General features: G+C 42.6%; 1 protein-coding gene across 1 annotated transcript; it reads right to left on the bottom strand.

Moving 5' to 3' along the window:
* Positions 1-15,502: 15,502 nt before the first annotated feature.
* Positions 15,503-229,524, bottom strand: phf21b (PHD finger protein 21B). The gene is made up of 15 exons (XM_070900554.1): positions 229,020-229,524; positions 228,587-228,619; positions 228,296-228,361; positions 130,385-130,642; positions 91,070-91,162; positions 74,930-75,274; positions 69,313-69,435; positions 64,967-65,018; positions 58,401-58,477; positions 47,287-47,341; positions 40,809-40,831; positions 34,382-34,537; positions 29,189-29,264; positions 27,629-27,732; positions 15,503-17,251 (listed from the first exon to the last, which is right to left on the bottom strand). The coding sequence occupies exons 1-15, from the start codon at positions 229,071-229,073 to the stop codon at positions 17,012-17,014; spliced, it is 1,755 nt and encodes a 584-aa protein (XP_070756655.1). The 5' UTR covers positions 229,074-229,524; the 3' UTR covers positions 15,503-17,011.
* Positions 229,525-233,736: the final 4,212 nt, after the last annotated feature.

The raw sequence follows: 233,736 nt of genomic DNA, 5'->3' as shown, positions 1-233,736 counted from the left end.
AGCCCAGTGACAACGATGTACATAAATCTGTGGCTGATTAATTGATCATGTATTCTGAAATCCTGATGAAAGGACTTCCCTGCCTATGTGCTGAATGAGTGAGTGGCTCACCTGAACATTTGGAAAAAGTGTTTAATGCTTTATGTGTAGCACAAAGTCACAATGCCTCATGTGCTTTTCGGTCCGTGAATTCAAAAAACCTATTAAACTGCCAGATTCTAAAAGTTAATGTAAAAGGGCTTTTGATTTTCCTGCATTTTCTAATCTCCAAGAACGGTTTCATAATTATTCCTAGGTTTAGTGTTTTCTGTAGTTTCCTTATGATTTAAATTTTTTTTCATATTCTGTTTTTGTTTGTGGGAAGATACTATAATCTTTGGAGCTTGATGCCATTCTTTGGTATCCAACAAAGGGTACATTGTACTTCATTTCAGAACTTTCAATCAGCTTGACTGGTCTTTCGCTACTGTTTTTAATTTTTTACTCCTAATAAACTGATTTGCAGTTTATCGTGTAAGTCACACAAACTGATAGTGATCATTTTTCCACTAACTGATGGCTAGGGGGACTTGAGTTAAATCCTCAGTTCCAGTGAGCAAATTACTGCTCTTTTTTCAAATCCGGGCAGATACATTGCAAAATATTGTGCGTAAAAGATTGCACTTCGGTATGTGGGGAGTAAAGACTTGCTTACAGCCAGGATTGGTCCTTGGCACTGAACTTTATCTCTGATCCTCGGTCACTACCTCTAATCCTAATGCAAGTTGGTGTGACTTTTGCTCATGGCTCATCCATGGACTCTCTTTCCCCAGCAGCTGTGGGCCTCCTCAATGAATAGCTGTTATCTTTTCCAGATCAAAACCCTCCACCATTCATCAGCCAATCCTTCCGACTCTTTTGCTGATAATTACACTTTTAAAATAATTCTACATGCTTGTTCTTCTCCCTGCATCTTCAATGTGTTGTAATCAAGAACTCAATCTTAATTTCCTACTGCAACTTGTTCTTCCCTAGAGCCTTAAATCTATTTGCCTCCCTCGCACTTTTCCTCCCACAATCTGCAGGTTTTTCCAACTCCAAGCTTGATGTCACAGCTGTTTGGTCGATAATGTATTTTTTCTACTGTTTTCAACTTTGGTGCTGGTCTGCACTATTGCCTGGGCACTTTCACCAATACTACTTAAATAAAAAGACTATAATCACTATCCAGTATTTCTATATCCCTGTGTTACCTACTTTGTTTTCTTTGTGGACTTTAGGAGTGCATCCAGCATATTGGCTGCTGTTTTCTGTTCATGTGAGCTAAGTAGGAATTTTGTTTCCAGCATGTCCTCTGTTGATTAACTTAATCAGTAGCTGTGATATTGTGCCTTAAAAATTAAAGTGGACATATTTTCTTCCAAAAACCGCAAAGATGTACAAGCGATTTCAGTGAGATTTTGAACATGGTAAATGTCTTTAGAACTTGCTAATGCCTCTGATGCTATTCATCCATTACTTTTAAATCCCAAACACCATTGCTGTTCGCATGCTTATAAAGTTTGCAGATTGTTACCTCTGCTTCAGTCAGAATCAAGCTATACACTTTCATCAGTAATCAAGACTGAGCTTGAAAATAGTAGCAGCCAGACAGCAAAGTAGCAATCGTTTTACAACTCTCTCCGTAAAACATTGGAAGGCAATGCTAGCCCAGAAACTGTGGGAGGCAGAGCCTGTAGAACATCAACAGCCAAAAATTTATATGAACTATGGTAACACAAATGTAGGTGGTACTATAAGTATCAAGAAATACTGGTCTACACCATGTAGGTTCAGCTATTCTCACTGAGTTCTGCATTTTTTTGTAATGGACATCTCATCTCACTATATACTGTCTTTTATTAATGTAATTGGATATCTGAAATAATTATTACCACACCTTTTTGATGCATGTACAGCAGAAATTTTGAGAGGCTCTTGTTTTCTTGAGTGTCCTTTAACAGCATGGTATGGTAGCATAGTGGTTATGTTACTGGACTAATGATCTGGAGACGAGAATTCAAATCAAACCACAGCTGGTGAATTTAAATTCAGTTAATTAAATAAATCTGGAATAAAAAGCTAGTAGCAGTAATGAAACCATGAAATTATTGGATTGTTGTAAAAAACTATGATTCACTAATGTCCTTTAGGGAAGGAAATCTGCCGTCCTTACCTGGTCTGGCCTATGTGGCCGAGCAAGCCACTTTGTTTGTACCAAACCGCTAGGAGAAACAAGAATGAATAAAACCAGACAGACCAACTCGCTAATGCCACGACAAAGGCACCACCCAGTTGCTCCTGCAAAGTCCTCCTCATTAACACCTGGGGACTTGTACCAAAATGGGAGAACTGTCCCACAAAATCACAGCATCAGACCCTTCAACCAACATCCCAGACTCCTCCATCACCAACAGTATGTCCTATCCCTCCGACAGGACAGATCCACCAAAGGTGGCAGCACAGTGGTATACAGTCAGGAGGGAGTGGTTCTGGTATTCCTCAACAATGACTCTGCACCCCATGAAGTCTAATGGCATTCAGTCAAACATGGGCAAGAAAAACTCCTGTTTACCACCTACTGCCCTCCTATAGCTGATGAATCAGTACTCCTCCATGTTGAACACCACTTGGAAGAAGCATTGAGGGCAGTCAGGGTACAGAATATACTCTGGGAGACTTCAATGTCCATCACCAAGAGTGGCTCAGTAGCACCACTACTAACTGAGCTGGCCGAGTCCTGAGGACATAGCTGCCAGACTGGGTCTGTGGTAGGTGGTGAGAGAACCAACATGAGGGGAAAAACTTGACCTCATCCTCATGCATCTACCTGTCACAGATGCATCTGTCCATGACGGTATTGGTAGCAGTGACCACCACATGGTCCTTGTGGACATGAAATCCAGTCTTTACACTGAGGACACCATCCATCATGTTGTGTGGCACCACCACCATGCTAAATGGGATAGATTCAAAATAGATCCAGCAGCTCAAAACTGGGTATCCATGAGGTGCTGTGGGCTATCAGCAGCAGCAGATTTGTATTCCACCACAATCTAATTTCATGGCCTGGCATATCCCTCACTCAACCCTTACCAGCAAGCCAGGAGACCAACCCTGGTTCAATGAGGAGTGCAGAAGAGCATGTAAGAGCAGCACCAGGCAAACCTAAAAATGAGGTCCTAACCTGGGAAAGCTGCAACACAGGACAACATACATGCTAAACAAACAGCAAAAGCATCCTGCTTTAGACGGAGCTAAGCGATTCCCACAAAGGATCAGATCAAAGCTCTGCAGTCCTGCCACATCCAGTCGTGAATGGTGACATCAAGGCAGCATTTGAGCGAGTGGCATCAAGGAGCCCTCGTAAAATTGAAGAAATTGGAATTGGGGAAAACTCTCCACAGGCCGGAGTCGCACCTAGGACAAAGGAAGAGGGTTGTGGTTATTTGAGGCCAATCATCACAGTCCCGGGACATCACTGCAGGAGCAGTGTCCTATGCCCAACCATCTTCAGCTGCTTCATCAATGACCTTCTCTCAATTATAAGGTCAGAAGTGGGGGTGTTTGCTGCTGATTGCGCAATGTTCAGTTCTGTTTGCAACTCCTCAGAAAATGAAGCAGTCCAGGCCCACATGCAGCAAGACCTGGATGACATTCAGGCTTGGACTGATGTGTGGCACGAATGTTACTTGCCACTTAAGTGCCAGACAATGAATATCTCCAACAAGAGAGAGTCTAACCACCGCCTCTTTACATTCAACGGCATTATCATTACCAAATCTCTCACCATCAACATCCTGGGGGGTCACCATTGACCAGAAACGTAACTAGACCAGCCACATAAATGATCTGCCCATATAGCCATAGTAGAGGCTGGGTATTCTGCCGTGAATGCCTCACCTCCTTACTCCCCAAAGTCTTTCCACCATCTACAAGGCATAAGTCAGGAGTGTGATGGAATTCTCTCCACTTGCCTTGATGAGTGCAGCTCCAATAACACCTAAGGAGCTCAGCACCATCCAGGACAAAGCAGCACGCTTGATTGGCACCCTATCCACTACCTTAAACATTCACTCTCTCCACCACTGGTGCATCATGGCTGCAGTGTGTACCATTTACAAGTTGCACTGCAGCAACTCGCCAAGGCTTCTTTGGCAGCATCTCCGAAACCCTTGATCACTACCACCTAGAAGGATAAGGGCTGCAGGTGCATGGGAACACCCATCACTCCAAGTTACCCTCCAAGTCACACACCATCCTGACTTGGAAATATATTGTTGTTCTATCATAGTCACTGGGTCAAAATTCTGGCACTCCTTAGCTAAAAGCACTATGGTATTACCTTCATTACATGGACTGCAGCAGTTCAAAAAAGTGGCTTCTTCCCACCTTCTGCAGGATAATTGGAGATGGGCCATAAATGCTGGCCTTGCTAGTGACACCCACATCCCAGGAACGATTTTTTAAAAACTCTGCTGCCTGGCAGTTGGGACAAAATAATCTAGTCTAAATGGGCGCTAGAGAAGGATATCGACATCTGTGGTGTCAACAGTTTCTATTGAACAACACAGATCTACACTATTTTCTTATGCTCCTATCTGGATTTGTTGTCGCCTGTTAATATGCAACCCAGTCCTCCTAAAGAGGTGAAATTCAACTTTTTAGGTGGATCTAGAGTAATAGCAAAGTGCCACCTTGCTGCACATAGTCGGTTATTTATTACACGTGTGTGCAACATGCACTACAGATGGCAGAATGAATCTCTGAGGATGTGAGGGAAGAGTCATAGGTGCAAGTCTGAATAATACCCACCTGCTTAGAGACCATCAAAGTTCGTGTCTAGGGGGAGACTCAGCAGGTCAGAAAACATCGTGGAGAGAACGGATGAGTTAATATTTCAGGTGTGAACTCTGTCCGAATTGGAGGGTATCGTTGAACATTATTCGCAAAGGAATGGAACAAAGAGGGAGGAGAGAAACCCACACACACTAAGAAATAGAATGACTTGTAAAGTGTTTAAGTGGAAAACAGAGGGTAGTTAAATGGCTGAAGTGATAATATGAAACAATAGGAGGCATAATGAAAGAAACCAAGAGACACACAAAACATATAAATAGATGATGTGGGGAATGAGACCAAGGAAATAGAAGCTGTAAAACTGTCAGGGACTGAGGAGCCTGCGACTAAAAGAAAAGCAAGGGTGCTGATCACTTCAAACTGCCGGCACATCCATCCACACTGCGAGCACTTCTTGATGAAGAGAAAGTGGGAGCTAAAATTAGGAACTGAAGTTATTAAAATCAATATTAAGGCCAGAGGGCTGCAAATTGCCTAATAGAGATGGTGCTATTGCTTGAGCTTGCAAAGAGCTTAATTAAAACAATGTAAAAGGCCAGACAGAGGGGCGGGAGTGGGAGTGGGAGTGGGACAGGGAATTGAAGTGGCAAATAAGGGAGTAATTGTGGACCGAATAGAGGTTTTTGGAAAAGCGGTCATCTTCACGTGCCATTGTTATGTTCCATTTAAAATGCTGTTCATCTGTACTATCTTCAAGTTATGATAAAAGATCCATACCTTATCTCATTTGTGCTCTCCAGAGATTATTGTGGTTCAAAAATTCATATCCTTTCTGAACCACAAAAACGTCACTACATCGCTGTGTAGCTACTTATGACCATCAAAATAGGACCTTGCAAGTGAAGACCCACTTCCAGGCAGCAGTCTGAAGGTGCACTATCACTGTCTCCATAACACCTTGCAACAGTCTAGATATATAATGTTTGAGGGCTATGGTGACATTGACCACAGCTGGCATTGCCGTCCCTGTTTCTAAGTATAACTCTTACTGCTTCCTCAGTGAAGCAATGTCTGTGAAAGCAGATTTTCTCCAATGTTCCCAAGAACAATATAAGTCGCACTGCAGACCAGATTCATCAAGCAGTTGACTAATGTTTTTGCCAGTACAAATAATTTCACTTTCCCATAGAGCAGATTGAGGGAGCAGTGCAATTATTTTGCATAGCAGGATGGGTGTCATTGATAGTACTCATATCACTCTGTCGCCCCAGCTATCAAAACACGACCATGCAAGTGAATGCCAACTTCCAGGCAACAATTATAACACCTTCATTTTTGAGGCAATTCAGCTTGCTGGGATTATTGCTAGGATGGAGAACAAAAGAGTATAGGGAAGAATTCTAGAAGAGCTAATCTACCGTCTTCAGCCCTGGCTCCTGCCACTTCTGAACAAAAATTAACAGCAGCACAGATACAAAAACAATGATGAAACTTGCATTTATATAGCACCGTTCATGACTTCAAGATGCCTTAAAGCCATTTTAATATAGGAAAACATGGAAGCTAATTTGTGCACAGTAAGCCTCATAACCACCAATAAGATAATAACCAGATAATTTGCTTTTTAGTGATATTGGTTGAGGGATAAATGTTTGCCAAGACATTGGGACAACACCACTGCTCTTCAAAAAGTGTCATGGGATCTTTTACAGCCCACCCGAGATGTATGTGGGGCCTCAGTTTAATATTTCATCTGAACGATAGCACCACCAACAATGCAGCACTCCCTCAACACTGCACTGAAATGTTAGCCTGGATCATGTGTACAAGTCTCTGGAGTAGAGCTTGAACCACAACCTTCTAATGGGAGGTAAGGGTGCTGCCACTGAATGAACCTGGATTAGCCATCTTAAAGCAATGCTTTTGAGATACCTGGTTCAGATTAGTGGTATCATATAATATAGTCCCATCAGAATCTCAAGATTACACGTCTACTGCATGCTCCAAAACTTTGTCATCCAAAGAGGAATATTCATGGAAAAGGTAGAAATAATACCTTTCCACAGCCAATAGCGGTGCAAGATGAAGGGTCAGGAGATTCTTACTCAACCACATTTGCAGGCATCAAGAGTCATGCTGCAGGCTCTCATTGATGACACCTTCGGCTAAGTGTCCCATCCACCAATTTAGTAATAGTATCATATCTGTTTAGAGAAGGTAATGGCAGTGGAACATTAGCCCCTGTACCAATGTGGGGCGGGTATCGTAAATCCCATTAGTTTTATCTGCTATTACCTTATTCCACACCACCCTAGAAAATTTGGAATAAAGTGCAACCAAATTTAATACCCTAAAAGTGACGTGTATATGTGCCTAGTGTTTGTTATCCTATTGCATCTCCATGATGACATGGATTGGATCAGCTGCCCGTTTACATAATGCCTGATTCAATCTCTGCTTCTCCATGGGCAGGTTAAGTTAAAATTAACCCCCGTCTGTTTTGGGTGCTGTAAGATCTAACCTAATACTTCTTGTAGGTCCTCCCCTGGAGAAGGCTAGCTGCTGAATATCATAAGCCTCTTTGGGTTCATGTGGTCCTCTGTCTCCTGGTTCTATGCATTTTCTGTTAGGAGCAGCAAAGATGTAATTATTACCCTGTCAACAGCCTCATTTATGCCAAATGCAGACATACCCTTGCTCTATCATCACCCATCTGTGTGAGAGTAGACCTCTGGATAGCATAGTCCTGCATAATGGCTCTCTCCTTCCGGCATATTGAAACACAGAAGACAGCTTCATGGAGACTGAAGCTGCAGTTTGAGCATTCATAATATTCAGCGACTGAGGGCTCTGTGGCCGATGGCTCTTGAGCTGCCATATATTCCATGGATTGCAGCCCTGTTAAACTATCATTCACAACTTTCCAGATGTGGGTAGTGCACTTCTTCAGCCATCACCAGGCCTTGCAGAGTGCTTGGTATCGCTCCAATGACTGGAATAAATGCTGTTCAAATAGCGGCCTGCTTTTAAGTGCAGGTTCTGCGGCTGAGGTAGGATGTGGGCTGACTCTGCCTAGCAGTATGTTGCTCCTGCTATGACTTCACTATCTGCTCCTGTTCACTCGTACTTTGATTCACTTGGTGCACTCACTTTCAACTGACCACCTACCCTGGTGCTTTCTATGGATGGAGTGAGTGATGTGGAGCGCTGCAAGGTGTGGATTTATGAGAACCACTGCAGCTTCTCCTTGAGGATGCCTACAGAAACAGAAGAAATGTTAGAATGGTGGCTGAACCAGAACATAATTAACAGTATGTTATGGTAGGTTGCTGCAAAATATGTGAGATGAGGAATAATAAAAAAAATATTAGTGGCATTAGCCCCCAGGTCTGTGGAGAACTCTAGATTCATCATGTCCCACTATGTTGTTAGGTTCCAAAATGTTCAGCATAGCCTGCTCCTATTGACCGAGTAATCTAAAATGAGGAGCTGCACCAGTTTCTGTTCTGTACCTTCCTATTATGTCTTATTTGTCCTACAAATTGAACGGTGCTGAAATGTTGGAAGCTTGTAGTGAACAAAAATGAGTGACAGCCAAGTGGTCATTCTGTACCCTAACTAGTGCGTGAGTATATGAGCATGCCTCATGCTAAGCTTGCTTTGTGGGATCATCGTTCCAAATGGTCATGCAACAGTTCCAGTGTTAAGTGTGAGTAATAAATTGTGGCCTACTACAGAATGGGCACAGTTGTTGTAAAAATAGTTAGCATATCGCTTCAGTCAGGATATAACATGGTAAGAAACTCATTGACTTGTGCACTTTCTCCAACTAATTGATAGACGTGTTTATTTGCAACAGAAAAATGCTGATTGGTCTCCTTGGAGGATAATACACACCCAGCAGTTTCTCAGGATATGTAATTACAACTGCCCTGCCTACGTCATCAGTAACTTTGCAAAGTATAATTCGAGCCATTCTGACTGCCGACTCCAGACTGAAGAGAGCTTACTTGGAACAGACAGGATTAAGTCCTTCTCCTCTGCAACCCCGCCCCCCCACCCCACACCTCATCCTAAGTTTCTGACCTCCACTCCCATCAAGTTTCTGACCTGCTCCCCCTGCCCAAATTCCTCCCCTACGGAATCATGACCTCCCACAACAATCTCCTTACCTTACCCTCCCCCCACCCCGCTCCATAGATGGGACAGTGTGTGTGGGTCAGATTGTGAACAGATTTATTGAGTATGAAGTAAATAGTAAGTGTTGTGTCTTCCGGTCCAGTCCAATGATGTCACTTGCCACACATGCACCAAGCTTTCCGAGAAATCAACCAGATTAGGGGGAGGAAAGGGAGACGGTGATGCGGATGTAGGGTTGGAAGAATGTGATCTATCTTTCCTGAATTCCCTTGCCCCCCCAAGTCTGTCTTCCCCCGGTCTCTCTCCCACCTCCAATTTTTTTCTCTTTCAGAAGACTGCAAAAATGTGTGTGTAGATAATCACAGCGATATTCTAGGCAAACGTTCTGGAGAAAACCTGAGAAGCAGCTCCAGAGTTCCACGTGGTTTAGCCCCACTTCTGGCTTCCTTGTATATCGCACTGTGCATGCGCGACCGGATCAAGCACACTTGCGCAAAAGGGGGCAGATTCGAAGGCGCGCATGCGCAAGACACAAAAAGGTTGTTGCAAATAATCACTCCGAATTACAGTGTAATATTGTATGGCCTGACCTTGGCAGACTACCTGAAGCTATTCCCGATCTTTAAAAAAGTTTTGTCCCTGTATTTACTCTGGTAGCTAGCCCCCAACAGCCTTGACATCTCTTCTGAGGGTGCCATGGATTGCCAAAGGGGGGCAATCCTTTTTTGCTGCACTTCTATCATCAGCATTTTTGAAACTCTATTTGAAAATGGAGGTACTCTTTGTTCAGCCGTGATTCCTTCTCTGCACAGTAGCAATGAAACGGAGTGAAACAGCCCCCTTAAATAGCAGCTGTACAGTATTTTTTACTCCCAGTTAATCAGGTTTGGTTGTTGCTCTCTAAACGACGGCAAACTTGACAATCGCATGAGGACAGCAAACACAAAGCACACAGCTCCATGGTTTTGGTTTACCATCATCATAAAATTCATGTTCTGGAGTCCGAGTATAACTGGTGGTGGATTATCTGGCTCTGCCAGACTATTTCATTACCAACTGAGCCATCTGGGTAGGAGAAGCCACCCATTATTAATTTTGAGACTTTCAAATATTTTCATCAGTATTAAATTTATTTGAGCACTTCATTGTTGGTGTGCTTTTGTTACTTAAAAAAAAATCACAAAACTGAATAGAGGTGTCGAAAAAGCACATTGAAAAACTAGATGACAGTTCCAGAGGGCACTACACACAGAACAGAAATGTCAGAACTGGATTTCAATTTTTATTGTCCGATGGAGATAAAGGGGTGAAGTGTACACTTAGATAGTATGCAATCATCAATAGGTTACATTTGAGAGTTTGAACAAATTAATGTAAAGTGAAATTATGGTATACAGTGCACAACTGACATTTATTACTATCAGTCTTCAAAAGAACATAAGAAATAGGTGCAGGAGTAGGCCAGGAATGCTCCGTCATTCAATAAGATCATGGCTGATCCAATCTTGGCCTCAACTCCACACAACCCTTGACTCCCTTCATCAAGCTAAGAAGTCTTACCTCTGAGTTAGAAGGTGCAGGGTTTGAACCACATTCCAGACAGTCCCACCAAATAGAGACTGGTAATTCTGGGTTGGCATCCAGCAGGATACTAGTGTCCAGTGGGTGTACGTATCTGTGCCCACCCACCCCCCCCCCCCCCAGAAGTTGTGGCAGCCCATAAAACACTGATCGTATAGGATTAACCACCAGGTAGAAAGATAGTTACGGTCATGGAAGGAGTGTTCATGTTGCAGTCTATCAAATTGTTAATCAGCCTGCGAATCCTTCCACTACTTCACTAGTCCCCAAGTGAAGAATGCAAAAGATATGAAAACAATGCAAGCTCTCATGGCTTTAAGACATCTAAAAACATTGATTTGTAATAAACTCAGTTGGAGACCATGTGCACAAAAACAGAAGATTGCATATCAGCCTAAGTTTTTACATTTTGAATGTTTATATTAAATGTGTACTACATATATGGTAAATAAGACTAATAAAGTCAATTTGGCCAAATAATAATAATGGTGCATGGCATGGGTAGCTTATAATTCAAGCAATTGAATTAATGACTCCCAACCAGGATGCATGATGCATCCTGCAGTGTCTGTTGTTCTCTTCTGAGGTATCACATCAGGATCTCTCATATTGCATTCAAGTGCAGTCCTGAGGCAGTGCTGCAGTTTCCGAGGCATTGCCTTTCAGTTAAGACTTTAAATCAAGGTTATTTCTGTTCCAGTGGATGAAGATCCTATGGCACTCTTTGAAGAGCTGGAATTCCAGCCTCAATCATCATAAAAACACAAATGATGGATCATTCAGCTCATGGTGGTCTGGGACATTGCTGGTGCAAAATGGCTGCTGCATTTGTTATCATTAACTGCACTTCAGAAGTAATTCATTATGTAAAGCATTTTGAGACACTTTGATTTGATAGGTGACATATAAATGCAACTAAGTCACTTGCCCGTACTTAGTTGGTTCTCTTCAGTCAGTTTGGAATATTGATTCGCTTGGAAAAACGGAATCAGAGTCATTGCCAGCATCATCCATCATCTCACTCCTCCTACTGGACTTATTATGCACGCTGATAACAATCATGGAGAAACTACAGTTCAAAGCAAATACCCTACCAGTTAGAGAATGGGTAATAGCAAATAAGCTACAAGTGAACGAAGAAAACATGGAAGCTGGGGGGTTGGGGGGGGGGGGAGAAAGAGAAGTGAAAAATAATTTAAAAAAATAAATAGGTTGTATTCTATGGTACAGTGATTATGACCATGAGCTACCAAAGCCCCACCTCAGTCCTTTAAACCGAGGTTGGACCAGGAATACCTGTACAGTAAATGGGGAACTTATTTTGGGTGGGTGGGGGACTAGAAGCAGCACAATCAAAAGGGGGGGGGGGGTACAATAAGCACCAAATGTCAACAAACAGCTTGGTTTTCATTCTGAATATTTTTGCCATTACATGGATTTTATGTGAAGATAATGTAACTCATTTACAAATCTGTCATCTGAACATTGTTGCATCTGGTGGTAAGCTTATTTATAAAAAAAAAGTTTTCTTTTTATTATTGCTACACTACCACACCTTAGAACAAAATGCTCACAAATCCACTTGACATATCATTTGTACTTTCACCTTCCACATACCATGAGCAGAGCCACACAAATATCAAAGTAGGAACACCGTATAATACTGATTTATTTTCTTGCAAATGTCTAACAAAGAGTATTCATTCAGCAATGATTACCTAATTTATTATTTTTTTTAACCTTTTTGCTTTTAAGTAAAGCACCCATCCAGTGATTAGCGTGCACCTTGCATTTTTTTGAGGAAAAAGTAAAGCCATCTAAATCTTTTGTTCCATGCATACAAATAATGAGTAATATTAAGCAAAATTTTCAGATACAGCTGGACTTCTATTTTAGGTAGGATCAGAACAGATCAAAACTAATAACCAGGAACAGCATGCGATACCACAGAAAGATGACAACTGAATTTCTGAACTCAGATGTTACTTTAATAAACCACTAAGTGAAGGGAAGATGCCAGGAAGCAGTGGAAAAAATATGAGCAAAAGTCATCTTCAAGCTATTTGTACAGGATGGAGGATTTGAGAGCAGGTTGCCCTTTAGAAATTGACATATAAAACTACAGATAAGATGCAATATGTTGCCTAGGTTAGAACCTCTATTTCTAGTACCATGAGCTATCATGGTAAAGCATATTCAACAGTGTATTTGACAAAACTTCAAAAAAGTGGAAATAGAAAAAATAAAAAGACCATTTGTGTGATGATACAATGTTGATTTTTAATTTTTTTTTCTCTTTTCTTTTTGTCCCAGTGTATTAAAGACATTTCTTTTACACAATAAACAATTGTGACAACGTTTCTCAGTTCCAGTAATCTGCTTAGCACTGCTCTGCCAAGTGAACCTTCTTAAACTGGAAGAGCAGGCTTCCTACTCTCTACTGTATTTTCTGTACATCGATTAACCTAGTCACCCAATCAAGTGTAACGTGATCACAAACACTACCATGTTTTTTCTAAGTGTATTTACAATGTACAATGATTTGATATTATGTAAAAATTGAAAGATAGTAGAGGTGGTGTGGCTGTGCTTTTTCCCCCTTTTTAAATTCTGCCTTTAAAGGCACTCTGCATGCTTGTTGGCTAAGGGATTTAAAAAGGCCCATTCAGAAGAAAAAAACATCAAATATATCTACAACACAAATGAAATACAGTTTCTTATTTTGCATCCTTTAAAATAAATCTGCTGTCCATATATATATATATATATATATATAGCAGTTTCTGCATAAGTTGTGGGTTACTTATTCAAATAAATCACTTATTCAGCAAATAAAAGCAAAATTATATGCAATGAAATAATGTTGTGATGGGTTTATGGCAGCAAAGTAGTGAAAGCTGTACCATGAAAACAGAATAAATGGATGATGAATACAAATTGTTTCTTCTAGTGGAGTACTTCTCTGTGAAGTCTTTTCGTTTAGCAACATAATAGAAGGCATGAATAGAATAGAAGGCATGAATAGAACAATGCTTCAGTGATAGCCTTGATCATCATCTAGCTATACATGAATATGTAATTGGATATTAAAATAACTGCAACATAAATTTGTTTCTTAAGGCTCTTATAAGTATGGCACCTAAGGATAGTTAGTGCAAGATTATTCCACTGCTGTGGTAACAGATCACGCATTCAATACACTACTACACATTTGGAATGCTGTCAAAATCTTTGCACTGAACGCAGTGTGCTTTTGAGAAGCCTGAGTGTTTTTGTGCATGCTTGCAGCATGTTGAAAATACTATGCAAAAGACTTCATTCAGATTCTACTGTATATCTATAGTTGATTTTTGTTCTCAACAACTCTTCCTTATGGAACATTCCACAAGAGTAAAGATTTTCAAAACCTGAAACTACTATACTTAAGCATTTCGATACGGATCCACTCAATCACCCTGTAATAATTTAGAATATGATCATATTACTTGCGTAACAAACTTCAGCACACAATGAAATCACATGAATCTACTTTCTCACCCAACTCCTCCATGCTAGACTAACTACTCTTAAAAAATAAAAATTATGCATTAAAACTTTAGTAAAATTAAATAGTGGCACTTGCTAGAGAGCTACTGTTAAATCACAATAATTGTTTTCAGTACAATTAGAGTGACTGCTCCTTTAAAGTTTGAAATTAGTTGTAATAAAAAGGAGTAAATATATATATTTTTTAAAGTACAACTTCACTTTAGCTCTTGGGGTCTAAAAGACCATGCACTCCAATCATCTATTTTGGTTCGTCTCTACCTGAGAAATGCTGCTGATTGGAAAATGGAAGGATAAGGGCAAGGCCCAACACGTACAAGGTATCCAGACTTTTAGAAGTGAGCGAGTTAATTATTTTTTGGCTTTTGCACTATTAGAAATTCTAATCCTTTTACAAATTCCAGCTTGTAGTCAAGTATCCCTGGAGCAATAGAGAATTAAAAAAAATCTCACCCACAGAATGGGCACTGGATAATTCTTCAATGTGTCTACAAATAGGGGCCCCACTATGCTAATATATTGTTGTATTTCACCCTGAAAAACATGAAGTGCAGCTTTATTATTTATATTTTTAAAAATAAATGTTTTAATTTTTAAAGTGGAGCCTGAAAGAACTCTGTACAAGTAAAATGTTCATTTATTTCACATTATATAAATTAAATCATCAGCAGCTGATATAGCTCACCTACATGGATGAAACATGGTGAATTGTCAGAATGATGGGAAAAATTCCTGTGGTTTTTAAGGTGGTTGACACCTGAAATACAATAAAGAGTAAGCATATGCGACTGAAAGCGTCAATAGGTGGGCCTAAATAGAATGTGGGGACAATATCTGCTCCAGCCACACATTGTTGCTCTTTTCTTCATTTGGGGCAACATGAAGCTTGCCATAAACAGATGGCACACTGAACATTTTATTTGGAGATTCCAAACACAAGAGGGTTAAGGAGCTAGTAGGGCAGGCTTATTTTTTAATCCCCTCCTTTATAAATATATAGAAAAAGACAGGCTTGGTAGAAAATACTATTTGTATGTCCAAGTGTGTTTGTCTTTTGTCATAATGCAATGAAATATTAGTTACAACTGAATTCATAAAGCTGGGATATGCAAAAGGAAACGTTAAGTGGTTTGATTGTTCGGATATCTTTTGAAGCTACACCTTGTGAAAGTCAACACATCCCTTTCACTGGAGTATGGGATGCAGTTATCTAACAGCAAATGGTTTCATAAAAGCATGTACAAGCAGATTTCACAATTCAGTTTTAATTTTTTTTTAAAGAACTACATTGGCAGAATTAAGATGAATTCACTTTCGATGCACACTATCCACTGGACAGCTCCTTTGAACAACTACGCTAACAGGCCAAGAATTCTCCCTCTCCACCCCCCACCCCCCCAAAAAAAATTCTCAACTGCTTAATATTTTATAACTGAACAATTTGTTTTTCTCTTTAGTCATCAAAAAACATTTAACCTGAAACATTTACATTGCAAGCCACATCAGAATGCATATTGGCATTAAACCAGTTGCATCTTGTGGATCTCTTTTTTTTGTTCACCAGTAAAAGAATATAAAATCTTGATCATTGAAGTGTTGACTGTAATAAAATAGATTTGCATTGTACTGCACAGTTTTTCCCGGAATTGTGAAAATGGTTGAAGGGACCATGCACTGCCAGAGCAGGCCGAAAGCTTCCCATGCCAAACAGCTGTGGCCTCCCAAGGTGCAGACACTTTATCAGGAAGACTAGCTAGTGAATCAAGTAGCTGTCCTAAATTAGTCAAAGCCTATTGGAGTATCATTTACTAAATAGGAAAAGAAAGAAGGTCCACAAAAAGCTGTAAACCCTTTTAAAATTTGTGTCCCTTGACTCCAGCGTTGACATTTTTAATGCCAATTATTTGTTACAATTCTGAGGCAGTTTCATGTACCATGTAGCAGATATTCCCCATTCTTTCCCCCCCAACTTTATCACTATACCAGGGTTTGTTTAAACTGTCGCTTTTCTGTGATACAAATACAGTACTGGAGGAGGAAACACATTTTTGGCATTTTTTAAATATAAATCTGGCAAACAAATAGTGCTTCAAAAAAAAATGAAAGTAAAGAAAGAAAACACGGCTTCCCTAAAATACCCACTATACGGTTTAAGGATTGATCTGCACAAAAATCTCAACAGTAAGAGAAGTTGCAAAAAAAGTTTTGCAGTTGTATCCTCTAAATACTTGATAAAACATGTTCCATAGGCATCAGCAGGAAAATACTGTACTTATTATCCCACTTTAAATACTAACCTCATACTTTATTTTAAATATTTGTGTTTCTTACCTATATTAATACTGAAAAAATTAAACTTTGTTTGAATGCTCTGAAGACCCATACATACACAATAAAACCATTTTTTGCGCGTCACCTGAATAAATATGTCGGTTACTTGTCTTAACCGAGTATTTGCATGTTTGAACTTAGTTACAGTAATGTACAGTCCTAAAAAACAGATCCCCATTTCACTGGAAAATGCTTTCTATATTACAGCTTTGTTGCAATAATTGTCAATCTACTGCATTGTGATCCATTGCTTATGGTTTGTTCTCTTCTCTCTCCCATGAGGCAAACTAGTGTTCAAAACACCTGCTCTGGAGAAGTCCAAACTTTTTTTTCAGCGGCCATTTTCTGGTTCCAGAATCAGTAGGTTAAGGCCAACATAAAAATAAAATAAAAAAATTAAAATCTCTTCAGCTTTCAAAGTCGTGGCTTAAAGGACTGCAGACAGTACAAACTACCTGTATGGTGCATTTTTGCTCCAACATTCTCTGCATACTGTACTGCACTGATCAGTTATCAAACCCCACTGTTTCCGCACATAAAAATGTGAAAATATTCCCAAAACGACAGTAATTAAATCTGGATTTGTCCCATTCCTTTAGTTCTTTCCTTGCGATTGCTGCTTCAAGGTGGCTGGAGGGGTCCCTGTGGCAGCTGAAGGCTTGATCCATGGGAGGGAAACCAATGGGGATGCTCGAGAGGTGGCTGTGGTTGTCATCATTGTAACCTGGATCACTTGTTCACTCTGCATCAGTCTAATCAGGGTTTTCACACGTTCCAGGGAGGCCTGAGTTCCTTTCTGTTTAGCTATGAGATTTGTTTTCAATTCTAGACATTTCTGTTAAGTAAATAAAAGTTAGACAACTTAACAGTTTTTCAGTTGGCATATTTCATTGATTACAAAGCTGTACACAACCTGCTCAACAAATCACTGGCCTAGTTTATATTTTATATCTAGATATTATAGTATAATTACAGAACAGGAGACCATTCAACCCTACCTTGCTTATATGCCAGTGATAGTTCTTCAGTGAAGTTTACAAATCACAAATTCCTGAACTTTCCCTTTACCCTTTCATTATTATTTATTTGAGAAGCTATCCAATTCCCTTTTAAATCTCCAACAGCCACTTATGGTAAAGCATTTCATGTTCTAATAACCTTCAGTGTGAATAAAATTCTTCTAACTTGCCCCATAACTTTTCTAGTAGTAAACTTGAGTCTTTGCCCCCTGGTTACCAATCTGGCACACAGTGGAAACAATTTTTCACTGTTTACCCTTTTTACAACCTTCAAATCTCAACATTTTTCAAGCCCATTCTTCATAAATGTAACCTCTGATTGCTGGTGATATTTTAATGAATATTTGCTATTTTCCTTCCATAGCTCCAATATCCTTCCTACAATAAAGTGTCCAGAATGACACCCAATACTGCAATGCAGCCTAACATCTTGCAAAAATTAAACATCACTTACTTGCCTTTAAATTCAATAACCCCCCCGCCCCTGCCCAAGTATAAAACCCAGAATTCTGTTTGCATTAGGATGAGGAAAGACACTGGGGCTAATTTAAACTATTGGTGACAGTGTAAAATGGTGATATTGCATCGGCTGCCCGTTATACAATGTTTGAAACCTGTTGTGTTAATAGAATTTTTACTGCAAAAAAAACTAGCAATTTTTTCTTTAAAAAATAATTGAGTGATCCACATGACACTGGAAAATTGATTGAGAAATGTAGATATAGGAACTTACAATGGGAAAACAGGACACAAAAGCAAGACCAAACAATGTGACAACCGGATGCAAGGTTTGGAGACAGGATTGGATGCTGACATGACTTTTAATGTAATAATAGATATACAGTACTACTCAACTGAAGCGATAAACATGTTGACACACAAAATACTTTTTTGTTCTGCACCATTGTTACTTAAACATTCTGCTAATTGCTCTCAAATCAATACTTTTACTGTTTTAGCCCTCTATTACAATCTATTTTGACAACAAAGTTAGGTCTATATTGTTATAATTTCATAAAAATGAAATGACATTTCATTAGGCTCACACATAAATTATAATGTAATTATATATGGTTTAAAAAGGCACAGATTTAAACTTTGTGTCATATTTTGAATTATTTTTTTTAAAAAGGTTGCTTTACTATGTGAGTTGAATCACAAGCAATTTTAATTTTTTTTCCATTAGTTTGTTCCACACCTGCTTTTCACAGTCGCTCATCCCGCTGGAATACACAAAAACAGACCATAGGCCAGGTGTTCTATATCTGAAATCTTTGTAATTAGAATGGAATATTACAGAATTAGGCATATAAATAGTAAACGGGTGGGGCGATTAGGGAGCAAAAAAAGAGATCTACGCATGGAGGCTGAGGTACTAAATGAGTATTTTGCATCTGTCTTCACTAGTTAAAATGCTGCCATAGACAGAGTAAGGGAGGAGGTAGAGGAGATACTGGATGGGATAAGAATTGATAAAGATGAGGTACTAGAAATGTTGGCTGCACTTAAGTAGATAGGTCACCAGCACTGGATGGAATGCATCTGTAATGTATGCTCACAGATTTGTAGAGCTGTTGCATTGTGAGAGGCTTAGCCGGTCACAGAATCATAGAAATTTACAGCACGGAAGGAGGCCATTTCAGCCCATAAGAACATCAGAAATAGGAGCAGGAATAGGAGTAGGCCATCTGGCCCCTCGAGCCTGCTCCGCCATTCAATAAGATCATGGCTGATCTGATCATGGACTCAGCTCCACTTACCTGCCCGCTCCCCATAACCCTTTATTCCCTTATCGCTCAAAAATCTTTCCATCTCCACCTTAAATATATTCAATGACCCAGCCTTTACAACCCTCAGAGTAGAAATTTCTCCTCATCTCAGTTTTAAATGGGAGGCCCTTATTCTGAGGCTATGTCCCCTAATTTTAGTTTCCCCGAGGAGTGGAAATATCCTCTCTGCAACCACCTTGTCGAGCTCCCTCATTATCTTATGTTTTTATGTTTTGATAAGATTACCCCTCATTCTTCTGAACTCCAATGTGTATAGGCCCAACCTATCTTCATAAATCAACTCTCTCATCTCCAGAATCAACCTAGTGAACCTTCTCTGAACAGCCTCCAATGCAAGTATATCTTTCCTTAAATACGGAGACCAAAATTGTATGCAGTACTCCAGGTGTGGCCTCACCAATACCCTATACAGTTGCAGTAGGACCTCCCTGCTTTTATACTTTATCCCCCTTGCAATAAAATCCAACATTCCATTTGCCTTCCTGATTACTTGCTGTACCTGCATTCTCACTTCTTGTGTTTCATGCACAAAGACCCTCAGGTCCCTCTGTACTGCAGCACTTTGCAATTTTTCTCCATTTAAATTACAGTTTGCTTTTCTATTTTTTCTGCCAAAGTGGATAACCTCACATTTTTCCACATTATACTCCATCTGCCAAATTTTTGCTCACTCACTTAGCCTGATAATATCCCTTTACAGATTTTTTGTGTCCTCCTCACAATTTGCTTTCCCACCCATCTTTGTATCATCAGCAAACTTGGCTACATTACACTCGGTCCCTTCATCCAAGTCATTAATATAGATTGTAAATAGTTGAGGCCCCAGCACTGATCTCTGTGGCACCCCACTAGTCACTGTTTGCCAACCAGAAAATGACCCATTTATCCCGACTCTCCGTTTTCTGTTAGTTAGCCAATCCTCTCCATGCTAATATATTACCTCCAACCCCGTGAACTTTTACTTTTTCTGTAATCAGGAAGGCAAATGAAATGTTGGCCTTTATTGCAATGGGGATAGAGTGCAAAAGCAGAGAAGTCCTGCTACAACTGTATAGGGTATTGGTGAGGCCACACCTGGAGTACTGCATACAGTTTTGGTCACCGTATTTAAGGAAGGATATACTTGCATTGGAGGTTGTTCAGATAAGGTTCACTAGATCGATTCCGGAGATGAGGGGGTTGATTTATGAGGATAGGTTGAGTAGGTTGGGCCTATACACATTGGAGTTCAGAAAAATGGGAGATGATTTTATTGAAACTTATAAGATAATGAGAGGGCTCGACAAGGTGGATGCAGAGAGGATATTTCCACTCATAGGGGAAACTAAAACTAGGGGACATATTCTTAGAATAAGGGGCTACCCATTTAAAACTGAGATGAGGAGAAATTTTTTCTCTCAGAGGGTTGTAAATCTATGGAATTCTCTGCCCAGAGAGCTGTGGAGGCTGGGTCATTGAATATATTTAAGGCAGAGATAGACAGATTTTTGAGTGATAAGGGAGTAAAGGGTTATGGGGAGCAGGCAGGGAAGTGGAGTTGAGTCCATGATCAGATCAGCCATGATGTTATTGAATGGCCCGAGGGGCCAAATGGCCTACTCCTGCTCCTATTTCTTATGTTCTTATGTGACATCTTATTGAATGCCTTCTGGGAATCCAAATACACCACATCCACTGGTTCCCCCTTATCCACCCTGCTCATTACATCCTCAAAGAACTCCAGCAAATTTGCTAAAACATGATTTCCCTTTCATAAAACCATGCTGACTCTGCTTGATTGAATGCTTTTCCAAATGTCCTGGTATTGCTTCCTTAATAATGGACTCCAGCATTTTCCCAATAACAGGTGTTAGGCTATCTGGTCTATAATTTCCTTCTTTTTGTCTGCCTCCTTTTTTAAAATAGGTGCGTTACATTTGTGGTTTACCAATCCGCTGGGACCGCCCCAGATTCCAGTGTATTTTGGTAGATTACAACTAATGCATTCACTATCTCTGCAGCCACTTCTTTTAAAACCCTAGAATGTAAGCCATCAGGTCCAGGGAACTTGTCCACCTTTAGTCCCATTATTTTATCGAGTACTACTTCTTTAGTGATAGTGATTGTATTAAGTTCCTCCCTCCCTAAAGCCCCTTGATTATTCACTATTGGGATGTTTTTAGTGTTTTCTACCGTGAAGACCGATACAAAATATTTGTTCAACGTCTCTGCCATTTCCCTATTCTCCATTATTAATTCCCCAATCTCATCCTCTTGGGCACCAACATTTAGTTTAGCCACTCTTTTCCTTTTTATGTACCTGCAGAAACTCTTACTATCTGTTTTTATATTCCATGCTAGTTTACTTTCATAATCTATCTTCCCTCTCTATCATTTTTTTAGTTGTTCTTTGATGGCTTTTAAAAATTTCCCAATCCTCTATCCTCTCAAGTCTTGGCCACTTTGTATGCCCTTGTTTTCAGTTTGATACCATCCATATTTCCTTAGTTAGCCACGGACGGATACCCCTTCTCTTACACTCTTTCCTTCTCATTGGGATATATATTTGTTGCGATTTATGAAATATCTCCTTAAATGTCTGCCACTGCTCATCAACCGTCCCATACTTTAATCTATTTTCCCAGTCCACTTTAGCCAACTCTGCCTTCAAACCTTTGTAGTCAAACCGTTGAATTTGAAACTCAACCATGTTATGGTCACTCATTCCTAGAGGATCCTTTACTGGGAGATCATTTATTAATCCTGTCTCATTTCACAGTACCAGATCTAAGATAGCCTGCTCCCTGGTTGGTTCCGCAACGTACTGTTCTAGGAAACTATCCCGGATACATTCAATGAACTCTTCCTCAAAGCTACCCTGGCCAATTTGCTTTGTCCAATCAATATGAAGATTAAAATCGGCCATGATTATTGCGTTCCTTTTTTACAAGCCCCCATTATTTCTTGATTTATACTCCGTCCAACAGTGTAGGTACTGTTAGGGGGCCTATAGACAACACCCACCAGAGACTTTTCCCGCTTATTATTCCTGATCTCCACCCAAACTGATTCAACATCTTGGTCTTCTGAGCCAATATCATTTCTAACTAATGTACTGATCTTATTCTTTATTAACAGTGCTATCCCACCTCCTTTTCCTTTCTGTCTGTCTTTCCGAATTGTCAAATACCTCTGAATATTTAGTTCCCAGTCCAGGTCACCGTGCAACCATGTCTCTGTGATGGCCATCAGATCATAGCCATTTGTATCTATTTTGTTACGAATGCTATGTGTATTCAAATAAAGAGCTTTTAAATTTTTATTTTAAACCATTTTTTCCTGCTTTGACCCCCTTTTCTGATTCACTTTTATGTTTATACATTCTGTCCCTTCCTGGCATGCTCTGGTTTTCATTTCCCCCAGTGCTACCCTGTTCTGTTGCCTTCTCCTTATTCTTTGACTTTTAAAATTTTCGCTCACCTGAATCCTCTCCCCCGACGGCCCTTGTCATTTGATTGGCCAGGACCCTAGTCCCAGCACAGTCTAAGTGGAGCTCGTCCGAACGGAACAGCTCCCTCTTACCCCAGTACTGGTGCCAGTGTCCTACGAACCAAAACCCATTTCTCCCACACCAGTCTTTGAGCCACGTGTTTAACTTTCTGATTTTATTTACCCTATGCAAACTTGCTCGTGGCTCAGGTAGTAATCCAGAGATTATTACCTTTGTGGTTCTGCTGTTTAATTTGGCCCCTAACTGCTCATAATCCTATTGTATCTGCGCCGGCCGACAAAGAGTTATTCAGCCTAATCCCACATTCCAGCTCTTGGTTCCATAGCCTTGTAGGTTATGGCACTTCAAGTCCACATCCAAGTACTTTTTAAAGGTGGTGAGAGTTTCTGCCTCTACCATCCTTTCAGGCAGTGAGTTCCAGACTCTGGTGAAAACATTTCCCCTCAAATCCCCTCTAAACCTCCCATCAATTACTTTAAATCTATGCCCCCTGGTGTTGACCCCTCTGCTACAGGAAATAGGTCCCTCCCAGCCACTCTATTTAGGGCCCCTCATCATTTTACACACCTTAATAAGGTCTCCCCTTAACTTCCTCTGTTCCAAACAACAGCAACTTGTATTTATATAGCACCTTTAATGTAGTGAAACGTCCCAAGGCGCTTCATAGGAGTATTATGAGATAAAAATTTTGACACCGAGCCGCATAAGTAGAAATTAGCACAGGCGATCAAAAGCTTGGTCAAAGAGGTAGGTTTTAAGGAGCGTCTTGAAGGAGAAAAGAGAGGCAGAGAGGTTTAGGCAGGGAGTTCCAGAGCTTAGGGCCTAGGCAACAGAAGGCACGGCCACCAACGGTTGAGCGATTATAATCAAGGATGCTCAAGAGGGCAGAATTAGAGCAGTGCAGACATCTCGGGGAGATTGTGGGGCTGGAGGAGATTGCAGAGATAGGGAGGGCGAGGCCATGGAGGGATTTGAAAATAAGAATGAGAATTTTGAAATCAAGGTGTTGCTTAACTGGAAGCCAATTTAGGTCAGTGAGCACAGGAGTGATAGGTGAGCGGGACTTTGTACGAGTTAGGACACGGGCAGTCGAGTTTTGGATCAACTCTAACTTACGTAGGGTAGAATGTGGAAGGCCAGCCATGAGTGCATTGGAATAGTCAAGTCTAGAGGTAACAAAGGCATGGATGTGGGCTTCAGCAGCAGCTGGGCTGAGGCAAGGGCAGAGACGGGCGATGTTACAGAGGTGGAAATTGATGGTCTTAGTTATGCTGTGGCTATGCGGTCGAAAGCTCATTTCAGGGTCAAATATGACACCAAGGTTGCGAACAGTCTGGTTCAGCCTCAGACAGAAGTTTGGGAGAGGGATGGAGTGAGTAGCTAGGGAACGGAATTTGTGGTGGGGACCGAAAACAATGGCTTCGGTTTTCCCAAAGAAAACATGTGATGCTCACAAGACTCAATAAAACCACAGTCAGTTGGGTCTACGTCATCCACGATTAGGTGTGCAGTTGTGAGCCTAGAGGGATGAACTGGTAATGTGTAGTGCGATTGTTAAACCTTTGCTAACAATGTGTTGCTATGAATTCTTATGCAAGATCCCATGAAGCAAATATATTAAAGCATCCTAGGACGCTGAGGAAAGTGAAGGAAGAACTCGTGGAGGTTCTGGCACATAATCTTCCAATCCTCCTTCGAAATGGGGGTGGTGCCAGAGTACTGCTGATCTGCAAACATTACACACTTGTTCTAAAAAGGGTGTAAAGATAAAGCCAGCAACTATAGACCGGACAGCTTAACCTAGTGGGCAAACTTTTAGAAACAATAATCAAGGACAAAATTAACAGTTGGACAAGTATGGATTAATTAAGGAAAGCCAGCACAGATTTGTTAAAGGCAAATCGTGTTTAACCAACTTGATTGAGTTTTTTGATGAGGTAACAGAGAGGGTTCATGAGGGTAATGCGGTTGACGTACAGAGTATAAGAACATAAGAAATAGGAACAGGAGTCGGCTATACGACCCATCGAGCCTGCTCTGCCATTCAATAAGATCATGGCTGATCTGATCATGGACTCAGCTCCCCTTCCCTGCCCGCTCCCCAGAACCCTTTATTGCTCAAGAAACTGTCTATTTCTGTCTTAAATTTATTCAATGTCCCAGCTTTCACAAGCTTTCTGAGGCAGCAAATTCCACAGATTTACAACCCTGAGAAGAAATTCCTCCTCATCTCGGTTTTAAATGGGCGGCCCCTTATTCTAAGAGCATGCCCTCTAGTTCTAGTCTCCCCCATCTTGTCAAGCCCACTCATAATCTTATACATTTCAATAAGATCACCTCTCATTTTTCTGAATTCCAATGAGTAAAGCCCAACCTACTCAACCTTTCCTCATAAGTCAACCCCCTCATCCCCGGAATCAACCTAGTGAACCTTCTCTGAACTGCCTCCAATTCAAGTATATCCTTTCGTAAATATGGAAACCAAAACTGCACGCAGTATTCCAGGTGTGGCCTCACCAATACCTTGTATAGCTGTAGCAAGACTTCCCTGCTTTTATACTCCATCCCCTTTGCAATAAAGGCCAAGATACCATTGGCCTTCCTGATCACTTACTGTACCTGCATACTATTCTTTTGTGTTTCATGCACAAGTACCCCCAGATCCTGCTATACTGCAGCACTTTGCAATCTTTCTCCATTTAAATAATAACTTGCTCTTTAATTTTTTTCTGCCAAAGTGCATGAACTCACACTTTCCAACATTATACCCTTATCTGCCAAATTTTTGCCCACTCACTTAGCCTGTTTATGTCCTTTTGCAGATTTTTTGTGTCCTCCTCACACATTGCTTTTCCTCCCATCTTTGTATCATCACCAAACTTGGCTACGTTACACTCAGTCCCTTCTTCCAAGTCGTAAATAGTTGGGGTCCCAGCACTGATCCCTGCAGCACCCCACTAGTTACTGGTTGCCAACCAGAGAATGAACCATTTATCCTGACTCTCTGTTTTCTGTTAGTTAGCCAATCCTCTATCCATGCTAATATATTATCCCCAACACCGTGAACTTTTATCTTGTGCAGTAACCTTTTATGTGGCACCTTGTCAAATGTCTTCTGGAAGTCCAAATACACCACAGCCACTGGTTTCCCTTTATCCACACTGTTCGTTACATCCTCAAAGAACTCCAGCAAATTTGTCAAACATGACTTCTTCTTCATAAATACATGCTGACTCTGCCTGACTGAATTTTGTTTATCCAAATGTTCTGCTACTGCTTCTTTAATAATGGACTCCAACATTTTCCCAACCACAGATGTTAGGCTAGGTCTATAGTTTCCTGCTTTTTGCCTGCCTCCTTTTTTAAATAGGGCCATTACATTTGCAGTTTTCCAATCTGCTGGGACCTCCCCAGAATCCAGTGAATTTTGGTAAATTACAACCAATGCATCCACAATCCGTGCCGCTACTTCTCTTATGACCCTAGGATGCAAGCCATGAGGTCCAGGGGATTTATCTGCCTTTAGTCCCATCATCTTACTGAGTACCACCTCCTTAGTGATTGTGATAAGTTCCTTCCCCCCTATAGACCCTTGAATATTGTTAGTGTCCTCTACCGTAAAGACGTGGAAATTATGATGAACCTGTATAAAACAGTGGTTCGGCGTCAACTGAAGTATTGTTTCCAATTCTGGGAACCACACTTTAGGAAGCATGAGAGGGTGCAAAATAGATTTACGAGAATAATTCCAGGGATGAGGGACTTCAGTTAAGTGGCTGGACTGGAGAAGCTGGGGTTGTTCTCCTTAAAACAGTGAAGATTGAGAGGCAATTTGATAGAGGTGTTCAAAATCATGAAGGGTCTGGACAGAATAGAGAGAAACTGTTCCCACTGGCACAAGGGTCGATAACCAGAGGACACAGATTTAAAATGATTGGCAAAAAGAACCAAAGGCAACATAAGAATAAACTTCTTTACACAGCGAGTGGAGGATCTGGAATGCACTGCCTGAAAGGGTAGTGGAGGCAGACTCAATCACTACTTTCAAAAGGGAGTTGGATAAGTACCTGAAAGAAAAAAAATTGCAGGGCTACGGGGAAAGGGGAGGGGAGTGGGACTAGATGGGTACTCTTGCAGAGAGCCGGCACAGGCTCAACGAGCCTAATGGCCTTCTTCCGTGCTGCAACCATTCTATGATTCTATGAATTATTTGACTATATTCTTTAAAGGCTTCAGCAAATATACTTCAACATACTCCTTTCCAAGTACTTTGAGTTCCTTTCAACCAGAATCATCTCATCTACAACTGCACACGTGTGTGTGTGTGTGCACGCACGCATGTATTTATAACAGTGTGACTTTAAGTCAGCTCATGCAAGCAAGAGAAGAGAGACTGGTCTCTGACCTGTTGCATTAACTGCTCAAAGTTTTCCACTGAAGAATGATAAAAACCTTGACATTGTTGTTGTAATGGAAAAGCATGTGAATGATCGACTAAGTCAATTTTGGACTTCCAACTAGGTGGTAGCAAGCTTGATGAACTATAATCGTGATGGTACTGGAACACGTCTTCATTACCAAAGTTCAGTTACTTTTTTGATAGGCTGCTGGATGGAGGGTGCGGGTGGGGAGGTGTAAAAAGGAAATACAATTGACAGGACTGGTCTCATTACGCAAATGCACACATCTTATTTTGTCTTATTTTGACGGTAGTGGTTGCAGAGAAGTTCATGGCCACAACTGTACTGCATTAGGAAATGGGTAGTGCCGTCCTCCATCAGTGGACAGTGAAGAGATGAGAAAGTAAAAGGGACAGGGAAAAGAATGGGAAGAAGTAAAAGATACATAATGGAGTCTTTAATCATTTGATCATAACCAGTACAAAAGGGACTGTTGAAGGTACGTAATCTCACCGTGACAGCATTACTGAGCAGTCTGTCCTTCTCCTCCAGCTGTTCATGTTCACTCTTTAACTCGCTTCCTCGCTTTAACAGCTTCCTTTTCTCCTCTTCTTTCACTGTGAAAGTAGCAGTAACTTAAAATGCTACTAGTTTTCTAAACCTAATCATTTTAATAGTACTGTACATTTTATAGGAGTCACATGCAATTACAAACAATTTTTCTGCCTTACTGCAGTGTATTAAGACCTTTATAGAATGATCAGATAGTCAGCCTTACACAATGGTTTTGTTCCTCGATTGCAATTTCTATTTCTGTCAGCTGAATTATTTCATCTTTAATTACTATTTCAAATTTCAATTGGAGATTCTGAAGAATCATTAGGGTGTCTTTTTAAATTAAAAAAACTATTATAAAGAATTATGAATAAACATTATATTATTCCATCTATTTCTGTTAATGTTTGCTTGAAAAGTAAGAATTGATTACATTATTGAGGTACTGGCCTGAGGGATTTATTCAGTCTTGACTGTAGGAGGGAGCTAAATTATATCAAGAAACATAAATTAATTAAGACAACTCTGTCTTGATTTCAGCTGTGTATGTTAATTAAACTCCCTTACACTTGCAGGCTCAGTAACCATTCCAACCAGCAGTCCTACACAAATTCATCAGCATTCTAAAGTTACTAATTCAGAGTCCATATTTCACTGGTATTCAAGCTGATTTGCCTTTTATTTAGCCGACATATTTATTTTCTGATGGGACAGTGGATTTCTCAATCCCAAAGAGAAGGAACCAAAAAGAACTGTTACCATCCATACACATCTCCTTGACCAGTCTAAAATGACAATAACAAAGACTATGAAGATAGATGTGGCCTAGATTGTTCAGCTCTTCTAATTGAAGAAGCAATCATGGTGACAGAAGGCAACATTCGGAGACATAATAAGAAACTCCAACTCATGACCCTAGTTTCATTTTATCAGTATTTACAGAAATCAAATAAGGGCTGGTGCAAGATTTTGCATGTTTTCTCTTCATTCATTCCCCTTTTGCCTGACCCCCCTCCACACCAACACATGCATCCTTTGGAGGCTGGGATGTCTTAGTTCATAGATACCTTCATGATATAGCCAAATTACTAGGATGTGCAATGTAGCCAAATGGGAAAGGACTCCTCACACAGGTTTTCCTCCATTGCCCCAGATTGCCCTTTCAAGGCTAATGGAAAACTCATTAGATTTTCAACTTGCTGCTAGAGCGTAAAACTATTAAGGATCGGCCACCTGTTATAGAAACTGTCCAATTTTTTGTTTGGTTTATTTAAATGGAAATGAAACTCAGACGGTTTCCATAACAGGCAGCAGCTTGACAACGTGAGTTTTATGCTGTGGCAGCAAGTTGAAAATCTACCCATTCTTCCTGGAAAGACGGGAGTGCAAATATCAGCCAGGTGTGGGATTTGAACTCTGGTCATCTTGGCACTTGTCCAGTGATCCAGTGGTGTAGGAACTTGGCTGTAACTAACGAGCCGCTCCAGGTGTCCAACAAACAACAGTACATTTTCGTACCCGCTTTATGTGCAAGATAGGAATGGACAATAGCCAGGGTTCCAGGCCACGACACGTTATCTTCTTTCTTTAATACCTGTATGGGCAAAAAAATACATTTTCTGGTCACGCTTAAATACTGCCATAAGTGAGCCCTGGGATTACGGACTGAACTATGGAAAATTATAAAATTACAGAGCTTTCTATGCTGGTTTACCCAAAAGAAAGAAATGATTTGCATTTACAATGCTTTTTCAGGTCTCTTCGAAACATCCCAAAGCACTTCAAAATTCAGTGAATTACTTAAAAATAGTGACTGTTGTTATGGAGGCAAACATGGTGGCCATTTCATCAATGAGATGACTATCTATTTTTGGTGATGTTGGTTGAGAGAGAAACATGGTGTTCAGGCCATAAGAAGACTCCCTGCTCTTCTTTAAGTAGTGCCATGAGTTGAACCATTGTTATGGGGCCTTGGCGCTCTAGATGCTTGGTGTACAAGGTAGGTGGGAAGTGTTACCAGCATGCTGACTGACCAGCAGCTGGGAGTGCATCAGGAACAGAAACCAAAACTAGATTTCAAAGATTTTTTTCCCTGATTCAGTACATGATTCTTGCACTGGGCTATTTTCCACAATGTATCAACCTTCATTCACTAGGTTTGAGAAGGGAGGTTCTTTCTGCGAACACCTTAGAAGGTAAGCATTGATAGGCTTGTAGTTAGGAGGAAACCCAGCAACTTAGCCATATTGAGGACTTGTGAAGGTGGCCCAGAAAGCCAGGTCAGGTTGAAAGCATGCTTGGTGTTTTCTTTGGATTTCACATTACACCTTACACCACGCCAGGCTGAATCTTTAAACACAACTAATAAATATGAAACAAAAACAGTAAATGCTCAAAATGCACAGCAGGTCAGACAGCATCTGTAGAGAAAACAGACAAGTTAACATATTGGATGTAACCCTTCATCAGAACCGAAAAAATGAACACTCTTTTAAACAGAGCCAGAAGAAAGGGAAGAGGAAAAGGAAAAACACATCTGATCTGTGAATAAACCGGTGAGGAAATGTTCGATGGTTGAGATGATCTTTCCATCAGATGAAAAGCAAAAGTGCAAAATAAAGAAGAAAAACAAGTATGTGAATAGTTGAGGCAACAAGAGGTGATTAAGTCATGAAACACAAGTTGGTAAAAGTCTGAGAAGAAAAGCAGACCAAGGGCACTCCTCTCCCAATATTGTTCTGATGAAGAGATCCCACCCTAATACCAACCGGCCTCTCACTATTGCTCCCCACCCCAATGCCGACAAATCCATCCCACCTCTCCAGCATCCCCTGTTGTGAACAAAGCGGAGTCTATAGTTAAGGTCTAAAATGATTAAGTCAATGCTGAGGCCAAAGAGCTGCAGAGTGCCTTATAAAAAGATGCAATACAATTCCTGGAGCTTGCGTTGATCATCATTAGAGTAATGTAGAAGGCCAAGGATGGAGAGGACAGAGTGGGGTAGAAGTGAGACAGAGAATTGAGGCAATTGGCAGAGAGCTCAGGGTGACACTTGCAGACAGAATGGAAGTGCTCAGCAAAATGGTCACCTAATCTGCTTTTGGTTTTCTCAGCATAGAGATGGCGGCACTGAGAGTAGTAAATACAGTGTGGCAGATTAGAGGAAGTTCATGTAAAAATCTCTCTCATATGGGGAATGGTAGCATAGTGGTTATGTTCCTGGACTAGTAATCCAGAGGACTGGACTACTGATCGAAAGACACAAGTTCAAATCCCAGCACGGCAGCTTGGGAAATTTAAATTCAATTAATTAAATAAATCTGAAATTAAAAAAGCTAGCATCAGTAATGGTGACCATGAAACTATCGGTTTGTCGTGAAAAGCCATCTGGTTCACTAATGTCCTTATCTGGTCTGGCCTATGTGCGACTCCAGACCCACAGTAATGTGGTTGACTCTTAACTGCCTTCTGAAATGGCCTAGCAAGCCACTCAGTTGTAACAAACCGCTACGAACACAATAATGAGAATAAAACCAGACGGACCACCCGGCATCGACCTCGGCTGCATCGTGTACCATCTACAAGATGCATTGGAGCAACTTGCCAAGGCCGTTTCGGCAGCACCTCCCAAATCCACGACCTCTACCACCCAAAAGGACAAGGGCAGCAGGTGCATGGGAACACCATCACCTGCAAGTTCCCCTCCAAGTTACACACCATCCTGACTTGGAAGTATATCAGCATTCCTTCATCGTCGCTGGGTCAAAATCCTGGAACTCCCTCCCTAACAGCACTGTGGGAGTACCTTCATCACATGGACTGCAGCGGTTCAAGAAGGCAGCTCACCACCACCTTCTTGAGGGTAATTAGGGATGGGCAATAAATGCTGGCTTTGCCTGCAGCGTCCACATCCCATGAACAAATTTTTTTAAAAACTGACCCATCCCACATCGCCAACATTCCCTGTTGTAAGTAAAGTGGAAGCTTAGTTAAGGTCTTGCGTTATTAAAGCTAGTGTTGAACTTAGAGGGCAGTAGAGTGCCCAGTAGAAAGATAAGGTGCTGTCTCTGAAGCTGCGTTGAATTTTATTGGAACATTATAGAAGGCCAATGATGGATAGGTGAGTATGGGAATGGGATGGGGACTTAATGTGGCAAGTGGTAGGGAACTAAAGGTCACACTTGTAGACAGAATAAAGGTACTCAATGAAGCAGTCACCTAAACGGTGTCTGGTCTCTCCAATGTAGGAGACTGCATCTTGAGCAGCAAATAGTCAAGTAGATTAGAGGAAGTTCAGGTAAATTGTTGTCTTGCATGGAAGAAGTGTCAGAAGGAGTCTGTTCCCTTAGTATGGCCCATCTTTTTTTCTTCTCCACAGGTTTTTTAACACGTCCCACGTCTCACACCCACACCTCAGCTTCTCATATTTCCTTACCTATTTAATTCCCACTGCCTCAGGTTCATTCATTCGTTGTTTCTCATTATTTATTTTATGTTTCTTCCCAACACCTGATGGAAATATCATCTTGTCTATGTAACCATCTGCTTGTTTAACAAATCACAAGTCATTTCATTGATTTTTCTTTTCTTTCCCATCCCCCACCCATCACCTTTGCTTTGAGTCTGATTCAATTTTTCCACCTCTGTTGAAGGATTACACCTGAAATGTTAACTTGCCTGCTCTCCACAAATGTTGACTGACCTGCTGTGTTTTTCTAACATTTTCTGTTTTGCTTTGAATTTCCAGCTGTTTAAAAAAAAAATGTAATCAGAAAATGTGACGGTTTGTTCCCTCTCTCCCAGCTCCTTGAGCAGTTTGTTGTGAGTCTGGTTCCATCTGTACAGTTCGGTATTTATCTGGTATCTCCCAAGGTAAATTTACCCTGTTTTCAATTATCACAGACCAAAACTGTGTTCTGCTTTGCAAATGGAATCCAAATAGTCATTGCACAGAATGTGCTCCAGGTCTTTCACAAGCTGCTTTGCTGCATTTGTATTTTTTGGGTACATGGAAATATAAACAGTTCTGTATCGCTCAAAATGTGGTATGTTGTGTTGGTTGGGAAGAAGGTTTCCAGGACTATTAATGGCTACAGGACACTGACCGAGTTGGTATGTTCAATTATGAAATATGAAAATCTCTCGTGATGAGTATTGGTGCATGATACAACGAAGGTTCAGACCGTATGTTGCAGGCTTATAATGGGGACCAGCTAACATTGTGGAGTAAATCAGTAGGGGATTTGGAATCGGATCTGTGGGTGTTGGGAGTGTTATGTAGGTTCAAGGGTGCTTTCAATACAACTTGCATTTATATAGCGCCTTTAATGTACAAAAAGTCCAGAGGTGTAATATTTTTAAAATGGATGCCGAGCCAAAGGAAATATTAGGAGGATAAAAAAGATGGTTTTAAGAATATAGTCTTAAAGGCGGAAAGAGAGGTCGAAAGTCGGAGGGGATTAAGTGGTGAGGCCATGAGAGGATTCAAACACGAGGATAATCATAGAATCATAAAAACTTACAGCACACAAGTAGGCTATTTGGCCTGTTGTGACTATGCTGGCTCTTTGAAAGAGCAGTTGTGCTTAGTCCCACACCTCTGCTTTTTGTCCGTAACCTTGTAAGTTCCTCCTCTTAAGTACCTGTCCAATTCCCTTTTAAAATTATTTATGGCATCAGCTTCCATCATCTTTTCAGGAAGAGCGTTCCAGATCTCAACAACTCTCGGAGCGTAAACATTTCTCTGCATCTCTTTCCAATTATCTTTTGCTGATGATTTTGAATCTATGACATTTCCCCTATTTACTCTATCAAAACCTCTCATCAGCTTGAAAACCTCGCTATGCTCACCTCTTGACCATTTCTGTTCCAAGGAGAACAGTCCTAACTCTTCCAACCTATCCTCATAACTGAAGACCCGCATCCCTGGTAACATCCTGGTAAATCTCATCTGTACCCTTTCTAATAGGAATTTTTAAATTTGGTATTGGGGGACTGGGTGGGTGCCAATGTAGGTCAACATGGACAGAGGTGATAGGCGAGCAGGATAGGATAAGGGCAGCAGAATTATAAAATGACCTGAAGAAGGAAAACGGTTAACACTATTAGAGAGAATATGGGGAAGCTGAATTGTCAGGAGCTTCACACATGTGGCCATTCTTTGTGTGAGCCTGCACTGTGTGTGTGAATGTGAGTGAGTGTGCACTGTGTGTGTGTATGTGTGCCTGCACTGTGTGTGCATGTATGCGAGAGAGCACTGCACTGTGTGTGTATATATGTGTGTGTGTGTGTGTGTGTGTATGTGTATATGTGTGAGAGAGAGAGAGAGAGAGAGAGAGAGAGCCTGCACTGCATGTGTGAGAGCCTATACATCAGCAAGCTATTCAACCATGCAGAACATCACAGATAAGCCTGATCCTATCCTTAACCTGACATGCACACAGAAGCACTTCCAACAGGGAATGTTGGATTGCAATTGGAAGCAGAAACCATGCTCGATTTTCCCTCCTAAAATAGGAGGACTAACGAATTTGAAACTCGAGCTGAGATCAGCTAACTGCACAGAATGATCCTGAGATCTTCCAGGTCTGTACAGCTGAGACACTTACTTCCTGAACCAGCTAATGTTAAAGTTCTATTTTGTTTACAAAAAAGTGTTACTTTATCTGTGTAAGCACAATCTTTCAACAAAAAAAAAGCTGGGATCTGTACCTTTTCCTGGCACCTGGGGCAGACCCACACCCCCTTGGGAATGGTCTTCAGGGGAGGCTCCAAGCATTCCAGATGATAGACACGAGAGCAAGTGTCACACAGAAGTAGCTGACCACTACGTTTGCACACTGTACAGTAATCCTCATGGATATCATCCTGTAACATCAAGGAAAGACAAATGACCAGATTAATTTAAATAAATTTCAGCAAATCACAGAGTGGTTCCCCATTTATGGAGCATTATAGAACCAAACAAGATTATAGGAGGCCATTCACCTCATGTCCGTGCCAGCTCTTTGCTACAGCAATCCAAAACTAATGTGGCTAACACTGCACTTCCCAAATGTTCACCTATTTTCCTTTAAAAGACAATGGTCTCTGCTTCAATAACTACTTGTGGCAAAGCATTTCATGTTATAACAACTCTATAAATAAATTTCCCCTAACCTCTCTCCTCACTTGGTGAGGATTTTAAACGGACAACCCTTTGTCATCGACCCAGGCAAGCATTTTTTCCCTATTCACCCTAACTACATTTTGAAAACTTCTAACAACTTCTGCTCCAGTTCAAATAGTTCCAGCATCTCAACTCTCTCTTCACGAGTATAGTTTCTCATCCTGGTACTAACCTGTTGAATCTATTATGCACATATTCTATAACTTTAATGTCCTTTCTATAATGGGGAGCCTAAAACTGCGCACAGTACTATAACTGTGGTCTAGCCATTACTTTGCTCAAATTTATGAGCTATTTGTTCTTATACTTAATGACAATTTATAAACCCCAAAAGGCTATTATATGGTTTTATCCATTTGTGCTTTCAATGAACTGCGTATTTGTACCCTACCCATAAACCAAACTTCTACATTTCCTCTTCCACCATATGCCTGGATTTTTGACACAAATCTCCTGTGAGATACCTTATCAAACACTTTCTGAAAATCTATATACACTACATTTACTGCAATCCCTTTTTCTATATACTCAATCACTTCTTTACAAAAAACGTACATACATTAAACTAATCTTGCCTTGAACAAAGCCATGCTGGTTGTCTTCAATAACAGGGTCTCTCTAAATGCTCACTAATTTGCCCACAACTGATGTTAGATTACTTGGTCTATCATTATCCATTTTAACTGCCTCTCCCTTCTTGAATAGAGGTTTTAGATCGAGTACCCTCCAGTCCCTTGACACAATTTGCATGTCTAAGGAGTCCCCTTTCTGACTTCCTTCAACAGCTTAGAGCACATACCATCAGGACCTGGAGACTATCCATTTAGCCCTGCTAATATTTTTTAGAATCAATTTATTTTCTGTGGTTATCTCTAACAGTTATATGGCATACATCATGGGTTTTTGATTTAATCGCTGCCACCTTAGTAATGCTGTATGTTAAGAATACAACAATTGTCCAGTGAGGCAGAACATCTCGAAAAAAAATGAAATGGTCCAATCAAGGTATCAAACCAATTGTAGAATGGTTGATGTGTAAAGCCACATAGTTTTATTATAGGTTGTGTATTGGAGGCACGAGTAACTAATTTAGCCTGGAAGCAGCATGGCCCTTTAAGCTGTTGCAGATATCTAAATCACCCTGTAGCAGCTACCTGCTACTCCCTGACCCTTTTGTTCCCCAGGGGCAAGCTTCCAAGTAGCTGACGTGTATATGCTTCTGAAAGTTGAAAAATAAAACGGGGAAGGTGGCTTAACCGTGGCCAACAAGGGAAATTAAGGCTAGTTTAAATCCAAGGAAGAGGCACATAAATTGGCCAGAAAAAGCAGCAAACCTGAGGACTGGGAGAAATTTAGAATTCAGCAGAGGAGGACAAAGGATTTAATTAGGAGATGGAAAATAGAGTATGAGAGGAAGCTTGCTGGGAACATAAAAACTGACTGCAAAAGCTTCTATAGAAATGTGAAGAGAAAAAGATTAGTGAAGACAAACGCAAGTCCCTTGCAATCAGAATCAGGTGAATTTATAATGGGGAACAAAGAAATGGCAGAACAATTGAACAAATACTTTGGTTCTGTCTTCACGAAGGAAGACACAAATAACCTTCTGGAAATACTAGGGGACTGAGAGTCTAGCGAGAAGGAGGAACTGAAGGAAATCCTTATTAGTCAGGTAATTGTGTTAGGGAAATTGATGGGATTGAAGGCTGATAAATCCCCAGGGCCTGATAGTCTGCATCCCAGAGTACTTAAGGAAGTGGCCCTAGAAATAGTAGATGCATTGGTGATCATTTTCCAACAGTCTATCGACTCTGGATCAGTTCCTATGGACTGGAGGGTAGCTAATGTAACACCACTTTTTAAAAAAGCAGAGAGAAATCGGGGAATTATAGACCAGTTAGCCTGACATCAGTAATGGGGAAAATGTTGGAATCAATTATTAAAGATGAAATAGCAGCGCATTTGGAAAGAAGTGACAGGATCCGTCCAAGTCAGCATGGATTTGTGAAAGGAAAATCATTCTTGATAAATCATCTAGAATTTTTTTGAGGATGGAACTAGTAGAGTGGACAAGGGAGAACCAGTGGATGTGGTGTATTTGGACTTTCAAAAGGCTTTTGACAAGGTCCCACACAAGAGATTGGTTGGTGTAAAATTAAAGCACATGGTATTGGGGGTAATGTATTGACGTGGATAGAGAAGTGGTTGGCAGATAGGAAGCAGAGAGTCGGGATAAACGGGTCCTTTTCAGAATGGCAGGCAGTGACTAGTGGGGTGCCGCAGGGCTCAGTGCTGGGACCCCAGCTATTTACAATATACATCAATGATTTAGATGAAGGAATTTAGTGTAATATCTCCAAGTTTGCAGATGACACTAAGCTGGGTGGCGGTGTGAGCTGTGAGGAGGATGCTAAGAGTTGCAGGGTGACTTGGCCAAGTTAGGTGAGTGGGCAAATGCATAGCAGATGCAGTATAATGTGGATAAATCTGAGGTTATCCACTTTGGTGGCAAAAACATGAAGGCAGAATATTATTTGAATGGCGGCAGATTAGGAAAAGGGGAGGTGCAACGAGACCTGGGTGCCATAGTACATCAGTTATTGAAAGCTGGCATCCAGGTACAGAAGGCGGTGAAGGCGGCAAATGGCATGTTGGCCTGCATAGCTAGGGGATTGGAGTATAGGAGCAGGGAGGTCTTACTGCAGTTGTACAGGGCCTTGGTGAGGCCTCACCTGGAATATTGTGTTCAGTTTTGGTCTCCTAATCTGAGGAAGGACGTTCTTGCTATTGAGGGAGTGCAGCAAAGGTTCACCAGACTGATTCCCGGGATGGCTGGACTGACATATGAGGAGAGACTGGATCGACTGGGCCTGTATTCATTGGAGTTTATAAGAATGAAAAATGAGAGGGGATCTCATAGAAACATAAAATTCTGATGGGACTGGACAGATTAGATGCAAGAAGAATGTTCCCGATGTTGGGAAAGTCCAGAACCAAGGGTCACAGTCTAAGGATAAAGGGTAAGCCATTTAGGACCGAGATGAGGAGAAACCTCTTCACTCAGAGAATTGTTAACCTGTGGAATTCTCTATCGCAGAGAGTTGTTGATGCCAGTTCGTTGGATATATTCAAGAGGGAGTTGGATATGGCCCTGATGGCTAAAGGGATCAAGGGGTATGGAGAGAAAGCAGGAAAGGGGTACTGAGCTGAATGTTCAGCCATGATCTTATTGAATGGTGGTGCAGGCTCGAAGGGCCAAAAGGCCTACTCCTGCACCTATTTTCTATGTTTCTATGTTTATATGAGTCAGTGAGTCAGAGACAATTATGGAAGGCATCGCAGCCAAACCCAATTCCTCTCATTCGATTCACCCATAACCATTTACCAGTAGGGAGTTACTGAATAGTAATTAGGAGTGGGAACCCTGGTTGATTTTCTTCACCTGCCCTCCCTAGCTTGGGTCAATTGTAATGCGCCTAATGAAGCACCAGATTAACAAAGTATAGGCAAAATACTGCAGACACTGGAAATCTGAAATATATTCAGAAAATGCTGGAAATACTCAGATCAGGCGGCATCTGTGGAGAGAGAAACAGAGTTAACGTTTCAGGTCGATGACCTGTCGTCAGAATTGGAAAATGTTACAGATGTAACATTAAGATTTTAAATAAGTACAGAGGCGGGGAAAGGGGAAGGGAGGAAAGAAGTAGGGCTGAAACAAAGAATGTTCCACGTATCCCACAAAAAGGCAGGACCCATACGAGCTCCCATAACGACACCTAAAGGAAGTGAGAAGAATCAAAGTAAGAACAAGTTCAGCCAGGCGGAGGAGGATGGGGACTGTTTGGTACTCTATTCCAGATAGAAATGGAGGGCCCAAAGATGTCCTGGTGGGGGATGGACGGCCATAATGAAAATGAGGCAGTTAGGGCTATTCTTTGCTCTAGTCTGACTCAGGTCCGTCCCCTCCCTCATCTTTTTCCCCCCGGTACAGTGATGACTGTATCGATACCACTTCCTGCTTTTGCTCCGAACTGGAAAATGTAATAAACTTTGCTTCAAATTTCCACCCCTCCCTCCATCTCAGACTCTTCCCTTCCCTTTTCTGACTTCTCTATCTCCATTTCTGGGATAGGTTGTCAACCAATGTCTACTGACTCGCACAGCAACTGTGATTACACTTCTTCCCACCCTGCTTCCTGTAAGGACTCTTTTCTATTCTCCCAGTTTCTCCGATTTAGTCGCATCTGTTCGGTCGATGCCACCTTCCACACCAGTGCTTCTGATATGGCTTCCTTTCTCCTCAACCAAGGATTCCCCTCCACCATGGTTGATAGACACAGGCGAGGGCACTATCCCATTTCCTACATTTCCACCTTCACCCCTTCCCCTCCCTCCCAGAAACACAATAGGGATCCCCAAGTCCTCAGCTTCCACCCCAAACACTCCTTCCAGACGAAACAGTGATTTGCTTGTATTTCTTTCAAGTTAACATACTGTATTCGTTGCTCACGATGCCGTCTCCTCTACATTGGATACACCAAACGCAGATTTGGGTGACTGCTTTGTTGAACACTTCCATTCAGTTCGCAAGCTTGCTAATTTAACTCTCTGTCCCACTCCCACTCTAAGACCTTGGGTTCCTGCACACACCAATAAAGCTCAACGGAAGCTCGAGGAACTACACCTCATTTTTCGATTAGGCACTTTACAACCTTCCAAGTGCAACATTGAGTTCAATAATTTCAGATCATAATCACTGTTCCCATTTTTTCAGACAAAGGGTGCTGGTAATGATTCTGTTGTTGCCATTTTCAGCTCCTCTAGACCCAACTTGTGTTTCTTTACTTGTCCTATTACCACGTCCTTTTGCCTTGTACCATCATCCCTTTTATCATTTAATCCTGCCTCTTGCCTCCCACCCGATCAGATGCTGCCTGACCTGCTGAATGTTGCCAGCATTTTGTGTTTATTTTAACAAGACATAGACTGGGGACCAAAAGCTGGAATCTATTGGTCTGTATGATTCAGTTACATCGGCCTGGAAATTCCTTGGCGTTGCTCCCACTCCGCTGGGGTTACTTCAACAGAACTGTGGCGGAAACTCAGTTTATGTGCCTCCGCTGAATGTTCCGGCCATAATGTCTTTATCAACTAAGCCACTGGAGAACGTCACTCAATCAAAATAATAGCCAGGATTAGTAGTCATATAGTAACTTGTCACATTTAGTAATTTTAACAGCAAGTCCTATTATACCGCACTAGTTAGTTTTTCTTTAAAAAAAAGTAATGACAAAGATATTTTTATTTTATGTATAAATATAAATTTCCCAGCATATCAGAATTAATACATTTTGTTTGCTGCAGACAGTAGTATATGCTTGGAAAGTACATTATGAATACTTACAATTATTCAAAGAATAAACTGTTACATTATTTTAAAAGCAGGCATTTGTTAAAAAGTAGTTTGGAGAAATCAAAGCTTGGAAAAGAAAGCTTTTTTTAGTGCTGTACATAGATACCGTCAATCACAACAATGCAGACACAATCCCCAGAATAAAGAGGCCACAAACAAGAAGAGACAGCTTGTCATTTATATCCTGAGATTAATCCTTGTTGGAGCTCAATAAATACTGCCAATTATAACCAACTATTGCAAGATTTACATGTCTTAACCAGTGTCCATGACGTTCTGCTTTTTGCAAAAATTATGGCTTTCTAACAACCTTTACTGTTTCACTCAATGTAGCTGCAACCTCTCTAGAACACTGCCCTAATTAATGGTACATCTGATAAATGTGACATTTTCAAAGCAACAATAATTTTTTTAATGGATAAATCACACTCATGCTCAAATATAATGATAAAACTCGTACTGTACTTTGCATGTTTGGCATTAATAAAATTCTCATACAATTCTGAATGCCAAGAGATTCACATAGAAAAAGCCATAGAATGGAGGAGACATACCTTCCAACAAAGATCCTCATTGGCTTGCGTGTGAAGGAGAGAGGCAGAAACAGGTTAGTAAGAGCTAGTTTATAGAACAGCCTGGATTGTAACATGGATCTAGAGGTAGTGGTTGGAACTACCTGGATGACTCAAATCGTATCATACTACGAGGACACTGAAAATTTGACACCATATACAGTTGCTTTCAATGGGTTGGTGGTAGGGGGGTGAAATGATTTTTTTTTGGTGGAAGGAGCCTTTAGGAATCCAGCTCGATTGACGAGTGGTTCTTCCACAGATGCACCAGTTTCAAAGTCAATGAAAATTCCCTAATTCCCTGGTTTAAATGTTATCTTCTGCTAAGATCCTAAATAATCTGATTTACATTTCAAAATATCTAGGTCGGAAACGAGATTAATTGTATTGATTCCCAGTACTTACAGCAAAAGTTGTTCACCTAATAACTTCTCAGCCCCTCTATTTATAAATATTGCTTTGTGATGCCAAACAGTTTAAAAGAGAATTGGGGTCGTAAAACATATTTGTGGTTGCAATTACCCATAAACGTTCTGACCATTATTCCAGTTGCCAAGGAAGGATTGGATGGAATTTAGGTATTTCATAACAAGCAGAAAGGTAAAATTGGAAGGAATGTCACTCATGCCATTTATGTACCTTCTGTACAGAGTAGCAGAGGCCTGTTAATGGTATGTACTATTATTAGACAGAAACAGATAATAGATACAATCCAAAATTAAAATGAATGGAGTAAGCCAGATGTTGAGTGACAGCTGCCACTGAACAGCAAGGGGGTTGGATGGGCAAAAATAAACACATACTTTGGAAACTCCACTCAACACCCACACTGCAGGACAAATATAGGAACACAAACTTCAATACAATATAGTGTACATCAGGGCAACCTGCAACACATTCCCTCTTTCCAAGAAGGGACAGATGCATCCAATGACCTACATTGGACCACAATTCCCATATCCAAACTTTGGCTGCAGTTGGGATGTGTTACTGAATAGTATTTAAAAGTATGATGTAGCTGAACACCAAAATATGTTCCCCTATCTCTTTATTCTCTTTTCCTTCAACAACCTATCTAACTTAGGAGAAAGTGGTTTCAAGCACTGTCTCAGAAGGCATCAGCGACTGTTCACAAATAATGGATACTGACGTTGCAAGGTTTCATATCAATGGTCAGGCAGTTTTAACCCCATCATTAAAATGAGTAGACTTTGGGGCCAAAATTGCATATCGCCCCATTTGGAGACCGTAACCATGGCAAGGTGGGGTTTGCCAAGGAGGAGGTCCCGCCCCGCGACCTAAATTTGGTTTACTGCCCCCGAGAGGAAGTAGAGCGCAATGTTGGGTGCTCCACTTTCTCTTGGGGACGGATCAGGGGCGCTAACCTCGGGAATGTCGGAGCACTACGCAGCCTCTCCGCGTAGCGCTCCGACATTCCGATCACAGGACTTTCCTGTTCGGTTAAAGGGGAGGGCACGCTGTGAGTTCTGCAGTGGTGGTTTTGAGGGGCCTCCCCTACGCCACCAGGGATGCGGAGTGCTGTGGCCGCAGCCCGGCACAGAAGCGGAGTGCCAGGCGGTACGGACCCTACAAAAAATATCATGGAAGGCCAGACCGTTAAGTCGGGTGATAATCACAATGGCGCACCTCCCCTCTAAGTTTCGCCCCAGGAGTCGAGTGCGGCCCGGTTTGCGACCTGTGAGGCTGGCGCTGACATTGCCCGAAGCAACTTCATGGGGCACTGTCCAATTTCCGGTTCAGGGCGATGACGTCATCGCCGGAGGCGCAGTGGCCTGGACTGCTACCGGCGGGAGCGAGGTGCTACTGGTTATGCGCCTCCGCTAATTCGGGCGCAATTTCGCAGGAGCCAGTAGCACCCCCACAGCCGAGAAATCTTTTGCACCCCATTAGCACTCCACCAAAGGCGCCAGCAGTCGCAAACCATGCAAATTTCTCCCCCTTAATGCCTGTTCTCCTCCCTGCTGTTTAGCAATGAAAGCAGTTATTTTGTGGAACACTATGTTCCCACGTACCTTCCAATGCAAAGCAGCAGGATTAACGATCTGTTAAAATGAACAGTCAGTTCTCTCTCCTGTTGCTCACTTCATATTTAAATAGGCAAAAACATTATGGAGTGAAATTCCCCCGCTGTGAGCCTCCTGTTAACGCCTCTGGGAGCGCAAAACTATTTTCGCCAGCTGGCGGGGCGGGGGGGGCGGGGGAGGAAAGAGAGCACTACCAGTCAGTTAGCGGAGGTGCGGATACAGTAGCACCCCGCGCACTGGTAGTGCCCCAGGCCACTGCACCTCTGGTGATGGCATCATCGCCATGCGCAGCAATCCCTTTTTGCCCCACAGCGGAAATTGGGTAGTGCTCCTCGAGGCCACCAAGGGCATTAGGTCGCGGACCAGCCGCACACCTATCGCGGGGCGAAACGTAAATGGGAGGTGCGCAGCACCATGTATCGCCATTTAAAAAAAATGTTTTTAAACCCACTTACTGATTGGGCCGTCGCAGGGTACAGCATGGCACTCCGTTTCGGTGCCGGGCTGCGGCCACGGCACTCACATCCCTGGGGGCTCAGTGGAGGTCATTAAAGGGCCTGCAGAGCTCGCAGCATCCCTCTCCTTTAACGGAAGGAGAGTGGCGTTGAAACATGTCAGCGCTATGCGGAGAGACCACGTAGCGCTCTGACGCTCACCTGCCCGACGCTCGCCCGCCCCGAGAGGAAGTAGAGTGCGCGGTAACCCCAATTTCGCTTCCAGGGAGGGACTTTTGTGCCAGGTGCAGAATGTCCGGCCTCATAAAGGTTACCACCCCCACCCAGGAGAGGGTTCTAGGGGAGTGCGATTTGTTCAAAAGGGACTATTAAGTACAACAACAACTTGCATTTATATAGTGCCTTTAACGTGGAAAAACATCCGAAGGCGCTTCAGAGGACTGTAATAAAACAAAATTTGACACTGAGCCACATAAGGAGATATTAGGGCAGAAGACCAAAAGTTTGGTCGAAGAGGTATATTTCAAGGAGAGCCTTAAAGGAAGAGAGATAGAGACAGAGAGGTTTAGGGAGGGAATTCCAGAGCTTAGGGCCCCGGCAGCTGAAGGCACGGCCACCAATCTTTGAGCGCTTAAAATCAGCGATGCTCAAAGAGACCAGAATTAGAGGAGCGCAGATATATCAGAGGGTTATGGGATTGGAGGAGATTAGAGAGAAAGGGAGAGGCAAGGCCATGGAGGGATTTGAAAACAAAGATGAGAATTTTAAAATTGAGATGTTGCTTAACCGGGAGCCAAGGTAGGTCAGAGAACACAGGGATGATGGGTGAATGGGACTTAGTGTGAGTTAGGACACGGGCAGCAGAGTTTTGGATGACCTCAAGTTTACGGAGCGTAGAAGGTGGGAGGTCAGCCAGGAGTGCATTGGAATAGTCAAGTCTAGAGGTAACAATGGCACAGATGAGGGTTTCAGCAGCAGAGGAGCTGAGGCAGGGGTGGGGTCGTGCGATGTTCCGGAGATGGAAATAGGCGGTCTTGGTTCGATCCCGAAATGAGCTTCCAGCACTAAGGTTGCGAACTGTCTGGTTCAGCCTCAGACAGAAGCTAGGGCGAGGGATGGAGTCAGTGGTTAGGGAACGGAGTTTGTGGCAGGGACTGAAGACAATGGCTTCGGTCTTCCCAATATTTAGTTGTACTAGTAACCATCGTACTGAAATAGCAAATTATATAAAGCTCAATTTCAAATCCTACTGTGGCAAGTTGTGAAATTGAATTTAAAATCTGGTCATTTACAGGCTGGCACCAGAAAATAACCATGAAAGCTACGGATCGTCTTAAAACCCAACTCGTTCACTAACGTCCTTCAGGGAAGGGAACCTGCCCCCCTTACCTGTTCTGGTCTACATGTAATTCCAGCCTCACACAATGTAGTTGATCGTAATGTCCTTAGATCAACAAGACTTGGGCAATAAATACTGCCTTGCTGGTGTCACCCAAATCCCAAGCACGTATAAATAAAGCCCCCCAAGATCGAGCAATGTTTAAAAAAAATGCAGTTATGAAAATATTTATATTTTCTAAAAAATAACATTACATTTCTTAACTATGGAAACATGCTATGTCAGGTCGTCTTGATGCTCTGATGCGGGGGGGGGGGGGGGGGGGGGGGCAGAAAGAGTGCTCAGTTTATTGCTGCAATTACAACTTCAGACCAGCCTAGAGTTGATATGAAAATGCCGAGAATAGGAGAACATGTAACTAGTAAAATGGATGCGGCACATCAATGGAAAAGTGGTCTTCCCCTAATTTCCATTTATGTGCTTTGAATCGGTTTGCTACATCAGTTTTTCTCTCTCCTCTAAGAAATATAAACTGCATAACATGCTTTTCCATTCAAACCAATAATGAACGCAGCAGCTCCTTCCAAACTGGAGCCCGACATGTCTCATTTCAGTGCGAAGTCTACAATTGCTTCTCCTCCTATAATTATTTTTTTAAAGTCTCGCATTTATATAGTATCTTTCACGACCACTAGACGTCCCAAAGCGCTTTTACAGCCAATGAAGTACATTTTGAAGTATAGTCACTGTTGTAATGTAGGAAATGCGGCAGCCAATATGTGCACAGCAAGCTCCCACAAACAGCAATGTGATAATGACCAGGTAATCTGTTTTTGTTATGTTGATTGAGGGATAAATATTGGCCAGGACACTGGGAATAACTCTCCAGCTCTTCTTCGAAATAGTGCCGTGGGATCTTTTCTGTTCACCTGAGGGGGCAGACGGGGCCTCGGTCTAACGTCTCATCTGAAAGATGGCATCTTCAATAATACAGCAATCCCTCAGTACTGCACTCGAGTGTCAGCCTAGGTTTTTGTGCTCAAGTCTCTGGGGTGGGACTTGAATCCACAACCTTCTGACGCAGAGGTGAGAATGCTACCCACTGAACCACAGCTGCCTGCAATTTACAGCAATTATATACAGCGATGCAAGTTAATAAGGCCATAAAATAGCAAGCAAAGCACTGGAGTTCATTTCTAGAGGGATAGAATTGAAAAGCAGAGAAGTTATATTAAACTTGTATAGAACTTGGTTGGACCACACTTAGAGTACTGTGCACAGTTCTGGTCTCCATACCATAAAAAGGATAGAGAGGCACTGGTGAAGGTGTAAAAAAGATTTACAAGGATGATATCAGAACTGAGAGGTTATACCTATCAGGAACGATTGAACAGGCTGGGGCTCTTTTCTCTAGAAATGAGAAGGCTGAGGGATGACCTAATGGAGGTCTTTAAAATTATGAATGTGTTGGACAGAGTACAATGTGGATAGAATGTTTCCACTTGTGGCAGAATCCAAAACTAGGGGCCATAAATGTAAGATCGTCATTAATAAATCCAATAGGGAATTCAGGAGAAACCTCTGTACCCAGAGAGTGGTTAGAATGTGGAACTCACTACCACACGGAGTAGTTGAGATGAATAGCATAGATGCTTTTAAGGGGAAGTTACATAAACCCATGTGGGAGAAATGAATAGAAGGGTATGCCGATGGGGTTAGATGAAGTAGGGGTGGGAGGAGGAAGTTCATGTGGAACACAAACACCGGCTGGGCCAAATGGCCTGTTTCTGTGCTGTACATTCTATGTAAGCGTGGATGTTCCAATCCCTCATGCTTTGTCACTAGCTTATTCACCTCAAGTTTTATTCACCCTGGATACCCTTCGTTTAAAAAAAAAAAATCTGCAAATGATTTGTTCATCAAGGTGAGGAATGTTAATGCCGTACAATACAACACTGCATTTTTGCACATTCAGTATCAGCATCAAGCACTCATTCCCAACTCAGATATATCAGTTAGATGCAGAGTAAAGCTCCATCTACTCTGCCCAACAATGGGCCTTAGGCCTACCCACAGAAGAAGATCCCTTCCATTTACTTGTACATCCTTGCTAATAATATTCTTGAACATAGTTAAAAAGATAAGCTGCATCAAAATGCAGGACCAGTTAAAACTAGGATTAGTTAGGACCGCAGCAGTCCTGTCAAGTCTCAAACATCACATAGGAAACTCTTACATTCACAGCCGTTCTCAACCTGTAAAAGCATATCATGCTACACTAATAACAAGTTTTATTTGATTATTTTAAGATGGAGTAAGCAAGATAAGTGTTACAAATTTAGCTGTTAAGATACAGTGACCACCTTCTCGCAACAAATTATTACACCATTTTTAGTAGCAGAAGAGATCTAAGTAAACATATGATATGACTCCTGTCTGAATACTTTAGAGTACCAGTAAGCTTTTACCTACAAAATTGCTGTCCAATCCCACCACTCAATAAAATATACATTTGAGATTTAGCATTCATACCTTTCCTGCAGATATAAGTTATGCTATTCATGTGTGTAATTACATACATTTGTAGATTGAAGGAATTGGATGAACTTAGAAATACATACCTCTCGTTGAAATATATAAAGAACCGTTCAGGTAGCTTGTTGCAATTCGTTTACGCTGGGGAAAATATTAACAAAAAAGCAGACTTCATTATTACAGTATTTTTTTTAAATGGCCAGAATATTTTTTTACAAGTAATAACACTTGCATTCATATGGCAAGTTGTCATCTCAAAATATTTCAAAGTGCTGTTATGTAGGCAAAGGCAACAACCATTTTATGGACAGAGCATCCCACCATTATGTGATCTTTTTTTTAAGATGATGCTGACTGATAGAAACATAGAAAATAGGTGCAGGAGTAGGCCATTCGGCCCTTCTAGCCTGCACCACCATTCAATGAGTTCATGGCTGAACATTCAACTTCAGTACCCCATTCCTGCTTTCTCGCCATACCCCTTGATCCCCCTAGTAGTAAGGACCTCATCTAACTCCTTTTTGAATATATTTAGTGAATTGGCCTCAACAACTTTCTGTGGTAGAGAATTCCACAGGTTCACCACTCTCTGGGTGAAGAAGTTCCACCGCATCTCGGTCCTAAATGGCTTACCCCTTATCCTTAGACTGTGACCTCTGGTTCTGGACTTCCCCAACATTGGGAACATTCTTCCTGCATCTAACCTGTCTAACCCCGTCAGAATTTTATATGTTTCTATGAGGTCCCCTCTCATTCTTCTGAACTCCAGTGAATACAAGCCCAGTTGATCCAGTCTTTCTTGATAGGTCAGTCCCGCCATCCCGGGAATCAGTCTGGTGAACCTTCGCTGCACTCCCTCAATAGCAAGAATGTCCTTCCTCAGGTTAGGAGACCAAAACTGTACACAATACTCCAGGTGTGGCCTCACCAATGCCCTGTACAACTGTAGCAACACCTCTCTGCCCCTGTACTCAAATCCCCTTGCTATGAAGGCCAACATGCCATTTGCTTTCTTAACCGCCTGCTGCACCTGCATGCCAACCTTCAATGACTGATGTACCATGACACCCAGGTCTCTTTGCACCTCCCCTTTTCCTAATCTGTCACCATTCAGATAATAGTCTGTCTCTCTGTTTTTACCACCAAAGTGGATAACCTCACATTTATCCACATTATACTTCATCTGCCATGCATTTGCCCACTCACCTAACCTATCCAAGTCGCTCTGCAGCCTCACAGCATCCTCCTCGCAGCTCACACTGCCACCCAACTTAGTGTCATCCGCAAATTTGGAGATACTACATTTAATCCCCTCATCTAAATCATTAATGTACAGTGGGAGGAATGCTGGCCAGACAGGGAGTATTTCCGCTCTCCTCTGAAAAGCGCCATAGGTTCTTTTAATGTCCACTGAAATAAACAGATGGAAACATAGCAAATAGGGGCAGGAGTAGACCATTCAGCCCTTCGAGCCTGCACCACCATTCAATAAGATTATGGCTGATCATTCACCTCAGTACCGCTTTCCTGCTTTCTCTCCATACCTCTTGATCCCTTTAGCCGTAAGGGCCATATCTAACTCCCTCTTGAATATGTCCAATGAGCTGGCATCAACAACTCTCTGCAGTAAGGAATTCCACAGGTTAACAACTCTCAGTAAAGAAGTTTCTCCTCGTCTCAGTCCTAAATGGCTTACCCCTAATCCTTAGACTGTGTCCCCTGGTTCTGGACTTCCCCAACATCGGGAACATTCTTCCTGCATCTAACCTGTCTAAACCCGTCAGAATTTTAAACGTTTCTATGAGGTCCCCTCTCATTCTTCTGAACTCCAGTGAATACAAGCCCAGTTGATCCAGTCCTTCTTGATATGTCAGTCCCGCCATCCCGGGAATCAGTCTGGTGAATCTTCGCTGCACTCCCTCAATAGCAAGAATGTCCTTCCTCAAGTTAGGAAACCAAAATTGTACACAATACTCCAGGTGTGGCCTCACCAAGGCCCTGTACAACTGTAGCAACACCTCCCTGCCCCTGTACTCAAATCCCCTCGCTATGAAGGCCAACATGCCATTTGCTTTCTTAACCGCCTGCTGTACCTGCATGCCAACCTTCAATGACTGATGTACCATGACACCCAGGTCTCGTTGCACCTTCCCTTTTCCTAATCTGTCACCATTCAGATAATAGTCTGTCTCTCTGTTTTTACCACCAAAGTGGATAACCTCACATTTATCCACATTATACTTCATCTGCCATGCATTTTCCCACTCACCTAACCTATCCAAGTCACTCTGCAGCCTCATAGCATCCTCCTCGCAGCTCACACTGCCACCCAACTTAGTGTCATCTGCAAATTTGGAGATACTACATTTAATCCCCTCGTCTAAATCATTAATGTACAATGTAAACAGCTGGGGCCCCAGCACAGAACCTTGCGGTACCCCACTAGTCACTGCCTGCCATTCTGAAAAGTACCCATTTACTCCTTCTCTTTGCTTCCTGTCTGACAACCAGTTCTCAATCCACATCAGCACACTACCCCCAATCCCATGTGCTTTAACTTTGCACATTAATCTCTTGTGTGGGACCTTGTCGAAAGCCTTCTAAAAGTCCAAATATACCACACCAACTGGTTCTCCTTTGTCCACTTTACTGGAAACATCCTCAAAAAATTCCAGAAGATTTGTCAAGCATGATTTCCCCTTCACAAATCCATGCTGACTTGGACCTATCATGTCACCATTTTCCAAATACGCTGCTATGACATCCTTAATAATTGATTCCATAATTTTACCCACTACTGAGGTCAGGCTGACCGGTCTATAATTCCGTGTTTTCTCTCTCCCTCCTTTTTTAAAAAGTGGGGTTACATTGGCTACCCTCCACTCGATAGGAACTGATCCAGAGTCAATGGAATGTTGGAAAATGACTGTCAATGCATCCGCTATTTCCAAGGCCACCTCCTTAAGTACTCTGGGATGCAGTCCATCAGGCCCTGGGGATTTATCGGCCTTCAATCCCATCAATTTCCCCAACACAATTTCCCGACTAATAAAGATTTCCCTCAGTTCCTCCTTCTTACTAGACCCTCTGACCCCTTTTATATCCGGAAGGTTGTTTGTGTCCTCCTCAGTGAATACTGAACCAAAGTATTTGTTCAATTGGTCCGCCATTTCTTTGTTCCCCGTTATGACTTCCCCTGATTCTGACTGCAGGGGACCTACGTTTGTCTTTACTAACCTTTTTCTCTTTACATACCTATAGAAACTTTTGCAATCCGCCTTAATGTTCCCTGCAAGCTTCTTCTCGTACTCCATTTTCCCTGCCCTAATCAAACCCTTTGTCCTCCGCTGCCGAGTTCTAAATTTCTCCCAGTCCCCAGGTTCGCTGCTATTTCTGGCCAATTTGTATGCCACTTCCTTGGCTTTAATACTATCACTGATTTCCCTAGATAGCCACGGTTGAGCCACCTTCCCTTTTTTATTTTTACGCCAGACAGGAATGTACAATTGTTGTAATTCATCCATGCGGTCTCTGAATGTCTGCCATTGCCCATCCACAGTCAACCCCTTAAGTATCATTTGCCAATCTATCCTAGCCAATTCACGCCTCATACCTTCAAAGTTACCCTTCTTTAAGTTCTGGACCATGGTCTCTGAATTAACTGCATCATTCTCCATCCTAATGCAGAATTCCACCATATTATGGTCACTCTTCTCCAAGGGGCCTCGCACAATGAGATTGCTAATTAGTCCTCTCTCATTACACAACACCCAGTCTAAGATGGCCTCCCCCCCTAGTTGGTTCCTCGACATATTGATCTAGAAAACCATCCCTTATGCACTCCAAAAAATCCTCCTCCACCGTATTGCTTCCAGTTTGGCTAGCCCAATCTATGTGCATATTAAAGTCACCTATTATAACTGCTGACCTTTATTGCATGCACCCCTAATTTCCTGTTTGATGCCCTCCCCAACATGACTACTACTGTTTGGAGGTCTGTACACAACTCCCACTAACGTTTTTTGCCCTTTGGTGTTCTGCAGCTCTACCCATATAGATTCCACATCATCCAAGCTAATGTCCTTCCTAACTATTGCATTAATCTCCTCTTTAACCTGCAATGCTACCCCACCTCCTTTTCCTTTTATTCTATCCTTCCTGAATGTTGAATACCCCTGGATGTTGAGTTCCCAGCCCTGATCATCCTGGAGCCACGTCTCCGTAATCCCAATCACATCATATTTGTTAACATCTATTTGCACAGTTAATTCATCCACCTTATTGCGGATACTCCTTGCATTAAGACACAAAGCCTTCAGGCTTGTTTTTTTAACACCCTTTGTCCTTTTAGAATTCTGCCGCACAGTGGCCCATCCTGTTCCCTGCCCCGGGCCTCTCCGCCCCCCACCCGCCCCCCCATCTCCCCTCCGTCTCCTGCCTCTGCCTCCCTTTTGTCTCCCTCTGTCTCCCTGCATTGGTTCCCATCCCCCTGCCATATTAGTTTAATTCCTCCCCAACAGCACTAGCAAACACTCCCCCTAGGACATTGGTTCCGGTCCTGCCCAGGTGCAGACCGTCCGGTTTGTACTGGTCTCACCTCCCCCAGAACCGGTTCCAATGCTCCAGGAATTTGAATCCCTCCCTGCTGCACCACTGCTCAAGCCACGTATTTATCTGCGCTATCCTGCGATTCCTACTCTGACTAGCACGTGGCACTGGTAGCAATCCCGAGATTACTACTTTTGAGGTCCTACTTTTTAATTTAGCTCCTAGCTCCTTAAATTCGTTTCGTAGGACCTCATCCCTTTTTTTACCTATGTCGTTGGTACCAATGTGCACCACGACAACTGGCTGTTCTCCCTCCCATTTCAGAATTTCCTGCACCCGCTCCGAGACATCCTTGACCCTTGCACCAGGGAGGCAACATACCATCCTGGAGTCTCGGTTGCGGCCGCAGAAACGCCTATCTATTCCCATCACGATTGAATCCCCTATCACTATCGCGCTCCCACTCTTTTTCTTGCCCTCCTGTGCAGCCCTCTTTCTTGTCCTCTTGCGCTCCGACGCTGCTCCCGCCTCTCGCCAACTGCCGCTGGTACTCGAGCTCCCGCTGGGCCTTTTATAGGCCGCTCCGACGCTGCTCCCACCTCTCCCCAACTGCCGCTGGCACTCGAGCTCCCGCTGGGCCTTTTATAGGCCGCTCCGACGCTGCTCCCACCTCTCGCCAACTGCCGCTGACTCTCGAGCTCCTGCTGGGCCTTTTATAGGCCGCTCCGACGCTGCTCCCACCTCTCCCCAACTGCCGCTGGTACTCGAGCTCCCGCTGGGCCTTTTATAGGCCGCTCCGACGCTGCTCCCGCCTCTCCCCAACTGCCGCTGGTACTCGAGCTCCCGCTGGGCCTTTTATAGGCCGCTCCGACGCTGCTCCCACCTCTCCCCAACTGCCGCTCAGAATATATAGAATGTTATATGTTTATATGAGATCCCCTCTCATCCTTCTAAACTGCAGTGAATAAAGGCTCAGTCGATCCAGTTTTTCCTCATATGTCAGTCCAGCCATCCCGGGAATCAGTCTGGTGACTCTTTGCTGCACTCCCTCAATAGCAAGAACGTCCTTCCTCAGATTAGGAGACCAAAACTGAACACAATATTCCAGGTGAGGCCTCACCAACGCCCTGTACAACTGCAATAAGACCTTCCTGCTCCTATACTCAAAACCCCTAGCTATGAAGGCCAACATACAATTTGCTTTCTTTACTGCCTGCTGTACCTGCATGCCAACTTTCAACGACTGATGAACCATGACACCCAGGTTTCATTGCATCTCCCCTTTTCCTAATCTGCGGCCATTCAGATAATATTCTGCCTTCGTGTTTTTGCCACCAAAGTGGATAACCTCACATTTATCCATATTATACTGCATCTGTCCACTCACCCTGCAGCCTCTTAGCGTCCTCCTCACAGCTCACACCGCCACCCAGTTTAGTGCCATCTGCAAACTTGGAGATATTACACTCAATTCCATCATCTAAATCATTAATGTATATTGTAAATAGCTGGGGTCCCAGCATTGAGCCCTGCAGCAGCCCACGAGTCACTGCCTGCCATTCTGAAAAGGACTCGTTATCCCGACTCTCTGCTTCTTGTCTGCGAACCAGTTCTCTATCCACGTCAGTATATTACCCCCAATACCATGTGCTTTAATTTTGCACACCAATCTCTTGTGTGGGACCCTGTCAAAAGCCTTTTGAAAATCCAAATACACCACATCCACTGGTTCTCCCTTGTCCACTCTACTAGTTACATCCTCAAAAAATTCCAGAAGATTTGTCAAACATGATTTCCCTTTCATAAATCCATGATAACTTGGACCAATCCTGTCTACTTTCCAAATGTGCTGTTATTTCATCTTTAATAATTGATTCCAACATTTTCCCCACTACTGATGTCAGGCTAACCGGTCTATAATTACCCGTTTTCTCTCTCCCTCCTTTCTTAAAAAGTGGTGTTACATTAGCTACCCTCCAGTCCATAGGAACTGATCCAGAATCGATAGACTGTTGGAAAATGATCACCAATGCATCCACTATTTCTAGGGCCACTTCCTTAAGTACTCTATGCAGACTATCAGGTCCCGGGGATTTATCGACCTTCAATCTCATCAATTTCCCTAACACAATTTCACGCCTAATAAGGATATCCTTCAGTTCCTCCTTCTCACTCGACCCTCGGACCCCTAGTACTTCCGGAAGGTTATTTGTGTCTTCCTTTGTGAAGACAGAACCAAAGTATTTGTTCAACTGGTCGCCATTTCTTTGTTCCCCATTATAAATTCACCTGAATCTGACTGCAAGGGACCTATGTTTGTCTTCACTAATCTTTTTCTCTTCCCATATCTATAGAAGCTTTGGAAGTCAGTTTTTGTGTTCCCGGCAAGCTTCCTCACATACTCTATATTCCCCCTTCTAATTAAATCCTTTGTCCTCCTCTGCTGAATTCTAAATTTCTCCCAGTCCTCAGGTTTGCTGCTTCTTCTGGCCAATTTATATGCCTCTTCCTTGGATTTAACACTATCCTTAATTTCCTTTGCTAGCCATGGTTGAGCCACCTTCCCCATTTTATTTTTACTCCAGACAGGGATGTACAATTGTTGAAGTTCATCCATGTGATCTTTAAATGTTTGCCATTGCCTATCCACCGTCAACCCTTTAAGTATCATTTGCCAGTCTATTCTAGCCAATTCACGTCTCATACCTTTCCTTAAATTCAGGACCCTAGTCTCTGAATTAACTGTGTCACTCTCCATCTTAATAAAGAATTCTACCATATTATGGTCACTCTTCCCCAAGGGGCCTCGCACAACAAGATTGCTAATTAGTCCTTTCTCATTACACATCACCCAGTCTAGGATGGCCAGTCCTCTAGTTGGTTCTTCGACATATTGGTCCCTAATACACTCCAGGAAATCCTCCTCCATCGTATTGCTACCAGTTTGGTTAGCCCAATCTATATGTAGATTAAAGTCGCCCATGATAACTGCAGTACCTTTATTGCACGCATCTCTAATTTCTTGTTTAATGCTGTCCCCAACCTCACTACTACTGTTTGGTGGTCTGTACACAACTCCCACTAGCGTTTTCTGCCCTTTGGTATTCCGCAGCTCCACCCATACAGATTCCACATCATCCAAGCTAATGTCCTTCCTTACAAATTTCCTCTTTAACCAGCAACACTACCCCACCTCCTTTTCCTTTGTCTATCCTTCCTGAATGTTGAATCACCCTGGATGTTGAGTTCCCAGCCTTGGTCACCCTGGAGCCATGTCTCCGTGATGCCAATTATATCATATTCATTAATTGCTGCCTGTGCAGTTAATTCGTCCACCTTATTACGAATACTCCTCACATTGAGGCACAGAGCCTTCAGGCTTGTCTTTTTAACACATTTTGCCCTTTTAGAATTTTGCTGCAATGTGGCCCTTTTTGATTTTTGCCTCCACTTTTACTTTTTTTCTTTCTATCTTTTGCTTCTGACCCTATTTTACTTCCCTCTGTCTCCCTGCATAGGTTCCCATCCCCCTGCCATATTAGTTTAACTCCTCCCCAACAGCACTAGCAAACACTCCCCCTAGGACATTGGTTCCGGTCCTGCCCAGGTGCAGACCGTCCGGTTGGACTGGTCCCACTTCCGCCAGAACCGGTTCCAATGCCCCAGGAATTTGAATCCCTCCCTTCTGCATCACTCCTCAAGCCACATATTCATCTGAGCTATCCTGCCATTCCTACTCTGACTAGCACGTGCCACTGGTAGCAATCCTGAGATTACTACTTTTGAGGTCCTACTTTTTAATTTAGCTCCTAGCTCCCTAAATTCGTCTTGTACGACCTCATCCCGTTGGTACCTATATACACCACGGCAACTGGCTGTTCACCCTCCCCCTTCAAAATGTCCTGCACCCGCTCCGAGACATCCATGACCCTTGCACCAGGGAGGCAACATACTATCCTGGAGTCTCGACTGCGGCCGCAGAAACATCTATCTATTCCCCTTACAATAGAATCCCCTACCACTATAGCTCTCCCACTCTCCTTCCTGTCCTCCTGTGTAGCAGAGCCAACACCGGTGCCATGAACTTGGCTGCTGCTGCTCTTCCCTGATGAGTCATCCCCCTCAACAGTACCCAAAGCGGTGTATGTGCTTTGCAGGGGGATGACCGCAGGGACTCCTGCACTATCTTCCTTCCACTGCTCTTCCTGTTGTTCACCCATCTCCTATCTGGCTATGTACCCATTACCTGCGGTGTGGCCAACTCACTAAACGTGCTATTCACAACATCCTCAGCATCGCAGATGCTCCAGAGTAAATCCACCCGCAGCTCCAGTGCCGCAATGCGGTCTGTCAGGTGCTGCAGGCAGATACACTTCCCGCACATATAGTCGTCAAGGACATTCCCACATAACACAGTAATACTTCATCTTAATAGTGCAGCACCCTCTCAGTACTGCACTAGAATATCAACCTACATTATGTGCTGAAAGCCTGGTGTGGGGCATGAAACAAGGAGCAAGAGTGCTACCAACTGAACTAAGCTGACACTTTTACTTGTGTGCCATATGTGTAATTAAATGCTTCAATTGTGGTATTAAAGGTCAATTTGGTCGCAAATTTTCCATGTAGCATGATCTTTTAAATAACAGCACTCAGCAGCCTGCGTTTGTAAAAATACTAACTTTACTAAAAACTCTACCAGATTTAAGAGGATTGGTGTATAGCAAATATTGTAATCAATACTAACACTCAAGTCTTATAACTGAACCTTCAGATCAGGCAACTGGGGCTGAATCTTTAGCCCTTCCTTCCAGCAGAAACTGGGTGGCAGCGCCCTGAAAATGGAGGGTAATAACTGACTGCTCTATTGCCGTTGTTGTTGTGGCCGTGGCAATTTTTTTCAGGGCCAATGTGGGTGACTGGAGCAGCGTCGCCCTCACTCCGAGTCAGCCCCATTTAAAATAGAAATTGGGATCTTATGATGCCAATATGACCTTCGTTGCCATTTTTGGACAGAACTGGCTGAAATGTGCCGTATCTGTCTGGCCAAAGAGGATCCCCAAAAGCAAATTCCTCTTTTACTTGGTGGGTATGGGAGGAGTAGGAGTGCTCCTCCAGGCTCCAAAAATCCAGTCACTCTGGCTCCTCTTCAAACATTGGGGGTCCACCCATCCCACAGACCTAACATCTTCAGCCTGAGCATTGTCCGGTCACTTGATGTTGTGGTGTCCCAGAACTGGCGGTCTGCTGGGTGAGGGTGAGGGGGTTGTTAGGAATTCACCCCCATCAATCTCAACTTCTAGGCCACTTAAACTTTAAAAAGCAATCAAAGGACAGTGTAACCGAACACCTAGTCTTCCAACCACTGTTAAAACTGCCAAACTTTTATCTTGACTCTTTTTAGCTTAAATATGGAGTCAGTTTCCACAGGTACGCTGACGACACCCAGCTCTACCTCTCCACCACTTCTCTCGACCCTCCATGATCTCTAAATTGTCAGACTGCTTGTCCAACATCCAGTACTGCATGAGCAGAAATTTTCTCCAATTGAATATTGGAAAGACCGAAGCCACTGTCTTTGGTTCCCACCACAAACTCTGTTCCCTAGCATCAATCTGCGGCTAAACCAGATAGTTCGTAACCTAGGTGTCATATTTGACCCTGAAATGAGCTTCTGGCCACATAGCCACATATAACTAAAACTGCCTATTTCCACCTCCGTAACATTGCCCGCCTCCGCCCATGTCTCAGCTCATCTGCTGCCGAAACCCTCATCCATGCCTTTGCTACCTCTAGATTTGATTACTCCCAACGCACTCCTGGCTATCCTCCCACATACTACCCTATGTAAACTTAAGGTCATCCAAAACTCGACAGCCCGTGTCCTAACTCGCACCAATCCCGATCACCCATCACCCCTGACCTACATTTGTTCCCAGTTAAGCAGCGTCTCAATTTCAAAATTCTCATCCTTGTTTACAAATCCCTCCATGGCCTCGCCCCTTCCTATCTCTGCAATCTCTTTCAGCCTCACAACCCCATGAGATGTCTGTGCTCCTCAAATTCTGCCCTCTTGAGCATCCCTGATTATAACTGCTCAACCATCGGTAGCCATGCCTTCAGCTGTTTGGGCCTTAAGCTCTGGAACTCCCTTCCTAAACCTCTCCGCCTTGCTTTCCTCCTTTAAGGTGCTCCTTAAAATCTAATTCTTTGATCAAGCTTTTGGTCATCTGCCGTAATTTCTTATGTGGCTCGGTGTCAAATACATTTGTTTTGTCTTATAACACTGCTGTGAAGCGCCTTGGGACATTTTACAACGTTAAAGGCACTATATAAATAAGTTGCTGTTGTAAGGAAACATAACATTTGAACATGGCTGGAACAGCTGCAGAAATTCTTGGGCTTTAGTATATTTCATTTCAGTTAGTCGTCGGTAGAATAGTAATCAAAATAATAGTTTACAGAAAATGGCAATAACTTATCATTTGTGTGCAATGCACATATTATTCTGTGTGTGTTAGGGTTGTAGAGGATAATAAACCACTGTGTGGATCTTGATGAGATGGGGGACTGAGCCAGTGTTTGGCAAATGGCATTTAACTAATTCAGAACAGCGTCATGTTATCCTAACATACAGAGTAATGTCATTTACCTCTGGCTCAAACAATCCGCTGTATGTTGGATTGGCTGTGCTTCTTCTCTTTCTTTCCTGGCGTCTGCTTTGGATTTCTGTAACCATGAGAACGTTTCTGTTATAATCAAAGAAATTCCAAATGTTTTGTTCAAAACGAAAACTGATTAACGAAAAGAAATATGGTTTAAAGGCTTGATGTTCACTCATGTTTTCTTTAGAGATGCTCAATGTTAGCTGCAATAGTGTGATAAAGGCCCTATATTTTACCATGTCACTATCAATAATCAATTTATGGTAACTATAATTCGAACACTATTCTAACTATATAAAAAACACAAGTAGAGGATTCTGATTATTCTCAAAAGCTTGTAATGTGGCGGAATAAAAACATCAGTTCCTGTAACATACAAAGCATCTCAAATCTATCCATAATCCTTATAATCTTAAAAAACATGAATAGAAAACAAGATGGTAGAGATAACTTGAAAAAAGAACATTTGTAGCTGGGAAAAATACAAGAAAATAGTCAATTGAACCAATTTTATGTACTCCCCACACCAGCTGAAATGATTTCTGATAGAAATGCACTTCCACAGTAAGCCAGACTTTAGGCTTATTTAATTCTCAAGTTGAACAATACAGGCCCAGCAGACTTGCCCTAGGGACAAATAACAAGTTAATGGATTTGTCTCAGCAAATTTTCCTGGAGAGCCAGAGACGGAATCTATTGTTGAGAAACAAATAAATCATTTTACACTAGAAAGTGTCTAATTATATTAGGAATTACTGGCCTGTTATAAAGGTGGCCCAGAATAGTTCTAGTGTTAGATCATTGTGATTCGTATTCAGATGGTTGTTAGAATTGTAGAATCTTGTAGCACAGAAGGAGCACATTTAGTCATTTCTAGATATCATGTGGAGTGAAACCAATTGGCTGATGACTGGTTTCTGTGATGGTGGGGATCTCAGGAGGAGGCCAAGATGGATCCTCCACTCGGCACTTCTGGCTGAAGATGGTTACAAACGCTTCAGCCTTATCTTTTGTACTCGCATGCTGGGCTTCGCTATCATTGAGGATGGGGATGTCCGTGGAACCTCATCCTCCCGTTAACTCAATTGTCCACCACCATTCACGACTGGATGTGGCAGGACTGCAGAGCTTTGATCTGATCCGTTGGCTGTGGGATCACTTAGCTCTGTCTATAGCATGCTGTTTCTGCATGTATGTAGTCCTGTGTTGTAGCTTCACCAGGTTGGCACTTTAGTTTTAGGTACACTTGGTACTGTCCCTGGCACGCTCTTCTACACTCCTCATTGAACCAGGGTTCATCCTCTGGCTTGATGGTAATGGTAGAATGAGGGATATGCCAAGCCATTATGTTACAGATTCTGGTGGAATACATCCCATTTAGTACAGTGGTAGTGCCACACAACACAATACAGACGGTCCTCAGTGTGAAGACAGGAGCTCATCTTCATAACGACTGTGCGACATTCACTCCTACAAATACTGTCATGGACAGATGCATCTGCGACAAGTAGATTGGGGAGGACGAGGTCAAGTAGGTTTTTCCCTTGTTTTTTCACCAGCTGCCACAGGCCCAATCTGGCATATATGTCCTTCAGGACTCGGCCAGCTCAGTCAGTAGTGGTGCTACCGAGCCACTCTTGAGGATGGACATGGAAATCCTCCATCCAGAGTACATTCTGTGCCCTTGCTACCCTTAGTGCTTCTTTCATGTGATATTCAGCATGGAGAAGTACTGATTCATCAGCTTTGGGAGGGCGGTAGGTGCCCATGTTTGACCTGATATCATGAGACTTCATAGGCCCAGAATCAATGTTGAGGACTCCCAGTGCCACTCCCTCCCGACTGTAGACCACTGTGCCACCACCTCTGGTAGGTCTGTCCTGGTTGGACAGGACATACCCAGGGATGGTGGAGGAGGAGTCTGGGACATTGGCTGAAAGGTATGGTTCTGTGATTCTGACTATGTCAGGCTATTGCTTGAATAATCTGTGGGACAGCTCTCCCAATTTTGGCACAAGTCCCCAGATGTTAGTAAGGAATACTTTGAAGGGCCGAGGTGTGCCTTTGTTGTGTCGGGTGCCAAGGTTGATGTCGCGTAATCCGTCTGATTTTATTCTTGATATACTTCTTTGTGGATTTTTGGTACAACTAAGTGGCTTGCTAAGCCATTTCAGAGTCTCAGAGTTAAGAGTCTGCTGTGGGTCTGAAGCCAAACCGGGTAAGGACGGAAGATTTCCTTCCCTAAAGAAAATTAGTGAACAGATGGGTTTTTACGACAGTAGTTCATGGACACCATTACTGATACTATCTTCTTATTCCAGATTTATTTAATTAACTGAATTTAAATTCCCCATCTGCCATGGTGGGAATTGAACTCATATCTCTAGATCATTAAGCTCGGGCCTCTGAATTACTAGTCCAGTAACATAACCACTATGCTATCGTACCCCCATATCAGAACTCCGTGTGCCAACTTGCATCTGTAGCTCAACATCCTTCTTTGTAACACTCCTTGCATTAACACATATCCATTTCAACACCATGCTAGTCAGCTTTGCTTTTTCCCTCCATTTAATTCCTGCTCGAGGATATTGGTCCCGGCACCATTAAAGTGCAACCCGTCCGGCTTGTAATACAGATTGAGGGTGAGGAAGTAGTGTCTCAAATGAGCGTACTATGTTTAAACAAAGGGGACTACAGTGGGATGAGGGCAGAGTTGGCTAAAGTAGACTGGGAACACAGACTAAACGGTGGCACAATTGAGGAACAGTGGAGGACTTTTAAGGAGCTCTTTCATAGTGTTCAACAAAAATATATTCCAGTGAAAAAGAGGGCGGTAAGAGAAGGGATAACCAGCAGTGGATAACCAAGGAAATAAAGGAGAGTATCAAATTAAAAACCAATGCGTATAAGGTGGCCAAGGTTAGTGGGAAACTAGAAGATTGGGAAAATTTTAAACGACAGCAAAGAATGACTAAGAAAGCAATAAAGAAGGGGAAGATAGATTACGAATGTAAACTTGTGCAAAACATAAAAACAGATAGTAAAAGCTTTTACCAATATATAAAACATAAAAAGAGTGACTAAAGTAAATGTTGGTCCCTTAGAAGATGAGAAAGGGGATTTAATAATGGGAAATGTGGAAATGGCTGAGACCTTAAACAATTATTTTGCTTCGGTCTTCACAGTGGAAGACACAAAAACCATGCCAAAAATTGCTGGTCACGGGAATGTGGGAAGGGAGGACCTTGAGACAATCACTATCACTAGGGGGGGTAGTGCTGGACAGGCTAATGGGACTCAAGGTAGACAAGTCCCCTGGTCCTGAAGAAATGCATCCCAGGGTATTAAAAGAGATGGCGGAAGTTATTGCAGATGCATTCGTTATAATCTACCAAAATTCTCTGGACTCTGGGGAGGTGCCATCGGATTGAAAAGCAGCTTATGTAACGCCTCTGTTTAAAAAAGAGCAGACAAAAGGCAGGTAACTAAAGGCCGGTTAGTTTAACATCTGTAGTGGGGAAAATGCTTGAAGCAGGAATGGGGTACTGAGGTTGCATGTTCAGCCATGAACTCATTGAATGGCAGTGCAGGCTCGAAGGGCCGAATGGCCTACTCCTGCACCTATTTTCTATGTTTCTATGGGCCCAAGTTTCCACAAGAAAAAAAACGGGCGCCCCTCCGAGCTGGGCGCCCGTTTTTCGCGCCTAAAACGGCGCCTAAAAAATAATCGCGATTCTGGAGCGTTCTGCAGCTCCTTGTCTGCCTGGCGCGGCGTGCAGGAGGGCGGAGCCTACACTCGCGCTGATTTTGTAAGTGGGAGGGGGCGGGTACTATTTAAATTAGTTTTTTTCCTGCCGGCAACGCTGCACGTGCGCGTTGGAGCGTTCGCGCATGCTCAGTGTGAAAAAAACATTGGCACTCGGCCATTTTTGTAGTTCTTTATAGTTCTTTGTAGCTCTTTGTAGCTGTTTAGTTTTTAAAAATTTTTTAATAAAAGTACATTGCCATCAGCACAGAGGCTTCTTGCAGCAGTGAGAAGGGTGCAGGAAGCCTCAGAAAGTTGAGGCAGCCGTTTCCCGACGACCTCCGCCTTTTGCCGTCGGGAAATGGCTCCTCAATTTCTGAGGCTTCCTGCAGCCTTCTCTCTTTCCCGCCAGCCGTCTGGAACGGCTCCATTTCCCCCCCCCCCCCCCCGCGCGTTCGTCGGCTCCCTTCCCTCCCCCCCGCGTTCGGTCGGCTCCCGCCTGCCCGCGTTCATCGGCTCCCTGCCCCCCCCCGCCCCCGCGTTCGTCGGCTCCCTTCCCTCCCCCCCGCCCCCCCGGCGTTCGGTCGGCTCCTGCCCGCCCGCGTTCGTCGGCTCCCTTCCCTCCTCCTCTCCCCCCACCCCCCCGCGTTCGTCGGCTCCCTTCCCCCCCCCCCCCCGCGTTCGTCGGCTCCCTTCCCTCCCTCCTCCCGCCCGCCCCCCCGGCCCGCGTTCGGTCGGCTCCATCCTCCCTCCTCCCCCCCTCGCCCGCGTTCGGTCGGCTCCCCCCTCCCCCCCCCGCCCGCGTTCGGTCGGCTCCCTCGTTTTGTGAGGCTTGCTGCACCATTCTTCCTGGCTGAAGCACTTTCACACAGGTAGGAAGATGGTTTATTTAATCTTTTCCTTGTTTATAAATGTTTATTCAGGTTGGATTTATTTGTATAATATTTGTATAAGTATAAATAAGGATTGATTGTAGAATTTAATGAGTTCCCTTCCCCCCCCTCCTCGTTCTGGACACCTGATTTGTAACCTGCGCCTGATTTTTTAATGTGTAGAACAGGTTTTTTCAGTTCTACAAAAATCTTCACTTGCTCCATTCTACTTTAGTTTGGAGTACATTTTCACTGTGGAAACTTTCAAATCAGGCGTCAGTGGCCGGACACGTCCCCTTTTGAAGAAAAAATTCTGTTCCAAAGTAGAACTGTTCTACCTGACTAGAACTGCAGAAAAAAAAATGTGGAGAATTGCAAATTCTAAGATAGTCCGTTCTCCACCAGTTGCTCCTAAAAATCAGGCACAAATCATGTGGAAACTTGGGCCCTATGTTTCAATCTCTCAGAATGTTCTGCACCTGTTCAGTGATATCCTTTACCTTGGCACCAAAGAGGCAACACGACCATTCGGCACTCACGTCTGCGATTGCAGAAACGCCATCTGTCCCTCCTATAACAACTGCATTTTTACACTTTCTCGTGCCTCTCTGTGCACCCTGCTGTGGAATTGCTTCTGACTGTACTCCCCCAAGGTGTCAACACTGAATATCAGTTTGTGAGTGCCACACTTCTAGGGGATTCCTGCACTACATGAGTGGGCAAAGATTTGGCAGGTGTATAATGTTGGGAAGTGTGAGGTTATGCACTTTGGCAGAAAAATCGAAGAGCAAGTTATTATTTAAATGGTGAAAAATTGCAAAGTGCTGCAATACAGTGGGACCTAGGGATCCTGGTGCACGAAACACAAAAGGTTAATATGCAGATATAGCAGGTGATTAGGAAGGCCAATGGAATCTTGGACTTTATGCAAAGGGGATGGAGTATAAAAGCAGGGAAGTCTTGCTACAGTCATACAGGGTATTGGTGAGGCCACACCTAGAATACTGCGTACAGTTTTGGTTTCCATATTTAAGAAAGGATATACTTGCTTTGGAGGCAGTTCAGAGAAGGTTCACTATGTTGATTCTGGGGATGAGGGGGTTGACTTATGAGGAAAGGTTGAGTAGGTTGGGCCTCTACTCATTGCAATTCAGAAGAATGAGAGGTGACCTTATTGAAACAAATAAGATTATGAGGGGGCTTGAAAAGGTGGATGCAGAGAGGATGTTTCCACAGATAGGGGAGACTAGAACTAGGGGGAATAATCTTAGAATAAGGGGCCGCCCATTTAAAACTGAGATGAGGAGGAAGTTCTTCTCTGAGGGTTGTAAATCTGTGGAATTCGCTGCCTCAGAGAGCTGTGGAAGCTGGGACATTGAATAAATTTAAGACAGAGATAGACAGTTTCTTAATCGATAAGGGCAGGGAAGTGGACCTGAGTCCATGATCGGATCAGCCATGATCGTATTAAATGGGTTATGTTCTTCCTAGTCTGTCTGATGGTCGCCCGCTCCCTTTCCAAAAGTTAACATGGAGTTCTGATTAAAGATCAGAACATCTTTTTTTCTTTATAGATGATAATAAATTTCCTTTTATTTTGAATGGGATCATGCAGACTTGAAAACAAGTGTCAAAACAATTATACATACAAAACTCCATTTATTTTCCTGAAAGATACGAAACCATCTGAGATAAATACGAAGCGGAGTCAAGGCAGGAAGATTGGAAACAGTCAACCTACACTACTCTTGCAGATCTTCAGCCAGCTGCCTCAGGATTCACAGTAAACAGACTTATGGAAACAGGCCAGCTAAAATCTTTGTTATCAAAGATGGCGACTGCCACAGAGGAGAATCCCAAGACAAAGAATTTGCTTTTTTTTTTTAAATAAAAAAAAAATTAGCACTCTTTCATGATGCGCAATTTGACTTACCTTCCAAGTGCTCTGTAGTAACCAGGCCTAGGGACACCATAAAGGCAAGTTTCTGCAAATGTAAAAACATATATTATTGCAGTCTCTTATAAAGCCAGTCCCATTAAGGGTCAATGATTCTTAACAACAACTTTGATTTATACAGCTCCTTTAACGTAGTAAAATGTCCTAAAGCACTTTCACAGGAGCGTCATCAAACAAAATTTGACACCGAGCCATATAAGGAAATACTAGGACAAACCCTTGGTCAAAGAGGTAGGTTTTAAGGAGTGTTTTAAAGGAGGAGAGAGAGGTAGAGAAATGAAGGCTTAGGGAGTGAATTCCAGAGCTTAGGGTCCAGGCAGCTGAAGGTACAGCTGACAATGGTGGAACGATTAAAATCGGAAATGCACAAGAGGCCAGAATTGGAGGAGCGCAGAGATTTTTCAGGGCTGTAAGAGGTTACAGAGAATGGGAGGGGCAAGGCCATGGATGAATTTGAAAACCAGAATGAGAATTTTAAAATCAAGGTATTGTAGGTCAGCGAGCAGGGTGGGTGATAGGTGAATGGGCCTTGGTGCGAGTTAGGATACGGGTAGCAGAGTATTGGGTGAGTTCAAGCTGTGTTGGGACGTAAGAAAGCGAACTTCTTATCGGAGGCGGGTCCGACATTATATGAAACCCTTGTAAATCTGCTTGTGCCTGATGAGCCAAAGAACACAACGCTTAAAGAGATTTTAACGAAGCTGGAGCAGCACTATAACCCCAAACCATTAGAAATTGCTGAAAGCTATCGTTTTGGGATTCAGAATCAAAAGGTTGATGAAAGTATCAGTGACGACATCGTAGCATTAAAAAAGCTATCGATGCACTGTAATTTTGGAAACTTTCAAAACCGAGCATTACGGGATCGTTTTGTTTGAGAGGTGAAAAATGATGCGATCAGAAGGAAGTTATTGACGACGGATGACTTGACTTTTGAGATTGCTTGTCAGACAGCGAGGTCAATGAGCATGGCCGAACAATATTCCCGAGAATTAAATAATGATTACGGTCGTCAGTCAACCGAGGTAAATCACCTGCAGGTTCAAAGTAAAAGAAGGGCTTAGCCGAAAGTCTCAGAAACTGGAAATTCTAATAGAGTGTCGAAGTCGTGCTATAGGTACCTGGGACAACACATTGCTCAAAGTTGTCCATACGTGAAGGCAGAGTGTTTCTTCTGCAGGAAGACTGGGCATCTTGCCAAGGTATGCCGACTGAAGGGTAAACCAGTTTTCAAAGCTATGAATCCAGCGTTCAAAGCTATGAGTAGAAATCCCAAGAGACTACAGAGCATGGAAGAACAACAACAGAACGAGGAGATGTTAAGAGTTACACGTCATCAGGAGCACGAGGTTAACGGACAGTGATTCAGAAAGCATCAAAATCCACATAGATGTTGTTGGATTCAAGGTACCAATGGAAATTGACACGGGTGCATCCGTGAGTGTAGTACCGGAGTCACTGTATCTCGACAAATTGCGTGATTTTCAACTGGAGAAATCCAAGATAGAGCTGCGAGGCTACTCGGGGGAGAAAATTCCTGTGGTAGGTTGCATCACCGTACTGGTGAAATATAAAGATCAATTTCAGAACTTGCCTCTAATAGTAGTGAAAGGAGACAAGTCTGCCTTACTAGGAAGAAATTGGTTGAGCTCACTGAAGCTGGATTGGAGTAAGATTTTCTGTGTGGAAGCGAGATTTTCATCAACGGATGAGGTTATCAAGCAGTATCCGAAGGTGTTCTGCGAAACGGGCAGTTCGATCCAAGGCTTCAAGGCGAGTATCAGGGTACAAAAGGATGCTAAATCGGTTTACTACAAGCCACGTTCCGTCCCATATGCAGTCAAGGAGAAAGTTGAGCAAGAACTCAAAAGACGAGAGACTGAGAACATTATTTGTAAGATAGATCAATGTAATTGGGCTCCACCCATTGTTGTTGTACCTAAGTCCGATGGCAAGGTAAGATTGTGTGGTGATTATAAAGTAACCGTAAACCAGGTTCTAGAGGATAATGTCCCCAATACATTGCTGAATATAGAAGATTTGTTCACAACACTGACAGGTGGTCAGATCTTTTCAAAACTGGATCTTACGAATGCCTACTTACAGCTTGAACTAGATGCGGAGTCCAAGTCATGTTTGACTATAAATACTCATTTATGCCTATATCAATTTAATAGGCTACCGTTTGGAGTGTCTTCCGCCCCTGCCATATTCCAAGGGGTGATGAACCAGATTTTGCAAGGTATTGAAGGGGTAGTATGTTATTTGGATGACATACTAATTTCAGCACCAAATAGGCAAATTCATAATAACATATTGAATGAAGTCCTCAAACGGCTAGAGAAGCACAGAGTACGAGTGTCTACTCGCAAGTGTGAGTTATTTAAAAATTCAGTGGAGTACTTAGGGTACAGAGTAGACAAAGATGGTTTACATCCAACCATGGAAACATTGGATGCAATTAGAAATGCACCACTCCCAGGAATGTCACTGAACTTAGTTCAAAAGACCCAAGAATGAACGATTATGGGAAGTTGCTACCAAATTTGGCTACAGTATTACATCCACTGAATGAACTTTTGAAAAAACAGGACCATTGGAAGTGGTCAAAAGATTGCGATACAGCATTCAAGGAGTGTAAAAGCAAATTGGTAGAGAGCACCATGTTAGTTCACTATGACATATCTAAGGAGATTAAGCTATCATGCGGTGCCTCTCCGTATGGAGTTCCACCATACCATCCTGCTTCAAATGGTGCAGCAGAGCGCTCTGTACAAATTGTAAAACGTGACCTCATAAAACAAATGTTAGATCCAAATCCAAGGAAACGACAGTTGTCATTGGATCACAAAATGGCTAATTTTTTGATTACATATCGAAATACTCGTCCTACAACTACTGGTAGAACACCAGCAGAGTTGTTTCTCAAACGACAGCCACGAACCAGATTCTCATTGTTAAAGCCAAATTTGGCACAGTCCATAGAAGAGACACAATCAAGACAGAAAGAGAATCATGATAAAGGTAGAGTAAAAGAGAGAAGTGTGAAATTAAACCAGAAGGTGAGAGTGAAGAACCATCACCATAAATGGTTAAAGTGGTTACCAGGAAGAGTGGTGAAGATATGTGGTCCTCGCACATATTTGGTAAAGATGTTTGATAATGGACAGGTTAGGTTTGTTCATATTGATCATATTTTACCTATAGACATGGAAAGAGTTAAGGTGGGAATGATTCAATTATTTCTGACTCATTAGATAGTTTTGATACACCAGTAGCTAATCCTAAATCCAATGTACTGGAAACAAATCCAGGAGAGAATCAGAATGAAAGTCTGAGTCCGAGTCAGGAAAACAAAGAGCCTGAAGTTAGAATGAGTTCAAATGAAAATCAAGGGAATTCTTCAGGATGAGCCTCGAATGAGTTTAGATTCAACACCATGTTTGGAAGGTTCTGTTCGAGAGCAAAGGTATCCTCTTCGAAACAGAAAACAAGTGGTAAAGTTAAATTTGTAAATATGCAAAAAAAAAGTTTATATCCTGTGTTATGTATAAACATGAAGGTTATGTATGATGTTTGTTATGAGGGCCTCTTCATTAAGGAGGGAGAAGTGTAATGTCTGTAAGCTTGTAATGTTTGTAGCTCCACACTGTGGATGTGGACGTATTGTGTACTGCAAGTGCAGGGTTAATAATAAACAGAACCGGCAGATTTCCGGAGACTTCTGAGAGAGCTGCCTGTCATGTTAGGAAGCTGTATGTGCTTGTGCTCTGTGAATATATCACAGAAGCTAGATAGGGCTTCTTGGTGCGTCAGGATAGGGAGCTGGGATGAGCCTGTTCCACTGGATGAAGTGGAAATAAATTACTCAATTAAAAGTTAACTGACTTCCAGGACCAACTTAACTGAAAGGAAACAGTGGGGGGGTGTCGTGAAATAGCAGAGGAGGAACACACAACAGCAGCCTAGTGGCAGAAGTCTATGTCATCACACCATGACAAGCAACTGTGGACATAAGCAATTGCCATTATAAATCTCTGCATGCTATATTAAAATATTGACAAACAAGTTACCAAAAATTCATGACAACAGCAAGAAAGATTTGTAGAGAAGAAATGTAAGCCCCATGCAAAATTTTTAATATATAGATTAGCTTAGATGAATCCTGACAATAAGCCTGATTCCACCACTCACAATTTCCTTTTGTCCTTTGCTATCACATCCCCGACTCTTAAACAATTTATTTAAATGTTGTGTTGAAGTGCAAATTTAAAGTAAGGAGATGTAACCGCTCCCTCCTTCTTCACGTTGAGCAGGTTTACCTCAGGATTTTCTTCTCTCTTCGATTTTACAGAAAGATGGCCCTGAGGTTGTTCTCCTGAAGTTTTCCTTTTTTCTGTCAGGTGTTCTGTTTGGGTCTGAGTTTGCGGCTGAATGATTAATACCTACAAAAATGACAAAAAGTGAGTGACCATACAGTCACAAGATTCCATTTTTAACTTACATAAGACTATACACTCAAGTATAATCTTGAACGCTGCATTCAGATGATGAAAAAAAATGTGAAACATTAACTTACAAAAACATCTTCAGGACAAGCTCATGAAGTACATAAATGTTCATTTACTATTTAGGGCAGGATTAATCTTGACCTGACTCTTAATCCAATAATAACTGAGGGGGGGGGGGGGGGGTTCCAACTAGCATTGCCACTTGCTACCCCCTGCTGCCCACCTTTCACCACCGACCCAAGCCAAGCACCCATGCCTTTCCCCAAATATGCCACTGTCAACGTACCCCCAATAACGCTCACCATGTTTTTCTTAGCAGCAACCGGCATCACCCTCCCCAATGCTCCCAAACCCTTCGCCAATCATCTCACTACTCTCCGTCTTTCCGATACCCACATCCCCGTCCCACGAGATCCTGGAGCCATCTTCCCAGTGCTCACAAACACTTGGACTACTCTCCCATAGCTCAAACATTCCCACCTACCATTATTCACCCTCGAGCACTCATGCCTTCTTGTTCTCTTGCACTAATTTTTGCTACCACCTTTTATTCATCATCATAAGCAGTCCCTCAGAATCGAGGAAGACTTGCTTCCAGTCTTAAAATGAGTCCTTAGATGGCTGAACAGTCCAATACGAGAGCCACAGTCCCTGTCACAGGTGGGACTGTTAGTCATTGAGGGTAAGGGAGGGTGGCACAGATTTGCCGCATGCTCGTTCCGCTGCCTGCGCTTGATTTCTGCATGCTCTCGGCAATGAGACTCGAGGTGCTCAGCGCCCTCCTGGATGCACTTCCTCCACTTACAGCGGTCTTTGGCCAGGGACTCCCAGGTGTCGATGGGGATGTTGCACTTTATCAGGGAGGCTTTGAGGGTGTCCTTGTAATGTTTCCTCTGCCCACCTTTGGCTCGTTTGCCGTGAAGGAGCTCAGAGTAGAGCGCTTGCTTTGGGAGTCTCATGTCTGGCATGTGGACAACGTGGCCTGCCCAGCGGAGCTGATCAAGTGTGGTCAGTGCTTCAATGCTGGGGATGTTGGCCTGGTCGAGGACGCTAGTATTGGTGCACCTGTACTCCCAGGGGATTTTTAGGATTTTGCGGAGACATCGTTGGTGGTATTTCTCCAGCGACTTGAGGTGTCTACTGTACATGGTCCATGTCTCTGAGCCAGACAGGAGGACGGGTATTACTACAGCCCTGTAGACCATGAGCTTGATGGCAGATTTGAGGGCCTGGTCTTCGAACACTCTTTTCCTCAGGAGGCCGAAGGCTGCACTGGCGCACTGGAGGCAGTGTTGAATCTCGTCATCAATGTCTGCTCTTGTTGATAAGAGGCTCCAGAGGTATGGGGAATTGTTCACGTTGTCCAGGGCTGCGCGGTGGATCTTGATGGCTGGAGGGCAGTGCTGTGCGGCGAGGACAGGTTGGTGGAGGATCTTTGTCTTACGGATGAATAGCGTAAGCCCATGCTTTCGTATGACTCAGTAAATACGTCAACTATGTCCTGGAGTTCAGCCTCTGTATGTGCGCAGACGCAGGTGTCGTCTGCGTACTGTCGCTCAACGACAGACGTTGGAATGGTCTTGGACCTGGCTGGGAGATGGCGAAGGTTGAACAGGTTCCCACTGGTTCTATAGTTTAGTACCACTCCAGCGGGGAGCTTGTTGACTGCGAGGTGGAGCATGGCAGCGAGGAAAATTGAGAAGAGGGTTGGGGCGATGACGCAGCCCTGTTTGACCCTGGTCCGGACGTGGATTGGGTCTGTAATGGATCCGTTGGTAAGGATCATGGGCCTGCATGTCGTCGTGGAGTAGGCGAAGAATGCTGGCGAACTTTTGGGGGCATCTAAAATGGACAAAGCTGCTCTATAGACCCTCGCAGTTGACAGTGTCAAAAGCCTTTGTAAGGTCGAAGGCCATGTATAAGGGCTGCCGCTGTTCCCTGCATTTTTCCTGCAACTGTCACGCTGCAAAAATCATGCCCGTTGTGCCCCGTAGGGGACGAAATCCACACTGTAACTCCAGGAGGAGTTCCTCAGCCACAAGGAGAAGATGGTTGAGGAGGACTCAAGCGACAACTTTCCCAGTGGTTGATAGCAGGGAGATTCCTCTGTAGTTGCCGCAGTCGGACCTGTCCCCTTTTTAAAGATGGTCACAATCACTGCAGCTCTGAGATCTCCCGGCATATTCTCCTCCCTCCAGATGAGAGAGATGAGGTCATGTATTCGCACCAACAGTGCCTCTCCGTCATACTTTAGTGCCTCAGCAGGGATTCTATCCGCTCCCGTAGCCTTGTTGTTCTTAAGCTGTCTTATGGCTTTTTCTACCTCGTGCAGTGTTGGGGTTTTACTGAGGTGGTGGCGGGTAGCATGCTGCGGGATGGAGTCGAGAACACTCGAGTCAAAGGCAGAGTCTCGATTGAGGAGATGCTGAATGCCTATACCCTTCCACCACTTGTAACCCCCTCCAACAACATTGCATTCCAAATGCCATACCTTTTCCATTCTCACACTCTCTTAACACCTTTTCCTACTCCCTCTACGTCCATGCTTTCCCACCACTTACCATTCATTCACTCATTCCATTTTCCACATCTTCAGTGCCTTCCTGCACTCTTTTTGCTCCTTTCACCACCCCCAACATAGTTTGCTATCATAAATCAATGGATCTGAAAATACATTGTCCGTTGTCTGAGACAAGATCCCCACTGTTATAAAACAGAGTATCCTCCGACTTGACCAAATCAAACTCAGCACCATCTCCCATTCTACCAAACCAAGCACCACCACCCCATTTTTACTGAAACCCAAAGTACGACCACCCCACGAACGTTAAATCTCAAAGCCTTCCATCTAGACTTGACTATTCCAATGCGCTCCTGATCCACCTTGCACCCTCTGTAAACTTGAGGTCATCCAAAACTTTGATGCCTACATTCTAACTTGCACCAAGTCTCATTCATTCGTCACTCTCTGACAAACATTAGTACACGATCCGGCAACATCTCAATTTTAAATTCTCATCCTGATTTTCAAATCCCTCCATGGCCTCATCCCTTCCCATCTCTGTAACCTCCTCCAGCCCTACAACCCTCAGATCTCTATGCTCCTCCAACTCTGCTCTCTTACGCTTTGCCAAGTTTCATCACTCCACCATTGGCAGCCGTGCCTCAGCTGCCTGGGCCTCACGTTCTGGAATTCCCTCCCTAAACCTCTCCGACTCACTACCACGCTCGCCTCCTTTAAGACGCTCTTTAAAACCTACCTCTTTGAACAACTTTTGATCACCTGTCTAAGTATCTCATAGGGCTCGTTGTCAAATTTCATTTGATCATGTTCCTGTGAGGTGCCTTGGGATGATTTACTACATTAAACGTGCTATATAAATGAAAGTTGTTGATCACTGAGTTCCTTAAATGACACTGTTGTTGTGAATTCCGCACTGCTAAAACAATGCTATTTATACATTGATCAAAAAGTTTACATTTTATTTTACTTCAATTCCACCCTCTCCTTCCCAACTTAATTATAGGAGTGCCATCACAAGGCTGCCAGCCCATTCCTAGCAATGGTAAGCCGTAACTGTCCCTATAAGTTTCACTTTTTGACATTACCACCATCAGAAACCATGGGAGGGAATATTAGATTGGAAGAGTGTACTAATGTGCTACTGTCCATTCTGTGGTGAGACAAGATGCTGTGTTAAGAACTGTAGTGGTCACATTATCGAGACCAAGACGTTACATGCTGCAAAGACAATCGTTATGCAAATTGGCCATGTAGTTAAACAGGAAGGAGTACTTTTTTCAAAATATTCCCTTATTCCAGAATGAAAAATACACACTATTATTTTAAAAGAAACGTCAATTTTATTGCACTCATTACTGTTTTATTACTGTTAGGTTACTCCAGTGATATCAGTTACTCCAGTGATATCACTGATGAGTACCATGCATTCGGGAGTGTTTCATGATTTAAAGTTGGCCTCATGTTTGACAAATTTGCTAGAATTCTTTGAGGATGTAATGATCAGGGTGGATAAAGGGGAACCAGTGGATGTGTTGTATTTGGACTTCCAGAAGGCATTTGACAAGGTGCGACATAAAAGGTTACTGCACAAGATAAAAGTTCACGGGGTTGGGGCTAATATCTTAGCATGGATAGAGGATTGGGTAACGAACAGAAAACAGAGTAGGGATAAATGGTTCATTCTTGGGTAGGCAATTAGTAACCAGTGGGGTGCCGCTGGGACCCCAACTATTTACAATCTATATTAACGACTTGGAGGAAGGGGCCGAGTGTAATGTAGCCAAGTTTGTTGATGATACAAAGATGGAAGGAAAAGCAATGTGTGAGGAGGACACAAAACATCTGCAAAAGGACATAAACAGGCTAAGTGAGTGGGCAAAAATTTGACAGATGGAGTATAATGTTGGAAAGTGTGAGGTCATGCACTTTGGCAGAAAAAAATCAAAGAGCAAGTTATTATTTAAATGGAGAAAGATTGCCAAGTGCTGCAGTACAGCGGGATCTGGGGTTACTTGTGCATGAAACACAAAAGGTTAGTATGCAGGTACAGCAAGTGATCAGGAAGGCCAATGGAATCTTGGCCGTTATTACAAAGGGGATGGAGTATAAGAGCAGGGAAGTCTTGCTACAGCTGTACAGGGTATTGGTGAGGCCATACCTGGAATACTGCGTGCAGTTTGGGTTTACATATTTACGAAAGGATATACTTGCTTTGGAGGCAGTTCAGAGAAGGTTCACCATGTTGATTCCGGAGATGAGGGGGTTGACTTATGAGGAAAGGTTAAGTAGGTTGGGCCTCTACTCATTGGAATTCAGAAGAATATGAGAGGTGATCTTATCGAAACATATAAGATTATGAGGGGGCTTGTCAGGGTGGATGCAGAGAAGATGTTTCCACTGATAGGGGAGACTAGAACTAGAGGGCATAATCTTAGAATAAGGGGCCGCCCATTTAAAACTGAGTTGAGGAGAAATTTCATCTCTCAGAGGGTTATGGATCTGTGGAATTCACTGCCTCAGAGAGCTGTGGAAGCTGGGACATTGAATAAATTTAAGACAGAAATGGACAGTTTCTTAAATGATAAGGGAATAAGGGGTTATGGAGAGCGGGCAGGGAAGTGGACCCGAGTCCATGATCGGAGCAGCCATGATCGTATTAAATGGCGGAGCAGGCTCGAGGGGCCGTATGGCCTACTCCTGCTCCTATTTCTTATGTTCTTATGTTCATAGCCACTTGGGAAACAATGCCACTGACTGGGGATGCAGAAAGGGGAATGAAATGAATCATAACAACAGAAAATTCATCTATCTCTGGATTACGTATAAATATATTATAGTTTGGTCCAACCATACCAGCTTTGTTTATTTTCCTTGTCAAACTTTTTCTTCAAAGTTGATCCTTACCTTGTCTGTGCTGAGTAGAAGAGGTTGGACACTGATAGTGTCACTGGTCAGGGAGACTGTACTGCTGCTCATAGAACTGCCATTGTTGGGAGAGGCAGAGATGATTGCAAAAGCCACGCCAGCACTGCTGATTGGTGTGGAGACCAAAGGTGACTCTGTAAAACTTTGTGTTTGGCCTGTTGATGTCTGCACATGGTTGACAGTGTTGTTGGCAGTTGGAAGAGCTGGACTTGGGTTCTTGATGCTGACTATAGTAGTCTTCTGAAGAGACTGAGGCTGACTGGAAGTCTGGTCACGGCACAGAGTGACTGAGAGGCTGTCTGGAATCAGGGTCTTTGGCCTAACCTGCAGAAACAAATAAATCATAAAACCTTAAAACAGATTTATAAAAATTATTTCCTTAGAGATGATTAAACATTTCACTGTGCTTTACTCAAGCATCGTCTATTCAAGCATAGCATAACAGCATGAACAGCCTTTTGGATATCTGGCAGCCAGGAACAACTCTAAACAAGGTACATGCTTCACGAAACAGAATCTGCAGTTATTGAACTCACAAAAGCTAAATATTGTGCAGTGAAGTGCTAAAGAACAAGTGCAGAGCCCTCCTTTTGCATGTACCAAAAGCCATAGTTTAAAAGAATGATTTATACTTTCTTCCCAAGTGTGACATATGTAAGTATTGGTTACGTACGCATTGATAGCTTCCTAGTGCTTTATCCGAGTGGCATGTGAATGAGTTTTCACGAAGAATGCCAGCAGGCAATTTTACTGCAGGGGTCATCATGGTCAAATATAATTCTGTCTTCTTCCGATAGCCACACATACTCACTTTCCAGCAAAAAGTTACTCATCATCATAGGCAGTCCCTCGAAATCGAGGAAGACTTGCTTCCACTTCAAAAGTGAGTTCTCAGGTGACTGAGCAGTCCAAGACGGGAATTACAGTCTGTCACAGGTGGGGCAGACAAAGGGTTACTAAATAACAATTAGAAGTGGGAACCCTGGATTATTTTACCTGTCCCTAGTCAAAAGTCTTTTTTAAAATTTCATCTGTAATGTCCCCATTGCTACCTGACTAAGATCAACTAATTTCACACAGACAGAACATCAAATCTAGAACCCTCTTGGTCTGTATGGCTCAATAAAGCACCAGGTATGGGGGTAGGGTGTTGAGGAAGGAAAGCTTCCTGCTGTTCATTATCTAGAGTCACATTCTAAATGTGTTCTTTGTACACATGTTTAGAATGTCATTATGAATAAAAAAAGTGGACATTTTCTATGCTAGTGGTTCATATGCCTAATGAGTAATCAAAGGGGCCACTTCTGGTTTATTTTATTGCCCATCAGGGTAAGGGAGATGCAAAAAATGTCACTTTTTCGATACATAGTATCATGGTAAGTAAAACTACTTATTCTAAAATAGGTCTCCACGACACAAATATGAATTTTTCCAGTTTCTATAGTAGCTGTCCTTATTGAAAGAAATTGCCAATTTAGCGACAATTTATGCCAAATTATGAGCCGTTGTGTGTCTGGGATTACACCCACTTGGAACTAAGCATACCCAAATCCAACTGCATTAAAAGTATTCCATAGAAATGGCTTCCTTATGACTGCACCAGTTTAAAGATAGATTAGCTACCTTGCAGGGTCCTTGCGCAATTGCACCAATTCATTTTGACCTAAATATAAATAGCAAATATCAAACTATCAATATCTGTAACCCAAAAAAAACTATGCCAATGCACGACCTTAGGAAATAATTTGCTAGTATTGTAATATGTGAAACATGCATACCAATCTAAGAATGAAAACCATTCTACAATTTCTTCATTCATGCATCGTAGAAAGATACCAAAATACAGGTGCAGCATCAAAAATCTGGAGTTCTGGAATCCGGACCAATCGGTGGCACGGTCGTCTGGAATCCGTAAGATGTTCTAGGTTCTGGACCCAGTGACCCTGTCAACCTCGGGGTCCCGCCACTGCCCAACCTCAGGCCTCGCCCGCCCTTACCTCGGGGCCTCCTCGTCCGAACACTTCCTCCGCGGCGGGGCCCGTCCAAACAGTTCCACCGTGGCCCGCACGAACAGCTCCACCGTGGTCCACCCGAACACCTCCTCCGCGGCAAGGCCCCACCCGAACACCTCCTCCGCGGCGGGGCCCCGCCCGAATACCTCCTCCGCGGCGGAGCCCTGCCCGAACACCTCCGCGGCGGGGCCCCGCCCGACGACCTCATCGACGGGGCCAGCAGCTCCAACAGCTCCTCGGCTGGGACCCGCCCCCACCCCACCCTTTCTGATGTTCTGAAATCCGGAAATATCCGAACCTGGGCTCGGGTGTCGTCAGAAAGACAATCGAAAGTCCGGAAAAGCCCGGAATCTGGAATGGCCTTGGTCCCAAGGGTTCCGGATTCTCAACGCTGCACCTGTAGTATAATTGATTAAGCGGTGGATACTCACAGTGGAGCCATAATCCAACCTAAGAATCAATTATAAGAAATCATCACATGCAGCAGTCAAATCGAGGCAGTAGTGTTTAATGAACATGTAAAGATTACCCTGTATGACAGCTCAATGACAGCTTCCTGGGGTCACTCAATCATAGCTTTCAGCTTACGCTCTCATATTCTTCCATATATCATTACAGTACAGAATGAACTCAACCAACCACTTATGTTGACTGCTTGGTTACCAGTTTTCCTTGATTCTTTGTACCACAGGAAATAAATAACTGATTTCAGCAATTGTTATGCATAAGAAACATTGGGCCCAAATTTGGCCCTCCGTTTTTTTTGGCGCACCCACGTGAGATGCGCCAACTTCCTACGTTCAAAACGGCACTGAAAAGATATCCCCGTATTCTCCCCGCTGTCAACAGTCCTTGTGCTTGGCGCGGCGTGGCAAATTCATTGGGGGCGGAGCCAAGGCCTTGCGCTCAAAAAAGTGCCGGCAGCTCAACGCATGCGCACTGGAGGTTTCGCGCATGCGCAGTAGCTCCTCTGCAGCGTGGGACCCGATGCCCCACCCCTATCCCAGGCCGAGTAGCATCACGATGCGCGCCGGGCTGCTGCACACCATAGAGAGTGTACCGCACCTATCCCCGGCCAAGTGGCCTCCCGCACCAGCCGGCAGGCCCGCTGACTTCCCAGGCCAAGGTAGGACTTGAGTTTTATTTTTTTATTTATTGATGGTTGTGCTTTGTTAGGAGAGTTTTGATTAGGGGGGGGGAAAGAGAGAGAAAAAGAGTGTTTTGATCGGGGAGCGGGTCAGCAGTCCTCGGAGAGAGAAGCCCACCAGTCCCTCGGAGGATAAGTCCACCAGTCCCTCGGAATTGATTCCTGCAGCCTACGTGTTCTGCGAGCCCAGCCTGCTGTGTGTTGTGTGTGGCCAGTTACCTGCGCTCTCTCTCCCGCCTGGGCGTCCCACCCACCTGCACCTATCCCCAATAGAGTGGCCTCTCGCACCGGCAGGCCCGCTAACTTCCCGGGCCGAGTTAGAAGGTAGGACAAGCTTTATTTTTTAAAAATGTATTATTGATGGTTTTTACACTTCTTGAATGTTGTTGTGAAGGTGTCTAGTGCTTTGCAAGGTCCTCTCTGATTCCCTTCCCCCCACCCTCATCTCTGGCTACCTGCACTGATTTCCTAACTCTCCGCAAGGGTTTTCGTGTGTGGCCACAAGTGGCTACATACGCTGGCCTAAGTTAGTTTGGAGCAACTATTAGCTGTCCAAACTGGCTTAAATGACCAAAACAGGCACAGGTGGCTGGTAATGCCCCCTTTTGAAAAATAAATAAACTAAACTAACTCACTTACACTAGCGCAAATTAAATGTGCAGAATGGGGATTTTTAAGATACTCCAGAAAAATCAAGTTGCTGTAAAAAAAAAAGCAGAGCAGCTCCTGGGCAAATTTGGGCCCATTGTAACTTGAGGTTCTCTGAGGATCTGTGTTATAAAAACAGCATTGGTGCAACAGTGCAAGTTCTGGGACTCTATCAGAAGTGAGTAGTAATCTGGTGGCAGTTAAAACAATGGGACAAATAAAACTGGGAAGCAAATTCTGAGTTGAACTGCTGCAGAATCCTGAAGACTGCCTTGTCAAAATCATATATGGCTGATCTACAATGGAGACACGCAGACCAATGACTTTAAGCCAACTTAAAATCACATGATAGAAGAGGTCTGAATAATGGAAACATTAGCCTATGAAAAATAAAATTAAGGTCACATTTGGGAAACAGTGAATGCTTAACCGGGCACTATTTTGAAATAGCTTGCATAAAACAACCAATGGGTGCTCTTATAATGAACCAAGTATAAATGTTTCATGGAAGGCAGAAATAAACAATATAATTGCAAATAGAATTGGGCCTTAGACGGGTATTGCAGAATGTGAAGGACATCATATAAGAAAGGATTAACCAACTTTGTAGAAGACAATACCTGTAGTTAAACTTTTTCAGCTGTGTGTTAGAAGACTCACTATAATGGACAGCCCGAGGTAAATGTTCATGGTATTCGTTGGACAGTGAAGACCCTGTTTTAACAACTGTTGCCTTTTAATAGGCCTCCATCAATGGGAGTGTTTTAGTTCAGTTGCAATATTTAATCCCCAACTGAGATCTCTGCTGCAGAACAGTAGAAGCATTGTTCCAGTTCATTGCCAGAATGTGTGACAACTGTAGTTTGCAAGGCCTGTAGTGAGTTACCAAAAGCAGCAAATAGCATAACCCGCATGTTCCCTCCACATCGTCCTGACTTGGACACACAGGCCCACATTTTGCGGTCAGAGGCTTCACGCGGGCGGACGCCATTAACCTGCAAAAAATCTACAAACTTGCTGGTCCAGGAGGTTCGGCGACTTGCGGTCCTGGGCCTCTATATGAAGGCCTGCTTAGAGGCCCACGTATCCCAGGAGCTTCACAAGCGCCCCTGGGATCACGTGGACCGGCCCAATGAATGAAAGTAGGGGGTCCCCATTCATACTTATTGTGAGTTACGTTTCTAGGAGCTGCCAGAAGTATGAATGCGAATCCCCCCAAAACACACAAACACATTAAATAAATTTTTTTAAAACATTACATATTTAAATTGTTGCACATTGCACAGGAGGGCACAAGCAGGGATGTCGTCTGGAGAACCTGACTGCAGTGGCGCAAACCTTTCAATGATCTCAGTAGATCACGACATGTTACTGCAAAGCCACACTCAACCTCATCCTGTTGTGCCACTACGAACAATGATGGACAGGTAAAGACCATCTGGTCCATCAAGCCTGTCCCACACAATTGCGATACCTTGTGCATCACAACTTATACACTCCACCCACCCGAAACCATGTGATCTCCTGGGAGAGAGAACAAAAGATTAAAAACCCAGGCCAATTGGGGTGGGGGGGGGGGGGGGGGGTGGAATTTGGAAAATTCCTCTCCGACCCATCGAAACTAGTCCAGATCATCACTCTGGCCCTTGAAATCCCTGAAGTACCTACCTTCTGTGGGCCCAATTTTCGGCCTCAGTTGCTCCTGATTTTTTGGAGCAACTGGTGTAGAACGGAGTATCTTAGAAATTCAAATTCTCGGCATTTAGTTTCCTCCAGTTCTAGTCAGTTAGAACAGTTTCACTTTGGAACAGAATTTTTTTTTCAAAAGGGGGCGTGTCCGGTCACTTACGCCTGTTTTCAAACTTTCGTCAGTGAAAACTTACTCCAAACTAACTTAGAATGGAGTAAGTGAGGATTTTTATACGCTCGAAAAAACCTTGTCTACACTTTAGAAAATCAGGCGTAGGTTACAAATCAGGCGTAGGGAATGGGGGGGGGGGGGGTTTAAAAGGGAAGTTTACAAACATTAAACACTTCAGTTTTACAAATAAAGAGCCATCAATAATAAATGATAAAAACATCAATAAATCAATCAAAAAATATTAATAAGAAATAATTTTTTTTTAAATCAATAAATAAAACATTTTCTACTTACGGACTGCAGCACCAGGAGCCCTCCAACAGCGTGCTGGGATGCCCCCCCGCCCCCAGTGTGTCTCTGTCAGTGTCTCTCACTCTCTGTCTGTGTCGATGTTTCTGACAGTGAGGGAAGGGGGAGGAGGGGGTTAGAGGGAGGGGAGAGGGTGGGGGCAGGGGGAGGGGAGAGGGTGGGGGCAGGGGGAGGGGAGAGGGTGGGGAGAAGGGGGAGGGAGGGATGGGGAGAAGGGGAGGGAGGGATGGGGAGAAGGGGGAGGGAGGGATGGGGAGAAGGGGGAGGGAGGGATGGGGAGAAGGGGGAGGGAGGGATGGGGAGAAGGGAGAGGGAGGGATGGGGAGAAGGGGGAAGAGAAGGGGGGGAGGAGAAGAGAAGGGGGAGGGGAAGGAGAAGGGGAAGGGGGGGAGGAGGAGAAGGGAAAGGGGGGGGAGGAGAAGGGGAAGGGGGGGGTGGTGGTGGGAGAAGGAGAAGGGGGGGGGAGGCTGAATGGGCCGGGCCCGTCCCCAGCTCCAGATTTACAGGTAGGTGACGTTGGGTCGGATCGGGTCCGGGGTCGGGTGCGCGGGTCGGGTCGGGGGGGTGGTGGGAGGGAGGTCGGTTCGGTTCGGTTGGGTGCGGGGGGGGGGGGGGGAGGGAGGGAGAGAGAGGGAGGTCAGGTCGGGTGGGGGGAGAGCGCGCGGGTTGGGTTCAGTCCGGGGGAGGGAGGAAGTGGGGATCGGGTCCGGGTGCGGGGGGTGGGGGGGGGGAGCGGGAGTCGAGTCGGGTCGGGAGGAAGCAGAAGCTGGGCGTGGGAGGCAGCCTTATGCACGCAGCCCTAGTGAGGCCATTCGGCCAGGGCTAGGGGCTGTGTGCTTCGGGCCCCTCCCACACAGTTTTGGGTGCCTGGAGCTACTGCACATGCGCGCCCACTGTAGCGCGCATGTGCAGAGGTCCCGGCACTGTTTTCAGCGCAGGGACCGAGCTCCGCCCCCTACAGCTCGTGCTGCGCCGCGCCCAGCTCCAGAGGACCAGCAGGGAGCCGGAGAATCTTTTTTTTAGGCGCACTTTGTGGTGTGAAAAACGGGCGTCCAGGTCGGGGCTGCGCCGTTCTAGGCGCGGCCCGAAACTTGGGCCCTGTAAGAGGTGATCTCCGCCGCAGCCAGAAATAAATCTAGCTTTCGCTTGAAGGAAATGTGAGAGGCAATTTGTACATGGCATGATCCCACAAATAGCTGCATCCACCACACAAAACGGCAGTTTGTTCCAGAGGTTTACTATTCTCTGGGAAAAGAACCACCTCCTGACCTAGATCTAGCCCTATACAACTTAATTTGTGACCCCTGGTCCTGCCTAACCTATTTAGTTGAAATATACTGTCAGCTTGAACATCATCTATTCCCTTCATTATCTTATAAACCTCAATCAGATCCCTCCTAAGTCTGTGCTGCTCTAGGGGATTAGAATCCCAACTTTTTTAGTCTATCATGATAACTAAGATGCCTTTAGACTTCGAATTAGTCCAGTGGCCCTTATTTACACCCTTTCCAGACCCTCAATATCACCAACCACGTGAGGAGACCAAAACTGGACACAGTATTCCAAGTGCGGCCTGACTAAGATCTTGTACAAGGACAAAACAGTACGACTCATCTTACACTCAATTGTCCTATCGATACACCCCAACACCCGATTTTCTCTAGCTATCGCTGCTCGGCATTGCTCATTAATCTTTAAGGATGTATGCACCAGAATGCCCAAATCTCTTTCCATCCCCACCATTTTTAATGCCTTTCCCTGGAGGGTGCATGAATGTTGAGCATTTGGCCTGCTCACATGCATAACACTGCACTTATCTAAGTTATACATCATTTTCCAGTCTTGAGCCCAATTTCCCAACACATTAAGATCTGCCTGAAGCAAACAAGCATCTCTAACACTTGCACAGATCTTGGCATCATCTTGGTATCATCTGCAAATTTTCAAATTTTGCCCCCAACCCCTAAAAAAGCAAAGGTCCCAACACTCATCCCTGCGGGACACCACTAATGACCGGTCTCCAAAGAAATCCGAATCCATCCACTTTTTGCCTGCGTCTTGCTAGCCAGTTCTGAAACCAACTCAATATATTTCCACTAATACAAGAGGCTCAGATCTTAGAGAAACCTCTTATGCGGTACCTTATCAAAAGCTTTTTGGAAATCTAAGTAGACAATGTCTACTGGGCTTCCCTCATCCACCAACTTTGTAACTTTTTCAATAAATACAATTAGATTTGTAAAACATGACCTCTTTTTTTTTTAATGAAGCCATGTTGAGTGACCTTAATATGTCCCTCCCTATCCAAGTATTCATATATTGCATCCCTTATGATTTCTTCAAGCATCTTACCTATTACTGATGTTAAACTGATAGGCCTATTATCACATCCTCACACTCTGCCTTTCCTACTTTATCACTGCACATCCTTACTCACACCAACTTACCTTGCACCTCCACCCATCCCGCGCTCTCTAAATTATCAGTTCCCTATCTCAGTAGCCATCCCTCATACTCATCCTTGTCCAATCATACCAACTAACAACACACAAGGGTAGGCACTTGGGTCCTTTAGCCAATGTTCATGTAAAGTTTATGTTGATGTGTTGTCAAACATTGAAATCTTTATTTTCAACACTTTGCACTCTTGGACAGATCTGTGTGCACCTTTGGAAGTGACTTAGTGAGTGGTGAGACACAAGGGTAGACCTGACACTGGTGGCGAATGTGAAAGGAATGGCTTGTGCATTGCAGGAATGCTTTACGGAGTTGGTGTGGGGTGGTACCGGCGCATCACATGACAGCCAGGATGTACAGCGCCAAGTGAAGTAAATGTGGCCATGGTGAGGCCATCCCTGGCCTCCCGGGCAGCAATGTGGTCGGTTGCTGATAACCTGTGTCCTGTGCAGCATCAGTTGATTGCGGAGACGGTTGGTGTTGTTGGTGATGCTGGTGTGTTTATTGATGTTAGTGTTGGGGCTGATCGTGATGGGATTCTGAGGACCAAGGTGAGATTTTTTCAAGGGCTGGAATAGATGGCAGGTGAGGTTGAGATGACAGAAGCGATCTGTTAATGTTGAGAGGTTTCTCCAAGGAGGTGACAGTGAATAGAGTGTTCACTGCAAACACTTCCAAACTGCACACAGCTCAAGTTTCTTCCAAATCCTGAAGGCTTCAGCTTCTGACATTGGAAAAGTGAACAGCTGTGAAATGGTAGCTTTTATACCACTTTTGCAGCTGTCAACTAGCCAAAGCAATGGAAAGTCATGTAGAACCCGACTCCACTTACCTGGCGTGTTCCCCAAGGGATGGTAAACTCATCAAAAGGTTGGCAAAATTGTACATGCCTATTTTTAATCCTCTTAAGTATCATTCAACTACCTGTTAATTACCTTAATTAACTGGCCTGCCACTTGGTGTCGGGTCTACGATACACAGGCAGACCCAAAAGTTGAGAAATTTACACAGATGCAGGTGCTGAGCGGACTTCCGCCCCGCTGTCAATCACAGCCATTTTGACAGCGGGCCCGCCTCCAAACCCACACTCACAGGGATGGAAAGATTCCGACCACAGAGTCTTACTGTCATTTGGGAAAATTCTAAAACTAATCCTAGAAGCCTTAAGTGAAAGTTTTCAGAACTTATGATGTACATTCTTCACAGTTCCACCTTTCCAGCAGTTTCAGAAGCCAAGATATACAAGTCTTAGAACAGTGGCACCAACCTAAGCAGAGAGAGAGATAGAGACAGTTTGAGTGAGAAAGAAACAGAAAAACACGGCAGTACTAGCATGAGAGAAACAGACAGTAAGTGTGAGTGAGTCAGTGCAAGAATGCACGAGAGAAAAAATAAAATTGTTAAGACAAAGCAAGAGAGTGAATTGCAGTGGATATCAAACCTGCACCCCAGGACCCACTCCAGGTCTGTTCCCACCTGTCTATTGGCATACAGATGCAAATACAGTAACAATGGAATTTGCACTTCAAAATTTGCTTCAGCCCAGAAACAAGACTGATGGAGGGATCAGGTCACATTTTCTTGTGCCCACTCAATGTTGCAACAACCAAGCTACCTCAATCCTTCTGGCTCCCAGGAGCCCCTCCCCAGTGCTACCAGATGACATTATCCATCCATCTCATAGTACTGCCATATCCAGGTCCTCCTTCACATCCTGACAAACATTGGGGCATTTCCCCTACTGCCAGACCCCAGAAATTGTCCAGTAATAAAACCCCAATGCTCTAAAGGCCTATTTTGTGAGTACTATTTGGGAGCAGAGGGAAATTATCCAGTCTTTGTTTCATATTCTCTTAGCTCTTCTACTTTTGTTTTTTGTTTCTCCTCTTGGTATTACTCCTGATTTTCTTCCCAGTTGAAAGCCTTAATTTCATTGTATACTCCTTTCTTAAGACTAAATTTTTCACCTAACTTTATTAATCATAGAGCTCCAATCTTTATTCCTGGTGAGAATTTCTTCGGTTTATATCTATCAATTTTGTACTTAAGTACATTAATAAACTTACAGAATGGGCATATAATTGTCAAATGAAATACAGCACAGATAAAAGTGAGGTATTACCTTTTGGGAGGAAGAATAGGAGATTACTTATTGCTTGGAGGGTGAGTGTCTTGGTGGGGTAGAGGAGCAAAGGGATCTCGGAGTACAAATAGACAAATCACTAAAAGTAGCGACACAGGTTAACAAGGCCATAAAAAAAAGCCAACCAGGCACTAGAGTTTATTTCTAGAGGGATAGAATTGAAAAGTAGTGAAGTTATGCTAAACTTGTATGGAACCTTGGTTAGACCACACGGTGGGAGTACTGCGTACAATTCTGGTCACCATATTATAAAAACGATACAGAGGCATTAGAGAGGGTGCAGAGAAGATTTACAAAAAATGTGAGGGTATACCCATCAGAAAAGGATGAACAGGGCGAGTCTCTTTTCGCTTGAAAAAAGGCTGAGGGGTAACCTAATAGAGGACTTTAAAATTATGAAAAGTTTTGATAGAGTAAAAACAGAGAGTGTTGCCACTTGTGGGGAAAAGAGCATAACTAGAGGTCATCGATACAAGATAGTCACCAAGAAATCAAATCGGGAATTCAGAAGAAACTTCTTTACCCAGAGTGGTGAGATTGTGGAACTCGCTGCCACAGGGAGTAGCTGAGGCAAAGAGTATGGATGCATTTAAGGGGAGGCTGGATAAGCATATGTGGAAGAAGAGAATAGTGAGTTATGCTGGCGTTTGACTTTCTTCCCCTTTATATTAGAATCATATAATCGTATAGCACAGGAGACAGCCTTCTGGCACCTCATGCCTGTGCCAGTTCTTTGAAAAAGCTGTCCAATTTAGTCCCACACCCCAGCTTTTCCCCCAAACCCTGCAAATTAGTCATCAAATTTTTGGACTCTACAATTATGTTATGATCACTGGCCCTGAAGTGTTCCCTTGGGAAGGAATTGTGGGATTTGGGAACACTGAGGGTAGCTCTGAGATTAGAACATACGAAATAGGAACAGGAGTAGGTCATTCAGCCCCTCGAGCCTGCAGGAATTTGGTGGTGATAAGATTTTGTATGAGTGAGGAGGTCGTGTTTGGAGGAGGTCTTGGGGTTTGGGAATGCTCAGGGAGAGAATCAATCCAACAAGCCACATTTGTCTTGGCCATAACCCTGTTTATATGGAAATATCAATAGAAACATTAATAAATGCCTGCAGTTACACGATGGATGTTACTTCACAATAATGCGGGCAATAACTTTACTATACAAGATAAAGAAATCATAATTATTTTCAGTGATTGACTGGATAAGAGTCAATAACAGGCATGTTTGTCACTGGAGCTGTACAAGTATTAAGTAAAATTTGTCTTGTCTGCCACCATGTGACATGTGAGAGCTATTACACATGCATACAAGCAATGTTATTAAAAGGCCCTGTGATACTATGAATTTTGCACGGCAATGATCTTGTGTACACAAGATTCAGTCCATAAAATCTTAAAGGTAACACTGCACTTACTTGCTGTTTATTCTAAAAAGTATTAAACCGTTTAACAGAAAAAACAAACTTAATTTCCCTTTTGTTCATTCTTTCACCACCGCTCTCCCACCCAAACATTATATTACTAAAGTATCACTTTGCAACACATTTTTCTCCCCTCTCTTCCCCTTCCCTGATGGGGTGTACTGCTTGTTAGGGCATGGTTGAAAGGCTGTTAAGCCATCCTTTGGTATTTTGTTCACATAGCCTGATTGTGCATCTTGCTCTGTACTGTGATATTCATGCCAAATTTATGCCACTACAGAAGAATCACAAGTAGAACCAACACAGTAGCCAGGATTCAATGCAAATCATAATATGCACTGCAATCACCAAGTGTACCTCTGCCACTATGTAGATTTAACACATGTGCAACCAAGTTACTGTTGTCACACAATAGTTTCTTCTGAAACTTGGAATACAACTAGACTTGTCCTGCATGAGGGCAACCTGGCTGGGTCCAGTGAAATATAGGAAATAAAGCCTGGCAAGTAAAACAGAGGCAGGAGATCCCTGACTTTTGCTAGCTTTAAAGTAAAAAAAATGTAAATACACTATATATTTCTGTAAAGGCTGAACATGACCTTTAGTGATATTAGCAGTGGTAATACTAATTATTTATTTGCGAATACTGAGATTTACAGAATTTTAAAAAAATGCTCATGCTTCAATTAAGAAATGTAAATATGTAGAAAAGTTCATTTAGATTGCGAGTAAATTATAAGTGCTGGCAATGCTGAAGTCCTTAAAAATTATGTCCAACCTTCCCTAGGGTATCAGCATCTGCTAGGCTTGAAGCTGGCAAAATTAATTAAATCACGAGCATTAGCAACAGTATAATATTTATACCTTCTTGAGACTGTAGTTAAAACACACAGAACTGGAGTATGTGTTTTTGGATCAATACTCTTTATTTTATTTCACCAGCATTGCTGTATTATGTAATATAATTTTACCCTATGCCTGGTGCATTGAAAATGCTAGCTCACAAAACACCACAGCCACTGTCTGAACTTTACAGCATCAGCCAGATGTTTGCAAGCTTCTGTTATTAGTCCAAAAGTAGAGGGCCTGAAATTGATCACCTTACCGCCCACTGCCGCCGACATTCCTCGTGAAGATCCGCCCAGTGCCACTTTCAATGTGGGCTGGAGTGGGCGGGAGGGGAGAGCCGCCGGGAATTGCCCGCTGATGTCAGCGGGCGGCCAAGTGGCGTAAGTGGACTCCCATCCGCCGAGATGCCAGATTGTTGCGGACGGGAGGCAACGCCAGAACGGAGGTGGACCACTGAGGGGAGACTGGTCTGTCCCTGACAGTGGATATGAAGATCCTGAAAAAAAGGTTAGTAAACTTTAAAAAAAAAATGTCCCCACAGCGACTTAGCTCGATGGTTTCCCCTGAAGTTCTTCCGATAGATTTTTTTTTTCTGATGATTTTAATTTTTAAGTCTTTGACCCTCCATGGGCTCGACTCCATCCTCGGTGACACTTGGGCGGCACGCGCCTTTGCCGCCGACAATGAGACCTTCCGTTGGCTGCTGCCCAAATTGGCGGCATACGTCGCGGATTTTCCACCCACCGACCTTCGAGGGACCTGGGTGATGAAAACTCCATCCAAAGAACTGTCAGGGACCTCAGCGGTCCTTTGGGCGGCACTTGGACGGGCAGGGGCCTTCATCAAATTTGGGCCCAGAGAATGTGTAGTTGGGCAACGAATGAATACAAAAGTGTGGATTTATTGCAGGCCTTGACATGAGGCAAAACCAAACAAAGGAACGATGTGAGACACATGTTGGCCTAGATTTTGTGGTCAGTGGTGAACGAACGGCACTTTGTTAATTGCGCTTACAGTTGCCCAGACATTTTGTGGGCTTTTGTGCAGCAACTTACGGTCATTAGGCATCTAAAACAGCGCATCACTCTCTACAGGGGATTTGGGTTAGGATTAGGGTGAACAGGACAAGCAACAACGTGTCTCTTCGACCAGATTGAAGAATCCTTACTGAGGCACGCAGAGTCTAAACCAGGAAGTGTAAAGTAGAATATTTAATTCAATATAAAATTATGCACAGAATACAAAATAAAGAGAGGACAGAAAGATGGGATTAAGAGAGATAAAACAGACAAAGTAATTAAAATCAGAAGGAATGCGACTCCACATTTGTAAAAGTAAATTTTCAGTGAAAGACAGTTTGTTTGGCAGTAATTAAGACTTATCACACTGTTAAATATTCACATAAGACTTAAATGAACAACCTCCAACTTTTTCTGGCGTGTTTAGTCATCATCATCATAGGCAGCCCCTCGGAATCGAGGAAGACTTGCTTCCACTCCTAAAGTGAGTTCTTTGGTGGCTGAACAGTCCAACACGAGAGCCACAGACCCTGTCTCAGGTGGGACAGATATTCGTCGGGGGAAGGAGGGGGTGTGGCACTGATTTACCACACGCTCCTTCCGCTGCCTGCGCCTGATCTCTTCACGTTCGCAGCGTTGAGATTCGAAGAGCTCAACGCCCTCCTGGATGCACTTTCTTCACATAGGGCGGTCTTCGACCAGGGTCTCCCAGGTGTCAGTGGTGATGTGGTACTTCACCAGGGAGCCTTTGAGGGTGTTCTTGTAACGTTTCCACTGCCCACCTTTGGCTCGTTTGCCATGAAGGAGCTCCGCATATAGCAGCTGCTTAGGGAGTCGTGTGTCTGGCATGCGAACTAAGTGGCCTGCCCAGTGAAGCTGATCTAGTGTGGTTAGTGCTTCAATACTGGGGATTTTTAGTTTAGTGTTTAGTGTTTAGTAGGTAACTAGTGGTTAAGAGCCACAACCTCAAGCCCTTCATGAGTTTGAATGCCAAATCTCTCGGTGTAGCGAAGCTTGTGGAAGAGCAGAGCAAATCAGACAGCAACTTCCTGCTTTCCGCATTTAACTGCGCATGTGCAGTCGCCGGACATTGCTGTCCGATTTATTCCTTAATAACCGAGGGCGCTGATAGCCTCACCGTTATTCTTAATGCAAAATCTGGGCCCTTAATACCTACAGGCAAGAGGATACTAGCTTGAAGAGGGAGTCTCACCACAAGCACTTTTAAAAATCAAACAGACAAAGCAAATTCTGATTGTATCCGGTTAACATAATTTAAGTTTTCAGCCTCAACACACCAGGGCTAAATTGGATTCAGTACCCACTCCCAAGGTGTTTCAGCAATTATATATTTCTCCTCCCCTTGGGTATAGTTCCATAAGTGTGGCAGCCCTCCATAAAATGACCATTCAACCATGGGCTCACACCCAAACCTGATCCTGCCCAAATCTACTGTCCTCACAGAAGTCACAGCAGTGATCCTGAATAAAACCCAGGCTCATTCTCTCTCGATCCCCAGTCTAAGAACGCTGAGTCTTATTTCAGCACTGCCCTTCAAATTGCTGTCTGTCTTAAGATGACTGCATCATTTTTATTATGTACATGAATTCATCTCATTGAACTGTGTACTTCAAGAATCTCTTTGAACTACTTTCTTAGATGATGTCTATTATACCCACAAAACCATTTAAACAAATATGAATTGTTTTACTTATTTTATGCAAGTTCCGTTTGTATATGAGGACAACAGCTGGCAGCACTCTGTGCGACAATCACTAGTGGCAAGTAGCTTCCTTTTTGTTGGGAGACTGTAACAAAGATATTGAGTCTGGATCTGTTTCAGTTCTACTCACTGTTAGGAAGATCAGTAAATACTATTACACAATGCAATTATAGTTCCAACAATTCTTTCAATTTCATAGTGGGCTTTATGAACAAACAGTCCACTTTTTTTCTTCATCCACTTCTTCATAATTTAATAACTGATATCTGACTCTAACTTCACAATTCTAATGCATTATCGACAATTAATTTGGAAGTTAAAGCAATAAAAAAAAACTCCTTTAAGTACACACATTACTTTGATTTCGTTCATTATCAACTACTGGACTTCAAGCACTGTTGACTGATTATAGCAATAAAATGGATCGAACATTGCAATATTACCAATTTAGGTACAGTATCGGGTACCTGAAGTATCAGCACAAGGGAATTATCATTCAGCCTTCAACAAGATTATCTTTACCTGAGGTAGCACTGCTGGTCCTTGGCCTGCCAACCTCTGCAATGAGCTGACCTGGGGGACCTTAATGGGCACTGCAGTAATAGTTCCCAGTGTCTGCAGAAGGAAAAAGAATGACAATATAATTACAGCTTTAGGTCAGTGTTTGTTTGTAGGTTATCTTCCAGAGTTGGAATTCTTGATTCCTACAAAATTTGAAATATCTGGCATAACAATAACAATGGAGCAAATCAACCATTGCCTGAAAATTTGACTACCTTGTCTGAAAAATCAATCTTTTTCTCAAGCAGAAGAAAAAGGGAAAAATGAAAGAATTAAATCCAGCACAAACAAACTCTAAATATTTCATTCCATGCATTTGGCTGCTGAAAGACTACATGCAGCTTTAAAACTATTCAATCTTTTAAAATTGCACTAACATTCTAGTAATTTATCAACATGGATTAAAATGGAAAGTCAATTCAGGGGGATTGGTTGGCATGCTGTTTTTCCAGGCTGCTCTCTGATCTGCAGGACATGGTTTTAAATTTAGCACAGACTGGTAATGTGGACATCCACAAATCATCTAATTTGCTACCGATCGGTATTTTCATTCAGGTCCACAAAATTGGCTGGTATAATTGATTACCTTCGGATGAACAATGTTAAAATCCTGTGAAGGCACAATTTAGTTTTCTCCTAAATGCAGACTTCTTATTGGAACAAAAAAGGCTGTGTGTGACCTGCACAATATTTGCTGCGTTCATTGTACTATACAAATAATATAGAATAATTATATTGACTTGAGTACCCCAAGCTTTACCTCGGCACCCCCTCTCGCAGTCCCATCCACTGCTGTTCTGTTGTCAGACTGATTGTCCAACTTCCAGTTTTGAATGAGTCACAATATCCTCCAGTTAACTATTGGGAAGACAAAAGCCATCGTCCCCTAGTAACTCAAATTTAAAATTTTCATCCTCCTGTTAAAATCCCTTCAATTATGTCATCCCTCCTTATCGCTGCAACCTCCTTCAGTCCGACAACTCTCCCACCTCCCCATAATTTTCCATTCTTCTAACTCTGGCTTTCTGTGCATCCCCCTCTGCCCTTTGCCCCACGGGTAGCAACTGTCCAGGCCCCACACACTGGAACCCCCTGCCTAATTCTCCGCATCTCCACTTCTCTCTCCTTCTAAGCCCACCTTAAACACACCTCTTTGACCAAGCTTTTTTTCGCATTCCCCACCGCCCCCACCTGCCACTCTTTATCTCACAGTTCTTCTGCAAAGTTCTGCGCAAAATGTTTCTATGCTAAAAGCACTATATAAATACAAGTTCTTGTTGAAAATGGGATATGGAAACCACAGATAAAATGCGAAGCCTAACTTTTTCTTCAGTGGGCCCAAGCTATATTCTTTATGTGCCAGCTGCCAGTTAATGCTCTTTATATACTATACACAAATTAAAACTTCTATTGTAAAAATGTGGTAAACTAACTTTCACTTTGCACAGTTGATACACTTATGTATATTAGGGATGTATGTGAAACAAAAACCATGTATGAACAATCTCGTATTTGCAAAATAAAGCTGTTTATGATTTTCCTTTTCCAAAAATTAGTCAAGTGGAATGATCCATTTCCAAAACCAATGTTTTTATCTGTCTAGATCCACAGTCACTGCTGGTCAGTCACAAATAATGTTACTGCCCTCTCCAATAGAAAAAATAATCTTAAAATTATTAATTTTGGCGGAGTGAAAGATTTCGCATTTTTCTCTCTCCTTTTAGACCAAAGACAATAAACTTTCTTGACAAAAAAGGAAATAAAGAACAAATTACAGTGCTAACCGTTCTCGGCTCTCGGCCTTAAATCTGTTGATTGTCATAGCTGCAATCAATAATGTATTCTCAAAAGTGGCCTCATGGACTGCTCCAGTAGAACAGTTATGACACAATGCATGTGCCCTGTTGCTTTGCTGTCCGCTTCTCTGGAGTCTTTTACTGCTTACTCATATACCCTATTCCCACTAAACTGCTGACCACCCAAATTCCTCTACTGGCTCCCATGTTAGCCGACATTGTTAATGGTTCTCTCTCCTCAGGTACTGTTCCCCTCTCCTTCAAATCTGCTGTCATCACCCCTCTCATCAAAAAATACAACCCTTGACCCCACTTTGTTTGCTAGCTATCACCCCATCTCCAACATCCCTTTCCTGTCCAAAGTACTTGAACGTGTGGTCGCCTCCAAAATCCGTGACCATCTTGCCATGAATCCAATGTTTGAATCCCTTCAATCTGGTTTTTGCCCCTGCCACAGTACCGAAGCGGCTATCATCAAAGTCATAATGATATCCTTTGTGACTGTGACAAAGGTAAACTATTGCTCCTCGTCCTACTGGACCTGAGTGCAGCGTTTGACACAGTTGACCACTCCATCCTCCTCCAACGCCTCTCCACCATCATGCGGCTAGGTGGGACTGCACTCACCAGGTTCCAGTTTTATCTATCTAATCGTAGCCAGAAAATCTCCTGCAATGAATTCTCTTCCCACTCCCGCATCGTTATCTCTAGTGTCCCCCAAGGATCGGTTCTTGGCCCCCTCTTATTTCTCAAATAAATGATGCCCTTTGGTGACATAATCTGAAAACACAGTTAGTTTCCACATGTATGCAGGCGACACTCAGCTCTACCTCTCCACCACTTATCTTGGCTCCTGCTTGATATCTAAATTGTCAGATTGCTAGTCCGACATCCAGTACTGGATGAGCAGAACTTTTCTCCATTTAAATATTGGGAAGACTGAAGCCATTATCTTTGGTCCCTGCCACAAACTGCATTCCCTACCACTGATTCCATCCCTCTCCCTAGTATCAATGAGAGTGAACAAGACTGTATGCAACCTAGGTGTCATATTTGACCCTGAAATGAGGTTCCTGCCACATATCCGTGGCATAGCTAAAACCGCCTTTTTCCATCTCTGTAACTTTGCCTGCCTCCGCCCCTGCCTCAGCTCTTCTGCTGCTGAAACCCTCATTCATGCCTTTGTTACTCTAGACAGGCAGCCCCTGGACAGCGTGGCGGCGTACCACTGCAAGGTACAGCGCGAGCTGGTGCAGGAGGGAGACGTCAGCGAAGCGGGACGTCATCAAGGTCCAGGTTGGTGATTGGAGTGTGGGCAGCTACAGCAGGAGCAGCGAGGTCGGGGCGAAGGAGCGGCAAGAGAATGTACAGGTACGTGATCGGTGCCCAGGAGAGGCATGAGTTTGAGGCCAGAAGAGGCGAGGGCCCAAGGGCAGCATGGGCCAGCCCACACTGCGATATGTGTGTGCACTAAGTCCGTGCAGCAGAGCTGGTCTCCAGATGTCTTGGGTAATCCTTGCCACTGGATCAAGACCTAGCTCTGTCAAGCCCGTGCGGTGGCTGGTGTGCAACAGCCACCGCACATTAAAAAAATCCACGCACAAGCATCTTCCACCCTTCAAGATGTAGTTCGGGATCTGGAATATTAGGTCCTTCATTGAAACACCTGTGAACTCATCCCTTTTTGGCGTGGAAGCAAGTCATCCTCGTTTCGAGGGACTGCCTATGATGACCTCTATACTTGACTACTCCAATGCACTCTTGGCTGGCCTCCCACATTCCATACTATGTAAACTTGAGGTCATCCAAAACTCAGCAGCCCGTGTCCTAACTCGCACCAAGTCACGATCACCCATCACCCGTGCTTTCTGACCTACACTGGCTCCCAATTAAACAATGCCTCGATTTCAAAATTCACTTGATTACAAATCACTCCATGGCCTCGTCCCTCCCTAGCTCTATAATCTTTTTCAGCCTCACAACCCCACAAGATGTCTGCGCTCCTCAAATTCTGTCCTCTTGAACATCCCTCATTATAACTGCTCAACCATTGTTGGCCGTGCCTTCAGCTGTTTGGGCCCTAAGCTCTGGAACTCACTTCCTAAACTTCTCTACCTCTCCACCCTCCTTTAAGATGCTCCTTAAAACCTACCATTTTAACCAAGCTTTTGGTCATCTGCCTTAATTTCTTCTTTTGTGGCTCGGTGTCAAATTTGTGTGTTTTGTCTCGTAACACTGCTATTTACGCCTTGGGACGTTTTACTATGTTAAAGGCACTATATAAATAAAAGTTATTATTATATGAGATCATTACTTATTTATACTGATAGTAAACATATTTTAACATTTTCAAAGGCAAAGCATAGCATTTAAATTTTTGTATGAAAACATACTGTAATATAAAAACTAAATTTCAGGTTAAAATTTTCATTCAATGGAAGGATAAAAAGGTGTCTTCCTATTTTTCAAACTACTGCATTCCTTTTCTCTAATAGCAGGGATAGCAAAGGGCTACATGTTTACACAAAGCCAGAAACTCAACAAACTGGAGATTTAAACATACACAATTAAAAAATATACAAAATGTCACGCACTCAAACGAAAACTCAAGTCAATTTATGACGACTAGTTATTTTCTCCGTTAGCACAGTATCAATAATAATTTTCCATAGTGCAAATGGTAGAAGTTATTATGTGCTAGAAAATGTTGCTAAGCAACAGATGAGCAAACTTTACTTGATTCCTGAATTATTGTTTGCTAAATAATTGCAGGCTTTTAGAATTACATTTATTTCAGGCTTTTCAGCACACAGGCTAACCTTGAATGAGCATTTTTCTTAAAGGCAAGGATGTTTGAATGTAACCAACAGGTTCTCTTCAATATTGTAACTGACCTTGGGAATGACCAAGCTTATAAGAATTTTCAATCTGCTGTATTGATTGATTCAGGATGTGAAAACTCAGAATAGTATTATACCTGCAGGATTTTAGTAATAATCATTGCATCTCAAATGCAACCATTTTTATTATTAAAATAACTCAACAAATTGTGAAAAACACATGATATAGGAGTGGAACAATTCCAAACGTTCCCAATTCTACTACTGTTTGAGCTTACTGTAGAAAAGATAATGGTTCTCAAAAAATTCGCTGAACGCAAGGTGGATATAAAATCGTAGAAGTTACAGCACAGAAGGAGGTCATTCAGTTCATCCTGTCTGTGCCTGCCCAAAAAGAGCTATCCAACCCAATACCACTTTCCAGCTCTTAGTCCGTATACTTGTAGGCCATTACACTTCAAGTGCACATCCAAATACTTTTTAAATGTGATGAAGGTTTCTGCCTCTACCACCCTTCCAAGCAGTGGGTTCCTGACGCCCACCACCCTCTGGGTGAAAAAAGTTCTCAACTGCCCTCTAATCCTTCTACCAATTACTTTAACTCTCTTCCCCCTGGTTACTGACCTCTGCTAAGGGAAATAGGTCTTTCCTATCCACTCTACCTGGGCCCCTCATAATTTTATACACCTCAATTAAATCTCCCCTCAGCCTCCCTTGTTCCAAAGAAAACAAGCTCAGCCAATCCAATCTTTCCTCATAGCTAAAATTCTCCAATCCTGGCAACATCCTCATAAATCTCCTCTGTACTCTCTCTAGTGCAATCACATCTTTCCTGTAATATGGTGACCAGAATTGTATGCAGTACTCTAGCTTGCTCTAACTAATGTTTTATACAATTCTAGCATAACCACCTCCCCCCCCCCCTGCTCTTATGTTCTATGCCTCTGTTAAAAAAGGAAAGTAGCCCATATGCCTTCATAACCATCTTATCTACCTGTCCGGCTACCTTCAGGGATCTGTGGACATGCACTCCAAGGTTCCTTTGTTCCTCTACACTTCTCAGTATCCTACCATTTATTGTGTATTGTCTTGCCTTGTTAGTAGTCCTCCCTAAATGCATCACCTCACACTTCTCGGAGTTGAATTCCATTTGCCACTTTTTTGCCCACCTGACCAGTCCATTGATATCTTCCTGCGGCCTACAGCTGTCGTCCTCACTGTCAACTCACCTCAGATAATGGAGCAGTCCATGCCCACATTCAGCAAGACCTGGAGGACATTGGGTTGATAAGTGGCAAATAACATTCACACCACACAAGTGCCAGGCAATGATTATCTCCAGCACCGCACCTTGACATTCAATGACATTACCATTGCCGAATCCCACACCATCAACTACCTGGGGGGTCACCATTGACCAGAAATTTAACTGGACCAGCCACATATACACTGTGGCAACAAGAGCAGGTCAATGGCTGGGTATTCTGCGGCTAGTGTCTCACCTCCTGACTCCCCAAAGCCTTTCCACCATGTATAAAGGCACAAGTAGGAGTGTGATGGAATACTCTCCACTTGCCTGGATGAGTGCAGCTCCAACAACACTCAAGAAGCTCAACACCATCCAGGACAAAGCAAGCCACTTGATTGACACACCATCCACCACCTTAAACAATCACTTCCTCCATCACCGACGTACTATGGCTGCAGTGTGTACCATCTACAAGATGCACTGCAGCAACTCACCAAGACTTCTTCGACAGCACCTCCCAAACCTGCGACCTCTACCACCTAGAAGAACAAAGGCAGCAGGCTCATTGGAACACCACCACCTCCACGTTCCCCTCCAAATCACACAACATCCTGATTTGGAAGTATATCACCGTTCCTTCATTGTCGCTGGGTCAAAATCCTGGAACACCCTCCCTAACGGACTGCAGTGGTTCAAGACGGCGGCTCACCATCATCTTCTCAAGGGCAATTCGGAATGGGCAACCACGACCGAATTAAATAAATAAATAACATGGATAAATAATAATAAAAAAGGACCACACTTCTCAATTATGCCCCCCACATTGAAGTCTAAATCATTGATACATACCACAAAAAGCAAAGGACCTAGTATTAAGCCCTGCAGAATCCCAGTGGAAATATTCTTCCAGTCACAAAAACACCCATCGACCATTACCCTTTGTTTCCTGCCATTGAGGAAATTTTGGATCCAACTTGCCATTTTCCCTTGGACCCTATGGGCCAAAATGCCTTCTGAAAATCCAAATGCACCACATCCACTGGTTCCCCCTTATCTATTCTACTAGTTACAACCTCAAAAAATTCTAACAGATTTGTCAAACATGTTTTTCCATTCATAAATCCGTGCTGACTTTGCACAATCCTATTATTATTTTCTAAGTGCCCTGTTACCATATCCTGAATAATAGATTCTAGCATTTTTCCTGTGACTGATGTCAGGCTAACAGGTCTGTAGTTCCCCATTTTCTCTCTCCCTCCTTTCTTAAATAGCGGTGTTACATTTAGCTACCTTCCAATCTATGGGAACCTTTCTAGAATCTATGGAATTTTGCAAGATGACAACCAATGCATCCACTATCTCTAGAGCCACCTCTTTCAAAACCCTAAGATGTAGGCCATCAGGTTCAGGGGATTTATCAGCTTTCAGTCCCATTAATTTCCCAGTACTATTTTTTTTACTAATAATAATTTCTTTCAGTTCCTCATTCTCGCTAGACCTTTGGTTCTCCACTATTTCCGGGAGGTTTTGTGTCTTCTTCCATGAAGACAGACAAAAAGTATTTGTTTAATTTTTCTGCCATTTCCTTATTCCCCATTATAATTTCTCCTGTCTCAGCCTGCAAGGGACCCATATTTACTTTCGCTAATCTTTTCCTTTTTATGTACCTATAGAAGCTTTTACTATCTGTTTTTATGTCTCTCACTAGTTTACTCTCGTATTCTATTTTCCCTTTCGATATCAAGCGAGTGCAACTGATGCAAGTGTATATGGATTTTCAGAACGAGTACAATAAGATGCTTCAGAAGAGGCTTGTTAGAGAAATGCAGGCATATGGTTCAACAGAAAGTTTCGCAGCCTTGACAGAAAGTTTGTTGATGGACAGGGGTAAATGGATGTTCTCTGGCTAGAGAAGGGTTGAAAGTGGGGCCAGTGCTGGGTCCACTTTTTTCGGTATGAATTAGACTTGGGTACAGGGAAAAAATCTCAAAATTTGCCAACCATTTAAAAAACAGGAGATTTGGCACAGTGAGCAGGAGTGTCAAAGACTTCAGGAAGACAAACATGTTAGCGGAACGTGTAGATCGGTGGCACATGCAATCAATGTTGGTAACTGTGAAGCAATAAAGTTTGAGGGGAAAAAAAAGTAATGGGAGGATACACTCAATGAAAAGGTGCTGAAGGATGTGAATAAACAGAGGGATCTAGAAAAGAGCAAGTGCAGGCAGATAAAGCCCTAAAAAAGCAATAAATAGAAACTTGCATTTTTACAGTGCCTTTCATGATTTTCGGACACACCAAAGTGCTTTAGAGCCAATAAAATAATTGTAGTGATGACTGCAATACAAACAGGAGCCTTAACCAACATTTTAATATACGATGCACAATTCAGTTAAGTGGTAAGAAACTGGAGAGATACTTTCTTTCAGTGCTGTGATGAATGTTGTAATGAAGAGATGCTAGCATTCAAGTTTATGTGAACTTTACAATGAAAGAAATCTGCCATTTTTACTCTATGGATCAAAATATCAGTGGAATACACCATTGTACAATTGAGCCAATAAAATACTGTTGAAGTGTAGTCATTGTTGTAACGTAGGGTACACGGCAGCCAATTTGTGCACAGCAAACTCCCACAAACAGCAAGGGAATAAATGATAAGATTATAAATGGTAAGATTACGTGCTCAAGTCTCTGTAGTGGGGCTTGAATTCACAACCAATGTTCCCTATATAATTTGTTTTTGAGCGCCTTCCCCTTAAATTTGCTGCGCGGCCACACTTGCACAGTATCTGTTCCAGCAGCAGCAGCTGGTGAGCAGCCTTTGCAGGTCCTCGCAATTAATGTGCAGCCATGCACCTTAGGGAAAACATTGCTCATAGCCTTCTGACTCTGGCAAGTGTACTACCACAGAACCAAAGCCGATACCTTGAATTTTTTATAAATAGGGGATTGAGTACAAGAGTAAGGCAGCAATTATGAATTTATACAAAACATTGGCTAGGCCATAGAGTACAGTTTTGGGCACCCCATTATATACAAAGGACATTAAAGCAATACAGAATGTACAGAGTAGATTCGCCAGGATGATGCCAGGGATGGGAAACTGTAGTTAGGAGGAGAGACTCGAGATATTGGGACTATGTCTACTGGAGCGGAGAAGGAGAAGAGCAGAGGTTTTTTTAAATTATGAGGAGTTTTGATAGAGTGAATGGGGAAAGACTATTTCCTCTGATCTGCTTGGGGAGTGATAAGGGATCATCAATTTAAGACAGATTAGGAGAAATTTCTATAATTGTTGGAGCATGGCAATTTTTGCCACAAGGAATAGTTGAGGCAGAAATAATTGCTTCTTTTACAGAAAAATTAGATAAATATTTGTAGCAAGGAAAGAAACAAGGCAATGGGGAGAGCAGGGCAGTATAATTAGTTTTGAGTTGCTCTTACAAAGAGCTGGCCCAGAAATTATGGGCTGTGTGGCCTCCTTCTCTGTTGTAAACTTGTACAGCTCTTAAAAAAAAAATAAGATCGTAGATTTAACAAAGCTGTGTGAATAATCTCACTATGTCCCATACAAAAAGAAGTTTTTGATACCAAAAGCACTCCCTGAAAATAAACAGCCTCACAAAAATCGTTAAATCCATCAGTTACATCCATTTTCATTACTATCATGCCATCAGTTATATATCCACAGCATCCTGGCTTGGACATAATTTACTGTTCCTTCATCATTGCTGGATTAATATCCTACAATCCCCTGTCTAACATTATCATATCATAGGCAGTCCCTCGAAATCGAAGAAGATTTGCTTCCGCTCTAAAAGTGAGTTCTTAGGTGACTGAACAGTTCAATATGGGAATTACAGTTTCTGTCACAGGTAGGACAGACAGTCGTTAAAGGAAAGGATGGATGGGACTGGTTTGCCGCACGCTCCTTCCGCTGCCTGCGCTTGCTTTCTGCATGCTCTCAGCGACGAGACTCGAGGTGCTCAGCGCCCTCCTGGATGCTCTACCTCCACTTTAGGGCAGTCTTTGGCCAGGGACTCCCAGGTGTCGGTGGGGATGTGCATGAAACACAAAAGGTTAATTTATGCAGGTACAGCAAGTGATCAGGAAGGCCAATGGAATCTTGGCCTTTATTGCAAAGGGGATGGAGTATAAAAGCAGGGAAGTCTTGCTACAGTTATACAGGGTATTGATGAGGCCACACCTGGAATACTGCGTGCAATTTTGGTTTCCATATTTACGAAAAGATATACTTGAATTGGAGGCAGTTCAGAGAAGGTTCACTAGGTTGATTCCAAGGATGAGGGGGTTGACTTATGAGGAAAGGTTGAGTAGGTTGGGCCTTTACTCATTGGAATTCAGAAGAATGAGACATGATCATATTGAAATGTATAAGATTATGAGGGGGCTTGCCAAGGTGGATGCAGAGAGGATGTTTCCACTGATAGAGGAGATTAGAACTAGAGGGCATAATCTTAGAATAAGGGGCCGCCCATTTAAAACTGAAATGTGGAGAAATTTCTTCTCTGAGGGTTGTAAATCTGTGGAATTTGCTGCCTCAGCAAGCTGAGGAAGCTGGGACATTGAATGAATTTAAACGAAAAGGGAATAAGGGGTTGTGGGGAGCGGGCAGGGAAGTGGACCTGAGTCCATGATCGGATCAGCCATGATCTTATTAAATGGCGGAGCAGGCTCAAGGGGCCGTATGGCCTACTCCTGCTTCTATTTCTTATGTTCTTATGTTCATCAAGGAGGCTTTGAGGGTGTCCTTGAAACGTTTCCTCTGCCCACCTAGGGCTTGCTTGCCGTGTAGGAGTTCCAAGTAACGCTTGCTTTGGGAGTCTTGTGTCAGGCATGCGAACAATGTGGCCCGCCCAACGTAGCTGGTCGAGTGTGGTCAGTACTTCGATGCTGGGGATGTTGGCCTGATCGAGGACACTAACGTCTGTCCTCCCAGGGGATATGCAAGATCTTGCGAAGACATCGTTGGTGATATTTCTCCAGCGATTTGAGATATATGGTCCATGTCTGAACCATACAGGAGGGCGGGTATCACTACAGCTCTGTAGACCATGAGCTTGGTGCCAGATTTAAGGGCCTGATCTTCGAACACTCTCTCCCTCAGGTGGCCAAAGACTGCGCTGGCGCACTGGAGGCAATGTTGAACCTCATCATCTATGTCTGCCCTTGCTGATAATAGGCTCCCAAGGTATGGAAAGTGGTCCACATTGTCCAGGGCCCCGCCGTGGATCTTGATGACTGGGCGGGGGGGGGGGGGGGGGGGGGGGGGGCAGTGCTGTGTGGCAGAGTCAGGTTGGTGGAGGACTTTTGTCTTACACATGTTTAGTGTAAGGCCTATGCTTTCGTATGCCTCCGTGAAGATGTGGACTATGACTTGGGAGTTCAGTCTCTGAATATGCGCAGAGGCAAGCGTCGTCCGCGTACTGTAGCTCGACGACAGAGGTTGGGACGGTCTTGGATCTGGCCTGGAGACGACGAAGGTTGAACAGGTTCTGTAATTTAGTTCCACTCCAGTGGGGAGCTTGTTGATTTAGAGGTGGAGCATCGCAGCGAGGAAGATCGAGAAGAGGGTTGGCGCGATGACGCAGCCCTACTTGACCCCGGTCCGGACACCATTGTGCGCGCAGCATCACCACAAAGATGCAATGATTCAAGATAATAGTCGACCACCACTTCTTCAGAGCAAGTAGAAAGGGGCAATGAATGCAGCCTTGACCACATCCTGATAATTTTATTTTAAATAAAATGTTATTTTTTATGAATTTACATTAAATCTGACTATCCAAGCCATAGGAGGCTTTGCAACAACAGGGAAGCAGGTATAGATCAAAATTATTAATTAAAAGAAATATCAACCTGAATTTTACAAAGAAGCAAAATAGTTTGCAGCACAGTCTGAGTACCAACATTGTGCCCCATAGGATGACGGCACTCAGGTTTATTCCCCTACTCCACTTAGCTTGATTTTAGCCAGAAAGAAGAAGTGGAAGAAAAAAAACTTTATTGGAATCCCCTCTAGTTCACTATCCTGCACTTTCTTGGAGCAGGTGCATGGTTTGGGCAAGACCAAAGAAAAAGTCACAAGGATAACATTCTAAGTACAAGGTGAAATAGCATGCAAATGCTTGAATTCTATAAAGAGCCAAGTGCAGTTTGAACAACTCTTTCCAAATTCTTGAAAGAAATGAGAAATTTGAGTCCAAAGGGACAGAAAAAAAGTACACCATACAGGGAGAAGAGAATGTAATATAAAAAGGTAAGTGAATTTGGAGTATATAAGTACTTCCAGACATATGAATACATTTAATACTACACGTTTGAGTATTTTGAATAAGTGAACCATTTCAATGAAAATGTAAAATGCAGTCCAATATTGTATTAAAACAAACATGTGTCATTTTGTTAATACTGGGCTATTATGATTTCAATTAGGGAAAAAAAGCTTGGAGCTTAAATATGAACTGCCACCATGCATTAAAATATAACCTACTGACCAATATGTAACAAATGTATTAAATATTAGACTAAACACTGAGGATTAAATACAAAACATCTTACTTTAAAACATCCTATTACAACTACATTTCAATCTTAAATTACATTCAGGTTTCAAGAAGAGATCAAATGCAAAATTCTATGGGCTAGAATTTGCACTGCATCTCCGCCCGGTTTTTCGGCAGTATTTGTCTGTTTGGGCAAAAACCAGGTCAGCGAAAATTTCCATAAAGAGTTCTGCTGGCGGTTTTGAAATACCGCTGGGGAGCAGACCACCGGCGTACACCGTCCAAAGACCGCCATCACCCGAGTTTTGACTCAGCGGTGACCCGTAGGTAAGTAAAAAAAAACGCTCACGAGAAGCAGCGGGAGCTGGCTGGTGGGTAAGTAACCCTTCAAAAATAGGTAAGTTAATGGGTTTTTAAATAATTATTTTAAAATTCTTTTACAATGATTATGTTGAAAAGGGTCCCGAGAATGCTTTGTAATTTTTTTATTTTATGCTTTTTGGAAAAAATATTTATTGTGTTTTCCCCCCTCCTAGGCCCAACCCGCAGCCTCGGTTTAAATTGTAGTAATTTTGTTTAAGAACCGCCTAATCGACCCAAGATTGCGATTTCTGCTAAGAATCGGGATGTAAGGTCCATTTTTTTTTTCACTGGGCTGAATTTTTTCTTTGTGGAATTTTTCGCTGGCGTTAATTTTAAAATCTTAGCGGCATTTTGGGCGGCAATCCGGCGCTGGCGGATTTTTTGGAAATTCTAGCTCAAATTGTTCTTTGTTTCTCCATTTTGTTATACTAAAGTACACGAGCTCGCATTTAATTTGTCTTTCTTCCAAGTTTCATTGGATCCCTCCAAATTCCCTTTGTCACACACTGGAACCCTCCAACTGTCCAGTCAAGACTTTCAAAGTTTATGCTCTTGGAAATAGCTCATCCAGGATGTAACATTTTCAATCTCCAACAAGCCATGCCATGGAACAGCAATGCATGCAATCAAGGCCACTCATGGGGAGATGCTGAGTGGGGACAGCAAAAGACAAGTAGATCGCAAGTTGACAGTGGGCTGCTCTTATACACCGAGTCGCTGTGACCTGGGACCTTGACACTTTCCCTCTCAATGACAGTTTGCTCTACACAGAGAAATCTCAATGAAGTACAAGAGAAAATAAGTTTGGCCAAAAATAACCACATTTTTACACTTTCTGCACTGGTTCCAACTTGACTTTGTCCTCAATCCGAAGCCATTCACAAGACAAATATCCCTCGCATAGCAAATTTAATCAGTACACAAGGTTATTCACACGCTAAAGTAAGAAATCTCAATTGCTAATGTCTTCTAAAACTGCTCTTTTAATGTGTTTAGTCTTTTTTAAACTCGTGTAACACTACATCAGACAGGAGCAAGTGACAAAAAGTTGTGACCTGTGCAAAACATTATAAAAGAAAATTATACAGCAATTTTAAAAATCATTTAAGTGCCAGAATAAGATTGTTGGTTAAATGACAATCTGCTTATATTACACAGGGTAAATATTCTGTTTCTAGATACATTAGCAAGCCCTGATACATAACTGTCATGATGATCAACTGGTCATCAAAACTCTGATTATGTCTTGATGATACCAGAATCATTCATACGCTCTGCCTTATCCAGCCACCAGAAAATGGTGAAAGATTTAGCATTTTTACCAGCATGGTGAAAAGAGGACTGCAACTGTCAAATTACAGAGTTTCAGGAAAATCAACTTATTCCTTTTTAAAAAAAATGAGAAACTCAGTACCTGTATAACCATAATCAAGTTGAAAATGTTCCATAAATATACCAGTCTAAAAATACTTAAGCTTCTCCTGTTTGTCTAATAATTTTTTTAAACCCTTTTTATTTGCTTCACGCTCCATCAAGTTTTTAATTTGTTTATCCAGACAACTTCTGATTAGGGCACTTTACCATCGGGTAAGATTTGAATCATTGAAGACTCCAGAATAAAAATGAAGTCAGAAACTCCCTACACTTCAAGGCCATACACAAGCTTAGAACTTACATAGGGCTCAATTTTCCTGTGATTTGCGCTGCTTTTTTTGGCCTAAGTTTTAAAAAAAACACCGTTTCTCCAATCAATTTGCACCAGTGTAAGTAACTCAGTTAGTTATGATTATTTTTTAGGTTTTTTTTTTCCAGCCAAAGGGGGCGTAACCTGCCACCCACAGCAATTCTGGCCATTTAGGCAAGTTTGGCTAGCTGAGTTACTCCAGTTCTGCGTATACCAGCGTATGTGGCCTCTGCAGAAAAACCTTCTGGAGAGTTAAAGAAATTGGCGCAGGTAAGTGCAGCAGATGCCCGGACAGCAGCAGCAGGAAAGGTAAGAGAGAGGGGGAGAGAGGTGGGGGGTAAGGAGGGAGAAAGAAAGAGGTGGGGGGGGGGGGGGGGGGGTGAGGGGAAAGACTATCGGGTGTAGTTAGGTGTGGGGTGTGGGGACCGGGCCTGGGATAGAGGCGGGAGAGCGGACCGGTAAGGCACTAGGGGCCAGGGTCGGGCGGGGGAGTGGACCAGCAAGCCCTTCGGCCAGGGCCAGAGGACCGAGACCGGCAAGGTACTCGGGGCTGGGGGCGTGGGGGGGACGGGGACTGGAGCTGGACCGGCAAGGGGCTCATGGCGGGCTAGGCAAGCAGACCGGCAAGCCCTTCGGCCAGGGCTAGGGGAGTGGACCATCAAGCCTTTCGGCCAGGACTAAGGGCGGGGGAGCTGATCGGCAAGGCACTCAGGTCCAGGGTCGGGCGGGGGAGCGGACCGACAAGCCCTTCGGCCAGGGCTAGGGACCGGGACTGGCAAGGCACTCGGGGCTGAGGGTGGGGGTGGGAAAGAGAGCTGGAGCTGGACCAGCAAGGGACTCAGGGCGGGCTAAGCAAGCAGATTGGAAAGCCCTTCAGCCAGGGCTAGGATTAGCAGGACCAGCTTTAATAATTGGAGGTAAGTTGCTGCAATATATTTTAATGTGTTTTTAAGTTGATGCAATGTGTTTTAATGTGTTGCGAGCTGGCTGTATATTTCACTTTGCAGCCTCAGCTCGCATTGTGTCTGTCCCTGGTTACCGTGGCAACCCGATCTTTTTGGCGCAGATCAAGGCTCCACCCGCAAAACTAAAGGACAGGTTAGGCCATGCCAAAATGAAGAAATCCAACAGGGAAACTTAGAACATTTTTTTTTGCCGTACTCGGGCTCCCAAAAAACGGCGTAACTCTTCATGTACGCCAAAAAAAAGCTTTGGGGAAAATTGAGCCCATAGATTCTACAGCACCGAAACAAGCTAATCGGCCCAACTAATCCATGCCGGTGCTTATGCTTCATACAAGCTTCCTCCCACCCCTCTTCAGCTAACTTTCATCATGTCCTTCTATTTCTTTCTCCCTCATGTGCTTATCTAGCCTCCCCTTCAATTTATGTGCTATTCGGCTCAACTACTCCTTATGGTAGCGTGTTCCACATTCTTACCACTCTTTGGGTAAAGAAGTTTCTCCTGAATTCCTTATTGGATTTATTAGTGAATATCTTCTATTTATGACCTCCAGGATTTGAACACCCCACAAGTGGAAACATTTTCTTTACGTCTACCCCATCAAATCCTTTCAGAATCATAACGACCTCCATCAGGTCACTCCTTCACTTTTCTAGAGAAAAGAGCTTAAGCTGCACTGTAATAAGAATTAAGGGAACACTGAATGACTAAATGCAACCCAAATCTAATGCATTCAATACTTTTGTTCTATTTCATATTGTTCTTTTTCTCCACCTCTTTCACACCACAACCATTACCTGACAGAAAGTAGGCACATGGCCAAAGCCTGACCCGCATCAATTCATTCTGGGAGCACCATTAGAATGCCATGCCTCTGCTTGGCACCTCTCAGATATCCAAGCTAAGGAAAACACAGTTTTTAAAGTTGCGCTGAGAGCTTGGGATCAATCACAGTACAATCCTTATTAAATACAACATTGCACCCCACATACAGACACGTGAAACGGAGCATCTATTCCTTTAATGAGATTGCATTACAGTTTATCTAGAGGCTCAATTATTGTTGCTGGAACTTAATATACATTGTACAACTTGCATATATCATTTAAATCACATGGTTTCATTTCTAAACTGACTGATCACCACTTACAATTTGTTTACTGCAATGTCTAACATAACAGAATGAATACTTATATTGCTAGAATCCCTCTACGTGCAAAATATCAACTACAATTATTTCAACATAATGACAGATCAGTACATTAACAGTTCACAATATCCACAAACTAACACAAAAAATTGCTATCTGAAAATGCAGAACAAAGGCTCTAGCAGCTGAGATCACACAAACACATTCCTTCTTAGTTAAGCCAATTCATGCAAGAATTGGTTTTGAAATTTCTTGTTAGTTCTGGTCAGGGCTCAAGCCAATGATGCACAAAAACTCTCACACAGCAGAAATGCAAAGAATGTAATCAGGCTATAGCAGATTTTTTGGCACTGCACAATTCACTGAGAAGGAATATTTACAAAACAATTTAAATGTGTTGCAGTCACAGACAATTTCACACAAAATTCAGTTCCAGTATTTCAGGAAGGAATAAATAATTGAAGAAATGTTGGATTCTTCCAATTTGCTAAAAAGAAGTGACTTCATAAAAAAAAAGAGACAAATTTTATTCCCTCAAAAGTCTCGGAGGAAATAGGACGGGCATCAAGCTGCCTCATTCATTCAGCAGGGACAGAACAATCAGGACAATACTTCATGGCAGCTTGTAGAGTGAGAAAACTCTCCCAGGTTTCATTCCAACCCTGAGATGGAAGTGGTCCCAAGGAGACAAAGCATGCATTTCAATGGCCTGATTTGGAAAAATTCATGCAAATTCACTCCTGAGATGCAGCTCATTGATAAGGCAAAAGCCATAATCTCAATGGAAGGCAGTATTTACAAGCAGACGGTCCCAAAGTTTTTGTTGGAAAGTACCTGTTTAGCATTACAGTTGCTCGTCAACATTGCAAGCAACAAAAGCCAGCTCTTGGATTACTCATGTAACAGCTAAACCATACTTAACCAAGCTATGAAAACAACTTCTTTCTTAACAGAAACTGTGGTGTCCCTGCATCGCACTACAAACTCACACGTGGCATGTATTGCAGACACAGTCACTCTGTGATCTTAACCTTTATTCCCAGGACCAAGGAGTGCTGACCCTAGATGGGACCTCCCCTTTTATACCTGGAAACCCAGGTGAGGAGTGTCTCCCACAAGTTCATCCCCTGTGGTCAGGGTGTGCATTTCTAGGGTATAAGTACAGTGTACAGGAGTTGTATGAAGGTTACAGTTACATGAAGATTACCGTTGCATGATGGTTACATACATGACATCACCTCCCCCCTTATGTCTTTTTGTGTCAAAGGTTAAGTCTTTCAAGTGATCATCGCTCTCTCGTGGAGCGCCGCAGCTGTGGCTCTGGTGGCTGAGCCTCGGCATGCGTCACTGTCAACGGAGGTGATTCCGGTCTGTCCGGGCTGGTCGCAGGGACGGTGCATGCTGTGGATTGTCCTCGTTGCTCGTCCACTGGCAGTGGTGTGGGTGACATCTCATGCTCTTCTTCAGGTTCCTCCGTGTCTATGCTGAATCTTTTCTTTACTTGGTCCAAGTGTTTGTGGCATATCTGCCCATTGTTTAGTCTGACCACTATGACCCTATTCCCTTCTTTGCCAATTACTGTGCCCTCAAGCCACTTGGGTCCCAAAGCATGATTAAGAACAAATGCTGGGTCATCCATTTCTATACACCACCCCCTTGAGTTTCGATCATGGAACTCTGTTTGGGACTGGCGCTTGCCCTCAACAATGTCTGCCAGGGCCGGGTGAATGAGGGACAGCCGTGTTTTAAGCGTGCGCTTCATGTGGAGTTCCGCTGGCGGGACTCCCATGAGTGAGTGCGGGCGGGACCTGTAGGCCAGCAGGAGGCACGATAGGCGGTACTGAAGGGAGGGTCCTTGGATGCGTAGCTAGCCCTGTTTTATGACTTGGACCACACGTTCCGCCTGGCCATTGGAAGCCGCCTTGAACGACGCTGTACGGACGTGTTTGATACCATTGCCAGACATAAACTCCTGGAATTCATGGCTGGTGAAACACGGGCCATTGTCGCTGACCAGGATGTCCGGCAAGCCATGGGTCACGAAAACCGTTCGCAGACTTTCCACGGTGATGGATGTCATGCACGAGTTTAATATGATGCACTCGATCCATTTCGAGTATGCATCGACAACGATCAGGAACATTTTCCCCATGAACGGGCCCGCATAGTCTACATGAATACGTGACCATGGCCTGGTGGGCCATGGCCACGGGCTGAGTGGGGCCTCCCTGGGGGCATACGTCGTGCACCTGCGAACCCAGTGTTCCAGGTCTGAGTCAATCCCCGGCCACCATACATGTGACCGGGCAATGGCCTTCATTAACACGATGCCAGGGTGCTCGCTGTGGAGTTCCCTGATGAACAAGTCCCTGCCTTTCTGGGGCATGACTACCCGGCTGCCACATAGCAGGCAGTTGGCTTGGATGGAGAGCTCATCCATCCGTCTGTGAAACGGTCTGACCTCCTCGGGGCACGCCCTGTGTGCGGGCGCCCAATCCCCAGTCAGAATACATTTCTTTATCATGGAGAGGAGGGGTCTCTGTTGATCCAGAGTTTGATCTGGCGGGCTGTGATGGGGGAGCCTGCGGTGTCAAAAGCCTCAACGGCCATGACCATCTCAGCGCTTTGCTCCGCTGCCCCCTCGGTGGTGGCCAGTGGGAGCCTGCTGAGCACGTCAGCGCAATTTTCGGTGCCTGGCCGGTGCCATATGGTGCAGTCATACGCAGCCAGCGTGAGGGCCCATCGCTGTATGTGAGCTGACGCATTGGCATTGACAGCCTTGCTGTCGGACAACAGGGATTTTAACGACTTGTGGTCCGTCTCCAGCTCGAACCGTCTACCGAAAAGGTACTGGTGCATCTTTTTCACACCGTAAACACAAGCGAGTCCTTCCTTTTCGACCATGCTGTATCCACGCTCTGCCTGGGAGAGTGACTTGGAGGCATAAGCCACCGATTGGAGTCGGCCATCGTCATTACCCTGCTGCAACACACACCCAACCCCGTAGGACGATGCATCGCACGTTAAAACCAGTTTTTTACAGGGGTCATACAAAGTCAACAGTTTGTTAGAGTACAGCAGGTTCCTCGCCTTATTGAAAGCCCGTTCTTGACAGTGACCCCAAAGCCTTTCACAACCTTTACGTAGGAGCATGTGTAACGGTTCCAACAATGTGCTTAAGTTCGGCAGAAAGTTCCCGAAATAGTTCAAAAGTCCCAGGAATGATCGCAACTCCGACGTGTTGCTGGGCCTGGGCGCCCGGCGGATCGCCTCAGTTTTTGATTCAGTGGGCCGGATCCCGTCTGCGGCAACCCTCCTGCCCAAAAACTCGACCTCTGGGGCCAAAAACACATACTTGGCCTTTTTCAGCCGCAAGCCTACCCGGTCCAGTCGGTTGTGGTGGTGTTCCTCGGTGTCTCGACCCGTTATAAGGATGTCGTCTTGGAATATGATTGTTCCAGGAATGGATTTGAGCAAGCTTTCCATGTTCCACTGAAAGATAGCTGCCGCCGAACGAATGCCAAACGGACACCTGTTGTAGATAAATAATCCCTTCTGCGTCGTGATGGTGGTCAGAAGCTTGGATTCTTCAGCCAGTTCCTGAGTTATGTAGGCCGAAGTGAGGTCCAGCTTCGTGAACAGCTTGCCACCTGCCAGCGTAGCAAAAAGGTTCTCCGCTCTCAGGAGCGTGTATTGGTCTTGCAGTGACACTCGGTTGATGGCGGCTTTGTAGTTGCCACAAATCCTGGCCGAGCCATCTGCTTTAAGGACAGGAACGATGGGGCTTACCCAGTCACTGAATTCAATGGCCGAAATTATGCCCTCTCTGAGCAGCCTGTCCAATTCACTTTCAATTTTCTCACGCATCACATATGGCACTTCTCTGGCTTTGTGGTGCATTGGTCTGGCGTCCGGAGTGATGCGTATCACTACTTTAGTGCCCTTGAATGTTCCGACACCGGGTTGAAACAGTGACCCGAATTTTTGTAGGACCTGTGAGCATGAACTTCGCTCCACAGATGAAATGGCGTGCACATCCTCCCATTTCCAATTCATCTCGATTAGCTAACTCCTCCCCAAGAGCGTGGGGCCATTTCCCGGGACGATCCAGAGTGGCAGCCGATTATGTGTTACCACCAAGTTTGTACTGCCTAGCACTGGGATGATCTCTTTGGTGTACGTCCGTAGCTGCGTGTCAATGCGTTCCAGCTTGGGCCTGCTAGCTGTGTGTGGCCATAGTCTCTCAAATTGTTGGGCGCTCATGAGTGACTGGCTAGCTCTCGTATCCAGCTCAATGCGCACCGGGATGCCATTCAATAAAACTTTCATCATCATGGGTGGCGTTTTAGTGTATGAGCTGTGGACATCAGCCACGTGAACCCGCTGAACTTCAGCATCCATGGCTTTTCCCCAGGCATCATCCTGCATTACAGACCCCTCGTCTGGTTCCTCTGTCTCGCAGATTAGCCTCGCCACAGCCTTTTTGCACATACTGACGTTACAAATCCTACAGGTATATTGCTGGAACCTGCAGCTTTTCGCAGTATGTCTACCCCCGCATCTCCAGCATGAGCTGAGATTGTTGTCAATAAAGGGACTGTTACCAGGCATTCCTCTCTGATTGCCAATTTGGTTGTTTCTAAGCACTCTGATGGTGGGTGTTAATGGTCCCATCGCGGGACGCATTGTTCCTCGTGATGGCGTGAATTGCCGCTCCCCTTTCCATTGTCCCTATTGCGGCCCCACCCTAGAGTCTGTTGCTGCCTGGGCGGTTTCGAAATGCCCTTGCCTGCCTGCGGGGTCGCTAGCCACGTTCACAATGTTAACTCCCTGGTCCATCGCCACGTTGGGACCAGGGCTGCGCACGTAAATTCGCTTGGTCTCCTCTTCCCCTGCCATGAAGGTCTGAACTATCAACGCCGCCCCTTCTAAAGTCAAGTCCTTGGCCTCTATGAGCTTCCTGAAAATCCCGGCATAATTAATGCCCTCAATTAAAAAGTCCCTTAATATCTCCCCCCCTGCAGGCGTCTGTGAACTTAGAGACTGGCCAAGCGCCGCAGATCCACAACGAAGTCAGAGATGTATTGTCCTTCCCGACGCCGGTGTGTATAGAACCGGTGCCGGGCCATATGTACGCTACTCGCCGGCTTGAGATGCTCAATGACCAGCTGGCTGAGCTCTTCAAAGGACTTGTCCGCTAGCTTTTGGGGTGCGAGCAGGTCTTTCATCAGCGCATACGTTTGTGGTCCGCAGCTGGTCAGTAGATGCGCCCTCCGCTTGTCAGCCGCTGTCACTCCCAGCCAGTCCTTCGTGACAAAGCTCTGCTGGAGTCTTTGGACGAAGTCGTCCCAGTCCTCACCCACACAGTAACGTTACTCTGTGCTACCGGTGGCCATCCTTGTGGTTCGGTGATTCCTGTTTCTCGGCGCCAAATGTGGTGTCCCTGCACCGTACTACAAACTCACACGAGGCATGTACTGCAGACACAGTCACTACATGACCTTAACCTTTATTCCCAGGACCAAGGAGTGCTGACCCTGGGTGGGACCTCCCCTTTTCTACCTGGAAACCCAGGTGAGGAGTGTCTCCCACAAGTTCACCCCCTGTGGTCAGGGTGTGCATTTCTAGAGTATAAATACAGTGTACAGGAGTTGCATGAAAGTTAGTTACATGAAGATTACCGTTGCATGATGGTTACATACATGACATCGAACAGTTTAAATTTTTTCCTAATCAGAGAAACAAAAAGTTCAAAATTAACCGTGGAAATAAATCACTGAATTGCCTAGCAAAGTTTAAATTGTTCTACCCAATTCATAATACAGTCTAACCTCTCCCCTCCCAGAAAATAACCTACTAACATTTCCTTTTGGTTCATCCCGTTTCACTGCCACTCTCAAAAACCCCCCAAGGTAAAATTCAGAGCTTCAATAAAATGGCAAATGATGTAACAGTGTAAAGGATATCACAGAACAGGTGCAGAGGTTGAAGGTGAACAGCCAGTAGTCGTGGTCCATGTTGGAACCAATGGCAAAGGTAGGAAAAGGGTTGAGGACCTAAAGGCAGAGCTTCAGGAGCTTGGAAAAACATTCAAGAACAGGACTTCAAAAGGTGGTAATTACTGGATTGTTCCCAATGCCACGTGCTAGTGAGTAGAGAAACAAGAAGATAGTGCAGGTGAATGCGTGGCTGGAGAAGCGTTGCAGGAGATTCCGGGGCATAAGAACAAATAAAATCCGACGGGTTGCACCTCAACAGGGCTGAGAACAATGGTCTCCTGCAGCGGTTAACTAGTCCTGTGGGGGAGGGTTTAAACTAAATTGGAGAGGGCCGGGGCGGGGGGTGGGGGGGGAGGGAGAGAAAGAGCAAGCACCAGGACGCAGCAGCAGAGAGTCGAAATAAGGTGCATAGAAAACTAGAAAGGACAAGCAGCAATAGAACAAATAGTGCAGAAACATAGAAAATAGGTGCAAGAGTAGGCCATTCTGCCCTTCAAGCCTGCACCGCCATTCAATAAGATCATGGCTGATCATTCCTTCAGTATCCCTTTCCTGCTTTCTCTCCATATCCCTTGATCCCCTTAACCGCAAGGGCCATATTGAATATATCCAATGAACTGGCATCAACAACTCTCTGCGGCAGGGAATTCCACAGGTCAACAACTCTCTGAGTGAAGAAGTTTCTCCTCATCTCAGTCCTAAATGGCCTACCCCTTATCCTAATACTATGTCCACTGGTTCTGGACTTCCCCAACATCGAGAACATTCTTCCCGCATCTAACCTGTCCAGTCCCGTCAGAATCTTATATGTTTCTATGAGATCCCCTCTCATCCTTCTAAACGCCAGTGAATAAAGGCCCAGTTGATCCAGTCTCTCCTCATGACAGCCCAGCCATCCCTGGAATCAGTCTGGTGAACCTTCGCTGCACTCCCTCAATAGCAAGAATGTCCTTCCTCAGACTGGGAGACCAAAACTGAACACAATATTCCAGGTGAGGCCTCACCAAGGCCCTGTACAACTGCAGTAAGACCTCCCTGCTCCTATATTAAAATCCCCTAGCTATGAAGGCCAACATGCCATTTGCCTTCTTTACTGCCTGCTGTACCTGCGTGCCCACTTTCAGTGACTGATGAACCATGACACCCAGGTCTCGTTGCACCTCCCCTTTTTCTAGTCTGCCGCCATTCAGATAATATTCTGCCTTTGTGTTTTTGCCTCCAAAATGGATAACCTCATATTTATCCACATTATACTGCATCTGCCATGTATTTGCCCACTCACCTAATCTGTCCAAGTCACCCTGCAACCTCTTAGCATCCTCCTCACAACTCACACCGCCACCCAGTTTAGTGTCATCCGCAAACTTGGAGATATTACACTCTATTCCTTCATCCAAATCGCTAATGTTTATTGTAAAGAGCTGGGGTCCCAGCACTGAGCCCTGCGGCACCCCACTAGTAACTGCCTGCCATTCTGAAAAGGACCTGTTTATCCTGACTCTCTGCTTCCTGTCTGCCAACCATTTCTCTATCCACGTCAGTACATTACCCCCAATACCATGCGCTTTGATTTTGTACACCAATCTCTTGTGCGGGACCTTGTTAAAAGCCTTTTAAAAGTCCAAATACACCACATCCACTGGTTCTTCCTTGTCCACTCTACCAGTCACATCCTCAAAAAATTCCAGAAGATTCGTCAAGCATGATTTCCCATTCATAAATCCATGCTGACTTGGTCTGAACCTGTCACTGCTTTCCAAATGGGCTGCTATTTCATCCTTAATGATTGATTCCAACATTTTCCCCACTACTGATGTCAGGCTAACCGGTCTATAATTACCCACTTTCTGTCTCCCTCCTTTTTTAAAAAGTGGCGTTACATTAGCTACCCTTCAGTCCATAGGAACTGATCCAGAGTGGATAGATTGTTGGAAAATGATCACCAATGCATCCACTATTTCTAGGGCACTTCCTTAAGTACTCTGGGATGCAGATTATCAGGACCTGAGGATTTATCGGCCTTTAATCCCATCAATTTCCCTAACACAATTTCCTGCCTAATAAGGATATCTTTCAGTTCCTCATTCTCACTAGACCCACTGTCCCCTAGTACATTCGGAAGGTTATTTGCATCTTCCTTTGTGAAGACAGAACCAAAATATTGGTTCAATTAGTCTGCCATTTCTTTGTTCCCCGTTATAAATTCACCTGAATCTGACTGCAAGGGACCTATGTTTGTCTTTACTAATCTTTTTCTCATCACATATTTATAGAAGCTTTTGCAGTCATTTTTATGTTCCCTGCAAGCTTCCTCTCGTACTCTATTTTCCCCTTCTTAATTAAACCCTTAGTCCTCCTCTGTTGAATTCTAAATTTCTCCCAGTCCTCAGGTTTGTTGCTTTATCTAGCCAATTTATATCCCTCTTCCTTGGTTTTAACACTATCCTTAATTTCCCTTGTTAGCCATGGTTGAGCCACCTTCCCAGTTTTATTTTTACTCCAGACAGGGATGTACAATTACTAAAGTTCTTCCATGTGATCTTTAAATGTTTGCCATTGCTTATCCACCGTCAACCTTTTAAGTATCCTATGCCAGTCTATTCTAGCCAATTCACACCTCATACCGTCGAAGTTATCTTTCCTTACGTTCAGGACCTTAATTTCCAAATTAACTTTATCACTCTCCATCTTAATAAGGAATTCTACCATATTATGGTCACTTTTCCCCAAAGGGCCTCGCACAACAAGATTGCTAATTAGTCCCTTCTCATTACACATCACCCAGTCTAGGATGACCAGCTCCCTGGTTGGTTCCTCGACATATTGGTCTGGAAAACTATCCCTAATACACTCCGGGAAATCCTTCTCCACCGCACTGCTACCAGCAAGGTTAGCCCAATCTATATGTAGATAAAGAGGAGGAATTAGACGGAGGAAAAAGTCAAAACGCAACTACCATCGTGTTGAAATGCATGTGTGTTAATGTGAGGAGTGTTACGAATAAGGTTGACAAGCTCCAGGGGCAATTTGGCGCATGCGATTATAATATAACGTCTATAATGGAGACCTGACTTAAACATGGACAGGAATGGGAACTAAACATTCCTGGCTACAATGTATTCAAGAGGGATAGGGAAGTAAAAGAGACAGGGGAGGGCAGGGAAGAGTGGTGGCAGTATTGATCAAGGATAATGTTACAGTTCTACAGAGGACAATATACTGGAGGGTTCAAAGACTGAATCTGTTTGGTTAGAGTTAAGGAATAGAAAAGGAGCTGATACATTGCTGGGTCTTTATTATAGACCCCCAAACAAAAAGGAAAAAAAAAGATTTGCATTTATATTGTGCCTTTCACGACTACCAGACGTCTCAACGCGCTGTACAGCCAATTAAGTACTTTTGGAATTCTCGTCACTGTTGTAATACAGGAAATGCGGTAGCCAATTTGCGTACAGCAAGCTCCCACAAACAGTAATGTGATAATGACACAATAATCTGGTTTTTGGTGATGTTGATTGAGGGATAAATATTGGCCAGGATACTGGGAATAACTCCCCTGCTCTTTTACGTCCACCTGAGAGAGCATTCGGGGCCTCGGTTTAACGTGGTCTCATTCGAAAAACGATAGCTCTGACAGTGCAGCATTCCCTCAGTACTGCACTGGAGTGTCACCCTGTTATACCCCGTTATCCAAGCTTTGGCCTGGATATTCAACTTAGATACAGGTACAACCCCCTCCGAATCCGGCAACCTCGAAACCGAGGCTGAGCCGGTTTTCGTTTTTTTCCAGACTTCGGAACATATTTCTGATGTCCTAAGACTGGAAACACTCGAGCCCAGGTTCCGGTATTTCCAGATTTTGGAACGCCAGAAGTGCGTCCCAAGTCCGGAAATGTATGGGCCCAGGTTGCGATATTTCCGTTTTTTGGACGTCATCTTATCCTTCTCCTCGCAGGTCTTGTAGTCCTCGCTTCTTCGCAGCGCATGGTAAGCCTCCCTCTCTTGTTTTTGCAATGCAGTACTCTGTAACTGTACTTAATGTGAGCTTCCTGGCCTGTATCTTTTGCTACCATCTTCAAATTTGAAAAGGAATGTACAGTACTCAAAGCATGAAATATAAAGGTTTTTATTTGTAAAACAATTAAGTTATGAAATATAAAACAGTAAATGAAGACTTTTATTTGTTAAACAGAGCAAAAGTAAACAGGTAGTTACAATTGGTTGGAGGTTGTGCTTGAGGTAGAGGGCTCAACTATGATGTCTGGGGCTGATGGGCTAGCAATAGGATTATCAAATGTGGAAATTACTAGTGTAGTTGCACGCTGTAGGTTTTGGGCCTTCTGATGCGACATCTTTCGAAAGATATTTAATATTGTTGTTTCTTTAAATAATTTGAGCTTTTCTTTCACTAATCTTTCCCGAATTCTGTAGACCTACAGTATTTCACTTATGAAGCTTCGTTGCTCTAATTCTTAATTAATTCTTAACAAAGATTGATTGCTTTATCAATCAGCACTTTTTCAACTTGATCACAGGCATCATCATCATCCTCACTGCTTTCATCCTTTTCTTCTGAATGCAAAACCCTCTGCATGATTTCTTCATCGGTCACTGCATGCACAATGGGAGCATCGCTGTCTATGTCCATGACTTCTACGAGATCGTCCACATTCAATTCCTGCGCAGCTTCGCAAGTCAGCCCTCTTGCATAATATAAAAGCAGAGCAATAATTGCTTTCTCCCTGGACACACGGAAGCAATGAAAATCCTGAGGAGCATCATCAGCATCATCTTCAGCAAACATAGTTGATGGCCAGATGTTATGCCAAGCATTGACCAAGGTGTCTGCAGTTACCAAGTTCCATGCAGCTGCAGCTGCCCATAAGGCGTCCTTGATAGAGAAAGCTTTTGAGAATGCTTTTATTCCCATGCTTGTGTTCACAGCATTAAGCAAACACCTCAAACTTGTTTTTGTAGGGACACTTCATCGATCTCAAAATTCATTGGTCCATTGGCTGTATCAGTGATGTAACATTTGGAAGCAAGTAGATTCCGTGGACATTATCCTTTACCAACAGCTCAGCATTGGGATGTGTTGAGCAATTATCTAGCAGCAAGTATATGTTGCAGTTTTCCTCAAGGCCAGCTTCCGTGCAATGAGCACACGCCTGAGGGACAAAACTCTTCTCAAACCAGTTCAGAAAGATTACCCTGGTTACCCATGCTTTCTTATTGCCATAATAATGCACTGGCAATACTCTCAAACCCTTGAAACATCTTGGACGCTGGCTTCTCCCAATGACCATAAGCTTACACTTATGTGTCCGAGCCGCATTTGCAGCAGCAAGCACAGTCAACCTATCCTTGGCTTCTTTTACACCTGCTGGCTGCGTTTCTTCTGCTGCTATTAATGTCTTTCACGATACGTAGTGCCAAAACAGTGCTGTCTCGTCAGCAATGTACATTTGCTCAGGTGAAAGGTTTATCATCAGCAATTAGTTTGATGAACTCATCAATATAATTTTCAATTGCCTCATGAACAGCTGAGGCTTTCTCACAACATACATTCAGTTGCCTGATGCCATGACGCCTTTTAAATTTGGCTAGTCAACCAGAAGAGTACTTGCATGGAGTTTCAATCCCCAGTTGTGCATGGAATATTTTAGCTTGTTGCACCACCATTGGGCAGACAAAGGAACCTTTTCACTTCGTCTCTGCCGCCACCATTCTATTACTGCTTGATCCAAATCATCACATTTCGGCTTATACATACTTTTTCTCGAACTCATTTCCTTATAAACATCACTTTCCGCATAAAACTTCATGAGCTGTTCTTTCTGCTTTCTGATATCATAGATGAACACCATACTCTTCACTCAATCTTCTCACTGAAGCACCTCTATCTAATCTCTGGAGTAACTCCACTTTCTTGGCAATTGAAAGTGAACTATGCTTCCTCTTTCCTTTATCTGAACCCATTGGGGTATCTGTTGGCCTTTTTGATATGTTTGCAATGACACAACACAAATTCACAATCTTTACCTGTGCAGATCTTTAAATCGGGAAAAACACCACAGCGATGGAGTTAGGTTGGGTGAGGTCTGATCATGGGATGTAGGTGGGTCAGGTGGGGTCGCAGCATGGGTTATAGGTGGGTCAGCTGGGGTAGCCCTATAATGTTTACTGACACTAATTTTTTTTAGTAATGCTGAATTTAAAAGTGCATGTACAGTACGGGTGCAGGTAGTATTTTTTATTACAGGTACAGGTGTGCAAACTTAAAATCGCAAACTGGTCGGGTGAGGTTGGGTCAGCTCCGCTCGGAGTCATGGAGCCGATCGCATGGTTGCTGCTTTGGGGAGCTGCAGTGTGCTGTGCAGAGTTTGATTCTGGCCGAAGGGGCTTGTGTGCTGTGCATAGTTGCTGCGGACCCAGGAGCAGCGGTGTGGTGATTGTGGAGACCTGGCCTGGAACAGGTAGGATTGGCTTTTTTTAATTCTTGCAATTTTTGTCACTGTACAGTAGTTGGATTTCATTTTTTGACTTTTCACTGGGCCCGGCCGGCGGCGGTAACGGTTTGGCAGGGTGTCTGCCACGGATCGTCCCGGAATCCGGAACACAGGATTTTGGAAGCTGCATCTGTATTGACATTTAATTTGCTACTACCATACGAAAGAAGACGATGGGAGTGTCAATCTAGATTTTTGTGCTGGAGTGGGACTTGAACCCACAACCTGCTGACTCAGTAGTGAGAGCGCCACCAACTGAGCCACGACTGACACAATAATGAGACAGAGGAGAAAATCTGTTGGTAAATTTCATAGAAATGTAAAAATAATAGAGCAGTAATAGTAGGGGACTTCAATCACCTAATATAGACTGGGGGGAAACAGAGTAAAGGGCAAGGAGGGTGAAGAATTCCTAAAATGTGTACAAGAGAACTAGCCCAACAAGGAAATAAGCAGTGCTGGATCTAATTCTGGGGCATGAATTAGAGCAAGTGGAGAGTGCTGCAATGGGAGAACATCTGGGTAGTAGTGATCATAATATAACTAGGCTTAAAGTAGACATGAAAAGGGACAAAAAAAAAATCAAATATGAAAATATCCAAGTGGAAGGAGAGCAAATTTCAGTCATGAGAGTAAATTGGCCAAGAAATAGTAAATGAGCAATTGCAGGCCTTCAAAGTGGAGATAGTTCAGGTACAAATCAAGCATTTTCCAATAAGGAGGAAAGATAGGGCATCCAAAGCTAGAGCACCCTGGATGATCAAGGAAATAAGAGTTTAAAATAAAACAGAAAAAGATTTATGACAAATGTACATAGAATATAGTCGAAAAGCAGACAGAATACAGGAGTGCAGGGGGAAACTTAAAAATGTCATGTCAAAGGGGGAGTACAAGAAAAGATTAACAGATAAAGGGAACCCCAAAATCTTTTCTAAACATATAAAAAAATCAAAGGATAACTAAAGGAATGGTGGAGCCAATTTGGTCAAAAAGGAAATCTTCTTGTGGAGGCAGAGGGCATGACTGAGGTACTGAATGAGTACTTTGCATCTGTCATCACAAAAGAGGATGCAGTTAATGTCACAGTAGAGATGGAGGCAACAGAGATATTAGATATGATAAAAAAAAGATGGAAAGGAGGTGCTAAATAGGTTGGCATCACTCAAAGTTAACAAGTCGCTTGGTCCAGATGGAATTCATCTAAGGTTGCTGAGAGAAGCTAGGGTGGAAATCATCAAAGCTCTGACCACAATCTTTCAATCCTCCTTGGTTATGGGAGTGGTGCCAGAGGACTGGAGGATCGGAAATGTTACACCCCCATTCAAAAAAAAAAAGGGAGTGATAAACCTGGTTTATTATCTGGGACGGTAAACAGGCCAAATCAATCTAATGTCAGTGGTGGGAAAACTACTAGAGACCATTCTCAAGGACAAAATTAATTCTCACTTGTAGAAGCATGGGTGAATAAGGGGCAGCCAGATTTGTAAAAGGAAAATCATATCTGAATAATCTGATTGAGTTCTTTGATGAAGTAACAGAGAGGGTTGTGAAGGTAGTGCAGTCGATGCTATATATTTGAACTTTTAAAAGGCATTTGATAAAGTACCACAAAACAGACTCATTTGGAAACTAGAAGTCATAGAATTAAAGGGATAGTGGTAACTTGGGTAAGTAACTGGCGAAGAGATAGGAGGCAGAGAGTGGTGAACAAATGCTTTTTTGACTGGAGAGAAATATGCAGTGAGCTCCAGGTGTCGGTATTGGGACCATTGCTTTTCCTGTTATATAAAAATGGCCTGAACTTGGGCATAGGGAATATAATTTTGAAGTTTGCGGAAGATACAAAACTTGCAACAAAGTAGAGAGTGAGCAGGATAGTAGCGGACTTCAGGAGGACATAGACAGACTGGTGAAATGGGCAGACACATAGTAGTTGCAATTTAATGCGGATAAGTGTGAAGTGATGCACTTGGAGAGGAACAACATGGAGAGGTAGTATAATCTAAATGGTACTATTTTGAAGGGGTGCAAGAGCAGAGGGACCTGGTGATGCATATTCACAAATCTTTAAAGGTGGCAGGGCAAGTTGATTAGGCAGTTAAGAACGTATAGGATACTTGACTTTGTAAATAGGAACATTGAATACAAAAACTTGGAAGTCATGCTAAACCTTTAGAAATCACTGGTTAAGCCTCAGCTGGATTGTTGTGTACAATTCTGGGCACCACACTTTAGAAAGGATGTGAAGGCCCTGGGGAGGGTACAGAGGAAGTTTACCAGGAATGAGGAACTTCAGTTATTTGAAGAGATTGGAGGTGCTGGGATTGTTTTCCATTGAGCAACGGTTAAGGTGAGACCTAATAGAGGTATACAAAATTATAAAAGGTCTTGATAGTACAAGTAGGAAGAAACTGGTTCCTCTGGCAAATGGGTCGGTAACCAGATTTAAAATTGACAAAAGAATTGGAGGGAAAATGAGGAACAAAAAAGTTTCCAAAGAGGGTTGTTGAAATCTAAAATGCACTACTTGAAAGGGTGGTGGAATCTGATTCCATAGGAACTTTCAAAAAACAATTGAAAATGTATATGAAGAGAACTAATTTGCAGGGTTATGGGAAAAAGCTGGGATGTGGGACAAATTTGGACAGCTCCTTCACAGGCATGAAGGGCCGAATGACTCTGCTTCTGTGCTATAAGTTTCTATTCTAAGGCAAAATTCAGAACTTCAATAAATGAGATGAGTCATAGAAAAACTGAAAAGGCTTAAAACCACAGGAATGGATGGTATTTATCGCAGTCGTGAGAGAGACCAACAAGGAGATTTGTGAGGCACTGACAATCATCAAGAGGGAAGCAATTGACACTGGGGAGACATCAGTATATTTTAAACTGGCTAATCCCGTACCTACATCCAAATGGCAAAGTAAAATAATCTTCTGAGGGCTGGCTCCTTGCTAAATTTCAACTCCATAAATTTTATTTTATGTATGAGTTATTCTCTATGTATGCAATTTAGAGTAAATTAATTGGGATAAATTTCAACTGTGCATATAGTGGGGTGTATTTTTTTGTTCCAGCGCTTGGGTTGCAGAATTGGTGCACAGCGCGCAATGCACCCACCTAACCCCATTAAAATGTCAGGGATCAGTCTAATTTAGTATGCAAATCATGTTGCCAGGGTAGAACACCCCAGAGCATCTGGCAAAAGTAGATGGCATAATATGCTGGCACTCCAACATATGTCCCTTTTCTGTCACTGTTGGCCTGGAAGAGCATTCTGTCAGCATCCCAGAACAAGACAGCACATGTATACATTCCAGAGGATGTAGTTAGTGAGCTTGAGGAGATAGCACTGGGTGAATATTACACTGACCCGTGCATTGTTAATGTCAGAGAAGAAGCATGACCCTGCTACCCAGATGGCCATATGAATGAACTTTTTCATTGTATGTTGTATATAAAAAACAATTTAGTTTTCAGTTAGTATTTTGGAATAAGCCGTGCTACCACATTTCGGACCACATTGAGTTAGGGAGTCAAATACTGGTGCAAAGACAGCCATTGATGATGTTATGGGGCAAGAAAAAGTAGTTGATGTCATCATATGTTGGACACTTGGATTTAAGCTTATCAGTGATCATGATACAGGTGGAATCTCAGACCACCATTGGCTTTCTTGATGTATCTTGTAAGCTCTGAAATCACAGATAATCAATTTAATTGAACAGTAACTAATAGCACCTTCCTAACATCAACACAATAGTTAAATGTCTCCATTATTTTCAGTTCACCGGATCCATACAAATAATTCACTTGTTTCTGTTGTCACTGGCAAGGTATCGTACAATTATTTATATGGGCTTGACTATAACTTCACTGTCATATAATTAATATTTCAGACATATGAAAACATACAATGGGTCGGCAGTGGCAGTGTTCCAGAATTCATTTGCAAGCAAAGATCACCAGGGGCCAGTATAAAATTAACAGAATAACCTCTGACAGCAGTTCAGTGTCAAATGAGATTTCCTTATGACAATCATCACAATCCACTCTTAATAAACTGTCGTGACTCACCATTAATGCTGCTATATACTATCCATATATTTTCAGAGAGCATGCAGAAATCAAGCGCAAGCAACGGAAAGAGCATGCAGCAAACCTGACCCACCCACCCTTTCCCTCAACGACTATCTGTCCCACCGGTGACAGGGACTATGGTTCTCGAATTGGACTGTTCAACCACCTAAGGACTCATTTTTAAGAGTGGAAGCAAGTCTTCCTCGATTCCGAGGAACTGCCTATGATGATGATATATTTTCAACCAAACAGGCTAAACTCTCAAGTTATGTCTAACTTCATTCAGAATTTTCTAACATTCCTGATTATATAAAATATTAAAATAATATCTAGTTCTGAAATACAGATAATCTTCAACTTTATTTTGACAGCAACTAACAGCGTACTTCCTAACATTATCACAATAATAAGAGCTTGCAAGATACATTACTTTTGAAGTGTAGTCACTGTTAGAATGTAGGAAACATTATTGTTATGTTATAATGATATCAACTACCTTTCCTTGCCCCATTACATTATCAATGGCTGTCTTTGCACAGATACTTTTGGAAAAGGAAGGCAAAACTGTCATGACTCCCTGACTCAATAAAACTAGCTTTGATCCCATGGCTCTCTTCATCACTCCTTCCTCTCTCTGGTCCTTAACGGTGTCATCACCACCCAACTTTATGATCGCCTCTCCTGTAAAAGCTTCTCATTCCCTTCCCCCTCACCCCCTCTCACATGGTCACCTTCTGAATACTTCAAGATTCTAGCCTTGACCCTCTCCATCACAATCCTCAACTTTATGGCCACCACTGCTGTAAAATTGAGGTCTGACATCATATTGCAGATGTGTCAGAATCTACTCCAACGTTAGCAAGACCAAAGCCAGTCTGTTTGGCTCCACCAAAATCTCTCCACCCTTGCTCTCAATTTCAAATCAATAACCAAGATATAAAGGAAGTGGCAGTCCTAAAGCAGGTTAAAAGGGCAGAAAATAAAAATTCTATTGATCCCACAGTGCTGGGGAAGACTACAGATGAGAGCTGTGACATGCTGGCAATCATTAGACGGATGCCACTTGCCTCGATTTAGAATTCTCATCTTTGTTTTCAAAACCCTCCATGGCCTCGCCCCTCCTGATCTTTGTAAACTCCTCCAGCCCTACAATCCTCCAAGATTGCTGTGCTCCTCCAATTCTGGCCACTTACAACAACAACTTGCATTTATATAGTGCTTTTAATGTAGTAAACATTTCAACGCACTTTACAGGAGCATTATCAAACAAAATTTGACACCAGGCCATGCAAGAAGATATTAGGACAGATGCTTGGTCAAGCAGATAGGTTTTAAGGAGGGCAAGAGAAAGGTGGAGAGGTTTAGGGAGGGAATGCCAGAGCTTACATAGAATTACATAAATACACTGCACAGAAATCGCTAGATTTCTGAATATTGAGGGAATCAAGGGATATGGGGATAGTGCAGGAAAGAGTTGAGGTAGAAGATCAGCCATGACCTTATTGAATGGTCGAGGGGCCGAATGGCTTACTCCTGCTCCTAATTCTTATGTTATGAAGCAGGCCATTCGGTCCAACCAGTCTATGCTGACTTTTATGCTCCACTCGATCCTCCTCCCATCCTTCCTCATCTATCAGCAATAACCCTCCATTCCCTTCTCCAATACATGCTTATCTAGCCTCCCCTTAAATGCATCTATACTATTCGCCTCAACCACTCCCTGTGGTAGCGAGTTCCACATTCTTACCACTCTCTGAATAAAGACGTTTCTTCTGAATTCCCTATTCGATTTCTTGGTGAATATCTTATATTGATGACCTCTACTTTTGCTCTTCCGCACAATTGGAAATACTCCTCTCTATGTCTACTCCATCAAAACCTTTCATAATTTTTAAAGACCTCCATGAGGAAAAAGAGAAAAAAAAAGAGACCCTGCCTGTTCATTCGTTCCTGATAAGTATAACTTTGCATTTCTGATATCATCCTTGTAAATCATTTTTGCACCTGATCCAGTGAGTCGATATCCTTTTTATAATATGGCAACCAGAACTGTGCACAGTGATCCAAGTGTGGTCTGACTAAGGTTCGATACAAGTTCCACATAACTTCTCTATTTTTCAATTCTATCCCTCTGGAAATAAACCCTAGTGCTTGTTTTGATTTTTTTATGGTCTTATTAACCTGCGTAACTATTTTTAATGATTTGTGTACTTGAACTCCAAGATCCCTTTGCTCCTCTACCCCATGGATTCTTATTTTCCAAGAAATATGTGTCCTCCTTTAGGGCCCAAGCATTAGAAAGCACGGCTGCCAATAGGAGGGCAATTAAAATATGGGATGCACAAGAGACCAGAATTGGAATAGTGCAGAGATCTCAGAGGGTTATAGCGCTGGAGGAGGTTAGATAGATAGGGAGGGGCGAGGCCATGGAGGGATTTGAAAACAAGGATCAGAATTTTATAACTGAGTCTTTGCCGGACCAGGAGCCAATGTAGGTCAACGGGACTTGGTGCGAGTTAGGACACGAGCAACAAAGTTTTGAATTAGCTCTAAAGTTTCCCTCCAAGTTACACACCATCCTGACTTGGAAATATGTCGCCATTCCTTCATCGTCACTGGGTCAAAATCCTAGAAGCCCCCACCCAACAGCACTGTGGGAGTACATTCACCACCATCTCAAGGGCAATTAGGGAAGGGCAATAAAGGCTGGCCTTGCCAGCGACACCCACATCCCATGTACGAATAAAAAAAAGGTTTATGGAGTGTGGAAGATGGGAGGCTGACAAAGAGATCGTTGGAATAGTCAAGTCTAGAGGTAACAAAGGCATAGTTGAGGCTTTCAGCAGCAGATGAGCTGAGACAGAGGCGGAGTTGGGCCTCTCGAATCTCAATCGTTCTCGCTCCTCATTTAAGCCACTCCTTAAAACCTACCTCTTTGACCAAGCTTTTGGTCACCTGTCCTAATATCTCTTTTTGTGGTTCGGTGTCAAATCTTGTTTGATAATGCTCCTGTGAAGCGCCTTGGAGTGTTTTACTACATTAAAGGCGCTATATAATGCAAATACACTGTTATACATTGGGGAGGTTCCAGTAGATAAGTTGATGCCCATTTTCAAAATGGTTGACAGAACTGATGCAGGCCCATAAGTCATACTTCAATTCCACGCAAAATAATGGAATCAATTATAGAGAATAAACTTGGCATCTGTACAATAATAACTTAGTAAACAACAGTCAACAACAATACAGAATGGACAGATCCTGTCTGATCAAAGTCAACTTCCTTGAGGAAATGCCAACTTGAATAGACTACAATGTGCAAAAGGCATTTCGCAAAGTACCACCCAAAATGCTATGAATTAGCCTGCTGAAATTCAGGGTAAATTTAAGGAATGAGTAAGAAATTTCCTGTAGGATCTAAAACAGTTATTTGTTACGTGGGATTATGTCGTGGAGCGGGGGCGGAAAGACAGAGTACTGAGTGGAATGACTTGGACCAAAAATGTATGTGGGCAGAATAATGGGTGACATATAAACTCCATGAATCAAAAAAGGAAAAAAGAACTTGCATTTTCCTAATCCAAGGATGAAGTTGAAAGAGAATGAAGAGTTGTAGAAAACTCAACACACATGTCCAACCAAAGCAAAGCAGCAATCAACAAAGCCAATAGAATATTGTATTAGATAGCCAAAATAATGGAACACAAGCCAGAGGAAGTCATGATCAGATTTTAGAATGCTCTGATCAGACGACAACTCAAGTACTAGCTAGTGATGGTCACTGAAACACAAGGGGAACATTCAAATACTGCAGGCAGAACCATGAAAAGCCATGAGGCTGATCTGTAGTGTCAAAGGTATGTTATGAGGAAAGACTGGAGAAACTGTGACGTTTAAGCCAGGAATGGGGACATTTGCGAGTTATAATGGCATATATGATAGCTAATTGAATAGAAAATGATTTAAGAATCTATTTGATCAGGGATGTAAAACTCTCAAGCTGCACACGCTAATCATTTTATGGCCTCAGGGACAGAGGCAAGCCATTGCACATAATACATGCCTAAGACACGGAAATCCAGTGCAGATCACAAGGGAGTTATATTATTACATTCCTGTGTCCTACTACTGCATAAGTGGAAATAGGACAGTGGAAGTCAACTCCTACAAAAAGTGATCAGACCACTTAAGGGAAGGGCTGACCTGGGAAGATGCCTACAGCAGCTGCAAATTCATAAATGTATGTATTCTTATCTTTCAGTCCACCCAACATTCAGTGCAAGCTCAATTGCAGATACATTTATCTTAGTTTTTGTAAACTTTTTTTTTGCAGCTTACATAACAAGCCTTTTTGCTGCCCAACTGCCCCAGAGCTTCTTTCTGCTGCTCCTGGGATAAGCCTAGTCTGTTCTATGCCTTTCCCCATTGCTAAAGCTTTCATCCCTTCTTTACATTGCCAATTCTCAGCTCTGTTCTCCCTCACTATCCCTGGTACAGTAACTCTCGCTACTTTTGGGTCTCTTCCCATTGCTTCTGCCCTGCTCCAGACTCACCTGTAACTTTCTACAGCTCAGGTTGCTCCATAATCGTCACTCCTTTTCCTTTGTTTGGCTGGGAAACTGTGGCACTTTACAAGCACTATGAGTGCTTTCTAAAATAATGTTTTTGCTGAGCTATCTTATTTATATTTGAACATGGCCAGGATAGTGTCTCCCTCCCATGCCTCTACACCCGAGAACTTCTTTTACCAACTTCATAATCAGCCAGTTCAGCTGAAGCCATCATGCATCGAGCTCCATCCACACTAACTTAGAGAGGGGTCTTGAAGATTGCGTTAATGATCAATCCATGTAGCAATTCCAAAACACATCCAGCCAATAAGATACTTAACACACAACCCAACATAAAAAAAAACAGTATTTCCATAGCGAGCAGCTTAGATTTCTTAAACAGATCTATAATTTCTCCTCAATAAAAAAGCTGCAATGCTTCCAGGCAATATATATATTAAAGTAAAAAAGACTTGCATTTATATAGCGCCTTTCACAACTTCAGGATGTTCCAAAGCACTTTACAGTCAATGAAGTAATTTTCTTGAAGTGTAGTCACTGTTGTAATGTCGGAAAAATGGCACCCAATTTGCACACATCAAGGTCCCACTAACAACAAGTTGATAATACCGGATAAGCAGTTTGAGATATTGGTTGAGAGAATGCCTGGAGTCCATTCTATCCCTTTTTCTTTTGTAAAGTGGTCAGAGATGTCTTCCTGTATGCAAGGAGTGCTATATAAATACAAGTTTCTGTTGACATTTCTTGGATAATCTATTATGTTTTAAATGCAAAATTTATACAAGAAAAGGAAACACGAGGCTTTTCCTCCCAACTCACTTCTTTACTCCCTCATATCAACAGGTTGTCATGCCTTTGGAATTATGTAAAATATTACTTTCTATTAGATGCTAAAAGCAAGTAATTGACTTTGCTGCTGCTTCTGCAACAATTTCTTGCTGTAATTGAAAGGTGTGTTATTACTACCTCATTTTTGTCTGTATTTCTTTTATTTTCTATGAAAATCCAATAAAATATAATTTATAGATGCCATTTCCTAAAAGCAAATGCAGCAAAAGCAAAGCTTAACAATGGGGGTGAAACAGCAGAATTTTTTGTCCCTTTCCTTCTTTCATGCTTCAAGACTATACATCATCAGGACATGATGAAATGGAATGTAAAACCATACATGACCACCACTGTTTTCATTCCTCATCACTTCCATGCTGTGTCACTTAAGAAGTGAGGAAACAACTTCATAAAACATTTATGTTATATAGTACTTTTGAAGTAATGTGTAATTATTCAATTCTCCATTAAGTTGAAACCTTGATAGGAAGCAGAAGAACTCACTTGCCAATAGATAATTAATAAAGTCTTTATCGCAAAGGATGCTTTTAAAAATTATGTCCTCTCAGTGCATGGCATTAGATTCTTTACATCAGCGCTGCACCCCCGTCCCAGATACCCCACCACCCCTCATGCACACTTGCGCATAGTTTGAGCATATATTCTTTGCTTTGTAGTGTGTTTAATAACTCTTCGTTCCCGGATAGGATCTACCTGTGAGTTTGATGTCTCTGGTACTCTCCTTCCAGTGGAGATCAAATTGCTCCCTGCCAGTTTGTTTGTTGTTTGGAGGTTGATTGGGGCCATCTGTGGAGGATCTGTGCTTGCTGTCTTCTGTCCATTAATGTGTGCAGTTACCATGGTGATAGGATTCTTAGATGGCACCACTGAAATTGCTATGCTCTGGTTGGGTGCCTTGATGAGTGGAATAGGTTTGGTACTCCCAACAGGACAACTTCTTACTGCAAGCTTCTGAAAGCGAAGAAGAAAAGAATACTTCAATTTCTTGTTCAATACAAACTATGCACATTCAGGGAAACAAATGTTATTTTTAGTTAATTTACATGAGTAGAATCACTTAAAACATATACCCCATTGGTTTTATAATGAAATATTGACTAAAACATAATAATACTGAAAAATAGATAAGAACTCATAGCATGAGTTTGACCCAAAATAAATTGAGAACACACCACAAAGGTAATGGTACAAAATAAATTACATTCCTTTTAAAGGGATACTTCTAGAGCTCCAGTCTTTCTTCATATATTTGTTTGGGATGGGGGAACAAAAAATAAATACTGACAGCACTTTATATTAACAGTGGAGGTCCAAAGAGATTTGGGGGTCCATGTATGCAGATCACTAAAATGTAGTAGTCCGGTACAAAAAAAAATCCAACAGGCTACAGCCTTTATAACTAGAGGGCTAGAATATAAAAGGGAGGAAGTTTTGTGACAGCTATACGAAGCCGTGATTAGGCCACATCTGGAGCAATGTTCCCCCTAAGGTGCGCGGCCGTGAAGTGATCGTGAGGCCCGGCGCAGGCCATTCGCCAGCTGTTCCACTAGGAGAGATATGGCATGCGCGCGGCCATTAAAGGGCCCGCGTGGGGGAAAAAAAGAGACAGAACACTGCGTACAGTTCTGGGCACCGCGCACCTTAGAAAGGATATATTTGGCCTTGGAAGGAGTGCAGTGCAGATTCACCAGAATGCAACTAGGGCTCCATGGGTTAGATTATGAGGAGATTACATAAAACTAGGGTTGTATTCCCTGGAATATAGAAGATTAAGAAAAGATTTGATTGAGGTTTTTAGGATTTTGAAAAGAACTGATAGGGTAAATAGAGTTTTACCCACTGGTCAGGGTAACCAGGATAAGGAGACATAACCTTAAAATCAGAGCCAGGCTATTCAAGGGAGAAGTTAGGAAACACTTCTTCACGCAAAGGGCAATAAAAGTGTGGCATTCTCCCTCACAAAAGTAGTAGCTAGCTCAATTAATGTTAAATCTGGGATTGATTTTTTGCTAGACGAGGGTACAAAAGGATATGGAGCCACGGTGGGTGGATGGAGTCAAGATACTGATCAGCCATGATCTCAGTGAATGGTAGAACAGGCTTCAGGGGCTGAATGGCCTAAACCTGTTCCTAGTAGAAAAGTTTTTTTTTTCTTAATTATTAAGCGGTCCTACAGTTAAGTGAAAGGTTTAGTAAGGAAGGGAACAGGGATATTGGGATAGGCAAAGTGGAGACAGTGCAGGGTTGAATTCAAACAGGTTATCATCATTACAGGCAGTCTGTCGGAGTCATTCAAACAAGTATTCAGCACAACACAATCATAGAATCACAGAATGGTTACAGCACAGAAGGACTAAAGCAAAATACTGCGGATGCTGGAATCTGAAATAAAAACAGAAAATGCTGGAAATCTCAGCGGCTCAAGGCAGCATCTGTGGAGAGATAAACAGAGTTAACGTTTCAGATCGATGACCCTTCGTCAGAACTGGCAAATGCTCGAAAAGAACACATTCTAAAGAAGCACTGAAAGGGGGAGGGGAAGAAAGAACAAAAAGGGAAGGACTGTGATAGAATGGAAGGCAGGAGAGATGGGCCGAACTGAAATGATAATGACAGGAGTTAGAAAAAGGTTAGTCTAGATAGGATGTGAATGGTGGAATAATGACCAGCTGCCATTGGAGACAGAGAGGAAAAAAAACATAAGATCGGAATGGGGGGGATGGGGGTGGTGGAGGGAAGGGAGCCAAAGATGGCCAGAGGTTATGCTCTGAAATTGTTGAACTCGATGTTGAATTCAGAAGGCTGTAAAATGCCTAAACGAAAGATGAGGTGCTGTTCCTCGAGCTTACGTTGAGGTTCATTGGAGGAGTCAGAGGAAGGAGATATCAGAGTGGAGAATTAAAGTGACAAGAGACTGGAAGCTCAGGGTCACACTTATGGACTGAATGGAAGGGTTCCACAAAGCGGCCACCCAATCTGCGCTTGGTCTCTCCAATGTCGGGGAGACCACATCGTGAGCAGCGAATACGACATACTAAATTGAAAGTACAAGTAAATCACTGTTTCACCTGGAAGGAGTATTTGGGGCCCTGGATAGTGGGAAGGGAGGAGGTCACAGCACAGCACAGAAGGAGGCCTTTTGACCCGTGCTGGCTCTCTGCAAAAGCACTTCAACGAGTCCCACTCCTCTGCTCTTTCCCCATAGCCATGCAAATTTTCTTCATTCCAGTAGTTATCCAATTCCCCTTTGAAAACCACAATCGAGTCTGCCTCCACCACCCTTTCAGGTAGTGTATGCCAGATCCTGACCACTCCCTGCGTAAAAAAGTTTTTCCTCATGTCGCCTTTAGTTCTTTTGCCAATCATCTTAAATCTGTGTCCTCTGGGTCTCAACCTTTCTGCCAATGGGAACAGTTTTTCTCTACCTTCTCTGTCTAGACCCCTCATGATATTGAACACCTCAATCAAATCTCATCTACTCGAAGGAGAACAACCCCAGCTTCTCTAGTCTAACCACGTAACTGAAGACCATCATCCCTGGAACCATTCTTGTAAATCTTTTCTGCACACTCTTTAAGGCCTTCACATCTTTCCTAAAGTGCGGCGCCCAGAATTGGACACAATGCTCCAGCTGAGGCCAAACCAGTATTTTATAAAAGTTCAACACAACCTCCATGCTTTTGTACTCTCTGCCTCTGTTCATTAAGTTCAGGATCCCATATGCTTATTTTTTTTTAAACCACTTTCTCAACCAGCCTTACCACCTTCAGCGATTTGTGCACATATACTCCCAGGTCTCTCTGTTCATGCACCCCCTTTAGAATTGTACCCTCGAGTTTATATTGCCTCTCGTTCTTCCTACCAAAATGTATCACTTCGCACTTTTCGGCATTAAATTTCTGCGACGTGTCTGCCCATTCCATCAGCCTGTCTATGTCCTCTTGAAGTTCATCACCATCCTGCTCAATGTTCACTATACTTCCAAGTATTGTGTCATCTGCAAATTTTGAAATTGTGCCCTGTACACCCATATCCAAGTCATTAATATATATCAAGAAAAGCAGTGGTCCTAATACCGACCCTTGGGGAGCACCACTGTATATCTTCCTCCAGTCTGAAAAACAAAGTTCACCATTACTGTTTCCTGTCACTTAACTAATTTCGTATCCATGCTGCCACTGTCTCTTTTATACCATGGGCTTCAACTCTGTTGGCAAGCCTATTATGTGGCACTTTATCAAACGCCTTTTGGAAATCCACGTACACCACGTCAACCGCATTGGAGGATAAGAAGGATTGGAGGATTATGGTCAGTACCTCCGTGATTTCCACCTTAACTACCCTCAGCATCCTTGGATGCATCCCATCTCGACCTGGTGACTTATCTACTTTAAGTACAGCCAGTACCTCCCGTTCATCAATTTTTGTCCCATTCAGTATCTCCACTACGACTTTGGCAGCATCATCTTCCTTGGTGAAGACAGAATCAAAGTATTCATTTATTACCTCAGCCATACCCTCTGCCTCCATACGTAGGTCACCTTTTTGGCCTCTAATCAGCCCCACCCCTCCTCTTACTACCCGTTTACTATTTATATGCCTACAGAAGACTTTTTGATTACCTTTTATGTTAGCTGCCATTCTATTCTCATACCCTCTCTTTGCTCCTCTTATTTTCTTTTTCACTTCTCCTCTGAACTTTCTACATTTAGCCTAATTCTCAGATGCATTCTTGACCTGTGCTTTCAACACAAAAGAATTTGTGGTGAGAACACAAATTTCTTTCATTTGGGCACAAAACATCACTAGTATTTCAATAAAACAATGATGACATGTAACATATTTGAATTGTGAAAAAGATCCAGATTTTACATTTGCTATTCAAACTTGGATCATGTCTGAACACAGTATATTGAGCTACATAATACTATGGTGAAGTAATTGTGTGGCAGTGCAGAAGGCAATTTGAGGTGCAAGACCAGCTCTTAAAAAAAATCAATCAAAATGTTGCTCTGGAAGAGTATGACACACTGCATGATAGAACTGACTATTTAAGGCATAATTTTTCTTTTTTCACATTTTTTTTAATTCCTTTCCATTGCTTAATGAATAATAATATGTAGCTACTTCAGCAGTGAAGTAATTGAATTGTACAAATATATAGAGAAATTTTATAAAGCAATCTGATCACAACCTAAATTTATGGGATAGAAACATAGAAATATAGAAAATAGGTGCAGGAGTAGGTCATTCGGCCCTTCGAGCCTGCACCGCCATTCAATGAGTTCATGGCTGAACATGCAACTTCAGTACCCTATTCCTACTTTCACGCCATACCCCTTGATCCCCCTAGTAGTAAGGACTTCATCTAACTCCTTTTGAATATATTTAGTGAATTGGCCTCAACAACTTTCTGTGGTAGAGAATTCCACAGGTTCACCACTCTCTCGGTGAAGAAGTTTCTCCTCATCTCAGTCCTAAATGGCTTACCCCTTATCCTTAGACTGTGACCCCTGGTTCTGGACTTCCCCAACATTGGGAACATTCTTCCTGCATCTAACCTGTCTAAACCCGTCAGAATTTTAAACGTTTCTATGAGATCCCCTCTCATTCTTCTAAACTCCAGTGAATACAAGCCCAGTTGATCCAGTCTTTCTTGATATGCCAGTCCCGCCATCCCGGGAATCAGTCTGGTGAACCTTCGCTGCACTCCCTCAATAGCAAGAATGTCCTTCCTCAAGTTAGGAGACCAAAACTGTACACAATACTCCAGGTGTGGCCTCACCAAGGCCCTGTACAACTGTAGCAACACCTCCCTGCCCCTGTACTCAAAACCCCTTGCTATGAAGGCCAACATGCCATTTGCTTTCTTAACCGCCTGCTGTACCTGCATGCCAACCTTCAATGACTGATGTACCATGACACCCAGGTCTCGTTGCACCTCCCCTTTTCCTAATCTGTCACCATTCAGATAATAGTCTGTCTCTCTGTTTTTATCACCAAAGTGGATAACCTCACATTTATCCACATTATACTTCATCTGCCATGCATTTGCCCACTCACTTAACCTATCCAAGTCACTCTGCAGCCTCATAGCATCCTCCTCGCAGCTCACACTGCCACTCAACTTAGTGTCATCCGCAAATTTGGAGATACTACATTTAATCCCCTCGTCTAAATCATTAATGTACAATGTAAACAGCTGGGGCCCCAGCACAGAACCCTGCGGCACCCCACTAGTCACTGCCTGCCATTCTGAAAAGTACCCATTTAATCCTACTCTTTGCTTCCTGTCTGACAACCAGTTCTCAATCCACGTCAGCACACTACCCCCAATCCCATGTGCCCCAACCCTGCACATCAATCTCTTGTGTGGGACCCTGTCGAAAGCCCTCTGAAAGTCCAAATACACCACATCAACTGGTTCTCCCCCGTCCACTCTACTGGAAACATCCTCAAAAAATTCCAAAAGATTTGTCAAGCATGATTTGCCCTTCACAAATCCATGCCGACTTGAACCTATCATGTCACCTCTTTCCAAATGCGCTGCTATGACATCCTCAATAACTGACTCCATCATTTTACCCACTACCGATGTCAGGCTGACCGGTCCACAATTCCCCGCTTTCTCTCTCCCTCTTTTTTTTTTTAAAAAGTGGGGTTACATTGGCTATCCTCCACTCCATAGGAACTGATCCAGAGTCTTTGGAATGTTGGAAAATGACTGTCAATGCATCCGCTATTTCCAAGGCCACCTCCTTAAGTACTCTGGGATGCAGTCCATCAGGCCCTGGGGATTTATCGGCCTTCAATCCCATCAATTTCCCGACTAATAAGGATTTCCCTCAGTTTCTCCTTCTTACTAGACCCTCTGACCCCTTTTATATCCGGAAGGTTGTTTGTGTCCTCCTTAGTGAATACCGAACCAAAGTACTTGTTCAATTGGTCTGCCATTTTTTTGTTCCGTTATGACTTCCCCTGATTCTGACTGCAGAAGACCTAAGTTTGTCCTTACTAACCTTTTTCTCTTTACATATCTATAGAAACTTTTGTAGTCCGTCTTAATGTTCCCTGCAAGCTTCTTCTCGTACTCTATTTTCCCTGCCCTAATCAAACCCTTTGTCCTCCTCTGCTGAGTTCTAAATTTCTTCCAATCCCCGGGTTCGCTGCTATTTCTGGCCAATTTGTATGCCACTTCCTTGGCTTTAATACTATCCCTGACTTCCCTTGATAGCCACGGTTGAGCCACCTTCTCTTTTTTATTTTTACGCCAGACAGGGATGTACAATTGTTGTAGTTCATCCATGCGGTCTCTAAATGTCTGCCATTGCCCATCCACAGTCAACCCCTTAAGTATCATTCGTCAATCTATCCTAGCCAATTCACGCCTCATACCTTCAAAGTTACCCTTCTTTAAGTTCTGGACCATGGTCTCTGAATTAACTGTTTCATTCTCCAACCTAATGTAGAATTCCACCATATTATGGTCACTCTTTCCCAAGGGGCCTCGCACAACGAGATTGCTAATTAATCCTCTCTCATTACACAACACCCAGTCTAAGATGGCCTCCCCCCTAGTTGGTTCCTCAACATATTGGTCTAGAAAACCATCCCTTATGCACTCCAGGAAATCCTCCTCCACCGTATTGCTTCCAGTTTGGGTAGCGCAATCTATATGCATATTAAAGTCACCCATGATAACTGCTGCACCTTTATTGCATGCACCCCTAATTTCCTGTTTGATGCCCTCCCCAACATCACTACTACTGTTTGGAGGTCTGTACACAACACCCACTAATGTTTTTTGCCCTTTGGTGTTCTGCAGCTCTACCCATATAGATTCCACTGGTCTATAATTCCCTGTTTTCTCTCACCCTCCCCTTCAAAAAAGTGGCGCCACACTAGATATGCTCCAATCCATAGGAACTGATCCAGAGTCCATAGAATGTTGGCAAATGACCATCAATGCATCCACTATTTCCAGGGCCACTTCAAGTACTCTGGGATGCAGTGCAAGTGCAAGTCACACAGTCAGCTGAGGGAAACCTTTGTAAAGTGCAGCCATTGCACAGTGAGGTCCTCAGGCATTTCCTCGAATGTCAGTCGAGACCTATATACGCTCTGGGCCGGGTACTTGCACATGGCGTGCTGTCTCCTCTCGTGGCGTCACTCTTCTGGCCTTTTTTGTTCATCCTGTTCCCCCAATATTAAAACAAAAGCACACCGCCCCCCCCCCAACTAAATCGAATTTTCCTAATTCTACATGACAGAAATATGCTCACTAAATGTGTGGAGTGCTTGGCTCATTAAGTCAATGACTTCTAGTTCATATGAAGCACTAGCTTAGCAGCTTTCAACAGGCACCTCCAGTGATGTGAATAGAAAAAAATAAAATTCAGTGAGTTAACAGCTTAAATCTTGTTATCCAATATCAAACAAGTGTATTTGGATAAAACTAAATCTTAATGGATTAAATTATTTTTCCCATTGTATATTAATACCAATATGCTGAATTAACCTGCTAACACTACTGCAGGACCTATATCCAAAATGACAGCATTAATGGTTCCACCATCGTCTTTTGAAGCCTGCTCGAAATTATGTGTCTACATGTTATGTCTACCCTCGCTACTCAGTGTATGTTTGAGCCAATGCCCTTGCGACATCCCTGCATTAATTTCACTGGTAATAACTGTTTGATCCCTTTGCAATGTGTTAACCTAATTAAATGTGAATTTAAAATAAAAAATATTTAATAGTTCTCAATATTCCAAGTAGACCTTCAAGAGAAATGTCAGAAATTGCAAGTTGTGTGATCTCAAAGTCTTGATTTATTCTCAAAATCTTCTGAACTCATCACACTTTCTATTGGAGTCCTGAAGACCAAAGAAGAAAATATCCCAGTTAATGATTAATCCTATAGTCATTCCATTTTATTGAAGCACTGACTGTGTTAACAGCCTACAGCATAATTCAGAAATAACAGGCCTTATGTTGGGAATAAAATCTAAAGTAGCTTTGCAGGAACAACTAAAGCTCACCTTCCCTTGTATAAATTATAAAGCTGAAACCAAAAATATGAATGATTCTCTTTGTCTATTCCATTTCAGATTTGATTTGACAGTCTTATTTATAAACTTCAATAATTTTAAAAGCAACAATTTTATAAATGTTCAGAAATTAAAGTGACTGCTCCATATCCATCTAACTCATTTTCAAGTGTCTCTCCATCTATCCGCAATGCCGCCCTCTACGCCCCCAATCCTCATTGTCCTTTTCTACCTGCTTTTAAATTAAGAGCACATGCAAACAACAGAGTGTAATTATACACAGAAAACCATAGAGGTGATATCCAGGCTTGGATGCAGGCAGGGGCATAGCCAGGCGTACGCAATCTTATTCCTTGGGTGGAAAATCAGCTGCAGGGGATCTGGCTGGGTGTGTGTGTGTAAGTGTGTGGCAAACGGAGTCATTGTGGACGACAAAATGCTGCGCAGTAGGCTTCTGCGCAGCGCATGTGTAGAATGCATGCGGGTCGTTGTCAGCAGCGATGTTAACAGTTGACCTCCCGTGGTTCGGAAAATTCTCTGGTCCGGCACCGGTCAGGTCCCAAGGGTGCCGGACCAGAAAGGCCCAACCTGTACTAGGAAGGTACTCCAGGTGGGATCAGGGGTGAGAAGACCAAAGGAGAGATAGTATTTCTGCGGTGTGTGCGGGGAGAGGGGGTGGATTATAAGGGTAAAGATTTTCTCTGAGAAGTGAGAGTTTAAGGAGGAAGAAGAGTGTTTCTATGAAGATGAATGAGTACCACGGTTGCTTTTGAGAAAATGATGGGCTGGTTGGTCAGCTGAATATAGGTTAAAAAATTATATTTTTTCATATATTTGGATCAACATTTTTCGAATGCAAAGCTTAAATAAAGAATACAATAAAAATGCACCTTTTTAAAAAGTTCAACATTTCCTGGGGAAGCTTGCAGACGGACCATCTCTCCCCACCCCTACTCCTCCCCCCCAAGTAATTAATTCCCAAGTAAGGGCATTTGGAAAGATAGCATCATTCTAAATTCGCCATCTATGGTCTTGGACGTAAATACTACTTTCTGAATGAATGTTTCCTAAGCAGCACTGAAGCTACCACTTTCCACTAATCATATGTCCAACCCCCTCATTTATAAAACAAAAAGAAGTAGATGCACTCTCAAGTTACAACTGGAAGGTTTCTTGGAGCCCACTGGTTTCACTGGCTGTCAATCATTTTTCATCACTACACTGGATTTCTCTTAACCCGTTACGGTCCGTTATACACTGTTGCTCTTTTTGCAATTAGAAGGGGGGGAACTGAAAAATCTACTAGTTATTTGGTATGGTTGGAAATCTTTGGAATTCTCTATCCCGAAGGGCAGTGGATGCTGAATCATTGAGTATATTCAAGGCTGAGATAGATAGATTTTTGGATATATGGGGAATTAAGCGATATGGGGATCGGGCGAGAAACTGGAGTGGAGGTCGAAGATCAGCCATGATTCATAACGCTAAGTGAAGAAATTCCTCCTCATCTCAGTCTTAAATGGCCGACCCCTTATATGGTGACTGTGCCTCCTAGTTCTAGACTCTCCAGCCAGAGGAAACAACCTCTCAGCATCTACCCGATCAATCCTCCTCAGAATCTTGTCTGTTTCAATGAGATCACCTCTCAGTCTTCTAAACTCCAGAGACTATGGGCCCAAGTTTCGAGCCGCGCCTAGAACGGCGCAGTCCCGACCTGGACGCCCGTTTTTCGCGCCACAAAGTGCGCCTAAAAAAACCCTCCAGATTCTCCACCTCCCTGCTGGTCTTCTGGCCCTCGGCGCAGCACAGCATGAGCTGTAGGGGGCGGAGCCAGGTCCCTGCGCTGAAAACAGTGCCGGGATCTCTGCACATGCGCGCTATAGTGGGCGCGCAAGTGCAGTAGCTCCAGGCGCCCGAAACTGTGTGGGAGGGGCCTGAAGCATGCAGCCCCTAGCCCTGGTCGAATGGCCTCACTGGGGCTGCGTGAATAAGGCTCCTCCCACAGCCAGCTCCTGCTTCCTCCCGACACCGACCCGTCTCCCGTTTTTCCCCCGGCCTCCGGACCCGACCCAACTCAACTCCCACCCGCCCCGCCCCCGGACTGGACCCGACTCCCGCTCTCCCCCCCCCGGACTGGATCCGACCTGACCTCCCTCTCCCTCCCTCCCCACTACCCGAACCGAACTGACCTCCCTCCCACCCACCCCCCCGACCCGACCCAACGCCACCTACCTATAAATCTGGTGCTGGGGACGGGCCCTGCCCGAAGTCTCGGGCCCGGCCTGTTCAGCCTCCCTCCCCTTTCTCCTTCCCCCCCAATCTCCTTTCCCTCCCCTTCTCCCCTTTATCCCCTCCCCCTCCCCATCTCCTTTCCCTCCCCCCCCGATCTCCTTTCCCCCCCCCATCTTCTTTTCCCCCCTTCTCCCTCCCCCTTCTCCCCCCCTCTCCGTCAGAAACAGAGACACTGACAGACAGAGAATGAGAGACACACACAGATAGACAGAGAGATAGAGACACTGACAGAGACACACTGGGGGGGGGGGGGGGGGGGGGGGGCATCCCAGCACGCTGTTGGAGGGCTCCCGGTGCTGCAGTCGGTAAGTAGAAAATGTTTTATTTATTGATTTAAAAGAAAAATTATTTCTTATTAATTTTTTTGATTGATTTATTGGTTGATTTATTGATGTATTTATCATTTATTATTGATGATGGCTCTTTATTTGTAAAACTGAAGTGTTTAATGTTTGTAAACTTCCCTTTAAACCCCCCCCCCCCCCTCCATTCCCTACGCCTGAATTGTAACCTACGCCTGATTTTCTAAAGTGTAGACAAGGTTTTTTCGAGCGTACAAAAATCTTCACTTACTCCATTCTAAGTTAGTTTGGAGTAAGTTTTCACTGACAAAACTTTGAAAACAGGCGTAAGTGGCCAGACACGCCCCCTTTTGAAAAAAAAATTCTGTTCCAAAGTGAAACTGTTCTAACTGACTAGAACTGGAGCAAACTAAATGACGAGAATTCCGATTTCTAAGATACTCCGTTCTACACCAGTTGCTCCTAAAAATCAGGATCAAATCATGTGGAAACTTGGGGCCATAGGCCCACTCTAAATCTCTCCCCAGAGGACAACTCTCTCATCCCACGGATCAATCTAGTGAATCTTCGTTGCATTACCTTGAAGGCAAGTATCTCCTTCCTCAGATAAGGCGGCCAAAACTGCTCAGTACTCCAGATGTGGTCTCACCAAAGTCCTGTACAATTGCAGTAAGACTTCCTTACTCTTGTATTCCAACTACCTTGCAATAAAGGCCAACATGCCATTTGCCTTCCTAACTGCTTGCTCTATCTGCATGCTAACTAACTGTGTTTCCTATACAAGGACACCAACATTTAATAGTTTCTCACCATTTAAAAAATATTCTCTTTTTCTATTCTTCCTACCAAAGTGAATAACCTTAATATTTACCAGGGAGATGGAACATTGGATGATGAGATTAGTAATGATATAAGTGCATTTAAAATAAAAAGAGGATATATATTAAATAAACTAATCAAACAAAAAGGATAAAAAACCCTGGTCCGGATGGATTGCATCCACACATTTTAAAAGAATCTAGGTAAGAGATAGCAGAGACATTGCTACACCTATTTAATGATTCGTTAGAAAAAGGTGTAGTGCCAGAGGACTGGCGGATAGCTAACGTCATACCAATATTTAAGAAGGGGGATAGAACATGTTCTGGGAATTACAGACCAGTCAGCTTAACATTGGTGGTCGGAAAAATAATGGAATTCCTACTAAAGTAGAAAGTAAAAGAACACCTAGAAACCAAAAATATAATATTGAATAGTCAGCATGCATTTCAAAATGGAAAATCTTACTTGACCAACCTCATTGAATTTTTTGAAGAGGTAACAGAGAGAGTAGACAATGGTAATGCAGCAGATGTAATTTATCTAGATTTCCAAAAGGCCTTCGATAAAATTCTCCATAGTAGACTGATGAAAAAGGTCAGAGAATGCGGAGTCACAGGACAAGGAGCAGAATGAATAGCTAGCTGGCTTCAAGACAGAAAGCAGAGAGGAGGGGGAAAAGGTAGCTGTTCACAGTGGCAGAAGGTGGGTAGTGGTGCGCCACAAGGATTTGTGTTGGGACCACTGTTGTTCACTATTTATATTAATGATTTAGACCTTGGAATCAAAAACACAATTTCTAAATTTGCGGATGACACCAAATTTGGGGTGGGGGGATAGTCAATACTGAGGAGGACTGCAACAAATTACAGGAGGACATTAATAAACTTGCAGAATGGGCATATAATTGGCAAATGAATTTCAAAACATAAATGTGAGGTATTACATTTTTGTAGGAAGAATAGGGAATTCAGAAGAAACGTCTTTACTCAGAGTGCTGTGAATGTGGAACTCGCTACCACAAGGAGTGGTTGAAGCAAAAATTATAGATGCATTTAAGGGGAGGCTAGACAAGCATATGAGGGAGAAGGGAATAGAGAGTTATGCCGATAGATTTAGATGAGGAAAGACAGGAGGAGGCTCGAGTGGAGCATAAACGTCGACATGGACAGGTTGGGTCGAATGGCTGGTTTCTGTACTGTTTATCCTGTGTAATCCATATAGATGGTTAAAAAATAGGAAGGGAAATAGTGCAATTCTTCAAAAATGAAGATGAAGCATAGACATCTGCAGACAGTTCAGAGAGATATGCATGAACAACAGGGCAATAATATTAGGTAAATTTAACTAGCCCAAAATAAACTGAGATAAAGGTAATGCATGTGGCCAAAGTGAGGAATACTTTCAGAGTGTATCCAGGACTGCTTCTGAGTTCAGCATGTTAAGCATTGCTTGATTTCATTCTGTAAGAGAACAATTCCAAAATAGATAGACAACATAGATAGGTTCAATGTAAAAACAGCTAAGAATATTGATCACAGATAAAGGTGTTGGACTATAAAAGTTCAGCTCGATAAGAAGGATCTGACTCAAATAAACTGACCAGAAAAGTTTGCAAACAGATCGACAAAACAGCAGTGGGAAATTTTCCAGAAAGAGATGGATAAAATATAAAATTACAAGGGCTTAAAGAGTTAAATTATGAAGACAAGTTACATAAACTTGACTTGTATGCCCCTGAGTTCAGGAGGTTGATGGATGATTTAACTGATAAAATGATTCAACAAAGTAGACAGAAGTTTATTTCCCCTGGTAGGGGAATCCCAAACAAGGGAACACAATCTTAAAATTAGAACTAGACCATTCAGGATTGAAATCAGGAAACGTTTCTTCACACAAAGGGTATTGAAAATCTGGAATTCCCTCTCCCCAAAGTGGTGTGAATGCTGGGTCAATTCAAATTTCCAAGACTGAGATCAACAAATTTTTACTAGATGAGTGTATCACGGAATATAGAACAAAGGCAGGTAAATGGAGTTGAGGTACAGATCAGTGATGATCTTATTTGAATGGCAGACGAGGCTCGAGGGGCTGAATGGCCTCCTCCTGTTCCTACGTCCCCGTATAGTCATACAAGGCAAAAAAGGGTGAAACAAACAAGAGTTCCATGGACAACAGAGAAATTAAAACTAAACAAACTTAAAGGAGAGACATATGATTAAAATGACAAAAATTACAAAAACAACTTGCATTTATATGTACTGCGGATGCTGGAGTTCTGAACTAAAAATAGAACATGCTGGAAAGACTCAGCAGGTCAGGATGCATCTGTGGAAAGAGAAACAGAGTTAACGTTTCAGGTTCTGCCTGACTCGCTGAGTATTTCCAGCATTTTCTGTTATTATTGCATTTATATAGCTCCGTTAACGTAAAACAAATCCCAAGGTACTTCACAGAGGTACAAGTAAAAGATGGACTTGGAGTAAAAATGCAGACATTAGGAGGGGAGATCAAAAGCTTGGTCAAGCGTGAGTTTGAAGGAAGGTCTTAAAGGATAGGTAGATGATTAGTTTAGGGAGGAAAGTCCAAAGTTTGGGGGCCCAGATGGTCGAAAGTATGGTCACCAATGGTGGGGCGAAGGGGAGTGGAGCTGCCTGGGGAGGGGGAGGGGGGTGGGAAAGAGGGGAGGGGGTCTAGGGATGGAGAAGGCTGCAGAGATAGAGGTGAGATCACTGAGGGATTTAAACACACGGATAAAGGTTTCAGCAACAGATGGGCTTAACTAGAGGTGGAAGATGTTATGGAGGTGGAAGCAGACAATCTTAGTGGACAAGATTTGAAGTTGGAAGCTCAACTCCTGCTCAAATAGGATTCAGAGGGTGCAAACAGTCTGATTTACCCTGAGACAAAGGCCAAGGAGAGGGAATCGAGAGTACAAAGTTTGCAGCAGTGGCTGAAGATGAAATTAAGTTAGCAGGCAGAAATTGCAATTCACCCAAGACTGGATTATAAACAACCAAACAGGTAGTGTCAGGTTCAAGAAAGGAAATTGAGAGGTAGAGCTGGGTGCATCAGTGTAAAATTAGAGCTAATAATACTAAAGAATCATGAGGACTATGGAAAGTGTGGTGTGGAGGTAAAAAGGGAGATTAGAAGGGCTAAAAGGGAATATGAAATAAGGCTAGCAGGTAAAATAAAAGGAAATCTGCAAGGGCTTTTACAAGTATATAAAAAGTGGAATAGTTAGAGAGCGGTTTGGACCACTCAAGAATGAAGGCGCCAGTCTAATTGTGTAGGATCAAGGTATGGTGAAAATATAAAATAATTATTTTGCACTTTTTTTTTTAAAACTACAAATGATGGTGGAAATGAAAATGTAGGTACTGTTAGCAATTGTAGATATGGAGCAACTGTTTCAGATAAATGTTGAAAAGGAAATGGTTCTAATTTTTTTTTTTAATTCAGGGTAGGTGCTATGGCCTTGATAGTATGCATCCTAAGGTGTTGAAAGAAGAGAGGGGAGATAAAAATTGTAAAATGTACAAATTGTGCCACTGGACTGAAGAGTAGCAACGCAACAGCTTTGTCCAAAAAGGCAGAGGATAAACCAGGTATCTATAGATCAGTTTATCAGTTGTGGGCAAACTCTCAGAATCCATAATGCGAGATACAATAAATAAACAATAAGAAATGCATTTGTTAATCAAAGACAGCCCACATGGATTTGTTGAAGAAAAGTTGTGCTTGACAATGGAATTCATTCTTGATTCCTCAAAAAAACTACCCTTAAACCCATCTGTCCTTACAAACTACATCCCTATCTCCAAACTCACTTTCCTCTCCAACATCTTTGACCACGTCATCACCTCCTAAATCTGTGTCCATCTTTCCTGCAACTCCATGTTTGATTCTCTCCAATCAGGTTTTCATCCTTACCACAGCAAATAAATAAATGATAACCTGTGACTGTGACCGTGGTGCACTATCCCTCCTTGATCTCTTTTCAACTACATCATCCTCCTTCAATGCCACTTCAGTCTTCCAGCTCAGAGGAATTGCCTTCACTTGGTCTCATGTTTACATATTTGATCATAGACAGAAATGGCTTATCTTCCTATGCCTTACCCTGGAGACCTCCACCTTTTAATCCACATACTGCCCAATGGTGACATCATCCATACACATAGGATGAGCTCCCACATTTTTGGTGAAGTGAATCAATTGAAAGTGCTTTTTAATTTTTTTTTCCAGAATTTCTCATGCCCCAAAAAAAGTCTGAGCGAAATAAGAGTTATAAAAATTATATAATTCACAATATGATTAAATTTACCAAATTCAATTGTCTCCTACATCTTTGAGCATTGATTGGATATTCCTCTCGCCTCCCCAAAGAACAGCTGGAAGAGTTTCCAACTACATTTGTGCAACGGAGCACATGCAATTTGCAGACCTTCCCAGCATGTATTGATATAGACGGGTATGTCCCCTCATGCTGAGAATGAGAGAGTTTCTTTGAGATGGTGTTCAACTGGAGATTGAATTCTCAAACCTTTACTTCAAACAAGCCTCTCATTTACATTAAATGCTCATTTTCTATTATAAACTATCCAACACTGATTAGTAGCGCCTGCGATTTCTTTATTGATTGTTAGAAAATAAAATAAAGATTGCACATCAAGAATGTATTTCTTCTCAGTTGAAAAAGTTGAAAAGAATCTCAGCTTGCTTTTCCAAAGTTATTTAAACCCATCTGGAAAGAAGAGTTTGCATTATTGGATTCCTTATAATTAGTTGCTGTCCATGATAGCCACTCTATTTTGGCCGAAATTCCGTTTTATTTTTAAATCTCATTCTTCTGAAGCAGTTTTGGGACTCAAGAGTAATTTTTTTTTTTTAAACTTTGACAATGTAAATGATAAACTTTTGAGCATTTAATGATACCATTAATTTCCAGTACAATAAAATGTAACCAAAATAGAGATCCAAGGAAACACAACAATCAAGTTTTAACTGAGTTTTAACAATTTAAACACAAGCACCAAAACATATTCAAGAGGAATTGAAAATACCAACACCATGTGTACGTCGTCTTTTAACCTTGTGAGAATAAGATATGTTGCAGTGCTTAAAATAACAATAAAAAATGAATGAAGTAAAATAGCTGGGATAGCATACACAATATACCCAATCATCATCATCATCATAGGCAGTCCCTCGGAATCGAGGAAGACTTGCTTCCACTCTTAGAATGAGTTCTTAGGTGGCTGAACAGTCCAATACAAGAGCCACAGTCCCCATCACAGATGGGACCGATAGTCATTGAAGGTAAGGGAGGGTGGGACAGATTTGCCGCACGCTCTTTCCGCTGCCTGCGCTTGGTTTCTGCATGCTCTCGGCGATGAGACTCGAGGTGCTCAGCACCCTCCCAAATGCACTTCCTCCACTTAGGGCGATCTTGGGCCAGGGACTCCCAGGTGTCGGTGGCGATGCTGCACTTTTTCAGGGAGACTTTGAGGGTGTCCTTGTAACGTTTCCTCTACTCACCTTTGGCTCGCGAAGGAGTTCCGAGTAGAGCACTTGCTTTGGGAGTCTCGTGTCTGGCATGCAGACAATGTGGCCTGCACAGTGGAACTAATCTAGCGTGGTCAGTGCTTCAATGCCTGGTCGAGGACGCTAATGTTGGTGCGTCTGTCCTCCCAAGGGATTTGTAGGATCTTGCGGAGGCATCGTTGGTGGTATTTTTCCAGTCTACTCTTGTTCCTATCTGCAGCCCCATGTCTTTCTATTCTTCTACTGTTAAGATTCTTCTTACAGGGTATACTTAAATGTTACAAATTTTGGTCTGCACTAGATATTCTCTCGGGTTGAGCATCACTTTTTCCCTTAGGTGAATCTCGGGTTCCCTACAAACCAGTGAGCAAACTTTACTGCCCAATATCTACTTCAATGATGTGACCCAGAAATCATACAATGAGGCTTCATTGTGTGCGCTGGATATTGCAATCTCGTCTACACTACCACATGCGTTATCCTATCTTTTCAGGAAGTTGAACTGAAAAGCACCGTAGTAAGACAACTGCAGACCAATAAACTGCTTTATTTTACATGAAATACATGAATGAACAAAAGGCAGTTTTCACAATGACATTCAATTTCCTGTTGCTCCATATATCTCAAAAATGATAAAATTTACATGACCTTGTCCCTATTAGCTAAACTCACTAAAGGTTGTCACTGCACAAATTTTAGCAAGTGATATTACTCAGGTTCACTAACTGTTCTAGACTCAAGCTTGCCCATGATTGAGTTTTAGACAGAGATAGGAAAGACTGACTAACCTCGGACTCTGTACAGCTCCCCATTGAGGCTTGGCAAGCTAGCAATCAAAACTACAACCTTGAATGAGAGCACCCCCACTCCTTTTTTTAAAAATCGGAGCCATGGCAACTTCTTGATCTGTTTAGATAAATCTCACCAACAGGCATATTGAATTAGGACCATTCTATTATTATTATTGTTCTTTCTTTTAAAGGAACAATCAACTTCCTACTGTTTCAAAATTAAGTCAGTATCCAAGAATACACAATTATTGGTAGCTGCTTCATCTGATATTCTAACTAATAGTCGTAATTAACATCCTAGAAAGCTTGTGTGTGCCTGTGAGTGAACTGAATCTAACTTCACAGCAATGTTATAATATAAATTAAATCAAAATTCCTCCAGATCTCAAAATGTTATGTTTGCTATCAGTTTTGTCTTCCAAAAAATAAGTATTGAACTGCATCCATGACTGATCTCATTCTGCTAACCTGTTTTGCTGTAATTGTCTGCATTCCTTCATATAATTTGCCATGCCCCCTAATTTGATATCAACAAATTCTGATTAAATTTTTCTTGTGTCTTTGGAAAGGATGAACTTGAATTTATATTGCATGTCCTCCCAAGATGCTTACATTTAAAGTGTAGTCTTTGTTGTACACAGCAAGGTCTCACAAACATCAAAAGCTAACCAGGTAATTTTTGACTGAGCCAAGTCTCAAAAAAGTGCTTTTCTGTAGTCCCCTCTGTGGAAGTACTTCATATTTACACCAATATTAGTTTAGGGACCACTTATCACAAAAATCAATGTTCCCATCTTTAAAGTGAGTATTTTGCAGAAATTTGCATTAGAAAATAGGCAGAAATCTTGTCAAAACCCAGAGTGATGACATAATTATGAGTTACTTAAATGACCAATCACAACTGCTGTATTTGTCAGTGCCGTGAAATCAGCCAATCACGATCTCTGTACTAGATCAATTAGAGTCAATGACTGCATGCACCGAAACAATGGCGGGCAGCATGTATGCAGTTGCGGGAGCCAAAGGCAACATAGTTTATTTTTTGGGCTGCAGCTGGATAAAATTTTTCACGAGTGTTCATCAGTGGAAATTTACTGCAACTAGAGAAGCTAAAATTGCAGAGAATGCCATTGAAAGTTTAGATGTGGAGCTGGTTATTTCACAACAATCCCACATTTGATTGGATATCATCAGCAGTGCTTTTCACTGATAAATTCAAGATCGACAGAGTCAAGAAGCAAAAAAGGAAAATCAGAACTATGTACGTGAGCACATGTAATTTTACAGTATTTCCTGTGAAACTGTCAGCCTACAAATGTTTATATCCAACTTTCGTTCCTTAGCTCAATGGTTATGCTGTTTGACACATTCCATTTCATGGGCCTGCTTCAGCCCCATATACTTATTTCTGTGAGACTGACTTTAAACTTCTCACTCTGGTCATAACATGCACAAACACAGCAAAAAACAGTTTATTTGACCAAGGGTCATTGATAGTGGGGCTAATTGGAATATCCATTTTATCATTCCTTCACAGCCATTGCAGAACCAGTAAAGAGGAGAGGAGTGAAGCCGCCACCAAGGTTCGACTGCTTCGCTCAAAGGCAACAAACCCCAAGATTATACCTGCGAGTGCTTCTCATCTTCTTCTAGTGCAGTGCCTTCCCTGCAAGGACAAGAACCTTGTGGAGAAACACAGCCGAAAGAGACGGAGAGAGAGGCTGGTACAATGCGAGACAAACTGCAGGTAAGCTGTTCCTTGCAGCAGAAACGCAAAGATGAGGCAATCCTGTTGCATATCTGTGGACAAGATCTTTTTGCCCTTGAAGCAAGGTATCATCTTAGCTGCTAGCAGAGCTGCACCAGATATCTGACCAGAAAGGAGCAGAAAGGCCCTCCAGAAGGCAAATTCTAACTGACCACAATCAACATTTGGGCAGTTTGCTGACCAAGTACTGAAAGTTCTTGTGAGACAAGCAAAAATGGATAAGTCTAGAGTAATCCACTTTGTTCCAGACAGATACAAGACCAACAGCATCAAAAGTGGTGAAAGGGGACGGAGGTCAGTTGGAGGAACGCAAATCACCAAAATCTTCTCTCCTGACCAGAAAATTCCAAAACAGTGGACAAAATTTCTGTCTTGCGGTGAAAAAGAAAATCTTCTCCAGTTCCTCAAGAAAGATGGTGCGTCTGCAAAGAAGATTATTGATGATGTAACACTCTTTGTTGGACATGGGAGTGAGTGTCATGCTATAAATCAGAACAACAGCAAAACAGATCTGGAGGTGGTACCAATCCCAGCACTGTTCTCCGACCAGGAAGAAGCAGACACACGACTACTGCTTTACAGCGCATTTACTGCCAGTTCCAGTGAGCAAGTTATCATAAGCAGTCCCGACACTGATGTCTTTGTACTATGCTTGGTGTTCTGCAAGGACATTGATGCCAAGCTCTACTTTCGCACAGGAAGAGGAAACAACACGCATACAATAGATGTTCATCGCATCTTTCATCACTTTGGAAAATATGATGTGCTGCTCTCATAGGGTTTCATTGTTTTTCAGGATGTGATTCAGTGAGTGTTCTGTATGGAATGGGGAAGGTGAAATCAGCGAAAGTCCTGATCGCCATCAGAGAGCACTGTTCGACATTTGAGAAGTTAGGGACCTCGTTTGCTGTTTCACAATCCCTTTGTAAAGAACTAGAGGTATACACTTGCGAACTCTACGGGCAGAGTGGATGCAGAGATGTGAACCAGGCCAGATGTCTAATGTTCAAGACTGGAAGTTATGCAGAGAAGTGCTTGCCATCAAATAAAGATTCACTGTACAAGCATATATGGCGTGCCAATTACCAATCTGCAATTCACAAGCGATGTCTTGAGAACATGCTGGAAATCCCATCTCCAAAGGACCATGGGTGGAAACTTGAAGATGATGTACTTGTCACTTCCTCCAGCATCAGCAATGTAATGGAGCAAAAAGACCTAGTGTGCACAAGGAAGGTACTTGTCTTCTCAACAAGTTACTTTGCACTGACATCTGCTCGTGTGTAGATTGTGAGAATGTTGCATCTTTACCCGAGACTTCTAGGGCTGAGGAAACAGATACCTTTGATTCTGATGATGATTCAGAGATATGCATTCCTTTTCAGCCCCTAACTTCTTTTCAGATCTATTTTGTTTTTTCAGTACTTCTATCTTTTTTTAAAAAAATCAATATGACTTTATTATTAGACTTATTATATGGTTGACAAATGAGTGCGGGTGTTCGTCTGAAATGTCAATAAGTGTGAAATAAATGGTTGCTATGGTAGAATTCTTTCTTAGCAACGAATATGAAAACAAAACTTAAGATTTATGTATAACTGCACCAAATGATGCATCCAAACCTCTGATGTCCTCAGTGATTCTTCTTTTTACCAATTCTTACACTATCCATACTTAAAATTTAGCAATAGCACTGATATGTCACCGTTGCTAGGGAAAAGAAAGTCCATAGCAGCCATTTTTATGTTTTTCTTTGTTTTTGTCTATTTCTCAGTAACACTAAATTTTCAGACTTGGGAACATTTGGTTTTTGCTTCAGATACATATGTTTAACATATTAGCATGGTTCTAGGTACTTCCCACTCATAGAACTAAAAATCTAGGCAAGAATTGTCTGGTAGTTTTGATAGTGTTGATTGAGTTGTTAATTTGGCAGCTCAAAGGATACATCTTGTTGCATCTAATGATGTTGAGTTGATCACAAGTCAGCAACGATGTTGTCTTTGTGGGTACCTCCATTCTGGCAGTAGGATTTCTGATTAACCAGTCCCTCCATGGGATGTTGAGCAGCATGTTCAAAATAGCAAATTGATCAGTTGGCCAGCAATGGGGGAGCTGGATATTTGCAATGTGTTGCCAGTTTAAGTGAGGTGGGCGATGTTGACAGCTTGGGCTCATAGTTGCACTAGTTGGGGTCTAACCAAAAATTAGTACAGCAGCTCAAAAGATTTAAAGTGTAATCCAAAGGCTATCCATTCTGTTCTGACACAAGTGCTTTTGAAGGCTGGACATGAAGGATGTGGCAAGACTGATTTACTTTGGTTCACTTCTACAGTAGACAATGTTACCAAGGTAGACTATTTGATACTGTTAGATCCTACATACAGATGAGCTGCTGCTGAAGGATGTAAATGTAAATAAATTACTCTAGTGTTACAGCAACTGATTTCATTCCAAACAGAACTGCAACAGCTGATGGCCTGACATATGCTATTCACTTTCAGCGAAAAAGACTAGTATTAGCATAGCACAGAATCAGCAAATTGTGATGTGAATACCAGCAAGTAACAAAGTCACCGTTTCAGTTATAATTCTGCAGGTAATTGTATTAAAGAGGTATTCCATGACAAGCACATGACTTAGTGCAAAATCCAGTTGTCAGCTGGTTTTATGCAGAATGTCGAAAGGACTGGAAAGTGCTGTACAGAAAACAACCTTTTTGCAGTCATTAATGGCATGCAACTTAGTAGCACTAGTCATCAATAAAGCAGGTTCAGCTGGAATTTAGCCACAGTAAATTAGTGATCAGCAGCACAAAAGCTAGTAAACTGTCTGGGGTCAAAGAAAAAGACTTCCATTTATATAACACCTAATTATGTCTGTCAGAAACACTTCAAAGTCTTCATGTACAATGCATTACTCTGAAGTACAATGAGTTTAATGAGCAAATGTGTCAGCCATTTGTGCACAGAAAGATTGCACAAATAACAATCAGGTGTATGATCTGTATGTCTTTTTGGTAGTATTGGTTCGAGTGCTAGGTTGCCAAGGCACCAGGAGAGTTCTTCACATTTGGTTCAATGGTACCACAAGATCTTCACATATCCACTTGTACCACTGCTAACTCACTCACTCACTCAAAGGCAGTCCCTCGGAATCGAGGAAAACTTGTTTCCACTATTAAAGTGAGTCCTTAGGTGGCTGAACAGTTATATACGAGAACCACAGTCCCTGTCACAGGTGGAACCGATAGTCGTTGAGGGACAGGGTGGGTGGGACAGGTTTGCCGCACACTCTTTCCGCTGCCTGCGCTTGGTTTCTGCATGCTCTCGGCAATGAGACTCGAAGTGCTCAGCACCCTCCCGGATGCATTTCCTCCACTTAGGGCAGTCTTTGGCCAGGGACTCCCAGGTGTCAGTAGGGATGTTGCACTTTTTCAGGGAGACGTTGAGGGTGTCCCTGTAACGTTTCCTCTGCCCACCTTTGGCTCGTTTGCCGTGAAAGAGCGCTTGCTTTGGGAGTCTCGTGTCAGGCATGCGAACTATATGGCCTGCCCAGCGGAGCTGATCAAGTGTGATCAGTGCTTCAATGCTGGGGGTGTTGGCCTGGTCGAGGACGCTAATGTTGGTGCGCCTGTCCTCCCAGGAGATTTTAAATGACTAGATAAATGATGTGCCATATCCAAAAGTGCTATCAAGTGATCCAAAGTGACACAGCCTCTATGTTGTGTCAGATGGAAATGTAACTTATTTCCTTCTTCATTTTGTCCATCATCTGAATATCAAGTAAGCCAGTTTCTATTTTTAAATAACAGAAATGAAATAATCTCAGCTAATCTTTGAGCATAACAGACCCTGGGTTAGAAAAGAGAAAGTCCAGCTGGTGTTCCTGCATTTAATATTATTCCAAGTAACTGCTGCTAGAAAATGCACGTGTGCATCATATGAAGATCCAAAACTCGGCTGCCCGCGTCCTAACTCTCACCAAGTACCACTCATTACCCCTGTGCTTGCTGACCTACATTGGCTTCTGGTTAAGCAGCGCCTCGATTTCAAAATTCTCATCCTTATTTTCAAATCCCTCCATGGCTTCGTCCCTGCCTATTTCTGTAATCTTCTCCAGCCCCACAATCCCCCCACCCCGAGATGTTTGCGCTCCTCTAATTCTGCCCTCCTGTGCATCCCTGATTATAATAGCTCAACCATTGGTAGCCGTGCCTTCTGTTGCCTCGGCCCCAAGTTCTGGAACTCCCTGCCTAAACCTCTCCGCCTCTCCTTCCTCCATCAAGATGCTCGTTAAAACATACCTCCGTCACCTGTGCTAATTTCTACTTATGCGACTCGGTGTCAAATTTTTAATCGCTTAATACTCCTGTGAAGCGCCTTGGGATGTTACACTACGTTAAAGGCGCTATATAATTACAAGTTGTTGTTGTTGAAGATGGAATTGATTTTGACTGTGATGGCATCACAGAAAATAACCTGCCAACATTCACTATCTAGGAGATGAAGAATAGTCACTTAGCCAAGATGCTGGAAGACCTCTCTCAACATGAATAAACACATTCAGAAGAGTTGGGGGTGGGGGTAGGGGGGGTGCCTGTACCAGTGTGCGACATTTAAATTGCAAATGTTTAACTACAGATCATTCCACAAGAATTAAGGCATTTACAAGTAAAACTCTCATGCTCATGAAAGGGGTCAAGTCTTTCAACATAATTATTAGATTCATAAAAATACAGAAATCCAAACATAAATAACTTTGAAGTTACAATATTATTTTTACAGGCCTCCTGGCAAATGTCACATACAAACTCAAAATCAACCAGCCATGCAGAGCTTCATTAGTACCTTCAGCCTTGTGTTACAAAGTTGTAAGAATGTTGATGAGTACATGCTGTAGCATTTCAAATGTTCAAAGTTCTTTTTAAAATAAATAATTAATGCACCAGGTTTACAGACAAGAAAAAAGGAAACTTTCAAGGAAAAAATAATTAACCCATTATAGTAGCATTATAATGACCTGGAAGACAGCAAAACGGAATTTCCCTTTCGCATAAAAACCTGCCACAGCAAAAGAGCAACAGAAAAAAGACTTGCAAAAAGCTATGGGCTAGAAATTCGGCTTTAGCAAAAACGGTATTTTTTTTGCCAAAATTACCATTTTCGCTTCGCTATCAGGGCGTAAATTCAACCTTCAATTTGCAAAGCGGTAAAATCAGCGTTACACGAGGATTCGCGATGCAAACCGCGAACTTCGTCAACTTTAGTCCGAGGCCGATACCGCTGCGAGTTGGACCTTGGGAGGGCGGAAAAACACCTAAAAATAAATTGGAAAAAAAAAATTCACAAAACATTTACAAGACACTTATCTATTAAATCCCTGCAAAAGAATTTCAAAAATGAAAACTTTAAATTTACCATTTTGCAGGTCTTCATACTTACCGCTGCTGGCAGGCCTGCTACGACAGGTTTTTCTGTGTCGGTATTCTGAGTGCAGAATATGGGTGCGGAGAGAGCCAAATTTTAGGCAAAAACGCTATTTCGACTGTTGCAGAACAGCACTCCTCTCCCAGCAGTACGTGGAAAGCGCTGTCGCACAAAGGGCACTAAATTTTCCGTCGACTGGGTTTTTGCCAAAAAAGGTGAAATAGGACCAAAAACCCAGTCGCAAAATCACTGAATTTCTAGCCCCAAGAATTTAAACTATTGGTTTCCTTGAACAACAACAACCGGCACAAAGTATTATTACTGGAATTATCATTCTTTTCAACTGACTCCAAAAAGGATTATTCAACAAGAGTAAGGAAAATAACAGCTGGTATTTTGCATATAAATACTCTGGGATGGAAAGGGTAAGGGTAATTAGCAGATACAAAATACTGTAGAGTGCAAACAAATTTAACCAACTCATCCTGTCAGATGGACCAGCTACCATAACAAATGACTGCAGTGATAGAGAAATTCACCAAAAACTTTGACAACATCTTACACACCCATATATTTCTGGACATAAAATGGTAACCGTCAGCTTTTTAAGATGAAATTCAGCATTTAACCCCTTTGTCAGCGTTTCACAGGAAAAATCAGCTTTCCTTCACTAAGATTGGAGGTTGTCAGGATCAACTAATACGTTTGATTAGATTTTGAGATTGAAAGCTTCTAGAAACAATCAAATAGACATCCTACTGTTAGTTCTGCATGAACTTGAAGCAGAAAGGCTCAAGATGAGCTGATAGTTTCTGAGGGCCCAAGTTTCCATCGACCCTTCGAACGGCACCTCCATGAGGTGCGCCGACTTTCTAGAATAAAAAGGGCGCCGAAAACTTACCTTGTAATTCTCCACGCTTCTCGGGACATCTTCGGGCTCGGCGCAGCGCAGCACATGGGGTGGGGGGCGGAGCCAGGTCCCGGCGCTGAAAACAGTGCCGAGACCTCTGCACATGCGCGCTAGAGTGTGCGCGCATGAGCAGTAGCTCCTGGCAGCCCGAATCTCTGCGACGCTCTGCAGGCTGTGTAGGAGGGGCCCGAAGCACGTCGTCCCTATCCTGGACCGAGTGGCCTGCCACACAGGCACAGGCCGGCCCCACTGCCTTCCTGCGCTGAGGGCCACAAGGGACAGGTTGGTGGGGAAGATTTTTGATTGGTGGGGGAGGGGAAGAGTTTTGATCCGGGGGGGGGGGGGAAGAGAGAATCTTCAAAGATTTTCCAGTACTTTAATAGCTAGCTATCTTTACTAAAAATATACTTAGTTTAATCAGGCTGATAGCACCTATACCCTGTACAGTCTCGCTGCTTGGGATTAAAAAAAAACTAGCATTCCTATCATAACACTGCCATATTGATGATGGTTCTTCATTGTCAAAAGTGAAGTGTTTAATGCTTTAGAAAATCCTCTAACTTCCCTCCGCTCCCCCAACTCCCAATCTCTGGCTAGCTGCACCTGATTTCGAAAGTGTCCGCAAGGTTTTTCTGAGCGTACAAAAGTGGACACATACGCTGGCCTAAGTTAGTTTGGACTAATTTTTCGCTGTCTAAACTTGCTTAAATGGCCAAAACAGGCGTAAGTGGCTGGTAATGCCCCCTTTTGGAAAAAAAACTGAACTAAAAAGAAACTGAACTAATTCACTGAAACTGGAGCAAACTAAATGTGGAGAATTGCGATTTTTAAGATACTCCAAAAAAAAAACTAGTTGTTCCAAAAAAAATAGGAGCAACTCCTGTGGAAACTTAGGCCCTGAAGTTGCAGTTACAGCAGTGTTTTCCCCCAAAGAAGTTATATACAATGGAGGCTGGTATTTCAGTCCAGTACGGAGGGAGAAATTGTAGAGTCAAAATGCTGTCCTTCAGTGGTGAAGATGTGCTGACCTTCAACCAACATCAACAACAGATTTTATATTATTTGCTATTTGTGGGATCTTGATGTGCACAATTTGGTTCCTGCATTTACCAAGATAGCAACTGTGACTGCAATTCAAAAGTAATTAATTGTCGGTGGAACACTTTGAAATGTCTTGAAAAAGTGGAAATAATTGTACTGTAAGTTATTTATGGATGTTTTCTGGGTGACTTGTCAGTTTTTTTTGAAGCTGTTGAGTTGTTAGTCAGTTTTTGCCATTTTCCTAGATTGACATACATGTCTGTAATTAATACTTAGTAATAACAGTTAAAAATTCTAATCTATCCACACTGCTGCACACAGCACTACATTAATATTTTGAACGTAATTTGTATTTTCACTACTGTATAACAGAATGTTAAGCGATTCAGAAAACAATACTATTTCAATAAAAGAGGACTTCTCAAAGAATGCTCTTGGAACCATCTATTATATTTTAGAATTTGAATTTCTAAAATCATTTTTTACAGTTACTGATCTGCTGCAAACCACACCCTATTGACTTTTAGATATCATGGTATATAGAACATGAAATACTGAAGTAAAGCTTTCAGGAAAGCCAGACCTCAAAAGTTCTCAAATCAGAACTTTGATATCTCCATGTCTAAGGTCAAGATTTCTCAAAGCTCAGCCAGCATATTGGCCAACTCTACTATAATATGGATTTTTATTAAACAAGCTAAATTGGTAAATTATTCATTAAAAATCAATGATCAACATCCTACACAATGCAGTCAATCTAAAGTTTAGCAACAAATGATTTCCTTACCCTTAATCCACATCTGCAGCCCAACTAGATTTGTTGCCTGGGCCTCAACATGAGAACACAAAGACAAATGAAAAAGAGTGTTTGACCATGTCCATAGAACAGGAGGATTGAATGAAGGTCAATGAAAAATGAAAGTCCTTTTACTGAAAGTTAGTCAGAAGGCAATTCCTCCTCTACACCCCACAAAAAAGCAAGATAATGAACAAAAAAGAAAAATAATTTTAAATTTGTTCCTAAAATTCTTAGTATAGCAACCCTCATCACACATATGCCATTGAAAATAGAATTGAGTGGTAAATCTGCATATACTGCACTATGAAGTTGAATGTTTATCCTTCATTTTGCTCACTTACTCTCCCAGAAATAAAAAGTTGATTACTCAGAGACCAAAACTCCATGGCTCTTCCTGTGCGCTCCTGCAAAAGGGTGCTGATGGGCTCTTTGGTTTATCTTTCTAGATTGGGGAGGGGGAGGAAGAGGAAGAACATACGAACAGGAGTAGGCCAGTCAACTTCTCGAGCCTGTTCATCCATTCCATTAGATTATGGCCAATCTGTACCTCAATTCCATTCACTTTTGCTTCATATCCGTTGATATGCTTATCAAACAACAATAGCATTCTTGACCCAGCATCTACAGCTGTCTGGGGGAGCAAGTTTCAGATTTGTACTACCATTTGTGTGAAGAAATGCTTACTGATTTCACTCCTGAATGGTCTGGCTCTAATTTAAAAATTATGCCTCCTTGTTCTGGATTCACCCACCAGAGAAAATAGTTTTTCCCCATCTACTTCACTGAATTCCTTAATCAATTTAAATATCTCGATTAGATCATTCCACAGTCTTCTAAACTCAAGGGAATACAAGCCAAGTTTTTGCAACCTGTCGGCATAATTTAACCCTTTAAGCCCCAGTCTCACTCTGGTGAATCTGCACTGTACCTGTCCACTAGATTAAAAAATCTGAAATAGATTTTTTTTTTAAAAAAGGTCAAACTATTTTTTTTTTTTTTTTTAAATTGTTTCAAATGTATTGTGTATAATTTTACTGATTTGTGTACATACTTCCCCACAGTTCTTAGTTTTCTCACAATTTAAAAACTATTTTTTTCCTGTTGGGGAGAAGGAGGGAACATAGAAAGGAAAGAATAAAGATGGAAAATATATTGAGCAAGGTTTCTAAATTAAGTGGAACCCCCACTTTGAATAATCATGTTGAGTCATCTAAAAGTTGGCAACTGAAAGCAGTTAGGCAGAGTCCGAGAGACAGGTTACCTGCTTGACATCTTGTTGGAAAAGTGTTGGAGAAGCAATACTTATTTAACAATGGCAGATGAAAAAAACATTTATTTAAAGTAAATGTATTAGATGTAATTTGCAAGAACACGGAGTATGCAGTCTCAAAGGTCAAGGTTATGAGTCCATACCTGGACTGCACATTTGTATAAGAGAACTTGCATTTATATAGAAAGAAAGACTTCGAGACCTCAGTCAGTATTCTGGGCCCTATTTCTGCTCTGGGTAGCTTCCAGCCCCCATCATCTAGCATAGTGCTTCCAGTTTTCCAAGAACCTTACTTCCCGTCCCAGTACCAGCAGTATTTCCAAAATGCAGTCCACTCCACTCTATTCACTCTCAGCTACATTCTATGGGCCCAAGTTTCGGCCTCAGTTGCTCCTGATTTTTTGGAGCAACTGGTGTAGAACGGAGTATCTTAGAAATTCAAATTCTCGGCATTTAGTTTGCTCCAGTTCTAGTCAGTTAGAACAGTTTCACTTTGGAACAGAATTTTTTTTTTCAAAAGGGGGCGTGTCCAGCCACTTACACCTGTTTTCAAAGTTTCGGCAGTGAAAACTTACTCCAAACTAACTTAGAATGGAGTAAGTGAAGATTTTTGTACGCTCGAAAAAACCTTGTCTACACTTTAGAAAATCAGGCGTAGGTTACAAATTAGGCGTAGGGAATGGGGGGGGGGGCTAGGGTTTAAAGGGAAGTTTACAAACATTAAACACTTCAGTTTTACAAATAAAGAGCCATCATCAATAATAAATGATAAATACATCAATAAATCAACCAATAAATCAATCAAAGAAAATTAATAAAAAAATAAATAAAAATGTTTTAAAAAAATCAATAAATAAAACATTTTCTACTTACCGACTGCAGCACCGGGAGTCCTCCAACAGCGTGCTGGGACGGTCCCCCCAGTGTGTCTCTGTCAGTGTCTCTATCTGTCTATGTGTGTGTCTCTCACTCTCTGTCTGTCAGTGTCTGTGTTTCTGACAGCGAGGGGAGGGGGAGAAGGGGGGGATGTAGGGAGGGAAGGAGAGAGGGAGGGAGGGAAGGAGGGAAGGAGAGAGGGAGAGGGCGGGAAGGAGGGAAGGAGAGAGGAGGGAGGGAAGAGAAGGAGGGAGTGAAGGGAGAGAGAAGGGAGGGAAGGAGGGGGGAAGGGAAGGAGAGAGGAGGGAGGGAAGCAGAGAGGAGGGAGGGAGGGAAGCAGAGTGGAGGGAGGGAGGGAAGGAGAGAGGAGGGAGGGAGGGAAGGAGAGAGGAGGGAGGGAGGGAGGGAAGAAGAGAAGAAGGAGGGAGGGAAGGAGAGAGGAGGGAGGGAGGGAGGGAAGAAGAGAAGAGGGAGGGAGGGAAGGAGAGAGGAGGGAGGGAGGGAGGGAAGGAAAGAGGAGGGAGGAAGGGAAGGAGAGAGGAGGGAGGGAGGGAAGGAGAGAGGAGGGAGGGAGGGAGGGAAGGGGGAGGGAGGGAAGGAGAGAGGAGGGAGGGAGGGAAGGAAAGAGGAGGGAGGAAGGGAAGGAGAGAGGAGGGAGGGAGGGAAGGAGAGAGGAGGGAGGGAGGGAAGGAGAGAGGAGGGAGGGAGGGAAGGAGAGAGGGAGGGAAGGAGAGGGGAGGGAGGGAGGGAAGGAGAGAGGAGGGAGGGAGGGAAGGAGAGAGGAGGGAGGGAGGGAAGGAGAGAGGAGGGAGGGAGGGAAGGAGAGAGGAGGGAGGGAGGGAAGGAGAGAGGAGGGAGGGAGGGAAGGAGAGAGGAGGGAGGGAGGGAAGGAGAGAGGAGGGAGGAGGGGGGGAGGGAGGGAAGGAGGGGTGAAGGAGGGAAGGAGGGGGGGAGGAGGGAGCGAAGGAGACTGAACGGCCGGGCCCAAGACCTCGGGCTGGAGTTACAGGTGGGTGGCGTTGGGTCCCGGGGGCGGGGGTGGGTCATGGAGGTCCGGGGGGGAGGGGGGAAGGGGGAAGAGAGTGTTCCGGAGGCCGGGCGGGGCGGGGGAGAGTCGCGGAGGTCGGGGGGAAGAGAGTCGCGGAGGTCGGGGAGGGGGAGGGAGTGAGGCGCGGAGGTCGGGTCACCGCGGGGGTCGGATCCGGTGGGAGGAGCCTTATTCACGCAGCCCCAGTGAGGCCATTTGGCCAGGGCTAGGGGCTGCGTGCTTCGGGCCCCTCCCACAGTTTTGGGCGCCTGGAGCTACTGCACATGCGCGCCCACTGTAGCGCGCGTGTGCAGAGGTCTCAGCACTGTTTTCAGCGCAGGGATCTGGCTCCGCCCCCTACAGCTTGTGCTGCGCTGCGCCCAGCTGCAGAAGACCTGCAGGGAGCCGGAGAATAGGTAAGTTTTTTTTAGGCGCACTTTCTGGCACGAAAAACGGGCGTCCAGGTCGGCGCGGCCCAAAACCTGGGCCCAATAGTCCCACATCGCAGCTTGCCCAAGTGCTCAGTATTTCCCGTCTCTCTGAACCGACCCAACAAATTGACCCAACAACTGCCCTGGCTGCCCAGCCACCTCAAAAGTCTTCCAAGGTCCCAGACCACAATCTCAACAAGTGCTCCTCGATCCCAGCAATCCCACAGCTCATCCCCAGAACTGAGTACAAGGTTCAACCCTCCCCACACTCTAGCCGGCTGTAGCCTCGTTCCACATCCAAACCTTTTATTTCCTCCCTGCTCTCTCCCCACCGCCCCAGTTCTATCTACTCATTCAACCACCCATGATGCAGTACTTCTCTGACAAAAAGACCTTACAGGCACATTTGAGACATAAAAAAAGGCAACAGACAGGAAGAGAGAATTACACAAAGACAAAGACAGAGAAACAGACTCAGACTGAATAATAAGCACAATGAGAAAAGTACATTCCTGGTGGTCTCTGAACCCAAAGCTAAATTTTAGAGTTGCAATAATATTAATTCTACAAGCTGGTGGAAATCCCCCCAAAATGTCACATTAAAACCCAGAGTTTGTGAAAAATCGATTCAAAATAAATTAGTTGCATTTCATAGAAAAAAATGATAGTTTGGAATTTCTGCACCAACTTCCTCATTAATACATTTTGCTGATACTCATCTTTAATTTGTATGTTCCCTACCTCATTGGAAATCTATCTACATGCTTCTTCATTTTGAACTGATACATTACGTACTTGTTCAGTTGTGATTTGACACTATTATGAATATAAAACTTAAACCAAATCAAATGCAAGTGGGACACAAAATACGCACACAAATAAGAACCTTTAAGTCACTTATTGTCAATATAAAATATTTTTTTAGTTTTCTCAGATTTTATATTAGTGCTTCCTAAAAGGGGAAAAAATTAGTGGAAAGAAATGGATCTCCAAAAATTCAGAGAAAAATCAGTAATCATTTTATTTTGAACATCACTAAAACTCAAGAAAACAAGCATAAAGCTACAGTCAAGCTAACTTACTACCCACAATTATTTATGAAGTTCAGACATCATTGACGCTGGAAGCCCGCCCATCCTTGCCCATCACTGAAGTTCACGGCAATATGCACGAAGGTCAGCAGGCGGACATACCACTATTGGTGTATCGGCAGCAGTGCCCATCTGCCCCATATGAAACTGGAAAATCTGAAGCCTTGCAGACTTTTGGTGATTGGGGGGGGGGGGGGGGAAAGCTACCAAGGCCTCCTCAGGCCACATGGAGTGTCAACTCACCCCCCACCCCTTTACAAAACAACTGACCAGTGTTCAGGGGTCCAGTCAGCTTACATGGCCGGGATACCTTTGATGGGTCCAACCTCTGCCCAACCATATTGGAACAGTGGAATTGAAATGCAGATTTCTTAATATTGCAGTCCATATTACAGACAGCTTCATATGTCAGCATTTGTAAAATATCAGACTGCCTACTGATCTGGAAGGGACAGAAGCAGCAACTGAAAGCTGAGCTGGGCAGATTTAAATAAAACAAAACTTAGATTCATATTGGTTCAAGTACATAACATTACATTTAAAATAAACTAATTGTACAGCAGTGCCATTAAAAAGATCCATTTTGGTTTTGAAATTTAAACAATACTTCAAACAGAAGCTCCTGATTCAAAGTTTCAATTTAAATTATGTTAATTTAATTCGTTTTTTTTAGTGCAAGAAAACCAAACTATCAGAAGTCTCAGTAGTAATCTATAGAGAAGGCAAACCTTTCTGAAATACCACTTTAACACAAAAATAACTATATATTGTTTTTATGACAGAAGCTGTGAGCAGGATGGGGAAGGAAAACAGCTAAGTTGGCTTCAAAATGAAGAGCTACAGGAGATGAGGCTGAGAACAAGCTTGGGTTATCAAACTCTCTCCTCCCACTGAAACATGGTTGAAAATGTTATTGAACTGCAAGAGTAGCCCTGTGCCAGTGTCACAACTGGAATTTTGCAATAAAATGCTGCCTAACAGCAGGGGCAAATACCAAATAAAATGGCTTTCTATGCGGCTCACATACTCTAATGCATACCTCTCAATCTATTAAATGAGCCAATCGATGCTATCAAATACTGGACTGATCATATGCTGAACAATGAATGTTGTTTAACAATAGTTACTAACTTCATCTTTATTTTTTGGAATCATGTGAGCGCTTGATTGTTTAATAGTCAGTTAAAAAGACTCCAGATTTCAGTACGCCATTTTTTTTAAAAATCGGCAGCTGAAATGAAAAATAATGTTGCTGATTCCTAAATGGCCTTGGCGTAAACATCCTCCAAAACCTGAGCAATGTTAGGAAATAACAGGCCATTTATTATCATAGGTTTCAAATGGTCAGGTTGGTTTCATTATACTACTGTCTGCTCTTCTGCTGATTATAAAATGCTTCCAAGCAGCAGGGGTGTTGATAGGGCGCAGTGAAAGACCTACTTCTTTGATTTGGCAAAGTGGTCAGATTCAGTTCAGTCAGTTTGTCATTACTTTTTCATAAATTAAATGCAGGCATCGTGCAACTACAGGTTAGGGGCACTTGTATAATTTGCGTTTTAGTGTCCCTCAAAAAAAAACAAGGGGGCACTTGAAAAGTTTTTGGAGTGTGGCTCCCCCTTTAATCAGGGGGCACTTGTTTTAAAGCATTGCAGCTAAAATAGTTGTACCTCTCCAATCCGGGACTCTTTGGTCCGGCATCATTCCCGGCGGGGGGGGGGGGGGGGGGGGTCATGACCCGCGCTGTGTCCTGGGGCTGGCTGCTCCTCTTCTCCCCGCTGCCTCCAGTGTTCCCCTCCTTGGTCGGGTCGGCGTGGAGAGGGAGCGAGGAGCATGGCGGCTGACTGAGACGCTGAAGCAGGGCCTGAGAAACGCTGCGCAGTAGGCTGCTGCGCAGAACGCGGCCAGGTCGTTGTCAGCAGTACCCGGTAAGTCTAGGGTACTGCTGACAACTCAAGGGTCGGCGTGATCTCCCGTGAAACGGAAAATTCTCTGGTGTGGCACCAGTCAGGTCCCAAGGGGTCCAGGCTGGAGAGGTACAACTTTATAAGATTTTGCTGTGACTATTTGTCCTAACTCACGCTTCTGCGCATGCATATCCGGACAAATAGTCTCTGACTCCACCCACAACTCAATTTACACTAACCCTTTTCTGCGCATGCGTCGGAACCAGCCCTGAACACCACGCTGCCTGCTGAGCCCAGAGTACCCCGCTGGACCTCCGAGCGCCGAGTTCCCTGTTGAGCCACCGGCCGTCAAGCCTCGAGCTCCCCGCCGGGCTGCGCCGAGCTCCCCGCTGGACCACGCCTAGCTCCGAGCACCCCGCTGGGCCGCGCCGAGGCCCGAGCCCCCCGCTGGGCCTGAGTCCCGAGCTCCCCGGCAGGCCGCCAAGCCCTCCGCTGGGCCGCGCCGAGCATCTGACCACAGATTGCAATAGAACACCAGAAGCGAAACCTACAGCACACACAAACTACATATCTCAGTAAAAGGCAGTCATCTGCCGCTCGGGTTCAAAGTACACAGTAATACCAGAGGCATCTCAAACTGCAGAATGCAAGAGCAAAAGGCTTCAAAACCAATTTAAAAATGAGGAAGAACCAATGAAACATAGGGGCCCTGAATTTGCAGTCGGAGGCTACCCGCGTGGAAATGCCTCCAATCCACAAATAAAATGCCCACATACCTGGTGGTCCGGAGATTCACGGTCCTAGGCTCTCCGGGTACCCATGGGTAGAGGCCCAAGAGTGTGGACGTTTCGCGAGCGCACCTGGGATCACGTAGGCCAGCCCAACGAATGACAGACGGGAATCCTCATTCATGCCTATGGGGATTCCATATGTACGGAAACTCCCATAAGTATGAATGGGAATACCCCAAAAAATACATCTAGACATCAAATAAATAACCATCACATAATTAAATTAATTAAATGGCACTTAATTAAGTATTTAAAACAAAAATTAAATTATTTTACAGGTTTTTAAAATGTAGAAATTATTGATAAAATTTTATTTTTCTGTTTTTTTAAAACCCTTATCCTGGTAAAAGCAGGCCTAATGCCTAAACCCGGAACTTGCGCAGCCCTTACGGGTGCAGGCGCACCTCATATGAGCCCATCGGGGCTACAAATTACAGCCCAGGATTCTCTCAGTTAACTTAGGGGAAATGTAAGTAAACAGGGTCAGTGCAAGTGCACGCTTCCATTATTAAGGTTTCAGCTCCACTACCCTACTCAGGGGTTCACTCCATGTGTTGATTACTCTGTTGGTCTTAAAATTTGCCGTTTACAAATTTGAATACGTGCTCCCTTGAGAAGGGAGAAATGGATAGTAATAAGGTGAGAAATGAATAACAAGAAAATGGATGGCAATAAAAAGCAAGAGTGGAGGGGAAGAGGCAATGGATGGCAGTGAAGCTGGTGAAAAAGGTTAAAAATGACAGGGGAAACAGATGGCAATGAGAGGGAAGGGGCAGAAGCTGTGAGCAATGCTTTGGGGTAAGGACAATTCCAGTATTAACTGATAGACGATGGAGAGAGTAACAGCATTAATGGATGGGGAGTAGGGTATGGGGGAAGAAAAAGTGCCAGCATGAACTAGGAGGAGAAAATAAATACCAGTTTGAATTAGCAATAAAAAGAGGGTCTGCTTCAACATTGTTAGAGAGTGTCAGGTTGAAATGGGGGGAGGGAGAAGAGGAAGAGTGTCAGTATGAACAGGAAGGACTGGAGGAGGATAGACTGTCTTGATGAAAATATAGGAAGTTGGATCGGGGACAGGATCTCGGTGAACTGGATTCAGAGGGGATAAAGTGCACCTACCGACTTGGGTGGCGGGAGACTGAATATTGAGAAAATGATGGTCTGGTTAGCCTGTTGAAAATCCAAATGTCACTTTTTTTTTTAAATATAGAGATTAAAAATCAAACCAGAATGAATAATTTTAATGTACAATTAAATTGAACATCGTACACGCTGCCTGTGTCCTAGCTCACACCAACTCCGGCTCACCCATCACTCCTGTGCTCACTGACCTACAATGGCTTCCAGTTAAGCAACGCCCCAATCTCAAAATTCTCATCCTTATTTTCAAATCCTTCCAGGGCGTCACCCCTCCCTATCTCCGTAATCTCCTCCAGCCCCACAACCTCAATATGTCTGTGCTCCTCTAATTCTGCCCTCCTGAGCATCCCTGATTATAATCGCTCAACTATTGGTAGCCGTGCCTTCCGTTGCCTAAGCCACAAGCTCTGGAACTCCCTGCCTAAACCTCTCCGTCTCTCTACCTCCTTCAAGACGCTCCTTAAAACTTAGCTCTTTGGTCAGCTGCCCTAATTTCTACATATGTGGCTCGGTGTCAAATTTTTATCGTGTAACACTCCTGTGAAGCGCCTTGGGATGTTTCACTGTGTTAAAGGCGCTATACAAATAAAAGTTGTTGTTATAGGGGAGCTTGCCTCCAGAACCCCTCCACCCCAGAAATGTACCAATATTTTGTGCCTTTAGTATTTAAATTTCTTTCGTCAGGCTTTAATGTACTTAAGTTTTTGTTCCCCTTCAGTACAAGCAAATTAATTTTATGTATACTTACAGCTTCACTTACAAAATCTGTGTAACTACAGGTTTTCACATCATGGATTTAAAGGGCCCAAATCTGGCCCACTCACCGGAGATGCGCCGACTTCGTAGGGTGAAAACGGCGTCAAAAATATCTCCTGGAATTCTGGTCGCTCTATTGACTCTCCTGGGGCTTGGCGCGGCGTGGCCAATGGATTGGGGGGGGCGGAGCTAGGGCCCTGCGTGTGAAAGAGTACCGGTAGCTGTCTGCATGCGCATTAGAGCGCTCGCACATGTGCAGTAGCTCCTGCTAATGATGCGTGCTGCAGCGTGGGACCCGATGCGTCCCGCCCCTATCCTGGGCCGAGTGGCCTGCCGCACAGGTCAGTCCGCTGCCTTCCCAGGCTAAGGCAACAAACAGGTTGGTGCGAGTTTTGATCCGGGGGGGAGGGCATTTTGATCCGTGGAGGCTGGGGGAGGAGGAGGAGTGTTTTAATTGGGGGGGGGGGGGGGGGGGGGAAAGAGAGGGAGGGGGTGATAACTGTGTAGCCAATAATTTTAATGAGCTTACTCAAGACTTTCCTTAACCCTGTTGATGAAAATACTTTCCTACATAAGAACATAAGAATTATGAGCAGGAGGTACTTCTATTTTTTAATTTGGATATTTTGAAAAAATTATGTAAATATGTTTTGTCTCTTTACTACTTTTATTTTTGTAGTTTACGCTTCCATGAATGCTTCTGTTGTATAGTAATCCTATTCACATTCTTTAGTCAAGTCATTAGTACCTACCTGCGCTGATTTCTTAACACTCCGCAAGGGTTTCTGTGCGGCCACAAGTGGCCACATACGCTGGCCTAAGTTTGGAGTAACTATTAGCTGGCCAAAGTGGCCTAAATGGCCAAAACTGGTGTAGGTGGCTGGTAACGGCCCCTTTTGAAAAAAAATAAACTAAACTTAAAAAAAATCCTAACTAACTCACTTACACTGGCGCAAAGTGAATGTGCAAAATGGGGATTTTTAAGATACTCCAGAAATATCAAGCGACTCCAAAATAAAATGGAGCAACTCCTGGGCAATTTTGAGCCCATAATGAGGGTCATCACAAGTGTCAGCTTTTGGAAGCTGTTGGTCTGCTTACATTAGTTTTCTAAGTTGGTAGATATAAATTCTGGACATATAACAGTCAGGCAGAAGCAGATGTCTCCAACATCTGCTTCCCGCTTTTTGATCTACACTGTTGTGCAGGTCAGGGTGAGTTGCAAACTAACTAAATGATGCAAGGTGGAAATTAAAGAGTAAAAAAAGATGTTCCATGTACTTAATGCCTCAGGATGTTCCACAGAATTTCACAGCCAACAAAGTACTTTTGAAGTGTAGTCAATGTTGTAATGTAGGCAAACATTGCATAACACAGTACTGCATCAGTACTGCACTGAAGCGTCAGCTTGGATTATGTGCTCAATCTCTGGAATGGAGCTTAAATCCACGACCTCTGACTCAGAGGCAAAAATGCTACCACTGAGTCAAGCCCGACACCTTATAAGAGCATATACCATCTCCACAGTTCTCATAAAAAATGTCTTAGAAGCCAAAATGCCTGGATTGCAGATTAATAGTTTGTTCTACTCTGATCATGTTGGATTGATAGCATAATGGGTAGAAACCATCACTTCTGGAATTAACATTAGCTCCCGAATGTATGTGAAGACAAATCTTGAGAAAACTAACATTAGAACACACGAAATAGGACAGGAGTAGGAGCATTCAATAAGATCATGGCTGATCATCGATCTCAACTCCACTTTCCCGCATGATATCCATATCCCTTGATTCCCCTAGAGTCCAAAAATCCATCGATCTCAGCCTCAACATCCACAACCCTCTGGGGCAGAGAATTCCAAAGCTTCACAACCCTCTGGAGTGAATAAATTCCTCCTCATCTGCTCCCCATCGGTCTTAAATGGCCAACCCTTATCCTGAGACTATGCTCCCTAGTTCTAGACAGTCCATCCAGGGGAAACAATCTCTCAGTATCTACCCTGTCAATCCCCTTCAGAATCTTGTATGTTCAATGAGATTGCCTCTCATCCTTCTGAACTCGAGATTATCGGCCCATTGTACACAATCTCTCATCATAGGGCAGCCCTCTCATCCCAGGAATCAATCTAGTGAACCTTCGTTGCACCGCCTCCAAGACAGATATATCCTTTCTTAGATAAGGAGACCAAAACGGTACACAGTACTCCAGGTATGGTCTCACCAATGCCTTGCACAATTATAGCAAGACTTCCTTACTCTTATACTCCAATCCCCTTGCAATGAAGGCCAACATGCCATTTGCCTTCCTTGTTGCTTGCTGCACCTGCATGCTAGCTTTCTGTGTTTCTTGCACGAGAACACCAAATCTCTCTGAATACCAACATTTAAAAGTTTCTATTTTAAAAATATTCTGTTTTGCTATTCTTTCTATCAAATGAATAACCTCACATTTCCCTACATGATACTCCATCTCCCACCTTACTGCCCACTCACTTAGTCTATCTATATCGCTTGGCAGACTCTGTGTTCTCCTCACAACTTACTGTCCCACCTAGCTTTGTATCGTCAGTAAACTTGGATACATTACACTTCGTCCCTTCATCTAGGTCATTAATAGAATTATAAATAGCTGAGGCACCAGTACCGATCCTTGCAGCACCCCACTAGTTACAGCCTGCCAACCTGAAAAAGACCCATTTATCCCTAAACGTTATCCAAGCTAACACCCAGCGGGTGTTCCACAGGCAGCGGCAGTTGGTGAGAGGCGGGAGCAGCGTCGGAGCGGCCTATAAAGGCGTACTTGTGCAGCTACAGCGGGGCGAGAAGGCAAAAAAGTAGAAAGGAATCAAAAGGTGATGTCACAGCCAAGGGGGTAAGTGATTGGCTGGTGATTGGTGAGTAGCTTTTCTTTTTATTTTTTATATCAGTAAGTAAACTGTAACATTGTTGTTACCAATTTAAGGGTATCTAAGGGTTAAGGCATGGCAGAAGAGCTTGGTCAAGTGTTATGCTCCTCCTGTACCATGTGGGAACTCAGGGACACTTCCGGTGTCCCTGACGACTACGTGTGCGGGAAGTGTATCCGCCTCCATCTCCTGACGGACCGCGTTGCGGAATTGGAGCTGAGGGTGGATTCACTCTGGAGCATCCACAATGCTGAGAATGACATAAGTGGCACGTGTAGTGAGTTGGTCTTACCGCATGAGAAGGATCCACAGCCAGCTAGGGAATGGAAGACCAGCAGGAAGAGTAGTACAAAGAAGGTAGCGCAGGGGTCCCATCTGGTCATCCCCCTGCAAAACAGATACACTGCTTTGAGTGCTGTTAAGGGAGATGACTCATCAGGGGAGAGCAGCAGCAGCCAAGTTCATGGCACCGTGGCTGGCTCTGTTGTACAGGAGAGCATGAAAAAGAGTGGGAGAGCAATAGTGATAGGGGATTCAATCATAAAGGGAATAGATAGGCGTTTCTGCGGCTGCAACCGAGACTCCAGGATGGTATGTTGCCTCCCTGGTGCAAGGGTCAAGGATGTCTCTGAGCGAGTGCAGGACATTCTAAAAAGGGAGGGAGAACAGACAGTTGTCATGGTGCACATTGGTACCAACGACATAGGTAAAAAAAAAGGGATGAGGTCCTACGAGACGAATTTAAGGAGCTAGGAGCTAAATTAAAAAGTAGGACCTCAAAAGTAGTAATCTCGGGATTGCTACCAGTGCCACGTGCTAGTCAGAGTAGGAATCACAGGATAGCACAGATGAATACGTGGCTTGAGCAGTGGTGCAGCAGGGAGGGATTCAAATTCGTGGGGCATTGGAACAAGTCTGGGGGAGGTGGGACCAGTACAAACTGGACGGTCTGCACTTGGGCAGGACCGGAACCAATGTCCTAGGGGGAGTGTTTGCTCGTGCTGTTGGGGAGGAGTTAAACTAATATGGCAGGGGGATGGGAACCAATACAGAGAGACAGAGGGAAACAAAAAGGAGACAAAAACAAAAGACAGAAAAGAGATGAGTAAAAGTGGAGGGCAGAGAAACCAAAGGCAAGAAAAAAAAAGGGCCACTGGATATAAAAGGGCTGCAGGAGGGGTCAAAACTAAAAATCATGGTTTAAAAACTAGGATGAAAACACTCTACCTAAATGCACGCAGCATTCGAAATAAAGTAAATGAGTTGACGGCACAAATCATTACAAATGGGATATGATTTGGTGGCCATTACAGAAACATGGTTGCAGGGTGGCCAAGACTGGGAATGAAACATACAGGGGTATCTGACGATTCAGAAAGATAGGCAAGAAGGGAAAGGAGGTGGGGTAGCTCTGTTAATAAAAGATGATATCAGGGCAGTTGTGAGGGATGATATTGGCTCCAATGAACAAAATGTTGAATCATTGTGGGTGGAGATTAGAGATAGTAAGGGGAAAAAGTCACTGGTCGGCGTAGTTTATAGGCCCCCAAATAATAACTTCACGGTGGGGCGGGCAATAATCAAGGGAATAATGGAGGCATGTGAAAAAGGAACGGCAGTAGTCATGGGGGATTTTAACCTGCATATCAATTGGTCAAATCAAATCGCACGGGGTAGCCTGGATGAGGAATTCATAGAATGCATACGGGATTGTTTCTTAGAACAGTATGTTACAGAACCTACAAGGGAGCAAGCCATCTTAGATCTGGTCCTGTGGAATGAGACAGGAAAAATAAACGATCTGCGAGTAAAAGATCCTCTCGGAATGAGTGATCACAATATGGTTGAATTTGTAATACAGATTGAGGATGAGGAAGTAGTGTCTCAAACGAGCGTACTATGCTTAAACAAAGGGGACTACAGTGGGATGAGGGCAGAGTTGGCTAAAGTAGACTGGAAACAAGGACTAAACGGTAACACAATTGAGGAACAGTGGAGGACTTTTAAGGAGCTCTTTCATAGTGTGCAACAAAAATATATTCCAGTGAAAAAGAAGGGCGGCAAGAGAAGGGATAACCAGCCGTGGATAACCAAGGAAATAAAGGAAAGTATCAAATCAAAGACCGGTGCGTATAAGGTGGCCAAGGTTAGTGGGAAACTAGAGGATTGGGAAAATTTTAAGCAACAGCAAAGAATGACTAAAAAAGCAATAAAGAAAGGGAAGATAGATTACGAAGGTAAACTTGCGCAAAACATAAAAACAGATAGTAAAAGCTTTTACAGATATATAAAACGGAAAAGAGTGACTAAAGTAAATGTTGGTCCCTTAGAAGATGAAAAGGGGGATTTAATAATGGGAAATGTGGAAATGGCTGAGACCTTAAACAATTATTTTGCTTCCGTCTTCACAGTGGAAGACACAAAAACCATGCCAAAATTTGCAAGCCACAGGAATGTGGGAAGGGAGGACCTTGAGACAATCACTATCACTAGGGGGGTAGTGCTGGACAGACTAATGGGACTGAAGGTAGACAAGTCCCCTGGTCCTGACGAAATGCATCCCAGGATATTAAAAGAGATGACGGAAGTTGTAGCAGATGCATTCGTTATAATCGACCAAAATTCTCTGGACTCTGGGGAGGTACCAGTGGATTGGAAAGCAGCTAATGTAACGCCTCTGCTTAAAAAAGGGGGCAGGCAAAAGGCAGGTAACTATAGGCCGGTTAGTTTAACATCTGTAGTGGGGAAAATGCTTGAAACTATTAAGGAAGAAATAGCGGGACATCTGGATAGGAATAGTGCAATCAAGCAGACGCAGCATGGATTCATAGAAACATAGAAAATAGGTGCAGGAGTAGGCCATTCGGCCCTTCTAGCCTGCACCGCCATTCAATGAGTTCATGGCTGAACATTCAACTTCAGTACCCCATTCCTGCTTTCTCGCCATACCCCTTGATCCCCCTAGTAGTAAGGACCTCATCTAACTCCTTTTTGAATATATTTAGTGAATTGGCCTCAACAACTTTCTGTGGTAGAGAATTCCACAGGTTCACCACTCTCTGGGTGAAGAAGTTCCTCCGCATCTCGGTCCTAAATGGCTTACCCCTTATCCTTAGACTGTGACCTCTGGTTCTGGACTTCCCCAACATTGGGAACATTCTTCCTGCATCTAACCTGTCTAACCCCGTCAGAATTTTAAATGTTTCTATGAGGTCCCCTCTCATTCTTCTGAACTCGAGTGAATACAAGCCCAGTTGATCCAGTCTTTCTTGATAGGTCAGTCCCGCCATCCCGGGAATCAGTCTGGTGAACCTTCGCTGCACTCCCTCAATAGCAAGAATGTCCTTCCTCAGGTTAGGAGACCAAAACTGTACACAATACTCCAGGTGTGGCCTCACCAATGCCCTGTACAACTGTAGCAACACCTCCCTGCCCCTGTTTCAAATCCCCTTGCTATGAAGGCCAACATGCCATTTGCTTTCTTAACCGCCTGCTGCACCTGCATGCCAACCTTCAATGACTGATGTACCACGACACCCAGGTCTCTTTGCACCTCCCCTTTTCCTAATCTGTCACCATTCAGATAATAGTCTGTCTCTCTGTTTTTACCACCAAAGTGGATAACTTCACATTTATCCACATTATACTTCATCTGCCATGCATTTGCCCACTCAACTAACCTATCCAAGTCGCTCTGCAGCCTCACAGCATCCTCCTCGCAGCTCACACTGCCACCCAACTTAGTGTCATCCGCAAATTTGGAGATACTACATTTAATCCCCTCGTCTAAATCATTAATATACAGTGTAAACAGCTGGGGCCCCAGCACAGAACCTTGCGGTACCCCACTAGTCACTGCCTGCCATTCTGAAAAGTCCCCATTTACTCCTACTCTTTGCTTCCTGTCTGACAACCAGTTCTCAATCCATGTCAGCACACTACCCCCAATCCCATGTGCTCTAACTTTGCACATCAATCTCTTGTGTGGGACCTTGTCGAACGCCTTCTGAAAGTCCAAATATACCACATCAACTGGTTCTCCCTCGTCCACTCTACTGGAAACATCCTCAAAAAATTCCAGAAGATTTGTCAAGCATGATTTCCCTTTCACAAATCCATGTTGACTTGGACCTATCATGTCACCTCTTTCCAAATGCACTGCTATGACATCCTTAATAATTGATTCCATCATTTTACCCACTACCGACCGATGTCAGGCTGACCGGTCTATAATTCCCTGTTTTCTCTCTCCCTCCTTTTTTAAAAAGTGGGGTTACATTGGCTACCCTCCACTCCATAGGAACTGATCCAGAGTCAATGGAATGTTGGAAAATGACTGTCAATGCATCCACTATTTCCAAGGCCACCTCCTTAAGTACTCTGGGATGCAGTCCATCAGGCCCTGGGGATTTATCGGCCTTCAATCCCATCAATTTCCCCAACACAATTTCCCGGCTAATAAGGATTTCCCTCAGTTCCTCCTCCTTACTAGACCCCCCGACCCCTTTTATAACCGGAAGGTTGTTTGTGTCCTCCTTCGTGAATACCGAACCAAAGTACTTGTTCAATTGGTCCGCCATTTCTTTGTTCCCCGTTATGACTTCCCCTGATTCTGACTGCAGGGGACCTACGTTTGTCTTTACTAACCTTTTTCTCTTTACATATCTATAGAAAGTTTTGCAATCCGTCTTAATGTTCCCTGCAAGCTTCTTCTCATACTCCATTTTCCCTGCCCTAATCAAACCCTTCATCCTCCTCTGCTGAGTTCTAAATTTCTCCCAGTCCCCAGGTTCTTTGCTATTTCTGGCCAATTTGTATGCCACTTCCTTGGCTTTAATACTATCCCTGATTTCCCTTGATAGCCACGGTTGAGCCACCTTCCCTTTTTTATTTTTATGCCAGACAGGAATGTACAATTGTTGTAGTTCATCCATGCGGTCTCTAAATGTCTGCCATTGCCCATCCACAGTCAACCCCTTAAGTATCATTCGCCAATCCATCCCAGCCAATTCACGCCTCATACCTTCAAAGTTAGCCTTCTTTAAGTTCTGGTCCATGGTCTCTGAATTAACTGTTTCATTCTCCATCCTAATGCAGAATTCCACCATATTATGAAAGGGAAATCATGTTTAACTAACTTACTGGAATTCTTTGAGGATATAACGAGCATGGTGGATAGAGGTGTACCGATGGATGTGGTGTATTTAGATTTCCAAAAAGCATTCGATAAGGTGCCACACAAAAGGTTACTGCAAAAGATAAAGGTACGCGGAGTCAGAGGAAATGTATTAGCATGCATAGAGAATTGGCTGGCGAACAGAAAGCAGAGAGTCGGGATAAATGGGTCCTTTTCAGGTTGGAAATCAGTGGTTAGTGGTGTGCCACAGTGTTGGGACCACAACTGTTTACAATATACATAGATGACCTAGAAGAGGGGACAGAGTGTAGTGCAACAAAATTTGCAGATGACACTAAGATTAGTGGGAAAGCGGGTTGTGTAGAGGACTCAGAGAGGCTGCAAGGAGATTTGGATAGGTTAAGCGAATGGGCTAAGGTTTGGCAGATGGAATACAATATCGGAAAGTGTGAGGTCATCCAACTTGGGGGGAAAAAAAACAGTAAAAGGGAATATTATTTGAATGGGGAGAAATTACAACATGCTGTAGTGCAGAGGGACCTGGGGGTCCTTGTGCATGAATCCCAAAAGGTTAGTTTGCAGGTGCAGCAGGTAATCAGGAAGGCGAATGGAATGTTGGCCTTCATTGCGAGAGGGATGGAGTACAAAAGCAGGGAGGTCTTGCTGCAACTGTATAAGGTATTGGTAAGGCCGCACCTGGAGTACTGCGTGCAGTTTTGGTCACCTTACTTAAGGAAGGATATACTAGCTTTGGAAGGGGTACAGAGACGATTCACTAGGCTGATTCCAGAAATGAGGGGGTTACCTTATGATGATAGATTGAGTAGACTGGGTTTTTACTCCTTGGAGTTTAGAAGGATGAGGGGTGATCTTATAGAAACATTTAAAATCATGAAAGGGATCGACAAGATAGAGGCAGAGAGGTTGTTTCCATTGGTGGGGGAGACTAGAACTAGGGGGCACAGCCTCAAAATACGGAGGAGCCAATTTAAAACCGAGTTGAGAAAGAATTCCTTCTCCCAGAGGGTTGTGAATCTGTGGAATTCTCTGCCCAAGGAAGCAGTTGAGGCTAGCTCATTGAATGTTTTCAAGTCAAAGATAGATAGATTTTTAACCAATAAGGGAATTAAGGGTTACGGGGAGAGGGCGAGTAAGTGGAGCTGAGTCCACGATCAGATCAGCCATGATCTTATGGAATGGCGGAGCAGGCTTGAGGGGCTAGATGGCCTACTCCTGTTCCTAATTCTTATGTTCTTATGTTCTTATTACCTCCAATCCTATGTGCCATCTTGTGTAATAACCTTTATTGTGGCACTTTGTCAAATGCCTTTTGGAAATCCAGATATATTACATCTACTGGTTCCCCTTTATCTACCCTGCTAATTACACCCTCAAAAAACTCAACTAAATTTGTCAAACACGATTTACCTTTCATAAAACCATGTAGACTCTGCTAATCATGTTATGATTTTCTAAATGCCCTGATACCACTTCCTTAACAATGGATTCCAGTATTTTCCCAACGACTGATGACAGGCTAACTGGACTGTAGTTCCCTGATTTTTTCTCTCCCTCCTTTCTTGAATAGCGGTGTTACATTTGCTACATTCCAATCCGCTGGGACCGATCCAAAATTCCCTAGATTCTAGAAGATCAAATGCATCCACTATCTTTGCAAGCCACCTCTTTTAGAACCCTAGGATGTAGCCGTCGGGCCCAGGGGATTTGTCGGCTTTTAGACCCATTAGTTTCTCTAGTACTTTTTCTCTACTTATATTAATTATATTATGTTCCTCACCCTCATTCGACCCTCAGTTCCCCACCATTTTGGTATGCTTTTTCTGTCTCCTACTGTGAAGATAGAAACAAAATATTTGTTTAACGCTTCTGCCAGTTCCTTATTCCCCATCATAATTTCTTTTGTCTCAGCCTCTAAGGGACTAATGTTTATTTTTGCTACTCTCTTCCTTTTTACATACTCATTGAAGTTCCTTCCATCTGGTTTTATATGTCTTGCTAGTTTTCGCTCAAATTCTATTTTTTCCCTTATCAATTTTTTGGTCATCCTTTGCTGGTTTCTGAAACTCGCCCAATCCTCAAGCTTATTACTATTATTTGCAACATTACACGCTTCTTCCTTCAATCTAATGTTATCCTTAACTTCTTTAGTTAGCCACTGATGGATCACTATTCCCGTGGAGTTTTGGTTTCTCAATTAAGTGTATTTCTGTTGAGAATTGTGAAATATTTATTTAAATGCTAGCCACTGCTCATCTACCGCCATACCTTTTAATCTATTTTTCCAATCTATCTTAGCCAACTCGCCCCTCATACCCATGTAATTGGCTTTATTTATATTTAAGACTCTAGTTATGTTTCGGACTTAGGCAAATCACTCTCAAACTTAACGTGAAATTCTGTCATATTATGATCACTCTGCCCCAGAGGATCCTTTACTATGAGATGTATAATTAACCCTGTCCCATTCCACAATACAAGATCTAACATAGCCTATTCAGCAATGTTTCAGTGGAAAAAAATATTTATTTATATTAGTGGTCTCAAAGTATAATTCCTTGTCTACCATGTCAGTCATGTTTTAAATAAATGCTAGCACAGGCTTCTTCACCTGAATTCAGATTACCTGCCCTACAACAAATTATGCTTTCTCCAAGTGAACAACTCACTTGCTTCAAAGTCTTTCCCCTTCAACAGATGCCAAGCTTACTGGGTATAGTCTCCAGTTTTGTCTCAAAATAGTTACGTGACCACTTTCAAATTGTCAGGCATCATTCCACAGTTCAACAAACTTAATAAAATGCCAAAGCTTCACTAATTTCAGATGCCATCTCCTTTAAGACTTGTTGATACAAGTTGTTAGTACCGGATTCTGTTTTAAGAGCATCCAACCTTTGTGCAACGCTATCCTTCATTACATACAAGCCAAGCTCCTCCTTTGCTATTCAATGAAATTTGTTACATCAAAAAGGGCAATTTTTTCTATTCTTTCTGGATAGAAAGATTTTAACTAATTATTTCATAACTCTAGCATTTGTCTCTGGATTACAGTTTCTCATATATATTTATTTGAAAACCCTTCACAACTTGCCTGTTGGCCTAATGGATAACAGTATCACCCAAAGTAGCAGTTAAACAGAACATCTCAGTGTTAGTTGATCTCAACTCAGCAGAAAGCAAAGCAGAAAGATCGAGGGGAAAAAAAAGCTTGCATTTATATAGTATCTTTCATGTAGAAAATTGTCCCATGGTGCTTCACAGAAGTATAATGAGACACAAAAATGCCAAGCTAAAAGGAGGTGGTGAGGGCAAGATGACCAAAGGCTTGATCAAAGGGGTGAATTTTAAAAGGGAGGAGAGTAAAGCAAGGTCCCACAAACAGCAATGTGAAAATGACCAGATAATTTTATCAGTGATGCTGGTTGAGGACTAAGTATTGGCCAGGACACCAGGGAGAACTCTCCTGCTCTTCTTCGAAATAGCACCATGGAATCTTTTACCTCCGCCGAGGAGGAAGACGGGGTCTCAATTTAATATCTCATCCAAAAGATGGCATCTCCAACAGTACAGCACATCCATCGGTACTGCACTGGATGTCAGACTAGATTTTGTGTTTAGGAAGCAAATTCCAAAACATAGGGCTTAGATGGTTGATCATATGGCTGGCAGTCATGAGCTGAGGCAAATGAGTGATGCACAAGATGCCAGAGTTGGAGGAAGGCAGACTTCTGAGGGTTGTAGGAGTGGAGAAGGGGGCATGACCATGAAGGGTATATAAACACAAGAATGAAAATTAAAATCGGAGGCATTGGGGAACTGGGAGCCAATGTAGGTCAGCAAGGACAAGGATAAATAATGAGTGGGACTTGGTGCAAGATATGATATGGGCAGCAGAGTTTTGGATCAGCTGAAGTAGACAGAAGATTGAAGGCTGGCTAGAAGCACATTGGAATAGTCAATTCTAGAGATTACATTGGCCTTGAATTTGCAGTTGGTATGACAACGAACTGTCAGACTACGCAGTCATACCACCTTTGAAACTGGCCGCAACTTCGGGATCTGGCGCACGTGGAAATCCTAAAGTTGCAGTCAGTCAAGGACAGCTCCGAAACTATGCCCGCAGCCCCCACAGAGACAGCAATCAGTGAAATCTCGTAGATCATTGAAACTGACGAAAACGTTGGCTCTTCCCAGTAATTACGTTGTTAAATTCCCCACTAAATGTTAGACCCAAAGGATTAGGTATAACTGGGGTGTTAACAGCGTATTGACTGCTAAAGAAAGGTTAAGGGCCTGAAAAAATAATTTGAATTTTGTGCAGTATGAAATTTGTCCACTTTCATAAAAATTAAAAAAAATTTATAAACTTTTGAAAAAAAATTAATTTTTGAAACATTTTTTTTTAATTCAAAAAATTTAAGTTTGTTCATCTTTATTTTAGGTTTGCCTTTTTGCTATCTATCAGAATTCTGCATTTTAATTGGTTGCTTAGACAGCATGTTGATGTCACAGCAGTGCGAACAAGGGGATTCCCATTAAGTTCCATTGATTTGAATTGGAAGTTGGAAAACCCAAAGTTCTTGACGCATCGATTGTGAGATCCTTGTGCGGAGCGTACTTTGAGGCCAGCAGTGAACACCTTCGCTTTGCTGCTGACTGTAAATTCAGGGCCAATGTATTTTTTTTTTTAATTTGCATTTGCTTGTTCTTGTACTTTACCAACTGCTCCTACTAGATTCTCCATACGTTTTGCTCATCTTAAATACTGCTCTTTACAACTCTATTTCATTACATTGGCCTCCGTTACCCTTTAATCAGTTTTGATTTTGCCAAAATGAATTATTGTAACTTCACAAACATTTCCTTAAATACACGTGATTGCCACTTTCTAACTGTGAATTTCAGAACCTTAATTGTATTCCAATTAACTCGTAACTCATTTCATATTCCCTCAAAGGCTCCTCTTTTGAACTCCAGTATTTTTGCATACCCTCATCAGCCTTCTACTGGATTTTAGATACTAGTTTACTGTACCTAGCTTATGAAATATTACTGAATCATGATTAAAGAATAGTTTTTTGACCAAGTTGGGTTTGGCAAACTGAGTAATGGAGCAATCCTGCATCACCTTTAGAAATGTGCACTCCTCTTTTGTTTTTCATCTCTTATTTACCCAGCCAATATTTTGGTCAACTGAAATCCTTCATGAAGGCCATTGATTTGCAATCTTTCAAATAAGATTGAATTACAGAATCCCAACACTGATAAAAATGTAATGTAATAAAAACAGAATAATTATTCAGATAATATAAACTAATGGGCCTGATTATAAACAAACAGAATCAGAGAACAACACCCAAAACACAGGTAAAAATCATAGAATCACATCTAATATAACGGAATTTGACTTTGATCAGACAATGCCCCTGGCTGAGATTAACGTTCTGGCCTTTTTACAGGCCCTCAGACCTACAAAAACAATTTCTGCCTTTTCTCTCCTCTGTCTAGGGAGGATACACAACAACCTGTACAGTCTTTTTTTTGCTAACTTTAAGCAAAGTTGGTAATAGAAGCTTCTCACTTCAAACATAACTCTCCCGATAAGACATCAGCTATCCTAAAAACTGTGGTAAATTCAGGAATTTATAAAACAAGAAACAGAATTGGGCAACAATTTTACAGTATTAACTTCTAATTGGAACTCTGAGCCACAACATCCCATTGACTCACTATTATCCAGAACTAGCAGAGACCCGCATAATTTTTGCAGTCAAATTAGTATCTTTATTGCAACAGCACTTGCTTGGACTATCATCATCTTCGTCTATACAATCAACGCAGATGTCCTCACTCCCTATCGACCTCCCCTCTTTCTCTCCCTCCATGTCTCTGTCTCTCTCTCCTCTCCCCACCCTCTCTCCCCCTCCCTCCTCATCATTGGAGCAGACCCATTGCTCCCCATCCTTACTGGTTGCAAGGCCGGGCGGGCCCTGATCGCCCATTGGTTGATGCAACTGTCACTCAGTCCGGACCACGTGTTCCCAGCCCCCGGCCCCGCCCCAGGACAGACAAAAACTGACAGCACAGTCAAAAACTGACTTATTCTAGATTCCAGATCCAGGAATCACAATGTAAATATATAATCCTGATCCAAGCAGAAAAACATTCTATATTTAGACAGGCTCTCATATACTGCTTATCCCACTAAAGTTTCATGTAACACAAGTCAATCATTCTTCATTATTTTTTTAAGAAAACACAAGTTTTGCAAAAATATATATTTATTTGTATTCTACATTGGCTCTTGAAAATTAACATTACAAACCAATCACAAAGGTCCTGTCCCAAGCACGTTTCTAGTCAAGTTGCATTTTAGAATTTTATGATAACTTTTTGGAAGTATCATTCCATTCAAACTACCGACTTAGTAAAAAAAGGCCAAATAAAGCAGGCTAGTTTTGATTAAATCAACTTCGTACTTTTAAATGCAAGTTGTTGTTTACGTTCCATTAATTCCATACAAGCATTTACCACTGTCATCATCATTTTCATCCTATCCCAAGTTATTAAAATGACAACAGATTTAATTTCTCCCTCATATAAAGTTATTAACGTAACAAAAAGGTGGAAAAACTGGTTTTAAGCAAAAAACAATACTGCAATTCCCATTCCCAATTCCTTGTCCTATAATCTTCTCAATGGTGCTGGGCTGAGCGATCACGGCATGGGCCCCGCATACAAAGCAGCAGCGGTGAGGGAAAAAAATGTGGACTTTTTTTGACGAGCAGCCAGCCACTTCCCCTTTAAATTTCGGCCAGTTAGCGGCAGGTCTCCCGGTCATCGCTCGGCGCAGCTTTAGGGGACAATACCCAATTTAGGGTCTGGGGCGCTCCGCACAATGATGACGTCGCAATCTCCGGGTGCAGGAGATCGGGGAGGGGGGCAACACCATAGAATTGCCACTATACACCCGCCGAATTTAGCGGGATTCATTCATGGCACCGCGCCCGGTCGCCAAGTCAGTCACACCCCTTGGGGGTGCCAAAGGGAGGCACAAATTAGCCCAATTTTTCCTCCAATGGGTTTTGTAGTATTTTTAGATATGTATATTTAAAATCAGGACCCCATAACACATGAAATTGGCCCACACTTTAAAGAAGCATCAAGCAAACTATAGATCCAGTTTAATTTTTATGTGTTTATATTTTTGTGCAAATAAACTGATTTTTATGCTTGTGCCTTTAGTTATTTTTGCATCCTGACATAGCAATTTTACGGTGCAGCACTTTTGTTGGGGCATATTTGTACCTTATACTTTCGTAGAATCAAACGGCACAGAAAGAGGCCATTCACTCATCATGCCTGTGCTGGCTCTTTGAAAGAGCTATCCAATTAATCCCACTCCTCTGCTCTTTCTCCCATAGCTCTGCAACTTGCTTTAAAAAAAAGTTTGCTCGTAAAAGTAAATTTTGATAAATTAGGATTTTTTTTTGAGTTAATTGTTTTCGACAAAAATGCACTTTCAAACAGCAATTTGTGCTATCCTTAATCTGCACCAGGGATTTATGTAGAACATTTAAGGCCATTGAGCAAGAAGAACAATGAAAAGAGGGGAAGGATTTATGGTGTGTGTGTGTGTGTGTGTGTGTATATGTGTGTGTGTGTATAATATATATATAGATATAGTATTCTTTCAGAGTATTAAAGTTATAGACCTTCCCTTATGTATTTTTTATTCAGATCTTAATTTTATTCATCATGGTTAATGTAGCTATTAGCTTGTACCCACTGAAATTCTAATGCAATGAAAGTAGTTTCAAGTAATGTTATTGAATAACATGAACTCTTGAATAACATAAATTAGATGTTTTAAATAACAGTCCTGTTACATTATTAAAGATACTGGATACAAAATTGATAATTTGTCAACTGCAAATCAGCCGCTATGAAATCTGGGGGAAAATGGCATTGCAATTGTTAGCTGCTTGTGTTACCATAATTCCACATCAAGGGCATGGAGAGTCAGTCTTTTGTTGGCACAAGTATACAAGGAAGTGATTTTAATTCCGTCAACTAATCTTGAAGGCAATACAGTTTTTCAAAAACCTCTTGAATTTAGTTCTCATGGATTGTGTCAACTATTCCCACACAAATGGATTTATGACTAGAAAACCCTCTTTGATCACAGTGTTCAAAAATATGGTGTTTCAATTGGGTGAATGATGGAAGTACACATTCTCTCATGTTGCTCAAAGCCATTTTGAGGATATTCTGACAAGACCGTCTAACATGTAATAAACTGGCAATTGTCTTGCTTAGCTCATTGGGTAGCTAGCTACATTGGAAGCCCAGTCGTGATTTTTAAAAGATGTAAAAGAAGCAGAAGAAATAATGCTGGGAGATTCTGATCAGTGACCACATTTCCAAACCTCCAAGGTTCCCTGACCAAATACAGGTAATTAATATAAAAAAGACCGGAGCTAGTTTTCTTATTGATTAGACTTTTAGCCTTAATGGGACACAGCTCCACTGTAAAAGCATAATAATACAACTGATCATAAACATAGCACAGGAGATACATAAAAATAAAAGACTACCATGCATCTGTAGGGCATAAGATTTTTTTTTGTTGTGTCTGTTGGGCATGTTGCATCTTGAATGACTAATATTCCACATTCAGAATTATTTTTTGTCTCCCGTTTTCCAGGAATTAAAATATAACCTAGAAACAAGCGGCAGCTATGAAAACAACTAAATAAAAACATAAGAGCATAAGAAATAGGAGCAGAAGGCCATATGGCCCTTCGAGCCTGCTCCGCCATTTAATACGACTGATCCGATCATGGACTCAGATCCACTTCCCTGCCCGCTCTCCATAACTCCTTAGTCCCTTATCGTTTAAGAAACTGTCTATTTCGGTCTTAAATTTATTCAATGTCCCAGCTTCCACAGCTGTCTGAGGCAGTGAATTCCACAGATCCACAACCCTCAGAAGAAATTTCTCCTCATCTCAGTTTTAAATGGGCAGCCCCTTATTCTAAGATTATGCCCTCTAGTTCTAGTCTCCCCTATCAGCGGAATCATCCTCTCTGCATCTACCTTTTCAAGCCCCCTCATAATCTTATATGTTTCGATAAGATCACCTCTCAATCTTCTGAATTCCAATGAGTAGAGGCACAACCTACTCAACCTTTCCTCATATGTCAACCCCCTCATCTCTGGAATCAACTTTGTGAACCTTCTCTGAACTGCCTCCAAAGCAAGTATATCTTTTCGTAAATATGGAAATGCAGTATTCCAGTACACCAATACCCTGTACAACTGTAGCAAGACTTCCCTGCTTTTATAGTCCATCCCCTTTGCAATAAAGGCCAAGATTCCATTGGCCTTCCTGATCACTTGCTGTACCTGCATACTAACCTTTTGTGTTTCATGCACTTTGGTCATGCTGTACTGCAGCACTTTGCAATCTTTCTCCATTTAAATAATAACTTGCTCTTTGATTTTTTTCTGCCAAAGTGCATGACCTCACACTTTCCAACATTATTCTCCATCTACCAAATTTTTGCCCACTCACTTAGCCTGTCTATGTCCTTTTGCAGATTTTTTGCATCCTCCTCACATATTGCTTTTCCTCCTATCTTTGTATTGTCGGAAAACTTGGCTACGTTACACTCAGTCCCTTCCTCCAAGTCGTCAATATAGATTGTAAATAGTTGGGGGTCACTGATCTTCTCCTCCCAAACACCTTTCAGTATCAATGCTGTTTCAGAGCCCACCTAACGGATATACTGTGATTAATTAAATCAAATTATGTTTTTATGAGAGTACTGTAGAAGTGCGACTGAAAATATCAATGATTGTGCTTATTTGAATGGAAGCTGAGAGTCAGGGGCCTTAATTATTGAAAAATTATTTAATTATGCAGTTGGTTCTACTTACTTTTTAAAAAAATTAGTTATAAAATAATTATGAAGATATTCCGGGTTTAGGAGTTAGACCATAGGAACTGTGCCCAACGGGTCTTTTTGCATTAATTCTCAATGAGCATCACTGACAAGGTTAGCATTTATTGCCTATTCCTCGAGAAGGTGGTGATGGGCCATCTTTAAATTCTGCAGTTGATGTGGCAAAGATACTCCCACAAGGTAAGGAGTTCCAGGATTTTGACCCAACAACGATGAAGGATGGGAATTTGGAGATGATAGAATTCCCATATACTCGCTGTATTCTAATGCAGCTATTTTACTTGCATCAGACAATGTGGAAAGTTGCCGATGTATATATTATCCGCAAAAAGCAGGACAAATGTAGGAACGTATACTAAACTTTTATAAATCACTGGTTAGGTCTCAGCTAGAGCAGAATGTCGAATTTTGCAGCGAAGATTGACCAGAATCTTACTATGGGAGAGAAAGGGAAAATGGTAATGGGAGTGGAGTAGCCTTAGTGATTAAGGATGAAATTACTTCAATGATGAGAGGCTTACCTATTGCTTAACAAGCAGCCAGTGGAAGCTTTTTGGGTAGAATTAACAGTAAAGGATTTAAGACTGTAATGGAATTTGTGAATAGGGCCCCTGATAGCAACTGTGAAGAGGCAGAATGTACAAATGCAGAAATTAGACAAGCATGCAGTAAAGGCAGTGTGGTTTAATGAGGGATTTTAAATTTCATGTAGATTGGGATAAGCAGTCTAGCTCATGTCAGGTAATGAATTTCTTGAGTGTGTTCAGAATAGTTTTCTACAACAATATCTCCGAGAACAAACAAGGGGGCAAGCCAGATTAGATTTAGTAATGAGTAATTAGCCAAATTTAGTTAACAACCGAATGGTGTGTGAACATTTATCGAATAGTGGTCATAATATGATCAAGTTCAACGTAGTGTTTGAAAGAGAGAAACGTGAAACAGCTACTAAGAATTATGTAAGGCTGACTTCAATTCAATGAAAGAGACTGCCCACAGTAATCTGGGCAAATCAGTTAATGGGTAAAACATTAGAAGATTGGTGGGAATTGTTCAAAAAAAAAATAATGTGTTACAGAACCAGTTTATACCCCCAAGGGGCAAGAGCTCTACTTGCTAAAAAAAAAAACAGCCATGGACAACTAAAGATGTAAGAGACAACATAAAACTAAAAGAAAAAGCATACAAAAATATAAGTAGCAGCACAGATCTTCGCAACTGGGAGAGATACAAAGAAGAAGAACAGTGACAAAACAAATAGTAAAAGCTGCAAAAAGGAAGCATGAAAATAAACTTGCAAGTGATATCAAAATCAATATAATTTTTTACAATTATATTAGGGGAAAAAAAAAAGAGGGTGGTCAAGAGCAATGCACGGCCACGCAGTAATTGGAAAGATCCCACGCAGATCGTTCACCAGCTTTTTCATTAAATTTCTGTGCACACAAGTTACTTATAAAGAGACCGCGCAGTTAAAGAAACAGGCTGCACAGAACAAAGCGCAGCTTGCAGGGAACATTGATGTGGGCCCCTTGAAAACTGGCAACAGTGATACTGTAAATGAAAATAAGGAAATGGCAGACATGTTGAATAATTACTTTGCGTCAGTATTTACAGTAAACAGGCAAGTCGGACATCCCAAGGAAACGAATATTGAATCAGGGATGGGGACTTGCCAAAATTAACATAAGCGATAAACAGTAATGAAGAAAAAATAGTGACAAATCCCTAGATGGTTTCTATCCCAGGGTTTTAAATTAATTAGGTGAGAACATTGCAGATGCCCTAACTATAATCTTCCAAAGTTCTCTCAATTCGGGAACCGTTCCTTTAGATCGGAAAATTGCGCATGTCACCCCGCTATAAGGTGAAAGAGGGAAACCAAGGAATTATAGACCAGTTAGTCTAACATCAGTTGTTAGGAAATTACTGGAGGCTATAATTGAGAGAGTGACTTAACACCTTGGAAATGTTTAATTGATCACAAAGAGCCAGCATGGATTTGTAAAGGGTTGGTCATGCCTGACGAACCTGAATTAATTTTATGAAGAGGTGATTAAAGTAGTGGACAGGGGAATGTCTTTGAATATTATTTATATGGACTTCCAGAAGGCACTTGCTAAAGTCCCTCATAAAAGACTGTTAGCTAAAGTTGAGGCACATGGAACTGAAGGCAAATTATTGATCTGGTTAGGAAATTGGCTGAGCAGCAGGAGACAAAGAGTAGGGATAATGGGCAGGTACCCTAATTGGCAGGATGTGACGCGTGGTGCCCCACAAAACTTAATATATTACGAGCATCTCCTGTGGTGTTGCTCATAATAATTCAGAGGATACATTGTTTTATGCTATATAATGTAGATTATCAGGAATATCCTGCAAATCCATTGGCAGGATATGCGCACCATCAAGTGTTCTCGCCCAGGTCAACATCCTCAGCATCGAAGCACTAACAATGCTCGATCAGCTCCGATGAACAGGCCACATTGTCCATATGCCCAATATGAGACTCCCAAAACAAGTGCTCTACTTGGAGCACCGACATGGCAAATGAGCCCCAGATGGGCAGAGGAAACTCTTCAAAGACACCCTCAAGGCTTCCTTGAAGAAGTTCAACATCCCCACTGACACCTGGGAATCCCTGGCGCAAGATCGCTCAAAGTGGAAGAGAATAAGAACATAAGAAATAAGAGCAGGAGTAGGCCATACGGCCCCTCGAGCCTGCTCCGCCATTTAATACGATCATGGCTGATCCTATCATGGACTCGGATCCACTTCTCTGCCCGCTCCCCATAACCCCTTATTCCCTTATCACTTAAGACACTGTCTTAAATTTATTCAATGACCCAGCTTCCACAGTTCTCTGAGGCAGCGAATTCCACAGATTTACAACCCTCAGAGAAGAAATTCCTCCTCATCTTTGTTTTAAATGGGCGGCCCCTTATTCTAAGATCATGCCCTCTATCTAGTCTCCCACATCAGTGGAAACATCCTTTCTGCATCAACCTTGTCAAGTGCCCTCATAATCTTATATGTTTCAATAAGATCACCTCTCTGTCTTCTGAATTCCAATGAGTAGAGGTCCAACCTACTCAACCTTTCTTCATAAGTCAATCCTCTCATCTCCAGAATCAACCTAGTGAACCTTCTCTGAACTGCCTCTAAAGCAAGTATATCCTTTCTTAAATATGGAAGCCAAAAATGTACACAGTATTCCAGGTGTGGCCTCACCAATACTCTATATAACTGTAGCAAGACTGCTTTTATACGCCATCCTCTTTGCAATAAAGGCCAAGATTCCATTGGCCTTCCTGATCACTTGCTGTACCTGCATACTAACCGTTGGGGTAAATAGACTTCTCTTCCTCAAGGTAGACTCCGATATAAGGAATCGACACCTGCCCTTTGACATCGCGACCACGGAATCACTCAGACGAAACCTCGGTTAACCGGTTTTATTCGAACATGCTCGGGAAGGTTCCGATGAACACTTCCCCGATCAGAGGTTTTACAATTGCAATAATACAGTTTGAGGTTTACAACCCTCCTACAAAACCACCAATTGGCCTACTGCTCAGACTGGCTCAGAGTGGTTCACCCCCACCTGTCCATCTCCCAAGGTGTCAACTTTGCCTCAGTAGCAGGACATTTGAAAAAGCAAAATTCGGTCAGGCAGAGTCAGCATGGACTTATGAAGGGGAAGTCATGTTTGACAAATCTGCTGGAGTTCTTTGAGGATGTAACGAACAGGGTGAATAAAGGGGAACCAGTGGATGTGATGTATTTGGACTTCCAGAAGGCATGTGACAAGATGCCACATAAAAGGTTACTGCACAAGATAAAAGTTCACGGGGTTGGGGGTAATATATTACCATGGATAGAGGATTGGCTAAATATAAGAGAGAGAGTCGGGATAAATGGTTCATTAGCTGGTTGGCAACCAGTAACTAGTGGGATGCCGCAGGCATCAGTGCTGGGATCCCAACTATTTACAATCTATATTAACGATTTGCAAGAAGGGACAGAGTGTAACGTAGCCAAATTTGTTGACGATACAGAGATGGGAAGAAAAGCAATGTGTGAGGAGGACGCAAAAAATCTGCAAAAGGACACAGACAGGCTAAGTGAGTGGGCAAAAATTTGGCAGATGGAGTATAATGTTGGAAAGTGTGAGGTCATGCACTTTGGCAGAAAAAAAAATCAAAGAGCAAGTTATTATTGAAATGAAGATTGCAAAGTGCCGCAGTACAGCGGGACCTGGGGGTACTTGTGCATGAAACACAAAAGGATAGTATGCAGGTACAGCAAGTGATCAAGAAGGCCAATGGTATCTTGGCCTTTATTGAAAAGGGGATGGAGTATAAAAGCATGGCAGTCTTGCTACAGCTATATAAGGTATACTGCATGCAGTTTTGGTTTCCATATCTACGAAAGGATATACTTGCTTTGGAGGCAGTTCAGAGAAGGTTCACTAGGTTGATTCCGGGGATGAAGGGGTTGACATGAGGAAGGGTTGAGTAGGTTGGGCCTCTACTCATTGGAATTCAGAAGAATGAGAGGTGATCTTAACGATACGTACAAGATTATGAGGGGACTTGACAAGGTAGATGCAGAGATGATGTTTCCACTGATGGGGGAGACTAGATAGAGGGCATGATCTTAAAATAAGGGGCCGCCCATTTAAAACAAAGATGAGGTGAAATTTCTTCTCTCAGAGGGTTGTAAATCTGTGGAATTCGCTGCCTCAGAGAGCTGTGGAAGCTGGGACATTGAATAAATTTGACAGAATTAGACAGTTTCTTAAACAATAAGGGGTTATGGGGAGCAGGCAGGGAAGTGGAGCTGAGTCCATGATCAGATCAGTCATGGTCTTATTGAATGGCGGAGCAGGCTCGAGGTGCCGTATGGCCTACCCCTGTTCCTATTTCTTATGTTCTTATTATTCTAATCTATGCCAATAACCGGAAGGTCTATCTTTTGGGGTGGGGAAAAAGAGCAGAAAAATAATTTCTGGAAAGGTTCTCTTTAAAAGCAGATTGTGGGAAAGGCACAACAAATATAGTAACCACCTTTAGCACAATATTGTGCAAAAAGATTATTTAAAAAAAAAAAATCACAGTAAACAATTAATGCTTCGAGTCACAAGTATACACAGGCATGCTATTACTACACTACGGCAACCAAAGTTTCAAACCGTTGCCCAAATTTTCAAATTTCTGTGGCAAATGACTGCAGCAATTTGCTGCAAATCTGTAATTTTTACGGAAATATTTCCGACAAACACGTGGGAAATCCCTCCCTCCATTTACTGTATTTAGTTCTCCATGGTGACCAAGTTCATGATCACGCAAACAAATTCTCAATACATATGAATGTCACTTATGTTTAGTTAAAATGTGTTTGTAGCTCAATCAATGGATATAATATTTACATTTACCTTGGCTCACTCAGTAAAAGATGACTGTGTTTAAAAAGATGTCCATTCATAGAAACATAGAAAATAGGTGCAGGAGTAGGCCATTCGGCCCTTCTAGCCTGCACCGCCATTCAATGAGTTCATGGCTGAACATGCAACTTCAGTATCCCATTCCTGCTTTCTCACCATACCCCTTGATTCCCCTAGTAGTAAGGACTTCATCTAACTCCTTTTTGAATATATTTAGTGAATTGGCCTCAACAACTTTCTGTGGTAGAGAATTCCACAGGTTCACCACTCTCTGGGTGAAGAAGTTTCTCCTCATCTTGGTCCTAAATGGCTTACCCCTTATCCTTAGACTGTGTCCCCTGGTTCTGGACTTCCCCAACATTGGGAACATTCTTCCTACATCTAACCTGTCTAACCCCGTCAGAATTTTAAACGTTTCTATGAGGTCCCCTCTCATTCTTCTGAACTCGAGTGAATACAAGCCCAGTTGATCCAGTCTTTCTTGATAGGTCAGTCCCACCATCCCGGGAATCAGTCTGGTGAACCTTCGCTGCACTCCCTCAATAGCAAGAATGTCCTTCCTCAGGTTAGGAGACCAAAACTGTACACAATACTCCAGGTGTGGCCTCACCAAGGCTCTGTACAACTGTAGCAACACCTCCCTGCCCCTGTACTCAAATCCCCTCGCTATGAAGGCCAACATGCCATTTGCTTTCTTAACCGCCTGCTGTACCTGCATGCCAACCTTCAATGACTGATGTACCATGACACCCAGGTCTCGTTGCACCTCCCCTTTTCCTAATCTGTCACCATTCAGATAATAGTCTGTCTCTCTGTTTTTACCACCAAAGTGGATAACCTCACATTTATCCACATTATACTTCATCTGCCATGCATTTGCCCACTCACCTAACCTATCCAAGTCGCTCTGCAGCCTCATAGCATCCTCCTCGCAGCTCACACTACCACCCAACTTAGTGTCATCCGCAAATTTGGAGATACTACATTTAATCCCCTCGTCTAAATCATTAATATACAGTGTAAACAGCTGGGGCCCCAGCACAGAACCTTGCGGTACCCCACTATCCACTGCCTGCCATTCGGAAAAGTCCCCATTTACTCCTACTCTTTGCTTCCTGTCTGACAACCAGTTCTCAATCCATGTCAGCACACTACCCCCAATCCCATGTGCTTTAACTTTGCACATTAATCTCTTGTGTGGGACCTTGTCGAACGCCTTCTGAAAGTCCAAATATACCACATCAACTGGTTCTCCCTTGTCCACTCTACTGGAAACATCCTCAAAAAATTCCAGAAGATTTGTCAAGCATGATTTCCCTTTCACAAATCCATGCTGACTTGGACCTATCATATCACCTCTTTCCAAATGCACTGCTATGACATCCTTAATAATTGATTCCATCATTTTACCCACTACCGATGTCAGGCTGACCGGTCTATAATTCCCTGTTATCTCTCTCCCTCCTTTTTTAAAAAGTGGGGTTACATTGGCTACCCTCCACTCCATAGGAACTGATCCAGAGTCAATGGAATGTTGGAAAATGACTGTCAATGCATCCACTATTTCCAAGGCCACCTCCTTAAGTACTCTGGGATGCAGTCCATCAGGCCCTGGGGACTTATCGGCCTTCAATCCCATCAATTTCCACAACACAATTTCCCGACTAATAAAGATTTCCCTCAGTTCCTCCTCCTTACCAGACCCTCCGACCCCTCTTATATCCGGAAGGTTGTTTGTGTCCTCCTCAGTGAATACCGAACCAAAGTACTTGTTCAATTGGTCCGCCATTTCTTTGTTCCCCGTTATGACTTCCCCTGATTCTGACTGCAGGGGACCTACGTTTGTCTTTACTAACCTTTTTCGCTTTACATATCTATAGAAACTTTTGCAATCCGTCTTAATGTTCCCTGCAAGCTTCTTCTCGTACTCCATTTTCCCTGCCCTAATCAAACCCTTTGTCCTCCTCTGCTGAGTTCTAAATTTCTCCCAGTCCCCGGGTTCGCTGCTATTTCTGGCCAATTTGTATGCCACTTCCTTGGCTTTAATACGATCCTTGATTTCCCTTGATAGCCACAGTTGAGCCACCTTCCCTTTTTTATTTTTACGCCAGACAGGAATGTACAATTGTTGTAGTTCATCCATGCGGTCTCTAAATGTCTGCCATTGCCCATCCACAGTCAACCCCTTAAGTATCATTCGTCAATCTATCCTAGCCAATTCACGCCTCATACCTTCAAAGTTACCCTTCTTTAAGTTCTGGACCATCGTCTCTGAATTAACTGTTTCATTCTCCATCCTAATGCAGAATTCCACCATATTATGGTCACTCTTCCCCAAGGAGTCTCGCACAACGAGATTGCTAATTAATCCTCTCTCATTACACAACACCCAGTCTAAGATGGCCTCCCCCCTAGTTGGTTCCTCGACATATTGGTCTAAAAAACCATCCCTTATGCACTCCAGGAAATCCTCCTCCACCGTATTGCTTCCAGTTTGGTTAACCCAATCTATGTGCATATTAAAGTCACCCATTATAACTGCTGCACCTTTATTGCACGCACCCCTAATTTCATGTTTGATGCCCTCCCCAACATTACTACTACTGTTTGGAGGTCTGTACACAACTCCCACTAACGTTTTTTGCCCTTTGGTATTCTGCAGCTCTACCCATATAGATTCCACATCATCCAAGCTAATGTCCTTCAGAACTATTGCCTTAATTTCCTCCTTAACCAGCAATGCTACCCCACCTCCTTTTCCTTTTATTCTATTTTTCCTGAATGTTGAATACCCCTGGATGTTGAGTTCCCAGCCCTGATTATCCTGGAGCCACGTCTCTGTAATCCCAATCACATCATATTTGTTAACATCTATTTGCACAGTTAATTCATCCCGCTTATTGTGGATACTCCTTGCATTAAGATACAAAGCCTTCAGGCTTGTTTTTTTAACACCCTTTGTCCTTTTAGAATTTTGCTGTACAGTGGCCCTTTTTGTTCTTTGCCTTGGGTTTCCTCATCTCCTTTCTATCTTTTGCTTTTGCCTCCTTTTTGTTTCCCTCTGTCTCCCTGCATTGGTTCCCATCCCCCTGCCATATTAGTTTAAATCCTCCCCAACAGCACTAGCAAACACTCCCCCTGGGACATTGGTTCCGGTCCTGCCCAGGTGCAGACCGTCCGGTTTGTACTGGTCCCACCTCCCCCAGAACCGGTTCCAATGCCTCACGAATTTGAATCCCTCCCTGCTGCACCACTGCTCAAGCCACGTATTCATCTGCGCTATCCTGCGATTCCTACTCTGACTAGCACGTGGCACTGGTAGCAATCCCGAGATTACTACTTTTGAGGTCCTACTTTTTAATTTAGCTCCTAGCTCCTTAAATTCGTTTCGTAGGACCTCATCCCTTTTTTTACCTATGTCGTTGGTACCAATGTGCACCACAACAACTGGCTGATCTCCCTCCCTTTTTAGAATGTCCTGCACCCGCTCCGAGACATCCTTGACCCTTGCACCAGGGAGGCAACATACCATCCTGGAGTCTCGGTTGCGGCCGCAGAAATGCCTATCGATTCCCTTCAGATCCAGCAGCAGTAGGTTCGCAATCAAAATCAGATACAAATTCTTAAAAACGTATTGTACCCTAGTTAGTTATTCAGGTAAATATAGTACATCAACTTATAGTCTTCGGGTCACCCAGTTTCCCAGCTTTTAAAAATAACTCTGGTTGAAAGTCGTGCCATATATCATTAACATTTATTTGAAATACTGGGTACTTTGATGAGGTGGTGTTTTATAATCACCTATCAAAAATTCCAAGGTTGCAAAAAGACGCATCTGTACTTTTACTGTTATCTCAAGCTTAGGATTACCAGCTTTTCAGAAGCAGGATGACTCCCCCTTTTACAATGTTGCGTGACGTAAATTACAAGATTGGCTCCATAGCGAGCACCGAAGGGCGGGAATGATTTCAAACCAACCAAAGAACCTGATCTCAGGAAACCACACTACAGACGAGAAACCTTCATCGAAATGGCCATTCTTCATGTGTGTTCTGAGAGTGTGAACGACAACAGACTGCTCCATGGCAGGTAGTGTCAGAATCAAGCTCAATCCAGCATCCACCTCTTGCCCACATGCATACACTACTATCTAGTGGCCCCTGCTGGAAATCAGGGTAGGAACTGTTGAACAATAACTTTGGGTGAATGTAATAAACTAGAATGTAAACGGTTAAACAGAGCAACAGCAGAATTTGAGAGTGTTTGCTAATGTAATACGCCAATGCTTTGTTTTATGCATCATGAGGTCACTGAGCATATTGCAGCTGTGTGAAAGTTCACCTGTTTGTTTGAGAAGCATAATGTTATTTTAAAGCACAATGGGCCGTAAACTGCAGCCTCTCCGGATGGGTACGATGTGCGCACACGCCTGAAGAGCCCCCACAAGTTCAGAGTTCAGGAGCGCGAAGCACATATGCTGCAACCCAGCACTTTGCCCAACTCTTGCCCAGCGAATGTCTTTAAAACTCTTATGCCTGGTATAAGCAGGTGTATGGTCTGCTTTTACCAGCATAAGAGTTTTAAAAGATAGAAGAAATACATTTTACAGCTAATTTTTACATCAGAAATCCTGTCTATGAAGGCAAGTTTATTTTTAACATGATTAAAACATTTTTTTTTATTTCAAAAAATATTTTTCTCTGAAACATTTAATTTAATACAATTTTTTTTTTTTAAAGTGATGTTTTTTTTAATTAATACTTGTGTTTTTTGTTTTTAGCGTTATTCCCATACATAGAAATGAGATCCCGGAGCTCCCAATACTATGAATGGGAATACTACATTTTCATTGGTGGTCCAGGCCCACCTGATCCCAGGAAGCGCTTTTGCTCCTGGGATGCGTGGGCCTCTGTGCTGGGCTGCGCAGCTAGGTCTGGGACCCGAAGTGTTCGTTGGAGCAGGACCACCAGTTATTTTCGTATGTGTGTGTGTAGTCGGAGGCATCCACCCGCAATTTTTGGCCCAATATTTTGAAATAGCCGGTCAATATCTGGAATGTTGATGGCACCACATGAAGTCTATGGTAACAAATTATAGCATGCAAATACCCTCGTGGGAAATGCAGAGGTTGGATGTATGAAAGTGATCTGCGGACCTGTAAGTTGAGAGACTCCCAAAGTCAAACAATTGTATGAAAAGGTGAGAATGTGCTGGTTCAAAGGTAGTTTATGTTTATCAATGCTGATTGCGAGAATACCAGTATATTAAGTCAGCAACAGCAGTGCCATCTGATCAGAAAAGTGTAATAAAGTTCATGTAAAGGCTGGGGGAAAAAAAACTGAGTTGGTATGCGATATTGAGAAAAGGTGTAAAGGGACAGGGTCTACACCTAGGTGGGGAGCTGTAATGGATCCTCCACAGAAGAAAGAAATCTCAGCTGGTGCAGTTCCCAGGACAAAGTTAATTATTGCGCCCTCTTGCTAAGGTTGCCCTACAATATTCTCATAGTGTTATGGGTCATGTTTCTGCTTTTCTGGTATATTTGAAGTCTCGTAATAGTGTCTAATTCAAAATGCTTGAACCCAAATTATATTTCAAGATAAGGTACATCATTCGGCTAACAGAACCCTCATGATTTTCCTTGCTAATCCCAAGGGGTACCAAGTCAAATTGCAGTGCCCCACTATGACCCCAGTTTATATCAACTAACATAACCTAAAACCTTCTCTTCCATATGTTTCAGCTACTCATGACCTTAACCAGCTAGTCATGGAGGAGGTCCACACAACTGTTTCTGTTCAGCTTTGTAGTCTTGACTGGTGACAGTAGGCGATATGGGTGCATGCATGCACTTTTTCAGAAGCTTGACTAGTTGAAAGCTCTGACTATGGGACAATTCAGCAGATTATATTAACCTTTAAGTTACTGACCTGACAACTTAGTGGTCAAGTGCAGAACGTTTACACACCATTTGGCACACTGACAATTCCTATCATTCCTGCTTCCTTAAAGAAAAAGATGTCAAATGACAGAAAGTAAGTTGCACATTTGCAGTAAACAAAAAATGGAAGTTAAGCTATCGGGTAACATTTTACACGTGTAAACATTTGCAAAGTTTCTGATTTTGAAAGAAATCCTTTTTTTTTTAAATACAAGGTGAAAACAAGAATGAATTTAGTCCAAATTGGATGAATCATTTTAAGTTGGCTGACAAATCAATGACATTCATAAACAGACATGGTCAGGACACAGATTTCCTTCTTCCACACATCGAAAAGATGAAGATTTAAAACTAGTTCTCTAAACATACATTACTAACATAATTTGCTTGCAAGATCTTAATATACTCACTATCTGTAGCAGTAACGCATCAATTATAGATCTTTGTTTGCTTAATCAATAAAAACATTACTACGTTAAGCCATTCAGTATGACTTTAGTAATCACTACTATCATTTTGCACAGCTAATATTTCAGGCTGCACCTCTCAGCTTTATAAAAAATAATCAAGCTGTCATTAGCATCTCCACAGTGTATTAAATTTTAAGAAAAAAAATCTTTACTAATCTTATGCTAATTCCTTATATACTAGACACAGCAGGTAAACAAACTAATTTATCACTGGAATTTTTTTAAGCCAAAGGTGACTTTACTTTCCATTCTACTGCAATTTAATTCCAATCCTGGAAGCAATCCCCCTTAACTGGAATGGGTGCCAGTTAATGCGCTTTTAATTTCATTTCTTTACATAACATCTCCAAGACAAGAGGCCAATCATGTAGGGTTTTTTTCCAGGACGGGGGGTTGTGTTTATTTTATGCAAGGAAAATCATTTCAAAGCAATTAGGTTTGATTTCTTCAGTGTAAATCTATTAGCAAACAATGACATCTACTGGCATTACCTGGTAACAGAATTACATACAGAGTACTTTGTTTTTAGTTTTGCAGTAATCGAACAGTTCACTCTGGATAGTTTCCATTGTCTGCATTCCACAGGATCTAGCCATGCACATCTCCTAGGCAGACAGCACTGATGTTGCTTCTCATCACCACACTTATGTTCCTGTTTGCCTGTAGACATGTGGTGCAAGTAGTAGGGTAAGTTTGGCATCTCATCATGTCGTGACCATTTTGCAATGTACAATGATCAGATTTCAGGAAAGTTCCTGCATCAAGTCAACAGGAATGTTTTACATCAGTTTCTCAAGAGCCAATCAGACATTCATTTTATAGTTAAAAAAAACTACAGGTAGACAATCTTATTACTGTAATTTGGATTAATATCTTTACAATTAGCTTGGTGAGTAGCTGGATTTTATTAGTTAGCTAAGTTGTTCTTTTAACAGTTTAAAATAGTGAAGTGATCCGTCATGTGTTTTTAAAGGGACGATGCCATGGCTGTAGCATAAAAGCAGGAGATTTTGTTAGGAAGGGAAATAGAGTGGTCTTAACTCATATTACCTCCCAATTTAATTAGCTCTCAAATTGAAAAAAACTATAGCCCTCCTTAAACTTAGTTAGCAATTTTGACATTAATTAGCTTTTTCCTTCATTCCATATATAGGAACATAGGTACACGAGTAGTCCATTCAGCCCCTCGAGCCTGTTCCACCATTCAATTAGATCATGGCTGATCTGTACGTCAACTCCAATTACCCAGATACCTTACCTAATAAAAGTCTGTCGATCTCAGTCTTGAAAATTTCAATTGACCCAGCATCTACAGCCTTTTGGAGGGGGAGAATTCCACATTTTCACTACCTGATGTGTGAAAAGGTCCTTCCGGATTTAATCTAGCTCTAATTTTAAGATTTTACATGTAACAGGAAAGTATTCCATACGCTCTTAAAGATCCTTCACTTCTTACCTTAAGGCACAAAGTGAAAGTTGTGAATTGACCATATGTTCAACAATTGCCTCATGACTTAATCAGCCCTCCGACTAAATTCAGCATGAAGCTTGCATATTCTTTCCTACATTACAAATATAAGGAGTAAATAAACTGAAAATATTTCAGCTAATCAATCAAATGGGAGATGTAATTGCCTGGAGTACATTAGACAACATTTGCACGATCAGCATAGCTCAAAAGATACGGTGACACAAATTTACAACGTGATAATTAATGCATTCTGCAAAGTTCTTCCAAAGTCCTTCGATTTGCAGTTTCCAACTGTTTTTAAATGAGTTGTTTTTAAATCCGTAAGATTGTCATAATGATATATTTAACATGTACAGTATTACCCCCACAATGTGACCAAATGAGATACACCAAAGGTAAACAGGAAAATCTGAAAGTTATGAAACATTTCACACAATTTAATTTTAGCCAGTAGAGCACATAATAATAACCTTGTCTCAACAAAGAGTCTACACCTTCAAGGGAGGTGGGGTAAAAGCAATAAATCGAAGAGTCATGAGTTGTACAGAAACTGTGCTCCAAAACCCACACTACCAGATTCGGGTAGGTTGAAAGGTCACACCCCGGATTTCTACTTTAGTAAACTAGGGATAAAGCACCAAGCAAAGGGCAACCATTTTCCCACTTAAGGGGATTGAGTTGGAAAAAAAGGAAAGAAATTTGAGAAGAAGCCAGACTGTTATATTATACACCTCTGAAAAAACTGGATCAAAAGCAGTATTGGCACAGCCTGGAAGCAAGTTACCTGGAATAGTATGAACTCATGTAGAAACAAAGCATAGAAGGTTTTAAGGATCATCTTAAAGGAGAAAAGAGAGGTAGAGAGGTAGAGAGGTTTAAGCAGGGAATTCCAGAGCTTAGTGCCTAGGCAACAGAAGGCACAGCCGCCAATGGTGGAGCGAAAATAATCAGGGATGCGCAATAGGGCAGAATTAGAGGAGCACAGGTATCTCAGGGAGTTGTGGGGCTGGAGGACATAACAGAGATAGGGAGGGGCGAGGAAGGGATTTGAATGAGAATTTTGAAATCGAGGCATGTCTTAACCAGGAGCCACTGTAGGTCAACAAGCACAGGGGTGATGGGTGAATGGGACTTGGTGAGAGTTACGACATGGGCAGCCATGCAGTAAATTGACAAAGTGCAGAAACATGGTCCTTTGCGCATGTACTCTTCCTCAGAGGATAGCTCGTTTGTTGGCAGCCCTTCCTGTTTTGATGTTTAATATGCATGAGATAAATATGACCATTATCAGTGATGCAATCATGTTGATCATTACTCTCATGATTAAACAAATAATCTTTAGAACTTTTTATTAAGCTATCAAAGTAGATTTAGAACTGGTTTCCACCTCCAAAATGGATAATGGAATCCAAGAGGTATAAGACAAAAGTAAAAGCATTTTAATATAGGATTAAAAGAAATGACACACAGAAAAGACAGATGGGATAAAAGTAAAATTTAAAGTTTTAAATACAAAAATGAGAAAGGGAAAGGGATGATGGGTAACAGATGTTATATACTTAAAATGTATTCTTCAATTAAAATTGTATTTTGACTTGTTACAGCAATAAAGCTGCTCTTGACATTTGAGTAGCTTTATTACTATAACTGTATCCAATTCGCAAAAGTGTAGGAGCTAAAAATACAAAACTAGTTACTTCAAAGAGATGTGTCATTTTCCTGGGACATCTGGCCATTTAAGAGCTTTGAAAGAATTGAATAAGGGAGTACAGAATGTACAGAATATAATGAGAAGGTTTGTAAATAAAAGCTTAGGGACAGAATGATAATTCAGCAGTTTATCTGGAACACAAATCTAAAAGACTTAAGCTACAATTGAGCTGGAATTTCGTCAAATACCACTAGCGGTATTCCAGTGGTAATTGCAGATGAGTTTTTTTTTACCACCGAAATACTGCTATGACTGAAGGCCACTAGTTTTGTCAAAAGTTGACTGGTGGTAGCGGTATTTTTAGTTGTGCACGACTGTTTTTTTGGGCGCCGAAAAGGAACGGACCTTCTGTGCATGCGCAATTTTTTCCCGATTTTCTTTCCCCCGCGATTCTGATCAGGTGTCAAGGGTCGCCCACGCATACGCAGAGCACTATTTTGGAGGGAGAGAGACAGACAGAGAGAGAGCAGTTAATCGGAGTTCATCGGAGGTGAGAGGAGACATAAGTACAGGAGATTCAGAACGATAAAAAGCAGTTAAAATTGAATAATAGAAGAGATAATAGAGAAAGAGAGAGAGAAATAATGAGAGAGAAAGAAATAATAATTAAGAGTAATACAGAAAAAGGATAAAAATGCAGCCAGCAGAAGAGGGGAGGCAGAGGGCTCGGAAGTTCCGCCTGGATGCCCAAGAGGCATTGTTGGCAGCAGTGGAGGGCAGATGGGGACAATTGTTCACAGGTGGACGAGGAAAACCGCCCGTAGGCCAGAGAATAATGCCATATCAGAGGAGGTGTCCTCAGCAGATTAAGTCCACCGGCCCCAGCATTGCAGGAAGAGGTGGAATGATCTTTGCACGTCCGCGAGAGTAATATTTTTATTCATACTCTTTGATTACTTACAAGGTACATCTTACACATGTTGATGTAGGTAGCCTTAGTGTTGTACCTTATTTGCCATGAATGATCTTAAGATGGCTTTCTCAGATCTTAAAAGATGTTTCTGCACTTCGATATCTTCCTCAATAACCACGTGCAGCTTAATGGGACATTAAACAAAGGACTGTATTAAATGCACACAGTGCTTTGATGGCTGTGTGTGTCACAAGAGCTGAAGGACAATTCGGTTAAGCAATGCTATTGTCATTTTTGCAGCGACGCACAGGCGGTGGTGCACCCACCAACCAACCACTAACAGAGGTGGAGGAATGTGTGGCAGCCCTGGTGGGTGCCCACAACAGAGCGGCTACCCGAGCAGATCCGACAACTTCAGCTGAGGGCAAGTCCTGCAAAATCCCCGGGCGGTATTTGGGTCATGTAATGTAATGTCTTGCTGATGATACAAAGATGGGAGGAAAAGCAATGTGTGAGGAGGACACAAAAAATCTGCAAAAGGACATAGACAGGCTAAGTGAGTGGGCAGAAATTTGGTAGATGGAGTATAATGTTGGAAAGTGTGAGGTCATGCACTTTGGCAGAAAAAAATCAAAGAGCAAGTTATTATTTAAATGGAGAAAGATTGCAAAGTGCCGCAGTACAGTGGGACCTGGGGGTACTTGTGCATGAAACACAAAAGAATAGTATGCAGGTACAGCAAGTGATCAGGAAGGCCAATGGTATCTTGGCCTTTATTGCAAAGGGGATGGAGTATAAAAGCAGGGAAGTCTTGCTACAGCTATATAAAGGTATTGGTGAGGTCGCACCTGGAATACTGCGTGCAGTTTTGGTTTCCAGATTTACGAAAGGATATGCTTGCTTTGGAGACAGTTCAGAGAAGGCTGATTCCAGGGATGAGGTAGTTGACTTATGAGAAAAGGTTGAGCAGGTTGGGCCTCTACTCATTGGAATTCAGAAGAATGAGAGGTGATCTTATCGAAACGTATAAGATTATGAGGGGGCTGGACAAGGTGGATGCAGAGAGCATGTTTCCACTGATGGGGGAGATTAGAACTAGGGGGCATAATCTTAGAATAAGGGGCCGCCCATTTAAAACTGAGATGAGGAGAAATTTCTTCTCTGAGGGTTGTAAATCTGTGGAATTCGCTGCCTCAGAGAGCTGTGGAAGTTGGGACATTGAATAAATTTAAGACAGAAATAGACAGTTTCTTAAAGGATAAGGGGATAAGGGGTTATGGGGAGCGGGCGAGGAAGTGGAGCCGAGTCCATGATCAGATCAGCCATATGGCCTACTCCTGTTCCTATTTCTTATGTTCTTAGGTTCTTATGTGTCTATGGACTCATGTTCGGGTAATTTCATGTAGTGTCTTTCGACAAAATTTAATGCAATAGTGGTGGTCCTTCAAACAAGCCCGCATTATGTGACCGTACTCACGTTACCCTGCCCTGCTGCTAACCACTCATATGTTGTTTTCTATTTCCAGATGAGTCGCCGCATGGGTGCCATCCCACCACACAAACCTTCACTTCCAGTTCCTATATGCACACTTGGGTCACCGAGGAGGATGACAAGGCAGAGGAAGAGTCTTTTGACAGGCTCCAAGAGGACCCTATGGAGAGAACATCCATTGCAGGGGGGGGGGGGGTCGTTGATGGAGTCAGTGGGGGTGGAGGTGGAGGAGTAATTATTGGTGGAAAGGTGGCGATGGTCGGGTTGGACGAGTCAGCACATTTTTTAGCTGCGACCACAACTCCCTCAGAGGAATCCAATTTCTCGGGTTCCCCGCCTCCGAGGCAGCGGGACCAAGTGGTGTGCAGCAATGCACCCCTAGTGTAGAACCCCGTATGCCATCTCTACGGAGGTTGAGTTGGCAAAGCCGGTATGCTCACAGACAGGCAGGCGCAAACCTGGGCATGGTGGAACTGTCAAGGGAGCGCGTCAAACTAGGTTGAGGGGTCCTCCAGGCAACATCAGCGCGCAATCTGCCAGACAATCTGCGGGCATGTCGCAGCTGATTGAGGCGATGCGTGAAAACACCGAGTCTATCAATGCCATGCGGCAATTGTTGGTCTCGGCTTTTGGCACTGTAGCCCCCAGTGTCATACCACCCAGACCGATAGCGCCTGTGGGTGGGGAAGTCGAACAGCCTGCCGACTCAGAAGCCGGGTCTTCCATACCCTGAGCTTCTCCAATGGATCAACACATGGCGTCACCAACATCTATCCCCCGACAACAGCAATGCTCTGGATGCCTTGCTGCACAATTTCCTGGTCCCAACACATATAGGTACACCGGGAGGAAGCAATTGGGGGTAAAGATCTGGGGGGGGGGGGGGAAAAGAGGTGGGAAGAGGCAGTGGGAGTGGTGGTCGAGGTTAAAATAAGTGCAGGGTGTTGGCTGGTTGCTGTTGATGTTGTTGTGTCGTGTTGTGGTATCGTTAATTTTCTTGTTCTTGTTATTGTTTTTCTCCTTCAAAATTTGAAAATTGTACAAATGTTTTGAAGACAAAAAATTCTTTATTTAATGTTCAAGTTTTCACATTTTTAAAAGTTTACGGAATTTAACATTTTTTACAAATTTTTTTGTTGAACTAAACCATTCTTGTACAGTGTGTCACTTTTAGAATATGAGGGGTAATAGTCAACATGGTTGGATAGAGTAGGCAAGCAAAGGTGAAACATAACACTCACTGTTAAAGCAAAGCATTGATTTTTGAACTGCTGATGTAACACTTTTGCAGTGGCGAAAGCTCCATGAGGCGTTGGGGAGGTGGTGGCGGTGGTGGCCTGGGTTCATTGCCTGGCTCCTGGTCCTCCTCTTCCCCTCTCTCTCTCTCTCTCTCTCCTCAGGTGGTCCCGCAATCTCCATTGGCAATACCTGTCCCCTCATGATGGCTAAGTTGTATAGCATGTAGCACACCACAGTGAACTCAGTGACCCGCTTAGGGTGGTATTACAGGCTGCCTCCAGACTGGTCCAGGCATCAGAAGCGCTGCTTGAGCACTCCAATTGTCTTTTCAACGATATTGCTTGTGGCTATATGGCTGTCATTGTAGCGATGCTCGGCTTCTGACAGTTCCGTAGGGGGGGTCATGAGCCAGGTAGCGAGGTCGTAACGTTCGGCCCCCAACATCCAGCTGTGACCTTGTGGCTTACGCTTAAACAGGTCAGAGACAGTGCTCTCACACAAGATGAAAGCATCATGGATACTCCCTGGAAACTGGGCACTGACTGCCATGATGCGCTGCGTAGGGTCGCACACGACCTGTACGTTCAGGGAATGGAATCCCTTTCGGTTTCAGTAAACCTCTGGCTCCTGTAAAGGTGCTCGCAGGACGATGTGCAGTCAATAGCCAAACCCACAGCCTTCTCATTGGGAAGTTTATAAAATCCATCCTGTGTACAGTACATCAGTTACCTGGCGAATGCAGCGATGTATAGCGTACTGAGAGATGCAACATATGTCCCCAGCTGATGCCTGAAAGGAGCCGGAGGCATCGAAGGCAAGTGCTGCAATCATCTTCACCTCTTCGGGCACTGCGGTCCTGCTGGTGCTGGTGGGCTGCAGGTCTGTCTTTATGAGCTGGCATATCTCAGTGACCACCTCTTTTCAAAAGCGCAGCCTTCTAATGCACTGTGCCTCAGATAGGTGCAGGTATGAGCGCTATTCCCTGAAAAGTCGTTGGGGGTAAGGACTCCTCCTCCTCCTAAGTCTGCGACCTCTTTGATTAAGTTCATAATGCTTTTCAATAAACCACCTTCCAGCTCTATTCTGCATAGCATAAGTAGCCAGCATTATTGGCAGAGATATTATAGACCCCATTCTTTTAAATGTCCTTAAGTATCCTCAAAGGTCCTTAAATTTACTCCAATGTGCTCAAATAGTCTCAAATACCCTGACCTAACATAATGCTCTCATTAAGCTCACTATGTAAAAATCAGCTATCTGTCAAAATCCTTTCATGCAATGAACTTTGGCTCAGTTTTTAAAATTGGCAGCATTATCGGTGAGTCCGAGCAGGTTTCACAGTGTTATTTACATCCGGTGGTAAAAATGGTGGTATTGATGAATTTACCACCAGGGTGTATTTTCCGGCAGTATTTCAGCGTTGCACACTGATTGACGTCATAATACCGTTGAAAAAAATAGGAGGGTGTTTTTTTTTTTAAAACCACCACCGGCAGATAATCACTGATGGAATTTATCACCAGCGGTATTTTAGCGGTAATTCAGTGTTAACTTATTTTTCGGTGGTAAACCGGCGATAAAATGGGCAGAGAGCTGATGAATTTCCCTCCCAATGAGTTTATGGAGCCTGTCCTCAAGTAACCCACTTATGGAAAACTAAACTATCGATACAATGGTAACGAACAAATATGTAAAATTAAAATCATTTAAATCATGGAATGTTGGAATGTCCTGACATCCTCTATTTAGATTACACTAATGCAAGGTATTTCTGTTGGGCTTCAAAATGAATGAGTGGAAGAAAAATAGAAATTAAACATCTTTTTAAGAGTGCCAGTTTTTATTTGCTTCAATTTTGTTGTACCCAAGAAAACAACTTCTGGAGGAAGAGCCTGGAATTGGAGAAACACATAGTAGTCAGAACAGTCTGTGCTACTCGACATATATATATGTTTTTAATGATTTTTGTTAGCTAGAATTTGGGGTTGCGATTTCGCTTGCCAAGGCAGGCCCAGTGCAGACAAGCTATGTGCCGGATTGCAACCCCGCTCTGTGAAAATAATTTTCCATTGATTGGGCTGGTTAAGCCCATCCTACGAGATTACCCACCAATTAAAAGGAAGCAGGTCTGATGACGTCATCTGATGACGCGTCATGAGCCGGTTTCCTTAAAGAGACCATGTCCGCATTCATTTTGACAGTTGTGCTGTCAGTGTTCTGCAGTATTGAGCTGCTGCAAACATTGAGGGGCACGGCTGTACCCAGGCTTTCCCAAGACTCCCTCCAGATGTTTATGGAGGGAGTCTTGGGAGAGCCTGGGCGCAGCCGTGTACTTTTGTGCAGTGCTCATCAATGTTTGCAGGAGATTCTCTTCCCTTTCAATGGGTGGAAGAGACCTCCCCAGGACATCAACACAGTTGTACAGGAGAGCACAAGCAGGATGTCATCAGGAGGAGCTGGCTGCAGTGGCACAACCCTTTCAATAATCTCAGTAGATCACGAAACACTACTGCAAAGCCACACACAACCTCATCCTCCTGTACCACTCATCACATTCCCATCACTCTGCCTTCCCTACCCTTCTCCTGCACATCCTTACTCACACTAACTTACCTTGCACTTCCACCCATCCCTCTCTCGTTATCTACATTATCACATCCCCATCTCACTAGCCATCCTTCACACTCATCCTTATCCAATCATACTAACTAACAATACACAAGGGTAGGCACTTCGGTCTTTTAGCCCATGTTCATGTAAAGTTTCTGTTGCTGTGTTGCCAAACATTGAAATCTTATTTTCAACACTTTGCCGCCTTGGACAGATTTTTGTGCTCCTTTGGAAGTGGCTTAATGAGTTGTAGTGAATGGCGAGATATAACGGCAACCCACTCCGCAATGGTGATGAGTGTGAAAGGAATGGCTTTGGCATTGCAGGGATGCTTTATGGTGCTGGTGTGGGGTGGTGCCAACCTGGTACATCATGTGGCAGTCAGAGTGCATAGCATCAAGTGAAGTAAATCTGGCCACGGTGAGGTCATCCCTGGCAGCAATGTGATCAGGCTGATGCCCTGTGTCTTGTGCAGCATCAGGTGATTGCAGAGAAAGCTGGTGTTGTTGGTGATGCTGGTATTGGGGCTGATCGTGGTGAGATTCTGAGGACCAAGGTGAGATTTTTTCAAGGGCACCGATGCTGCTGGAATAGATGGCAGCTGAAGTTGAAATGACAGAGGCGATCTGTGAATGGTGAGAACTTGTTCCAAGGAGGTGACAGTGTGCAGAGTTTACTCCAAACACTTCCAACCTGCATAAAACTGAAAAGTGTATTCCAAATCCTGATGGCTCCAGCTTCTAAGACTGGAAAGTGAACAACTGTGAAATGGTAGCTTTCATACCACTTTTGCCGCTGTCAACTATTCAGAGGAATGGAAAGTCATTGAAAATCCAACCTACTTACCTGACGTGATCACCAAGCGCCGTGAACCTCGTGAAAAAGCTGTAAAAATGGTAAGTATATAGTACAATATTGTTTAAGTACCTTTTAACAAGCTCTTAATGTCAACTGGCTCCCCCACCGCTTGGTGTTGGGCCTGTAAAGCAGAGACACCAGCACTTGAGAACCTGACGTGGAGGCGGGTTGACAGTGGGCCCGCCTCCAAACCCACCCTCTGACTGCCGGCAAAATTTAGGCCGACATAATTGGTATTTTTTTCAGTCTTCAAGCCATGATCTCAACTTTTTACAATCTTGAAGAAAATATGTCTGCCAAGTACACATTCCTTTTTGAGCCAGCAAGTTAAATACTTTGGGTTCTGAAGGAAAGTCAGAGAGCTGAAACGGCTACCCTACTCCTTTCTCCAGGGATGTTGCCTGACCTGCTGAGTCTTTCCAGCATTGTGTGTTTATTTCAGAGTTCCAGCATCTGTGGTGTTTTGCTTTGTTTTATAAGTAAATACTTAACCCAACAATTCATTTTTTCTTTAATTCAGTGCTGTGCCAAACAGTAAAATGGGACCACATGTTGGAATATCAGCATACTGAACCAAAGCTATGGTGAATCAGGACACAGGGTTAACACTGGCGCTCCGCTCCCCCGCCCCCCCCTTCCACCCCAGTTTTGTGTGCCCCTGGTGGCTGTCTTAGATCGACACTGGCGAAATCGCTAGAGCAGGTTTCCTTTAGCTACCTACCGTTGGCACAAGACTGGAGACAAAATAAAAGGCTTTCAAAACGGCATTAAAATTATTTTTTAGAAAGTTTATACTGTACAAGTTTTGAAATCTTTGACAGGTTCCATGAAGTTCAGAGGTCTTGTACTGTGCACATTAATTTACTTTCAATTTTCTTTCAAGTCCCTCCTCACACTTTCTAATGAAATATTGAGTATTTTACATCTTTTATATATATATTCACATACAGCCCATGGTGGCATAATGTAATGTTTTTGTTCAAGAAAATTAAATCTGGTAACTATAGGTCAATTTTTCTAATTTTATTGTGGCCCAATTCCATAATTTGAGCTAAAAATAGTAAGTATTTAGAAATGCAAGGACAGCCAGCCTGTATTTCTTAGTCGACTCGATGGGCCGAATGGCCTCTTCTGTTCCATAATGACTCTATGATTCATCATGTTTGACCAATTTAAGTGTTTATTTTTGAAGAAATGACCCACTGGATAAAGAGAATACAGCAGATGTAATGCATATGCATTTTCTGGTAGCGATCAATAAGGTGTTTCACAAGGTGCTTAGTTGAAAAATTCAGGTGTATGGAGCCATAGAAAATGTACCAACATGGTTAGAAAATTGGTTGATGGACAGGAAACATTAGGGTAAATAGGTATTACTCAGATTGTGGAAGGTTTGGAAGTGATGTAACCCAAGAGTCAATGCTGGATCCACTTTGGTTCTCGGTATGTAGATGATTTTGACTTCTGGAACACAATCTTGAAATTTATGGATCACAAAAGTAGGAGGTTTGGTAAACAACAAGGAGTACTGCGGAGAACATAGAAAGATCAACAAAAGTGGCAAGCAGATGGCAGATGCAACTTAATGTGAAAAAGTGAACGGTAACATATTTTGGGATGAAATGCCTGGAATGAGAGTATACGCTCAATCGAAAAATGCTTAAGGATGTGGATGAAGAGAGATCTAGGGTTATTATTCATAGTTCATATCTTGAAAGCGCAAGTGCTTCCGAATGGCCTCCTTCTGTATTGTATGAATAAAGCCATTAAAAAAACACCATAATTTGAGTTTATAAATAAGGGCATAGAGCACAGGGACAAGACATTGGTTGGGCCACAATTAAAAGTATGTATAGTTTTGCCTGTCCGTAATAGAAAGGACTTAAAAGGCATAGAATGTGTGCAATGTAAATTTTTTTTAAAATGTTATTCGTTCATTGGATGTGGGTGACACTGGCAAGGCCAGCATTTATTGCCTATCCCGTGTAGTGAAGGTACTCTCATCCCACAGTGCTGTTAGGGAGGGAGTTCCGAGATTTTGACCCAGCGACAATGAAGGAATGGCGATGTACTTACAAGTCAGGATGGTGTGTGACTTGGAGGGGAAAGTGAAGCTGGTGGTGTTTCCATGCGCCTGCTGCCCTTGTCCTTCTAGGTGCTAGAGGTTGCAGGTTTGGGAGGTGCTGCCGAAGTAGTCTTGGCGAATTGCTTCAGTGCATCTTTTGGATGGTACACACTGCAGCCACGGTACATCGGTGTTGGAGGAAGTGAATGTTTAAGAAGGTGGATGGGGCGCCAATCAAGTGGGCTGCTTTGTCCTGGATGGCGACGAGCTTCTTGAGTGTGTTGGAGCTGCACTCATCCAGTATTCCAGGTGGAGAGTATTCCATCATACTCCTGACTGGTGCCTTGTAGATGGTGGAAAGGCTTTGGGAAGTCAGGAGGTGAGAAATAAATACCCAGCCTCTGACCTGCTCTTGTTGCCACAGTATTTATGTGGATGGTCCAGTAAAGCTTCTGGTCAATGGCTCCCAAGGTGTTGATGGTGGGGGAATTTGGCAATGGTAATGCCATTGAATGTCAAGGGGCGGTGACAGGACAATGCCAGGAATGGGAAATGATAATTATGAGGACATACTGGAGATACCAACTATTTCTCTTGAAGTAGGGACGTTGAAGAGGAAATTTAATAGAGCTTTTTAAAATTATGATAAAAATTGTCACTATGATGGAGGAGAGGTTGGGTGAAACTTCTTTACAGAGGATTATTGGAGCATGGAATGCTTTGTCACAGGGAGCGGTTGAAGCAGCAATCATAGCATCTTTTAAGGAAAAACTGGATAAATATTTAAAGAGGATGAAGATATAAGGCTCTGGAGAGACTTCGAGGCATTAGTATTGGTTTAATATTGCTCAAAATCAGGCCAACACAAATAGAATGGGCTCCTTCTGTGCTCGTGTGTTGTTTCTTGGCACGTAAATAAAGGGGCAGCAATCAAACAGCAAGTAAATGGCTAAAGGTGTCACTACCCCCTACTGGCAACAGCTCAGAACACTAAGCATTAGTGGCTACAAATGGTGATGTCAACATCCAAAATGGTTTTGTTTAACAGGAGTCATTTTCTTATTGTTTCTTCATGATCTCTTCATGCCACACACTCTCCATGATCATTAGTTCAGTTGAAGAACTGCTCCCAGGCGTGCATCAATGCCACCTGAAGGTGTAACTTGATGGCACAATCACAAGGGGAACTAACCACCTGGTGCACGTTCTTGCACATTGCAACTCGAGCTCAAAATATCCGTGATAAAATGTGCCATCACCAGCTCCTGGAGAACTGATTCCTTGCTGATGGATGGCTCCAAATGTGCCAGGAACCCTGCGTTATTTTACTTCAAAGCCCATTACTTACATGTGAGCCTCAACAATAAGCACCAGCCAGTTCAAACAGATAGCTTCACAGTCAAGCCCAATTGTGTCTTCATTAATCAGGCACACATGCACACTTCTAGCATTAGTAACACAAAGGGCCCAAGTTTCCACACGATAAAAAACAGGCGCCCCTCCGAGCTGGGTGCCCGTTTTTCGCACCTAAAACGGCGCCTAAAAAAAAAATCGCGATTCTGGAGCGTTCTGCAGCTCGTCTGCCTGGCGCGGCGCCCAGGGGGGCGGAGCCTACACGCACGCCGATTTTGTAAGTGGGAGGGGGCGGGTACTATTTAAATTAGTTTTTTTCCTGCCGGCAACGCTGCGCGTGCGCGTTGGAGCGTTCGCGCATGCTCAGTGTGAAGGAAACATTGGCACTTGCCCATTTTTGTAGTTCTTTGTAGCTGTTTAATTTTTGAACATTTTTTTTAATAAAAGCACATTGCCATCAGCACATCAGCACTTGCAGCCTTCTCACTGTCTCCTTCCCCCCTCCCCCGCGGGAAGAACGGGCGCCTCCTCCCCCCCCCCCCCCCGCCGGAAGAACGGGCGCCTCCCCTCCCCCCCGCCGGAAGAACGGGCGCCTCCTCCCCCCCCCGCGGGAAGAACGGGCGCCTCAGGCTGACTGCAGCATTCTCTGTGCCTGAAGCACTTTCACACAGGTAGGAAGATGGTTTATTTAATCTTTTCTTTGCTTATAAATGTTTATTCAGGTTGGATTTATTTGTATAATATTTGTAGAAGTATAAATAAGGATTTATTGTAGAATTTAATGACTTCCCTTCCCCCCCTCCCCCGCCACCTCGTTCTGGACGCCTAATTTGTAACCTGCGCCTGATTTTTTAGTGTGTAGAACAGGTTTTTTCAGTTCTACAAAAATCTTTACTTGCTCCATTCTAACTTAGTTTGGAGTACGTTTTCACTGTGGAAACTTTGAAATCAGGCGTCAGTGGCCAGACACGCCCCCTTTTGAAGAAAAAATTCTGTTCCAAAGTAGAACTGTTCTAGCTGACCAGAACTGCAGAAACAAAAATGTGGAGAATTGCGATTTCTAAGATAGTCCGTTCTCCACCAGTTGCTCCTAAAAATCAGGCGCAAATCATGTGGAAACTTGGGCCCATTGAGAGGGAAGTTTGAACAGGATAATAATAGACAGAGAAGACACACTAAAAAGATTAGTATTACTGAAAGTTGGTAAGCCACCTGGTCCAGATGAAATTCATCTAGGTTGCTGAAAGAAGCAAAGGTAGAAATAGCAGAGGCAGTGGTAACAACTTTTCAATCCTCCTTGGATATAGTAGTGCTGGAGGACTGGAGGGTCACTAATTTTATACCTGTACCACAATTCAAGAAAGTGGAGAGGAATAAACCAGGAAACTACAGGTCAGTCAGCATAACATCGGTGGTGGGGAAGTTATTGCCATTATCAAGAACAAAATAAACTTTCATTTGGACAGGCATCTGGAAGGTGGTGGAAGCTGATTCCATAAATAATTTTTAAAAAGGGAGTTGGACAGATATTTGAGGATAAGGAACTTACAGGGTTACGGACAAAAAGCAGGGATGTGGGACTAAGCACGACTGCTCTTTCAAAGAGCCAGCATGGGCACGACAGGTCGAATGACCACCTTCTGTGCTGTAAGTTTCTATGATTCTCTAGGTATTGAGCAACTCGACTAATTTCCCCTACCCAACCGAGGAGCAGTGAGGGTCATTTTAACACCCTTAGATAAATCAGCACAGTCTGAGGGTCGAACGTGGGACATTCCAATTTTACGGATAGCTCACTCACTATTGAAAAACACGGAGAGCTAAACAATATTTTTTTTAATTTCAAAAGTGGAAACTTGATCCAGAAGCTTCTCAACAATTAAAGAGAAACTGTTATTGAAAGATCAGCTTGGACTTCAACAAATAAAGGAATATGCTGCTTGTTTTTTTTATATGGCAGCTATAATAGTCTCTCCACAGATGCTGCCTGACTTACTCAGTGCTTTTCTGGGTTTAGGTTAAGGCATTTTGGTGGGTGGAGTTCAGCATTTGCTGTTTTTAAATACAGATTTCCAGCATTTGCGGTATTTTGCATTGTGGCCTTCCCTTATTGTTTTTTGTTCCAAATAATTACAATTTAGAGATTATAAAATAAAGGACCAATAATTAGATAGTTAACATTGGTGCTACAAAAAGCAAAGTAGAAAGAGGATGGGGAAAATAGTTTTCTTTATTGTTGGGTGGATCTCATGAAGGATCAATAATACCAATACTAATTTTTTATTCAAAGTATATAACAATGTGCTTTTTCATGTTTAATGATTTGACTGCATGATTATATGAATTAAACATTTCCTCCAACCTTCACCCCCATTTTAAATTTTCTCTTGAGTTTAGACTTGCCTGGCCAGTTAATTCTCTAGCGGAGAGGATAGGCATAGGAAATGCAGCTTGACCATTCATCTTGTCCCTCAACAATGCCAGTCTTAAGCTGGGCACCAAGAAGATGCCTTCATATTTTTCCACCCACTCCTGGCTTGGTTGACGCTCACTTTGTCTGAGATAGGGAGTGAAAGAAGTCAGAACACTTTCATTCTGCCACTCAACACAACATATTCTGCTGTTGTAGAGCCTAAACATTTTGTGCCGGAATTATGGCTTACAGCTTGCAAATGTTCAAGAATGATGAAATTTAGATATTGCTAAAATAAAAGTTTTCATTTTTAAATGATTAATTCCACATTTATAATAGGTTGACATTATTGAAAAATCTTTCATTAAACATCTTTGTTGATAATCATATGAACTATTCCTAGAACACAATACAAACACAATCACAAAAAATAACGTATTGCTGAAACATTAATCCATTTTAAGATTTAACTTTATTGAGCAACATTGTAGCAAAAATAAAAAGGGATGCGTGGCCTAAATGAAATACTCAAAATGTGCCATATAGCAAATACCCTGTATAGTTTAGGTTTAATGTCAATCTTACTAATTTTGCTAAGATTTTTAACATTTCTTTTCATTAAAGTTTTGGTAACGTACATTTTTTTTTAAAAATGCTGTACTTCCACTTTGAGCTCAGTGTCAACATCAAATACTCCCACATCAGGTGTACCAAAGGACAGAGTAAAACCCATTGAACTCCACCCACCAAAATGCCTTAACCTAAACCCAGAAAAGCACCCTGTCTACCTTCACTTTCCATACTAGGCATCACTGTAGCCTTTTCGAACAAGGCTACTCATTTTATGCAAAAACAATACACGCAGAATAAAACATTTTTACATAACCCATAAATACGGTTTAAGTTTTAAACTTGAAAATATGCAACTGGAATTAATTTTAAAGTATAAAAGGTCAAGCAGGATTATTGGCGAATTCTTAATGCAATTTTCATCATATACGAGACAATCCAGGAAGCAAAATAAAAAATTAGCTTCTTAACTTTACATCTAAATTAGTTGATTCTTATGCCACAGGAACAAAGGGTTACACTTTAACCAAATCAAGATTTATTGGTAAAAATGTCAAAGTAGTTTGTGTATTCTCGAGTTGAGATGCAAAGAAAAATGTGCAAAGATGGGAAAATAAACGACTGTGGCAAAGCTCTATCTGCAAATTGGTTCTCCTAGACTGCCATGTAATAAAATGTGTTGCTATGATACAAGCTGCTCAAGAAGTTCATTAAAGACCATTAAACAAAGCTGCCAGACTTGACTCTTTTTAAAGACTGCTTATTTGATTTCAGTCGGTGTATTCATAATTAGAATCCACTGAGTGAGTGATTGGAGTCCTCACCAACTCCAATGTACATAAACAGCTAAGCAAAACCAACTCCAAATGACTGACTTATTCGAAAGTAAAGTAACACCTTATAGGCCCAGACATGGACTACCATCTGGGTTTTGAAGTTCGGCAAAGAAACACCATTCTTGCAACAATGTCAGATTATGGTGATAAAGTATTGTTAACTTCAAACAGAAACTCTTCCCTCACCGCTCCTAAAAGTAGCAGCTCGTGCTGGGCTAAGGTTTCACAGACAGAGGCTCTTTAGTGTTTTGTATCAGTGGCCAGTCTCTGTTTTTGAGCTGAGACTTGGACCATCATTCATGGTGGTCAACACCGCTGATCTTCTCACTAACCTTTCACTTTCAGTGGTGGAGGGATTGCAACAAGGAGAAGCAACTGGCCATTTTTTTTAATAAACTTTCCCTAGTCCCAGGCCACCGAGGCTGAATAGAGATTGTGAATTAAACCTGGCAGCTTGCAGGCCTGTGTGCCTCAGTGGCCAACAAAGTTGCACATTTACCAATGAGCCATCAGCAAGCCCTCAAAAAACAACTTTATTTTAAGACTAGGGTTCAACCAAAAACTACTGAAGATTGCAATGAATTCCCAGTTTATTGCCATTATCATGAATTTGTCGACTGCCATCATGGATGCACAAATTTGTAGAGCTTAACTCAAAGCAGTTTCCAAATATGATTTTTTCCAAAAGCAAAATACTGTGGATGCTGATTTTTCCAAGCTTATTTTACTTCGACCCAGACACTTAAGTTAAGTGCAAATATTAAATAGCCTGAAACAGCACTAACCAAAATGTATTTCCAAACAGATGTCTGTTGATTCAAGGAACCTACAAAGTTACAAACTCAAATTTGGATTTAACTCAACATGCTCACACCTAGAGGTTTGACCCGTTTAAAATGTTCAATGTCAGTAAATATAGAAACATAGAAAATAGGTGCAGGAGTAGGCCATTAGGCCCTTCGAGTCTGCACCGCCATTCAATGAGTTCATGGCTGAACATGCAACCTCAGTACCCCATTCCTGCTTTCTCGCCATACCCCTTGATCCCCCTAGTAGTAAGGACTACATCTAACTCCTTTTTGAATATATTTAGTGAATTGGCCTCAACAACTTTCTGTGGTAGAGAATTCCACAAGTTCACCACTCTCTGGGTGAAGAAGTTTCTCCTCATCTCGGTCCTAAATGGCTTACCCCTTATCCTTAGACTGTGACCCCTGGTTCTGGACTTCCCCAACATTGGGAACATTCTTCCTGCATCTAACCTGTCTAAACCCGTCAGAATTTTAAACGTTTCTACGAGATCCTCTCTCATTCTTCTGAACTCCAGTGAATACAAGCCCAGTTGATCCAGTCTTTCTTGATATGTCAGTCCCGCCATCCCGGGAATCAGTCTGGTGAACCTTCGCTGCACTCCCTCAATAGCAAGAATGTCCTTCCTCAAGTTAGGAGACCAAAACTGTACACAATACTCCAGGTGTGGCCTCACCAAGGCCCTGTACAACTGTAGCAACACCTCCCTGCCCCTGTACTCAAATCCCCTCGCTATAAAGGCCAACATGCCATTTGCTTTCTTAACTGCCTGCTGTACCTGCATGCCAACCTTCAATGACTGATGTACCATGACACCCAGGTCTCGTTGCACCTCCCTTTTTCCTAATCTGTCACCATTCAGATAATAGTCTGTCTCTCTGTTTTTACCACCAAAGTGGATAACCTCACATTTATCCACATTATACTTCATCTGCTATGCATTTGCCCACTCACCGAACCTATCCAAGTCACTTTGCAGCCTCATAGCATTCTCCTTGCAGCTCACACTGCCACCCAACTTAGTGTCATCCGCAAATTTGGAGATACTACATTTAATCTCCTCGTCCAAATCATTAATGTACAATGTAAACAGCTGGGGCCCCAGCACAGAACCTTGCGGTACCCCACTAGTCACTGCCTGCCATTCTGAAAAGTACCCATTTACTCCTACTCTTTGCTTCCTGTCTGACAACCAGTTCTCAATCCATGTCAGCACACTACCCCCAATCCCATGTGCTTTAACTTTGCACATTAATCTCTTGTGTGGGACCTTGTCAAAAGCCTTCTGAAAGTCCAAATATACCACATCAACTGGTTCTCCCTCGTCCACTCCACTGGAAACATCCTCAAAAAATTCCAGAAGATTTGTCAAGCATGATTTCCTTTTCACAAATCCATGCTGACTTGGACCTATCATGTCACCTCTTTCCAAATGCGCTGCTATGACATCCTTAATAATTGATTCCATCATTTTACCCACTACTGATGTCAGGCTGACCGGTCTATAATTCCCTGTTTTCTCTCTCCCTCCTTTTTTAAAAAGTGGGGTTACATTGGCTACCCTCCACTCCATAGGAACTGATCCAGAGTCAATGGAATGTTGGAAAATGACTGTCAATGCATCCGCTATTTCCAAGGCCACCTCCTTAAGTACTCTGGGATGCAGTCCATCAGACCCTGGGGATTTATCGGCCTTCAATCCCATCAATTTCCCCAACACAATTTCCCGACTAATAAGGATTTCCCTCAGTTCCTCCTTCTTACTAGACCCTCTGACCCCTTTTATATCCGGAAGGTTGTTTGTATCCTCCTTAGTGAATACCGAACCAAAGTACTTGCTCAATTGGTCCGCCATTTCTTTGTTCCCCATTATGACTTCTCCTGATGCTGACTGCAGGGGACCTACGTTTGTCTTTACTAACCTTTTTCTCTTTACATATCTATAGAAACTTTTGCAGTCCGTCTTAATGTTCCCTGCAAGCTTCCTCTCGTACTCTATTTTCCCTGCCCTAATCAAACCCTTTGTCCTCCTCTGCTGAGTTCTAAATTTCTCCCAGTCCCCAGGTTCACTGCTATTTCTGGCCAATTTGTATGCCACTTCCTTGGCTTTAATACTATCCCTGATTTCCCTTGATAGCCACGGTTGAGCCACCTTCCCTTTTTTATTTTTACGCCAGACAGGGATGTACAAATGCGAGGTGGTATATTTTGGTTAAAAAAACAAAAGTAGCATTGATACTTTGAATGGGAATGGAGAGGGCGGGTGCGGGACAGAATGGTTGATGTGGAAGAGCATAGGGATTGGATGGAAGGGGAAAGAGGTTCAGACTCCTTAGACATTAAAAGCAGCACCTCAAAGTGGATAAAGCCATAAAAAAGCTACTAAATATTGTTTTTTTGGGAAGATGTATAGAATATAAAAGTCAGTTGGAGCAATGTGTACAGTTTTGTGCTCCACACAATAGGAAGGATATTGATGCAATGCAGATTCACTCAGATGTTAACTGATGTGAGGTAACACAAATATAAAGACAACTTCAAAAATGGTGTCTATGTTTGTTAGAACAGATGAAGATTATGGTGTGATTTCATATGTGTCTAAAATTATGAAGGGATAGGACAGAGCAGATAGAAAAAGACAGAATAAATGTAAAAGGTTTAGGACAGGGAGCAGGAGCAACTTTAAAAAAAAATATAGGATGTTGAGACTGTGAAATTAAACAGCAGAGTTGGTAAAGCAGAGACCATGACAACTTTTAAGAATACGTTAGGTGGGTGATTGAAGGAAAAGGGCATGAACAGATAGGGAACAAGGCAGATTCATGAAATTGCAACTACTCCTCATGTGAAGAAGCACAAATATAGACTGTTTGGCTGAATGGCCTGTTTCTGTTATAATTTCTTTGTCACTATGTATAATTAAGGTTGCCCAAACCCATTTCCCCCCGTCCCCCCCACCCCCCCATTAATTTAATTGATAAGTACACCCTTTGGTGTGATACCAAGTCATAAACACTAAAAGGTTCAATTCTCAGTCTGTGTTCCATTACCTGAGCTCAGTCAGGGCAGAAAGTGCAGTACAAATTTCCTTTGGTGCCATTCGACGAAGCAGCAAAAGAGAAAGACACAAATCAGCCAGGGGTCCCAGTCCTGATTACTATTTATTCATTCTACTGGGAAGCGCATTTTTATTTTTGCTAATTTTCTCCCTTTTAATTTCCCCCTCCACTTCTGAAGGCTCGGACACTACAGGGTTACAGCGCCTAAGGCACCAGCAACCTAACATTCTTTGCGTGCTGGCCTAGATAATGAGTGTTGGTATACGATTCTACCCCTATTCCCACCAGATATCCACACACACATTCTAAAAGTGATCACTGACTGGAAGCCACAATGATATTTTCCCCTTTCTCCACCCAAGGGAGGTTGAGCCCAAGTATAGCAACCTAACTGCTGTCCCACCTGAGATCAATTAACACTGAGTGAACACAAGTTGGCTCAGATGTTGTGCCCTCAACGATCAAATACCCTACAGGTACTCACTGTCTTAGTTCACACATGAAGAATGATCACTGAAGAAAGGAACTGAAAGACAGTGGGCACTTGTGGAACCATAACAGAGCAAGAGCCAGTGCACTTAAGAGCGAGAAAGATTATTGGGTATTTTTAAAACAAAAGACAGTTTCAGGTCTCTGAAAAAAGAAACCCCCGATTGTCCATCTTCAAACTTTTTCCTACTGTCTGTCCTTCAGTTTAGCAGAAGATTATTCTCTCATCAAACTATGTAGGTGTTGCACCAAACTATTGCAACAGAGGGAAAAATAAAAGTTGGTGCTGTTAACAGTAATTTACATAGTGAGGCTAGAATAAAACATCTTAATTTATATGGAATTCTGTTCTTAACATGCTTTCTGATTTACCCACCTGCAGCACATACTAGATAAAAGCTAAAAATATACTCACATCTGGTCATGTATCACATATTCGAACTTCTGTATGCATGTTGAACCTTGGCATGCTAGATACCTACCTTTTCATAGATGGCAAAAAAGCTACACTAATGACATCCAGCATCTCAACAATTTCAAAAACCAAGTGATTATGTACTGTTCTTGTATTTTACGTGAAAAATAAATAATGTGCACTAAACAAGCAATATATGATAAAGATAACAATGTATGATCACTGGCACCATGTCAGTCAAAGCAAGTGCAGAGGTTTGGTGGAGTCAATGATGTACTTCAAGTGAGTGGACTGTTGGCTGGTGGGGCGGCGGGGGGAGGAATATCATAAGCTTGATGATATTGCTATGTCCCTTAATCAAAAGAAGGATGAAAAACAAGATAGTTATTTTAATCTAGAAGTAAGTTGAAATTTTAATACTTTAGTTATCACTTCACCAACTGACAGCAATTCAGGCTTCTCCCTAGAAGAAGAAGGAAAAGGCCCCAAGACAAGCCGTTTGTTTGTTGGGAAGAGGGTGGCAGTTCACCACTCACTTCTTGCATCTTGGAATTGTGAAACTCTTTTGTTAAGTACATGCATACAGTTTCTAAGGTATTCATCAATGAGATAACGCAAACAAATTTACGGTATGGTAGCAGCTAGGTTACTGAACTAGTAATCCAGAGGCTTGGACTAATAATCCAAAGAGCATGATTTCAAATTCCTCCATGACAGTTTGAGAATTTGAATTCAGTTTTTAAAAATCTGGAAATAAAAAGTTAGCATCAGTAAGTGACCATGAAGCTGTCAGATTGTAAAACCACAACTGGTTCACTAATCCTTACCCGGTCTGGCATATACGCGACTCCAGTCTCTCACCAACATAGTTAACTTTCAACTACCCTCTGAAGTAGCCTAACAAAGCTACGCAGTTGTAACAAACCACTCATGCCAATAAATTGGGATGTGCAATCAATGCCAGTCTTCCTTGCCAGTGGCACTCACATTTCAAACATTTTTTTTTAAAAAGCACGGCCTAAGGGAAAACAACAATTTAAAATCTGGTCTTCCAAACAGTGCCAAATTTCTAATATTCTCAAAGAACTCAAGTAACATCTGTACAATATGAAACCACGACAGCTCAGATACATGTTGGCAGGCGACAGTCAAAAAAATATACATAACTTGCATCTGATCTGGCAGCAGGAAACACCCATTGGATTGGGGGTGGGGGGGGGGGGGGGGGGGAGACTTTTATGGCTTCAGTATGAAAATGTTCCTTTCCTATTTCAAAAGTGCTTGTTCAAAAATATAAAAGTTGACAATGGAATTTAGAATTTCTCCATTTTGATATAATCTGAACACTCTCCTATATAACAGAGTACAAGTCCTGCAAGTAAATACCTGTCGTGCAGTAGCAAAATAGGAACTTACCATTGCCATTAAAATTGCATTTAGAAGTAGTTAATAGTGAGAATTTTTAAAGTAAAATGATATTTTGCCCATTAAAAAAACACAGGGCTCGAAACTGATGAAGGCCAAGGCCCGCCCAAAGGACTGTTGAGAGATCGGGCGGTACTTTGCCAGGAAGATGCCTCTAAGAGGTGGCAGTACCACCCGGCCACCAAATAATGGCTTATGCCGTCAATCTGTGCGGCAGCGGGCAGGAGCTCTCAATCTCGGCAGCAAATGCAATTGCTGCCCAGGATGGAGTCAGGCCCAGGGTGGGTGGAAGACCTGAAAATGAAAATCATCCCCCCAAAAAAACACCAGAAGACCTTCAGGGGAGCCCATACAGGTAAGATGCTGTAAAAAAAAACATTAAAAAAAGTTCACTAACCTTTTTTTGTAGGTCTTCATACTTACCGTTGGGGTTAGACCTGCCTCCACGCAGCGGTCTTTCCCCCTGCTGCCATCGACTCCCGCCCGCACCAAACTGGCAGCTCGGTGGGCAGGAGAACACTTGCGCTACTTGGCTGCCAGAGGCCATTAGGGGGCGGTTCCCGGCGGTACTCCCCTCCCACCGGCTACAGTCTGAGTGGAAACTGGCATAGAGGAGAGACTGGTGGCAAAACTCGGCAGCAGTGAGCGTTAAAGCCCACCAATTTCAGGGTCACAGTATCTTTAGACTTTTTAAAAACTTTTAAAAAGTGATATTGTAGAAAAAAACCATTGCTTATACTTCTTAAAGACATTGACACATGGTTGAACCGAACAGAAGACTCAATTGTAAAAGGTAGACTAAAACTTTGAATGTAAAGCACATGATTACAAATTGTGATCATCTTTAACCTAACTACAATGAATTCAAACAACCATTGCCCTGAATTATCTCACACTAGGAATGTATGGACTTAAAAAATAGCCACAGCTACATACGGTTAACTTCATCCAGAATGCTCATTTAAAATTATCTAGCACATTTTTAAATCAACTTCTGTCCTTCAAGTATATCTGTCAAAAATAAAAAAAGTTTGATGTTAGCTGGAGTTACACAATTTCCCATTGCCATTTATTTTCACCTCATGCTGGTGCTGGATAAACTAGCCATATTAAATGGTTAAATCAGATCAGTCTTCCATTAATTGAGAAACAATTATTATGGAAAATCCATTGGTATTACTCATTTGTCATACACACACAAATATATTTTCCATAATTGTATAATTAATTAAATCAGTTTTATTATAATTACCCACTATTTTGGCTGCAACCCATTGCAGTTTGTTAGAATACTAGTGCTTTTTCAAGGCATGTTTTACATTACATTTCTCCACATTGTTACTGTCAAAGGTTACAGCCAGAACTACGCTGCTTCAGCAATTTTATGACATGCTGGAAATTACTACTTTACAAAAAAAAATAAGCAGCTGATACAGAAAAAACTAAGGAGGGTAAGATCTCATACTGCAAGAACATTTCCAAAGACAGGGAGAGCTACAGAAATAAAAAGATGCTTTTTAAAAAAAAAAAATCTAGATTTTAACTTTTGAGTACCTTTTAACTTTCAGAACAATAATCAAATGACAGCAGTAGTAAAACTGAGGAGGTGCAGAGAATATGCAAAAGTCAAGCTTAAAGCTATTTAAATAAAAATGCTGAAAGTAGTACTAGTGGTCCACTATGGTAATCAGTAACCAGTACAGCATTTACTTTTAAATAATTTTGTATCCTTGCCTTTTTGAGTCCAGCACAAAAACAACATAGCATGTTCAATTGTTGATCTATGCAGTTAGCTGGTTTCTACCAGGTGGTATTACCCAGGTTAAAATTGGCCTCAACACCATCAAGCTAAAGAAAAATCTAATAATTCAGTCAGAGTTACACTTCCAATCACTATCCATTGGGTAAGGATAGGTTCAGACTGAACTATTATGCATCCTCCACCAAAAAGCCTCCTAATAATGTCTAAGCAAGAACCATACACATGAAGGACAGCAATGTGGGCATGGTAGTCACAGACACCTGTGAAACATATCCCATTAAGATTCTTTGCAGAATGGAGAGAAGGGCGAAAACTGACACAAAAGAAACGCATTTCCCCTACTTTTGTTTTTATTTTCAAGCCTATGAATGACAAGAAACTTTTAAAACCAATCAACATGTCAAGGGACAAAGCATTAATGACGTTACACCATTTTTTAGTTTAGTAAGAAATTCCAAGTCAATTAAAATCAACTGTTATATACCAATATCTGTACTAGCTGTTTAAAGTAGCACAAATATTAGTTACCATTTACAAGAGCCGCACTGCATATCAAACAACTTTTAAAACAAGAGAAAAATTAGAAACAGTGTCATACAAGATGGAAACAGAACTGTCTCTCTTCTGCTGGCCAGAATGAGATGATGAGTAAACAGGAAAATGCAAATATATCCTGCAAGAAAGGTTACAACAGCCCTCTAGCTTAACTGCAATCATGAAAAATTGGTAAACACTGGCAGCATTTCATTGAAGATGAAATGTAATATTTATAAAGGAGAAATAACATGCCCTTAAATGTATTTCCAAAAACAGATACAACACAAGTCGGTGTTGCTGTTACACACAAACACACATACAATCTGTTCATGGCACACAATGCACTGGACCAGCAAATGGGCTCTTTGCATATTATATCATGTTATGTGAAGGATAATGTTCTGCTCAAACAACAGTCAAGTGACACTAAGAAGCATTATTACTGTGCTTCATTACATTAAATTATATTAAACAACCTCGTACAGGCAAAGGGTTTCCTATCAACATTCGCTCACTGAAAGCACGCAGTGAATAATTTCAAACCCATCAGTTGCCCAAGTAACAAATCACAGAAAAAGAGACTGCATTATCACTGATTTACTGGCAAGGCAGCAAAGTAGTATCAAATCAGCTTCATCATAATCTATTTGTGTTAAAATGCATACAGGTTCTGAAAAAAGGACCTTTTTTCCCCCACCACATAATTACTTGTTAGTTTCAGTGTTTGCACCAAAAAGACTTTTTGTTGCTTACACATTAGCAGAGATAGCGTGTGCCGCGTCCTAACTGTGATAATTTGGCTAGCGATTCCTTACTCATTGCTGACCGCTTCAAACCTCTTTTCATTTTGTGGTCCCTTAATTTAAATTTTGTTCAATTTTACACATCATTGATTTTCATGGTTTTAGGCTGTTTTATATGTAAGCACTCACTATTTCTTATGTCCTTAGGAGAGTAGAAAACCTTATATCTTTCAGCAAAATAGAAATTTAGCAGCTTATTTATAAAAACAAATTTCCTGCCTTCTTTTGATAGAGACATAACTGCAGCAAGCCAGATACTGTAGATCTATGCAGATTCATAATTTGATTTTAATCAATACAATGGACTACTTAAAAATGTTACATTTCTATTGCGTTACAATACTACAGAATTACAACACAGAATGGAGGGGGGAGGCGGGCGATTTATTTTTTATATCAGTTATATTCATATGCAAAAGTTGATTTCCTTCAGCAACATAATGCAATGAATTAATTTTCTTATAAAGTACCCTTGATTGAAACCACACTCTTTACAGGAATTTTCTTTTTCATTAACTTTTTTTTCATTTGACTATGTCTAATCGTTTTACATGAATCAAAATACATCACACTTGATTACAATATGCTGTTGTCAACCCAACATTACAAAAAATGAAATGGAACATCCACATTCAAATCCAGAATGAAAGTTTTCACCTCCCTATGCACTGGAAAAGGAGGGAAGAAATAAGGATAACGCCGTACTAAACTTTTTGAAGTCCATTCTCTCAGAATATGACTAACACTATGATAAGTGACAATTTATTTCAAATGGTACTTTAAAATAAAATGAACATTAAATAGTGCACAACAGATCTACAACATTAAAAATAAAGCTAAGCCTTTGGTTGCACTTCAGAGATGCAAGAAATAATAGTTAACAAGTCTGGTTAAGTCACAGGATCAAAAGGTCACAATTATAGCCAGTACATTGAAAAATCCAGAAGCTCGGAGTGCATCAATAATCTTCTAAAATTCAGCCTGAATGTTACAGCATTTCATTTTTGACTCTTTTCCTAAACGCAGTTCAAATTACAAAAAGAAAAGTTGCTTCCAAGATCTGAGCATACAATGGAAATCAACACAAACTGGTCCAATACTTTTGTTATTCACGTGGAAATAAACTACCAAGATCACAGACTTCCCAATAGCTCAGTGAGTAAATACAACAATGATATTGAGCCAGAGTCATAGATTCATTACAGCACAGTAGGCGGCCATTCAGCCCAACGAGCCTGTGCCGGCTCTCTGCAAGAGCACTTCAGCTAGTCCCAATCTTCCCCACCCTTTCTCCATAGCCCTGCAATGTTTTTCTTTCAATTATCCAATTCCCTTTTGAAAGCTACGATTGAGTCTGTCTCCACCATCCTTTCAGGCAGTGCATTCCAGATCCTAGGACCATTCAATGCGGAAAAAACAATTTCCTCATGTCGCCTTTGGACCTTCTGCCTATCACCTTAAATCTGTGTCCTCTGGCTCTCGACTCTTCCGCCAATGAGAACAGTTTCTCTCTATCTATTCTGTCTAGACCCACCATGATGTTGAACACATCTAACAGATCTCCTCAAAGGAGAACCCCAGTTTCTCCAGTCTATCCACGTAACTGAAGTCCCTCATCCCTGGAATCTTTCTCGTAAATCTTTTCTGCACCCTCTCGAAAGCCTTCACATCCTTCCTAAAGTGCGGTGCGCAGAGTTGGACACAATACTCCAGTTGTGGCTGAACCAGTGTTTATAAAGGTTCATCATAACTTCCTTGCTTTTGTACTATATGCCTCTATTTATGAACCCCAGGATCCCGCATGCTTTTTTAATTGCTTTCTCAACCTGGCCTAACACCTTCAACGATTTGTGCACATATACCCTCATGTCTCTCTGTTCCTGCAGCAGCTTTAGAATTGTATCCTTTTGTTTATAAAGGAAGGAAATTTCCATTTTCAATCCTTGGATCAATCACTAATTTACGCTGATTTCAGAGGGAGAGGGAACACCCATACCCAAGTGTTGCCTCCTAGTGAAAAAGTGCATGTGTGGACAAGTGCGAGTGGGAAGTCTCTCTCATGATCAAACGATAATATTTATCGTTTGGATTCACATGTGAAGAATGTCCACTTGGGCAAGGTACTGGAAGGCTACAGGTTAGCATAGAACCATACTCCAGTGGAAGTAAGCACCTTGATAGAGAGAAGTTCACACTTTTTTAAGTGCAGGAAAGTGCAAAACAATTCATTTGCACTTTACAGTTCATTAGAAATGTTATGCCATTTTAATGTAACAAAGCACCATTTTATTTTCCAAATAGTTACCTGAGTTATTACAAGTACTTGGTCAAAAAAAAATCCACGCTATTTTCAGCTAAATAAAAGTTTGATCAATGATGAATAAAGTAGAAGCAAAGATTTTGGTACACATTTTTATTCTAATTACAATACAAAAAATGCTGAGTGATCAAAAACAAAAATACCGTCCTCTACGATTGAGGGGAGGGAGACATTTTTGGTAAATTAAAACTGATCTGATATACATATAGTGATTATAACCAGTAGTCTGTGCACTCCCTCCTTCCAACGCTCCCCCCCCAAAAAAAAAGTATCAAAGCGATCAAAATGGTAATGTTAAGCATGAATGGGGTCCCATCCTCCCTCCCCACTTCAGATTGCGATTTCTTCATTGCATAGTTTTCTCCATGTTAGGAAAAAAAACTCAACACCCCTTACTTACAAAATGGAAGCTTCCACTATGAAATTGAATGTGCTGGCAAAATAAAGAAATAAATAAATAATAAAATACGCCGATTTACTTCTCCCTCCAACGCACCGCCCCCGCCCCCACCCCCAAAAAAGAAAGTCATACTTTACATCAGTAACTATAAACCAACAAGCAAGATCGCCGATTATTCTTACGGAGTAATCCGTTTCGATCTCTAACAAAATTAAGATGCAGTGCTAACTTGGTGCTGCAAGCTGCATTCCAAAAGAAACAAGATCAATGGAGTTAAGAAAAACTCAATATACTGAGCGTCTCGATTTGAAACCTCTTAAAATGCTTCATGAGAATTATGTATAAGCTTTTAGGACAATAATAGGGAGGATAAAAATGTGATCTTTTTGCAAAAATACACAAAATAGCTGAGAAGCTTAGTGCTGGACAGAGCCAGAGCAAGCTGTGCGTTCAATGGCATCTGTTCGTGGTGCTGAATTTTTTTCCATTGTAATAATCAGGGTTCTCCGCTAGAAGCCAAGCTCCATCAACTGCTCCAAGTATACAAAGTCGGCCTTCGGAGTTCTCGGACACCAATATTCACGCACTTCGATATTTTCAAATCCCTCCCAAAATAAATTAAGTCCCGAGCAATAGCACCCCCCTCATTAAATTTACACAGAAAAGAAAAGGGAAAGTGGTGCTGACCCCGAATCAATCGCTTACACGTCAAATCAGAACAAGGAGACGGCAAGTAAGAGCACAGCAACTCAAATACAATAAATAAACTATTTCAGCATTGCGGCAAGAATTAGATCCGAACGTGACGATAGAAATTGGTATTCTAAACTTAACGTGCAAATTAGTTGCCAGATTTTTCCATTCTCTTTCTCGACTTGGAAAATATGTCGACCTATCCAAAATGGACGCCTCAGAATTTGCCAACTTAAACGCACGCCACAACTTCACTTCATTTGGGACCAAACTCATCTCAAAATACAAACCAACATTTTAACTTTAGTAGTTAATCTATATGTATATAGCAGTCGTCACTCGGTCGTTTTACCTTGAAAGGTTACACATTCATTGTTCACACCCCCATCCCTCCTCCCTTCCCCCACAGTTACTTTTAGTGAAAGTCATCGCAAATGTTAAATCGCTACTGTACACAGTAATACGTGGTCAGGAACTAAACCAATTTCTTACTTGTTTCTCGCTAAGTGATGTTATTCGGGATTGTCTTTCGTGGAGCTGTTTCTTAAGTTCGCCATTCTGGAAAAATTTAACACATTTTTAAAAATTGACAGATCCGCGATTTGTGACATACGCGGAAAATTGATACTTTGTCCATTGAAATGCAATAGTGTCACAGTTACTTTATAATATACACACTCTACAGCTATGCTGACTACCAAATGAGATCTGCACTGATAAAGTTTCTGCTCGTCTTCCCGAACACACCGGATAAGAAAATACTTAAGGAATTAGATATTTTACCTGTGGATCTTGCTTCATCTGTGCAACTAGTTTCTAAAAAAAATTAGAATATTTGTATATGATTTTTTAATATATAAAAGGTCAAAGAGCAATATAAGTTATCATGATTGGGAGGAACAAAGAGGCACGCAAACACTGAGTCAGTTTCGAGCATCTCATAAATATTCAAGTCTCGTACTAATCTCCTCACCACACACACACAACCCAACCGCAATATTACTCCAAATCCTTGTTGCTCTGAACTCGAACACCACCAAAAACTAGTCTCAAAGTTAAAGATCTTGGATGCAAACAACATCGCGAGCTGCTTATTGCTATTAGATAAATCTTAAATTCAAAGCGTCGTTAAGAAATGCAGAGCTTATTAACGGGTTTGATTCGCTCTCTCGCTTTCTCTCAGAAGACCATAAAGGGTAAAAGGGATTTTTTTTACCTGATGACACTGGTTTTCTACTTTCAGCGCCTCTTGAAGGCTTTGCATCTCCATGGCTGTACTTCAAAAGCACTTTTTCAGACACTTTGAATCCAAACGAAATGAAGTTAGTTGTTTGTGTGTGCGTTTGCTGGCGCGAATGTGTACGAGTGCGCCTGCAATAATTAAAAACTTAACAGTTTTTGAAAAATAAACAAATAAGCCGGCAATAAACAATCGAAAGAACAAGTACACACAGTCTGCAAAGCAAGTTCTTGCCTCTCTTGCTAGTACGGACACAGGACTCATCACTCACTTTACGCCATTTTTTACAAAACTCTCCCGAAAACAAGGGGGGAAGAGCCCGCCCAGTCCCCGCTCAGCGCGCCCGCCGCAGCGACAAGGAATCTGCGAGGCCGCCGAGCGCCGGGCCTCCGCCGTTAATTTTCCGGTAACGGTTTGAAAAATAAATCCGGGGACTATATTCAGCGGGTACGAGCGCGCGCCTGGATTTCACTTTGCCTCGAGGAAAAGTTGTGCCTCGGCTGCCAATGCTAATAGCGAGTACCCGGATGGAACAATGGACCCCGGCCAGAGAAGGGCGCTGCGCACGCGCACTGGCGGCATCCTACACCAGCTGCACAAATTACAACTAACTTTAGCAGTCGCACGCCCCAAGCTTATCCTTCTGTTTGAAAGTCCAAATCTGCACTTTTGCTTGAAGCATTTCAAAAGTTTTTTTTTAATAAATCCACAATTATAAGACTAGAAGGAACTGAAATTAATAGCTTGTTTTTTTTTAAATTCGTGGGAGGATGTAGTTTGTTCCAAAGTGCACTTAATGCAGCAAATCTTTTGTAGTGTAAAATTACTTGTATTTAAACCATTTAAAGTTTTATTCGGTTCGTAGGTGTGGGGAGGAAACAAAACTAGTTTGGGGAGGGATTGTTTATCAGTTGCACTTTTCATTCTTCCTGTAGTAAATCAACCTACTGGGTTAACAGATTTTGTTGTACAATGGTGGAGAATTTTCGCGGACTGGAGCTGATGGAGTGAGTACAGTACGTTTTGGGGAGGAAAATGAGAAATGAAATGAGGTTTTTTTCAAAATTTGTTTCAAGTAATCGCCATGTAACAAATCTAAATTTACAGAGCAGAGCTGGGGAAATTTGCATAAAAACAACTTAATTAACACTTCGGTATTTTAATCTCGTCCTCCGCTTGATGGACGGGCCGTGTGTTCAATGAGAATCCGCCAGCGTCTGCTGGAGGCGGGAGAGTGCTCGTTCGGCTGATTGAATCGCCGCTGTGCGCATGCGTCTGCCTTTTAATTACATTGTTACGCACCCATTTTTTTTAACAAAAATAAAGAACAAGTTGCAATGTTTCAACGTTAGGGCTGCAAGCCGGGCTACTTGACTAGGGGTTGCCAATGCTTTCAGTCATTTGCAGTCCGGTCCTTCAAGTTTGATTCATTAGTTGCAGTTTAACGAAGAGGCAGGTTGCAGTTAAAGAACAAAAAAAATAATTAGAATGACAGCGAGAGTGAGTGAGGGCTGTGCAAGGGCACCGCTCTCCACCAATCACAAGTTGCGCCGCAGCTGGGGAACGTTCTGAAATGGAGTGTTGCATGACGTCACAGCACCAACCAAGGCGGAGCGAAGGCGGGGCTTGGCGTTAAGTAAAGTACAGAGTTGCGAGAAAGAGAAATTGTGTATGAAAGCAATCGCTTGGAGGTCTCTGGGTATTTGATGGAAATGAGCCAACACCATAAGCGGTTACACTAGCGGAAAGAAACTTACATTCCCCAAATATTAATTCGAGCCCGAGCATTCCTGATTGGGGAAAAAAGGCGTTTACTTTTTGCGTTTACAAATGAATCTTGCTTTCCAGCAACCTGCAGTTTGATTAAAGAGTGCTGGTGCTGAAGCAACCCGACAAGGTGCAACAGCTCAATTTATGAAACAACGAACAGTGTTGTACAAGTAAAGCTATGATTTTGAAAAATAGCCAAGAAGAACGATTCTCCTAATAACAGCCAGAGTTGACGTAACTACCGTTATAATAATTTTCTGATTTTTGTAATAGCTGCTGGACCTCTAAATGGAGGGCATATTAATGTTAAGGGAGGGTGTGGGGAGAAACACCAGGAATATGCATTTAGCATCTACGTGCTATCCGTTAAATGACGTGATGATTACCTTGCAAGTAACGTGCCGCAGATCCTTTTGTTGAAATGTTAAAACATTCTGGTTTATTTTAAAGGTTTATGGAATTATTCATGGCATATGGAAATTAATGTGATTTCAGCCCCATCCCCCTCCTAACCTTGGATCGACAGTGCTACTGCTCTTGTTCAGTTACTGTTACTTTTCATTGCATGGTTAGGTGGTGAAACTCTGAAGCCCCTCTCCTAAACGCCCATTTTGCTTTTACCTTTGAACTCCATCGACTTTCAGCACATTTATACAGTAAAGTCAATATTGCAGCCTTCTTTATTGTGTCTCTTTTTCTGGTTGCGTAAGTAAACGCCATTGCATGCACATAAAGGCTACTATCAAATCCAACTTGAAAGCAAAAAGCCACCCCCCCCAAAAAAAAAATAGGGCATTGTGGTAAAGATGTATATAAGAACTAAAGGGAAATATATCTACACAATAGAAATTCTAAGTCGAAACTATCCTGTAGAATACTAAAAGATGTGTAAGGTCTCTAAGTACGTAAAGTATGTTTTTTTTCAATATTAATATTTAGTTCACATTTCACCTGCAGCTTTTGTTGATTGATCCATCAAGAGGATATTCTATGTGTGAATATATTTTTTGGCAAGTTTTCATCTGTAGCAAAACTGGAATTTAGGCAGAAAACGGAGTATATTTAGTGGTCTAAAATCATCCCACATTTATTTGTAAACTATTATGCTTTATGCATGGTGTTGAAATCCATCAATTCGGAACAGATAGTAAATCTTTCAGCATGTGCAAAATATAAATTGATTGAGACCACATTTTAAAACATGTTTTCAAAGCAGTACATAAAAATGTACCTGTAAAAATTAATGGCTATGAAAAATGTGAAATTAGTTAAAAATTTTTACATATATCTGGCATATTAAAAACAGTTGATCTACTGTGCAAATGTCACACTTCATTATGGTTGCATAACAATCAAAGTGCTGGGCACATTTGAACTATAGCCTGAAACTGATGAGAAAGAATTAAGTGAATTTATATCATGCCTTATTGCATTCTCAGGATGTCTCAAAGTGCTACACAACCAATAAATTACTTTATGAAGTGCAGTCACTGTTGTTATGTAGGCAATTATGTTCTGATTGATCTGAGCTTCTATTTACGAAACAATCAGACTTTGTAACCTGAAGGGACACAATTCCACTTTAGCAGAATAACACACTGCTTGTGTGGTATAAAACTCCTGCTCATTTAAAAAGTATTTCCATTAAGATATATTAGTGGCTTTCCTATGATGTGACTCACTAAGTCTCAAAATAAGTTCCCTATTAACTTTACTTTCATTTTTATGTTGCTGTTTCTCTTTCCTAGTTCTGCCTGTGTTTTCTGTTTGTCTTGCTGGTTACTTTGCTTATCTCTCTGCCTTTTCTGGTTCATTCTCTCTCTTCTGTTTCATTTTTTCATCTCATTTGTTATTTGACTTTTCATTTATTTTGTTAGTCAGAGGTTTGGGTTGGTTGATAAGAGTTACAGTGGTGATAGCGAGGGGTGGACCAGCCAGCTCTAAGGCCAGCTTTAGAGTGGTTGGTGCTTCATTGCACCCTTCCACCCATGCACACTTTCCCTCCTACATCCCCCCCCCCCCCACACTTCTCTCCACAACTCCCTCATTTGCTCCCAATCAGCCTACGCTGCCTTTCCTCTCTCCCTCCCCCACCCCCTTTTAGACCCAGTATAATTCTGGTGTACCCCTCCGAAAGCAAAAATATCCTTGCTTGTGGTGCCTTGCCCAAAACTGAATGCAGTACGCCAGATGGAGTATGAGTAAGGCTTTGTAAAGCTGAAGCATACATTTCTCCCCTTTGTATTCCCTTTGAGATAAAGGCCAACATTTCCTTTTTGACAACCTTTTTAGCTGTGCACTAGATTTTAGTGATTGGTGTTTCTGGATACCCAAATTCCTTTGCTCCTCCACAGTTCCTAGTCTCTCATCATTATGAAACTTTTCCCCATTGTCTTTTTTGGATCAAAGTGAATTATTTCACACTTCCCCACATCGATCTCCATGCCAGTTTTCTCATTTAATATGTTTGTCTCTTTGTAACTTTCTGCTTCCATCTGCACAACCTACAGTGCCTCCTAACTTGGTGTCATCTGCAAACTTTATGTGCCACAATCTTCATTTCTCCATGCTCCTTAATATATTTGATGAACTTGTACTTTTCCTCAATAGTAAGCATCTTGTACCTTTGGCTAGCCATGTTCTCAAACTGAACTGTCTGCACTCAACAACATGCTGCACTTGGGTGGGTGGGAGGTGGGGGCTGGCACTCCTGGGCATCTGATAGTGATCACATGCTGAATTTGAATATTTCATTGTTTGAACCCCAATTTTCAATGAAGCACTGAATGTAAAAACATTTTGGACTTGATTCCAAGTTTTTTTGACAATTCAAATAAAATGGAGTGTTGAATATTGATTTGCTTTCTCATAATCTTTAGATGTTCACGCTACTTTAGCATCAATTGCTTTTTTGGCATTATTG

This window comes from Pristiophorus japonicus, chromosome 15 (genome assembly GCF_044704955.1).
Source record: "Pristiophorus japonicus isolate sPriJap1 chromosome 15, sPriJap1.hap1, whole genome shotgun sequence".
NCBI lineage: Eukaryota > Metazoa > Chordata > Chondrichthyes > Pristiophoridae > Pristiophorus > Pristiophorus japonicus.
Note: the sequence above shows the minus strand (reverse complement) of the source record. Positions and strands in the feature narration are given on the sequence as shown.

Excerpts from the sequence above, each read along its gene's own strand:
- phf21b (XM_070900554.1), bottom strand. The coding sequence starts at position 229,073 with ATGGAGATGCAAAGCCTTCAAGAGGCGCTGAAAGTAGAAAACCAGTGT. Across the intron at positions 91,163-130,384 it reads CAGAGACATCAAACTCACAG|ACACTGGGAACTATTACTGC; the intron begins GTAGATCCTATC and ends TTCCTTCTGCAG. Across the intron at positions 29,265-34,381 it reads GCCCCAGGTGCCAGGAAAAG|GTATTAAAGAAAGAAGATAA; the intron begins GTACAGATCCCA and ends TTGCCCATACAG.